This window comes from Bombus terrestris, chromosome 4, assembly GCF_910591885.1.
Source record: "Bombus terrestris chromosome 4, iyBomTerr1.2, whole genome shotgun sequence".
NCBI lineage: Eukaryota > Metazoa > Arthropoda > Insecta > Hymenoptera > Apidae > Bombus > Bombus terrestris.
Window position 1 is genome coordinate 14,491,157 of NC_063272.1, and position 255,841 is coordinate 14,746,997.

Genomic DNA, 255,841 nt, shown 5'->3' on the forward strand with positions numbered 1-255,841 from the left:
CCTGTTTTCTGTTAATCTCGATAGTAATTTGGCGGGAAACGGTGTTTATATCGTCACTTATAGCAAACGTTAGAAGTTTTCGATAAATTTCGACAAAATAAGTGATCTCGAGATTCGATTCTACATGTTGAAACGCTTTTGGCATGACCTGAACGACGAACTGTTTGGCGGATACTGTCTGCAGTCTGATGTATCTTAGATTAACAACAGGTGAGTAAGTACATACATGTATGTATACTTTTAAAGGTTAAAACCGCTTGGTTCAACGACCTCTCGAACAATAGCGTTATTGTGTGTTGAATATGTACGCATTAGCAAATGTAGTAAAACAATCAATAATACATAATAATACAAGAACAGTGTAACCAAGTTACAGTATCCATAGCAGCGATAGCGTTTATCTATCGAACCGAACCTTCGATATCGAATTACATACTTCGAATCTAACTAAAATCCAAACACTTACTTGATCAATTTTCACGAACTTAACGTCGCAAATTATAAATACATTCTATAATGTATCTCAGACGCCATTTTTTTTTCTGTATCACTCCTGGCCATATCACAACCCCGCGATGGTATACAAATATTCGGGAATCCCTATCCCGTCCGCCATTTCTCCGAGTCCGAGTCTCACCTATCATATTTCTATGCACACACATTGGAACCCACCACTCCCAACATTTAAATGCGGCATGCGCAGTGCCAGTGCAAAAAAAATGAGTCGCTTTAAAGTGGGCCTTTATTGGTCGTAGCAGCCGTGCAGTATCCCCACCCTCGCGCTACGTTTTTCCCTCGCATACACAAGCATCCCTGCCATTCTTCCTCCTTTTATCGCGCTATCATATTTCCATACAGCCACCGGCCACCACCACCGTCACCACCTCCACTCGATACCCAGCAGCTCGCCCAGATTTGAATCCGGCATGCGCAGTTCCGCGCGCAAAAAGGGCGCTTTAAAGAGGTTCTTATTGGTCATGGGAACGCCACCCCCACTCCTTATCGCGTGTACCGGCTACCTAACCTTGCGAACGCGGCACCCTTCCTCTTATCGCGTCTTCTTTCCCCTCGCCGCGACTCACCCCCGCGCACCCTCTTCCTTGTGCACGTTCCTTTTTTTCGCGTTTTCTCTCCCTTCTTCCCCTCCAGCTACCCCACCAGCCAGCAGTCCCACGTCTCCGACTAGGAACGACCGAGCATCCCCTTGCACCCCCGCCTTGCACACCCCCACCAACCCCCGTGCGCGTACATACACACGCATACAAAGAAGGTGCGACGAGGATGAATAGCGCCGAGGGACGAAGATGTAAGCGGGACATACCGAGAGGGCGAGGGTGGTGGCACGAGGGAGACGAGGTGGAGAGCGAGCCGGTATTGATTTTAATGACGCCCCTACCTACGCGAATTCACGAAAGAGGCGCGAATAATATCTACGCGCTCTGATTCCGGGAGTTGGGACGAAGCGAGGTTTTGTAAGGACGCATGAACGTTCTTCTAACTGGTATAACAGGAATTCAAATGTTCTTTCTCTTTCCTATTCCATGTTTCGGCTGCTGTCTTATACCTGGAGAATGATACGATTAGCAAGACAGGTAGTATAATTAATAGAGGTGTGAAACGATTCTTCTTTGTCAAGTGGCGACATTTCCATGCCGTATCTGATCACGGACGAATAAAGGGTTGGTAAAAAAGAGAGGATGGTCATATTTATGTATGACACGCGTGCCAGAGGATAAAGGCACTTGCCGAAAATCGAGGTGGCTCGAGTGCCACTATATGGAAGGGTGTTCAAATACCCATGCTCGGGACCCTAATCTGAATAAGGCAAACCCTTTCTCCCTGAGCGCGGACCCCCTTTTTTTATTCATCGCGTGCAGGTATTTGCATGACCCGAGATCGCAGGTGCCGGGCCCTCATCGTTCCCCATCGCGTTTCTCATTCACGTTGAATGAAACGAACCTGCAAAGGCAAAGGGTAACCGTGTGTATATATGGAAATAACGCGGTGAGTTGGTGATGGTGCAACATTTGTTCGTCAAGGACGGTGATAGATCCTTAACATCGTCTCGTCACATGTTGATCCAGTGCACCTGGGTGCGAAACCGCGGTTGCACAGGTGAAATCATTCCTGCAGGGTTTAATGCTTTTCGTGACCGATAATTTGCGCTCGTAAAATTATCGTGCGCGTCCTTCTATGTTGAAACTTGTTTCTTTGAACGTAACTTTCAAAAAGATATCCGACATTCGTTAACGGTCTTCGTGATGATCTTCATTCTAGATTCTTTCTGTTCCCCTTAGCCGTTGTACGGTCGAGCAGTGCAACTTTTTTCAAGACACCCGGTAGAGCCGAGCGGCGAGCCGGTGCCTCCTGACCCTATGACCCTCTCACAAACCCGACGACCTGTCTATATGGTGTATACGTGAATTGCAGGCTACCATTCGGCCACCTGCGGCTCCTGACATCTCAAGCAGCATCGGTAGTGACCAGACGAACACCTCTCTTTGCACGCGCGAACACATTCTTTGACAAAGGTGTATTATCCCTCGCCCCTGGCTTTCCTGAAAACCTGTTTGCAGCCGCGCGCGCCGCGACGCCTTTGTATTCACCACGCAACAAGTCACAACATCGTCAGAATCACAACGAACGAGTCAATCTCCAGACGTTAATTGCTTCCATATTGTCTTCACTATAATATTTCACAGCTTCCTCTAGTCCTAGCAATTGTACTTAGCATTCCACCGATTCCGTGCGTTAAACCGAGCTATAGGGAACGCTGATATCTTCGTGTTACATAGATTGCAAACAATTTTCCACCGAGACTTCGAACTGTATTTTCTAACCGTAATATTCGTTAATCGATTCTTCTGTTGGAAGGATACGAAAGAAATTCGTCAATAGTGAAACTCGAACGATTTCGACGATTCCGGTTGAAGATTGTTACCGTTACTCTCAATTTTTTAGTAAAATGGAGAGGCAAGAAACGCGAGATTCTTCTGACGTACCCCCTGTGAAAATCGTTTTACCCCCCGACGAGGAACTTTTTTAGACGGTCCATGAATTGCCACCCTTCAAGAATAATAAAGACCTCCCATTACGTGGAAAATTAGAGGTTTTGATTCTATAGTATATGCGTCGAAGCAGCGGGGCGAACGTTTATTTCTATCCGGGAAGGTTTTAACTACTATTCGTCGGAGGTTTCGAGGAGCCAGGTGCTCCAAAACAGTATTTTCCTTTGATGATTTGTTGGGAGGCAGAAACTGGGCCAATCTCGCTAGGATTTCTGGCCAACTTATAAATCAATTCCCCCTTTAGAGCACGAGAATCTCGACGATTCACGTTGTACATACGTTATATAAAAAAAAAAGTATAAAGTTTTTGAGGCCCTTGCATGAGATGTGAAAATAACTTTTTTTTCTTCTAATTCTACTCGTGCACTTGACATCGAGTACACGAACATTCTTCCCTTACGTTTCGTGTTTGTCGTTTATTTTCTAGATAATTTTAAGAGCAATTCAGCTCGATTGTTCATCGAGTAGAGTTTTTTTCGCGTTCGATAGCATTTTTTCTTCGATTCCTTTGCTTTCATTGTTCATTCCTTTCAGTATTTCGCTGGATTTTTCACCCACTTGCGGAAACTCGAGATGTATCCACTGGCAATTGTTCTGCCCACTTTTTCGCGCGGAAAAGTTCTTAAGAGGTCGGCCGAACTTTACTGGCCCTCTATTCTCGCCGAAAACGGAGCTCGTTTTTTTTTCTCTCTCCGCTCTTTCTCATCCTCGCTTGCCCTCTCTAATTCAGGTCGAACGGTTCTACTGCGCGGTGTTTGACGAGCCGGTAATTTTACGAAAAAAGGCAAGATAACGAATAAAAAAAATCAAATAAACCGTACCGCGCACAATACTACACCATCGGGGCTATTTTACAATTTCTCGGCTCCATTTGGCCATTCATCACTATACCTCAATTTATGATGCACCGAACATTCGATTTCACTTTCGTCGTCGAGAACAGATCCAGGTAGCGACTGTATCGATCTATACACATCACTTATTACTGCACTAAATGCTTTACGACGTAGCATTCACGAAGAGAAACTCTCCAGAGATGCAAATTCTTTTTTTTTTTTTTTTTACGACAGATAGGTATTTATTTTCTTCTCCGAAATCTATATAGTACTTCAACGTAACATCGTCACGTTTAGCAATCCTCTTAATAGTTCAAAGACGTATCTCGTTATAAAATCATTCGAAATTATCTTTAGTGAAGTTTTGTCCTTGAACGAAGAAGCTGTGCTTATACGAGCTCTGTAAAACTAGAGGCTTCCGAGAAAGTGGTCCCTGGAATTCTCGACAGCCATTGGAATGGAATATTTAGGAAGAATTAGAACAATTAGTTACGCAAATCTTTCGTTACACCTGAGTCTATGTTATGAAAGGATCTAGAAAAAAATATAGATACTAAATTTCGTAGAGTCACTCGAAAACTACCTACCGCGCGAGGCAAAGAAAATTCAAAGGGCGTTTTTTGAAAAACGATTAATTCCTTGGGCGCCAGGAGCGTGAAATCGAAAGCTCGATTCAGGGTACACCGGATTTTTGGCCCGCGGGGATAATAATGAGGTTTCGGTTTTTCGGAACGACGCGAACCAGCGCTCGTGGATCAAAGAGAACCGACCCATAGCCTCCCCTATCGTCTTTCGCAATTTCAAGGCCTTTCTCGGACACCTCCAGTGTCGACTTCCATTTTCCGGACGGTTCCCTTTTCATACTATTCCGACCACACTTCTACAGTTAGAAAGAAACGCTCTTCCTTTACCATACAACGCTCTGGGACGATAAGTAAACTCGTTTCCACGATTGCGGAATACATCGTTTTGATCTACTTTTAGTAGAGACGCTTCGTTAAATGTTTTTTCCAATGTTCTCCGAATGATAGCTAAATTAGTTAGGGTTGCGGAGTATTTAATTATAAAGTCTGTATGGTTGATACAAGTGTAGATTAGGTTCTTTTTATCGTATTACAGGATTCTTTTTCACGAAAAAGGTATTATGGAAAATGATTTCAAAAAAGAGTAATATCTTTTCTTGAAACGTTTTGACAAAATTTTATATTACGAAAATCTCAACGACTTTTTTCTATGAAAAATGTAACAACTGCGATTCACGACGTGATTCTTTATAGTTTGTACAAACTATAAACAAATTACACGCAGTGTCGTTGCAAGCTGACATTCTCTGTGTCGTTATTAAAACAGCTCGGTTTCGCGGAAGTTTTGAATTAAAAGAGACGGAACTCTCAATTCTCGACGGAGTTGGCCGGTCGTGTACTCGCGATATCGTGGCACGCGTGACAGAGCACGAGCAAGCTCGGTAATTTTCCTAGCATTACGCATGTGAGGGAGCATAACGTGTGATTATAAAATAAGCGGTTCCTTTTGTGGTAATTAGCGGATCAAGGACAGCCAACAATGAATTCGAGAGGATGATGTTATTATGCCTACACCTCAGTTTTACTGGCTATTCACAGTGTTCGCATAATCGATCAAGCTTTAGAAGATAACAATTTTTTTTTTAAATTGTACCTTAATATTTCTTTGTATTCTCTAAAATGTAATAAAACGCGTTATACAAATAACAACGTAATACAAAATTCGCTTGGGAAACTTTTACCTAATTGTTCCCACTTAAATTCTATCTCTATATTTTTTATAAATAATTTTTTGAACGGTCTTATTTTTGTTGTACTCATATGATTTTTTCAAAGAAATATTCTCATCTACTGATTACATAACATCCACAGATTTCTATAATAGCGTCCGGAGCTTCTTCGCTGCCTGATTTCTTATTAGTCTAAAAGAATATAATATTAGGTACCTGAGGTTACTCTACCTTTACTCGTCTCCAAGATACCATAAAATATTCCATCATATTTCGCATCTTCAACAGACTATTCATTCATCTTTCATCAGCTCTACGAAGCGATTCCAAAAGTCCAAGCAACGTAGTATCTCACGTCAATCTTGGTCGCTTGGCTCTACTTAGGCTCCGGGATTAGGCAATAAAAAGTGGGCGCATTCTTAGCATTCACGATATTTCGCGGGCACGAGCGCGACCTCTGGGCTCGTTGACGTTGCCGCTCGCGATTTGCCAATTGTCTAATGCGAGTTCCCTTCCCCTCTTCCCATTCTTCACGCGGCATTCCATCCATAAGCCCGTTTCCAACTGGCCGCGCTCTGGTTCCTCTTTTTCTTCTACGCTCGCCCCTTTTATTCCGCGGAATATTCACCGGATTAAGGTAATTGCTCGTTCGCTAGCACGGCGTAAGCGCCGTCCAGCGCGCATTCCGCGTGGGCTGCGTGCATACACGCGTGCAACCCGCGTCCGTGCAGGCGTGAGACCGATCGACATCGTTACGTAACTCTCTGTTTCGTCGTACGAACGAGGACAGAGTCACGCGAGGGTCGCAGGCTCGAAATTTGTGGAAAAATTTCACTCTAATACTTGGAGTTTCGTTCTGAATCTGGAGCTTGAAATTTGTTCAGTATGGAATGGTCCTAATCGCAAGATGTAAGATTTCATGGTTGTTTAATGGATTAGAGAGATTAGAAATTTAGTGCTGTGCAAAAGTCTCAAATCATCTATTAACCTCTCAGCTAGAAAAGACGGCTTAACTCGTTACGTTACTTGGTTCTTTAATTTTTTAGGAATAATCATTCGCTTTTTTCACGGATCTGCTATATTTTGATGCATCGTTTTGTTTCTAATTAACGGATGATTCGATTGGTAGTTTAAAAAATATTACGAACATATTACCTACAGTTTTATTTGGAAAAATTTCCTTAGTTTTGAATATGAAGTCAATCGGTAATACAGTCTAAGACCTATTTATTTAAAATATTAATTGTCTCGTTTACATTTCATAGAAGATAGAAAGAAATTCTGTCGTAGTTGTATTAATGCGAAAACTGAACTTATTGACACGTAAAACGGCTGCACTTGTTTAAACACCGGCCTTGAGCCGCGAATCGTCGGCAGAGCGAAACGCAATTTGCGAAGAGGCGTTTCCGACAAATGAACGTTTTCGCGTGAGCAACTTTAAAATCTAGAATAAAAACATAATCTTATGTCACTGTAGTACCAATATCTCAATAACGCACAGAGATCCTCAAGCGTTTAATCGCGTGGTACACATATCCATACGTCAATAAATTCCCAAGAAACGAAAAATTCTATCCCAACTGAAACTTAAAAATTACTCCAAAATTGGCATTTATGCTCCAAAATCTGTGGGACAAGTTTAACGTCGCGTGTAATGTTGGCATTTGGCGGCAGGATATACTGTTTCGCTGGTGGTAATGGAGGCAGTGGTAGTGTAGCGCCAGCGGTGGTAGCGGCTCATGGGGTCGAGGTCTAAGCCGGCGGTGTTGGGTTTCACAGCGATATCAAGCGTAATATAGCACGCGCCTCAATTCAATCCAGCTGCCAGCCACTGTCACACTTAACGAGTTGCACTTTAACGACCGGAAGGATTAATTTCTCCGCCGAAACTTGCCCCGCCACATTTGAAAATCAGGTGTCCCGTACGATCCACTGGATCTCGAGCGTCTCTTAAAGCTCATAATCGATCAACAAGTCTACAATTTTTAATGTTCTATATATCCAAAGTGTACGTGTTGACAAAATTTGAACCACGTCTGTGAGCCTTTCCGTTCAGTATAGAAATCAGCCTGGGCTTACTTTTGGTTTACGTCAGGCAAAAGAACAGACTTTAGTCCAAGAAGTTATTGCAGAAAATGTTTATTCACAAGCTACAGTTTATTTGACAATCACTTAAGTGTCTTATATATACAGTTACATAATAATCATTCAAGTGTCTTCTATATATGTATGTACTGTATTTACGGTAATATTATGCGTCCCGTTTCTCTCTGTTCACTAGTGCACCTCTTTCTGTCCTTGATCGTTTAGCTTTTGAAACAAGTGTAAGAGAAGTTCCAACGAAATTCCAACCATTTGTCGAATAATATGAAATATGGTGGCAATAGTTGCCAAAGCGCGCTCTACCTCTCCACTGACATAGTAGATGTAATTAAGCGGGCAACCTCGCGCGCGTTTCTTATTCGTCATGGTAACAAGGTTCGTGGAAGAGATGCTAAGTGGCCACGACGTAGAAGAACAAGAACGAGAAGAATACGAGAAAGGAGAAGAAAAAGAAGAAACGATCCCGGCCACGAAGTCCATTGCGTGCATACGAGAAACCGGCAAAAGGGGCTGACGAAGGAGAAGCGAGGGGGAAGGGGGTCGTGCGGGAATACGAGAGGGAAGATTCGTTGTTGGTTGTCGGAGGCACGATAATACTCGCCGACCGCGGTGGAATCGCATGGTAGCGTTACGCAGTTGCGTCGCGTGAGTGTGTACGCACTGGTGGGCGGTAAACATCAAAGACACGTTAGCTAGTTGAGCCACTTAACGTCCTCGAGTTTTCACATTAGCGAGGCAAAAGACCGACTGATAGCGAGTAACGTACGAAGAGGAGAATAGAGGGGTAAGATGTTCGAGACACAGCGATACGTTCGTGAAAGTTTGTATGATAATAGCGCGTACAGTTCTGCATAACGAATGGAGAGAATGGGTTCGAAGGTGAAGGTTGTCTTCCATGAATCGTTAGTGGTAAATCCTCGTCGTTCGGTTATGCATCGTTGGTTTTCTGATAAAACCAGTCGTATTTGATCCTGATTTTACGATACCGCGTGGCTGAGTATAAACGTCGTGCAGAAAAAAATAACAGGGTGATTCAATTGAATTATTCTGGAAGGAATAAGTTAAGATACGATATCTCGTGGTTGGATACTCGAAGGCTGAAGAGGGAGTTCCTCGAGGATGATTTCGTAGGGTGTTACAATTTCCACGAAACGAGATCCGCGTCGAAAAGGAACGCAGCGATTATGGATGGTCTCTGAGTCTCGCGTGTCGCCTTCGCATTAAGATCGGGATGTAAGACGTCGTTGTCAAGATACGACCGATTCCCCGCGATCGCGGACGTTCCAAGTGAAATAGGAATCGCGTTCTTCGTAAGCTCGCCATGGTGATTTCGAAATTATTACAAGTCGATGGAAACACGCGGGAGGGGAAAAAAACGCGACGGTTATCGATGTTTATTGTGAGCGTTAATGACATCGAACGATAATGCGAAACCAGATCCGGATCTTTGAATAAACATCTTTTTCACGTATTTTTTTATGCATAAATATATTGATATAGTACGCCATAAAAAGAATATCACAGCTATTAATAGTTTCCTATAGTACCAATGAGTTTTGACGTTTTGTGTAAGCACATAAATATATCAGAAAAAAGTGAAACATCATATATCAAAGGGAGTTAAATACCGCGTGAAAACAGAACGATAGATCGCGCCCCTATTTTCCCTAGAAAGATCATCGGATACAAACGAATCGCGACCATCTTCATGACGATTCGTCACGGATCCTTGAACAACGCTTATGCAAATATCGGTCCCCGCTCTATGGAGATGAACAAAAAATCGGTTCTTTATTCGAAACACAAAGGCATGAGAAACCGAGTCTTTTTTTCGCTTGACCCCTCTTCGTCTCCTCCTCTCTTTCCCATCAACTAAACGCGACAGTTGGCCAGTCACATTTGGCTCGTAATTTCCAAAAAGCTACACAAGATAGAGCATCCATTGGCCCGATACACCCCGATTTCCGAAATTGAAATTGCACAGGGCGGCCCACCTTATCGCGCTTCTCCCTTCGTTATCTCTATGGCGTTCACTGACTTTCATTCGATTCCGCCTTTGTGAAAAACGCGAAGATGATTGTTCCGCTCGTTCCTCATCTACTTTGTAACAGTCGTAACTTGGTCGTTAAATGTCCATTGAATTAACGACTACAAGGAAATCTCGTAAAATCCCACTAAAGAAACGGTTATTAAAAAGAAAAAAAATAGAACAATCATAGTTTTTGTAATTATATGATATTACGGCTGAACCTCTCGAAATATTAACTGAGCGATTCAAAATAAATTTTGTCCATTTGAAAAAATTCGATTTACCTTGAAAAAAAAAGACTATTACAGTGATTGGAGCTCGTATTTTTATATCTTAGCTTACGTAACTTTTAATCTCTATTTAAATACTATATTTTTATCTCTTGTTCATAAAACTGTGAATAGGCTTCAAAATCCACGGCCTATTAATAATGTTCGATAACTACATACGAAGGCACGATTAGATTACCAAACGATCTTAAATCACGGGGCGAACAAATGTTGGCTAAAGGTCGAGGAAGTGGACGACGCGACAGCGTGGCAAAAATCCGTTCGTGGGTGTAATGCGCGAGCACGACCGCGTTCTCGCAGCTCTATGAATGGCAAATAAGGGCCCTCGCATCGGCAGCCCTTAGCCTGGCAGTACGGTTGTCTAACTGTCGAGGCCAGGTATCTGAATACAATGAGCTGACCGGGAATAATGCATTCCTCTTAATGGTATTGCGACTCCTCGCGACCTCTGTGCAATAGCGTTTCGAGCTTGTGAAAGATCTTCCATATGTTCGTCCGCAAGCGCACATACACGTACACACGAAGTAGTAGTGGCGATGCGAACCGACGTCGAGCGAACGTCGTTTTATTAGATAATTAGCTGACGAGATGCGTGGGCGGGTCGCGCGGCATGCTTTGCGTAATGCATCCGAGCTAGTGGATCGATCAATTGGAATTTTTTTACTACACCGTATTACGAGTAGGTACTTTCCGTTGTAATAGAATGCATTATGAACCGCTCGTACCGATTAACAGAGCCACCTTGCTCGTGTTAATGGATTTCAGTCGAGTCCATATGGACTCCGCTTTTTTCTGTAATTCGTTCGACCAAAAATTTACGATCTGTTCAGAAAACTCGAGTAATTAATCTAATTGTAAGCTGTCGATAAATGGAGAGATAGTAGAAGAATTGCAAAGACTAATTCCACTGGTTGATAGAGCTCTGCTTCCATTAGTGTGAATTAATCTACTAATTCCCTTCGAAACGTTCCCTCTTTGTCTGGCCGTTATCAGTCGTCATTTTCGTCTTTTGTTTTGCCGCTTTCGATAACTTTCGTCGTATGATTAACACTCAAATTAGGGAAAAGTTGGCGTGGACTCTGTTGGAGGGTGACATCGCGGGTGAAGCGCAGTCCGGGTGCCGACGGAGTTGCCCGACGGAGGGTGGCAAACTTTTGCCCATAAAGACTCGCCTGTCAATTCATCTTTCCTATATATATTTCACGTCAAAATATTGCAATAAATCATCGGGCTGGCGACGAATAAGAGTGGCCTGGCTGAGAGGCGGGACAGGGGCAAGAGAGGGTGGCGATTCTGCTGCAAGTTAAGAGACCGATGGACAACGCTGCGCCGGTGTCGACGTTCTTTCGCGAACGGGAATATTAATCTTGGGAAAAGCACTTTTGGTATTTATGCACACCGTGGACGATCGTGGAAATAAATGATGTCTTGATGAAGATTTATGGTCTCATCGCGTTCAGTAGACTATATAGCTATACAAACAGAAATTCTTGTAGTCTCCGTTTCTTGATTTTAATTCAAACAACCGCGAAGGGAGGAAAAAATAAGCGAAGTAACTGAAAGAAGAAAGAGTGAAAGAGGTAGAAAGGTGCGGTAGGGTTTTAAAAGCGTACGTGTGAGAAAGTTTGAAGCATAAAGGAGCGACAGAAGCGTAGCTTCTTCTCGTGAGACTCTACAACAACGCGCGGCGATCGGCCAAAGAGAAAAACTCGCGGAGCGAGGAAGGTCGGGTGTATTGAGAACGGGGGTCGTTGATGGAGAAAAGACGAGGCGGCGGCAACAGCAGGGCGACGCCGAAGCAGGGGGCTATTAGCTGGCAGATTAGCAGTTAAAATTGAAATTTGCACGGACAGTTCGATGCGCGGCGGCAAACGTCTGAAGAGGGCCGAAAGTGCTCGGGGCCGAAGATTGGAGAACCGAATCTGCCACGCATCGAGTTCGACCAGCGAACTCGCGCCTCTCGTCGTTCTCCAAGTTCTGTAACGTCCTTTGTCTTTCTTCTACTCTCTGCCTCTTCAGGTATGAAATGAGCCATGGTTACGAGACGCCCATATAGCACGGAAGGCAAGTAGAGAAGATATTCGTTCGTCGGCTGTCGACGATGAGATGCGATTCTTGACCACGTTTTGCATTCGACGATTATATTAACGTGGTTCAAATTATTTATTGCCCCTCTCTCTCTCTTTTTGTCTCTCTTCCTCTCCTTCGCGCGTTTAATCAATTCATTCTTGCAATTTGTATACTTAATGAGCGGCAAATTTTGCCTGACCGTGGAAATCGGCACGTTACATCAACGTTAATAAGATATAATCATAGTAATAGGCTAATCATCTTGTAAATGTTTTTTTTTTTTTTGTTATATGGTACCAATCCTCTTTACTGGTCGTTTGTTCTTCTTCAGTTCCTGTAGAGCCTTGTAATTAACGTTTCGGCAAGATCGAATCGCAGCGTAGTAAACGTCAAGAAATATTAATTTTCTGTAAATGTAAATGGATTAGCTCGGTTGTAAGAACATTAATCCGTTGTATCAAAATATTCGCGACGCTTTAAAAGGACTAAAATCTATTACGATTTCCAAAATGTTAATATCTTCTAATGGCAAAATAACTTTACGTTTTGATACGTCAAGAAAATAGGTGGAAATAGCGAGATGCATGCGTGGGATGCGTTATCCTCGACGAAGATCGGACGAATTTGCAAGTTATACCGGTTGGCTGCGGGTTTTATTAGCGCCGCCATACCACGAACCGTGACTAAAAGGGACTAACGCGATACTCGGTAGTCGATCTTGCAACGAGTTTAGCCACCGTTCTTTATTGCCAGCGGTGCTTTTAATTGCCAGCCCCCTCGAAAATTCTCTCTCTCTCTCTTTTTCTCACCACGTAGCCCGTGGAGCACAAACCTCTTTCTTTTTCATTTCCCTCCTCTTTCCGCTTCTCTTTTCTCTTACCCCTGCTAGCGTGACGAAAGAAGGCAACGCGAATCAGGTATCGGCATTTGGAAGTCGATCACCCAGAATTTAACGACTCGACTCTTGCTGTTCCTCATTCAGGAATTAATCGCGAATAATTCGAAGATAATTCGTACTTGATCCATCCGCAACTTCGTCTCCCCTATTCGACCTATTTCGGATTCTAGGGATATTCTTCGAACGAAGTTCGAGTAATGCACTGTTAATTACGATTCTCTCCGATGTTTGTACTCCGAATTCCACTTAGCAAGGAACACCCACGATGAATTATTAAGTCTATGCACGATTTAATACATCTGCAAGTCTTGGTTCGTTCGCGGTCGGTACGTGTAGGTGTTTTCAGGGTACCGAGTCAGACTCTATAAGATTCGGAATAAAATATTCGTCCATATTATACAGAACTATGCATTCATTGCACTATACGCGACTACATAAACACTCGTTTGTGACAATGTTTCTCAGGCAACGATAATATTCAGAATAATTCGATCGAGATGAATTTCGATCCTTCATCTCACGCAGACAGAGTAATAAATTTACTTACAACGTAAAAGTATCGGAAACCTTTTCAGCCGAATGTATATTTATCGCAAATAGACGAGATGCATTCTGTTCGTGAAACAAGCTCGTCGAAAAACAAATTACATCGAGCAAACTGGTGAGATATTGCGGAGCGAATCGGACTGTCGTGTCAGAATAAGACCGTACGCTTCTCTTCCGAGGCGAAACAATAGCGTGGCAGGGTTCGAGGCGCGGTTTCGTTCCTTGTGTGTCTCCGTGACCAAGGAATAGAGCAGGGAGCGTCATTAGGAAGTCGACTTGACTAATTAAGCTTTAATTGAATGCAAAGACTCGGAGAGTGGCGCGGCCGAAGGAAACCGCTCCGGAGCTCGATAGAAAAAGAAGGAACTCGGTAAACGTAGAAAGAGAGACGAGAAGGCAGAAACGTGGAAGAAAGAGTTCGGTTGCACGCAGCTAGGCATACGTACGCCGGTGTACGATCGGTGGCCTCTCTGCTCGCGGAAACAAGACGAATGGCAATTTTCTTAATTACCATGCTAATTGTCGTAATTACGGCCCGTATTATGGTAATGAGATGTGACAGGAAGAAACACCGGCGGCAAGCTTCCTCTCCCGTATCCTTCGATACGTCGGTTTCTGCTCGCCGCGATGCGCAGAAACGCGCACACGAACAATCCTTCGTCGAAATTGCCCGTGCACATGCACGCACGCACGCACGTGCTCTCTTACCTGAACTTCCTGTTATCATGGCTGGCCGCAGCGGCGGATATAGCACACACCTTGCCGCATCAGATACCGAAGATTATCGGTCGTGGTTACGTCGAAGACGGAGTCTCGTTGTCGATAGCGGGCTCGAACGTTTGCACCGTTACGTTCCGGATAAATTGAAAATTAGCCGTTCGACGATTATCCCGAAAGATAAGATCTTTGGAGGCAGAAGCGACGAACAATCGAAGGGATCGTTTTGGCCTCGGTGTTTCGATTAATACCGCGTTCCGTTTTCGAGACGAGATATCCAGACGATTATCGCGTACGCTTGTTATCGCGAAGGGGCACCTTTAAGTTTATCGGTGATGATCGTAGTAAGTTCGTCAATAAGCGCGTTCCAACGTCGATGGTTTCTTAACGTCCGGTCGAAGAGGACAGGACGTTGTAATATTACAAAGATGGCAGAAAGAAAGGCGAAGGAATAGTACGCGTGGAAAGTAACGAGAAGTCCAGCACGTTGGGTAGCCAGGTGTACGAGGTCAGTGAGCAGCGGCCGATCGTTTATGCACAGTGGCTTCTTTGCTGACAATAAAATTGCGGCAAGTGTGGCCGTTGTGGCTTGCTGTGTGGGCCGCGATGCCGTATATTCAACGCGACACTCGCCATTAAGCGTACAGCCCAATACGCATTCATATGACGCGTTCGCGATGACGGATGGAAGAAGAGTAGGGATGCCATCCTGGTTTCGTTGGTCTAATATGCGTTTTATTAACCCCTTGCCTTATGATATCAAGTCACACTCACGCCATTGATTCAGAACTAGATACATCGAGCGTCTCAAAGCTCGAATCTAACTGCAATTTTAACTTCAACATATAAGAGTATCAATTATTGAATACAAGTCACGTATACGATGTCTCAATGTTTCTCTTCAGGTATACAGGTAGTATCAACGCTAGAAATTTTATAGATTTACAACAGTGAGTACGGTATTGACTGGAATCATTTTTATGCAGCATACGGTACGTTTGGATTTCGTCGTAACACGAAGGACTAGATAGCTAACATACAAGACAACGACTTGATCTTAAACTTTCAGTCGACCGAGATATTGATCTCGAACCGAGTTTGTAGAAACAAATTCCACGAGATGACAAAAGGCGAACTGTAACCACGGTTGGTTTGGTAGGTACATGAAAATGTCACGAAGTCACGTGTAGCGGCGCGTTCCACGCTTTCGATAACAACAGAAAGAAGCGAGGTATTGTGCCTTTTTGCGATGGTGAAATTGGCCGTGCGGAACTCCAGAAGCAAAGGCAAAGAGATACGGCGCGCAGGCCAGCTGGCCTCGTTTCACATTCCGCGAACGTAGCAACCCCAAATTACCCTATTCTATGCCCTGTGTCCAGGTTGCACTCTCTGACTCTGCAAAGCGTTTTCGTCGCCGCGTACCGTCTTTCCTTAAAACGTGAACATCACCCCCGCGAACGTGCCACCCACACGAAAGCAAGGCTAAACAAATTTACGGTACAGGATTCAAATACCCGTTTTTGAACTACATCTGTTATATTATCATTCTACATCAACTCATCGGTGCCTGGTTATTCCACAAACTTGAGGGAGCAAGCTTATTAACCCATTAACCTATTCAGAATTTGTAACTTCTTTTTAGTCGCTTCGCATTATCGAATCCTACGGAATTCATATTCTGACTATGAAAAGGACTTCCAAGAATTTGCTTCGTTACCGATTCGATTAGATCATACAGCTGTATGAAATTCGGAGCAATTGAAATATTTTATAGCGCTGTAATATCCCTGTTCGAAGCGTAGACGACTCTCGAGTAAAAATACGTAATAACTTGCGAGTGTTTATCAAGAATTCTAAATTACTAAATCTAGATCTACGCGTCCTAAAGACTTGAAATGGGAAGAGTAATAATGCGAGAGACCTCGATGTGTCTATTCAGGTACCGAGAAGTGGCTCAATTGATGTTTGTTTGAAGTGTTTAGGCTTCATTAGGGTCAGGTTTACATAAGAGAAAATTTCACCGATTTGTTTGCCAGTTATGTGTTTGTACGTAATATCGTTCAGATGGATCGGACGTCTGATCCATGGCAGGCATCGTACGGTAGCGTAGACAATTCCGCGATTAGGTACGAGGTACGTGTCAGGTAACGACGCCGCCAGGTGAATACACTCTGTTATAGCTACGCGTGTAGCTGTCTCTCGTAGGAAGCCACCGAGAGATTTCGTTGCCGATATACAAGCGTACATGCAAACTTACACAAAGAGCCGTAACCCGTGTACGGACGATGCGAGAATTTCTCAGAATGCTCGCTCGCATGCAAACGCGCATCGCCCCGTTCTCGCAATTTCTTCGACTCTGCGAGCTCTCTAGCTGCGAAACGAGTCTGGCCACGTCTGGCAACGTTCCTAAAACTCCTTCGAGAACATACGGCATAATATTCCTCTCTTACCGATGAATTCCTTCGAGATCTCGTCTCGTCCGAGAGATCCTTTCCCTGAACTTAATTCCCCCGTCGAAACGAAACTACTGTTTCTGCCACGATTTTACTTCCATACGGATGAGAAAGAGATAGAAAATAAAACAAGAAAACCAAGAAAACTAACAAGTACACGTTCAATGATGCTCGTGCGGTTGTAAAACAGCCTCGCTAGGTTTTTTATTGTTGCTGCAATTAGCGATATAATGAAGTCAATTCGTTTAATTTGTTGGGATGTTTCCAGAAATAGGGGGCAATAATTTGTTCTTCGCATGGTCGGCATCGAGCCGCCGGCAGAAAGGATAGCCAATTTGTGTTTAATTATTTAAATAAATGTATACCATGACGCAGAGGACGTTCGTTACCAGGCAAATGAGCGAAACGGTAACACGCGATGCTTGGCCTGGCGATTCTTTATGTAACCAGTGCACCGCTTGCGAGGAGTATAGCCTATTAGCATCGCTCATGATCCTACCGATAGTAAGAGGGTTTTCTTGGAAATATCGTCCCCTCCCCCTGTTTTATCCTCTGTTACCCACACCCTGGCTTCCCCCTTGTTTTCCACTCGTTTCACGTTTTCTTCGTTTTCTATCTCGTACGAGCGAGAAATGCTCTCTGCTTGGCTTAAACGTGGACTGCCCAGTTTTGCGCTCGACGAATCGTCTTCGAGCGACGGGCTCATTCCTCGCAATCGTCTACCCCCGAGATTATGCAAATCCAATCCAATTACATTTCTACAAACATTAAGCGTCATTAACACTCAGTTAATCGAATATATCTGCATAATAGATCTATTAACGAACCATGATTCCAGAAACCACGAAGGATAAAACGATATCACGTGGGTTCGAACAACGATCCGCCATGAATCGTCAAACGCAATTAGCCGGAAATAAATGATTGACTTGGAGACTAGAAATATAGAAGCAAGTCGAGATCAATTACGTTCTCCCGTACGTTGTTGTTCTACGTGGAATTTCGATAACGATTCCAATTCACGATAATGTCTCTCGCATTTCCAACAGTCATGTAACATAACATAGCTGCTTATAGCGATAGGATTCAGTTCTATATGCACTCGCGTATTCAAATCATTTTCAATACAAAATTTTCGCTTAGTATTTCATTGCGACTCATAAGACACGATATTACATATTTTGTATTTACAAAGTACTCGAATAATGCAAGCTGGTGTTGAATTCCAAAATGTACTCGTATGGTCTGAGTGTACGCCTGTAAGTGCTTTGATGATGAAGCACTTCATTCGAAGCAATCGAATCAAACCTCGAGAAACAATGTACGTAGTTACTAGAGATATCATGTACAACGTATAGAAAGTATTTTTGTGCCTGAATGCAATGCTATAAACGGAAAGATATCATACAAGATTATATCTGAACGCTAACATTTCTGAAATTAATTAGCAAGCCTTCCAACCTATCTCGACTTGAACTATCTGAATTTGAAAATATCTGCAGTTTTCTTTCTCTCTCTCTCCCTCTCTCTCTCTCTCTCTCTCTCTCTCTCTAACGTCAAACGAATTTTAAGACTATGTAACCTACTTCCCCATACAAAGAATACTAATATTACGAATATCTTTTACCTGAAAAGTCGCTCCACATAAGGCCCGAAAATTTCACCAAGTTTTCAGCAACAAAAAAAGACCCGCGAATGAAGCGGATACCGGTCTTCCAGCGATCTGATAGGCTTCCTTATCGCGTGTACGCATCGGCTCGAACGTACACCACCCGACAAAAAAAAAAAAAAGACTGCTCGGTTCGGTGTCGCGCGTAGTCGCGAGAAAGTTTTCACAGCGGCTGACGGAATTCCAGTCGGTGACACCTGGGAACGCATCCGGGCGCACTAATGCGTCGATTGATCTAAAAATGCATGCCCCAGCGTCGACGTCGCGACGACGACACCAGATATATTCTATACGCCGCGCGTATTGCATCGGTCCTACGATCACTATGCGTAATAAAACGTTGCCGAGGTTTCGATCTAGAAATGCCACCCGGCGTACGGATGATGCAAATGAAAGCTGAAAGTCGTTTCCTAACGTCGCTGGTCGCGTCGCATGCCAAGCACGGACGCGGTATCGCGTATGGTAATCGGCGATGGTATTTCTCAAGGTGGGATCGAACCGTGTTCACTGTAAGGTGTTCGCTCGTCGAGTACGATGCATCGAATACGAGCGTGTTTATTGACGCTTTCTTTGAGGACGAGTTCCTAGAAATGACTCGATAGTTGTGTAAGGCTCAAAGTCGAAGTTCACTGTTCGAATCGGGCGGTTTCTAATAGAGAAATTTCTTTTTCCTCGACACCAAAGCGACTAAACAAATCCGGTTCGATAAATGACAACCATCTGATTGTCTGATTATCGCGTTACGATTGTTGTGCTGTTGATTTCTTGAATGCCGAGCGGCGCGCTCGGTCGGTCGGTCGGGTTCATTTAAATTTAATTTTCCAACAAGGATATAATTAATATAATTAATATAATTCTTCTCTATTAGATCACGATAGATAAGGCTGCCGGTTCATGAATAAAAGTGTTCGTATAATTTCTGTTCATAAACACAAATTAGCGGAGAAACGTGGAATGCCGGTTAAGCGATTGTGTGCTCGCACGTATCTACGCACGTACACACATGTGCGCACGATATTCCGTGCGCTCATTAAAATATCTTCGGCATAATTCTTTCTTCGTTGGCACGATTCCTGGAGAGGAGGTTATTATACAATTAAAGGCGTATATGAAACAAAGTATGACTTATATGAGCCGCGGACGCCGCTTAAGTGGCAGTCATTTTGTTGCAAACCTCCCTCTCCTCCCGATTCGTATTGTGCTACATTATTTCATGAGAATAAACGTAAAAAGGAACGGAATGACTTATTAAGTGTGAAAAAGGCGGAAGACGACGTGTTCGGGAAAAATAAGACGATTACACTAAGCCTTTCCACGATTCACCCTTCCCGTTCGGTTGCATTGCAACGCATGTTTGTGCGCAAACATGCTGCGTTATGGTTAATCAGTGTGAACGGTTCCAAGCTAATAGAAGAAGTAGAAGAAAAAAAAATTAAACATAGAAAAGGAGAAGAGACATTATTATGTCTTCTTTACCGCTTTATCCATGATTTTTCATTGAACACAAAGTGAATTGATATCCATTAAATTCAAACTCATAGAGAACAACTTTTATGACGTTTTCCATATATAATTCCGTATTATATCATATATTATTTTCCATATTTAACTTAGATTTTAGCTAGCTAATCAAACAGTGTATCTCTCTTTTAAAATATTAATTAGCTGTCGAGATAAGATATACTATGTGCGTCTAATTCAAAGCTCATCTGTGTATATTCCTCACCGGAACGGGATAAGATATACAAAGAATATCTGCCTGTTTAATTCGCGCGTCCTTTTCCCTCGTCTTCTACATCTAATTACCAGAGTTCGATATTGTGTTATACAACAAGGAGGCGCATTCCGGATACGAGATACGTATTTTCAATTTGCTAAATTAACCGTGCGAAGAAAAAGGTCGATGTGTATACGTTGGCTCGTCGGTCGCGTGATATGGAATAAAATTAGTAAATATACATTTTAATCTCGCGTCGACTTTCACGTCGACGATCCAGGAGAAAGAATAAAGGAGACGAAAGAGGGAGTGAATAAGAGATATGTATAGAGATGGGATCGCGAGGCGAATAATCAAGAAAGAAACAGTCGGGAGAGAATCGCGCTAATCCATATGATAATTATTATTATTATTATCGTTAGTATTACCATCGTACCGATTCTTCGTGCTTTCGCACCGTCATTATCCGCATGAACCGAACAAGACAAACAGTTGTTCGTTCTTGCGTGAACCACAAGCGGAGATCGGCAACGCGGAGGAATTATGTCTGCGGCATCTTTGCGTGACGCATAATGAATTACGCTTTTCCTGGATGATACGCAAACACCCATTTATCCGTCATTTACATAATACGACACACGACGCGCCACCGATTCCCTTCCTATTAAATTTAACGATCTTCTCGGGCAACAAGTTCGAGCATATCGTTATCACGGATTCGATCAAGTTATTTCCTTTCATCGACGATTTTGAACGGAAGTTGTGTTTATAAATTAGAAATTTGATAAAATCTTAAGTATTGTTAGATTATTCTGCAAGTTTGACTTTTGAGGTGTTGGTGTATTATCGATGAATTACCATCGGATAGTTTATTCTCGTCTAATATACGTCTGAAAAGACGCGTTATTTATGAGCATATTGGGAATGTTCGTGAATTTATAGAAAACTCGAACGTGCATAATACGCAAAAACCGTATAAAATATTCAAATTGAAATACTCGTTACAATATTTTAATAGGTGAAACCAATCCCACACCAGCCTTTATTTCTTTATCTACAGTCATAGAAATATGGATTTGCATAACGATTCACGGCATACTTATGACATAACCTATACTTTCATTCCGTTAAAAGCCCTCCGTGCTTTCTGTTCCTAACCTCGACACCGAAGAACATTTACCTTTTCCCGAAGAGCATACATCTTGCGCTATTCTAAAATACGAACGTTAATGCGCGTCATTTATGAAATACGGTGTACGCTCATAAACAACGCAGCGGCATTAGCAATGTGGCGAGATACCGTCAGATTGTTGGCGTTCCGGCGATTAGGATGCTCAAGTTCGCGGCGGTATTATCCGCGTGAAAATCGCGATTCGTCAGCAGGTGCACGCTGCGAGAAGCGAATCGCAAGAAAAAGGCTGCGACGAGTTCGAAATCGCGGTCGGTCACATCAAAGTGCGATTCCGTGTACGGACGGTGAAATATCGGCGATTCGTGACCGCGTCTCCATGCTTTCGCGCCTCTCTATATAAAACTCAATTTATTTATTTATTCCGGCTTTGCTCATGATTATGAACACGTTCGACGGAACGAGGAAAAACCGCGTCGAAGTACTTTCATTTTTTCCGCCGCTTTCCCCGCTTGGGAAAGCTTCGCTAGTTCTTCGTTTTTTCACCTTCTGTCCTTCTCTCTCTCTCTCTCTCTCTCTCTCTTGTTTCGTTTTATTTAATTTGCGTACAACAGTTTGCCTTTCATCGCTTCGTTGCCGTGGTTCGTCTCGTTTTCGCGATTACGACCTAGAAATGATCGAAAGTTGTCGAATTAAAACGAAGGTTTTCTAGAATCGTTATGTAATGACCATTTTCACTCGGTCGCTCTCTTATCGAAGCTCCGATGCGCGAAACGTTTCGCCGTTTAAATCTCGTTATACATTTTGTATCGTTTTCACGGAAAACGTTTGATCGAATTAATAACATGGTTTCGATATAAAGCTAGACTTTTTATAAATTCGAAACTGAAGGTAAGGGTTCTCGAGGTACATACACAACTATAATCCACTGACATCGTAACAAGCGTCAAGTTCCACGTGTTAAATTAATAGGCGATGAAGCCTGAAATTACATTCGAAGTTTCCTGCCTGCGCCAAAAATACATCGTCGTTGAATTGATAGAGAAGATAGAGGGAGTGAGAGAGAGAGAGAAAGAGAAAAAAGGAGAGGGAGAGTGGGAGAGAGAGAGAGAGAAAGAAAGATTGCATCGATCGTGCGTGAATGCGTGATCGATCGTCAAGCCATCGATCGCAGTCACCAAGCGATGATCGCTCCTCCCGGTTTTTCAACGAATTACGCCTTGAATGCATAATAATATATTTGCGTCGCGGCTTCCAGCGAAAGGGCTCATTTCCATTCAGGCGCCGCCGAAGACATTTAGGCGGATTTGCATGCACAACGTTCAGTTTCGACGAGGACTAAAATAAACGCGCGCGAGCTGCCGTCTGCCTATCGTGACGATCGATCGAGTCGCGAAACTTTCTTCCAGGAACAAAAAATTGCCCAACGTTTCGCCACTTCTACATGCTGCAACGATGTTGTAAATCAAATACTTCGTAGGATAAAGTAGGGTTATTTGAGTCAGCGGGAAAGTATTATATAAATTAAACAATTAGATAACTTGCAGAAATAAAGTGATATACACACCGTGTCGAACGGCGAACCTCAGTTTTCCACAAATTATGACGAGATTTTATGAGAAGTCGGAATAGCGTCATTCGTGTCCTTAGGACATGGTAGAATTAGGATTGTAAAGGAATGGGACGAATAGGAAGCTGAAGAGCCAGCAACGTGGTCGAGATGGCCGGAGGCGTCGCGATACCGGCGTCGGAAGCCTCGACGAATAAAACCGTATTATTAGAGCTCGATGAAGCAACGGGGAACCACCCGCAACCGGCTTCCAGAGACTCCGATTAATCGAGATCCACATCTCCCATAGACTCCTATCCAAGACTCTCATAAACATCCTAGAGAAGCACCTCTCGCGGCGCCGGATCTCTGTTATTAAACGCATATCAATCAGATGGCGTGAGAGGAAGAGCGAGCGAGCGAACGAGAGAGAGAGAGAGAGGGAGACGGAGCAAAATTCTAGAGCGAGGAGTTTGATGCGCTTTTAAATGCGCCCTACTTGATTTATCGACCTCTTCCTTCGATTTCATGCGCAGACAATATCCTTGGACATCGAAATCGCTCCATTAATTCCTTCTCCAACGAGCACTGCTTCGGGATCCTTGGATCTTTCGAATATCATAAAGCAGTGACAAAACTAGTATTATACTGATGTTAAATTAAATTAAACATTATTCTAGTCGTTCGCGCAACGTAACATGGACATTTGTTAATTGGCACAGTTTAAAAGGAAATTTGAAAATTTCGCAAATGTGATAATTTGGAAGTTTCCACTTTGAAAATTTTCGCTTCGTACATTTGCGAATTTCTGCTCTCAAAATTTTTAAATCGGAGAACTTTCGCTTTGGAAATTTTTAGATACGAGGGCTTTCGCTTCACAAATTTCAACATTTGAAAATCGCAGGCTGGAGACTTCGATGTCAGACATCGTTGATGTAGAAATTTTCAGCCAGAGATCACCGATAGAAGGGAAATAAGCGACGGTTAGCTGTAATTGCCCAATCGATGGGTCGCCGTGGTATCGTGCACGTACATCTCGTCACGAAAGCACGAGTGTTGTGCGGTCAACGATCGTGTAGTAAGTCGTTTGCATGAACAACGCGGTAATTAAGCGCAGCCGCTAATTACCGTTTTTTCAAAGTTTCCACGTGGCCGATGTATTTACCAAACCGATATCTCGTCGGATGCCGGCTGTCATCGGAAATTGTTGTTCGAGATACGACCGCTCGCGGCGCATATAATTCGCCCGCTAACCCCGCGACAGCGACGTCACGCGAAACCATCTACGTTGTCATTAATCATTATTGCACCGACAATGAATGCGTTGTTACAAGCGGGTCAATCTAGTCATTGAATTTCTTGGAGCTGTGTTTATCGATGCTCCTCCTTTATTTCCATTCTGTCTATTAAAATGACATAGTGACGTCAATTTCTTGCCTTATGATTTATTTTACGACGACAGGCGGTCAAGTTGATTATGTATTTACTTTCATTACGATATTATTGATATGAGAATCTCTGACATATATTTGACAGATTAGACTAGATGTTTTCTTCAAAATATCAATGAAAAGTCAATGAAAATTTATTTCAGATATAATTCTTAGTTTTAGTACTTCAATCGTAGGCTGTAATTCTGTGAATCGATAGAAACTATTCATTTTTAACAATTAGCCCATCAACGGGATTCTTCCTTTCTACTCATATTCAAAATGTAGTTATCTTCTTCTCTTCCGTCATAAGAAAGGGGTATATAATTTACTAACAATCTTAAACAGATGTCAAAGCATTATTCCTCAGAATCTTCACGATTAATAACTCCCTCTTGTTACGTCGCATGAAAAGATCCGTGCAACGTACTTTAATGTCTGACCGTCCAGACCCAAACGTCATTAGAGAACCCTCAATAAAACTAAGACCCACCATAAACCAATTCTCATTAGCTTACAGAAACCTTGAATCCTGCAAGCATTTTCGGTTTATAACGGTTTATATACTTAAAAGGTCCTTAGGTTTATTGAAAGTTCTTAAATATTAAGGAGTAAGCTGGTAGTTATGACGGGAAAAATTGTTAATTATATGATAGGGAAAAGCAGGCATTTAGAGATTAGAAATATCTGGGTTTTCCCACAAGTCATGCTGTTAGGATGCTTCCATATCCCAACTTCAACCGTTAACGTCTTAGACAATGGTAACGGGGATCTGTGTCCTTACGTTCATAACGGAAAGTACGAACAATGAATCAGCTTACTTCGTTAAAAACCTCCATCGTCATTGACACAGGTAGACGTACGAGTCAGTCAGTCGTTCGTAGTAGTACGAGTTAGTCGTTCGAGTAGTACGAATCAGTCAGTCGTTCGAGTCAGTCGTCAGTGCAAGCCACCCAAGTCAAACAGTCGGAGTCAAGCAGTCGACGTCTCCTCATTCAGTCTTTCGGTTGATCCTGTTGATTCGATTCAGTCAAAGTTGGATCTGATCAATCGCCACATCTACTACGACCCACGAGCCTTCCTCTCTCAGATTGGCAGTCAGAATCTGAGCAAGATCCAGGCAATCTTCAGACTCAACGACGTTACTATTGTATGTGATTAAACGAAGCTGTTGGAGAAAAATATTATCATAACAAGGAAATCAGGGGATCGATCTACTCGCGGCGTCGATCATTAGAATCGTAACGGGAATTTACGACTCCCGTTGACGTGTTTCCTCGCGATTGCGTCTCCCCGCGATAGCTCGAAAATACATGGTCCTTCGAGCCGGATCACGTGCCAGTGTCAAGTAAGTGTCCACACACAGTGCCACGTGTTCCCTTTGAATCCAACAGCGGAAGTCTCCATCAAGGTCAGCGACGTCAGGAGCAACACCTTCAAAAAGATATACACACTGGTCGAGGCACGCAACCAGGCAGCGTCCCGACGTAACTGAGTAATCAATTTAAGAAGATTTCAAGTCGATCCACATTCCGAATCATGCCGACCCCAGCTGAGATCAACAACTTGAGGAAACGACGTGATAAATTGTTCGAAGGCATGTTAACGACTGTAAGGGACCGCATCGATAGATACGAACAGTCAGGCATGCAAGATCTTGCATATTTGAGATCATCTCAAGCCCTACTCCAAACCGGGTGGAAACGATTCCTATCACACCAGGACGAGTTGGACGACATCGAGGACGAGGATATCGTTCAGGAACGCGTAGCGTCGGAACAGTACAGTTCCCTGGACGAGAGAATACAGCATCTCCGGGAAGGAAAGCCATCTTCAATCCCGCCGCCATCTAAGGGCACCGATTTTCCCGAAGCGAAAATTTATTTACCAGAAATGCGGCTACCAGCATTCGACGGGAAATTCGAAAATTGGAACGCATTTTTTAACACATTCAACTCGACTATCGACATGAACTCTCACCTAACCACCTTACAAAAATTCTATTACCTGCGGGCTTCCTTAGTAGGGGAAGCCGCGAATTGTGTGAATTCTCTAGTTTTCCATGAGGAGAACTATCCGAAGGCGCTGAGCCTTCTCAAGCAGAGGTACGATTGTCCGCGACGCATCGTGTCATGCCATGGATTTGCAATCATTGACTACCCAAAGCTGACGCATTGTTCTCCAATGGCCCTAAGAGACTTGGCCAATGTCGTAAGACAGAACCTCGACGCACTAAGCAGTTTGGGACAAACCGTACATCCGAATAGCCTCATTCTTGATCTCATCAGCTCCAAACTACCCGATTACGTCAGGCAACAATGGGAGCTAACCTTAACCAACAAGGAGGTGCCTCAATACACCGATTTGCTAGATTACCTCGAGAATCTAGCGCTCACAGGCATATCACCTTCCGATATCAAACAAATTAAAACACCGGACCAATCCAGAAGAATCCGACAGCGTAAGACACGAGGACAGACATTCACCGCATCCCGGGTCAAGAATTCCTGCCATTCTTGCAAGGGCCAACACTCCATTTGGCATTGCGACGCCTTCAGAGCCAAAAGCGTCAGTGAACGCTTGAAGGAGGTCAAAAGTGCACTCCTGTGTCTGAACTGCCTGAGTGCGGGACACACAACTCAGGATTGTCATGCCGGGTCTTGTAGGGTGTGTGGAGGTCGCCATCATACAATGCTACATCGGGACAGGCAAAAGATAAGGTCGACTTCCTCCAATTCAGATCAAGGTTCCTCCCCTTCCAGCAGGAGATCATCGACATCCCCGTCAAAGACTCGGAAGACCGCAAGGAAGCACAAACCAAGGACTTCACGGACTTCAAGTCCATCAACCAGTCCGAGACAGACACACAATTGACGCCAGGCACGCCGAACCCCAACAAGGACCGATCAAACCCGACCATCAGATCCTGAATTATTGTGCAATGACCTAGTAATTACAGCACAAGTTAACATGCTGACCGACAAACGGCAACCTATTCGTTGCCGTGCGTTGCTCGATACTGGATCCAGCATGAACTTCATTACTAGAAGACTAGCCAATTCCCTTGGAATAAGACAAAAGAAGTGTTCAGTCCCAATTGGGGTTCTCGATACCTCCTGGATCGCGGCGTCAAACGGTTGATTCCACTACCCTGTCAACCCGAACCGGAGGAACCCGGACAACCACGAACAGCGGAGAACGCAGACGAAAGTTCCACCTGATACCATCCATGGACTTTTGATCGGGATCCTCTCAACGGGGGGAGGATGTTACGTCGCGTGAAAAGGTCCGCGCGACGTACTTTAATGTCTGACCGTCCAGACCCAAACGTCATTAGAGAACCCTCAATAAAACTAAGGCCCACCATAAACCGATTCTCCGACCACGGTTGGGTAGAAGTTCTCGCCAATTGGTAGCTTGCTGCACTCGTAGAACAGAAGCAGTGAGTCGAGCACGATCTGGAACGAGTCGACCGAGAACTCAAACTGCCGCCTCATCGAGTCAACGAACTTCAGTTCGACGTTCCTATGACCTCGTGAGTTCCCAAGGAAAATCAGGGACCACCGATCTCCATCGTTATTCACTTTCACCATTTTGCTCACGTACGCCTCTTTTAAGCTGCACGTGGTTATACGTTTACGGCTGACACCTTCTGGCAGCAGGTCGAACAACGAGCCAAGCACCGCGGCCTTCACCTTGTCGTAGTTTCGCCCGCTCGACAATTCCACTGCAAATATTAAGTCCAAATCGTTGTACGGTTGCGACTCGGTGACCAAAACGTGAGAAGCCGCGCCGCCGTTCAACCTAATGTCGCGTACCCTCATACCGGCGCCACCGTTGCTCGGGTCAGACTCTAATTTGCTACGGACCACGGTAACCAGGTCTCTCAATCTGACTTCCAAAGTAGGAAAATTACCACGACCGTGGATGCACACCACTTCGTTCATCACATCGTTCAATCGTCTAACTTGCTCGAAACTGAGCACAGCCAGCCTCTGCTGGGGATCCGGACAGTCTGAGTTGTGATTGTTGTTCCCATTGTTCGCGTTGCTGTCGTTGCCTCCGTTGCTCTTCGTGCCGTTCACCTGGCACAGGGACTCCATCATAGCGACCCGACGCTGGCGTTCCTCGCCGATCTCCAGGGAGCAACAGTCTTGTAAGAGTCTCTCCGCGTTGTCGTCGGGGCGCAGTAGCACAGCACGTCTCACCGATCGTCTCACCGTCTGCCAAGTGAACGGCACGAAGAGCAACGGAGGCAACGACAGCAACGCGAACAATGGGAACAACAACAATCACAACTCAGACTGTCCGGATCCCCAGCAGAGGCTGGCTGTGCTCAGTTTCGAGCAAGTTAGACGATTGAACGATGTGATGAACGAAGTGGTGTACATCCACGGTCGTGGTAATTTTCCTACTTCGGAAGTCAGATTGAGAGACCTGATTACCGTGGTCCGTAGCAAATTAGAGTCTGACCCGAGCAACGGTGGTGCCGGTATGAGGGTACGCGACATTAGGTTGAACGGCGGCGCGGCTTCTCACGTTTTGGCCACCGAGTCGCAACCGTACAACGATTTGGACTTAATATTTGCAGTGGAATTGTCGAGCGGGCGAAACTACGACAAGGTGAAGGCCACGGTGCTTGGCTCGTTGTTCGACCTGCTGCCAGAAGGTGTCAGCCGTAAACGTATAACCACGTGCAGCTTAAAACGCAGACGAAAGTTCCCCCTGATACCATCCATGGACTTTTGATCGGGATCCTCTCAACGGGGGGAGGATGTTACGTCGCGTGAAAAGGTCCGTGCGACGTACTTTAATGTCTGACCGTCCAGACCCAAACGTCATTAGAGAACCCTCAATAAAACTAAGGCCCACCATAAACCGATTCTCATTAGCTTACAAAAACCTTGAATCCTGCAAGCATTTTCGATTTATAGCGAAATATATAAATATATAAATATATAAATATATAAATATATAAATGTATAAATATATAAATACATAAATATATAAATATATAAATATATAAATATACAGTCGTTCGTAGTAGTACGAGTTAGTCATTCGAGTAGTACGAATCAGTCAGTCGTTCGAGTCAGTCGTCAGTGCAAGCCACCCAAGTCAAACAGTCGGAGTCAAGCAGTCGACGTCTCCTCATTCAGTCTTTCGGTTGATCCTGTTGATTCGATTCAGTCAAAGTTGGATCTGATCAATCGCCACATCTACTACGACCCACGAGCCTTCCTCTCTCAGATTGGCAGTCAGAATCTGAGCAAGATCCAGGCAATCTTCAGACTCAACGACGTTACTATTGTATGTAATTAAACGAAGCTGTTAGAGAAAAATATAATCATAACCCTACCAATCACGGAGTTATATTAATTCAACCATCCCTATTATCTTAACGGAAATCAGGAGATCGATCTACTCGCGGCGTCGATCATTAGAATCGTAACGGGAATTTACGACTCCCGTTGACGTGTTTCCTCGCGATTGCGTCTCCCCGCGATAGCTTGAAAATACACCTCTCTTCGAGTCATCTCTCACACGAAACCTAAATTTTCGCGAAAAGAGAACATTTCGACACATTGATCGAGGTTCCAGAGAATGAGAGACGCCTGACGGTAGACCAAAAAGGAATTTCACGGGGCAACATCTGGCTGGCGACGCGGTAGGACAGATCCTTTAGGACGAAGGTACATGCGGCTGGTGTCCTAGAGAGAACAGAGACAGGCGCGTCGTGTGGCAGGGATCGTTATCAGATTCGATGCAGCTTCCTGATAGTTAATTAACGAGTTCATTATGCACCCTTGCCCTCCGCCGGGGCCCGCTTCTTTTCAAGGTACCGTGCAAGCCAGCCGAGGATCGAGCCGAAGTGAGGCATTACGGAGATCCCCGGTAGATAGGAACGGACCCGGTGGGTGGCGCTATTTTATTGCATCACGACTCCAACGAGGACCCCGCGCCGCTGCACTGGACCCACCGATGCACTTTCAGAACTTTCACAGACGCTCGTGAATCTTCGCTGGTTTACTCTGCTGCTCCACGACCCCTCTTTTCAATACAGGCCGCACGTTCTTACTAAGACAATACCGTGGTTCATTGAGTCTGAGAATTAAATTAGGGGTGTGGATGGCAAACAGGAAACGCGGAGAAGTCATTGAGTGATTTTCTCGAGCGAGGGAATGTTAGGCTAAACGTAACAAAATTTAAAGAATAAGATAGCATAGAGAGAGATTCGATGTACAGGTTTACAATTGTATCCTGTCAGGAGAGATATCCCAATGTTCCACAAGTACTATAGTTAGCTTCATCCAAAGCGAAAAGATATATCAAACGGTTTAATGGTTGAGAGGCTTTTCGTTGGGACCCTCAAACTTAGCCATAGACCGAGCTTCAATTCTGATAATTGCCCTGGTCCATAGATCTTAATGAAAATTAGCGTTGACGGTGTTCGATAGAACGATCGTTATATGAATGGTCGTTGGTAAAACATCGAAATGTTGTAGAATCCTTCGTAACAATTTGCTAAACCCCAGAGCCATAAGAATGCACTTCATAGACTCCAAATTACTCGTCGAACACTTGCACCCCATTTTTACAAGCTTTCAAAAGGATACACGCCATTTAACAATCATTTTACTATCTCCTAAATCGCCACACTCATCCACTTCGTTTCGAAGATTGTTCCACGGGCAGAACGAAACGAAGCCGCCCTTTTCGTTCGATACAAATCACCGCCGTAAAATCTGTCAGTCTTAAGATTTAGTTAGACGATCCGTGGAAGGGCGAAACGGTACGATTAACGCGCTGTTTGCGCATACCTAACCAAGCCCAGGGAACCCAGTTCGGTAATCACTTTGCGTTAAAGACGCGCTAAAGCCTCCGGTCGACCTTCGAATTTCTAACATTCTGCATCCCTCTGCGGCTCAACTGTTCCTCCGGGCGACTCCTGATCTTCCGCCTCTATTTAATTTCCTGGAAAACGCTACGCCAATATCTGGCTTGCGGAGGCATCAATCACCCCACCTGACATGGAAGCTGTAATTTGGCTAACCCGCTACGAAGCCCTTCTCTCGCCCTTTTACCAAAGTCCTTCGCACCCTGCGACCGAGTCGTCGCGTCCACTCGCTTGCGACCCTTCCACGATGCAACATGCATATTTCCTTTGTGAGCTCAAGAAAGATATTATCAATAGCTGTTGAATACGTACTTTGATCTTCTTCCATATTTCTACGCCACTTCTTTTCGCATTATTTCAAATAAAGGCACAGTAATAAAAGAATTGGTTTTTCGTTGCTTCGCTCAAATTACTAGAAAGAGTCTTCTTATTGCGACAGCCTCTTTATATGGAATATCAAGAGAATATCGACCTTGGTATGCACACGTTTCTATATTTCTTTTAATAACTTTTTTAGTTTCGCATTTAAATACTATTTAATTAGCTTCGACTCTGTTAAGATGTTATAAAAAGTAAATATATAGAGCGTGATAAAAAAACATCTTATTAGAAAATAAGGGTATACACAAATATTTTTCGTAGCCACTGTATACGACAAAGAAACGAGACCCAGAGGAAGAAATAACAATGGGACCACACGTGTGCACCGGGGGCCTAGCCTCGAAATCGTCCGAGCAGTTTGTCGGCGCAAATTTCTCCGCGCTGGAGATTCCCGGTCAAGGAAGCGGCACAGTCTGGTTCCAGTGATTATAGGGGTGGCGCTAGAAACCTCTGAATGATTTACATCCCGACGAGGCTCAGGCTCGTCGTGGCCTAGTCCACTTCTAAATCTCTCTGTCTCGTCCTAAATATCGCTGCTCGGGTAGGAACGGCTAGACGCGACCCGTCCCTCCTGGCAACATTCAAATACGCATCCCGCCATTCATAAATTCGTCAGCATATACACACGAAATTACCGACGCGCCCCGACGGAACCGCGTTCGAGGGCCTCTTCTCACGAACCGTGTCCGCGAACAAAAGAAAACTGCGACGAGGATCATAGAATAAGGCGCGAGGACCATTCGGGAACAGAAATTTAGTAAATTTGTTTCGGGAACCGAATACTTTGTAATATAACAGAGGAAACGGAGAACGTTCCATTCTCTACGGCCACTAGATTGGGGTTAGGTTGGGTAATCTCGTCGTCAATTTGGAACTTTCTCTCTGCAATGACATTTATAGAAGGTTTAACAAGTATTATCGTCCGGTAATAATACCGTCCAATATTATTTGTAGCTACCACGGAAGAACAATTTTTCTACTTATCACCTAATATTAAATAATATAATAAAGTTTAAATCAAAATTTGATAAAAAATCAATGTATTAGCACGAAATTTTATTTATGCTAGCTTTCCTTTTAACGGTAACTCTTAAGGTTTAAACCTGGACGAACTTCAAAGAAAAGAATTTCTAGCCGTAATGTTAATAAACGTGTTAATAAAATTCTTCGAAGAGGCTGTTTAACGAAGACTGACCCAGATACCTTGAATAAGGAGCAGAGATCCCATGGATGATGCCGTGTCGCGCCAGCGATTCTGGAAGAGAACGGTCACGCCATGACTTACGCGGCTCGTAAAAGCCGCTGGAGGTTCCACGAACACCTGGACGGGGTCGAGCAGCGTTTTTTTCAACCGGTGCACGAACTGGAACAGTTTGCAGGGGAAACGATTCAGTCACGTAAATATCGCTGAAAACCGTACGATCGTCTAACAAGATTCCCGTGGAATGTAGTCAGGTCGAAACTGGGGTATTCTTGTGTACTTCTCGAACTCTTCAAATTCTCGTCCTTAACTTAGTTGCAAATATATAGAATCTTGTACTTTAAAATTCATGTAATACTATTAAAAACTATGCTACACGAAAGATACAGTTTGCTGCACAAAAATAAAGTAGCAAAGGAAAGTCGCTTGCCAATTATCAGAAAGACTGACCTACAGCACTTTAATATTTCAGCGAGTCCGGCATTTCTTATCGACCAATGAATCTCGTAGGATTTTTACGCTGGTACGTTTCGTAGATCCTGCAGTTGTATATAACGACTCGAAAGTGAATTCTTTAATCGGGAAACACGTGCAGGTGTAAACTGTGGACGTTCAAGGTTCAACGTGGTTTACCGTAGACAGTTTCGAGGAATCGGGAGGACGGAAAGCATTGTTCACCATGGTGAACATGCAACCGAATGGGTCGGTGTTACGCGCGACGATGAATGATCTGATCGCGACCCTGTCCAAGGGACCGTGATATCTTGAATCTGGCGTAGCAGATCCAGGGTTATTATCGGCCTGAAAGTCGGATGCGCGGATAAAATCACGCGGTTCGTGTCTAGATAACGCATCATCGGTTACCCGTTGCTACATACACTGTAACTATGCTCGATCCCTGAGAAATACAAACGACGTTGAAGGAACGAGAACCGCGATAAAGGTACAAAGCTAACACTACCTACTCATCGAGCGATAGGATTGATGAGATTTCTAAAAGCAGCGCCTACATGTTTTGTATATAGCTTTTTAAGAAATGATTATAATTATCGATGCAAACGTAATGGACATTGAAAAGCGTAGGCAATTTATTCGATTAGCCATTTTGTCTGTAAAAGAAAACTCTATTAGTAACTTTCGCCTTCTTTCCATCTCTGCGTAATATTTTCACAGACGAGTTTCGCGTCGAATTTAATTTCCTCCTCTAATTTCCATGCTACCTTTATTCATTTCCGTAGATAAAATTATACTGTAACTAACTACAGAGTTAGCGAGTAGGTTCGTTAAGTAGGGACGATTTCGTTTTTCATACAATTGCTTTCTCATTGACCGTCCTCGACGATCAGGGGTTGTATGAAGAGATCGAATCGAAAGATGGTACGAAGGATTTGCATAAAGATACGTATCTTAACGCGAGGTACGCCTGCAACACGTGTAGCAAGCAGTCGCGCGCACGCCATTATCTCTAATTCGCATGATTCGCGAATTCAAATGATCGCGCGGAACGGAAACGCGCGCCGGCGAAACAAAAGCGCAATAAGCGTCTCGATCGCGGAAGGACGACTGAGTAGCGTCCAATTTGCGCCTAATAAAGCGTTGTTTACGCGAGTACAGCAAAAAATCGGGGGAACAGAGAAGAGCCGCTGATTGCTTCCCTTTTCGGGTACGCAGAGACTTTCCACGGCTACTCTCTTACAACTAGCGTGAAATTAATTCGTAAAAGGAGCAGGATCGGCGTGGAATTCGCTCGCATCGTTCCGCGGCCTTTGTGCTGTTCGTTCGTTCGGTTGCATGGCAATCGCGGCTGGAACTCAACCTATGAAACTCGCGCGGCAACCTCTTGGCTCGTATATACTTGCACGCGCTTGCGAGCTTAGGTCAGCGCCACGACACGCGATGAATATTCGTAACACGCGCTTTCCCGCGCCTGAACGGGCAATAACGCTGTAAGGCGCGTGAGTTTACAATGTAACTATGGCACGTCGATTTGCATGGCTGTAACCGCGCTTCTTTCGTCGCCTCATCGACCGGTTCTTAACCAACTTCGTGCCCAACCACGTCGAATCTATATATAGGAAGGCGCCTGGAAACCTTAACATTAGCCGAGAAGAAGCTAACCATTAACCGATCTTACCGAACAACAGTTAACAGGCGATGAAACGCTCGATCTACGCAATGCTCAATTTCCTGTCGCGGCGATAACAGGCAGGGAAGCGGAGTTGGAGATCGGGCGCGAGATCGCGCGCACCCGCTCATCCCCTTTCGCGTTTAAGTCGCTTTGGCAGGAGGAAGAGGGGTTCTGGTTTTTCACGCGGCTCGCAAGGGTCATCGTCCACCCGGTATATACACACATCTCGTTGTAATACCGTGCGGCCGCACGTTGGCTACGTCGGTTCGGAGCACGGAGTAATGCAATAATAGGCGTATACTAATGATACACGGGGGTCTGGCGGCAGCGCGGGGCAGCCGACCAAGAGGATTCAGTCACGTAGTTGCATTAAACTTAATATAAATAATAGCGGTTTGTGGAGCGTTCGAGAAGAGCCACGGCGCTGGTCGGCGTGTACCCACCTATCTCCATCTTCTCATCCGCCACTCCGCGGGACCATAATACACCGGCCTCCACGTCCCTGGACTCGCCTCCACTTAATAAGCGGGATCGTCCTGAATCACCACGGCAGCCGGGCCTCACCTCACCTCGACTCCGATGGGTCGTTACCGTTCCACGTTCCACCTCACCACGTACGCGCGTCCACGGTGTATTATTGGTTTTGGATAGGAATAGAAGATTCGGCTGGCAGAGTAACTTTTTTTACCCATTAGATCCGGTTTATGGACCAGATGAATAGGTATTGTTCCATTTTTATAGTCGTTTCTCTTATCTTTTTCCCCCCCCCCCCCGAAAGATTCTCGAGCATTAAGATTAAACTAGAAATAGGGGAAGTGGTTCTTAAGGATGAATGTCAAAATTAGAAAGCGAAGAAACGATCGTTAACGATCGATCGCAGGATCGATCCAGTCAAAGGCAAAGTCCCGTGGCAACGGAACTCGCGGACAATCGACGTCGTCCAGCGGGAACAAACATAATTCCTCTCTCATTGTAGTTGCTACACGTCCTGACTTAATAACAAGCCCTCTCTCGCTCGCATCGGAAGGCTACCACGGACTACTACCTCGGAGCCACTCCTCTTCCGAGGCGGCCGGCAACTTTTATCGTTTTCCTGACGGCCCTTCTGAAAAAAACTACAGGCCGGTGAAATGATTTGTATACTCGTGACGATGCCGCGTTTCGTTTTAAGTATACGGGACCGGTGGAACGATTTATACAATTCTCGGGCCTCCGTTTCCAAAATATTCGGGAAGCCGAAGAAAGCGGTTAACGAAGACCGGATGTTTCCTGGTATCTATTCCCAGAGTGGAAAGCTACGGTCGTAGAAAAAGGTTAGCTAGCGGTGGAACAGCTCGAAGCGACTAGTCCGTCATAATTGGTCGGCGATGCGTACAACGTAACACGATAATTATGACGAGACAACGACGTGAAGCAACGCGCCTAATCGGCCTCCCCTTTTCTCCCAGAAATTTGTTTGGGGAAACCATTTTTCACGGACGGACAGTAATAACAGCGCCGATCCCGATTGCGACCCGTGATTATATCGAGCCAAAGCGGGCCCTCTATCTTTCCCCCTTTTATCCCTCTGTCTGCCTCTGCTGCCAGCTCGAAATGCCGTGTAGATTATTTTATTCCGAGGAATCCCAACGATCTACGCTGGATCGCAGTTTGGATACTCCGATGATTAACTTCTTCGTAACTCGTTTTTTTGACGCTGGATTAATCTTGGATTTTTATTCGTCACAGTCCGACGAGTACGTTCGACCGAAATGTTTCAGGAATACGCCATAATCTTCCTCGTAACTTGTTGCAAAAATTAAAACAGTGCGTCGATTTATCGCCGCGCAAACTTGCCTCTAATTTACAAGATCGTCGTTATTATTTACATCCGGAGAATCGCCGGCATTAATTCCAGCATTAACGCTCGCTGCCGGTGCGCGCCGCGCATATATCTCTTCACCGTCATTTATTCCTTTATTCCCGGCCGCCTCTATCGGTAATTAAGTTACGTACATTATTTCTACGTGGCTATTCGTTTCTGTCCTGCACCACCCCACCCTCTTCCTCTATGCTCCGGCAGCCGGGGGCGGCCGATAAGAGCACGTCGGCGGATGCGGCCGAACTTAATGAATCGGAAGGAATAACGGCAATCAGCGAAATATAAATGAGGGACAGTAGAAACGATTCTTGGCTTGCACGTCACGCACGCATCGTGACTCACGCCGATCCCGTGCCAACCAACGAATCCGGCTTAATTATGGGAATATCGCGCGCCAGACACCTTTGCCAGACGAGAAGCTAACCCTCTCGAAAAGAACTACCCCCAAAAAAGAATCTCGACCGAACACAAGGACAAAGGCAATTCCGTTTCGCAATAGTAAAAGCTAGCAAAAAGAAAATGACGTTTTTATGATACAATGAATTTTAATGACAATGAAGGTAGGACACTATTTTATGAAAAGTAGCAGTCGGCTGACTTATCCCGCTATGATTCTCGGTCCACCCTACGTGCAACTGAAAACATGATCTATCAAAAATAATTCTAATGGATTGCGTAATCTGGTGGCACATGACGTCCGAGTTTCTCTTTTATCGTACCATCTCCATTAAGTCCGTAAGAAATGTCTATATTCTTCACGAGCCGTTCAGCCATATTGGCTGACGTTTCAATACCATCAACTAAAAGCAACAATGATCGTACGAACATAGTTATACATTTTTCTGAGAGGATCGTCGTCTGTGCAAACGTAGGGGATGTTCGTGAAAAAAGGTCGAAGAGACGCGAAAACCCGAAGGACAATGCCTTCCGCAATAACTCGGCATAGCTGCGAGATGTGTTTTTAATTCCGCATAAGTCCGTACGGTCTAGCGTGACGGGGACTGCAGGTGGTGTGGGTGGGTTTTCTCCGGGGAGAAGACGTTATTAGCGGGGGCATTAATCAGAGCACGCCTAGCCAGGTCCGGATGGCGGAGCTCGTAGCAGGGAACGGGGTTTAAGGGGGAAGAAAGAAAAGCAAAAAGAAACAGCAAGAGGAGGGGCAGAGAAAGAGGAAAGAGGTGGGACGAGAGGGGTCTTTGAGGCAAGTTGAGATATGAAACGAAGGAAAACTTAGCGAAGGCATCCCCACCCCCGTCGTTCTTCAGAGTGTCGGAGACTCTGCTCGTTTCTATCCTTCTTCCCTTCCGTTCTATCCAACCCTCTCCCTTTCGCTCGTTTCGCCCTCCGTGGTGGAAGGGCAGCGCCTCGACGCGGCTCACAGATGAACCGTTTTAATGAAAAGATGGCGTCACAGCGGGGGTGGAACGGAAGGAACACGGGGCCAAGCGGGATGCCGATGCCCCCGCGTCGCGTCAGGCCGCAAAGTGGGGGAGAGGGTTGCTTTAGCTCGCTCATCAGAAACCACTGCATGAGTCGAGGCTCAAATGAAATTGCCGCTATAAAAATGATGCCCGTGTATATGCCCCGGGTATTAGATAGCAGGGAAAGCCTGCCTCTGTACGCGTCTCTTTGGGATTCCAAAGTCCGGCCGGTGCACCGTATATCCTTTAATAAAAATTGATTTTTCTATACCGAATACAACGTCGTTGCCTCTTGTGTATAAGAATATACTATAATTTCAAGAACGATGGACAAAATTGATTAGGAAAAGGGGGGGGGGGATAGTTTCGTTATACAACGAGATTCTTTCTCCAACGTGTGTTAAGGGGGAAGAAAGACATTGACCCGATGGTTGTCCCGTAACATCGGTGGTAACTTGGGCCACTCACGCATCCACCCACTCACAAGTAAATAGGTGGACGTCGGTGGCATACTGCGATGACGAGACGGAGGCCGAAAGGAAGGAAGGCAGTACGTTCATTTTTCTTTTACATTCGCAGGCGCGGAAAGAAAAATCACCGGTTCTCATTACGCTCGACACGTAGGCAGCTTTATGAGTCTTTCCCCTCCCCGTGAACGTCCAACCCTCCCGCCGTATCTTCTCCGTTGCATCCCCCACCGCTACGGAAGCGCGGAAGCGGCGCAAGAAGAAGATATTATTTATTTCGTAAATTAACTCCGGCCCGTGGCGAACGTGACTGGAAAATCCTTCGTAGCTTCGCGCCCGTACTTTTCCGCTTTTATTAATCGCCGCCATTCGCCTGGCTAAGAACCAGCCGATCCCTTTTTGTCTTACTCGCCCGCCACCCCCCTGCAATCCCCCAGAAAACCCACACCGCCGCGTCGTCCTGACGCGTAATTAGAAGGGCGGACGAGACATCTTGCGACGCGTGCTTGATTGCGGATTGCACATGGCGGAGATATATAGATTCTCTGACGGTTTAAGTTGGGCACAGGATACAGTGTAGGCCTAGAATGGCTGATTTTTAATTAAAAAAGACTTGGGATACGCATAGCTGGTGTATAAAATTAATTTAAGACTAATACACAATAGCGTATTAAATTCAAACAAACAAGGAGTATGTGGTTCGATTCTCGCGAAACAGATAGCAATTTTATTCCAAGAATACTCTAGACTCTGCAAGATTCTTCTTAAACGAAGCGGAATATAAAGATATGATATTTCTCATGTTATCATAACTATCTAATTTTTGTCAAAATCTTAACAAATCTAATTATCAACAAGTCAGAGGTGCGATATTTGAATTTAGGCGAGACAACTCCATCGGAGTTTGAGCGAATGCTATTGTAATTTCATATTTGTAGATGATACTCTAATTTGCGACTGCAATAAAAAAAAGAAGAATAAGAATTTATTTGAGTAATTTATAAACGTTATGACGGTGGTATGTTTCTTTAAAGTATCGATCAGTGGAATTTGTCGCGGAACAAAGACACGAATTAATCGTCTTTCGTCACCAATTCACTTGGTTGGTGTGACACGAGGGGATGACAGTTTTATTTCCGCGCTCGCACGACATTTCGAGATATCCCGTGGCGACACAATGCGACGCGGCTTCTTCTGTTCGGCTTCCTTTTTTTAAGAATCCGCCTCTTTCACGGAACACGTGGCATTCCTTGCAAAGTGCAGCGGCTAGCTGGGATCTGCAAGGTATCCGAGGCAAAATCCAGAGGCGAGTGAAGCAGAAAAGAACTGTCAGACTGTCGTCACCTCCGCGACGGTCTGTCGTTGATTAATGGCAGTAATATTCCTCCGTATACGGGTGACCCAGGCATCGCTGATACAAGTCTCGTTATATATAAACGGCACGCGCGTGTGTTTCATTTTCATGTGTGTGTGTGCGCGCGCACCTGTGTACGTGTCGGATAGCGCGCGACGTTTCTGCTTTTACAGCATCCGGAACCGACGCAGCAAGAACTTCCTATCGTAGAATTAGCGCAGATCTTCGACCTTCCAGGAAATCGTCGCGGCTCTGGTAATTTCGCCAGCTTCCAAGCATCGCTCGTTTACTATTTTCTTTGGGGGGATATCGGCTAACAGAATGCAGTGCTTTGGATACGAATTCTCAACTTTTCTCTGCGTTGCAATGACGAGGAACGGCAATCAGTCGTTGGAAAAAGAAATTTCAGTTGCATATTTTAGATTCGAATCGAAAAGTTTGTAGGACAATTTGAAAATTCAGATTCAAACTTTTGATAGATTAACGGCTCGAATAACGATCGTTTGACAATAAAATTAGCGTCGATTTACAAACGAATTAAAAATGGATATAGTTTAAGATGCAAGAATTGTCCTGTGTCGAACGAGACATGAAATTAGATATCGATAGTCACGAACATAGCAGCTACTAAATTGATCTTAAATCTTGCAATGATTCAACATTCCTGATACAATACCGGACATCGATCATTGATATTTGAATAACGATACGCGCGTGTCTCCGCTAATAGACGTCTCAAAGTCCCCTAACGAGACTCGTAATTCATTCGCCGTAACAAGACGTTGCTCTCGAAAGGTTAGACTTTTTTTTCGTTTCATCATCGGACGGTCGGAGTAACACGCGTCGAATACAAATCACCTGGGGTTCGTCCTGTGCGCGACTCGCAGGGCAAAACACCGGTCGACTCTCTCAGGAACTTCCAAATCGACTCGTAAATAAATTCTCGGAAAGGGTTTTTGTCGCGCGAGGAGCAGCGCTAAAAAGCATACGCGTCCAGTTTCTTCGGAACGTTCGAGAGCAAAACCTTGCCGAGCAAAACGTCGTCCTTCCCATTTAAGCTCCTCGTCGAAGCTGACTCGTCGTCGTCGATCACGCCGGTTCTATTTTTCGATCGATTCGTGCTTACAAAACGTCGATGCTCGATACCAAGACACCCCGTCCAATCAAGCAAGACCTCATGGACACGGGGTGAGTGCCACGATGGAATCCAACAGCCAATAAGCGATGCAATCATGTCACCTCCATCGCAAAGACCAGTCCGCCGGTTAGTCTTGAAAAAAGGACCGAAACGAGCTGCGGCGACTCTGAAGCACACGGACGAGGAAGGTGGTGCCAAGAACTATTCTCATGTCGTTACCCAACCGGGTCATCCCACCTCCGCTTGGATCTCCAGCATGTGGAAAGTCTCAGCCGAGCCTACCACTTTTTTTGCATGTCGATCCGTGGATACCTCGCGAGTTGTCATGGCGTGCGTTGAAATACTTGTTATCGCGTGATTTCCAGTGTTCCGTCGACGTTACACGATTTTCCATTAAATCTTTCAGCAAAGAATAGGATCTTCATAGGACCCTATGTGTATAATTTGTTCCATTTTTTAACTGAGAATGAAAAGGAAATTTTGCATTTGCGTTTGCAAAGAAACGCTGCATTAAGAAATGAACTTTGCTATTCTTGGACGAAGTTTCATAGAGCGAAATTCCATTGGTATGACGTTAGCAGAAAGATATTTATACTTATGTAGTTACGTTCTCAATGTTCCCTTTGTAACAAGTACCTACCACCCGAGTATCCCGGGTGGTAAATTAATTATGAGGAAACCAATCCCGGAGCTGTTCGTGCGTGCGAGGATCGGTAATCGTTGCCGAGTCTGGTAGCATAAATTTCCGGTGTTGTCAAATAGCAGCGCGAAAAGCGAGAGGTTAGGCGAGGAAGATCTAAGGTGAAGAATCTCGTTGCCGGGGAAAAGGATGATTCCAACATCGTGTTCAGGCAGGCGTGACAGCTCGTTAGCCATAATATTCGATTGGATCTCGATCGATTAGGTATCGGCATCAACATCGTACCTGGTTCTTAGATATATACTCTCTCTCTCTCTCTCTCTCTCTCTCTTCGCACCCCTCTTCTACACCCCTCCTATCTCTTTTCCATCCATTCTTCCCGGTGTGCTTCTCCTCTTCAGGGTCTGATAAGTGTGGTATAGAACGTCTCTCGATTATTTCATACCTTTATCGCGAAATAATGATAATAAGCTGGAGCTCGGGAGCGAAGCAATGCTCGAGAGAGGCAGAAAGAGGAGGGAAAAGGGGGCCTAGAACGATGGTTAGAAGAAGAGGGACGGCGAACCAGCGAGATAGGTGATCGTCGGTGCAACAACAGATCGTAACGAACTCCGTTTAATTTCGGTAAAAAACCTTTATTACGCCTACAAACCTTCTATCGGTGACCGTGGACGGGCGAAATTGCATCTTCTTTTTCCTCGTTCGTCGGACGATGAAATTCCTTTTCATAAAAACCAACGTAAAACGTGATAACGTTCAATTACGAGCCGAGTAAAAGTTCCTGTGGATATATGAACGTTTTTTGGCATTTTTTTCGCCTGCGTACTTCGACCGGCTGAAACAGGTTTATGAAATTTTTAACGACCCACGCTTTGTTCCCCTTCGTCGATCGAACGATTTCTTTCCACCCTTACGAGTATTCACGCGATCGGTGACGATTTCCATGCGATCGACCCTGATAAAGAACATCGAAACCGAAAGATCTAAAGGACCAGCGAATTCCGTGATTATCAATAAACTAAATACCAATGTCTCTCTCGTCGAAAATATCGATCATCGCCGGTTATGATACAAATGGTCGGCAAACAAAGTAATAAATCAAGATACGGTGAAACAGCGCGTTTCTGTATTATCGAACGGAACAAATCTCCCTGTGATTTTCTCGAAATGAAATTCTAGAAAGCCATTGTCGTGGAACGCATATCCTTCGAGTGCCATCGATGACGCGGTGTATAATGGAGAAGCGAAGGAACGCGAGAGTATTCGCGTTTACCGGCGTCCAAAATAAACGATAAATGAAATGAATATTCTCGGAGTCGATGGTAGAGAATATGTTTCCCGGGCCATGCGAGGCTGTCGTGGAATATTATACATGTAGAAAGCCGGTAGACTGACGCGATCTCTATTAACCTCGCGTCGCAGCCACTCTTAACCGTTCCTCTCGGCTGATAGGCTTCAATTCTCTCGTCTGTCGGCTACCGGTCGCTACTACCAGAAGACTCGACGTCATTACGCGCACGTGTAATCCATTCGATCCTCGTTACGACGTTCTCCGTCGCGTTAACACCCGCGTGCTAGCGCCGAGCATCGCGATTACGATAGCTTCGGACAGATTCGAGGTTGCCAGGAGAAGCACCGTTCTTGCCAAACACTTTCCTTCTCGAGATGAACGGTGAAAGTAATGGATTCCCTGTTTGACACGATACTATCGACAGTGATTTGTTTCGTACACGACGATGGGGAAAATTTTCTGCCGATTGAATGCGACGTGTTTAATCACAACATACGAGCAGAACTGATAGGACAGATTTGTATTTTGTTGAGAAATTTAGGGAATTTGCAAGAGCGCGTCATACTAGAAACTATCGACGTTGCATGTTAGAGACACGCGTGACGCGAAAATTCTTCCTTATATCGTATTCATACTGATAAAAAATGCACAAGCAAGCAGACTATTACATAAATCAATTTCGCGAGCATTTATGATCTTTCGTAACACAGCTTCCACTTCGAGAATGTTTCTACTATACTGGAATTGCTGAACGATCCTAGTATCACAATTTACCGTAGTACGAATGGTTAGAGATTTTTCTTCGTGAATTTTCAATTGGAACAATTTCACATTCGATCCGCTGTCCCTTAAAATTCTCAATTCGCGATGATCTACTTTATACATTTTATATTGACATTCAACTTTCTCGAGTACCACGCTAACTCGATCTTTCTCACCAAAGTACTAACCTCTATCCAAGGTACTCTATGTAGATTGCAAAGCGTAGATTAAAAAGCGCCACGCTTCGCACATCATCGACCGCTCGAACTTAACGCCTGAAATCGCGACCACGACGTTTCATTGGAAAACACAACTCGTTCGTTGGACGGGGCGCGTTAAAGAAGAGCTCGAAGCGGACATAACGGCGTGTCGGTTTTTTCACAGCTTTTTCCGCTGGCGCGCGGCGGCCTGGCGAGAGCCCTGCTCAGCCTCCAGGGAGATGCTACTTCCGAGCCAGGCGAAGCGTAATCCGGTACATAAAACAAGAAGGAGCTCCTAGCATTGAACTTTGCCCGCGGGAGCGGCTTGTCAGCGAACGAGCAAGCCAGGTAGACAAGCGTGTGCGTGCATCTGTGCACAGTGGCGCGTGCAATTCTTTCTCGCCGCGTGATCCCTTCTCGACGACGCCGATGCGTAACGTCCAACGCGTTACTATCCAACATGCTCCCACTAAATCACGGATACATTTATGAAGGCGGTAAAACGAGCCGTGTTCTGTTTGAAGGTGTCTTTGTGTGTATCTATGGTGTCTAGAGCAGTTCCTGTCACGCAATCCTAGTGACTTTCCCAGGTCTCTTTGTGAAAATTTGAACCGAGAGTGGAACGCTGGTTAAGTAGAAGAATAGAGAAGTACTTTGTGGGAGCTATGTTCGTTTTATGGAGAACTTAAGAGAACGGTTTCGTGTAGAAGGAGTTGAGCAGATTTTGATAGGACCGGATATCGTTTCGATATCTTAGTTCAAGTTAAATCGTTTATTTATTATTTTCTGTTTTGTTCGTTCGGCTTGATTGTTGCCTCACTTACGTTTTTGCTACGTTCATTTACATCTCAATCTTGCTTGTTTACATCACAGGCTTTGTCCGAGTTTGTTTTCAATTTGATGGCTTACGTCTTACGACTATTTACATTTCAGGCTCGTTCAACTATATTTTCTGATTCGTCTGTTTATCGTTTGTTCATTGCTATCGGAAACTTCGAAATTTCAAAGTATCGGTAACAATTCTGAAAAAAAGTAGCGCGTGTCTATATAAAATAACGTTGTAATGGGCTACGTTTATCGTAAACGTCACTCTGCATCGGTATCGTAGCATATCAGAATACCTGTTCGATTCTTTCCAAATTAAAAACCGAATTGTTCCACCAACTACTCCTCAATTTCCATAAATATCGTGCAAGGAGTTCACCGGTTCCTGAAATAGAATCTCCGAAAGGCCGAACGATTTCACGGTGTTGAACGACGGGCGAGACGCAATCGGTCTTTGAGAGGAATCAACGTTTACGCAAATAACGGAGTCCCGATGTTAATGCGGCTATCTCGTGTACCGGTAATTTAATGGGTTCATCCTCGTTCGGAAATTACACCGTAGAATGATATACCGCCTCTCTACTTTGTTTTTGTCCGGACCGTTTACGTAATATCGCTGTTACCACGATCGCCAACGGGAAGAGTGCGTGCTATTCATATTCACCTGTCACGCGATCCGATTTGGAGGAATCTACATAAACGGAAGGATAACTTCTTCGAGAAGAAATTAAGACCAACGAAACACGTAGTAGATACTAACATCGACGAAACTAAAATGTCTTTGAATTTGATTATTGTCTCGTTAGGTCTTGCAAAACTCGTTCAAATGAAACTTTCTTTTCTTCGACATTCATCGTCTCTATGGTTGGAAAGTAGCTTAGGCTTTTAGTCATTCTAATCAGTGTTTCTGTGGGACATAAAATTGTTACGAATTTTCATTTCTAGGAACGCGTATGTTTTTCCAGGCAAGAATGTTAGCTGGAATAAATAAGCGTTTGTAAAACGCGTGCGCACGATAATAAAGACGAAGAATCTAAGAGCAGCAGCGTAAACTCGTCGAGCGCACGACTCGAATGCGACAAGATCGAATCGATTAGTTGCAAGCTTGTATACCAAATAGCTGGTCGGATGGGACGCAGATCTATCAAGAACTTTATTGTGTCAAACGCAGTGCATACGAGAATTTATCCAGTCGGTTTTGTTGCTCGAAAACACGAGTGAACGCAAGCGCCATAAATTTGAATACATTTGATGTGGTGCGCGTCGCGTGAAAGCGAATCAACGGGCTCGAATCGTTGGTGCGTGGAGTTTCGACGACAGAAAGAAGTAAAATGTATTCCGGCGTCTATCCCTGACAGAGCTCGTTAAACGGGGAAGCTTCTTTATGAGCAGAATAAGTTTTATCAGGTTTATAATTTAATAATGAGCGAAGAGAAAGAAGAATAAGACCTTCCCGATACGATGTAAAAATAAAATTAAATTAATTAACAGGCACCCAACGATGCATCGGACATTAAAGTTCATGAAGGTGCATCGCAAATTAAAGTTCATTCGAGTGCATAACACTTCCTCTTAGCACCACGTTAACGTGATATTTATCGGGTGTTCATCTGGCGCATATAAGTATACGACTATCTTGATATCCTCTTTAGCCTGCTTAAAGTAGTAACGCGTAGTTATTGTAATAGCATCGGTTCGATGCTCGACTCGCGCGTCTGCTCGCGCTTCAAATTGAAATTCACGGCAAAAGGTGCGCGGCCGTTCGCTTTTTACCATAAACGATTATAAATAAACATTAACCGCCGCTTACCGGAGAAAAATTCAAAAAAGAGAACAAACCGAGCAAACAACGAAGATGAACCGGCTAGTAGTAATGAGAATTTACAAATTCAAATTTGAATTTTCATAATTCATAATATACACCGCCGTTAAACCGGGTCAACGTTCTTTAAAATATATTTCAACGATCGTTCGCGTTCTCCCGTTGTCTCGTTGCTCGATCTCATTCGATGCTGTTAATTCGAAGCTTATCGCTCGAAGAAACGATACTCCACAGCCACAATGCTCTAGGTAATAGTACCATATTTTCTTCGCTGGAAAATTTCAAATTCGAAGGTACGAGGTCTCGGTTCCACGCGTTCGAGCCGCGCGTGATATCCGCTGTCGTCGCATCTCGCCATGCCGCGCCTCACCGCCCGGGTGAAACCAAGATCCGCGACATTTATTTCCACGGCGGGATAAAGTTCGATATCGTAAATCGACGCGGTTGAAACGAGCCGTCATCGATGCCCGTGGCGTGCAGCGCACCGTACAGCACAGAGATTCACGAATCGGCTGTTTAAATCGGTGTGAACCGAATCGCAGCGAACCGAATGGTGCGCGCGCGAGAGTCGAAGCCGCGTCCTCGTATAAACAGGCTGAGTACGCGGCGTAGCAGAGGAAGAAATCGTGTGAGATCGGGGAGAACGATAAATCGCTCTCTTACCAATAAAGTTCGTTACCTCGGAATACGCAGGCCCCGTGTAACGAAGGAGAAACGTCAAATTAAGTGAATTAGGTGCATAATTGCGATGCGTGCGTTTATCGCGCATCGACAAACATTCGTAATATGCGGTTGCACCTATGGTCGCGCATATATACCACGCTGGAATCAGCACCGACTCCACCAATGGGATTCTCTGTTGCGACTAACATCGTGGAACAATCTGAATCCAATGTATCCGCAATGAAATTCTTTATGCGTTACTTTCGTCACTGTTGCTATCGCCGTTGGATTTTTCACATTTCAGTTGAAATATCAGCATTGATATTCGGTTATTTTATCGTAGGATTTTAGAGATATTTTATGGCTAGTCGACGGAAGAATGCTAGGAAAATTCTTCGATTCTGTTCATCTTTGTGAAGTGTTTACACACAGCCTTGCGAAGCGTTTAGAGAAAATATGGTACATAGCGTAAATTTGAGAAAATTGAATAAAGTTCAACTCCACTCCTAAATGTTAAACCACATTTTTTGTACTCGTAAAAGTTTGGAAATTGGTATCCAAGTTCCTCGGATAAACACCATGCCCTGTATCGTTCTCTATAGAGACTTGCCTTCCTTTTTGGGAAGAATGCATTGTTCCGCTTTTTCATCGAATCCCCAAACAATACACTAAAATTTGGAACATAGCAGCATAAAATCGGATCTAGTAATCAGTAGCTCCTCGGGTAATCACGAGATACTCGTAAGTATCAATTTACTCGATTCGATACTCGATGAATTTGTTTTCACTCGATAATAAAATGATTATAAAAGACACGTGGGAAAGACGAGGAAGAAGTTCGAGACCGAGTTATTTCATAATGCCGGTTATATCGACGCGTCCTGTTGTACGGTCGCGCGCATATCGATTGGCTGTTTCCATTTCTAAAGGCGATCGTTTCCTGAGTTTCACCGTGCCGTGCGGTGTATATCGTGGCACGGCCACGCTTGTTCGCAGCGCACGCCAGACAGGCCGATGAATATCTATGGGGTATGCAAAGTATTTCGTGTTCCCCATAACAAGCACCTCATTGACCCATTGCACGCCTGGTATTACTATTGTCTACACGACGGTGCATGCTATCGGTTTACCCGGTGGGTGGCATCGGAATCTGAGACGGTTACGACTTTCCCCGGCTCGAATACTTCTCCCGATCGATTCTGTCGCGTCGCTCTTCTCGAATATTTCTTTTCCAGGAGAATAGCAATTTCTTGGAACTTAGGCTTCTAATATGGAATATTCAAATTCTGGCTCAAGTCTTTCACGATTAATACTATACGATTATAATTATGTGTGTATTGTTACTATGTATGTACGCTTGCTATCATATATTCCATTAGTCTCTAATTCTTAAATAAATTTAAAAGATTTTCAATGACAATTCTTATTTTGCTACTCTCTCGTCCAAACAAGATTCTATTACGGATTGCAATTACAGAGAAGAGTGAAAAATCAAGAACCACGAAATGTTCCCAAGAAAGCACGCGAGTCCCTTATTCTTTACCGACAAGCCATCGACAAAGTTGCAAAGGGGTAGTAAAAATGGCGAGGCAAAGGGCAGAGAATTTCGAATAGGCGATCGCGATCGATCGCGTCTATCCGCGAACGCGCGTACCGGGTGCGGCCGTGCGATCGTCCGGCGTTGTGTGTAGTCGCGGGTGCGAGGATCTCGATTCAGGGCCCCGATAGGATCTTTCTTGGCCTCGGCCAATTACACCCGCCAGGCGGCGAAGGCATCGAGAGGAATCGAGTCTGCCTGCTCGGGTTAACGTTAGGGGCCTTACGTTGTTCCTGCATACGTTTCGCCCGCACCATGAACCCACCTCTTCTTCGTCTTCTCTTTATCTCTCTCTTTCTCTCTGGCCACACGTCCTCGTTCCCCGTAACCGATCCTCCTACTCCATTCTGCGTCCCTTTCTTCTCTTTCTTCTCCGTCTTCTTCCTCTTTTTCTTTTACTTGTTCGCGGAGGATCTTATCTACGCGTTACGTTACTCGTTCGCTCCTCGTGCAGGTCGTCCATGTACCTTAAGCAGACCGTTTACTCCCGCTGCGAAACGGTAAGCACCTCGTTGACTGCAATAGCGATTTTAGATCCGCTCGTGCATGCGCTCAAGGCTGGTTGCGGCGAAGCCGAGTCGAGCCGAGCAGAGCCGCGCGCCGCCTGTTTCCCAGCGCCGCCACTGATGCATCTGGAAGCGTATAATGCGACCAGCCGAATGACAGGTAGACGTGAAGTATCCCGGTGGTATCGTCGTGCGTGGCCGCCCTGCGCGAGATCCGGACCGATACAGGACCGAGAATTCGAACGAAACCTACGATCGCTTCCAGGCGAATACGGTGCATTGTATAGCGCGTAGAAAGACGGTCATGAAAGGCTGTTACCCAACGTGATGTTTCGCGACGGTTCATGAAACTGACAAATGTTTCCGTTCGTCCGTTTATCATTTTGTATTCAAGGATTTCTTATTCGTCGTAGTCTATGGAACACTTATACTGCTGTGCATAAGTATCCGGACACTTTGATCGAGTTGTAACGATTTTATTTTTATCGCATACTGACGTTTCAAGCATTAATTTAATCGCGTGATAATATCCTATTATACGCATGACGATTATACAGAATAGAATCACTGCAGCTTCTTTTAATCATCTCGAGAAAAGGATATTCCCTCGACCCATTCGAAACCGATGGAGAAGGGGTCGAGTTAATGAACACCGTACAGTTACACTCATCAACGGGAACGTTCGTCTGCATACGTCATAAATATTTACAGCGCGTTCATATGTAATAATTACACACTTACGCGTTCATACAAAATAATTGCAGCGACGCTTCCGTGCGCGCTCGCGCATCCTAGTGCAAAGTATAGCTTAACCCACGACGTCCATACGGAGAAGTATTTAGCATCGAAAAAGAGAATAACAGAGTAGAGAAGAGTTATAGAAGGTTTTTATTCATAAAGCAGAACCGAGAGAGATATCAATTGCGAACACCTTTTCACAGTGTGTACGCTGTTTAAATACTTACGTATGCCTGTAGGGCTCGCGTGCGCCACGAAAATTGCGCTTCCTGCTACGTTGGTGCCGATTATCTCACGGGACTCCTTCCTTCCCTTCTCGATCTCCCTTTTCAGTCTCTTTTGCCTTCTCCTCCTTTTTAGTTTCTTTTATTTCTTCGTTTTCTTTCATCCAGGCGCTCGCTATTGTATCACGATGCATGTGTAATAGTTACACAATTGTTTCGCATTCTTGATACGTAAGGATTCTTTAGATTCTTGGCGGATCAATTTCCAATTTCTTAGTCACAATAATTTCTTTCTTTATAGATCTCCTATATTTTGATATATATTTGTTATATTATATTATATTTATATCTTATTTATATTGTATATTATATTTGCAACAATAAAAATCTGCCTATTTGAAATTACGTAATCTTATCGTGCAATTTTCTACATTCTAAGGAGAACTCTCCAATTTCAAAGTTTCGCAAGATCTTCCAGCTCCTCGAATTTTGCAATTAAGACATTTACGACGTGCCCTTAATCGCATTTCTAATATGCACTGATCCGCAATCGCTCGGAATCCCCGTTTTATTAATTCAAAACTCCAAGCAGAAGCGGAATATCTTCCATCGTTCTCTGTTTCAAGCCCACACGATCACCGTTCAAGCCGAAAGATCTCGCGGATCCTTCACGAAGATATCGTATCGAGATGGTCGGATAAGTGAAATAATTATATATATTGCAATACAATGCGTATAGCTGCTGCGGTACTCGCGTGCGGCCCGAAATTCGTGCTTCCTGACTATGCTAACAATTCACTACTATTGTAGAATACGTAGTTCGCTCGTTACCAGTGGCCCATTGTCTGCGCGTGAGATTATTAGGAAAATATCGTTTTATGTTGATCCCAGACGTCTATCGATAAGCCGTTATTTAAATATTAAATCATATTCTTCGAGACCGTGATCAGTCTTATTCCATTCCATTCTTAAGAGCTATGAACTTCAAGTAGATATCTGAAACTCTAATTATCCTCCAGATTCACGTACTCGCCAAGCAGCGATCGCAAATCCTAACGTAATATTGGCATGCTCCTATTTTCCATATTTAATTAAATACTCGATAATTTTAAATAAAATATCTGTCGAGATTGTTTTCTGATTACATTTATATTGTATTATAAACATAGTATGATTTCACTGTGATTGGTATCGTAAATGGTTTTAACGAGTATCAAATTTATTTTCCAAACATAACGTAAATTTATCCGTTACGTTTTAAGTATGCAACTCCTTATGAACAACATCGTGACGTACAAAAATATCTAACAAATAGACTTCGAAACACTTCATAGTACTCATATAATCGATTTTGAATAACTACTATCCAAACTTCATCGATTAAATCATAGATATCGAGTAATCATACGCTTCCAAATAACAAAACCTAGAAACTTCTAACGAACAATCGTCAAAAGGATTTTTATCTATCTAAATTGAGGAATCGTCGTGTATTATTTATGATAAGCACGACAAAAATCACGTTTCCATTCTGCCTATGCTAACGACACCACCGTGAGACAATGCAACCAATCTCCATCCCTTTCTCTCTTCTTCTCTCCCTGTTTCGCGTCGACGTTAACCTTTCCCCGGTTCGGTCGGAGCTGGTGCAGCGACTCGGTCGCGCAAACCGAAGGAACCGAAGGGGGAACATATGGAGCATCGGTGGGCTAGCGTGCGCGTTCGCAATGTATCATGAAACGGGGCGGGAGGGCGAGAAGGTGAAAGAAAAGGAGGAGGTGGAGGGCCGTAACCGCGCTCGTGCGGCGTCTCGTTCGGTGGGGCCCCTCGACTCGCTTCCTATCGGTCCCAGAATCGACTCGCGTAATTGGCCGCCTAAGAACGTACGATATTGCACCATGCAAATGCACGGTGCGCATCCGCCACGCTCGCCCCGGCAAAATAAAACGTCGTCGAGCGACACCCAGCACCCCGACCCGTCCTTAACCGCAACGCACCGGTCGCGTCTCCAGCCTACAGCCTGTTGTTTCGCACGGGAACTTGGTTAGTTGGAACCTGTTAGCCTTATGGCTTCGTGTATTCGCCGATAATGTTGGTTTTCGAATTTTTCGATTTAATCTGTTGATCAGAGAACCGGGCTAGAGGCATTTAACGCTCAACTTGATTTGTCTTCGCTAATTTCTAAATTTCCAATTATAGAAATTCCTGATTCGGCGACGGTACTGTTAACAAATTAGATTTCTAAAAGCGGTGTTTTTCGAATTTCAAGGGCTGCTTCGAATTTTATATCTTTCTCGATAAACGATCGAGCGTCGTGGAGAACCGTCATCCAGATTGCGATTAAATAGTTTACCAATGTTACGTCGTCTTGGAACAGCGAAAAATGAGTTACCGAGAATTCGAGAAAATTCCCAGTCCTCGAACAATCAAAGAAAAACACCATATTCGTAAACGTGAAATTCAAGATTCTAAAGACTCGCAAAAGCATCGGACCGCGCAATTGTCGCAAAGCGGCAAAAACTGAAGGCCGAGGCATGAAGTCGTCATTTTTACGATCGTGAAATTTAACGAAGCCTGGGCAGGAGAGCCGCGGCTCATTAGCGGCTCGTAACCGAGCGTGGACGGACGGGCCGCAGAAAATGGGTGACGTTAACGCGGCGTGACAGTATAATTCGCGCGAGGCGAGGGTTACCGTCCCAGCTGGCTCTGGTCGGTGAATCGCCGCGATTCCCGCACCTGTTTAAACGCGAGCTCGTATATTAAAGCGGGAGCTCCGCGTCCTACCTGGCGAAAAAACGATCGCGAACGAGAAGGTAGGACCGTTCACCACCGGATCCGCCCTGTCCACGGAGTTTCTCTTAATTGGTTGCTTTTTATCTGACCCGACTACAAATTGTTCGCGTTGTAGGTATGCGAGCCGTGCTTGCCTGTCCCATCTGACTCTTAGAAGACTTAAAACGGTTAGCTCCCGCGTGATACGGCGGTAGATCGTGGTACGAAGTGGAACGAGGAACGAAACAAACGAAGATGGTGATGGACGAGGGGAAATCGCGACCGCGCCATTTTTCTTCTCGCCTCCCGGTGAACCGCGTGCGCGATTCGTGCCGCGATTATACCGCTTCCGGGAAAAATCTTAATGCCAGGCTGTCCGACCGGTGTCATGAATCCATCGTCGAGACGACGGCTACGCCCGGCTGTCGCGTTACTCTCTTACAGATGGGACTTCGCTTCTAGGGACTATGGACGTTTTAGGCGAGCCGTTTTCAGTGGAACGAATGATTGCGATAAACACAGCGGCCTATATTCTTTGCCCGCCCCGCGTAAAACCGATTCCAAGCATTCTTCTTCCGTCCCTTGATTCGTTCGTTCGTAGGTCGAACCGACGGGATGCTGGATCGCTAGGCTTCTTTTTGAGACACTGATTCCTTCTACGTTGAGAGATGCACGATAATGTGGCGGCGTTGATTCGCTCTATAAGGTTGCAGAAGCACGTGGTTAGAGGTTAAAGACTTCAAATTGTTCATAGAATATATAGAAAGCTTCTTATACAAGGATCTTGGAAAACAGGGAGGGTATTGTAGAAATAATCATCGTTTATAATCTGTGGTACAACCTAGATAATATGTGGAACTTAAAAATCTGTGACCATTGAAATATTAACAACAGAATTACGTCAATTAATCAAACACAAATTTATTCAAAATCGATTAACTAGAAAATGTCAGGATTGGCGAACGGAAGTCGTTATTTCTCTACTCTTGCAACGTCAATTTCCGAAAATCATTAATAAAAATAATCGCAGCTCGACCGAGCGTGCGCAAAAAACCAACGAATGCTGGTTTACGCGCTGGTACCGGAATCGCATTATCGCCGCGCGCGTATCCTCTGCGTGTCTCCCTTCGGCTCATCCTCTTCCTCGCGATCTCGACGACGCAGCCCGGGGCCCATCTCGAAGCTGTGTCTCGACGAGAACTAACCCAACAGCGAGCGGTTCCAACGACGACAATTTCGTGTTCTCGGTGCTCTTTGCCGACGCTGCGGAACCGCATTATTCCGCGTACTTTTTCCACCAGCTGGGATTTACTAAAGCAAGATCGGATTCCACGAATGGATTGGACTGCATTCCGTTCGCACCTGGGTTTCTGGGCTCGTCGCTTCTTCTGCTCTCTCGACAGGCATCTTCGTTCGTCCCTCCTCGCATTCGTAAACCCTTTCCTCCACCATTGCGAAACAGCAGCGCCTTCTGCTCCGTTCTGTCGAGTTCGCCACGCGATTCGTCGCGTCTATGTACTTATAACTAGGTGCTGACGATTCGACCCGGTCGCGATGTATATCGAGATATATCTGGGAAGGCTGTCGACCAGTCCGGGAATTACGAGCGGGCCGATCCTATAACTTTCCGGGAAGGGAATGTATCGCGATCGATCGAGAGTTGCCTCGTAACGCTTCAGCCAGTGATCCGGTGATCGGATACAAGAAATTGATGTACATTTCAAGCAGGCCACGATGTCGCGGTTCCCTGGAGAAAAATCAGAGATTGCGTGCCGTATGACGGTAGGGGCCTATTGGTTTCTTCCACGATTTACGTCATCGTGGATCAACGAAATCGTGCAGTTATTCGATCGGGAGATGATCGAAAGATCAGGACGAATCGGAATAATTCACCAAGTTATGGCGAATAAGAGTCGTGCGAAGAGGAAAATCGAACGGCCCTTGGAATAGGTGTAGCGAGTCGAACAGCTTGGTCAGGGTTTATACGAAGACTTCTATTCAAAGATGTATAGCGAATCGATCGATTTTGGAATAGACGACGCCGCAGGAATGGAATCAAAGAGCGCGGGGATATTACGTAGCGCGCATAAATATGTGAATGCAATTCAAGTAGACAACGAAGCACTCAAAGTTGTCCGGCGGCGAAGCTGCAGCTGCGTTCCCGCCAACTCGATCGCAGTGGTTCACATAAGCTGCACGCCTTCCTCTCGGAAAGGAAACCTAAGGAAACGCCTATCTTCGATGGATACTTTGAACCTCGAGATCCTTTGATAAACCCAATCTCTTTTAATCGATCTACGAAAATCTCCGAAACCAAATAATCAAACTATTCGCATTTATTTCATTTTCATCACAAAATACAGCAGTTGATGGTGATATGAAAGAGCAAAGAACTATCTTATTCATTTACTCGATATCTCGCTTCTCGAGTTCTAAAAATAAACAGATCTTTATCGAATCGATCAGATACTATCTACGGATACTGCACCATTGCGATTGAACGATTTATCGAGCACCCGTTCTTCGACCTGAAGTTCCAGCTCGAGTTCCAGTTCCATTTAAATGGCGAAGGGAGAGCGGTGAGTGTCACTGCCGAAGGACAGTTTCTTGCTTACTGGGTGCGCCCGTAAAAACAATCGTATCAACTCAACTCACTCATGGCTGGCCGGTCCAGGCCGGTGCACGCGGCCGAGCCGAGCGAGTTGCAGTTGCAACGACGATCGACGAGGGCCCTGGCTGCATCCTGGGCACATCAGAGTCGACGACGACGCGTCGTCGGGCGGCGCGCGCGGTAAACAGGACGCTCACGGTCAGACATCGACGACACGGCCGCGTCCGTGGATTCGTCGCTATGCCTGGTATTTTCACGAGAAGTCTTTGATTCAGTAGCGGCAGAAATGCCCGTATCGGGTTCGCCTCGCGTAGGTTTTGCCCCCAGCGCGTACCGCCTTCTTCTTTCAGCCTCCACTCTACGCCTCGACGAATCCTCGTGCTTCCACTCCGCAATTGATTTTCACTCGCTTTTGAAGTTGCTGTTGCAGTTTCGAAGCGCTTTTGCGCTGTCAATTTGAGAATGTCGAAGAAGATCGTTAGCAGACGATGTTAAAAAGAAATTTCTTAATTTTGCCAACGGAATACACGATCGTCCTACGATTCTACAAGAACCAAACGAAATTAATTTCGACGGAATTCATCGATCCAACTTCTGTATAACTCAATTATTTCTCGATCCACGAACAATTCCGCGACCTAACTATCCATTTCCATGACCAGCCCTCGAAGCACGCCCGCCCTCGCCATATCGACCGAACCCTTTCCCTGTTGCGATCGTCGAAAATCAAAGACACAATCAACGGAAGCCCAGATCCCCTCGACCCGTCGCCTTAGCCAGACCGGTCGCCCTCTTCTTTCGAAAGCCGAATCGAGAATCAGCGCGTATGAATACGTATCAGGTGCACGTTGTTGCGCGGCGTTGCGCGGCCGTACGTGACCACGCATGTGCCCGGTTTTTGCGACCGTGGAATGCCGTGACGGCGGTTCGTTTGAATCGGTGGGTATCCCTCGATCGTGGACCGGTCGATTGTTACCCGGCCGCCATCGGGATCGTTTCGTCTGATTTCGTATGAGACGCAGCGCGACCGGTTGATCACCGTGGAATTTGTAGCTCAATTATACCGGCAGCCATTGCGACTGCGAACGGGCGCAGCATCCTCCTTGCGTTCAGAGTTTTGTCGTCGACAGGAGCTACCTACGATGACGACGAGGACGGGCGAGGATCGTTTCTTTCGACGTCGCGGATTCGAGCGACGAGCAAGGAGCTGCAACGAATCCAGTGTACACTCGTTACCTGGAAACTCGAGCAAGCCTTCGACGGCCCAGTCTCACGCTCGTTTGATTGCCACTACCATTTTTGGGGACAAGAGCGCACGTTGTTTCTCCGGTTTGATAGAATTATTTGCGGCGAGCGTCCACCCGCGACAACTTTTTTCAGTCAATTTTGACAATGTGTAGGTCAAATTCGGAATACTTTAACTTACCTGGCGCCTTGAATGTCGAGTCTTCGTCTAGAAGTATAGAAACGAAGTCGAATAATTGGAAAATTGTCTGCTTATGGACAGTTCGTGCCAAAGGAATTAGAAAGCGAATAGTTTTCTCACGCTTCGTCTTTGAGGAATATTTAAAATTCGCCGTATTCCCTGGCGATCAGCCCGATAGACGGATCCATGGCTAGCCTGGCTTCATTATGTAAGGACGGTCGGCAAGTCCGGTCGCGCGACGGGACAAATTGTCGATATTTATGGAGCCGAGTGACCGGTTCAATCCTCGAGCGAGTTGGACGTAGAAATTCAAAGCGGCGGGAAGAAACTTCCCACGAAAATCGTACGAGCTATACATAAAGCTAAAAACTAGTCACGGAAATCTCTGAATATTCCGACCCTTGCACCGATACCTCCATCGTATCTTGTTAATTGCCATTTCGCGATGATAATGATCTCGATTCCTAGAAACCTCTTGAACCCATAAACTATCGTAAGATCAGGACGATAGTATCACTCGAATTGATTATGCAATACACGACAGATAAATCGTTCGTTCTCTCCGATGGAAGGAATTAAATGTTACAGACACGCGAAACATGAAATTGCTCGGACATAGATAATTTGATACAAAGTCAATCAGACGACAAGATAATCGTAAAATGGGCCTTTAAACTTCGCTTCGGTTCTATTGTTGAATCGAATAAAATCTTCCTTGATATCGTTTATCCACGCATGATTCCTTATTAGAATATCAAACGTTTATCGATTGCGGTACATATCTTGAGTCTGGACCAACCTTCGTAGACTTGTAATTTACAATAGCAATCGTGAAATCAGGATTAAAGGATTCAAGTTCACAAACGACCCTTTACTTCCAATTTTTCCTGATACAACCCTGTCTTAAGGGCAAAATAGAACGACGAGCGAAGGTTTCGAAAGAAGAAGGCGCGGAGTGTTTGTACGGCACGGTTTCTCTCCGCGTCGGAGCGCCTCAAATGCTCGCGGTTCCTGCCGGGTGGCGACTTGATTTATCATTGCCAGGAATGCAGATACTTCATAAATTATATACATCGGACGTCGGACGTCGGACGTGCATGCGTTTCGACGAGACGAGTCGTCGGATGGAACGCGAGGCACGAGGCCAACCGAATACCGCCCCCTCTTCTCTGCCACCTTCTCGCTCTTTCTTTCTCCGCCGTCTTCGCCGTGTATCTCGTCTCTGTCCACGAGAACTACCTTAATCCTGCAACGACAGAAAGAGAGAGGAGGAGGGAGAAGCATCCACAGATCGGAGATAAACCCTCGGCCCCCGCGGTGACGTCAGGCCGATTTTTCTGTTTGCCGCTAATTAATTGCCGCCCCCGGGTCACGCGGAGGTGTCTGATTCCGGACGGACACTTTCTACTGAATTATAACGCCGTTAAGAGGGGAAGCACGCGGCGATTTGTCTCGTCTTTGGCGTTTGCTATTATTAGAGTTGACTTCTACATTCGATTTCGCGTGTCCTGAAAATGATGTAGGAAGATGGAGCTTATTTTACTTATTTGCATTTAATATAGAGTCAGCTGATTTTATGTGTAAATCGCGTATAAATAAATAAATAGTTATGTACACGAAAATCACTTAAACCTTACAGCTGTAGCTACATTACGACCATGATACATCCAAAGAAGTTATCTTTAAATAACGAAAAACGTTGAAAGCAGTTATCGGTGGCTATTGCACAGACTCCTCCGTTAGAACCGGAAGAGCCAAATAACCTGCGGAGCACCAGTGTCGCTAATGACGTGAGCGATACAAAATGTAAATACTTTTCGTAATTTTCAAACTGAACATATTTTTTCGCGTAATCGTACGAATAAATCTGTCCCCGTCACATTTTCAGTTTTCGTGTCTTTTCATTCGAGGATCTCAGCAAATGTAATTTTATGTTTCTTATCGAAGCGGCCGTTTTATTTTTAAGTATGTGTATATATTATCTACTACCGTTGTAATAATTTAAAGTAGCTATTTATGTTAGCGTGCAAAAATGAAACAAGGAAAACGTGGATCGAGTTTCATTCAAATGCGTGCGCTTACGACACCGTCCGGAAGGCGCGCGATCGCAAGAAACGGGTCCGCGAGAGTACACGGTCGCCTAGCCGCCATCTTTAATAACCCGTGAACGCCATACTGCTGGCTAAGCTTCTCTTTTTGTCATAAATGAGAGGCGACCGCGAGGTTAAACGGGTTGTCAGGTGTCCCCTCCGCCGATGGTAGCTGCTGCATAATTTTACGATCCCGCCGAGTCGCACAGTCGTATAGGTCCGCTTCGGAGTCTGCGTTCTACGTATATATGTATCCGTGTGCTTCGCGTTTTCCTGTATACTCCGCGCTAGTTGATCGAGAATAATCTCATCCGGACGCTGCGCGTCGCGACGGAGTTTATCGTGCCGATCGGTTCGTGCAACTTTGCTCGATTCCACGTTCGCAACGCGTATCCCGCGCAACTTTCGTTCCATGTTCCATCGTTCTTTCACCTTGAATGTTTTAATCTCTATTCGTTGCATATAGAATTCTTACAGGCTGTCGTAATGGCAAATTAAAAGATCTTAAGTGAAAACATTCTGTAAGAATCGACATTCTGTTCGACTCGAAAGATAGAACGATCCTTTATTTTCTAAATCTACCGCTAGTTTCCTTTCTTCCATTGCTTTCCCTCCTGATTTCGACCAACTTTCAAATTTTCATAGATTCAAATTCGAGACTCTGATGTCCAACAATACGTGGATGATTAAAAAATATTTATTTCGCTAAAAAATCTATAAGATACAGAATCCTATTCCGTATACGCATATTCATTTTTGAGTTCCCATATAAATTTCCATTCTAATCAAGCAGAAGCTTTACATAACGTGGTATAGGTATCGAAAGAAGGAAGAAACCACGATGAAAGGATTTTTTGCCGGGATTGCGGAAGCGTAGGGGACAGAATACGGGGGCGAGAAAGGTTCGCAGGAAGACGCGGTCGATCGCGTAGCCATACGTCATCCTTGACGCAAGGAGTCAGCTGCTCCGCAATCCCCGTGGTCCTTCTTGCACGAAGAAATCGGTCCTTCTTGCCCATCCCGGCTGGACACATCTTTTAGCTTGTACCGGCAACACCATCGGCTCCCGGCCGATGTTGAAATCGCGTTCTCTCATCGATATGTATGGATGGACACGCCGGTGGAATTTTAGTTGGTGTCGCCTCTTCCCGAGCCACACACACGTAGACATGTACGCGGCAAACAAATAAGTAGATCGACGGGACGACGTGAAATAAGAGCGACAGGATCGATGAATGGCTTCGACGCGGCGCGGCCATCTCGATCATTCCCGCGTCGGTTAATTCCGAATTCGTTCCTGTTTGTAGGGTGGAACATATTCGGCTTAGGGATTCGTTTTTAGGTTATTCTCGGCTCTCAGAACGATGTATGTGATTTTTTACGGTTTTTGCAGCGTTATACATGTACGAAGAAATTGGGAATAAATGTTCAGTAAGAATTGTTTAAATTTACGGAGACGATAAAAACGTATGTAATATTTTGCAATTAGAAACTAGAGAAATTGCAGTATAGAAACGTCAAGTTTCTAATTCCAATTTTCAGATTTTTATCATTTAAAAACGAATAGGAAATTTGAGAATGTGGAAGAAGTCTTTAGTTAAATTTTGAGTAAAAATTCTAGAACCTAGATGCTAGACATTAACTTTCTGAATATTCAAAATTTTCAAGTTATAAATATAAATAAATGCTAGTAATTTTTCCTATTGTAAAGTATCTCTAATTTGTTATAAAAATTTCTAATTTATCGACAGAAGCGCATAAAATTTCGCACTTCTCGGTAACATTTTGTTTCTATTTCTGCTCCTCGCAAAGTGGGAAGGCGCGAAGGATCCGAGTTGCCCCTGTAACAATATGTTCCGCCGCTGCCAGAAAAGCAATAGTTAACGTAATAAAACGTCGAAACCGAGGCAACCGACCACGCGAGCGGTAAAGACCTCTGATTTATGAACTCGTGTCAGTAGCTGTGATCCGGCCGGAATATAATCCCGTGGCACCGGCGCGGCGTTCTGGAGGCGTCGTAGAGAACCGCGGCCCGGAACCCGGAGATTTCGCCGCGAATTCAGAGGCATACGTTTCCTGTGACACTTAAAACCGTTTGAACTAGATCGTTATTTATGCGCTTTCTCTAATAAACCCTGTTCGCTACTCTCGACAAAGGCCACGACTGTCTCGACTCGTAGTCAAGAGAAAGATTTAATCTCGAGTATCAAGGCAGTACCAGAGAACAAGCGTTGCCTCGTTTCTATTATTATACCATTCCCTGAGAAATTAGATCATGGGTCCTGTAGTCCGCTAGCGAGAGATCCAATATACATAACCAAAATCTTTATTAAATCCATACTAATTAAACGAAAGTTGAATCAACTCGCGCCGAATGGTCCATATATTTTACATAAAATTTTCCTAATGAAAAAATAAATTTTAGTCATCCAAACGAACCGAATGCACAAGTTCTATGCAACCATGATTTCTACTATTCCCGAGACCAACCAACAACGACACGTATCATTCGAAACGCGCTCTGAAGAGACTCGGAAGAGCAAGATCCCATTGGGTCTATATACTATTGGCGATAACGCGATCGTGACTTCATAATCGCGAATCGGGCTATCTATCATTGTCAAGGCTCTCCCAGCGAGCCGGCTCGGGCAAAAAGGCCGGCTGTAGCTCGCTGTGTAAACGACTCGCCGACGTGTATCACCGTGCGGGGCAAAACAATTATAAATTATTTAATATGTCCCGTAGACTCGTGGGTCTCCCTAATTGTAAGGCAAAGGGCCCAAGCGGCCGGGTCGTTTTTTTTTCTTGCGTCTTTCTCTCTCTTCCACGACCTCCGCCCAGCTATCGTCGTCCACCTCCCTCTTTCTCTCTCGTGTCTCTTTTTTCGTCCGGTCGTCTTATTCCTGGAGAATTACGAAGCTCGACCGAGAGCCACAGGGAAAGAGAGAAGAAGAAAGGGCCATTGACCCTCGTCGAATAATGCGAATCGATTCGATGATACGCTCGTAATTTAACTTCCAGAAGGGAAGATAAGCATCATGGAGCACGGTCAGGGGGAATGCAAATATTTTAATGACGGAAAAACATGGATACACCGACGAAACATTTTTGTTCAAGATCCACCAGATTTATTGGGACCTGTTCGCGCGTGGCCGGTCAACATCATCGAGCATCATGCTTTTTGATGGCTTCGGCTGTACGAAGTTTGCGAAACGATCGAAAGATAAATCGAACAGATCCATTTTCTGAAAATTTCTTAGTTTTATCGGCTGAATACACGATTACTACTTAGCTCGTTGAGTAATTCTGTCTGTCACGGTCGGACAAGCGTATGTCAGACTGACCTAATCTACTGCCAAATATATCAAGTTTAGCAGTTCAATTACAACATTTCTCTTTAACTATCGAAACATCAAGATTTTTACCGGTATTTGACGATAGATAAAAAGTACATATACTTTTTATAATATAACTTCTGATCCGTGTACAATTGCTAAGAAACACTATAAAACAGAAGAACTCGAACTTTCTAAAACGTTATTGATCATCTACAATTTAGAAGACGATGCGCGAAACATCTCTCCCAATTTTACCGATTAATTTTTCAAAAACTAAACGATTAATCTCGACAAAATTCGTTTGCCTTCTGCGTGTCTTGCGTCACAAGTTGATTCTACCTTTCTATCTAAATTGCCTGACTTTATTACGACGTTATCGCTAACGTAACGTTAACGTAAGAGTACACTGATTTTGCTCAACGAATCTGTCGAATGCAAATTTGCCGCTTACTTGGACGCTCTTTAGAAGACTCGCACACCTGACGCGCTTGTAACGGTGTAACACACACCGACGATACGCGCCAACTTGAAACGTATATTTTCACTGTTTCGTTTCGCACCGGGGGGTGCCGAGCGCCGCTTTATCGCTAGAGAAAGCGATAGATTCCAGGAGCGAATGACAAACTACAGGAAGCGCTTCTGAGGTGCTTAATACATCTGTGCCCAGCTCGGAATACTATCCGCGGCGTATACTTAAGAACGACTACATCATCGTTCTTTGTTCGTTCGCTTCTCGGGATAAATCGTGTATCGTGTTGTACCTATTCGAAAAGAAACAAAAATGATCGCTACGTAGTCGTAAGCTTAGTACGAAATATAAAGTGTTTAGCATGATATAATTCGTGGTCTAATCTGCTCAGGTACAGGTGGATGAATTATTACGTTTCAGTCTGGCCATTTTACTTGGACTTGGTGTTTTCTTCTTTTCCGAAGATCGAACCCGATGCAAAAAGTGTCAGAACGCTGAGAATCAAAGTATTATCTTGAGTGTCTTTGTACTCGAATATTTGCTATAAGACGAAGAATTGTACTTTCCATAATAGGCGTCGCAGGTAATGAACCGACAGGAAGCGGTTCATTAACTTTCGAATTCCAAGCGGAGGTTGGTTAAAAAATTACGAGAAAAAGTGGTCGAGCGGATATCCCCATGCAAAACGTGGTTGGACGATTATCGCATTGCATATAGCGCGAGATCCGTGCTCGTTTTGTATGTTACGGCTGGAATTACGAAGGTTGGTGCGCCGCGCGCGGAAAACGCGTGGCGATTTGCGCGGCGGAATGCGCCGCTGCAATCGCAGAAGCTGCGACGGCCGGAGGACCAGAACCGTGGGAAGCAAAAAGTAGCTTGAGAACCCGTACGAGCTACGATAGGTTGGTGTATATACGGGGCTATTCCGACTCTAAGGAGGTGTCGTTCTATCCCTACCTCGAGCCCGCCTACGGACCGGCCAGTTTATCATCGATTTCGTATTTATCCCAGTATCCCGCCTTCTCCACGCTCGGCTCGTTTCGATGACATGTTATCCAACCGGCAGCCGCGATGGCCTCGAACCGATCACGAGCAAGTGTCTTTTTAAATTCTTTCGTATTGTTCGAAACAGATCGTGTTTGAAAAATTAGGTTTAGACTATATCTAGTTATCCTATGTATAGCTCTTTCGGAAGTTTATATATTTATTGTTAGCTATTTTAGTTCTATAGATGCAGAGTCTCTCTATGGCTCTCAATTGGACATTTTTCCGAAAGACTGTAATCTATGTATTTTGCGCACAAATTTCGATTATAGCGAGCCAATATATCATACATTGACAAATTTATAGAAATGCACAAAAATTATAAATGAGAATTTGATCATTAAGCATTGTCAAGCACGATATATTCCACAGATAAAGTAAACGAAGAACAGATATTACAAAATTAGATACAATTACAATTGAAAGGCTGTTCTAGCTGTTTAAAAAATCAATGTTCTTAGAAACCGTACACCATCCAATTAAGTAACTGTACGTTTAACGTCTAAATTCAAAGGCTATTGCAGCTGTTTAAAAAATCATTGTTCTTAGAAACCGTATACTATCCAACAAACTAACTGTACGTCTAATTAATTTTATGAGAGAATGTACTGCAAGGAATCCATTAATTGACATGAGTATTAAAAATCAAGAGCATGAAACTACATGATATAATATCAATAATGAAAAGGAGAAACAGAATTCAGGCCAGACAATGTAAGATCGCCGCGCCTGAACGCGCGAAAGTAGCTTAAACCCGTCGCTAGCCAGACGACGAGTCGCGAGTGCGCTGGACTAAGACGACGAGATGCATCAAAGGGGGAGGAGAGGTAGTGGGAGCGAAAGAGTGCGAGGAGAGCGAAGTAGGGAGATGCAGCGAGATGTTTCTGGACCAATGGAGAGGCTGCACCACCGTAACCGTATGCAAACTGCATCACCGCCTCCACCTCGAGTGCTCATCGAGTATGCAAAGTCCTTGCTACGTGCTCCGCCCATCCGTGGACCTCTCGGTACAGATTTCTACGTGCACTTGTACCTGTAGTCGAATGGCGTACATCGTCTCCTTACACCGATGTCCCTATATCAGGCACGATCGCCTTCGCGATCAACTTCTTCCTGCTGACGTTCTTCTTTCTCGCAAGAATTCCGCTTTTTCCGGGATTAACCCCTTTCGCGCGAAGTTGAAGCAAAAATAGAAGAATTTAAAGTTTTGTCGTATAGAAGACTATATAAAAGCTTCGTACGTCATACGGACAACTTGAAACAGCAGCAAAAGTTTTAGGTCTCCTAAATTGCTTGTGTATTTGCTTTATCTATATTGTAATACCAAATCTCATTCGTGGTACTCATTTTAGTTGCAATTAATTTTATTAGTTGCAGATATAGTACTAAAATGGCATTTAAAATCACTTGAAAATGAAAAAAATACCGCGAGATAATTCGTAACTGGTGTTACTGAATAAAATTCCTGTCCTGACTCCGCAAACTACGAGATATCTCGTAGTTGGCAATGAATGACTTGATTGTCTCGTGTCCTTTATATTTTTACGAGTCTCTTTCGTTAAATGTCTGATATAAATAATCATGATAATAATATAATAATAATATGATGACATAAACGATGTAAATAATAATAATACGAAAATATATAATATAAGAGAAATCGTAAGGAGCTGAGGACACTAAAGAAACCAAAAAACTGAAGACGTTAAAATTAATAAGAAATTAATCTTCTTCGAAGCATGGATCCATAGTCGCTCACTATATTCGATACACCATACCTGTTGCAACTTGGTTTATAACTTTGATACGAGTCAAGCCATCCACGTTCAATAGTTTGTTTTTCATTACCATACAAAGGTGGTCGGCAACGGATAGTAGTAGTGGCGACATCGCCGACGTAAATCTCCACCCTCGACGAACGCGCGGCGCGCATTTAGGGAAACTAATGGCAAAAAGCGGCATAATAATTCCGAATTGATCTCGCTCGCTGCCAACCCGTATGTATATATACAGCAGCTATAAGGCATCTCGCGATCACGTGACAGAGATTCTCGTAAAGGTAAAGACTGGTTGAAAATCCATTATTAACCCGGCTCGGAGGGATCCGTAATAAACGTGGACGGATGCCTTCACAACCAGGGGGATGCTGTTCCGAGTAAAAAAGGAAGAAAAACGATAAGAACGCGTATGGAAAATCCAGCAGTGCGTTTCACTGGTTTACTTGCAAGAACAATGGCTTCACATTGGAGTTTGATATTTTTTATTATATTCATATTTTCTCTGATTTATTCTTCTTAGCATCTGTGTGAAACTTAATATTTAGATCTTACAAAATAAAATTTTCGTTTAGCGAAATAATTTGTACTTTTTTGTAATAATTTTCTAATCTAACAACTAGTATCTAGCATTCAAGATAGGATGGACAATCTTCATTATTATAGTCATACAAAATTGAAGTGCAGTTCTTTTATTGGAAATTCTATACAAAGTTTCTTCGTATCTTTACGTTTCTGAAACGTCCATTTTTCTTCACCGACAATTTCAGACTCTCAGTCTTGGTAAAGTATCATTTATTATTAATTAAAGCAGTAGATTAAGAGCCAAATTTCCGATCGATATTTAAATCATGATAATAGCATTGCACCAGTTAAAGACGTATAATGATACGCGTAGAAAGTCGTATCTCAAAAACACCTTCGAAGGAACAGTTTACAGTGGTCCTAGACTATATCAAGCCGCAAATTTACGAGCCTTGAGCAACAGGAATTACATATACCGTCAAAGCAATAATTACTTGCTCGCAACAGCACGCGGATCCAACGCGCGTTTATACGAGGAGCCGGGGCTCGTAAAACGCGACGAAGCCCAGAATTTTTCCCTGGCTGTGCGCGAACGCTATCGACGTGTGCTGGTTGGTCGTAAAGAAACCGCAGCCTTGCGTAAACTTGCGTTAAACGAAGGACGGTCAGAGGTCCGCGAATCCGCCGCGACCCTGCGCTTTTTTCTGATATAAAATGGTTCGCTTTATTTCGTTGACTTCGTCGTGATATTAAGTAACGACCTCCTGCAATTTACTAATATCCACCGGGTTTATGGCGGTAAAGGGTCGTGAAAAACGGAGGAATTGAGTTTGCATTGTTGGTAGGTGTTACGGTTTTCAGATTGTTTCATTGTTGATTGGAATTGTTGGTACGACGAGTGCGAATTGAGGGTTTGCGTGATAAGTTCGTTCTAAATGAAGTTCTCTAAAGTCTCTGATAAAGTTCTAAATATTTGTCATTAGAAAAGCGTTTGAACATTTCCCTTATTTAACGCTAAAAAAGAATTCGATAGTTTTCTTCATTTAACATTATTAATTTTTGTATTAATTGGAGAGACTAATTGGAGATTAATTGGAGAGAAGCGGATAATTTTATTTGTTTCTCATCCTTTCTACTTTATACGTTATATGCATTTTCGATTGGCGTTGCATTTTACGCGCCTAAAGATCTTCACCTTTTGATAATTTTTCAAATATTTTTTATATATACACATGAATGGTCAGTTTTGAATAGATTAGATACCTTTAAAAATATAGTAACTAACTGTTAGAAATATTCTTAACGTAATAATCTCCAGATTAACTTGGTAAATCTCAATTGTAACTTCAACTCGAGTACTAATTTTCATGCAATCCCGTCTTCTTCAATCCCAAGGACTTGCCATAAACAAAGTAGCGATTCTGATTCAAAAGAATTCTTCGTCACGAGGAATCCAAAGGCGAAGCAAGGAATACTCACGCAGGGATGGTAGTTCCACGAGTGAAAGACCGAGGGTTTATGGTGGTCGGTCGGCCGTTATCGCAGTTATACGGGCTATGGGGTGGTCGGTCACCGGTCCTCTCTTAGATATCAGCCACCCTCTAGCCGCGTTCTTCTTTCCAACTCTCTCTTCAACGATTTACACTGGCCAGTATCGGTGTTGGTTCCACCAAACACTCGTGCACACACCAAGAGAAATTTATCTCGACAAAATCGTATCGATCATTGATCATCAGGTAACACCTCTCGCTTCGTTTTAACACTTCAACGACAGGGTACGTCAATTATTGTCTTGACTAACGATTAAACTAATACTAAGTGTCCCATTCCAAACTACTCGCTATTCGAAAAAGTATTCGAAATGAGACTTACCGTAGGTCGAGGACATATTACGCTGGAGTAGAAATTTTGTCTATAAAGTGCCTTGGAAATTTTGCTTTCTCAGTGGAATAATATTAATATTTCTGTTTCGTTAACTGTACGACTGTCTTGTTTCTCATTTTCCAATGATGCTTTTAGATTAGTATTCGTTATTAGTATTCGTATCCATATTAAAAGTACTCCATCGGCAAACTATCGATGCGTCCAACTATCGGTACGACAGAATTTACGTTATTCGCTCACAGAATATAATGACGAACGCCGTAAGTTTTATTCAATAGGAAGGTCGAGGAAGAAGCTCGAACGACATGAGAAAAGACAGAGAGAGAAAGAGGTTGGCGTTATGCCTGCTCGTTAGAGTGGCGAGATCGGTGTCGCGATTCCGGCGATCGAGCAGATTAATGGTCATCGCTGTCACTTAGCCTCTGAAAATCGAGATTTATCTCGTTACTTCACCGGCTGTCTAATTGTTTAAGCCGAATGCAACGGTCGGTCCCAACTGTAAAACGTACGGTGTATATGGTTCTCGATATGTTTTGTCGTGTGTTTGGTTTTTAAGAGGCTCGTTTTCTCCCCCGATCGCCGGTGATTGGACTAATCGAGAGGGGAAAGCGAGATTCGTGTCAAACTGCAACCAAGTGCTACCGGCAATCGCGTTGGAATTCAACGATTCGTCTGTGATTTGTTAGATTATGCGCCTAGGTGTTCAGGCTTGACATTTGTCTTGTACACCTCGTTTATACCATAAGATTTTGTGCCTCGTAGTGTAAGTCTACGTGTAATTAGCCCCTTTTTTCAAACGGTGTTATGTAATTATTTCTTGTAATAAATCAGTCGAAGAAATATGCACTTTCGCCGATCATCGCAGCGAAACGAGGAATTTCTTGCCAAGATTCGTTAAATCTACAGAAATTTCTTTCGAATGCAGCGTGGTAAATGATTAACTCGGAAGATTCGTCTCGGTTCTACGCTTTGGAAAAAAGTATTTGAATTTTTGCAGTTTCAAATCCGCGTTTCTTCGCTCGATACTTAAATCATCTTGCTATTAGAAAGCGTCGATTGAAACAAAGTAAGAAGGCGATTGCTGGGTTTGTTGGGGGCTTCAGGATAGATGCTCACGTGTGCGGGCTTGTATTAAAGGATCGAAGCGGCGGCGAACATCAAAAGACGCCCCCACACGCGGTCGATCGTCGCAGAAATGCCACTGTCTCGTCTCAGACGCTGTGCCGTGTGCACGCGTGCATGCATCGCCGACGTGGACGTGTACGATCGCATAGGATCATGCGATTATGCAGTCAAAGCTGTCGCTGGAATCGTTGCCGAGTCGCACCTGCAGATTAACGTCACTATGATAGCGATCTGTTAGGCGAAGAAGAAACAGTTCTATCATTCTAGGCACGATCTTCTTTTGCGGTTCGGTGGTTCTTTGAAGCAAAATCTGATTCTTGATCTATTACATAAAATGAACAGAAATAACTGATATTACAGTAGAAAGGGAGGAGAAAGAAAGGAGAGAAGAGGATGCAAAGAAGGCGAATGAAGGAAAGGAAGGGAATGCAAGAATGGAAGGGAAAGAAAAAGAAAGAAATCAAAAAGAAGGAAAAGGAAAGAAAAGACAATGGAAGAGAGGAAAAGGGTAACCTACCGGAAGGTACCGAAGGAAAAAAAGGTAGAAAAAGTAGGAAGTGCAGGAAGTTTCTTTAGTACTTGTCTACAGTTGTTGCAGATTTGCAGTTGTAACGCATATTCGTCGCCTTTTTTCTGCTTGCAAATGAAGATAAAAATAGGAAGACTCGTTAATTAATAGAAATTCAAATTTTCAGTTTAGTTTCGTTATTTAAACAATAACTTCCGTAAGTCTTCTAAGGAAACCGACCATTTTGCTTCTTTAAAAATGAAATTGTCTATCGTCGATAAGAAAACGCAGTGCGCGGAAACGACGTCGAACGAACCGGAGTTCTACGATCGAAATTCGAGGTAAATGATGCCCGAAGATAAACGCGCTCGGCTGCACGTGCACCGCGTGCAAACGTGAAAATTGTCGTCGTTGCATGAGCGCAAGCGTGCGTGAGCCTACGTGCAAGATGATACGCTCGTATGCATCGGGCCCCCCGGCTAAGTGACCTGCCCGGTGCATCTGCGTAATTCGCAGCACGTGCATCTCTCCTGCGCGTTTATACGGTGGCGAGCGGTAATCGCTCGCGAACAACCACCGCTGCTCGATCAAACGGGAATCGAAACGGCCGATTCGTTTCTTGCGGCGAGATCGTATCCAATAAGGCGATAGGAAAATCTTTCCGCATCTTCTTCGCTTTTAAGATTCAGTGGAATAGAAATTGCTGTAGAGAATAGCGTAATTGAAAAACACAGAGAGTAAATATGATAGTATATTCTTGCTGGTGTCCTGATTTTGATATCGCTTTGATATGACTGAAGGTCTCATATATATTATTTTAACAAAATAGTTTGTTTGATTAAAGATATAAAATTCATAAAAAATAGGTGATAAATACAGCAAGCTTTGTAAATAAATCGACGGCATAACTAATCTTATATTTGTATAATCAAGGGAGTGGCAAAAGCAAATATTTAATGCCAAAATCAAATAAAGTGTCGATATTGGTAATACTATGTGATCGATAGCATATTGAGTTTTGAAATTGCTCTCTCGTAAGAAACGAGAAACGTAGGTAACTTGTCATAGTTTTTCCCTGTGGTCTTCGATTGTTTCCTAGAAGATTACTTTTCTCCTTATAGAGAATTAACTGGTAGGAAGATTCTAAAGGAATGTTCGAATAAAGAATCAAAGATTGTATATCAACGAATCGATGCCATGTAAGCGAATTAGAATCGAAGCAAATGTGAACGAAGAGATAATTGAGACTGTTCAACGATGAATATCGACGTCCGTTATTGTCGACCTTTTTAATCTCCATAAGAATGCGATTGTCTGACAATATCGTTGAAGGAAAACGATTTGTTTTTCTCGCGATTCGCCGATCAGGGTGAAATTACATAGTCGCTCCAGACAGGAGATCGGTAAAAGGAAGGAAGCGTCTAATGTGTGCACATTATGAATGCGCCACTAATTGATGAGAATCTGCTAAAGCGTTGAAGCCGAGAATTATGCAACGAAACGGTACGATGTAATTCACCCATTGTGTCGTAGGTGGAATTATATGGCGCGCAAACCTGTTTCCCATGCTGGGCATGCATAACCAGCAACGATAACTTTATTACATACGGAGGCGATGTCAGCCCGATAGCTTCTTCGATCCGATAAGATCGCGATATCTCATCCGGATGTTTATTTCAAAGGCGGAATTACGAGTCTGGAGCGACGCCAGCCATCGTAAATTTCACGAAGCGAGAAAAATAGCGTCAATTCTTCTCCTACCGCCTCTCTCTCTCTCTCTCTCTCTCTCTCTCACTCTCTCTCTCTCTCTTTGCTTTACCCCTTTTCTGTTTCTCGTTTAACGCGTCTCGTCGTTGACAACGTTCGTTGGTCGAAAATCTTCGATAATGGAAAACGGATCGGAAGAAAAAAAAGGAGAACGCTTCTACTCTTTCTTTATTTTCTGTTGAATCGAAAAAGGTTTAAAAGGGAACGAAACATGGATTTCGTTAAAAGAAGAGCCCTTAGTCGCGACCATATCGCGATACGATTCGTACTTTCACGTGCCTGGACAAATTACGGCTCGTCGTGGCACCGAAGACGATGAAAAATGAGCAAAATCCACTTCTCGAGTCATTAATGTCGCGATATCTGTTTTACGGTGCCGCGTCTGAAACATAACTTCGCATGGTCGACTTGTCCCTGTGCACGGTTCAGTAACTTCTCCTTTATCCTACGAAACGCGGAAGTCGCCTCGAATTCCTTCGCTGCTATTAGCGACGACGATACCTCCTCTCTGGGCATCGTAAAGAGCGACGATTAGAAGTAGACCGTTTACTGGGAAATCCGCCGCACGGAGTCTTACCCCTCACGATATTTAATAAATGCGCCGTCGTCTTTTCTTGTCTACACATTGAAGTATCTTTCTTTCTTTACCGTCGCAATTATAAATCATCGAACATAATCTCATACAGCTGAGATGTAAAAGCAATTTAATAAAGTACTACGTTCATCGTCAAAGTTAACTCTTTCGCTGCGTAACGATATATCCGGCAACGATTTATTTAAAAAAGCACGCATATACTTACGTTCTCTGTGTACATCACGCCCTAATTGATTATGCAAATTGTTTAAACGTTCGCGCATACGTCTTTTCTCGAATATCTCGAAAACGTATTTGGAACCTGCGAAAGATCTACTGCCATAGCGAAAGAGTCAAGAGCCAGCAACCACAGCACTTTATCCAAATAAAACAACTCAAAAATAATAAAATACGAGGAAGAGAAAGCAAAGAAGAAACTCGATAAAGCAACGCGAGTATTTCTTATTCGAAGCAACGCGGCGAACGGTGTCGCGGGGGTGGAAACAGAGGTGAAAGGGGGTGTCCTACGGTCGAGGTGGGGTGTTGTACACCTCCGCGATCCATATTTTACAATATGGACGCGGGGTGGCTGGCAGGTTAGGGGTGGCCTATAGGCGGCACGCTGATGTACGCAGGTCTGCCAACGATTGGTCGATAGTAACGCGACGATTCTCTCTCCGACTTTCTCTCCCTTCCGCGTCGTTGTATCTCCTCCTCGTTCCACAAACGTGATTTACACGCGCTTGCGAGTGGTCGTATGCAGATCCTTCCTTCGTGGATGCCAGTTCCCCACCAGCGAACGTCGTTTCAACCCTCCGACCCTTGGAAACTCGTCTGGCCTATCGCTCTTCTTCCTCCTCGCAGACCGAACCTTAAGGGTGGATCATTTTATATTCTCCTCCGCGATAAAAAAAATGGCGAACAACTGGTTTCCTCCTTTCTCGTTGCGAGATAAATTTCACAGATGGGTTTCACGAAGGGCAAATAACGCGAAAATTGCGCGAACTCAAGTTTAAAAAGCATTGAGAGTGGTAAAAAGATTCTACGTTTTGGTTCGTAATGAATGAAATTATTTGTTCAAGCTTCTGCGATTTGTCTGAAATATCACCGTAGTTTTTGAACTTCCATTTTGAAATAACGTGTACACAGAACATTTATAAAATTCTGTGTTGCTTCCTTTGTTAATGCACCATATTATCTCCAGTGTATAAAAGACAAAAAATATTTCCACATTAATTACTACGTAGCTACAAGTTCTCGAACGGTATACCCTTGAAACGATCTTCGATTAACCTCCGACCACCTTTCCTGTCTTCAAACGACCCTGACCGTTTATGACACATCACCGTTCACTCCTTCTGACCTTTAATTAATTTTCAGTATCGACGACAAGTCCTCGCACGACCTCGAATCATCCTCGCTTAATTTTCAAGTAATCTTCACTTCCTCCCTGGGATTAACAGAATCATCGAACAGTTCCCGTAGACAATTTGAAATTTCTTAAAATATACAAACCGCTATAAATTACTTAATTGTTTCACTCGTGTATTTCGCTGCCTCTGCAGAAACCTATAGGGTGGCGTGCAACGAAAAGTTTACTCGTCCTCCCACGCAGACTTTCCTCCCGCGTTCTCTTTCCGCCGAGAACGTCAAACAAAGGACTCCCGACTAGGTGCATTATGTCTCCCCGAACTCATAAGAAAACGGGACTTCGAAAATAGTAATGATATTATGTTTGCGTCTCCCGCGGCAGGGAAACGGCGAGAACGCGTTAGGGGTGAGCCGGAGGATACCGAAGTGGTATAGAGAACGAGAAGAACGAGACGAAGTGGCGTATAACGAGAAACAGAGAGAGGAAGGGGGATATGGGAGTTGTAGACGGGGTTGGAAGGAGGATGAGAGAAGAGACAGAGAGGGAAAGAAAAAGAGAGAGAAAGAGTGGAATCTTGGACGTAACGGGAGGGTGAGGCGTAATATCCCGAGTAAAACTTTTCACTCAACGCGAGAATAGGGTTGGCTGGCTACGGGCTACGGCGCTGAAGGGGGTTGGCTGGTCGTACGACGGGAAGGAAGGAGGCAGAGGCCAACTAAGTACAAAGAATGTAATGTCCTCCTTCTAGCGGCCCGCTATACCTTTCACCGGATTTCACCCGGAGATGTCCCGTGGAATAATAAGGATAAGAATGCCAGGGAAAAAGACTGGGATGGCCAGCGTCTAGCTTCGTGGAGCGTTAGTCGCGCGGTTTACGTAGAAGAATCCGCGAATCTCGGACATCTATGGGGTAGAAACTGGAATGGGCAGAAGAGAAACTGTGGTCTGAGCTCCTTTGAACGATCGACGTGGATTATTTCGCGAGATAATGAGGGTCGGGTATTTTTTCTTGTCGGTAGAATTGGCGCTTGAAATCTGTGTAGGCGTATTTAGGAAGAGAAATACGACGAAGGAGAAAATGTTATATCTTCTGTATTAATCTGCACTGTTAAAAAGAAAAATGACAATCGGTCTTTTCAATTCCAGCTTTAAATCAACCGTGGCTTAGATTTATATAGAGAGGCGAAAATTGTCGGAATCATCGATAAAAAAGAAAAACTCGGAACAGGAAAAAGCTACCATTAACATTAAACTGCCGAAAGCAAGAAGAGGAAGAAAGACAGGGACGCACTCTCCGTGCGTTTACGTCGCTCTTCCGTCGTTGCCTATAAATTCCTCCTATTCCCTGGTGCAAGAAACTTCGATCCGCGAACCACGGAAGAGGAACAGAGACACGGGGAAACGATATATTAATAGAAAATAATCGCGCGACGAAACGAAGGGCCAAAGTCTTCCAAGATTCTCGCCCATTTATGAGTCGAACCGTCTTACAAACGACAGTAATTATTTAACCGTTCCTCGGTGCAACCGGCCGTTTTTTGTCACGGTGATCGCCGTTGGCTAGCAAACGGGAAGGGAAAATGGAATGGAAAGAGAGAGAGAGAGAGAGAAAAACGTGAAAAGGAAACGGACAGAGGATAAGGAAAGAGAGATTGAAACGGGACTGGTGGGAGTCAACCCATAAGCGAGTTCCATAAGGGACACCGTGAGAATTGGAACTGCGTATGCGCCACGGGGACAACGGGCCGCGAGGAGCTCTCTCGACTAGGCTAGCTACGAGAAAAACTCACCTTCATTATGCTACCGGCATCGTAATATAATGGTTAAAATCACCGTAAATGGCCGCGACCGGCCGCCCGTCCAAGCGTTATACCGCGTAAGCACGCGCTCCCGTGCGTGAGACACTCTGTGTACACGGGGTGTTGCAGAAATAACCGCGGCAGATTAGACCCGATGCTTTTTGTCGCTGCCTAGCTCCTATCGATCCTACTTTTTCGGCCCTGTCTCGCTGTCGTTGCTTGTTCCAGCCAAGGGTGAATTGGCTCGGGAACTACACGGACAATTACTCAATCTCGGAACGCTGTGCGTTTTGTCCTGATTTTTTTACGCTTTTCAATAATTAGGATAAATATTATATATGCGTTATACACATGTACGAGGACCATAGGCGAAATACACGAGTCTCGGGTCTTATTTTTCATACGAGAGCGATTTTAAAATTCTATAGCTTGTCAACCAATCGTGTATTATCGAAACTGTCCTTTTATTAAATTTCGTTGCGGAAATCTATCAAAAGATGTTTACGTCAGAGATGTAGATTTTTATCGAAAGTGCTCATGTCCTGTGATTACATTTTCCACGATTGTCGTATATTTTTCAGTTTTCTCCTAATACATTATTACGTACATATTCTATTGCAATTGGTCGTGGTAATCCCAGAGGACGACTGAATGCAAATTAATCGCGAAGAACACCGCGAACTACGCAGAATGCAAACGGCGACCACGTTGCGAAACGGAGAAAGTTACGCGAACGAAACAACAATCGCGCGTTCGCGTCGAAACGTAAAGTCATCCTTGTTAGACGGCGAGACAAATCGAAACTGAAATCCTAGGTTAATGACCAGGATCATTAATCGTTGTAATCGCCAATGTGTTACGAACCGTTCTATCATCCTCTTTCTCTCCACTTCGACGTACATACGCGATGTACAATATCTTCGGAGTAAAATAAAACTTCTACCATTGGGAATCATCGAACCGATGAAATCACCATACGTAGAAGGAACTCGTAGCTCCGTAAAATTATTAAAGCGTTCTCGAAATTCTGATTTAGCAATTTCAGCCGCGTGAAACGATGACAAATGTCGACACCGATCCGTCCATCGACATGTAAACGAAATGCAAACGACTGTCGGCGGACCTGTTGTCGCAATTGTAAAAATTGCGAAAGTTAGTCGATCGCGATGTAGTCATTGGCTGCCTAGGCTGGCACTAATGTGGGAGAGCTATGTCAGAGCCGCGGCGTACCAGATATCCCGACCGTCAAAGTCGCACAATCCGGCCTGTCCGGATCATAAGCAGGTGGTTTGTCAGGAATGCCAGAGGACTGGCTTGGGGACTAATAAATCGAACGCAACTCGCTACTATTTTTCTTTTTCGTTTAAATAAGGAGCGCGTTCCGGCTTCGAGGGCGTTCTCCTCGAAAATAATTCAACCGGCATTTATTCTTTAAAATCGAGGTCTTTTCCCCCGCAATTTTTGTCTCCTTTTTTATTGTTTTCTTTCCGCGTAATGTCGAAAGGTAAAAAAGGGAAACGACCGGCCAATCTATTAGATAGCCGGCCGATTGTTTCGATCCGGTGGCAAAAGCGCGATTTTACCGCCGTGACGTAACTGGAAATTCTTCAACAATGCCTCCTTGTTCCCTTGCCCTCTCCTCTCTCTCTCTCTTTCTCGACAACCATTTTATTTATTTAAACCTGGCTAACGAGCATTTTCTCCGCGATCTCTTTCCTAGATCCCATACGTGTGTACGCGTGTACGCGATTAATAATTTTATTAGTTAGAAAGGGAATAATTACTGAAATTAACGACTTCTTCGAAACACTTTCTACGACGTGGATAACGATCGTAAGCGAGTCTAGCATACCTATTCGCTGTAGACATCGGCCAGATTCTATGCGTATTATGATGATAATAAATACTAAGCCAATCCAGTGTCACGCACCAATCCCACGATTCTTTCTTCCGGTTAATTTCTCCCTTGTTTATTTCTCTTTATTATATTATGCCACAAATAAATATTATTTTCAAACACCGATGATAATAATAGTGTTACAGAATTATTCTATTCAACATACTCGATCGTTTCATTACGAGAAAGCAGATAGAAATCCATCGTGTCTATCGTCTTAAACAATCCCAAAACGAATAACATTTCAACATTTCGTATTTAACGTAAATCAAATGGAATACGATTTAATAGCAATACTTGTGCGTGAATTTTATCGTTGGAAATCGAATATTCACGCAAAAGTGCAGCTGCTTGCGATCATTTTGTACAGCGGGAAAATCGGTGCGTGTATAACGATACGATCGTGAGGGGAACGAGGGGGATCGAGCAAACGAAACAGCGTATGCATGCAGGAGCACGTTCCACGGTTAATGGCGGGCATACGCGTTCGAGCATCCGCGTGGCAAGTAATTGAGTAAACCATTGCGAAGCGTGAAATGCTCAATAGTAAGTAAATTACAGGGTCTGGCTTATTGAATAACATGCTACATAAACGTAATTAATAATTACCGAGCAATTATGCCTGATACATACAAAGACTGCAGATATTTCAGCCTATGCCAACGTGTCTATTCCAGCGCTTCGATTCGATCGTTGGAAACCTAACTTTGCAAGGATTATTGATATTTCTGAGGATTAAATTTCTAAAATTTGCATAGAAAAGTATGTATATGTATACCAGCGCGTTTTTATTATTAGTTGGTCTAATAATTGTTACAACTGGATGTGGCACGTTTCTGTTCCCATAATCTTCTCACAACGCATGATGTGAATAATATTACGATGACGTAGACGATGCAAGTGCCAAAATTGGAAATTTTCGATATACACGAAATAAATAAATAAATATATATATATATATATATATATATATATATATATATATATATATACACCTTATGGAAGTTCTAAATGATAAAATTAATCACTTCAATCTTCAGCACAGAATTTATATTCCTTTCCACTAAAAGCATTTCATCTTCTCATCACTTACTCCATTTACCATTTAATCTCAATACTTTCTCGACACTTTAATCTTAGAGTACAATTTCTAAAAAGTTTGCCATCTTAGTTGTTACAGTATTATACGAGTGTTTCAATCGAGATCGCTGGTGGGAACGCGAAACGCCCCTCGGGTTCGGAAGGAGGTAAACGACTCGGCGCGGCGGCACGAGCCAAGTGCAAATAGGCAATACGTCCGATTAGAAGCGTGTTATCTTAGATCGGCATTCGGGCTCCTCCGCCACGGGCACCGTTGCACCTGTGCATCGGGTGAACCAGGTGACGCGAAGCGACCGAGCTTCTGACGGTGCCCACCTACGTTGCTGATATACCACGTGTCACGCTCCACACAGGAAGTGACGTCACCGTGTCACGGAGCACGATGGAATGCACGGCCGCGATAGCACGTCCCCGATACCCAACGATCGTGCCACGCTGTGGATAACCGAAGATACTGTCGCGAACGCACCCAGATTTCCCTTCCAATACAAACACTCCACAGGACTTATATTTTATGCCAAGAGCATATTCAAATTTTAGGCAAAAGTATAAAAAGACATTAACTCTTTGTACGTTGTGTTGGTACTGGTTTTCCATCAATGATAGGGTGTACATTTCTAATTTTGTTATTAGTTCGAAGTTAGTACTCAAGATATCAATAATGGTGTTATCTAGTCTGATAAAATTGTTTATAAAGTTCCGTAAAATAGTAAAATTCTAAGCCGATCTTTTTCTCAGGTTCTCGATAAAATAACGACTTTTGGTCGATAGTGTAAAGTAAATTCATAGATATTTTTAATCTTCCCCTTTTCGGAACGTGATATTTAATTCTTCAGCAAAATCTTTTACTACGAAAAAATGTTCAGGTCGTTGATCAATTGTATCAAAGAATTCTCAAGATCCAGAGGATCGAATCTAGAAGATTCGAAGTCCTTGCAATCTCGAGAACAAATAGAAGATACGTCATAAAGAGAATCACGTTTAATACCGATTTCCAAATCTAGTGTCGTTAAGTTCTGGAAGTAAAGTCGAGGGGGATGAACGATGTGCGTATCACGTGTTGCACTGGGCAGGCCGGGCAGAAGAGGAAACACCCTTCCTGCCATCTCCTGGAAAACACTCGTAACCGGCCGAGTTCCGTGACGCTTGAAAATCAATGAGCTCGACGAACTAGCGGACTGGCAGATTTATACGGTTCCACTTTTATGAGCAAATGTAGAGAATATGATTAAATCAGGAGCAAAATATTTATGGAAACAGCGAATCATAGAATCTACGATCGTATCCGCTACTGTGAAATAATGACTATTCGAGAAATCGCGTTCACATTGCTACACGAGCAAGGAGAGCCAAACTTTTCTTACGAATCAGCCACAAGCAAAGTCAAGAATCATTTTCATTGAGAGGGAAGAGGGAAAAGAGAGAAAAAGCGAGTTCGGTCTCGACTCGTCGGTCCTTTCGTATTTTTCTGTGAAAACTCGATAGATCGAGAGTTCAAGGGGACGAAATTCACGGGTCGGAAGATCGGAACACAACAACGGGTCCCACGATCGTACGACGACACTGGCCTTGCAACTTCTTCGCGCAAGACACGTCGAAAAAGAAATCGGCCCTGGACTGCATAAAGAATGCAATTAAGCGAATCGTGTATTGTAATTAACGGCCATTCTCTTCTTCCGACGGATTCCCTCCTCGTCAGGTGCGTGCAAACGTGCTCAGCTGAGTGGACGTAATCCGTTCTCCACCTCCTCTTTCTTCTTCTCTTTCTCCCCTTCTTCCCTTCTTCCCTTTGACTATGTCGCGTCTCGTTCGTCCTTTGCTCTTTTATTCCTTTTTTATTCTTCTCCCTCTTCTTTCTTCCTCTTCTTCTCCTTCTCCTTCTTCTTCTTTTGCCATACACCTTCCACGATTAGCCTCTCGAATTAGCGACTACCGCACGAACGTGACGAACAAATTAACAAATCGAACGGGACGCGACGATGCGTCCGAAATTCCCGCGATTGTCGGACAAGGCACGCACACGAATACAAACGATTATATTCGGCATTCTGATGATTAATAATTCGATGTGTTATTCGTATCGTTATCGAAATACAGAGCGTACAATGGATATTCGTAGAGATCGTCGACGTGCTATATTCGTTCTAAATTATATTCGAAATCGGATTTGCAAATGTTAAAAAAAAGTTTCGTAATTGCTACCGGCGCGATTCTCCGGTTAATTAAGCAGTCGACGGCGGGTACGAGAAATCGGGCGGCCGATAAGTATTGTAAAGCCGTGAAGGCAGGGTCTATGTAGCGGTGGAAATTCATTATTAACGTAAATCAACCCAATTACAAACTCTATTCACGTCTAGTGCACTTCCGCCGCGGTCTGAGTCACTCGATTACATAAGCACCCTCGCCAAAGCTCGTAAACGCTTTTACATTGAACTGCATATTCCCGTTTGATTCGCAGACTATCCAAGCGTTATTCTACCGTGAGTTCGCCAACGATTCGTTCATCCATCTTCTAAACTCGATCGAAGGGACATAAAGGAACGTCGAGAGAAATCCAAGGGCCCTGTACGTTCGATTTCGCAGGTGAGTAATCGACTAGGACGGACGCCAATCAGTACGAAGCTGAACGAGGCAAAAGTTGATTCGTGCCGGTCGCAAATTCAATTAAAAGTTGCGGTTATTAGGTTGGACAATGAGTCCCACGAGCCCCTCTGCTCGAGGGAGCGGACGTACTGTCGTAGAAAGGGCAGAAGAAAGGGTGCGCACAGAGAGCAGAAGGATAGATAAAAAAGGACGAAACGTAAAACTAATGGGGTCCTTGCTGATTCCGCTCGGCTGCCACCTTGATTAAGCTGCTCGCGACGCTTCGAGAAAATATAATGACTTCTTTGCTCTGCAAACGCCGCTACCCTCACGGCTAGAGGTTCCTTTCGTTCGTTTTCTCTATGTGTCTGTTTCACTTTCTATTCGTCTTTAGTTCTTCTCGTTCGTCCGACTGTCCACGGTATCTCCACGAGGAGGCTCTCGCGTTAGATATAGCCTGGAGATAAGTCGACGTCTGATTTCAAAGATTAATTAACGAGAGATACGTTCGCGACGCCGGCCAGCAAGAACAAAGAAGGAAGGCCATTCGCGTCCGACAACAGTCACGCGTCAAAGCGATCGCGCCACGTTGGAAATGTAAATACATCCCTGATTGGTAACCACTTATCGTAGCATGCGTTAGCAACGCATTAACAACGTTATCGGAAACGGTGAACCCACGTAGACCATTAAAGGGATATCAGACGCGATCGTAAATATTGTAACGTAAATACGGACCACGATGGCGCACTTCATTTTGGGTACAAAAGTTTGCATCTATTCAAACTCGATTGAATTTTAAAGAACAGTGAATTTAAAAAGAAAGTAGAAGATTGAAATTGAAGTTCCACTACGACTATCGGATAAACTACAGTTGCATCAAATTTGAATCGCAAACGATTACGATCTTTCGGGTGCATATCTTGTTTCTTTTGTATATAAATCTACGCTTCGTCACAGTTACCTCCTGTCTACACGGACTTTGATCTATTTGACATCTAGGAACTTGCCAGTCAGCCTTTCCACGATATTATACCAAGCACGAATCACGAAACCTCAATCATCCTTAGGTTTAACGATCTAACATTATAAGCAAATCACGTGCGAAACGATCGAACAAAAGAACAAGATCAAGATCAAGATCCCGCAATGGAGCCGCAGGCTAAATAACCCACGGATCCCGTAATCGATTCTGAAAAGGCTGCCGATCGATTCGAGAATCACGAAAATCACGTGGCGCATCAATCATCTGGAAGTATATCGAACTTGTGCAAAAGCCAGCGTACCTCAACCGACTTATTATGATAATCGAAGGCCTTAATTAAGAGCTTACGGTATAAAGGTCGTCGTATAAAACGCGCCAGCAGCCGGTACAATGGCTGCGCGAGGCCAACACCGAACAACAACGCGGAGAATAGCCTGGAACGTGGCGAATTGCTCGTGCCCCGCAATCTCGGCCGGAGTCCCGGCGGCCAAGATTAAGGGAATAAATATCCAGACCCGATAATTGTATTGGTAGTTTCAGTAACTAATGATCTAAAAGTCGTTAGCACCGCGCCCGATTCGTGAAGGGTGTTACGAGCCTTATACTTTGGCCCTGGGACGACCAGATCTAGAGGAACGAGGAAAACGTTGGCGAGGATGGAGGAAGGAGAGGGCAGGCGGTTTCGATGCTCCCGTCCAGAATGAAACTACGACCTACCTACTACCTACCTCGACGCACGACCAATCCGACGTTTGCACGATGGTAATTCACGATCGTGGCTGCGAGCCTTCGAGAATTGGAAGAACGGAATCGGGATGTATCGGCCTCGAGTTTTCGCCGCCTGATAAGTGGAATGTCTCATCCCCTTGAGACCTCGTTGCAGCTGTTGTATTTCCGTGTTCCGGCAGACTGGTAGCACTGATTGTTTCATTTGAATCTTCGCTAATTTTTCGATCGAAAAATTTCGAAGAAAACATGATACAAATGACACAGTCATTAAACTACAAACGTCGACGAATGTATATTAATTGGTATGCACATTCGCAAAGACTTAGAAGATCATTGAAGGTTTATCTCGTATTTATCGCGTTCTTGGGAAATATACACTTATCTCATTCTTCCACTGAACTTCTCAATATTTATCGTTTCTTTATCAGATTTTCACTCGTAGACAACAATAACGCGCTTCTCGACCCAAACTCTCCTTTCCTCAAACGTTTTCAAACGTAACGGCCAAAGATAAAAAGATCGCAAATCGATAGAGACCTTCGTGAGCCAAAATATTATAGAGAGAATCTATCACTTCACTTGTTTCGAATATTTCCACCAAGAACACGTTCTTTGAGCGTTACACGCGCGTTATATCGTTCAAAAGCGTCAGCCAAAAGCGCAGAACGCGTTGGCAAAACGTCGACATCCTGCTGGGCCAAGAATCTAACACCGAAAGCGCGCGACTCGCGGCGAGGACGCGTTCCAGGTTGTTGCATAAAGGCCTGTCGTCCGATTATATACACGCGGATATATGCAGAACCAGTCTCTGGTATTATTTATCGCCATTCGTGGCCACGAATACTCGAGTTTCGCGCGGTCATCCTCCTCCCCGTGATCGAGGATCAAGAGGTTAGCACCCGACATCCCGCGCAGTCGGCGGCTTGACACTCCTCCTCGCGGCCGCATCGATATTTCTCTCGAAAAACCTTCGATTCCATGTGGAACAATGCGTTCCATCGGCAACCTCCTCTTCGATGCTCCTTCTTCCACAGCAGAAAACGGACGGTCACGCCTGGTCACGCACCCGAAGTGCGTATGAGCTCTGTGTCGATGCTTGAAGCTGCAGAAATGCGAATACTTGCCTCTCGATCGGTTCCCTGGATACAGCTAATGCTCGACTATAAAGTGCGATCGATCTAGAATCTCCAATCGGGAACAGAGTATGGATATGGAAATTATTATACAAGAGAAGGATGAAATTTTCTACTTGCGATTAATAACATTATTTTGGATGAAATTATTTCGTATAGAATATTTGGGTTTATAACAAGTTCTACCTGTTATACGTCGTTTTTTCTTACAAATACGATTTTATATGTATTATGCGTGTCATCTGTTGACTATGTGTGTGATTATTCTAATTGACCCCTTTAACAGTTGCTAGCAAAAATAGCTATACGCACAGAATAAACGAACCATGTAAAGGAAAAATTGGAAAATCTATTTAGATATCTGCAAATTCTTCGAACAAATATGATCATATTAACATAATGAATGTACAAAGATTCGTGGAAGATCGCGTGGTAGATCGAGAAAAGTGGTACAAATGAAGCAGCGACGATAAGAAACTAAACTCGACGTCCGGTCTAATCCCTCCGGACGATCGATTTCGCTACGGACCGATGAAAAACGCCGGAAATCTTATCAGCCGCGAACCGACACGTTCCTCCGGAGATCATCCATTAGATTCGATCGTCCATACGCTTTATTGTATCTGCAGTCGATCGGTGAGCCGTCTAATGCACACGTGCTCGTGTCCAGAACGATCCGTACGGTGACTGGAAGGCGGGCGTCGACAGGTGGGCCAGACTCTTGATAAATGAAGTGAGAACTCGCGGCTACTTATCCGCCGATGCATCAAATATGTCCGGGCGAACGGATCGCCGGTATTAAAAGTGCATCGAAGATGTATGCTTTGTCTCGAACCTGTTCCCAGCACGGGAAATATGTTTCTAGGGATAAATATGTTTGTCGGCCTTGCGACGCTGTACTATGCTCCCGTTTATCTTGCAACCTTTCTTTTTATAAGCAGAACGCTCATGGTTTACTGGGCGGGCTTCCAAACCTTTCCGAATGTACGATAGGTAGTTAAGTAGGTTCTGTGGAGCTTCTAGTAATTGTTCGTACGAATTTCGATATTTTTTTTTTCCTTTTACAAGTTTGTAGGAATTTAGATTTTTAAAGGATTCACTAGAAGCTTAGAACGTATTATACATTTAGAAAAATTAGTAGGACTTTAGGAATTTTATGGATTTAAAGATTAGACAGATTTTGATAAAATCTAGGATTCTTAAAGTACGAGCAAAGTACGATAACGATCGGCATATCTTTTTCAACGAACGCTGTTATTAAAAAATCGTAAGAATAGCAAACTCGAAGTGACTCGAGATACAAAGCAAACCGGGGCGGATGAAGTCGTCGAAAGTTATAAATTAACCGGAACGATCTGGACATCGTTGCGAATCGACTCAGACAGCGTTTGCTCCCCTTTCAACTCTAAATCTTAACCTCTGCCCACCCGGTAATTATCCCAAGGTGTCGGTAAACATTCCTCTCATTACGCTCGGTCAAATAACCCGGCTCCAGAAGAGGAGGCAGCGTCTTTTGGACGCGCGTACATGGTCCTGCGTAATATATTGCTAATATTTCCTGCAGTGCGAGAGATTATCGGCGTATCAATGTCCGTGGGATGTAACGATCCACGCGCAAACGGATATAACGAGGAGCCTTGACGAGGCTCTCGCCTTCCGGGACAGCGAACAGTCGAGTCTTGAGCCGAAAATCGACTGGCCTCCGGTAGAAAAAGAACAAAGAAAAACTGAAGCATAGAAGGAAGAAGAAAGAAAGGTAGAGAATGGGAACAGAGCCGATGCACTGGCTGCGTAAATTATCTCCACGGTGTGTATTTATCCGGAGATTTACAAGCGGGCAGCGCGCGTTTGATTTACACGCCCGTGCGCCCGTAGCCCCGCTGAAACGACTAAAAGGGTTCTGCCGGGTGAAATATGCAACAGGATGCGCCGGGACCCTTCGACTGCATCCACCGGAATCGTCCACCGACGGGCAGCTCGATTCTCGTGCGATTTCGCGAGCACACCTGCGCTCTTCCGCCCAAGGTACGCACTGTGCACTTTTGATCCTGCTGCAATGCCAATTTTTTCGGTGTACATTTGTGCTAATTATGGAAGTCTAAGGACATCGTTGAAATCGATAGAAGGTATCTTGTGAAATTGTTAACTCTCCTCTCCTTATTTCGACTGGTGCCGATTAATGCAATTAGGTAATCTGGTAGACTAAACAAAAACTGATGTATGTATTTGATGGGATAGGAGACTATGCTTCGTTAAAATTGATGCGTAATACTACTTGCGATAATTTATCAGTCGTACGAGTTACTATGCTAACGCAAGCTATCGCACGATGCCCGATACAGCGTTACCTTTTTAGATATAAATCTCCATCCCATAGGAAACTGTGTTATTTTGCAAAACTTTGCGAGACCTGCAACTTCTCTGAACGACAATAACACTTGCAAGTTCAATCTCTCAGATCTTCCCTCCGAACATAAAGAATATCACCGAATTCGCTTACTCACCTTCAGAGAACGATCAATCCGCGAGCATCTAGGTGGGCGTGCACCCAGTCAAAACAGGTCTCAGAAGCACAGTGTCGGGACAAGGGGGTGCAAGGCAGAATACCGCGGGAACACCGGTAAACGGCAGTCGTTCATACATCGTCGGGCTATGAATCGTCCGAGCGTGAGATCGTAAAGTTGTCCTTATCATCGTCTGCATCTTAATGCAGGTTACATACGTTACGTACTGTTCCGTGTCTTCGTTGTACGCGACTACGTGTACGTTTACTCGCGCGCGCGCGCGTGCGCGCCTGGTTGCTGGGCAGACAGTACTGTACGTTATGATGCTTCGCGATACCGTAGAAAGGACGATAAAAGAGACGAAAGAAGAAGAGAGAGACGCGAGAGAAGCAGTCCATATGCAGAGCCAACAGGCCGGGGGCACAGGTGTCCGACGCCTCAAACAACATCTTTATACCCAGCTCTTAACCCTAACCAGCTCGCAAGCGTAAGCCTTAATATATTTCCCCACGTGTACGTAGCTATGTGCACGTGACGCGCGTTTGACGTGTTACTCGCGGCTGCCTCGATCCGCTTCCTGAAACTGTCGTGGATCATCGATGGTCATGGATGATGCAGAATTCGATATTTTAAAAGAAACATAGGCAGTTAGATAGGGAACGCTATTTACGTTTAAGGGAATGTCTGACGAAGAAGAACGAGTCTACTAATCGAGTGCTATTCACTCGAGGATCGTGAAGTAAAATAGAACGATTTTTCTGGCCTGTTTCTGTCTTTGCAGAAACTCTGACACCGATTCAGCAGCAAATTGTAATTGTACTTTGTATTACTTTTAGTAAATTATTTTTAATTGTAAATGTTATACTTTACTGCGGAAAATGATAATATCTAAAATACGAATTTTTACATTTTACAAGCGGAATATTATATTTTACGATGTTTCGCGTTCGATCGAGACGTACGAAACTTCGCAATTATTCAAAAGTACAAAGAAACGAGTGTTCGTATCACATATTTTTCTAGTTATTACTCTCTTTTTTCACAGTTGAACAACACGATCGTAATACGATATTAACAACAATTGCCTGATCTCCAAAATTTCATTGACAACGATTCCCTTGCAAGATCCCACCACTGTAAATCTCTAATCAAGAGAACTCGCTGAAACAGATCGTTCGACATTCCAAGTATCCTCGGTTCTCCGGAACGATTCGTTGAACGCTCGATCGACAGCGTTCCGCGCCGCTTTACCCCGAACTGGCTCTGTTTCTCGTATCATCCCCCTACATCCAACCGACGACGTTCCACAGTCGATCGAAAAAAGTTGCGCTCGTCATCGTCGCGTATCCCGACGATAGCGCATTCAAATAAAGGCGAGGCCGGCGGCAAGACGTTCTCGTAGCTGGTGACAAGGCCTGACGCTAGTCCCTTTTGATGTCGCCGCCTCGGTCGGCATCTGATTAGCATCCTCCTCTTCCCTGCCACCGCCCCCGTCTCTCCCACTACTCTTCTCCCCTTTAAACCTTCTTCCTCCCAGTCGAATCTCCAAGTAGAAGAAGGAGAGAGGATAAAAGCCGTGGCGGCGGCAAACGAACGTTGAAGAGAGAAAGAACGGAGAATCTAGAGTCGAGAACAACGTCAGAGTGGCTGGTGGACCGTTGACTGAGCCGCGTCTCGTTCTCGTCCGTCCATCTCTAGCTCGTCTCTAACCTTGCGGACGAGAAGGAGAAATCAGCTTGAAGGAAGCTCTGGCCGGCTGAGTTATTCCCGCCGCTCTCTTTCTCTTTTGCCCCCCGGAGCCGCGGCGACATCATTTAAATGTCCCTTTGCGGAGCGTCCGCAGGTTTTTAGTCCCTCATCTCTACGACGAGGCAACGGCCCTCGCGCCACCACGGGAATACGAGACGAGGATACTAGAGATTCAACTGGTATGCGAATACCAGCATGCTAAGCAGTTCTGACGTTTCCTTGATCTTTCGAAGACTAACCGGAGTCAGATTGGGTTCGATGTTCGGAAAGAGTAGATTATAGACACGAGGATGTATAATATAAAGATCTTTCTCCTAATTTGTTCGGACGAAAATTTAACTGTTTGGTAGAATATAAACGACGCTTAAAACTCCTTAGATTTTACCAAGCGATTAAATGTTAACTGTACACGTAAAAATATCTATTCGCGATAACATTGATTATATCTTTCGAGACTATGCTTGCGTTGAAAAAGAGCCAAAGGTATCTACACCGATATTTTTTTACGTTTACGTTACGTTAAACATCCCCCTCGAATAGGCCTCGATCCGACTCGAAACTATTTTCCCGTGTTCATCAATCCCGATGGAATCGCGCCGCAAAATTTTACGGGGTACAACGACACTCGTTGCACGCAGGAATGACATCGCATTCCAGGCGTGTACGCGGTCGCTCAGAGAACACAAAGGGGAAGAAAGAGGGATACGGGAGCGCATTTAGCAAGGATCTTCGGTAATTGTCATTTCTGACCAGCCAGACATACCTACCCTGTGCAGAAAGAGGCCTGACTTCTCCTTATAATAATATGCGACCATGGCGGAGCCGGTGTCTTCTGTGCGCGGCGACCATGCTGAACTGACTTCCAGTCCACGGTCCGGTCGCCTAATAAAACGATCGTCGATTATCGTGCAATTATGCCGTCTCATTAATCCACCAGCAATTATGCTCTCCCCCTCCGTGCATCCTGTCAAGCCCGTACCGGTCTACGTTTCTCTTTCTCGTTGTTCTTCTTCGTTCTTGGGTCCCACCTCGAGTCCACTCCTCTTTGTCGCCGACCCTTTTCGTGCGTTCCCTCCCGCAGAGGGAGCCTCGACAGGACCTTATCCGCCGTTTCATAACTTATGAACGTTGACAAGCGCATGCTGCAATGTTGGGACAACCTCGGGCCCCGTCACTGCTGGCAATTACACCCTACTTGGAACCTGTGGTCGCTGCGAGGCAACGAACACGCGGCATCCACCGAACTTTTCGGTCTGTTCCTTTTTTCAGGAGCCCTGACCATCATCGTCCCTCTTCGTCCGCACCGGAAAGAACTTAGATACCCGGGCTTTATGCTTTGATACATACTCCGAGTGATGCGCGAGTAAGAAATTTCTTAGATGTACCGGTTTTTACACGTGTTCGTTTGACAATGGAATACGGCGTATGCGATGATAATTTTCAAAATGGATACAGGTTTGCGAAATAAAGCAATTTGATCCTTGTAAGATCTGGAAACTATTCCCGTGAGATAGTTACAATGGAGAATTCCTTTGTGGAGGTTTGAGAATACGTTAAAAAATTCGGGTTTGCATTTCGTTACCCGAGCCGGAACTGTTTGATGTTCGTTTTCTAACTCTGGCACATCGGATTGATACGAAATCTCACGAAGCTTTATCAGGTTGCAACAGATACTCGGCATCGTTCTTGTCTGCTTTAACATCCTTAAGTCTTGCGACGACACTCGGAACGTTCTATTTTATCTCTCAATCCACTGCATCCCCCGAGAAACCTGCCAAACTTCCCGTTTCTTAATGACTCCTGGACGATATTCTCTCGTCTGCACCTGCTATTGTCTCTTCGCCCCGCATGTACCTTAAAATTCGGAAGGAACGCGAGAAAGTGGCCGCGCCGGCAGTTCACCGGCTCGACAAATCGTCAGTCCACTTAAGAATCGTGGTCCTCCGGTTTGCGGCCCTGGCGCGCACTGCCGTGGGAGGAGGCATCAGCTCCGAGAGACGAGAGGATCTCTCGCGATCAGAAGAACCAGAAGAACCTTAAGGGGAGGAGAGACGGGCAAGGGAATAAGGATCAGCGGGGGCCTTCGCGGCGGGCTGGGATGATTGAAAAAAATATCCGGCAGGCCGTCCTCGTCGGTGACGAGGTTTCGCTGGAGCATCAGCCGGTAGCGGAATAACGTCGGTTTCCTGTGAGCGGGACGCGCTCGCACACACCACGGAGCGGCGCGGCGGCGGCGGCGGCGCTTTTGCCACGATGTAGATTTGTTTGCATTTAAAAATCAAATCGACCCGCGCGCTGTCCACCGCACCGGTTCGCTGCCTTTTCCCTCTTTCTCTCCCTCTCTCGTTCCCTTCCCGTGTTCTTTCCTCGTCTCCTCCTTACCATTCTCGTAGCCCGTGTACGCGCACAACAGCAGAGATGCTCGCGGTTCGCTTCTTTTCTCGGTAGGATCGTCGATGCTGCCGGGAAGGTTGGTATGCATGGATCCAGTGGTGAACATAGCTTCCTCCAGTTCTCTCGCAGTCTCACTCTTTCTCTGTCGCGGCGCAAGTCTTCGGTTCGCCTCTCAGTCGGGGACAATGCACGCCAGTTTTTGCGTCGTTTGCTTCCACCGAGCTCGCCGGACGATGGATCTGCTTGGACTTCGGCTACCATTCTCGTTTTCTTTCTCCCTCTTCTTCCTCTTGTTCTTCTTCGTCCTTCTCCTCCTCCGACACACTCCTCCACCGCCTTTTTCTTCCAACGACTTGCGCTGCCTCTTACTTTTGCTCGCCATCTCCTATCTCCTTCTCCCTCTTTCTTCCTCTATTTGTCTCCTTTTTTTTTCTTTCCTTCTTCATCTCCCTCGTTTTCTCCTTCCTTCTCGATGCTCCGAGGTTATTTTCGTCCTCTTCTAACGCTGCGTCGATCGCCCACTCTCTAACCCACCCTCGCGTACAATGAAACCGAAAATCTTCTCCGGCACCCGGGGAATGCGGCGCATGATTACCTACATCGAACCAGAGAGCCGACTCGCAAGAAGGAGCAGCTTCTCTCCTCTGTCCCAGCCACCGCGTCACACTCTTCCATCGAAACGAACGATTCCTCGTGGCTGTCCGTCCATCGAGACACGATCGATAGTCGAAATCGTCCGAAGACGATCGCCTCTTGTTCTTTCGATCGCGTTAGGTGTCTGGATATTTAAACGAGCAACCTGGTCAACCTCTTTTCTGAAAAATTTGTCGGGCGATTTCAGCTTCGCAAGAATATCCTACGTACCGATAGAGAAACTCCACGCTTTTCAAATCTCAAGCAATTTTTTCCTTTTCTTTTTTTTTAAGTCGGAACACTAGAACTTCAAGGACTATCGTTGATTAAAATAACCTACACTTTGCGAATAATTATTTTTCACGCGATTGTATTTCCGCCTTTTGTATCAAATATCTGATAGTATCTGAAACGAGTTGTTTCGATTCTTGATAAATTCTTGATTCCTCGTGTTTTTGAAGCTATAATTTTCTTACATTATCATAGAGTCGATAAATCCCAGAAACGAACGACAGAATCCTGCGAGTTCTTGCCTCGGTCGTGTACCGGTAAACGAAAACGATTTCCTTATCAACCAGAATTAAGAGCATTTCCATGAACAGCCGCCATGAGCGTCTTATCGATCCGAGTTTTTTCAAGCTTTCACGGCAGGCTCATTGAATTGAATCAGCCGGCATTAAGTCGGATTATATAGCTAAACTGTTCGAGATGAAGCGCGTCGCGGACAGATATATTAAGGCTGTCAGTCGAGACGGAAGGCTACATGATCGGACTGGAGAACGAGGCCGGACGCAAAACGAGACCACGAAAACCTGTGCTTCATTCACCACGACGTCGACGCTGTGACGGAGCACGCGACAGCTTTCCTGTCTCGTGACCGTGAACCGTTAACGTCCACGAAGCACAACGGCTAGCCGCATCCTGTCTAGGATCGTCGATCGATAGCTCGAGACTCCGGGCTGAGAAAAACCGTTCGTTACTCGTGGAACACGCTGCTTGTACCGCAGTCTTCGAAATGTTATCGTTTTTCGCATCGATTCCGGACGATAAGCGAACTTTGGATTGGGTGCTTCGAGAGGGAGATTGAAATTCCTCGACTGTGATTGCTGACGATCGTAATTTGGGAGAAAAGAGAATTTTGAAGTGGATGAGATTGGAGAAAAAACGTGAAACGCGAGAATGTAAGAGAAAGTAAATTACTCGCATAGAAATGCATAGAATAGATATGGAAGTAGATACTTTTAAGGAGCTTTTGTGGAGTTTTTGAAGAGTTTGGAGAAGAAACGCACGATTATGTGAAGAAAAATGGATTATTTTATTTTGTTTTATTCATTATATCGGTTGGGAAGTCCATTAGTAATGCAATAAGTAATATAAATATAATATAATAAATGCGTAATCAATTAATTATTATAATTACCAGGAACTTGATAGTTAAAACTAATTCTAGCTAATACGCAGTTAACAAAGAATAACTAAAACTTAAATAGAATTTAAATGATAAGAATTATCAGCTGATAAAATAAGAAACACAGATAGAAATAGATATTTTTAAAGGATGAATAAAATTAAAATAGAGGATATCAATTTTCTAGGAATTCTCGCTGTATCCTGTAAATATCGAATGGCATAAGCACCCTCTGAAACTACGTAATCCATCATACGTTAATTTCAAATGATCTTAAATCTAGAATTATCCTTCATTTTGACAAATTTGAAATATTTTATTTGTCCAATTACTGAAAACATGCAGCTGCTTTTAGCGAATATCGTCGTTGACTTTTATCGAGACAGAAGCATAATTATATACGTCTATCTACTTTCGTCGTATTACTTTAATCATAATCACCAACGTAAAGTCGTTTGACTCGAACAAATTACAGCATTGAGATTTAAATACGTACGTACACGCTACGTTTCAAGCACTTCCCTCCTGTCTCGTCTCATAAAATGTCCTAAAGACGAAGTAAGGAAGAAGACAGCCTGGTTTTTCGCGGCGCGACCACGATCTAATTGGATACGAAATGAAGTCGACGAAATCCCGAAGCAAAAATCGCCGTGGTGGAATTTGAAATTCATATCTTCCGGCTGCGCGAAAGGGTGCGTCGCTCGCGCATCCGTCATCTTTTTCTGCCGGCCAGGAGAGCGCATAATTGCGCTGCTGCATAAACCCCGTCCCGCTTGGACGTCGTGTCCGGGTCGATGCCATTGGCCGAGTAGCTCCAAGAAATCTGTATCGTGTTGCTTCGTATCTCGTTCCATTATCATTGATAGTATAAATTCCAAAGTGGATTTCAGAAAATAATTCTTGTAGCAACGTGGTCATTCTTCTCTACTCTTCAATTTATGAAGTTGATCGATATAGCTGCCGAGTAGCTCAATTAAAGCAACAAAGAAGAGTGGCAATTAAGAAGAAGGTAGATTCTACTGCCTGAAATTCTATTGGATCATCGAGGCAATCGACCTCCTTTTACTTAGCTTATTCGAAAACATCCAATAGTGAGCTTTCTGAAAAAAAGAGTACACGCGTGTATCATCCGGTCAAATAGTTGCATCGTGATAAAATTTGTATTTCTATTGTAAATACGAAAAGAGCAAAATTCCCGAGGAGTCATTATACCTATCGATTCGAAGGTAGCCAATATTATAAATCTTGTAAATCTTAAGAACGATTAAAATTCTTCCAGATTTAATCAAACTTGTCTGATGTCCTCCCCTCCTAAACAAGCTCCTCGGCCGATTTCCTACAAAGTTAAACACTTTCCAAACGCGTCGTCGACCTCGCCAAATTTGTTGTCAATGATGATCGACGATCATTTGTATAATCGTTTTCCCATCAATTATGTATATGACGATTTTTAACGAGCTCGGTTTTTCACCTATAACGATTTAAACGAGAGCGCGCACGACGCAAAGCGTTCTGAGGATTGTCGTAATTACCGAGAATTAATAATAACACCGTGGAGGCCCCCTGCCTGATCTTAATTGCAATTAATTTCTAATTCACCTGTTTACCCGTGCTACGTGAATCTGCCCCACCAGCCGTACCCGCGCTCTCCGCTCTCTCGCTCCCTCTCCTCCTCCCCTTGTTCTTTTATGAATTAAATGCGCATTAACGTTAGACGATGTTAACGATTAAGATCAGGGGTCACGCTAATTAAAGGCACAACCGTCAGGTCGCTCCGCGTATAATTCCGGCGTATATTTTAAGCAAAATAAGACGTAAGACGTTCCATAGCTGCAACAACTATAGTACGTTTACAATAATATAGAGCATAGAATATTCGATGTAATGAAAAATTAACAATTTCCTATAATAAGTTCCTTTTTATTTTCCTCGGTATGTTTTCTCTATGGCGATTCGATGTTCGGTTAGCAATTTTGTCATTACCCAGGTAAAATTGAAAATTGAATTACTCGAAGATCGCTAACCAAAACCTCGAAGGCAGCAAATTGTCTCCCGTCCTGATAATAAATTGGCACTGACGTGAATCCATTTACCCGTGATCTAATAATCGCCAGCAACTTCAAAATTGCCCTAAAGAAACACCACGAGGTGGCAGAAAATTTATACTATAATGGAATAATTTGTCTAATGTAATAATAGAATCATCGTCTAAAAATGAAAGAAAGGGAAGAAGAAGAAAAGAAGGGAGAAAAGAGAAGAAAGAAAAGGGAGGGTGGAATCGAAGAGTTTGTAGCTCGATTTCGGCTTCACGGGTCGTCGATTAACCAGAAGAGGCGATGAAAGAGTTCGATGAAATAATGACGGGACCAGGTCGATAAATAGTACGCCTTTGCTGGTCTCAGGGGCGGAGTGAAGCAGGTGGAAGGGGCTCGATGGGGCCCTTCAGGGCCAGCGTTAATGCCAGCCAACGGAAGACAGCTATCAAAAGCCCGTATTTAAATATTATCAGTGAAATTACAGTGCTCACTGCTCGCGAGAGCTGCTCGGTCATTACCGACTGGCAATTCGGCCTCTTTAATCGCCGTTGTCAATACTAATCGACATCGTCGTTATTTAATATTCCTCCGCGTGTTTTTCTCTTTTTTACCGACTGTTCTTCCTCTGCTTTTTTGTGTCTTCCATATGGACGAATGGGAACACCAAAGTGGAGGACGCTGAAAGTTTTATTGAAAATTAATGGTGCCATCCTTTGAGTGTTTCTTTTTTTTCTTTTTTCAAAAGTGGTTACATATAACACGTTGATTTCCAGACGAAGCAGAGTGCGCAAGTCTACACACAAAGTTCGAGAGTAGCTTGGTTCGGTATATTAAATGTAATATATACGTATATTATTACAGAAAAGAGAAAAATTATTTGAATTCTTTATAACGTATTTAAAATGATTTGAGTAGCCATAGTCTCATCAATGTCTAAATGGAAATACTAGTTATCCCTATTCTTATCTGCCGCGTATTAAAACCTAATAATTAAAAGTTAAGAATCATGAACATCGTTCCACCAAACAAACATATGTTATAAATACAATTAGTACTCTCATATTCTACTTGATTCTTGTCTACGTATCAGCATACTCCTTCGATTCAATTCTCATGATGTTCAATATAATGAACAAACACCTCTAGTTCCCTCCAAAATTAACAAACACCATAACTTACCTTTGCAACAGACAATCTCCGACACCGACGTACGAAATAAAAACCGTAAAAAATAAAAACGTATGAAACCGTAATATTATTCATCATATTCGCTTCGTCTGACGACTGAAGGCATGGCGATTACGCACGAGGCACCGAATTACGTCGACGGGATTATCTGTACCGTTTTCAACGTGGCAGCCATATAATAACACGGCGAGTATGCAATTAGGAACCGTCTACGGCAAAATAGTATCGGTGTTCGGTATCTGCGCTAGCTCCTCATTAGCATAGACCGGCGAATAGAGCAACTATAAAACGAGGAGACGAGTACACACATAGTAACGAAGGAAGGAAAAGGTTAGGGGGAGGCAAGACGAACGGAGACGCGGGTTGAGGAGTTGGAGAAATAATTAAAGCTCAACGATCGCTATCTAAATAATTAGAAGTTGGCGTGACTCTGCATAAGGCCGCGTGTACGCGCCGACTGAACTGTCAGATCGTAAGATTCCGCGAGGCGGGCATAATTAGACGAGAAATATGAACGCGAAATCCGTGTATTTAAATGACGACGCGCGAGGAAGCGATGTGTCAAAATCGTGCCACGGATATTCTTTTCTTCTACGATCGTGGAAATCGCAGTACTTCCTAGCCGGCCTCGTGAGTCAGACCCGATGCGCTTTCAACTATCGTATCTGCGCAATCCCGCGGCCGAAGATCGCCGTATGGAACCGTGAAAAGTTGGCAGGAAGCGTTGCGAAAATGCTACGAGAAGGCTGCAACACGAACCATGGACAGTGTTTAAAAGCCATACAAATAACTGCCAAGCGGTTATTAATATTTATAGTGAAACGTTGTATAAGGACGTTGTTTCTACGTACAAAGTTTGTTACACGGTACAACGAAAATTTGCAAACATTGCGCAAAAATATTTAAAAAATTGAGATCTCCATTTTTCGATATTCGAAAATAGACAAGTGGCGCGGATATCAATAACAGTGGATCGTGGCATACGAATAATCTTCAAACAGGCTTGAAATTAATTTCGAAATTTTGGCTCCATCGTACGATACAATTTTGTCGATTCAGTGCCTACTCACGTAAGTGTAACTTCCGTGGTCGCAACATGACCGTGTGCTACATGGGTCTAGGCAATTAGATGCAAATTATGGGAGCGTGTTCGAGGTCCAAAAGGCCGAAACACGTGAAGAATTTACGAATAGAGACGGAAGAACATAGGTAGGGGGCGACGTGCTCGGCGGCATTGTCAAAGGGTTCCTCCGGGAGGCTCGCGAATCACAGATGCAATCAGATAAAGGGCGGTTCTTCTCGGATTACCGTATGCGAGCCCCTGCTGTGTCCACGCACCTTAAACTACCATTCTCACGTGCGGCGACACAAGCAGAGCCCACGTGCTCGAGATACAGTTGAGGCCGACCAACGAGTGGTTCCCATGCGTTATCGGGATCAAATTATATAATGCACCCTTGACAAGGATTTCACGGACACGAGGTCTTTGTTAAATGCAACATTTCTACATGTGTTAACTCCGATTTAATCTTCTCGCATTGAATTTTCCAGTTTTTCGTTGAGACTGTTAGACAGCACGATCACAAGGTCTCTGATCAATGAGCGATGAAAATTAACATTCATCGATCATAAGCATATATTCATAGCTTTATTATTATTAATTTACCAATTAATTCTATTAGTATACTGACAGGTAACAAAGTGTAACACTCTGTTACACAAACAGGTTTTACAATTTTGCGGCAATTAGTAAAATTTTGATTGAAAAAAACTTTCTTCTAGAATTCCGTTGTTTTATTACGAATCTTGTTACCATTATGCAAGAGAATTTATTAGTACCGTTAATTCGTAAAACTTCACCGATAATAATCCATTCAATTGTGCAATAGATTCCTGATATTATCTTTGATTCGTAATTATATCGCGTACTATCGGCGTTGCAATGAAATTTCAGTCACAAAGTTACATTATAAAAACTTAGAAAATTTGCCAGGAGATCGAAAAAGAAAACATACCTCTTGTAAAATTCCATAGAGAAAAATTTCAATTACAAATAGCACTCATCAAGGTGTAACGATTAAACTCGCGATCCAGTATAGAATTAGAAGAAAATGTCACCATAAAATCTTCAAAGGCTCCGGTCGGAACCAGTTCCCATCTGACGACAGTAACGGAACGATCGTCCACGTAGGTTCGATTAAAGAATCACTCCCGCGTGCTCATCGCGGACGAATTCGATCACGTCTCGACGATACCGATGAACAACCACTATGATTACGCGACCACCTTGATGACGAACCAAAGTCGTGCTAGCTTCAAGATAGGCTGCGTTCGAAGGCAATCCGAATCGAGCCGATCCAGCTTGGAATTAATCGGACTTTTGTTCCGCGGCTGAGTGCTTATTAAGCCTGATTCTTTATTGAGTTTGATCTACAGGCATGCAAACACAATCCAAATACCGCGAGTGTATCGAAGCCACCATTACAGATAAACGTGACCGACCAGTAGCAATAAACCGACGAGATGTTATAGTTTTGTTTAGAATTTTGCTAGTCAATAGAGTCGTCGTGATCGATGAGTTTTAAAAATAATTTTAAACTAGGAGAATAAGATTCGGTTCCTACGAATCTACTTTTTCATTATTTTCATTATTATCCTTAATCCTTATTATTAATCATTACGTTCCTTGAATCGTTTTCAATCCGTCGCGTATTCCTGTTGCTATAAAATTTCTCAGTTTTAGTTTTTAGCGTTCGAAAGTTGGATATGTCCGAAACAAATGAAATCCATGATCTTAAGAACCGGCGTGTATTTAACAAACTGAACATTCAATAAACATTCTATTATATACATCTTTGCATTATTGATAAGTAATTTAGTCTGTAGTAATTTAGTTCCTCGGCAACGAGATCTTTCAACTAATTTACATCCTTCCGATATTACAAACGATTTTCTATAAAACCTAGAATGAATATCTTTCGTTATTCCATAATTACGATATATACGAATATATAGGATCGATAATTACAATCATCGAATCTTGGTATCCAAATCGAACGAACTGCTGGTCGATTTGGGACGAAAGAACACGATCTGAGTGATCGAATCTGAATAAGCTCGATTGATCTTCGTCTTAGCCGGGTTGCCGCATTTATGTGCCTTCAATTGGTATCGTTCGCCATACTGACGACCGCAATAATCGCACTTGTACGGTTTCTCGCCGAGGTGACCGTAAATGTGCTTGGCCAATTTCGTTTTCACGCTGAACCGCGATTTGCAGAGGTCGCACTCGAATCGTTTCACCCCCGTGTGACGATATCTGTGCACTTTCAGGCCCCAGGACCTCCGGTAACATTTGCCACAATCCTCGCATTTGTATGGCCTCACGCCTGCAAAATAAATGGGATATTCAATTGAAGGCTTCTTTGGTTTAACATTTAATTCTGTATTTAATCATAGCCAGGAACATTTGACTCGAGATAAAATTCCTACCCTTCAAACTCTTTACTTTTTAAAATACTTGACAATTTCTTGTTGAACACATCTCAAGAGTAGATTTCATTCATTCAAATTGCAGTCGTTCCAGTCACTCGAATCCTGATCGTAAACTTCGCTCCAAAACTCCCCATAGCACAACCCTGTTTCCTAATTCCTTACAATCCTTAGCAAGTAGAACGTATGAAACATCGGAACCTGAGCGGAATTAGTTGCAACACTGACGAACCACGGTTTATGTGCTCGTAAAAACTGAACAAAAGGAAAAGGAAAGAATGGAATAAATAAAACTGCGTGCACGTCGGTTCCTGAAACGGCCAGTTTCTGCCTCATCATATTCCAGCATTTACAACCGAAACGTTATCGCCGTTTAAATACGCGTCTATCATATACTTTGAAACTTCATCAAATCACCTTTTGCGACGTGAAGGGTTTAATTGGCAGGCGTGTAAAAAGCGCAGTCTGCGCGTAATCCCCGATTTTCTAATTAATACAGCCCTTCCTCGGTTAATCGCTGTAACGCAAGGCCGTAAGCGGCTGACACGCTTGTCTCACGATTTTTATGTCTCAATACCGGCCACGAATTTATACGAGTGTGTAAAATCCGCGGTAGAGAAGGTCGTGACGGTCTTCGTGCGGAGAAGCAGTTTTAGCCACACCACCAGACGTACCTTACTTCCGCGATTTTACTTAATTGTGAGAATATTCACATTGATTCTGTCTGACTAATTTGTGTTCATCAGCTTCGTCACGTTATTTTAATAATTCTAACCTCGCAAGGTTGGAAATATATAGTGACTTTGTCTACACTTGCGTTCCACAAGAATTCGTACTTAAGGAATTGAAAGAATAAATTACATTTGCTTATATTTCAGGAGATGATTCTCTTTATCTGGAAACCCAATTAGAATAAGTTATCCCGACACGTATTTCTATTATCTAGCAATTCATTGTCCTTGCTGTCTATTCGCAAGATAGACCATCTATCTATTTAGAAGCTTATCGCATAATTATAATAATATCTCAAGCTACACAAAATACACCATACTCCTATCACGATACAATCTACAAAAATTATCTCTATTACGAAACCATTGCCTTACTAAACCCATGTCCAAAATCAGTATCGAAATAGCTTGAGGCAATCCTGTTATGAAATTACCAAACTCATTCTACCTGAGAAATTGCCAAACTCTCACCATAGTGCGACAATATATGGTGTTTCAACGCGCCCTTTAAATGGAACCGGTGCTTGCAGATGTCGCACTCGAATCTTCTAATACCGGTGTGCGTCAACTTGTGGGTTTTCAACACGGAGGACCTCTTAAACTTGGCAGGACAAAGGTCGCACTCGAAAGGCGAGTCCGCGGTGTGAACGATCATGTGTGCCCTGAGGCTGCTCGGCCGGAGGAACCTCTTCTTGCAGATCGAACACTCGAACGGCTTCACATTGGTGTGCATCAGCTTGTGATCGCGCAACGACTGCCGATGGAGCAGCTTCTTCTTGCACACGCCGCACTCGAACGGCCTGCGGTTCGAGTGCACCTCGGCCTGATGCGTCCTCAGCTGATCCCTCTGCTGGAATTCGAAGCGAGTCCCCGCGGTAATTGATTACGTTTTGCAGAAAGACTGGTGTCGATCTTGTTCCCGATGCTGTTCTCGAGCGTTTTTACGCTCGACAACGGAAAGAAAACGTGGAAACACTGGCATACCTGAAATCGAAGGCTGCAGTGCCTGCACATGAAGGCTTTGAACGTCTCGTGGAGCCGGAGGTGATCTTTCAGAGCCGAGGACCTTGGAATAAGAAATGTGGATATAGTGTATCGACCTTTAGAACTTCATATTACTGCGCAAGGCATGCCAAAGCCGACTGATCAACTTCGTTAGCCTTCTTATCAGGATTCAAGTATATGATCCAATTTTGCCTTCGATTAATTTAATTATATTTAATTAATTATATCGAACTTTACTGAAATTAATTTATATATTCTTAAATGCATTAGGATGTCCGATAAGTCTCTTTCGTTTTATAAGGAAATAATGGACGCACAACATTTTCCGTTTTATATTATTCTATCGAATTACGTATGATCCATTTTGTTCTATCAAAATAAAGATCACAGCGTTCAACAGATTAGATTTCATGTTTGTATACGGATCTGTAAAAGAAAGACACTTTTCGAATAACCTAATATATATTATACGTAATATAAGTTAACGCTAGGTTTGTAAAAGCGATACGTAATAATAACGATGTCATAACTGGTGTAAATTCCTTTCTAGAAATACATATGTGCAATAGGTTCCCTATTCTGATACTCGGATTAAAAAATTGTCAAAAAATGGAATCGATCATTTTGCCTTCTAAACGACTCGCATCTTACCGTGAAAACTGCTTCGCACAAAGACCACACTGGAACAATTTTCCATGACTGTGCCCTATCATGTGCGTCTTGAACTGCGCTTCATCGGGAAACTCTATCCTGCAGACGCTGCAAATCAATCTTTTCCCTGTAGTCAACGCCTCTATGTATTCCTCGAAGTCTACGTATTCGTCCGAAGTAATTTCTCTTTTAACCAAAGACAAGCTTCTTCTTCTTTCTTTCCTACGTTTCTCGAACGTGTAAATAAAATCCTGTGGCTCCTGTATCTTCTTCCTAGAGTCACTTTCGTACGGAACCTCGACATCCAACTCGTCGTTCGCCGAGAAGTCCTCGATCTCGTCGAGCACCTCGGTCTTGATTTTCACCTTGCACCCGGTTGGGAAAAGTCTGATGAATTTTCATATCTAACACGCGATTTCGCTCGGTGTAATCGCGCGCCACGATCTCCCCGGTTTCGTGGACATTGCATATGCAGGATATTAGATAATTTCGCGAGCGCTTCCGCGAGAAATGGCGGTGCTCCCGCGAAAGGAGGTGTGCTTCGCGATGAGCGATTTAATGACTCGACGCTTTATTACGTAAAACGAGAGACGAAAGAAAAAAAGAACGAGGGAAAAAAACGTAGGAACAGAGTGGGGGAGAAGGGCGCGAGGGGCAAAACGAGGAGAAAATGGAAAAACATTGCGTCGTCTACCTGTTTGGAAATGGTTGCTTTTTATATAATGAATTATGCAATTAGCAGATAGAGAACAGCGATCTTACGATACAACGAGCCGGTCGTTGATCAAAAGAATATTTTAGCCCAGTGTTTTTATAGACCCTATCATAACCTAATCGGAGCGAAGTCCTAGAACCTACTTCTTTGCACCGCTTGCAACGCTTCTGAATTTCTATTATCTTCACTTCACTATCGTCCTCTTCGTTTTCCCCGATATCAATGCGACTTCGATAATTGTCTCTCGCCATGTCCCTCTTGCTTTCTGACGTTTCGTTATCGCGGTAGGGAAAAATAGAAACAGACGCGTGAAGAAAGCGAGAGGAGATCTGGAAACAAAGGAGCAACGGAGAATTGATCGCAAATGAATCGCTGGCATAGATTGTAATATTCTTGGTTAATTCTAGTCCTTGAAGTTCGCTTTGCCTGGCTACGTGATTTCACTTTCAAAAATTACATTTACACAACCTTCTATGACTTCATATACGTGGAGATAACTTCTTTCTCTGTGAAGGAAAATATCCTCGTATATGAAGTTAAAGTGATATTTCATATTCTACGTACGTCACATTTTCTTAGAAATCGAAAGTACACGATATCAATAAAAGCAGATAAACTAAACGAAAATCATTCCTTTGATCGGTCGCTGCTTTATCTCTGATCGCTTATGCAAACATACATAAGTGTGGCGTGGCCTCTTTCCAACGTAATATCACTGCTAGATTCAATGCAAACGAATTTACAGCCTTAACGATCCGATGCACAAACATGCAATTCGACAATTAGAAGAAAAAAACTATCGAATTTACCGTCATAGCGTGCTTATGCACATGCAGTCTTATAATAGCAAGATCGTGTGCTTGCAGGTACTACACCATTGAGAATATCGTTTTTTTTTTAATTTTTCACGTTTCATCAGACGTCAACTCGAAAGTTCCAAACGAGATCAACGTATTCGACAATCCGCAATCTCGCCTTTTATATTCACAAATTCATCTACATTCGTATGACTTGCGAATTGCATCGCAACAAAGTCAAGCGTGCACGTCAGCCGATTCACGGTCTGGGATCTCGGCTCGATCGATGTTCATCGATGTTTGTTTTTTAATATAGTCACGATGTCTGGCTTAATTAGACCATCAGCATAGCAGGAGAATCGTGTGTAAAGCGTATGTATTTCCTAATTACGAGACTTGTTAGCGGGGGCGGCGCTCGGATGCTTTATTGGCCCATAAAAGGCAAATAAAAGCTACAATGAGACGTAACTACACTGAAAACCGAGGAAGTTTAAGCTGATACAAAGTAATTAGCGTGCCGGCAAGGTGGCCGCGGTTTCAGTGTACTAATCAGAGCGCTGCGAAAGATGCATAACGCTGTTGTATTACGCTATCGTGTCTCATATACATACACGCGATTAAAAGCGTCGGCTTACGTGTGAGTCGTAGCCAAAAGTGCGCCGCGCTCGCTCGTCTGTAAACTCATAAATAATTATCTCGATATTCGTGAAACGATCTAGACCAAACGAGCGAATTAATTAATTAAAATATAAAACGAAGCTTGGAGTTCACGTATGCTCGCGAACGAAATAGCGGTCCGTCGAGATTCTTCGCTGGTGTTCTAGCTTCGTCATTCGATGCTTTCGAATATTCTGTGTGATATTTACTTTATAAATCAAAAACTGTTCTTAGCTTTCGTTAGATATCGGACGAATGTTAAAAGGATGAAACTTATTAGATTGCAAGCCTTAATAACTCTTTGATAATCTCAAAGAGTGTAACGTCGTCTCCAAAGACTTTATCGATTTGCAACCTGCAATCATGTGCAATCACACGTTCAGAGTTTATCTAACAACGATAATGAAACGATAGTTGAGCGTCTAAGTGTTTCATCGAATTTTAATTAACTATCACCTCGATCAACGCTACGACGAACAACCTTATCAAAACTGTTTAATTCCAGGAACTTCGTTTAACCCTGATAATCGTCGAATACAAAGCTTTGGAATCATCGACGAAGATGGAAATCTCGTGCGGAATCTTAAAAAGAACCGAGAATCTCTTGGAAAAGTATTGGACTGATTCGATCGGAATTATTCTCCGTAAGTACAGAAACTTCTTTACAAACAACGAACGTTGCTGGCGGCGAACTGGCAAAAAAATTCGCGCGCGGATTTCAATCGGGCACCGAAGAAATTGCGGCTCCTCCATCGTAACGTCCTCTTTCCCAACATTCCCGACCACCATCGACGCCAGTGGGACGAGAATTTCAGTGGAAACTCCTTAGCAGCGGTCAGACGCGACGCGCGACGCGATTTCCAAGTGCCTTGAACTCGCGTAAATATACTGGCGTAAAAAAAAAGGAAAAGGAAAAAGGGAGAGAGGGCTCTCGTGAGAAACGTGGCTGAAATTTCGAGCCCTCGTGTGTATGCAAACGTCACGTTTTCCTCGCGAAACGCTCATGCAATATTAAAAAGGGATCGGTTAATTGAAACTCTCGGGGGCTTCTTAATTAGGGAAATTCAGATTCCCAGCTTTTGATTTTGTTCCCCATTCAAACTGTTACTATCTGTTTGTATAATCATACAATGTCGCTTCCTCCTTCCACGCTACGAGAATTATCGACCATCCAAATTTAACCTACTGATGACCAACGCTATGTTATCGTGATGTTTCATTTGTAATCCAGCGATCCGAAAATCGATTTCCAAACATTCTCTATGATCAAGTTAATCATGAGGCTATGTCATCTTGGATGACACGATTGATTCGACCAGATTCATAAACTACATATATACGATTATTCAATATTCACGAAGTACATTAACGATTCTTACGTGGAAAGGAACCACTAGGACTCTTTGCATACTATCAGAAATACTATTAGTAAAATTTTATGAGTCAGAAATCTAGTAACAATGCAACGAAGTTAAGAATAAATCAAATGCGATTTTATAATCTTCCAACAGTTACGAATCATGCAATCGCGCTATGCCGGTGTAAAATTCTAAAATAAGAAACTACAAGCTACAATGCTTAACATAATTCACCAATATCATTATTTTGCTAAATTATCGTGCAAAAGCATCCAGAATCGGAATACAAAACTTTTGCTCCGACCTCACCCTCCCGATTCCATCGATCAGGCAGCGTTCGTTTCGTTCTTTTTTTTTCTTTTCTTTGGTCGATCGACGATCGAGCGCGCGATTGCGAAAAAGAAATCGCGTCGCGATCCGGCGTGGCGTGGCAAATAAATCCGCGACACACAGCGTGGTCCCCGCTGATGCATGATTTCATGGAATCGCGATGAGGGACTGCAACGCGGTCGCCCGCCTGTGCGCTCGCGCGCGCACTCTCGCGCTTAAGCGAGCGAGTACGCGTGTGGGAAACTCGCCGGATGCATTATGTATTTATTGCTTTACTTACTTAGTTGGGAATTACTTTTGCCAGCGTAATGACTTTCAGACAACGCGCTATCTTAGGAATGCAATAGGCCTGATTTATCGCTTCAGCGACGTTTTTCTCGGGCCAGTTTGTCGTTATCGGTGTACTTGCCCTGCTGTCTGTCCGTCTGTCGCGCTATTGGTCTGCCTCTGTCTAGTGACCTCGAAACTTCGATGAAGAACGATTCCGCTCGCGACAGCCCTACCGATCCTCGCGAAAGCCACGATCAAGCGTGAATCTTTCCTATCGAAGACGAAGGGTTGCGTCTTCCAAAGGATTTTGTATTCGATATTTGCCCTCCTATTCTCTAAACTCTGCTCCAATTGAAACATTCCGGATGAGGTTTTAGGTATTCTAGAATTGGGATGGATAGATTAGGAGGGAACAGACAAATATGCAGATAAAATTAGATAAATATAAATCACTCTGAAATACTCGAAGATGTTGGAAAAAATTTGACGATGGTTTGGTAAAAATTTGGATCTATAGAAATTACAGGAGATTTGACGACGATTGAAATTCCACAGCGGCGGAACGTTGGAATTTATAAGATGGAGTAAATTGCACAATTGCGAAGATGAGAACGACGTATGCTCGATGATATTTGATGTTTCGAAAATTTTCCTTTTACTCTGCAAATTTCTTAATTAGAAAATACCTAGATATCTTAAAAAAGATTACAGAAAATTATAATTCACGATTGGAATTAAGGAAACGATACAAAGGGAGAAGGAAACGCAGGAATACCATAGAGGAACGGTATAACTAATTCGATGTAAACGAAGCTTGGTACGCGACGATTGGAAAGAATGGCGGAGTTAGAAGCTCTACCTCAAGCGGATAATCGGGAAATTGAATAGGAGGAACGAATGTGGCATTAATGAACTAATTATTGCGAGGATACGATCGGTCGATGTCTGGAGTGTGCTTTCAGCGAGACGACGGCCGTGGAACACGGGCCAGTGAATCGCGCTCGCGAGGAATCGCACATATTTTTTCTCTCCTTTTCATGCAATAATTTCGCTAATTGCCTCCCGAGATAGACCGAGGCGGATGAGCATGTGAGTACGCAATAAATATTCGTGATTAATTAACGATGCCAGATGAGCGGTGCCGTTTTAGTATCGAAGAACAGAGAGAATACATGAGCGGAGGTGAGAGGAAAGAAAGAAAAGAATTGAAACAGGCTGCGCGTTGGGAGCAGTTTTAATTGGACGTCGTATCGTTTCTCGGTTTTACACTTCGGACAGTTTTGTAGGCACGCGTCCTTATCTCGCCGATTATCTCTCTGGTAATATCTAGAACGATAATTTGTCGGGAATATTTATCCCTTCCTGTTTCAGACTGTTCTCGATGTAAAAACAGTTGCCGCGAAACGGTGGATACGTTTATCGAACATGAGTTACATTGAAAAAATCGTTCCTTTTTCCTTATGAAGAATAGAATTCCGTAATTTTACTGTTCTATGATTTTTCCTCTTTTTAGCCACTTTACATTTTTTTTCTTTTAATTTATAGATCAATTAGAAATATATTAATAACTGACAGAGCGTATGTTCGATGCAGAAGTTGCATCAGAATGATTTGTTCTACTCTGGTGTTATTCGATCGATGCTTCGTCGAAATGTTGTTCCTCCGAAGTTTGGATTCATGAACATCTATATCAAGAATTTGGAAAGTTTTATAAGGTAGGAATTTAATTAACATCGAACAATTTGTGTACTTTCGATTATAATTCGTGGAAGCGTGTATCAATGAATATTTGCAAATCGATTTGCGAAATCTCTTCGTTGTGCATCGACTAAATTTAACGCTGACGACGCTAAGACGCCGGTTGCTCGATAGATAGTCCACTTGGATAGTCATAAAAATGGGCCTATCTCCGTGTATACTCGCACATAGTACACCGATATGAATATGCTATTCAAACCCTATGTTCCCCTCTTTACAAGAATCTCTGATAACGCAGCTCGATAACGTGTTTCTAAGGCTTTTTTTTAATCATGGTTTCTTTCGCAATGATAAAACATTCATACAAGTATTCCAATAGGATTTCGCGATTTTTTCATTTCACAACACGAGGCATCGATTTATTGCCTCTTATCGATCTGCTCACTCGGTCGATCGACAAACCTGCTTTTCTAACTTTATCGTTAAAAAGTGAAAAGAAATACAGATATGTATATATTAGATATAGAAAAGAATTCTGTATTTATGTTAACAACACGTATTTTCATTTTAAAAGGTTGATGTAATCTCAGTCGTTACTTGTATAAGTAAACTAAGTAAAGTACCTGTCCAACCATTCTTCGTTCTTGCTATCTTTCGTCTCAAGATCCTCAAAATTCTCAACCACGAAATCTTCAAAACCCACCCCCTCCGGAACCTTTGATGATATTCCTAATTCAATTATCTGTACAAAAATTTAATCTCGGTTATCTTCCTAAGCGTAAGAGGTCAGCGAAGCTCTCTCCCAAACTTTTCTCGTGAAACTCTCAAGAACTTCTCCAAAACCTCCAATAATATTCCTAATTCGATTATTTTATAGGTAAAAGCGTCAACTGAACGACCCTTTGAACGAAAATCCACGTACGCGCTCAACGAGCATCGCGAATCTACCAATTTCGTCTCTTAAAATCCTCGACGAAGAATTCTTCGAAAATCACCCTGTTCGAAGCTCCTTTTCTAAATTCTGTGCAACGCTTGCGAACCTCTGATGCTTAGATCCTTCAGCTAGATCCCGTTCGATGAAAAACAACGTTAATGCACGTAGGCAGATATACGTGGAACAGGCAGCCAGGCATCCGGCGAGAGATCCGCGCGCGGAATTTCCCTAGCGGCGCCGATAAATCAGCTCTGGCCAGCCGCTTAACGACAATGGGAGCCGAGAAAACTGTTCCGCGCCATGACAGCCTGTGTCATTACTGCGTTACTTATAAGCTCGTTCGCGGCCACGTCGACCGCATACGAATGAGACGCCGGGAGACGCCGGGAGAGACACCGAGATTACAAAACCGTCTAGCTTGAAAAGAGCATCCCTGGCCCCCGCCGCCGGCACGCCGCGTATGCGACGATACGAGTGCCGCGCGACTATTAATTGCCCATTAACATGCACGTTGAATATCAATCGATCGATCGATCGTGATCGGTACGTGGAAACCGCGCGTTTCTTTTGCCCCGCCATAGATCCGGCATCTTCTTGGTCTGTAGCGTCAAGGTTGCTCCTCTCGATGGCGAGATTTAATTGTTGCGTGAAAGGTGGAATTATTTAGTACGTATAGGTGTATTTGTTGAGAAGAGAAGGATGGTTTCCTTGGAAAGTTCGTGTAACGAGTGTTTCGAGATAGAGAAGATAGAAATGTTCTTAAAAGATATTAGAATGTACCGCAAGATTGTATCTGTAACGAACCTTGTATTTATTATTGTTAATTTAGTAATTCTCGAGTAATGCGAAGATCCGAATATTTCGCGTTATTTCGATTGTTTGAGGAAAACAATAATATAAGAAAGTAGTATACTTATAGCTGGAAGATCTCGTTAGAAAGTACTAAAATCTACTGGAAGATTATATCTGTAATAGGATGCAGCATACGAGCACGTTAGTATGAATGTTATATCTCATCAAAAAGCCTGAAAGTGGTTACGAACACACGTACGAAATATTCCTAAAGAAACACCTTTCCAAAACCACCAAAATGACCACGTATAATACCGCAAAACTAATCGAAGCTTGCCGCTTCCGTTCTCCGCCTTTCTCATCAAGAACCGAAGAAAAAGCTGCGCGCATACCTCGAGTTTAACGCGCGGTCCCAAAAGGAATCGCGCGACTCTGCACTCGTCAATCGAGCCCATAAATAATCTCAGCCTCGAAATCCGTTTGACGGATCCATCGATCGACCAACAGTTTTTCCATCGTCCATGGTGGCGTCGGTGTCACCAACGTCATTCTGGCTGGTGGACGACGACGACGACGACGGCGACGACGATGCCGGCGGTGGTGGTGGTGCGTGCTTCGTGGTGACTTCGTAGTATATCTGTCGAAGCGGTGGCAGCCAGTCGGACAGGTTATGGGCTTCCTTCGATGGCCGGTAAACACGTCGTTTCTTAAGCGAGCAGAAAACCCGAACCACGCCGACAAACCCATCCGTAACGTCGCGCTCCCTTCGATCACAGTTTCCTTCTGCCCTCCACGAGGGTTGAAGCTTTGCCAAAAAGAAAAGGCGAACACGAGGGAAAACAAGTTGCACCACGGGGGTTGGAGACGGGTTAAACGGGCTATCATGCCGCTGTTTCCGCCGCCAAACACGTATAACCCGAGCCAGCAGCCGTCTCCAACTGCCCGACCGATGCACCAGGCTTTTTTGCTTCATCTGTACTACCCTTACTGGTCGACGCGAGGATGTGTGTCTCGAGGAAGTGAACGTTATACCGGGAATTATGAGTTCTCGTGTATGGTAGAAATGTGGACTGATCGTAGATAGGGTGGAGGTAAAGATCGGATGTCGGGATTAGCGTGAGTCTGCGTGGAGAAACTAAGTAAATGGTCGGTACGTATAAGCTTTCGGTAGTTGCGATAGTTTTAAAGACCATGAGTTTCGTTTTAGAGGTATAAACGAAGGGAAATAATGTGCCACATTTCCTCTGCATCGTCCGCTAACTTTATGGGTTGAAGAATCTTGGGTAGGGGAGCTTCTTGTGAAGAAATTAGGTGAACGTCAATGTGTGTAAGATTTCTGTATCTTCTGTAGCTCTTAAAGATCGTAAATTTTGTTTTGAAGCTTCGAATGCGAAGCATAATGCGCGAAATTTCCTCTGCGGCGTCCATTAATTCTGTGAATCTTAGGTGGAGATGAGATCTTTCAGTGTCTTCTGTACGTATTTAAGATCACGAATCTAGTTTCAAACGGATGTGAAACGTATACGAAATTTCGCCTGTTAAAGAGATACAACAAAATAACCCTTCGCTGCCTCCACTTTCACGCGCCTACGTCAGAAAACAGAATTCGGATAAAAATTTCAAAAGCAAGGGGGTGTAAATGCAAACTACGATTGCAAGTTATCGAATAGCAAACAAAGTTAATCGGTGAGGGCTGGAAAGGTTTGTTATCCCCGCGGGAAGGAGAAGTAATACCAGCGATAGCATCGAGATCGGCGGAAATCGCGGAGTAATTAGTAATTGTAATGTTTAAAGGGAAAATTATTAGTCGACGCTGCGCAACGCCGCGAGAAGCCGCGTAAAAGATGTTCCGCGCTATCGTGAATTCGCGTGGCAACGTTAGATGATCTCGTTTAAATTATCCGCGATCGTGCGATGCGAAAAAACATTTTCCTTCTGTTATTACAAAGATGAAATTGTTCTGATTATCCTATAAAACACCGATAGTAACGCAGATTACCATAAACAAGCGTTACATGGCTTTGAACAGCAGTTACACGTTGTTACTAGGAAGAATTACAGATAACTTCATGTTAAACATTGATAAAAGAAACTTGTAAGGAGAAGCTTGGTAAAAGAGAAGCCTGCAAAACGATTTTTACATCTCTTTTTTTTTTAATGTCAAATCTCGATGATTGTGGCGGAATTAAATCTCTGTTGAATCAACTTAATAAATTCCCGCGTCCTGCTTTATTAATCGTAAATCTAAATTTTCGAAATTGATGATTAAAGTCCGTAATTTCGTATCAAATATATTTTCTACATAAAAAAAAAAAACTTACGACACAGTCTTTAAATTTGTCTTAAATTTCCTGCTACTTCTCGAGCAATATTCACGATAATGATCCTCGCGTTCTCCTTCCTAATCAGAAATCAACGTTCGCAAAGTTCCAGAAACGTTCTCCCTAAATATAAAACGAAGAATCTTCTACTTCCATAAAAGAAGTTGCCTGGATATCGACGGCAGAAGCTGCGTCGGTGGCTCGTCTCTCCTCGCCATTGCTCTCTTAATTTCACGCCGGCGAACGCACTCGAGGGAGGTGGATTTACGGCCGGTTCCGTGGCATTCTTTCATCCTCTCGTAAGGCGGTGAGCACGCGGATTGGTTTCTCATTGTCTCGCGGCGACCGTTCAGCGCCGGTTCCTTCGGGCCGTTCCCATTGCGCCGCGCCGCGCCGCGCATAAACGCGCGAGGTCGCACAGAACCGCATACTGGAACGCGTCCGCTGTCCCACATTATTTTTTCTATCCGCGTTCCCGCAACGAGAGAATCTCGCCCGAGGCGCTGGCCCGCCACGTTCCTCTCGCGTTACGCCGAATTTGCATGAATGGAGAGAAGATTAAAGACCTTGGAATTTGGTACGTGCCAGGAAGGCATCCTTGGGATTCGAAAATCCCTCAAGAACTATGTAGTTCGTAGAATTTGAATTTTCATCGATGTTTTTGCCTTGCCTGTTTTATTTTTTACAACTTGTGGAATTAGAATACACGATATGTTTCAATGATAATAGGATTGATTGCTTGAAAGTTGTAGGCGTCATTATGGTACCGCCATTATGGTTCCTGTTTGCAAAAAATCCAATTACAGAAATTCGCTATGCAGATATTTTAATCCTGCAAGCAATTATATCTCCAAACAGATATCCGGCAATTCATCTCTACGGCGATCAACTTCGATATCTTTTTAAAGATATCTTCGGTTAACCTGAATAATCGCCGGGAGTTTATCTGTTCGAGAAAATTTCGTTTCTACGAGTCGCGGTGAAATTCGTAATGAAATTAAGGCGTGACGAGCGGCGAGGAGAAATTAGATAAATTTTCAAACGTAGAAAGTGGATAATAATCGCGTATATATTTAATTTCATCGAATAGCCAGACTGTTTGGCCACTTTTACCGGACGTTTTCGAGTGGTGAACGATGACGCCACGATACCGGACGTTAAATAATTTCCAGCGGAATGACGGGAAGTACTTTAAGCCAGCGCCTATCTTCGACCATTCGCGGCGCAGAAACGTACAGGAGGAAGAATCGTTCGACAAGAAACCGATGAAGGGTTTATCTTAATCCACGGTTCACCGAGCAGACGAGCTGCTCACCAATCCCCATTGACCACCCCTTCGATCGACCCTGTCCCCACACCCTTTTGACATAACCGATCACACTTCGCTTGTTTTACTAGCCACTTTTTATCAACTAGAATCCCGTCGTGCGTCGACGTCGTCGTCGTCGTCGTCATTTTCATCGTTTTCGTGATTGTTGTTTTCTGAATGCAAGAAGATACGTGAAACGCATCGTATGTACACCACGTGCAATATTATAATGTATTCTTTCTGTTTGTAACAAATTTTTTTAGTTCGAAGAAAATGTGTCGCTATTTGACACGAAAGATCTGCTCTTTTTAAGAATAGGCGCGAAATTGTAGTGTAATTCAAGCATGATTGCAAAAAGAGAAAGATACATATTATCGTGAAATCCTACTTTTAACTCCTAATGACCACACGATATTTGCATTATTCGTTTTAGAAAGATAGAACCATAATTATCTTCCTTAATGAACTCGCCTCTCCCTGAGGTTGTTAAGCTAAAATAATTGAAAGAAGAAAGTTCTCAGAGACTCTTAGTTAATAAAGATGTTTGGGAAGAAAATAGAAGTTTAATGACTCCCTGCACCGCGTTCGTGCAATCGTCTATCGCGTAAAATTTCGCAAAACATCGGTCTACGAAACTGCGAGATTTCTGCTTGACGAAACAATACTCAAAGCATTCCTTCCACCATTGTTGCGTTTAAAATCGTGACAGGATCGTTGCCACTAAAAACAGCGAGCGAACTCACGAATCAGAAGAGCGCCTGGCAGACTTTTGACGACGCCGCGGACCAAAACGAACTAAGACGGATCCAAAAAGAAAGGAAAAAAAAACAGCACACAACAATGAGGTTGATGGAGAAAAAGCAGGAAGCGTAAGAAGAGCTGCTAGACGGAGGCAGCCAAAGTCCTGGGGAAGTAAAGAAAGAACGAAGTGAAACGACGACGAGGAATTTGCGCGGCGAGAGGGGAATTAAATAAAACATGAGTCACCCGTTGGCGTTGGGAAAAGTTGTGCTGCTAGGCTGCAAGCGTTAATAGACCGAGAGCCGAAAGGGCATAAAAGAATTCGAGGCCTGAGGATGGGCAAACACCTGTAACACCGTGTTCATGGCCTCACGTGCCCGGGCGTGGCCGTGACGAAGGTGACGATGATCGCGCAAAAAGCAGTCGCGGCAAAAAGCCGATCAGCTCGTGCTGATCGAAAACTTGGAATATCCACGCCGGAACGGAAGCATTAAACCCGGATACTCACCGGGGGAAACCTAACTCCGTACCTGACTGCCTCAAGTTACGTAAAACCATGAAGAAACGTAAAGAGGAAAGATCGGAAAGGACTTCTCATCTTTTGGTCTGAGATTTTCAACCTGATTAAAAATTTCGAAAGAATTTTCGATTAATCGATTACGAACCCTAAGTTATAAAATCTATATACATACGATGTAAAAATTACAATCTTTCGAAAATACGAGATATAACAAATACTTTTACAAATCGTAACAAATAGAACAAATAACCTGAACAAGTAAAAGGCGAGAAAAATCATACGGAAACCTGTGCGAAACCTTTATATGAACAACGTAAAAAAGATATTGCGAAACTTTAAAAGATCACATTCCAAAGAAGAGCCAACGATTCTACGATCATGGGCCATCCCATGAAAGCTACATAAAGAGTATGGTAGTTTTCCAAAGCTCGTGTCAAACTCGCGTCTACGAGGTGCTCTGAAGCAGTGTCACGCGTTTCCTCTCGGCGTGCAGAGAAAATTGGCAGCCATGTGCTGTCAAGTTGTCCGGTATACACAGTCGCAGCTTCGATACCTCGCGCTCACGCGTTGAACCGCCTTCCTAGTCGCGTCGGAGGAACTCGCGCCAGCAACCGACAGATATCGAACAGTCAGCATGACTACGCGATCCGCGCCCTCGGATCCAAGGTTTCCCGCTGACTATTTATCTTGTTACATCGAAGTGATTCGATTCTAACAGGAGATCAATGACGGCCGCCTAGCTCCGCGACTTTCCGGCTTCTTGTTCCACGCGATGGAGCCGTGAGAGTTGCTCAACGCGGTGGTCCGATAGATCCACGGAATCGCTCTAAATTGGTCCTTTTGTCGTAGAACGCTTGAAATCGATTCGACGGTTGGTTACGCTTTCCGTGACACCTAAAAGGATCGTCGTTATTGATTTTCTATTCGTAAAATTATCCATAATAAAAAGTCAATAGATAAAATGATAGAATTTGAAACTTGGAATTTGGAAAGCTGGGATAGATATAATTTGAAACTGGATCTAAACTATCAAATATATATGTATACAGTAGCTAGAGAAAGTATTCCAACACTTGTAGAAATGTTTTATGAATCTTTGTGTGTGATATACATACAGTTTCAGATGGCTCTTAAACTTGGCCAATATAGTCATGACAGTCGTGTCTCCTTACAGTGATAATGAAATTTCAAATACCTTCGTAAGTCACTGTACTCCGTCCATAAGTAACGAAACACACAGTCAGTTAAGATGGAGATATGCAAATATTAAAATCGCAGAATGAAGTTGAAACTTATTACCTGCGTATATCATAAAACGTATATTGAATCATACTATGTCTCGAAAATTTTATTCAAAGATACTAATTTACATCGAAAATAGATTAAAAACTCACGTTTATAAAATTAGCAAGCGTTTCATGATTTATGGATGGAAGTATAAATACCGAAGGTGAAGAGAAAAAGTGTAGATTGCATGGCTACTAACTTGGACGTCTAATGCATACAGTGTCCTGATTCATGTTTCTGGGACACCGAGATATTTCATTACGATTCAAGGCACCACCGTGTCCATGTTTAATACCTGGTACAATCCTGAAACGATGAATGCAAGGTATGGCGGTGTAACGTGCGAGAGAGCACTTACAGCTGGAACGACAGTAGACGTGAGGCCATGTGTCGCATACTGGTCCCGATCGACAGTCAGACGACAAATATTTATTACTGCTTACTACTCGGCAAATGTAAACGTTCCTTCTCTAATGGTGGACACCTAATATCGCCCACGCAATCATTCCAATTCCATTATTCCTCGTGAATTGATTAATGTTCCCTTCATGATGATATCCAGAGTATATGGAACGTTACCTGAAATGATTATAATTTGTCGATTATTTGATATTCAGAAAATAATGCTATACATTTAGTTATAGTTACATTGCTCTGTAAAATACACTGTCAGCTTGGACGACCCTCGAACGATGATCGGGGGAGGGTGTTTTACTGATCGAAGAGCGCGTCACGAAGATGTGACCTGTGCGTCAAGACAACCTCGAGTAAACAACGAAGAACGGTGAGGAACGGGAAGCGGAACACGCGTCACTGTAGCCGAAATATTGACAAATGTTTGCGTAGCTCGCTAATGTAATATCGTTTATCCACCGAGTATCGAATGTTGCTGACAGAACGAGACTTCGTAGGAATACTTAAACTATCAACGAGAAACAGAACCCAGCTCCTCTATGCGATTAATCATTCCACGATGTAAGAATGTTAAATTATAGACAGGATGTTTCGTTGAAAATTGGACGAATATTTTATTTCATATGAAATGTATTACTGTTATATTATACATTCCGTATATTACTATCTTACTATATATAATACACTTCGGAATAGTTCCAAAATAAGAATATATTTTTAACTAGTGGCAAAAATAATTTTACATCTGGAGTGAAGGAGTTAAAGAGAAAGCACGTTGCACGGAAAATATAGAAAATAGCAACGATGCTTGAAATCAACTATGGGACTATCAGACATCTAATTTACACGGACGAGATCGTCCCTATTAATCACTCGGCCCTAATTAACTTATTACCAAGCGTACATACCCGCGGTGCGATCCTCGCGAGAAGAAATATCTCGCGAAAATAATCTAATAAATACGACGGTATCGACGCGATAATAAATACGACGAAGGCGCTAGGACATAAATCGCTTTCCTATTAGCGGAGCGTGTAGGCCGCTCGCGAGCGTGTATTTCACCGATTTCCACGGGAATGCAAGTTGTTTATCGTTAATGGCTGAAACGATCGGACGAAAACCAGTTCCCGGCGTTAACTAACCTCGCCCCGCCGCGGCGTTACTTTATTGTGGCGTTTTTCAGAATAATATTGGGATTTACGAGGCAGTCCGATGGAAATTGCGATCCTCTTCGAATCTCTGGGTCCTTCTTCCACTTCTTGCGGTAGCCATCATGGCCCAGACGTTGTTGCATCGAGGTTAAACAACGCGAGGGAAACTTTTTATATGTTGCAATCCTGCTGTCCTCGAATCTTTATATCTCAGTTTCACTGTTGCTTCGAAATGTTCGAAGAATGCTTTAACTTTGGTAATAATATTTCGAGAACCTAAGATCTCTAAACGTGTATTTACAGAAAAATTGTAGTTATTTTACCAACGCGACACTTTTAAATTTTTTAACTATAATTTTCTCTTATTTCATTCGTGAGTAGCAAGAAGATTGTGAAATTTCGAATATTTGCTTCCATTGAATACAGAGATGTATATACCTTTTCTCCTACAGCGACATTTTTCCACTGAAAATTGTTCATCTCGTAACATTTTCTGGAATTGTAGTTGTAACGATGGTTCTTCGAATATTGGTTCGCTGTATTATTCTTCCACCATCACCGACTTCCGGATGCAGTTACTGACTGCTTCATGGTGTCGTAATCGGTGAGAATCGGTGGCTATTTGTGTGATCGTCGCGTAAACAGATTCTTGTAAGACCGTTCGGGTCATAATCTTACAGGAAATGCGACAATAGTGGCGATTTAGACATTGTCCTCTGTAATTTAACAAGGAGCCGAAAGATATAGTGGTGTTTCTTAACGATTTTCAAGGGACGCAGTGGAAATAAAGTTTTCACGTTAACTGGAATTTTTTTCGTTCTAAATAAAATAAAGAAAACCTGCCTTTCGATACCTTTAAAATCCGTTCCTCGATGTTAATTGAATTATCTCTTCTTCCTGGTCCTAGAAGACAAATTTATCGTATTAAAAAGCGATATACTAGATCTTAATACGAAGTGTATTAAAAAGTGATAGAAATGTGCTAACTAATTTCTCATAGCTCTCTTCTTTGTCGAGAGCAAGTTTGTCGAGAAATTACGGTTTACAGCGTCTTTGACGCGTCTCGTGCCGCCATATTTTACACAGTAGCCTCTAGTAATTGACTAAAATACTCAGCGAAGCGTGGCGGAAGAGATCGATTAGATCGGCAGTGGTGGACCGGTAAAAATTGAATTACAACGTATTTTAATCTTGTCCAGCAATCGATTAGTTACGATCGTAGGGCAGCGACCGCCCACGCAGTTGGTTACGTTATAAATACATACCAATAACTATTCCCGCTCTCTTAATTCTTAACCTTCATAATTCTCACAATACCGATCATTTAAATATAAATCATTTGAAACAATTTGTTCAGTTACCATTCTACTTTAGGAAACCAGAAGGAATATAGTCTTTATTACCACGTTCTCTATATTCTTCGAATTTTTCAATTTCAAGCTGTCCGTACCATATTCTCATTTTTACTCTCAATTTTCGAACTTTAGACAAGCATTGTAACTCGAAAGTCATTGTCAAATCGACAGAAGCATTTTCTCACCGTTCCTCGTATCAAATCCAACGCTGAACGCGTGGGACACGTTTCACAGCATCTACATGTGTTCTCCGGGTATCACGTCTTCGCAAAATGGTCGTCGAATCTCTGAATCCGTATCGATCAGAAATTAGATCGAACACGGTTGAGAAGTCGAACGAGTCTCCGCTCGTCGTGGGAATATTTCCCCGTAACTGTACCCTTCTCCGTAGCTGGAAAAAGCGTGTAACACGGATAGCCGGATCAGAACTGGTATTCCAAGATCAATATTCATCAAACTTCTTACCCTCGGTCATTACGATTTGTTTCTCCGCTCGTCCCACCTATTTTCCGCGTTCCGTTGCTCCTCTTCTTCTTACTCCGCAGCATTCTTCGACTCGATTCTGCATCCATCGATCCCTGGAAACGTCCAGTGGAACTCGATCCATGAATAAATGCAAATTCGAAATCCGTCATTGCACTTTTCCTGTAACGAAACACTAGTGTCACGAGAATTCTGCAATTATCGTTCCATCTGATTTATTATGTTACATTCTTAACTTGAGAGTTATTAAACTTTTATAAGAAATTCTTAGGATTTTCGACTGTGGTAAGTTACTTTAATCTCAATATAAATTCTGCGTTCACAGTGGGACAACTTTCCACTTTCAATGAACAATCGCCTTGGAAATCCTTGGAAGTCGCCGATCAACGAAGTTAAAGGAAATATTCGTCAAAAAAATATATTCAATTTCCATAAACTTCAGAGCAAATATATTTCGTAATCTATGGATTTTCAAATGGCGATATCTCCTTTGTTGAATGAAGAAAAATAATACAAACTTAGGAAGGAAAACGAACTTAGGATCGCAAACGAGCTAATTCTCATAGTAACCAGCTGTATTGTCTTTGGAGTAATAGAGTGGCTCGGTAACAACAATGAACGACGGCTAATTGATTTACAAGTCGACCGTGCTGTTCCACATTCTGCTTTATTATACCTGCACGCCGGTTCAATTGACCATGACGAAATATTTTTCCTTAATTGAATAATCAACGGTTAATCAAACGGTCGGCTCGATTAAGATAACGATCGGCCAGCCCACTTAGCGCGGCAAACGGGCCGAATAGCAAGTAATTATTCACACAGTCATCTGAATAATTGCCGGGAAAATTAAACGAGTACTGGCGTTACCTCCTAGCGTTATTAATAGCGACACGATTTCGACGTGAATCCCGTTTATCGTTCAACGATGACGTCCAATTTGCTTACGCCCCTTCGCAAATTGTTACGCTTGATAAATCGCCGTAAAATCAACCGCTCTAGGCACAGAAGATTTTCATCTTCTTTAAATTCTACTGATTTTCTTCTCACGAATATAGAACATATCGGGCAGCGGAATAAAGTTGCATTCAATTTGCAGCAATAATTGCTCCGTTGTAATGGGAATTTCAAGGTTTTCTAATTTCTACAGACAAGGAGCTACTAAATATTTTCTACTTCCGAAAATTGGAAAATTTCTGTTCCGATATTTCAAAGATACGAAATTTCCGCTTCGAATTTTCCAAAAAATTCTACAAGAACAGAAAATTTCTGTCCGTTCTCTGCGTAGGATCAAGCATTGCTTAAAAGTTGATAGATTCCGCGATTAATCATCAATATCGTTCACCAATTTTACGTAATTCCCTAATGATCTTTTATACAATGAAATACGATGGTGCAGAGGCTCAGAAAATCGTACAGAGTAAAAAATAGATAGGAGAACAAGGGAGAGGAGAAGGATGAAGGCGGGGTATTAACCAATTCCGTTCGATTAAAACAACAAAGTTGGGAGAACGGCAAGAAGTCTGGGACCGTCTCGGCAGACTTGTTCACGTGGTAGGAACTCGTGCTTGCTTCGTCACCCTCGAAGCCACAATTTCTTCACACTAATTACCGATCCGTCCCGCCCACCTGACAAGCGAGAATGTGTGAAAGACATGGAGAACCCGATTCATCGCCAAACTCACTGGCTAGCTCTCCTTAATCGACAACAATTCTGTTCTTGACTATTCCATAGCTTTCTCAGAAAACAAAGTTAAATAACGAAAACGAATCGCGGGACTATTCCATGCTGTCTATTCTTCCTCAAAAATGTAGATCTGTAATGAGCATATTGAAATTTAAGACTTAGAGTTCCGTTCAAAGATGGAAAAATTAGACGATGACATTTTTTCCGACAAGATATCTCCACCGGTGCCAATAATTACAATTACGTAGATGTCTTGATAAAAGAAGAAATCGTAAATTTAGGTAGATGGAGATTGCAAAGACAAAAATGTGGAAATTAAGTAAATGGGGGGGAGGGACGGGGGTCAATTGGTATTGAAACTTGTTTCGACATCGTAGAAAGCAAACGATACCATCGAAGGAACTTATTACACGGTGCGTTATTCGTTGGTCGAAGCGATCGAGATAGAGAGATCGATTTACGTGAATAATGAGACGGGGAAGAAAGTTGCTCGCCGATAAATTTAACGCGTTACGGAACCGCGACCGGCGCTCTCTCGCCGAAGAACAGGAGTGTTCCACGTCGTTAGACGCCGAGGTTACGTCCTGGGCCCGAAGAGTCCCATGGTGGTCCCCCTCGACCAGGTGGCCGGCCCCCACCGATGCTAATTAAATCATGAAAAAGGCGGTGAACGTGCGTCCGACAGTTTTTACGAAATTAATAAACCGGAACCACCAGTGGTTCTCAAGGTCTTTTCTCCTTATACAGTATTTAGCTATCGATTTAGAATCATTCAGTAAATTAGCAATACATTTTTCAACATTTTGATAAAATTGAGAAACACGAGTGAACTTTACGTACGTGATAGTGAAGTTATACACATACTTAGAGAATAATGACTTTTGTCTCATTACGTTGTCTTAATTGGAATTCATACTCTCTACAGCAAGTTGTGCATCGTAAATTATTAGGATTAAAACCGAATTTTAGCGTTAAATCGGATATCGATGTAGTTTCCGTGAAAAGTGTTGACGATAAGTTGAATTTTTAACGTTCTATTTATTAGACTGATCGAATAAACTGAAAGAATAGCAAAAGGTTTATAGGATATAATTTGGTCGGATCAATCGCGAAGCTGAGGAATTTTAAGCGTTGTTAGAAGCGTGATAAATATATTTAACACCTACTTTCAAATTACTCGGCATGTCGCTACGAAAAGGTTCGATTCGTAACAAAAACCGTCGATTTCTTCGTCGATCATCCATCTGGTCGTTTGCATCCCCATGGTGAAGAGGTTTTTGCTGTGCCTCTCCTCGCGCCGCATCGAATCGATAAAGAATTAATCGAGGTGACCATGGCTCCCTGGTTTTTTATACGAAATCACCTAACGCCTAGTTGATCCTTGAAATCCTCCGCATCTATGAACCTGCAACAATCGATTCCAATCGATAATTTTTAAATTAGATTCCAAAAACATCGCCTTAAATCTTTCACAAAATACAAAGATCTTTAACAAATTCAAATCACTTCTTAAAATCTTCGTAAAATACGGTAGTCTTCTTATAACGAAGGATAGAAATCAAAAACAGGAGAAATATTCTTAGGAATATTAAGTAAATTTTATATAAATGTTAATCTTGCTTGAAAAAGAAATGAGAGGATAGCGTGTTAAGATAAAATAATTCGAATAAATTACTTAAAATAAAGACACTTCTATCAAATCCTCACATTCTACTGCAACAGAAACGGGCGGCTGTATTTTGAAAGCAACGAATGTGTCAGCGAAGTAGTCAGTCTTTCACGAGATTCGTCCACGAACAGACATACAGTGACAGAATTGTAAGATTTTCGAAATAAACTGTTAATCGTTCTCTCGTTCCTACAAATTGATATATCTTCCTTTCAATCGAAAACGTACAAAATCGCAACAATATTCGCAAAAGATCACCTCAAAGAAGCTATTCATAAAAATCGAACAAGAACATTGTCAACCGCCACACAAATCGTCATAATACAACGAACGACCATTCGAATTCGGACATTCTCGATCCACGAAGAACAACGTCCAACGACATCCTTGTGCCATGAGCAGAAAGATGATCGGCGAGAATGAAACGAGTTTATCCTTCGCCGACCATCCACGAGTTGTCGAACGCGCGATGGGAATAAAATGTGAAACTGTAAATTGTGCGTGGGAAGAATCGGTCCCTGGACGGTCGTGGCGGTCGACCATGCTTCTCGTGGGCCGGGGTTGAAAGGTAGAGAATCCAGCCCCATCGCGAGGGTTGATCCGTCGTTGAATCAAGAGAGGAAGCGGGAGAGAAAAAATAGAGAGGGAAAGAGTCGTGGAGGATTTAAATGCGCGTTCGAGCGATCGAACAACGTTTGAGCCAGGGGTGTGAGCCTCGAAGGAGCTGGAAATTTGTTACGTTATGTCGGACGATCACTCCCCAGTGAATATGAAGAAAGATTTCTTTGGTTCGAGCTGCAGGGGCGAAGGAGAGTGGTTCGGTGGTAGGTCCTCTCTCGACAAAGAGGTACTACGGGGGTTGGTCGCCCGTTTCTGACTGGAAGAGGAAGCTCGAAGTTGGACGATAGTGGGGATGGGACACGGTGCCAGGAATATAAAGCGAGGGATAAAAGAGACGGCGGTCACATATGCGACTCGTAAAAGCTCTTCTGAAAAGCTGCATCCGTCCCCCACGCGGAACCTGCCTCTGCAACTCGGCCTCTCTTACATTTCAATGACGCTGCTGGAATATCGCGAACATATTTTCCTGCGAAAGAAATTGGGAAATTTACCACCCTTTCTTTCCTTTTTTACTTCATTATTGAATAACGAAAAAAATTACGACGAAATGGTCATAAAACGTAATAAGCAATCCCGTATAATGTTTGATGAAAATAGGGTTTTCGAATTTCTCTTCTTCCTTTTTAATGAAAGCGAATCCCTGTCTCGCGTTTATACACAGTGAAGTTAATAGCTATAAAACATTAATACTTATTTACCTTCTTATACCGAAACTAATATCCCATTGTATTTTCCTACCCATTTGTTTGTGCCTTTTTCTTTTATTAGAAAATAGCTCTTTTTCCTTTGTATCATTCATTCTCGCGTGAATATAGAATTGACATAGCGTTTCTTCGAGCATTGATTAATTGCAAATTTCCAATTTTTATCGATACATCGCCATAATCGAACAGCGGTGTACATACGTGAGGCAAAAGACGCGGGAGTCAGAATCCGCGGCGACATCGGGTTTCTATGGAAACGTACAAAAGGCACGTTCAACCCCGGGGGATCTAGCGATATCGGCGAATATTAAGAAATAGCTTTCGACCGGCATTTCCGTACATTTGCGGACAGAGAACGAGCCATTCGTTTGCCGGCTAGAACGAGGTACTGTCTATGCATGGCACGCCGGCACTACCATCCGACCGTCCCATAAATAATATCTTCTCTCTTTTCCCTCTCTACTGTCTTCTTCCGATTCCCTTCGGTTCGTGCCTCTCCATCTCGCGGTTCGACCGAGAGCCGTATCTCTTTTTCCATGCGCGTCGTATTCCGCGCGAAAAGCACGTAATTCAGGGCTGGAAAATCGAGATACGTGCCTCTCGATCGCCGATAGAGAGCCAATGTATCGAGTATTTTAATTCTGTACGATGCACTCAATGGGATCCTTTCGTTCCCGTCATTTTCCATCAGCAGAAGCTTCATTCTTGAGAATTTTGCGATTCCGTGCCACGAGATTTTTATCGTATATTAACTGGCTAAAAAATATTTAAGCAACTTAAGCTAGGTCAAACAAATATCAGATAGACAACGAGACGCGCTTTAGTCCCTCGCTTTGTGACTCTTCCACTAGCGATTTAAGAAATCTAGGTGATTTGTATTTAGTGGTTTTTATCAAAAAATAGAAGTTTAAATTAGAAATTAAATCAAACTTCGTTACAAATATAATCTGCCTTTGGTAAAGTAGAACTATGATTTATGCCACAAGTATATAACCTGTTACGAAGCAGAGAGATTGAGAAAAATGCTGGCTAATCTCACAAATAGATTGTATTGAACCTTCTCAACGAATAATTCCTTTATACATTAATCGAATTCTTCTCTTGCTAAATTTTCTTCTTCCTCCAAAATTGCTGCATCGCGTGTTAATAAAAATCTTCATCCGCTCGCAATGTCAACGTTCCTTGGAAAGAAGTTCCTGGAAATATATCGATAACCAACGAATTTATCATCGAACCTGGACAAGGCTTAGGTTTTTTTCCATGAGTGAAACAGACTATTCCAGGCGGAATTGTCAGCCGCTTAATCGTCCATTTCCACCTGTCAGTCGTTGCCAATGGACTCACAAAGAAGAGCTCTATCCTTGCGGGGAAAGCCGCAAGAAAACACAGCCGAAGGAAAAAGAAATTCGAGCGTTCGTGGAGAACCGAGGCGGATTATGAAGCGCATACTACCGCGGCAAATAAAAATCGCTTCAGCGTGGCTGGACACGCGGGAAAACAGAGAGAAAGGGAGACGTTGCTCGTCATAGAGCCGGGGAATTACCGGAAGATGTCCCCTGGAAGCTTCGTGGTTGCGGATGGCTGACAATAAGCGTTCCATGGTCACTGCACCCTGCATGCACCGTGTTCTTTTTCGTCGAGAATAGAAGGCAATTCATGGATGTAATTTCTTAATAGTTCGTCTTGTTCGTGTTGCAACTCTCCAGATACTTATTGCGAAAAAATCGATAGATATCGTAACTATTCGAAGAGCTAGAGATAATAATTACCTCTTAACTGTTTGCAAATTAGTTTCGATGTACAGAATGTCCCAAGCAAATGAAATAAACGAAAGGTCTGATGTTAAATAGAAGGTAGAACAAAATTTTCATTCAGCAAAATTAAATCGTTTTACGTAATAGATACGTCACAATCTGCTCCGAAAGTGCCAGGTGTTACAAAGACTAGAAGGACAATTCTGCTTCTTTTGAAGAAAACTATATGTTTCTTAATACATCAATACAATTTTTCTACGCCATGTTTTACTGACCAAGAGTGGCGATATCGTTAAGTATTTTTAGTTTCTTCCTTATGTCACCGTCTTTAATTAATAACAGAGTATCTTGCTAAATAATATCGTAATTCTGATTTCTGTTTTTTAACGGAAGATACACTCTTTCATTCTCCGTAAAACGTGCTAATATATTAATAATGTGAAAATCATCAGCATCTACAATTAAGAGAAATAAAAATGAAACATCGAATTTAATTCAACAACGACTCACGAAGAATTAATATTGTTTTACTGAAAAGCTTCTTTGATAGATACACCAAACGGATACGTAACCGAAACAAGTTCGAGTCAAAAAACAAAAATCTGAAGGAAAAGGGAGAGAAGAATTCGAACATGGTCGATTTTCGTGAGGAGGAAGGGCCTCCTCCCGTTACGCTCCCGCGAGGCGCGACGGGGTGCCTTTTCCCTCGCAGCGACTAAACGTCGACGTTTCTCTCCGCCATTCTTTTTTCCTCCCTCGCGCGATATTCCGTTTCCACGTCTGTGGAAATCCCTCGCGGCGCTCACTCAATCATACGCTATTTGTGTCGCGGCGAGTACTCGCCGCAAGAAAAGCCGTCCATCGAGCAAGAAACTCTCACCCTTCTATTCGTCCTGTCGCTCTTCCCATCCTCCGTTTCCATCCGTTCTCTTCCCTTCGTTCTAATCGCTGTTTTGCCGCGACTCGTGGCAATCCCGCCGGATTTTTACTCCAGCCTGCTAACGCGATTTCGATCCGAATGGCGCGGTTAAATATTTACCGTCCGCGAACCGATTAATGAACGTTCTTGTCCCCGGACTGTGTTTTATCGAAGTTGAATGTACGATTCTGTTGTATAATTTTCTCATTGCCTTCTGTATTTTGAGACTTTACGACAGTCGAGACGAATCAGCGATACCCAAAGATATAAAAGCTTGTACCACGAAACGCAATCGGTACAGTTCAAACATTTTCGTTCGATCTATGCTTAACACGATCTTCATTATGAAATGTTATGTCAGAATCGGGTTAACTCCTCGAATATTTATTCCACACTTTTACAAACTTTTATCAGAAGTTTAATACCAAGCGACTTTTTCGTATCTTTATCAAATTCGCGAGATCTTTTAATGATAAAGACGCGGGATTATACCGAGAGCAATCGAAAGAACGTAACAGTTAAATGTTACATCGTAACAACGATAAAATATATAGTTCTCTTACGGAATATTTAACAAAATTAATATCGATCGCGTAAATCAAATTCCCCGCTCTCTGGAAGATGACACCCACGCATCAACCGACTATTGATACGTGACTCGACAGTGAACTTATTAAATATTAATCCAAAAATGTATCTTTCCAATCAACTTAAAGGAACATTACTCGGTTCCATAAATAAAGATCGTTTATGTTTCGTCCGACAAACAAGGGAAACAGCGTAGCAAACAGAATCATCTATTTCTACAGAAAGAACATAATTTTAAGTAAATGTCACCCGGGGGAATTCATGCGTTCGTACGAAGCATCGTCGCGCGATTCGCTTTTTGTCCCCGATGCTCGGGGTAAACGAAATCATCGAAACGGGGGAGGGGGCTCGATCAGCTAGACATAACCCCTGATCTCCACGATTCTCTTCATCTTCGCCGTTCGCGTTGCTTCGAGAGGAATGGAACGAAGGGTGGTCTGAGCGTTCCGGGTTTATCCGACTGACGTTTCCGCCGGCGAATCAGCCTCCTATCGTATCGATATGACGGCCCTGAGGGTCGCCCCCAAGTAAAATCATTAGTAATGCGATTGTACCGCTCTGCGGTCACCGTTCTCCCCGCACTCTGGACAAATGTTCGCAACTGTGCCTGCGGAATTTTGCAAAATTCGAGGGGTCCTGCAACGAAGCATTCGCCTCGATATTTCTTTGTAGGTCAGCTTTATTTTTTATGCTACGTAAACACGAATTAAGCTTCGATCGGATTGTTACTGTTGAAGTCTCGTTCAGTCGATCACAATCAGACTTATTGGAGCATAATTTGAATTCATGTTTGCGCCCGTTAGAGTCAAGTTGTTGAAATTAAAAGAAGAGAATTCAATTCTCTGTCTGTGTTTGATTTTCATATTACATTGTATGAAAATGAAATCGTTGCCTGGTACGCGGTACGGTCGGTCATTTTACAGTTCCCGAAGCATAAAATTCATAACTACTTGTCAGTCGCAACGTTCGATGATCGTAGGAATGTTCACGTATTAGCGCACTGTGTGATGATTTAATTCCATCCTGGTATCCTACGATCTTTTATGCGTGCCATAGAAAATAGCAGCTTAAACGAATTAATCTTAGAAAAAATAGATTAGCTATCAAATAATCTAACTAACAAATTGACAAGTAATAAAGCGTCAACGCGCAGTGAAGCGTTACTTCGCGTTTCATGAAACGCGAAACAAACGCATTTGGTCTTATCGAGTGTAATTGGCGTTTGATAACGCGATAAAATGAGCGCGCTCATTGCCATAAAATAGCACGAGTCGAACAGGAACACTTTGTGGCAATAGTTTTCGGCTCGTAAAGCTCCAAGCTACGAGAACGTCCGCGAGTAGAAACTTTTCATTTCGATTCCAGCATTTATCGGCCCTCGTTACGATTGCTGTAATCGACATGCCATTAGCTTGCTTGGATTAATACCGGTCGAATGCCGATAATAGGCACGTTGCCGATCTTTGTGTGCTGGAATACATGCACATAGACTTAGTGGAAAATCATGATAAAAGGAATGACGAAGATTAACGGGAATGATTAACGAGGAATCATTTAGGAGCGATATTGGAAAAACAGAGACCGTTGCAGAGTAAATTAACATCTCCTTGTTCGATCATTAGTTATAATAATTAGATAAATCTATTGTTAGAAAGCTCGTCAATTATAGTTTTATTGGATCGTTAAACAACCGATAGATAAGCAAATTAGACAGTTAGATGATTCTTCTGAACGAACCCTCTCTTTCCTTTCTAAACCATATCTATAAACAGAGCTTTCACGATAACTATACAAACCTTAGAAGAGTCCATGAAAATCGATCAAGCAAACCACGAGTCCATCGAGGACAAACAAGAAACGCCGTAGAAGAAATCGGTTAAAACGAACCTGTGTTCGTCGCGAAATAAGAAGGACCGAGAGGGTAAGAAACGCGACGTCCATCCGATATTTCGCGAGATATAATATTGATACACGTACACACCCCCTGGATCGGGGGGAGGTATATACGTCGTATATATATATATATATCAGAAGAAAGAGACGGAGGGGCGGGATGTGATGCGGTCTATCCAGATATGTGAACGACGCAGATATAATACAGGTACGTAGCGCTATATAGAAGCCAGAGCCGGGATTCTGGCGTGGACGTCTGTTTCGCGATAAGATACGACCGCAGCCCAGTCAGAATCTCTCCGGTTTCGCAGAAAATTCGCGGACTCCCTTTATCGAATTTCCTGATAAAGTTCTTTCTTCGTATCTCTCTTTTTTTTCTCATCTTCCTTTCCTTCTCTCTCTTTCTCTCTCTCTCTCTCTCTCTCTCTCTTTTCGTCAGTTCACCAGCCGAGTCGGCGGAGCGAAGAGAAGAGGAAAGGAAATTAGGAGATGCCGCGACCCGTCCACGGTTCCTTCCCGTGTCTAGTGACTTGAACGGCCACGAAATCGACTAATTAAATTCGCTCGAGAGCGGGGATTAATTGAATGACCGTTCGACGTTCACTTCGGGAAAGATCCTGTGATGGTTTAGAATTTAGATAGACTTATTGTCCAAGATTTTTAATACTAATAATTTAAACTATTAAATGTAAAACGATAATTAGACTAAATCTTGGATCATTTACAGTATTCGTCTTATAATCGAAACGTGTTTTTAGAAGACGTTTCTACGTATTCTGACATACGGATGAATCTTTAAGTATGTAACTTTTTTCTAATTTTCTTCAATCAGAAGCTTATAGAAAATGCTATGCTTAGTAAGATTCAGATATTTTTAAGAAATCTTCGAAAACCGATACCAATCGACGTAGGAACCTACTTTCTAGAAATCAGACTGGTCTGGGACAATGAATCAGCTCGATTACAGGACGTTTCAAAGACAGAGGACCGCGACAAAGAAAGAACAGGAGTGTACAAGGGGTTGCATCGTGTAGACATTGGATTCTCCGGCTGCGACGGCGAACAAAACAGCAATCAATAAAGACGAAGTTAGGAGATCCGTACGGCGGATTCCTTCAATCAAATTAGGAACATCAAAGTAGCCAGCAAAGCGAAGGAAAGAGGACGAGAGGGCGGAAAGGTGGACGAGAGGAGTTCGTTTCGCCTGGACGTCGACATTCCACGAGGGGTGGAAGCTGGGAATTAGCCTCTATCTTCCAGAATCCGAACCCTCGAGACAAAGAACCACCCCCGATCCATTCCTTCGCCGCTGATACCCTTCGTCATCTTCTAGCATCCTGGCCAGGACTCTTTGCTGTTCCCTGGTGCTGCTGGCTTTGTTAAAGAATCATCCTGGGCGTGGTCTTTCTTTCAAGGTCTTCGATAATTTGTCCTTAGATTATAGAAACTACCCGCCTTGAATTTCCCATCTATTTTCAAGTAAGGAGGTCTTACATTGGAAATTAACCCCTTCACTTGTAACATCGAGTCACGTTCGTGGCATGGACTGTGATTGCGATTCGACAACACGGATTGTATTTATAACGATGTTTTATTTCAATTTTATCTCTAATTATAATCGTTCGGTGAGAATCGCTAGTTGGAAATCAACATAACGTTCTCTGGAGATGGATAGCCGCATAGTAAATACTTATGCATCCGTTTGAATAGCTACTTTAGAGAATCGTAGACCAAGAGATAAATGAAGGAATCTTTTAGTAGATTCAAAGAGAAATACAGCCTTGTTAGATGTCTATTTCTCATCATGATACGGTACATATTCTTAAATTATCAAAACGATCACTTTTCGATCAGATTTTAAATTATTTTTTATTCCTTACTGCGAATATCTTGGAACCAAAAAGAAAGTATACATAATTTTATTGCGCGTCTATGCCTCCTCGTAACATGGTACATACAGTAGAACCGATGATAACTTGGTGAATGGGTTCGATTTTCGAGCAAAGCTTGTCCGGTTGAATGGTTCACAAGGGGCTAACCGCGGCGAAGAAGGAAGAGCGAAAGAATCTACGATCTCAAACCGAAACAACGTCGGCCGATGCTATCTGGTAATTGCTCGGCGCGGAGTAATTAGAATGAAAAACTCCCGGTCTGTTTGATCTTCTTCCACACGCATAGTCGCTTGATGAGCCCAGCCACGGCGTGTACACATGCACGCATACAAACAAATAGAGGAGAAAAAAAAAATAAGAACGAATTCTCGTTCGCGTGAGGTATGTGGTGCGTGCCGTCATTGCTTATTTATTTATTTATTTATTTATTATGGCTGCGCGTAATTCTCTATTCGCGTCGACTAGCAAAGTCTGGAAGGAATTGCAAATCAGACAGAAATTAATTTTTCGCAGTCGCACAGCTTTACATAGAACGCTTTTGCGGTGGCAGCCAGTGAGAAATTTATGCCGACATTGAGCGGCTCGCACTTTTCAGTCGGTGAATAATGACAAAATTATTATTAATCGACGTTCGGCCGTGCGTTCAAATTCCTCTTGTAATTATTCACTTACCTCAACATCGATGATCGTAAGCCTTTAAATCACGGAGGAATCATAGAAACGATCTAATTAAAAACTATGTGCTACAAAGTTTCTTTATATCTATGTACTCTTTATGAATCTACCGCTTGTTATTCCTACTGCAATATAAATACATTTCATATTAATAGTAGCAATTTATTTGGACCCTTTTCTCTTAAGGGGGTATTCTAGTCTAGAGGTATGAATTTCGGGCGGTTTTTGAAGCTCTGTACAAACGAAACAAAAAATATTTTTACTATCTATTTTTTTATCATTTGTTTATTGATATTTTAAGATTACATAAAAAATTATTATATTGTCATTGAAAAATAGAAAAATCTTTTTCAAACGGCCGCCATTTTGTGAAAAATTTCTTTTTTTACTTTTCCAAAGTTCATGCTATAGCGGCATCTATACTAATTAAGAATCCGTTCGGCTTTTTTGTTTCAGATGACCAGAAGGGTTGAAATCATGCACGCCAGGATACCCTTTTTTTGGATCCCCACTTTGCCAGCTCATAACTTTGCGAATGTTGAGTTTTTTTCGGTTAATTTTGTATGTAATCTTAAAATATCAATAAACAAATGATAGACTAGAATACCCCCTTAAATATATTATCCTTTGCCTAATATCTTTTTATTATTATTATTAATTATATTTAACATTGCTTCAGGGAGGTATTCAGAAATTCAACACCGGCTAATAAACAATAATTGACTTACTGTCGTTAAAATAAGACTGAGAGAAGGTTCAAATAAAGTGCTGAACGTTGTCCATGTAAGTCTCTAACGATAAACATAAGCGCGAACAAAGGAGCGAAAGAACGTATCAATCAACATTAAAGTAGCTATACAAAGTGTGCGGAAAATCGTGGTACGAAGTAATGGGGAAAACAATCTATGACTCGAAATACGGCGGCTATCAAGAGCAACAAGATTGCATTGGGCGCTTCATGTTTTAGAAAATCGAATTTCGAGTTTCCCGTTCAATACGCATCTGTCAAACTAACTCTTGATACTAAACGTATCCAAACTCTATTTTCCCAAGAACAGCTCTGTACACACACCATACAAAATGAATGAATACAACACAAGCCAGTCAAATAGAAAAAGGACTAGTATTCGTATAGAGACTGAAGGTATCTTCTCGGTAGAAAATCATCATTCGAACGAGCGAGTTGAGATTTGACGCGTAGACAATGGCCGTTGCATCGGCTTCCAAGACCAACGACGGAGAACGTCGCGAGGGTGAAACGGAAGAAAAAGGAAAGAAGAAAAGGGGGTTGAAAATTGGTGGAGGGTGGGTTGTACGGTGCCGACGGAAGGGACGCGAGAGCAGAGGATGGCTGCGCGCAAGCGCCCCCAGGAAAGTGGCGGCATAAGCGCCCGCACGGGAGAAAAGCACCCTCTGGATGCTAGCTGGGCCGGCCGATGGGAAGAAAGGGAAGATCGGGGAAAAACGGCTAGCGAGAGGGAAAGGGACAGCGAGGGCTGGCTACGGCGGGGATGTAAATGCCCCCGTGATGTATCGGATCGATGCGGCAGCACCCAGACACCCCCTACCCGCTTACTACGCGACCTAAAAACGTTCTCCAGTGCTAGGGAGCACGGATGAATTACGACTGTCCTTTTCCTTTCATCGTAATTTCATCCTCGGATTTGCGCCTGAAAAATTTTCGCCACGATCAACCGTCGATCTTTTACATCGTGAATCTTGCTAGAGTTTATGGTTAGGGGTATAGCATTAGTCGCTTTTGAAATTCGACGAACGTGGAATATTTTAGGTTCATTTGTGTCTAAAGATTTTTGTTATGCATGATCAATTTTGATCGTAAATGTGAATATGTTTCTGGAAAATATAAATGACTAGAATATGTATTTTTTAATGTATTTTTTACAGTATAAAATAAATCTCTTTTTAGGATCCATCATGAGAAAGGTATATTATGGAGTAATAGATCAAAATTTAACACCGTAGTAATATTGTGATCTTTAATTTGCAGTTACAAGATTTACAGCATTTTGAATATTTCAGAAATGTCGGTTGTTATAAAATTAGCTATGTGTTCGTTTCTTATAAAATTTATTGCACATTAAAAAGTATACACATAGCTTCGATCTGGAGTGCTGCTCTTTATACGCTACGTCTCAATCACTCATCCTCCAAGACAAACGAGCTACAAATCTTCCTAGTCAAGCATCCACAATTTCAAATACGTTTCTATCCAAAAGTCGTCACTATACATACAGTGTTCCAGTCTTGGGCCAGCCATGCGGTCCTTAGTGATGATGTTAAAGCGGTTAAAGCGGAAGAGGAGCTGCTAGTTCGTGACTCGTTGCAGAAAGTTGGCGAATCGACCGTCATGAGATTCGCTCGTTTTCACGACTTTTTTTCCCGGGACGAATCTCGACAACTGCTGGGACGACTGTTGCCAGAGTACATATCCCGACGACGTGTACGTATATGCTCCAGCCGAGTTTACGGATAGATACGTTACCGGGCGACGCGACTGGCAGCGAAGTTACTCGGGGAATTGCCAGAAGAGGCGACGATGTTCGAGCTTTTACTCGCTGGCAACCTTTTTTTCCTTCTTCTCCTTTCTTTTTTCTTTTTCGAAACCGAAAAAGATTCGATGGAGGGAAGAAAACAGAGCCTAAGTACCAAGCAACGTCATACAAACAGAGAACTACTGTGTTCTATTAATGTGCACGTGCAAACTCCCATTTACTCGCGCTTTCGCCAACCCCTAGACTTTCTCCCTCTGGCCGTGTCTCGTCGCGGATTTGCTTCCCCTTTGGCTCGTCTCGCGGACAGGAACCAATTGCGTTTACTACTGCAGGTTTCGAGAAAAGAAATTGTAACGCGGAAATCGAAGATTTATTTGGTTTTTATGTCAAAATACTAAGCAACTTAATTTAATGTACGATGTACAATGCAATGTAAAATGTACGATATAGAACATCTCGTGTAACTGAGACTGGACACGTTTTTAAAATAGTTATAAATAATTTAATTCATAAATATTAAAATGCTTATATATATATATATGACTATATGGTTCAGAATTGGGGGATGCGCTAATATTAATTTGAGCATTAGTGCATCTTAACAAATCGTAAAAGACAGACTGAAGGAAGAAGAGACTTTTGCAGGTAATTGTCGCGAAAGGACACGCGGTGAATAATTAGGATGATTCTCTAAGGCTGCAGCGAACAGATTCGTGTGCAATGATAACGTTGATGTTAAGCGTAATAAGGCAGCGGTAATTACCGACGTAAAGTTATGACTGCGCCTACTCATTAGCACCCGGCGAGGCAGCTGCTTTAATTAGTAAACTAAAAGAGAGCCCCGTAGCGCACGTTCCGCGCAAAGCAGAATTTTATACCAATCTAATGGACGTCTATGATACTATATATATATATATATATAACAAATAAATTTTCATATAATCTCCCGACGTTACACGAACCCAATCGGCTATCTATGAAATTTGGAATATTCCTCCATCCTTTCTTGCGATTTTCGTAGAAACTTTGCCAGGTGGATTCGTTATTGACTTTTAAAAGTAAATCTCATTTTTAATACGGAAACTACGAGCGATTAAAGCATCAAACCTGTACCAAAGATATCAAAATGGAAGCTACATGAAAAATGTATAATGCAAGCAGAAAAATAAGCTCTTATTCATTTATTTCACAGCGAGTCGGTACAATTACCAAAGATGCACCGCAAATGTATAAAATTAGAAATTGGTTATTTTTACCACTCTGGTAGTTCTAATGTTAAATCGAAAAGGATATGGCTTGCATTAAAATAAGATGATTCATTATGAACGCTTAGCTTGTATTTAAAAGATGTAATATAAAATTACAGATTTTTATCCTTGTGGAATCGTACATTTGAAGCAGATGGAATCATTAGGAGTGGAAAAATGCAAAAAGGAATATATTTCATCTGTGCTGGTGTACATTTACACGAAAAGAGCATAAAGTCCAAGGAAGCGAACAGCGGGAAACTCGATTGAATTGCGAGGCCAGGCTTATCGTCGATCGCATTAAACAGGCAAAAGCGCGCACTTACGGAAAATTAAAGTGCTGTAGCAGATGAAAAAAGAATTTCTATTCTCGCAGTGTTAATTACTCCCCTGACGTGATCGGCGGATAATTTAAACTCGGTTGTCTAATCGGAACACGCGGGAAGGGCAATTAGTGCTCTTATTTTTTTTTTTTTTTTTTTTTTTTTTTTTTTTTTTTTTTTTTTTCGTGAGACTTTGGTAAACTTCACGACGTTGATGTGTTCATCGTGCTGAAGAAGAGAATTTCATATTTACGCCGGTTATAGAAAAATAATCGATTAGTAGAATTTTCTCTTTACCTACTAATTATGTAAAAAAATGATGGCTCAGACCTCTGGTTTTTGTAACTGTTAAAAACATGCAAACGCTTATGACAAGATTAATCTTAATCATATAAACCTGTTTAATCTCATCGTATCACTTCAATTAAAATCACCAATGTATAATATTATTTAGCGATAAGATCCTAGAATTAATCATTAACATTTTTAAACAAAACTTCTCAAAGAAACTTTATTTCGTTCGGGTAGAATTCACAAGTTACGACGTTTTTACATGAAAATGTGGTACACAGAGACTATGATATTTCAGCAGTATTCTTCTATATTCATTTTCAAAGTAACAACCGTAATCTATCCAACAACATTTCACGTAACCTACAATATAGTAATTTAAAATTATTAATTGTTAATAAAACGGTTTTAAAAATCACATACATATTAATTTCATAGAAACAGTGGAGAGAATTTATCGCTGTAAATTCTATCTTTTCTTTAGTTCCCTTTTCGGAACATTTAACGTTACCGAGTTCATCGCAACTGGACCGCGAAAGGTTAACGTGTGCTATCTTAACCAGTGCATCGATGAATTATCACAATAGCATATTCCACGATCGAGAAGAAACACGCACGTGTCTAAAAGACCGGAAACGAAAGGCGTACCGCCTTTCATAAACAAGCGGCGATGCCAGTCATTTGAAAGTTTGAAATCGAGCTTCGTCACGAGACTCGTAGGCATCTTCAATATCTTGGTGGGTGTTTCCACGCTGCCCATCAATTACGACTTCGTGGTTGCGTAAAATTGCTGCCTCAAAGAAAATATAGCTGACCACGAAAATGACCAATCTTATGTTTATTCATGGAGCCGAGAGGAAAGCAGACAGCGGCAAATTTTATCGAGTTCCTGGCGTTCCCCTTATCAAACTCGACCAGGTAATCTATGAAGATCAACGAAGGAAAATACTTTCAGAGGCAGAGAATCTTAGATTCTGTAAAATTAATCGAATTCTCTTGGTAATTTTTTCATCTGGATTATTATCTCGAACTTTCGGAAATATAATTTATTTGTTTGCCGTTAATAAATCGAATTGAATGACAGAGCGTGAATGATGGACTCTAGTTGAAATAGATTGTCATGCGAAAGTTTTCTGACAACGATCTTGTTTATTGGTCTTTACATTTTAAAAAACAGAGCGAACCAGCTTTGAGAAATTTGATTTAAATTTAAATTCGAATTTGTATTTTACTTTAATCGCTGTTTCTAATCACCGTCTAACATAATCTTTTTGAAAGTGCCATTATCTTCTAGTCTATTTAAAAACGGAACTACTTTTCTGTTCAACTACGCCTTTCTATCAAACGCATCAAAGTATCTACTTACAAGTTAAACGTTTCTTTTCTTTTCTTCTTCGACTTCTCTCCCGTTTTACGAAACTAACAGACCTAATCTAAAAATTTATCAGACGCGGATTATCGGATTTATCAGTATACTTATCAAACAGAACGTGATAATTAAACGCGAAGTCTGATGAAGTACTCTGCATATATAAAACAAATTCTCTTTGCCGTGTCTGTAATAATGATAATCGTTACAGGATGACCATGGTAATGATCGTTTATCGTAGCTCCAAAAGACGACGGCCGTGTGCCTGCACTGGTTGAAAAACTCGCAAAAATTTCCAAACGATTCGAGGACACGCGATCTTCCGGTTACGAAAAGCACCCCTGGTGCTCGTGGAAATCGAACAAACGCCACCCTCGGTCGTGGCACGCGAGTCGCTGATTGTCTAGTTCCTCGAGTGGCTCTGTAAATGGTCGAATCGGGGATTTAACCGTGGTCTGATGAAAGTTAAAGAATTCAGAAGATCTTTCATGATATTAATACCTTCCTTCATACGGACGAAGAGTGCAGATAAAAGAGATAAAAGTTTCTATTCTTCAGAAGTGAATTCATTAAGACTCGAAGAAAATTATTTCTTATCTTTTAGATGTGTTTATCAAAATATATTTTTGTTAATATTGAAATATATGTTCTAACCATTTTACCTAACAATTTGGCTAAACCGATTGATTTATTAATTTACTAGTTGTACGTTTTATTTCAAATATGAAGATAAGAATATATAAACGATACTTATAAAAATTTTTAACAGTTTCGAAGAAGTGAAGAATGTTCGTAAATGTTGTTTCTATAAGAGGGTTAAGGTGGAAGGAAAATCTTTAACCAAACATTTTCTCCGACAAGATCAACGTTGTCGTCCCGATGCAGACCGTCTAACGAACCCAGCGTCCCTTTCTTTCTCCCGTAGCATTCATCGTAAACGGATTTGGCTTCATTAACCACCCGTAGACTCACCCCCGCAGCCACCCTTGCTATTCTGCTCGACACGATCGTAGCTTTCTCTCGCATGGTAACTATGGCAACAATGGCAAAGGCAATCAACCGCCGCATGGAATTAACGCCGTCCAAACCTTGGATATTCTAGGCAGAGAAACTGACTGAATTTAAGACAAGCGTCGCTTCGATTTGCCTTCAAGTATCACTCTATTCGAAATATTGTTTAATTCGTTGAAAGATAATCACGGGAGTAGAAATTATTTTAAGACTCGCTATATTGAGAGACGAGGGAAAGCCTCCATTCTTCAAGTTTGTTTCTTAAAGGTTTAAAAGGGTAGAACTCCCTAAGAAGGCGTTCTGTATGCTCATGCGCATGTTAGTATGCAAAGGGATAGGGTTCACGGCAGCCAATGACAGGCCTTTAAAGGACCCTTTATCTTTCAACCCTCCTTTTCATTCTAACCAACCCTGTTTCGCTGTTACTATATTCAAAACTATCTATTTAAAAAAACATAAACCATCTTGCTTAATTTTCTAGTATGAAAATTAACCACATCAAGGATAAAGAAAATATAAATTGTATCATTTTGATTTCTCGTTGGAGAAGTTCAACGTTAACAACTCGAATAATAGAAAAGAGACCAGAAATATAACATCGTTGCGGAATAAAATGTACCGAAAATTCCGCAACCACCCTAAAGATACTAACTGAAAACGCTAACTGAAAATCGACGAAAACAACGAAGAACAATAGCAAGAAACCCTCTTGTGTCGAACCAATGAAATCAAACGAGCCCTTCGAGGGCAACCTCCGGCCAATAAAACGGCAGCTTCGCTTTTTAAGTCAGAAGGGGGAGAATGACGAGGGCCACCCTTTTTTAAAAAGGGTTGGATACGCACATGCGCGGCCGGTATGCAAAACCAACGGCTCTCGACCAATGACGTGGATTTAAAGTTCACGCACAGAACGTCCCTCGGACCAACCGTGGAATAAGTAGAATGCGGAAGCTGCAGCACTGCTGCCGCGCCCTTATCGGAAGGGAACAGGCAACGGGACTTAAAAAATGATCTATCGCCGTCACCAATCACACCGCGGGTGGCGGTGGGTCCCTCTCTGATTGAGACAAGCCTCGTGTGCCTCTGGAAAACGATATACCCGTAGATCCGCGGGTGAAGAAGTGTTAGCCATAAAACACGCCGATGTATCAAGAGGCAAAACATCACCGTTGATCGATACTGACATCACCGTGTCCTTTCTGAAAATTTTTACGTATCATTACGAATTAATTTTCTATGGATTGCAGCTATTTTGTATTTGTGGCGATTTAGCACGTGTTGCGTACCTTATTATTCGTGAATCGTTGTATTTATAAAAATTTTATATTTTTACTCTCGATAGGAAAACTTGAAAATTGCATTTGGAAATTTTTCAGCGTTGTTGCAATTTGATACCGAGGAAGGAATCAAATAAGGAAAACGAGAAACGAAAGATCGAAAAGTGGTAGTAGTTTTACTGCATCTCTATCTATAATCATTCCACTGAGAATATTTATGTAAATTTCTAACAACTAGACAAATGGTACCTAGATAGAGATTTGTTTCAACGAAAAGATATTATACCGAGTACTTTACCTTGAATATTTTCTATGCTTTTCACATATCCCTGCATACTACACACTTTTACTTTACATTTCTCAAAAAGTGTGTAAAAGTGGATAATTTAATCATTTTATATTCATGCAAACAGCTTCTGTCAATCGATACCCCGATTGACGGAAAAACGCGGACGAAGCGAATCGTCGCATCGAAGGAAAAGGTTGAAAATCGATTCGGGTCAACGGTGGCAGCGGGCGTTATTACTCATTCGAGCGATCGATGAACAAGCCATTCGATAGTATCGTCGATATCGGGGTCACTTTGTATGTGACAGAAACTGACGTAACTACGTGCCAGCCGGAAGATTAAGCAAGCAATGAAACGGGAGCGGTTCTAGAGCGTTGTTATAGACATTCCGGGTATTGTGCCACCCAACCCCCGAAGCCACGGCTTGCTGCGAGGTAGTTGGCGTCCATTTCTTCTTTCTTTTAATCTTACTTTTCCCGCAAACGGCCAGCCAGGCGTTAATTCAACGGCATTGATTGCCACACGAAACCCCCACCAAACCAACTGACTAACCCACCCCTCGCGTCATCCCCTCACAAACCTCCACCCTCTAAGAATCCGACGGGTTTTCCACCCTTCTTACTCTCTATCTCTCTCCTGTCCCCGTCTTTCGTCCTTCTCTCCCACTGGCTCGGCTCGTTTCCTCGGCTACGTTCACCTCCCGTCCGCCTCTGGACTCGCCTCGGAATGATTATTTCTCGAGTGTAACGCTTCGACTAACGTGTTCGTGAAAGTCCAGTAAAATTAAACGCTCGATAAATGGCGGAACCAGCGTGGGGCGACTCGACGCTGAGTTCAAACAGAAGGTTAGATCCAATAGCTTCGCCGATTAATAATCCGAACATCGTAATAAGGAAATCTTGGTATAATTAATTTTTCAATCTTGGGAAGCTTAGCTTTCTAAAATGATGTTTTTATGTTAGTGGAACGTGGAAAAATCGTTAGAGAGAAAATTCGAAATATCTTCGGTGTATAGAAAATTTTGATTTTTACGTGCCTTATATTGTTCGTTGGATAAGGAATATATTTTCTTTTTGACGAAACAAAGTCCTTTGTGACGGGTAAGTTCCATAGCCAGCAAGGTCGAATTTCCCGTTCGATGCAAACGATCGAGATAAATGGTCCAAAGGGTGTGGACTTCGGGGACGAGCGGGAGAATCCTCCGGATTGGAGACAGAGACAAAAGGGGGCGAAGAAGGCTGGCGGAGCGAAACGAGGGGTCGAGTGCGGGGGTCAATCTATAATAAAGCCCGCGTTATCTCTACTGGGTAGCGTGAACGAAGGCCGGAGCCTCGTAAAAAAAAGGGGGAGGATGCTGCTTAAGAACGGATTACGAGAATGAAATCGGGCGGCCCGATACTTAACCCTCGACGAAATCGTTGGATCCTCGCGCGTCTTTATCTGACGAGACGCCTATTTTGATTAGAAAAGAATCGGGTGGAAGGTAAGATTTTGCTTACTCTCTTACTCTCCCTCTCTCTCTCTCGTTTCTTCTTTTTTTCGCAAAAAGAATCGAACATGAGATTCGCACGGATTGGAAATGAAAAATGTCCAAGATATGATCGAATGAGATATTCGGAAACTGATATCGCGAATAACAATTGATATCAGCGACTGGTTTCGAATAGAGCAACGCAATGAAAAAGGCAGGAAATGAATTATTTTCCTCAGCGTCGCGTCGTGACGAATGATTCGTACGTGCTGACCTTTTTCCCCCGCAGTCTGGTCATCATTATTCCAAACGATTGCGCGCAGTTGTTGGCAATTGGTAATTCAGTGTAATCAGCAGAAGTCACGGACGGCCAGGGAAATGAATGCGTGTACCAAAAAAAAAAATACTAAAGTATAAATCAAGGTAGAATAACTCATGTAAAATTAGTAAACGTTTCCGAAGACAAATTGATCAATTCCACTTGTTTCAGACTACTTGTTCGAGACGAAATCTGTACAGGAAAAATATTTGTATTAATCTAAAAACGAAGACTATATATATTAAATGATAGGATGTAATTTAGTGTAATTTAACGACCCTAACTAAACGATAAAAGTTTTCCATTAACAAATATCGCGTGATACTTCTCCCGGAACGTCCTTCAACCCCTAGAAAGGGTACGCGTGCAAACAGCTGACGTATCATTACGTCACGTCCCGGTATCAACTATCTACCTGTTACTCGACGCATCGGCCGTGAAAAACGCATTGTAATTCATAAAAGGAGAGACGGGAGACGAGCGAACTAACCCTTTATGCTAATCGGCGTTACGGTCAGGGGTAAACGTCGCGCAAGGGTGATTTTTATCGGCCACTTTAAAGCCCATTTGCTTAATGAGGCGCGATACAAGCCCGCTTTATAAAGCCAGTGAAGCACGTGAAGCGTGGCCGGTCCCTCTGAGCGTGAAGAGGCTATCAACGAATTAACTCGTTACGCGTCGGCCCCCGGCATTTTCACCTGTTCCGTGGCGGCATTATGCAAATTTCATTTAACGTACTTTTCACGTGCCTCCCCTTCGCGTGATTCGGCCGATCTCTAATTAAAATCCTCTTTATACCCGCGCTTTTTTCACAGAACGCTCAATACATGACGTTTTCATTATCCGTAATTTCCATGCGAGTAATTAAAACGGCTTATCTCGATCTTGGAATACGAAACCGGTGAAATAGAGGAAGAAATTATTAGGATTCGAATCGGTATTCTTGAATAATAATTAATCAATTTCGTTATATTTTTGGAATAGACGAGTAATAATTAATCCTCAATTGGTATCGTTGCATCATTAATCGCTACTACTAGAGTTCAAGCGCTGCTGCGAATATTTCACAATTGATCTACAGGCTCGCCTATATCGTCGTGAAATGCATAAACGCCTGCGATAAATAGTATAGTAATTTTTAATATGCAACGGAAAATAATGCGTATAAAGCATATAAAAATCCTAAGTCGTTATTGGACGTTGCCAAGATTATACTTTCCCTTATTTTCAATTTTCGGAAAATAACATTACACGCTTTATATCCCCCTTCGGCCAATAAAACATTGACATCGGAACGCATCAAGTTTTAGCAAAAGCCAGGAACGGATCAGCGACGAAAGGGAGGCAGAAGTAGCTAACTGACGGGGATTGGACTGCTGGCGAACGCTGATAACGCGTGCCTGTCGGCTATTATGTCCTGGGAGTCCCGTTTTCGGTGGAAACCGGCCAGAGGGAAAGAAAGAGGAACGGGCACGTAGGGTGGGGGCAGTTTAATTAAAAGAAATCTCCTCGTTCGACGGCGCGAGATCGTTCGAACTCCAAGTTACTCCCGGGGTTGTCGGTGGTCTTTATGACGGGACCACCCCTCGACGTTCCTTCTGTACATCTGTGCTCGCGAGATAGGCCTAATAGCCTGTCCGGATTATTAAGCAATACGAAATCGTGCGACCATTCTTTCAAGAAAAATAAGGAAAGTAATTAACGGTATATTTATCGAGGCTGAAATTTGACGCTATTTTGGGTATTGGTTATATGTCCAATCCGGCAATCATATGAAACATACTTTGATACTAAAGAAACTACGTTACGATTAATACTTAACATCTGCCGTGTAAGTGTCAAGTTTAATTTTAAAAATACCCTTTACGATTGAATTCGATCTGATTCGAATAATTGTCTACCATAACGAAACGATATTCCAGAAAACCATGCCTGGAGAAAATTTCATCGGACGCTTTATTACTTCGAACAGCAATAACGATTCATCTGGTTGTGAATTTTCCATAGAATCGATGCAAAATTTGCCAAACAATTCCACGAACGACGCGAGATTCCTTCTACTTCTTGCTACGAAAGAAAAGATAGGGGGTGTGCGCTCCGTATATCATCCTTAAATCGGGAAAGTTGTTACATGTAGCCCGGTCTTAGTCCTTCGTATAACCGTGTTACAGTGTAAAGATCATCATGCGTGCTGAATAAACGGCGAACACCGTGGGGAAAAATTGCGAAACTTGCAGCAAACTCTCGTGAACATAATTTTTGTATTGTTTGCGGCAAGCCATTATGGATTCTAGAAGAAACGCCGAAAGAGATGTACGATCGGCTGGATCGTAATGGCCGGAAGGATGACCCCTTCTCACGGAAAGAACCCTTCAAAATCGAATTTTTCCTTTCCCCCTCCAAATCAAAATCCGTTAAAATCAATCTGAGTTTTTTCCTTTCTCATCGATTAGCACCGGTGCAGTTTTTATTCCAATTTCTATTCTCTACTAAATACCCTGAAATTCAATAACGACGCAACAAGATCAGCAACTTGATCCTCCATTCCTCGAGATCCCTCGCTTTCATCGAATAACTATCTCAGTAAACGACCAAAGCTATTAATCTGTTATGAAAGTAAGCTATTGAACGTTTACTAAACTATTCAGTTAACTACTGCCGTGATTATCGAAATAATTCGAGAAACAGAACATGTTGCAGTGCAAAAGATACGAACTCGATACAAGTTCCATTAGCAACGATTCAAAAGGTAATGAAAATATCAGTGTCCAGAGCGTTTATCGCCGTGTCATTCGCACGTTCCACCGCGGCGGACACATCGGCGACAATTCCGTAAGTTGTTCGTTTTTATAGGGGCGAACCAGGTGAAGAAATAAAAAGGCGAGCACGTCGAAGCATAGACGAGGAGAGGAGTTATATACGTTGTGTCCCGTTGTGTCACGTTGGACGATCGTAACAGCCAAGAAGCAGCAGGTACTTCTTCGTCCTTCTCTATCCTCCGCAAAATTACTTATAATATCTGTCAACGAACAGACACGGCCCGGTAGCGCTGTTACCGTCGCGCTACAATCCCTTGGAGAAATGCCCTCTTTATTATCTATCAGAAACAATCTACTGGACACTTTCCTCTCCTCCCTATTCTGTTCACTCGTTCTGCCTTCTCTTCTCCGCTCGTCGCGAGCTTTCTCGAGTTCTGCGTTCTATACTAATTCTGTGACACGCGTTTTTCGAACTTGACTTTTAGGGGACACGTAGAAGCTTTGGTGGACGTCATTTGACGAGACTTCGCGAACGATTGAGATTATTTAGCCGGGAAAGCATCGTGTACATCATGCGAAGTAATTTCGTGTTATCGTTACAGGTCAGTATTGAAAATATTGTTCGAAGAAACTGTAAAATCATTATCTTAGTTCAAATAATCGTTAAAAAATGATAGATATTGGTTTAAAAATAAAAATGAGTAGTCTAGAATCAAAAGCTATTAGAATTTGAATATGTCGATTCGTGGGATCGTTTTTTAATTAGAGATCGATTTGGAATGCGTCGATTGGAAATACGAAAGGAATCGCGGAACGATCAATCGGGACAATCGTGAATCAAGTAACAAAAATAATCAAATAACAAATAGATTCGCGGTTAGACGTTGTTCTAATTGAACCCTATGAAGACAGCAGTCTGGGAGGCGAACCAATTGTCCAACGTGCACAGTACCTCTATTGAAAAAAGAAAGGACGGTTGGTCCACCACGTGGCCTGGAGAATCGCTTCTCTATGGGCGATTCACAGAACGATGGAAGAAATTTGAAGGCAGAACCGAGACGAGCACACACGTACGCTGACTGCTTTTCAGGTTCGCTAGAAATGCCTTGAACGTCCCAGCGTATAAACTGCCTGGGCTAATTTAGACCGACTGTTCCGTGAAATTACCGGGGCTCACTGGGTAATGAGAGGGTGAACGAGGGCCAGGATATCCACAACCCTTGGACAGTGGACGGCTAATCACGGCCGCTCGTTAGCGAATTGAATGCGCCTCGAATCGTGTCCGATCGAATCCGCGCCGGATAGAAAGTCAAAGAGCTGCTTTCTACCTTTTAAAAAAGACCTCACACCGGCCACTAAAAAATTTCACACGGTCTCTCCCTTTGGTAGGACGAACACCGGTAGCCAAGGACACCGATAGACGTCTTTTCTGCACGGATCGTTCTCATCCGGATCGTTTCGTGTCACGAAGCTACGGACGCGCCTTTGTCGCGAGTACAATTTCAGAAAATCGTCCATTGGCGCTTCTAACGTTTTTAAGACGCTTCAAGAAGAGGAAGAAAGGAATCGTAATGGACGAAACGGTTTTCTGATTGATTTACAGGAGGCAAAGACTGTTTGAGGGTATTTTCAAGAGGGGAAATTTGTCTAAGAGATGGAAGAACGTGTTTAATAGCAGACGACAGTCTGCTGAACTGCTTCCAGCAAACGAATCGCGAAGCGACGATTGTCGGCGACTTAATGGACACCCTATATTTGCTCATTAACGGACCCTCTGTCGCGAATCCCGAGCACTTCCACAAACTCTCGACGAACGGAGGAACGACCGAGCGAGGAAGAAGTCCGCACAAAGGGACTGCTTCCAGCCAGGGAGAAATCGAAGGATGAAGGAAGCAGGAAGAATGGGAGGAGAAAGAGGAACGGGGACCTCTCATTAGGAGCTTTGCGAGAGGAAAAGCGATACGTTGCGCGTCTCGACGCAACTTACGCTTTTCAAGATGCTCGGGGAAAGAGCTAAGAAAAATGCAATTCTCTAGAAAAATCTCCTATAGTCTTTTATTGACGCAGCTTCTTATTTCATAAACGAGTCTTAATTCCTTTTTTAAATTGTTCTTTCGAAAGTTTTGTAATTTCTTCTTTTCTTAGATCCTTTCTTTCTTAATACCAGTACCAAATAACATATATCACGTAGATATATATTTACTTCCAATATTTTCTTACGAATCTCAAATGATCAACGCTGAAGATACCACCATTCGAGAGGCAGGAAGTCGATTTCGATTTCCTCAAAAACCGCATCCCGGTTCCCAGACTGTTGTCATTCATATCGTGTCGCGCGGTGAAAAACGTATCCGCGCGTATCCGTAAAAAGTGCGAAAATTTGCTCCCGGTCGATGCCGGTTCTCGGAACGTATTAGCGTGACCGGTTCACGGTGAAACGTCTCTACGATTAAATACGAGCCCCAACAGCCTCGCTTCTTCGTAATGGCCAGCGAAGAAAATCGCTCTGGTTTCTTCCTTTTTTCCTCGATCTTCTACCTTTTTTCCCCTCTATTCTCCCTTTGTCTCCTATCTTTCTCTCTTTCTTCCGATGCGCGCCATTTCAAAACATAGTCACGACGCGCGTTAGTTCGCGATTAATATACAAGTCGTGATTTCCAACGAACGATAGTTAGAAGGCACATTAGATTTCATATCCACGCGCGACGATTAAATCTCGTGCAACGTCGAGAACGTGAGCCTCGTCATTGTTCCCCTTCGTGGAATTATTATCACCGGCGCGGCGGTAATATGGTTTTTAGCCAATTCGCGGTCGCATCGGCTCGCTCGTTAAGAAGACGAACCAGAGAACGGCGGACACTCGCATTTCTCCTCGTACGATCGATGGAATCCCGACGTGTTATATGCGTCCATCGTTTCGCTGACGAATGAGGAGATTAACATTCAAATTTGGCGGCCGTGAGAAGAATGATAATTGTTTGTCATAGAATTTTAGCGAATAAAGTAATAACGAATATTCGATATTTGTCGAGGTATTAGCTTGTTGAGATTCAAGGAAAAGCAATTAAAGTTGTAAAGTCAAATCAGAGACAGCGTAATCTTCTATAAACATCAAATACGTAACTCTAAGACTATCTAATCACCGTTTCTACGATAGCAATATATCGCTTTCTTAAGCCTAATCGAACGATTCTACTAGTTTTAAACAACTTATCACTATAAATTTATCGTCAGTTGTTTTATAATTTATACTGCCAAAATGTCCATAATATCTTTTCTATCTTATCTTCTATTTTGCCTATCAATAACATACGAGTTACCACCATTCTTCGAGTTCTCCAATGTTCTGCAACTCATTACCTAACAGAAACCATAAAAGAAATAAAATCGAACCGGCCGATATTCGCGGACGCCTGTAAAGGTAGTTCGATTCGAACGAGCAATTTTTTTGTTTAATTACCGAATAAACGTAGAACGAATTCCATCGATCGCAACGCGCAGTTCGCCGGCGAACGATTGTTCGGCTCGATCGGCGTTCTAACCACGGCTACAAGGAGAACGAGTGAGACGCGGGGCAAGGAAAGAAGGAGAGAGGGGAGAGTAGCAAATTTTTCAGCGCGGGATTTATCTCCTTTCTCATCATTAAATTCACTGTATTTTACGTAACGTGGGAATCGACGGAACAGAGGAACAATGACGCCGTACCAAGTGTTGTACTGGTACAGAATCGATCGGTGAATTATTCATCCGCATGAACGGTTCGTCACCGTGCTCTCCATTAATTACCGATGTTCAACGAGCGAAAGAACTCCGTTTATGTAAGCTGGCAGGAAAAATGCCGGCGATAATAACGAAGTTACGTCGCGCGAAACACGCTAATCTAACTCGTCGATCGCAAACTATTCCTCGATAATGGAGTTTTACACTTGTCATCGTTTCCCTTTTCGTACGTTTATTTATCCTCTCTTCTAATTTAGAATCCTATGAAACTCGTCCATTCGAAGACGAAGCTTCGTATGGGCCTAATTATTGTGAACGTTAAAGGTAACGTTCTCTGATGTCGTATTATACATACGTTGTTGAAGTAAGAAATTTCATTTCCAAGAATTTTATAACAGATCTTCCACTGTGAAAAGCAATAGTATGAAATCGAAAAATGCCTACCTATGTGAATCTCTTGCACAAGTGAACTAATATTATAGGGAGAATGTTACAAATCGTAATAAATTTTCTTACGTGATGGTAACAGGTTTACGAGCCGATTGATTGTTGTGCAATAGAACTCTGCAACTAAGTAGTATGTCAGTCACCAATTCATTAAAATTATTGGTCAAGCCTCGTTTATTAGTCGAATTACTCGAATTCAAGAGACTTTTACAATTTTTTTTTTTTCACGAAGGAACCTAAAAACGGAGCATGTATCTCGCGTAATGAAAAATGGAAGATTCAGAAACAAAATCCAATCGATTCTACACTGTCCAACCACCATGATCCAATAAAAATAAATTAACAGCAACGAAAACGTAACACTCGAGGACGATGGAGAGAATCATCTCAAGGCGTGCCAAGAATCCAAAGCGTACTCATTAAGGATCGATCCAAGGCCGGGATTTCTCGATCGCATTTGCGTCGTGATTATCGAGCGCGAGGCGTACGTGAAATTCTCGACAGCTATTAAAATCTGTCTCGATCCAGCTTGCGTCGATCGTCGTGCGACCAGGACGAACGGGACGTCGACAGCCTCGAGAAGAAACTGAAAGTTCGCGATCCGATTTCTTCCCCACGGATTCCACTCCGGATCGATCGTTTTCTTTGCTCCGCCTCGACCGTAACCTATGAATATTCATGCTGTACGCGACTTATGCAGAACATCCGCTCGTCAACGATGGCTAGAAGTGGTGCAGAGGAGAAAGATGAAAGGCAAGGAGGAGCTCTCCTCTTATTCCGTTGATCGCGGTAGTTTCTTGTTCGACGATCGATTCCCCGTATTCCCCACCGCTCCTCGCGCGACAGCTACCAGCACACGTTCCTACGGGGCCTTTAATTAACAAGGAATCAATCAATGGCGGTCTTCATGGAATTCCGAAGAAAATCGAGCCAACGAGCCGGAGACGAACCCCCAGAACGGTAGACGAGATCCGCTCGTGGGAGGAAGAGTTCGGCTGATTTTCGGTGACTTTCGTGGAATGAAAATTTTTAACGCGATGGAACAAAGTAACGTCCCTGAGTAAATTGTACGAAGTTCGATTTTTTTTTTCTTACTACAGTATTACTATCCTTTGGTAGAGAAATAATTTTCAATTGTAATTCGTTTGCAAGAACAACACTGGTATGTTAAATTAATCAACTAGCAAACTTAAAGATACGCGAGTATCAAACATTTATGGTAATAAAATTTGAGAATATTGATAACAGCATCTACTATACGAGAAATACAACTTTTTGTTATAGCGAAGTTAAATACAAATGCAAAGAAACGAGAGATACATTATGTATGATGCATAATTAGAGTCGAGCTAACCAAGGTAGCAAACTACGAAAAAGTCAAGTCAATGAGAGAAGGAATGGGCGTCTTTCCAAAAATTCGCAATATATAGTGTAATAAACTACCAATATCTATCTACGGTTAGTATGTAAAGCGATAAACATAAATACACAAGGACCTCGATTTAAAAGTACAATTCCTCTTTCGCAAGAAGATGCACAAAGAAACAGGTCATCAATCCTCGAAATTAACGAATCGAGCTGATTTTACCGGACAAAGAGACACAAACAGGTAGACGCGAGATCAGATTCGTTTGCCATCGAGTCGATCGGCTCGACCCGAATTTCGCAGACCGAGCTGGAACCAATAAAAATGCCCGACATTCCCCAGGACTTTCTCTGCGCTTTTCCATCCCCGTAACCAAGCGGTGCGTTACAGGCCAAGCTGTCCTCATCCGAAAAGCAGCGACGGAGTATCCTCCGCTTGTACTTCCTTCGAAGCCCATCAAAGACTAACTAAATATTTGTCGAGGTCCTCGTCGACCCTCCGACGAAAGGGATGGCGATGTCCCTTGCCTTAAACGCAACCGCGTGCACCCTCCAGCTGAAAAAAAGAAGGGGATTTCGTTGCTCGAAGGATCTTTTGTATCAAATCAAGGCTATCGCGAGCAGAGATCGGCTGATGACGGTCCATCGTGGATTCTTTAATTTCTGTGATTGCACGGGACTTGAGAAATCGCCGTGGAAAAGAGATTCCTTGTTTCCCGTAAGTTTCCTTCTTGGCTTCGTTAGATTCAGACAGATTGTCAGAATACGATAGTCAAACATGTTAGTTCTTCGAAGAATTATACGATGAAGTACCTTTCGTTCTCCTTTTGGCGAAGGTACATCTTGCTTCGAAAATACAAAATTCTATCTTATAATTTCAGAGAAGGAAATTCACGAACTGACAGGATTCAAAGATGTGGAATTGTTCTAAGACTTGTTAGTTTCTAGAGTGATTCGTATTTGAATTTGCAGAGAATGTAAACGGGAACCAATCTCTCGCATGATTGCGGTAAAGCAGGCTTCGGTTTCTTGTTTCATCGAAAGGAATCGATCTTATCATGGTGAAATATAATCAACGTTTTAGCGTAATCGTCGAAATAGGATCGTTCAGTCTCGTTTTACCAGTTCAAGAATCCTCATTATCCTTATGGCATAGAGACACAAAGGCGAACAGAGGAAGAAGAGGAGGGAGAAAAGTGGGTGGCGATGTTCCACGGTGAGCTGAAGAAATTCCGGAGTCAAATTACCCTCTTTTCCACTCAATGCTGCCCTTTCGCCCTGACAATATTGGATTCTCAAACAGTGACATTTTGGACAAAAGTGGCCGGACAGAATTCACCATGAAACTCCCCGTTCCAAAGTTTCGTATAATCCTGCCAAATTGGCCACCTTACTGTCTTAATCATTTTGATCTCTATCTTTCTCGATTTATCGAGATCGATTTGTCAAAGACAGTTTATGTTATTCGAAATTGTTTAATGATCGTTTTTAATATCGTTAGAATGAACAATTAAAAATTTATAGCGTTTAATTCACAGTGTTAAAAATTTATACAATAGATATCTGGATTACGAAGATAATACATATTATTCTAGATTGATTAACCATATTTTTCTATCGCAATATGATTATTAAAACTTTTCCATGTTTACTATCATCGATAATTTATTTCACAGATATGGATTCCAAAGATAATATATAGGTACTATTTTCCTTATCGCAACACAATTATTAAAAATTTTCAGTGTTTACCATTATCGATAATTTATTTCACGGATATCTTTTCCTAAGAGATAAAGGGATTCATCAAGATTCACTGCGGATAGTTAAGCATCGAAGCACACGATATGAAAACGGAAAGCAACGCGAGTCTATTCGCGATACGCTTTCGTCCAATATTCATCCGCGCGGACGTAAAAGTCAGACGTAATCCTGTAAAAATACAAGGTTTTACCTCAGAAGGTATATCAGTCCTGCTGTTTCCACCATTGATGGCCCCGCCGGCGTACAATAACATTCCTCTCCTTCCGCTTTTGTATTTTGTGAGTCAATTCGAAACATGAATCGTATAATAATTCAACAAAGCTAAGGAAAACAACCTAGACCACCCCTTAAACCGGACTCCATAGTTATTGAAGCGGAGCTTAATAGAAAATAATAATTTCCAATGATCCGATCCCTCGAAAATGCAATCAATACTCAACTATCGTTATATTACATATTTTGTAAGAAACGTGAAAATTAAGTTAGTTTTCTGTGTTTTCAGTATATTCGTGTGTATAATTATATATTTCAAATGTATGAAATATTTTTTTAGCATTTCTGAAGTTAAATGAGAGATCGACTTGAGAAATTATTTATGAATATTTCAATAGTCATCTTCGAATTAGGAAAATACATGCTTCACTCTGGTGCAATTTATGCGTAGAATTATATTTTGTGAGAGTGGAATAATATATGTACACGGACCATGGTAGAAACGGTGACTGCTTGCAATTCCGATGAGAAAACTGAGTGCTAGGTGAAGCTCACTCACATCCCGACGGATTTCTGTCTTCTCACCTCTCATACATATTGTGATTACTTCTAAAGGAGGATGAAGGAGGAAGATGGAAAGCGGGCTGGTCGATGGGAAAAGAAACCATGACTTTCCTCTCTATACTCGATGTTAATAAATATCGAGGATGATAAACAAAAAGCATGAAACAAACGCTCGTATGAATTTGCAGAAAATGTTTGAAAAATTTCAACCCGCTGATTTGCATAATCGTTCGCGTATCGTCATAACTAAAATTATCATTCCTCCAGGTCTTTTATGCATATATTTAAAATTATATTTTAGGAATTTCAAGATCATTTTCGTCTGCAAACACTTTCGGATATATCCTACTTCGATTATCTCTTACACGATTTTAGTAAAATAAATCCGTTTCGAATTTTCGCGCCGATAAACGAGAGGGGAAGTTCAAAATGTAATTTAAAAAGTTTCGAAAGATCGGTGTAACGAAATGTAAAAGAAACAGTCCAACAACTTGGAATGAATGGGCGAGTCAATTTGGAATCGGATTAAAGCCAATTTTTGAAAAGCGACCAGTGATCGATCGGTGACGGTAACGAATCGCCCCATGCGAACCAAGAAACGATCTTATCGACACTTCTATTTCCGTTTCGTTCCTCGATCGCCTCCTCTATTCGCGTGCGTGCCCTTTCGACGTGCCATCGCGAGAGTTTCACCGGAACCCTCGTCGCGACGGCGTCTGACCGATGCTAAATAGCAGAAACATAATTTCGTGAGTGCAGAGGAATTGCTTTATCGCGTGGAATAATGGCCCCGTATTCACGGCCGGCCCTCTCATAACTCTCCTTCTTTCCATTGCACTTTTCGGAGATTACACGTGCCGTCGATTCAACCGAGATCGAATCACGTGCTCTCGTTTTGCATCGCTGAATTTTTTTCAATGAGAAAATTACGTTCACGTTGCATTCATGCATCAAATTAGAGATTTCTGATTGAAAGGTGTGAATGACGATGATGGATTAACGATACGGAGAAGTTCAGGCAAAAGATACTGACAAAATTTATAATTTCGAATATTTGTATATTATTTTATTACTTGTGGAGGTAGGCTTTGATAAAAAGTTGCGTATACTTGCAAACATTGAAACTTTGAAAAACTTTAAAATTTGTAACAATATCGTCTAGATGTACACTTGATTCGCTTCGAGCAAGATAGGAACAAAAGTACATCCGTGAAAAATTATAAAACTAAATTTTCCTGACTGTAAGCGATATTGATATACGAGTCCGACTAGTGCCAAGAAACGCTTGTAATAACGTCAACTCTCTTTACAGTCGACTTAAAATATCGAGACGAACATCTCCCTTTTCTCCCTTCAAGGGGAGAAATTAATGTCCGCCCTCTGAAAAGACACCTTTCGTGGAAACCTTTCTATTGCTCGTACACGAAGTACCGTATTGTTTGCGTACGATCCATCGGTAGTTCATTAATTAACGCGCTAATTATCCTGGATCAGGGCAATTAGGTACAATTATGTACCGCGCAACGCGGGAATATTTTATCAGGGTAATTACGGCTCGTAATAAAGTCTCATCGAGCGGACACCAATCAGCGAAACGATCTGAACCGCGGCTGGATCGGCTCGGTTGGACTGCAGAACAGGTAATTAAAAGCATTGTCAGAGTACAAAAGGAGGGAGAAGTTGGGTTACAATCGATGTAGAGAGGAGACGAAAAGGACAAGAAGCGGCGAGCACCCGCGCGCAAGAGGAGACACGATGGACGCTCCCGGTTTCTGTGGCGGCCAGTCCGATTCGTAATTACAAAGTACGATCTAAATCAATCTTGATTACATACGATGAGACGCTGCGTCCTCAATTTACGTAATTCCAAAAGGCCGCAAAGAAACAGAGAGAGAAACTGTATGTTATTTTAGGACGATTAAAAATAATCGTTCAATAATTATAAACGGAATAAAAGCCGTAGAAATCGTGATATAACCACGATGAAAATTCTATTCTACGGCTGGTTCGTCATTTGTATTGGATGAAACGGTTTGTTATGTTATGTCTACTCATTTATTAAGCTTTAGACTAGGAATTTTTACACAATTTCGCCCCTTTTCGTTTTCTTCTTGTGCTATTTAGAAAACTCTTTTCTAATAAGCTGCTTTTATTTTTTAACGACTTTAAACCTCGTCAAAGTATTATAATACCTATTTTAAGGATAGATGACCAATTAACCGTAAGATACGAATATTAAATAATTATACAATTGCTTATAGGCAATTAACACTTGGCACTCTATTTACGATTCAAACAATCTGTTACGGTGAAACTTTCGAAAATCGAACGTTATGTTGCAAAAAGAAAAGGATTGTAAATATCTACAAATGTTGTTCTTTATCGTTTACTCTTCGTATTCTTTTCTGAATATTCTCAAACGCATTCTATGCATTTCTGCGTATTTACGATTCAGCTAAATTGCATAAAAATCCGCGACTTACGCGTTACACAGCCAATTGAGGCGAATTATCCCAATCGAAAAGCTGCAAAAAGCGCGAACAAGTCTTCATATCCCGGCAATTATCCAAGCATCTTCTTTCCCATCTAAAATTCCGGGGCCACGATTGATCTCGTCTCGCGAGGGCGAGCGTCGTCGCGTCGATTGAATTGAACCGAAACGGGCAATTAAAACTCCACCGGTGGAATCCGCTCTGGATTCCGCGCGGGAAAAGACAGAAGGGCCAAAGAAGTTGACGTGCGACGAAACGAAGGGAAAGAGGTGAGACAGGAGCTTCCGCGCCGTGACACGCGCGGATCCGTGGGCCTCAACATGGATGCCTGTACTCGTTCGGCGGCGCATCAAGACGAGACTATCCTCTCCGAGGGAAACAATTACTCCGTGAACGAGTGCATAAATAAGGAGGAAGAGAAACGGTCGAGCGGTACAGGCCACAATGCCTCCGCCGGGTGCTGACTGATTTGCATCGGTCGCACGATGAGATGCGAAGCGGAGAGGACTGCGGTCGGTGATCTTTCGTGAACAGAGATCAAAGTGGAAACGCTGGAACACGTCGAAGAACGTGTTTGTGTATCGATTTTTCCGATATTTAAAAATTCGAAGGTTTTTCAATCCGATTATTCGATTATTATAATAGGATTATATTTTCGATTATATTTTTTAATTAATAATTTGATGAAATTACGTTACGTGTTAGTTTGATGGAGGATTATAATTTATTAACCTAATATCTGCAAAGTAATCTGAAGATGGATGAAATACGAAAAATTATTCTGGAGATTGTAATCTTCTTACATTCGAAGGTTTGATCAAAAAATTATTTGCATACAGATGCTTGCATATGTGTATTAATATGTGAAATTTACGAGATTTGAAGGTATGTTTTCTGCAGCATTTGGTGCGAGAGAATTTAATTTATTGTCCAAATGTTTCTGGTAGATGATTTAGGTTTCACTCGACTGAGATTTACAAGTATGGAAGATGAAGAAGTATGAAAGATTAGAAATCGTTATTTATCAACTAAGCGTTAAACATATCGTGGCATATACAACCGACATTTACGTTTGATGAAAGAACAATTTGAATTGAAGTAACAGCAGAGACGTAGAATTTAAAAGATACTCTATTCCGAAGTAAATATTACGTTATATCGAAGTTGTTCTTCTATATTCTTTCGGTTACAATAAGTATTGCCGAGGGTTGGCTGAGTTTATTCGAAGTCGCACACCGCGACTTTTTATCCGCGAAAGGGAGAGGAAACGTGTGTCAAGGGGTGACTGTGGCTGTCGGCGAGTATTCTGGAGAAAAGGAGGACTGAGGGGAGGTTGGCAAATACGTTGGACGCATTCAGATCAGTCTCCGAAGGAGAACGAAGGGAGGTACAGAAAAGCTTTTCGGGACGCGTCAGCAAGAAACATCAAAGTCCGTGCCATTTCCTCCGTCCGAATACAAATGAAATACTGTACGTACCGACGCGGCACGGCGATTGTATCGTTTTCTCGTCGATACCAAGCAATTTGCGCGAGATACGCTCATCGTGATAAATAAAAAAGGAAAAGCAGCCTTTCTAAATGCACGTAAAGAATATACAAAAATTATATAATATGAAAGTTAGGCATTTCTCTCTCAAGAGAGTATAATTCTACATAAGAAAAGAAATATTAAAGTATTAAAAATTTTCGTAATAATATTGAAAATATAATTCCTTAATATATCAAAAAATAAACCACGAATAACGAATATCGTGTTTCGTGATTAAAATCAGACGATAGATCGAAGCGTAGGATGGTAGATAAAATAAATATCGAGGCGTCACGTGAAGGGAGAGGCGCATGTAAACGATGCGACCGTGGAATCGCGAAATACACCGGCCATAATACGCGAGACGGAAAATAGCGGCAATACTCTTGAGTGGCTGGGATGGTGGCCTGGGGGACTTACGGGGATAAGGATTTGCTCCAAGGGGAAATACCCGTGCGAGTGGCACATGCGGGAATGCATATGCAGTAGGGAACAGTGAGCGCAGGTGCGTCTATTTTTGGCGCTTTCGGGGCATTTCCCATAAAAGCCAAATTTTTCTTACTATTTCCAAAAGAAACCTCGTAGATCACGCCTCCAAAACGATTCTCTATCTTCATCGAGTCTTACAAAATAGAATTGTCAAAGTTACACATTCGTATCAACCGCTTAAACGATAAAATTCGACTCGAGGATAAATTTCTGACGACCTCCTGATAAGAAATTCTTGAAATCGAGCGACACTTAATCAGAATAAAATTATTGTTTTATTCTGTATGATTGTTTATTATTAAAAATTCTTAAATCTTGTAAAATATACTTTTTAATACGAATCACAGAGATTCTTCTTCTTGGCGTCTCCGTGGACTAAGGAACCAGAATGGCTATGACACACCACTGGAACTCGAGAAACGTATAGTCCGCCCCCTTCCCAGATCAATAATACCATCCCCATGTTCAGCGCATGTGCGCCGAAATATCTCCCCGTAAGCGTACTGGTTTCCACCCCCAGATGAACTAGGTACGCTCCGAACGCCTTGCACCCCTCCATGCAACATTCATAGCGCCATCAATATTATACGCGCGAAATAATAACCTGTGCATTTATTATGAGAGGGGTGGATGTCGTGGCTCAAGAGTTTCGTGAAAAAAAAATAGAAGAGAGGAACACCCGACGAGGGATGGTAAATTATGCGTGTAAACTGTTATGCAAATCAATTGGTCGAGGGTGAGAGATCGGTGAAAGTGATGGATGGATCGGTTTTCAAGAGAGAATCTTGAAATGCAATGTTGACGCGGAATTAATTGTTTCGTAGCTTCTATCGACTGATTACAGCGATTGATCGATTCGATTTCTCCTCGCTTTCACGCCTTTTCAACGGAACGAAGTATGCAATGCAAATTTTGAACCCATCGTTCGATCAAAAAGCAATGATCGATCCCTTTCGACGCGTTTATGTCACGTTGTTAAGATCGAAGGTTACATTTTTTCGAAAGGTCTTCGCTAAGTTCGAGATACTTTCACACTAGCATCCCAAAAATGGGAAAACAATCGAAAGGGTTGCTCAGCAAGCAGACGAGGAGTTATTTCATGAGGTAATCGTCGTGATCGAGCCGCTCTCAACGAGCGCAAGAGGAACTTAATCCCACGATATCGTCATGCGAATACGATGTTTGCATTGGCGTCGAAAGAGATAACGGAGGAGACAAAAATGTAGGACAAAGAGAACGATAGAAGAACTAGTCTCGTAAAATCTTTATTACCGTCAGGCATCCCCCTGAAAAAATCGTTCCGGTCGCGCTTATGTAATCTTGGATCCTCGAATTTCCTCATACATATCCCATTTTCTTTATATTTTCCCACTCTTCTCCTTTTCGTTTTACGATCAACGAGGATAAGAAAACGACATATTATATCGTTTTCACCATTCTCCTGATACAGTTAGCCACGCACAGCTCCTCGCCGCTGTTTATATCACGAAACGAAATAATTTATGGAAGATAAACTACTACTGGTTATTTTCGCATATGTCTTTCTTTTCATGTCTTCAAGCACACACTTCTGGGGACCGGTGTTCAACTGGATGATACCCATAGCGGCCATATCCGACACGCAAAAGCATCCGAGAATCATTAGCGGCAAAATGACTTTGGGTGAGTCCGCCGCGGCCGCGCTTCGTCGTTGGACCTTTCGGGGAATTCGAATTTCGCCGCTCATAATAATCACGTATCGCGAAGACCACGACCACGACCAAGACGGTGGACTGGGAACGGGGACAACGCGGGGGCGAGGGGCGTCGAGGGCCAGAGAAACGGCTCCATAAAATAATTGCCGCTCGAACGCAGCGAATCACCGTTTATTTCTTAATGAGCCTCCATGGAACACGTGGTTTGGACGGAGACTACCATTGAGCATGGAAGATCGTGCTGAAAGACGTGAAAATTTAGTCATCTTTTCCACGAAAAGTTCATGGGACATTTTCAAAACGATCCTTCTCTTCCCTTTTTTTTCTCTTTCTCGTGTTCGTCCTTCATTCGTTTTTAACTCGTCCGATTGATTTTTAGCGTTGGCTCTGTACTCTATAATGTTCATGAGGTTCGCCCTGAAAGTGCAGCCACGGAATATGTTGCTGTTTGCGTGCCACTTCGTCAATTCCTGCGCGCAGCTTACACAGGCTTACAGATTTCTCGACTACCATTATATCTCGCAACAAGAACACAATGACGAAGACACACCTGTCTCTCAGGATGAAAAGAAGTGACTTCGTATATGTTGATCTCAGCGATGATATAGCTATAGTTATTCGGTATAATAATGTAGATGTTTAGTATCGATTGTGCGAAAAATTTTATAATAAAATCTGCAATCTTTAAACAACATTTCCTCGATTAAAATTTTATGGTAAAATCTAAATATGCAAATTTTCTCTTGTTCAGTAAAGAAGTGAGCTAAATATCTCTTTTATTCTCAAAGATTGATTTGTCGTTTTTCTATTTATGCACTTCTTTTACGTCAATTGTAAATTTTTCTAATCTGCCACATATTGTCAAAAAAGGGGCGATATCATCTCGCTAAACTACTTAAGTAGCTGAAAATTATATTGTATAAGCAGTAAAAAGTTTCAGGATTCCATGAAAATGTAAAGAACATTCACCGTGAAATCAGCCTATTCACTCGACAGTTTCCCCATCTTTTTTTTTTTTCTTTCTCCTTTTCCCCATAGTGAGTCGAAAAAGGCACTAGTTTATTCGTGGTGGCCCCAATTCGATGGACGAATGTATAAGGAGAGCAATAATTTCCTAGGGGTCGGTTCTGTCTTTCTCGTTTCTTTTCCCGCGCCTCGGACGAAGGCCATTCGATCGAGCTTGGGGTCATTTTATGGGATCTGGCACGGATCAGAGGCACGAATCTATTCCGGTTTTTCCGAATGCTAAGCCACGCTGCGCCTCCGTCCCATTTCTGCTCTTTGCATTCGTTTGGCCTGAACGAAGGAACACGAGGGCGGATTCGTGTCCCTGAATAAATATATATGGACTGATTAGCCCTGCTTGGCTTCGATCATGCGTTCCTCCTACTTATCCGTTTCCTTTGCATCAAGAAAGATCGGTGACGTCATCGATCGTCAGTGGTTTTGTATCATCTCTGAATATCAAAAGAAATTGTACGATTTTAACATTCTATAGACAATACGCATTAGAGACAATTGTCATTTTTATCAGCTGGCAAAAGTCATTTTTATCAGCACAACATTCACTCTCTGAATAATATAACGAGGGCTTGTCTTCGAAGGTTTTGTATATTTTTTTGCATATTTGAATTGTCCATAAATGCATAAATATGCACAGTCTACTAATCGTCGAATTCCACGAACAATAAAATCAACCAATTTGCTTCCATTTTCGTGTTTTGTAAGGCAATCACATCCATTAGTAATTTCATTCGATTGCTGGAATTATTTACTTTTATTTCAACCATGAGATCCAACACCACGTTCATCCGCTTTTCACGGGAAGATCGCGGCCAATTTTCACGAACGTACAAAACGGGGAGAAAGAAGATCGCAGAGGCGAGACAAAGTCCACGGGATGAGTCCTTCGGGACTGATTTCACAAACAAATGCCGACGATTGAATGCTGGCATGTCGCAAGATGGATCGCTCTCTTTGAATCACAGATTACCCGCCGCCTTCCTTCCACCTCGTCCTGCGGTCCTCCTCCTTCCGCTGCGCGGCCGCCGTTTCCAACTGCCCTCTTCCTCCAGACGGCTCGTCCTTCCTTTTCTTGCTCCACCTCTCTTTCGAGGCGCCTCTCCACCTCCGCTCGCAGACGCGAACCGAAAGCAAGAGAGAAAGAGAAAGGCCCATTCGAACTGGCAGCACCGGCAATTTGCCACATGCCTACGTTCGCTGCCTCTCCTTTCTCCTCTGGAGAGGAGACTGCGTCAACGACAGTCGAATCCGCCGCGAAACTCACCGACCTATCGATCGGACGCGATCTCGATGACCGGTGACGTTCAGGCATTAATCAGGTGCACGGGATTCTTACGATCCGGACGCTCCAAGAATTACATATTCATTGTAAATATTCGAATAATTATTTTCGACGATTGATTAGATTTTAAGATTTTAGGAAAATTGATATTTTGTGGCATAATCTTTTATTCTGCTGTCCAGTCTATCGATTGTTCGGTATTTTTCGTATGCGAACGCTGAGTCAATCATTTTTAGCCCCTTTTATAAGATTAAACGTATTTCTTCTTGGATCATTTTTATGCAAACTTGGACATAATTCTTAGACATATTTATCAATATCTCTACTCGAAGAAACAAATGATTCCTTTCGTAGAACATCAAAGGCGAAACTTTTCTTCGGCTGGTTAATTATACGGTACTGGGTGTTTCGATTCTCGTATCAGAAATCATAACATGCTTCAAACATTCAGAAAATACAGATTCGATAAGCGAAAGACTAAGTCAAAGATTGCAAGCATACGTGTGATTCCAATAGGGTGAATCGAGGTGAACAATAAAAGTTAAAGGAGCCTCCCGAGGAGACGTGGAGGAAACAGGGGTGGAAAAACCGGGTGGCCAGCAGGAGGAAAAGTGAAATGAACTGTAAAGCGGAATGCACAGACTGTAAAGCTCACCGCTGCGGAAATCCATGGGCCTGGGAGAAAGAAGAACAAAAAACTGAAAGAAGGAAACGCAATGGGGGTAGTGGGTACAGCCTCTAGGTCCCGACGACTTTTCGTCGGCCGATGATCTTTAAATTAAGTGCACCGGCTTATGACGCCCGTGTAAAGTCTTCCGGGGTGGATTTTCGCGAGTGGGAGCACAGAAAAAAAGACTCTTGAAACGCGTGGCGAATGCGGCCTGACGGGCAACCCCCTCGGCGAAATGAATCAAACGCACCCTCGCTATGCAGCACATTCATTAGACCGACACGCCTGGCACGGGCCATTTGGGATGCTGACTATTCCCGCAGAAAGAGAAAAATAAGGATACTTTTCGTGGATAAAGGAGAAAAGAAAGAAATCGAAACAAACGTCGCGATTACGAATGAAACGAAACAACCCTCGAAGGTAAACACAAATTTACAATATTAAAGAAAGGTGTACATATGATCGCGATTTTATATTATAAATATATATTATAAAACAAAAAAAAGTCACACGTAGTTTTTGCAAGAACAGATGGACCAACAAATTTTATTTCCTATATAGCTCTTTATTTTACTTTTCTTTTTTCTTCTTTTCCGATGGATTACTTTGTTTGCAATCTGCAGTGTAAGAGATACAGCGAGAACAGAGTACCACTGTTGAAAAAGTAATGGCTGGTGATAGCCATGTAGGGGAAGAGGAATATTCCTGGTGGATTCATAAAAAAAAAGTGCTCGAGTCACCCCTGAAAAATAACAGGAAACCGGGGCGCAAGCTCTCGCCATACGGCCGTGAAAGCGTTCGGCGTTAAAAAATCATGAGGGTGTCGTTTTCCTCGTCCGTGGTTTCTCTCCTACCTCTAGCCCACCGGCTTTAAGTCGTCTCGAATACGATATATTTTCAAGTCCTCCATGGCGATCGTGCCTCGTGAAAGTTCAGTCTGGAAATTCCGTCCTCAAATTCAGAAACTAAATTATCCGTAACCACAACGAGTAACTTTGAGTTTGAAAATATTCGTTGACCGAAAGAGAAAAGAAAAAAAGAACGCGAAGGTCCGCGCATGAAAGTGCAAAAGGTTAAGGGATTCCGGCTGACCAGGGAAGTTCGTCGCGATGTTTTCGTTCAGGGGTGAGAGGGGGGTGCGGCATCGTAGATGGCAACATAATCCTTGATAGAGGGCCATGACACATGGGAACATGGGGGACATCTTATCTTCATATTACACACGTGTGACGGTTCTCAACTTACGATTTCCACGTATTAAATGTTCATCCAAATATATTCCTTCATAAAAATGGAACAGTTTTCTAAAAAACAAAAAGTCTACATATACCTGTTTAGATGTCAAGTATATTCCCTAATCAAATGATCGAATTATATTTTATGAAACGTTATCTACCTTGCAAATGTAGAAAGTACCAAGTTCTTTCAAACGTAGGTAATATTAGAAGATGAGAATTAAAACTTCCGACACGGTTTCGTCTTATGAGTCCTTTTTGCAGAAAATTGTTCGATTACACTAGTATGACGACAGAAAAATTCTCGCAAACGAAAAGCTAGAACAGTAAGTAAGTTTCTACAGGAAGTTCAAAGTGTATAGGACCTCGCTTTAATCCTGGAACGAAACTTCCAACGTCCACGATGAATCGGTGATTCCTTCCGCGATGAAGGACTCACAGCCGGATTTTCGCGAAATCGATATTCTATCGCTGTAAAAGTGCACATTGGTGAGTAAACAAGTTCCTCGAAAGCGGTGGATCCGCGTGGTGAATCGCATGGATCACGCGTGCACGACCGGAAGAATCGACATGCGCACCCACACGTAGACATGGGTGCTCAAGTTCGGGACGATTTCAGTGACCGGAGAATGGTTTATGAGCCGTAACCTTCCTGTCCAACCTTCCTCTTCCTTCTACCTAACTGAAGAAGCGCCCTTGCACCAAGTAACGCGACTCCATCTCTCTGTAAACTCGATGCAATATATTAGGGGTAGATTTCGCGAGAAGAAAGTATCGACGCGTGTATCCTGGACACGAGACCTCGACGAATTTTCAGATTTGCTTCTTGATAGTAACGTTACAAAGATGACTCCATTAGCGACATGGTGATGATCAAAAGTAGTAAATCGAAAACTTGAAATGAATAGAGAAGGCGAATGGGAAAATTATCGTTCAAAATTTACTTCGGAATTTACGACTATTTCACAGGCACGATCCTAACTTATGGAAACGAGTCATTTTCTTCGAGAAATTGGGAAACGCTAATAATATATCTGACAATGAGCGATAAAAAGTGAAACTGTTTCAGTTTGTCTTCCGAGGAATGTTTTAACATCTTTCGTTCTGAATTTATAAACGTGAATAAGAAGAAATTTGTTGGACGAAAGGGAAAAGATCACCATGCAAAAAACGCGTGAAATTTCACAGTGAAACGACTCGTGATAAAAAAATTAGGATACCAGGGGATAGCGATAACGTATGGGCCTTTTTCTCCCTTCTTTTCCTTTAACTTCCAGCATTCCCTGTATTCAGGGTTTCACGTTTTCTTCGGATTGGTCGGACTAAGGGGTTTCGGCCATCCAGACGCTGGGGTTGGCAACTTTGAAGGATATTTTTTATTCATGTGACGTGTTTCAGGGCGCGGAAAAAAACACATTCTCCCGATGCGAGGCTGAAGATCGAACCGAAGAATCGTACGTATGTCCTGCCATCCTACGAGACCTTCAATTTTAAAATCCCCTTCGGTTTAAGCCTATATATTCGCCCGCCTTTCCATCTCGATTCCTCGATCTCCGTTGAGAATTTTGATGAATTAACAATCGTGTTTGCTGGCAAGCGAAAAGACGTATAACCACCTCGTAATAATTTCTTTTCCCCTTTTTTATAATAAAACATCGATTCAAATGAAGCTTTTCAGCATTACTTTAAAGGCTCATAATATATTGAGAATTATTTACATTTTTATATCAAGGATCTAAAAGAAAATCGTTAAAGTTAAAAAGTTTGTAAGAACATAAAAATTCGGGTTTAGAAAAACGTGAAAAAAGTGTCCGAAAAAAAAGCTTTCCTGCTAATTGACCGGCTCAAAATCGAAGGGAGGAAAACTCCAGGAAAGTTGCGAGACGCGGAGGTATTCCCGCGGGATATCAACGAAATTCTACGGATCGGGCTTCTTTCAAATATTTAGCAGCAATATCCACTTTCGTCTTGCACATCCTCGCGTCTATTCAATACCGATTCATCGACCCCGTTGTTCGATTGAACATTGCTCGGATAATTACAAGTTTAATGGAAAGATAATAGTTAATAATAGAATGCATTAGAACGCTCAAAATCTCTTTCAATTTTTCATCGCCCGCACTTAAATAAAAGCTTTGAAAACAAGATCAAAATATCGAATAGATTTGTCAATTTTTTATTTACGAATTAAAACGTAATTAATTTATTATCATGAGTGTCTAAAACTTTGGCCGGGTTAATCGAAACTCGAAACTTCCTAATTTCTTTGTTTCCGCGACTTATTATTTTTACGTCGCTTCTCTCTGCTACGGTTAGATTGATGTAAGTTTACGAAATGGTGAAGATATCAATGACGAGACGTATTATGGCTCGTCAGTTTACGAGTGACAAGCCTACCGGCTGGCCCGGGACTAAATGGAACTTCTAAATGGATAAGATGTAAGAGTTAACACAGCAGCGAGGGGAAGAATTAGGTGTCTGATGTATGAGACGCCGTCATCCGGTCTGGGTTCTTCCGGCGAGCCGTGGCCGTCCGTAAATGAAAGAGACATTTTCCTCGCGGAAAATCGCTTTCGAAAACACGATTAATCTTGCCATGGCCAACCAGTAGGTAAAGCTGAATTTTTCTGTAATTACCGCACCGGTCAGTTGGAAATTCTCCGTTTCTTTCGCCGACTTCTGCTCCATCGGAACAGCAATCTAATTTCGCGCAAAGGAAACGTCCCAGAAACAAGGGTGGATGAACTCAGGCACAAAAGATTAAACTCTCGATTATAAACCTCTCTGATAGAAGTTTATACAATTTTTACTTTAAATGGATATCACAGAATTTCTCTCGATCGAAAGTATCCTATATTCTAAATTATGATTCCATTTATATGAACCTCGTGGAATTTCGATCTAGTCTGATTTTCATCTGGAATTCATACGCTAGTGCTTAAAAATATCCGAGCATGCCTATATTTAACAGAATGTCATTTAATTATAAACTTATAGATATATAAAGCGATTAGTTATCTTAAAAGTTCTTTATCTCAACATTATTTCATTTCTGAGATAAGTCAGACAAAAGAGGTTTCAAGCCGACGGAAAAACTGCTACGATTAATTCCAGTAATAATACCTAAAACCAACAGCTACGAAGTATCGTTGTGTTTAATTTTCACACACACGTACACTCTATCAATTTATCATCAATTACTACAACTCTGTAAAAACGTCCCGATACTTATTGATAGGAGTATATATATTTTCAATTTTACCATGAATTTCCAAACATCCTTATTCCACCTCTACAGGTATTCACCCATTATCCTTACCTTCGAAGGATAATCATCATATCTCTTTTTCAGCCGCACTGTCTTTGCAGATTGGATCTCGCGATGCTGACGAGCAAACGTTCCACGGCCGAGAGGTGAAGAGGGATGGATGATAGGGTGATGCATGTCCCATGTACCAAGGGTGATAGAGGAGGATGGGGAGAGCCGAGAACGTGATCCCCTGACTGATCCGTGAAAGCGTGAAAGGGTTTCCACTCCTTTTTCCACCCCTTTATCCACTCTGCGAGAACACGGGGGTGTCGCGAAGCAACGATCAATCACTCCGCACCACCGTCTACTGATGCACCCCTTTCCTAACGTCGACTAACGTTGCTCCTCACCCCTCGCCCTTCGAACCTCCCTCCGTCATACCACTATTCACATAAAGGGTTCCACCAACGATATGGCCAAACGAACATCCCACTTCGTCCACAAATACACCTCCCCCCTTCTATACCATCCTGATCTATCCACATCGTTCGAGGTGGTTGTTTAACGTTGCTTCGATAAGCTTTCGTGTTCTTTTTTCTTTGTCTTTAGACATCGAATGGTTCAGTGCAACACGCTGGATTTCACGGGAAGATCGATCGTTGAGAAAAGCTTCCGTTCCTCTCTCAACACGTTCCTTAATCCATGTACTACCGGAAATGTAAATAAGCGTGTACAATAAAGCAGCAGCGAGCAGTGTCATATCGATAGTACGAAAATTTCTAAAATTCTAGAATTAAGAAAGAGGTAATGGAGAAATTAGTAGTTACGATAGAAGATACCGATAATAACTTTTCCAAAATTGATGAAAGAAAATTCCGACTAACACACGCGTGACGAACGATCACCGCTGGGCAACATCACGCACGTTCGTCCGTGTTTCAAAGGGAAGACACCCAGTGGCTCGCGTTTCCATCGAGGTGGTGCTAATGGCCGAGACGGCGAAAGAGAAAGAGGAGAACCGTACAGGGGAGAAAAAGGGGAAAGAAAGATGAACGATTAAGGACCGTGAGCAAACGAGCACACACTGGAAATCGGCGTTGGGTCAAGATATATCCAATGCCGGTTTTACGGTTCGTATCCGTGTCGGAGGATACTAAAACTAATGTATTCATGAGATAATTATTTCTTGCATTCATTACGGGGCTGTAAAGCTTTTATTGGCTCGGAACTTGCCTCGCGAACCACGGGCCACCCTTACAAAGTAGAAATAGCACGGTACAGAATGGACCACCGCCTGTCGTTCTTCCTCGTCCGATTCCCCTTTCTTTCTTTCTTCCTTCGTTTACGCCGTTTACGACATACATTTAAGGACAGTCCTTAAAACGCGAATCGCATGGTCGTATCGATAACCGGCGAACGCGATATCTTCGCTGCTAAAAGCATTCTTTAATAATATTTAACGACGGACCATGGAAATTTAATGCCCGCCCCTGGTTCCAGCCGGACAGCGAAGAGAAAAGCTGATTACATACAAAATTATTCACTAATTTTCACTATCGAAATACAGATTTGCTGATTGCACGATTAGTGGATCTCTTTGCTTCTTTTATATTAGTCCTAGAATAGTATAGCGAAGCATCATGTTTGCATTACTTTTTGTTCTAAATATTTCTCACGGATAACAGCTTTTTTATTACTCATACTTTCTATGAACTCGTCTCAAGTGTTATGTTCGTAAAATGATGCTTTTTAATCATTCAAACTCTACTTTTATAAATTTTCTTGGCTACCACGTTGACGGGCTTGCGTATACCTTGAGTATTGCACCGTTAACTTTCTCTCGTTCTAAAGGGTTGATAGTTCGTCACATAGAATTTTCTAATATGTATAAAACGAGTAGAACGAATGATTCGTGACGCGCTTAAAGTATTTGCGAATCAGTATCTTCTCACACCTTTCAACGACGTATGTAACGCTACAGGGCGAGCAGAGAAAAGCAGGAGAAAGAGGGCAGCAACGGGGTGTCCCAGAAGAACAGAGACGCCGGCGGAATATCAACGAGGCCGCCATCGTACATGACAAAGGGCGTTATTCCTTCCGGTACCGCTCCCGGAAAGGGGAAGATACATCAACTCCTGTGTCATATAAAAATGTGTTTATGCGTCGCGCACTAGGAATGAAAATATGGCAGACAAAAATGCCCCGGATGTTGTCGAAATAAACGAATTACTCCTTGTTTCACACTTTCCCCTCGAATCTCAGAAAATAGGGAAAAAAAAACAGATCGAATACAATAGATAAGTGATAAATAAAATCTAGAAAAAGATATAGAAGATATGAATAAATACGAGGAAAAGAATTGTTTCTGGCTCAGATACTTGGTAATTCTTAAAATAGACACAAAAGAAATCTAACAGGAAGAGAAATAGGAAAAGGGCATACGAGGCGCGTGGAAGAATGGAGTTGACGGGACGAAAGTCACGAAAACCAGAACCGAAAACGAATCTCATCGTTATACACAGCCGTGACGTAATTGTCAAAGGAATCACGAATTTACTAGAAAAATCTACTAGAGGAATGTACTGTGCTGGTTTCAACGTGCAGGTACAAGACAAGAAACTATACCAAATATAAGAAACGTACTTTCATCATTGCTGCTTCCTCATAACGAACAATTTCGTACGATATCTATAGGTACATGAACTTCTGTGTACAATGATTAATTGTAATGGAAGATTCGACGTGATTTCAAGGATTTACATCATCAAAAGTAAGAAGCTTAAAAATATTGTATCGGTCGGGGAAGAGAGAGAGGAAAGATCAAGATAGGAAAAGAAGGACGATCGATGCAAAGGGCAGAGACGTCAGGATTTCGGATTTTCGCACGTGTTTCCAGCCTCGTCTACGCGATTCCCGTAATCCCAGATGGCCGTCCCCCTCCCCCGCCCCCCTCGAAGAGAGCCGCACTCGAGATTTCTTTTCTCCGTGTAAAAGGAAACGGAATTGAAATCGGCTTTTCGAAATTGCGCGCCGCCCCTCCCATGGCCATGCTTCTCTCCGGAGAGAGAAATGCAAACACGGCTTTGCTGAGCGCGCAACTTGATCGGAAAACAGGGGAAAAGCGAGGATGATATCGTGTGGATTTACAAGAATACACGAGGAGGGAAGAATGTATCGTCTTGTCGGAATGGTCTCAACCCCTGGATTTCGGGCTAAGAACGCAGTCTTCTCTTTTAAACCTGAACGATCCAATTAACCGAGTTATTAAGAAAACAGACTTATGCGAGTAACGATTTAACTCTTCCACTATGAGTTAATTATTTTCAAAGCTGAAACTTTTATTCGACTAGTCCATTTAACTTTACTGCAGGACTGAGTTAAGGTATTACTCGTATTAAAGATGTAGTGGTATAGCATTGTATACGTTTCCTTCGGTGACAATTAAAAAACAAATAATATTTGGTTCGTGGTATATTAGCACGTAATTGTTTAAAATGATGATAATTTGTGGAAAGAATAACTTTACATGTAGATTTTGAATGTAGAAATTCTAAATGTAAATATAAAAATTATAGATAATTTTAATAGAAAAATTGCTTCGCTTATAATTTCCACTTTCATTTTGATTTTTATTTGTTATCTTTGTAGATGATTATATAATATGTATTTTAAAAAATAAGTGCAAGTTAGTATTTGAAAGAGGAAAGAAAATCTGTGGTAGACTAATGGTGAATGGTGGTGCCCTCTTACGACTACTTGTAGAATTATAATAAAAACGATTTATAATTACATACTATTATAAATAATTATTACGATCTTTTTACAACTACTGCAACGTGCTATACTGAAATATAGATGAAACTAAAATATCCAGTTACATAGACAAATAAAAATATTTTTTGTATTTATAAATATATAAACTTTCCCTTACCTGTTCTGAATTTTGTATGTATTGAAAATCTTGATATCACTGACATCAATGTTTGTACAATAATTTATACATAACGATTAAATCTGATCAACTTGTTTATAAACATATGAATTTATTTGATACCATGATTATGATAATGCTAAAGAAAACATTGCTGTACGAAGAAGCATATAGATTAAAATAAACTGAAAGGTAAATAAAAAAAAAAATCACCAATATGTTCTTTATTTTTCTTGTTTATATAAATATATTTTTGTAAAAAATAAATTGTACTCTTACTTGTTCTTGAGATATGAAAATAAATATAATATAAAACAATATATTTCACAAATAGTTACAGGTATTGGAATGGAAAGACAAAAGATGAAATTTATATTGAAACTTCTGAACTTCCTTTGCATTCAGTTCCATTTTTTAATCAAAACAAAATACTTTTATGTAAACTAAAAATATATGTATGAGTAAATGTTATATTTAAATAATACTCAAATATTTTAATGTATTAATACACTGACACACACATTATGTTTATAAATGCAACACATTATAACAGATAATTTCCTTAATTCTTAAACCAGTAGTTAAACAACACAACATGAAGTGAACTCAACGCTAGTCTCAGCTAAACTGATCTTTCCTTCTGCACTTGCTACGGAGAACAGTTATGCCAGGATATACTCAACACCTCCCAGAGCATCCCTGACCAATCATAGGGAATTTCCAACCAATCCCTCGGAGTAGGTTCTCTATCACAAATGATAGAAAGGGAGAACTGCTTTTACAATACAGGCTGTGGTGGTTTACAGACGGAGCATGCTCCATTGGAATATTCTAAATCCCATGCTAAAAGGGGTGTGTCCTACTGATTCCAAGTGGGAAAAAAAGAAGGGACCGTATCTACCATCGACAACATTGGAAAGGGTAGATGGATTCTAAAAAGCAGACTGAAACGTTAAGAAGATGGAGCATGCTCCGTTACAATACTCCAAATCCCAAAGCTAAAAGGGTGTGTCTTGTGAATTCTAACTGAATATAAGAGAAAGAATTGTCAAATTCATAATACATTCTAATATTTTATATACTTATTTCTTTCATGAAACCTTCATCCTTTTAATGAAAATATACTTATATATTTTTACATATCTATGTCACATTACAATGAAATTAATCATTAAAAAAAGCATTTAAATAAATCAAAACTATTAGAAACACATAGTCAATATCTTTCCAGCTGCAACACCCTTTTTCATCAGTCACCCCTTTTTTAGGAATTAAAGGGGTGACTGGTACCCCTTTCAAAGGGGTTAAAATATATAGGGGATGATTTAATGTTGCAGAAAAAAACGTTTGTGCCATGTAAGTTATATATAAGTTATAATGTACTAAAAACTATAGTTTTATAGTACATACACGTACATAGACTAATCTTACTAAAAAATTATAAGCAACTAAATAATTTATACATTAAAAGTTATTGAAAATTATATCATGTCAGTAATGTATTTTTTATATATCTACCAGTTGTAAATATATGATCTTATCAATCTGTGAAATTATTAACGAACAGAATAATTATTGTCCTTTTAAATATTTCTTTGGAAATGAAAATAAGAAACGAAAAGATAACCTTACTTAAAACAAACTAAAACATAACCTAATAGATTAAGAACTTCATAGATAAAGTAAGCACAATCGAAATAACTTCTTAAATAAATATCATATAAATAAAAGAACTTAAAAATATAAAATATAACGTACCTGAAAAAAAATTATTTAGTTTTTTTAATAACAACACTATAATTTTTTCATTTTTATTGTAGATTGTAAATGACAAATATTTAAAACTCAAAATCGACATACATACATATGATCACAAACTACGTCAAAATTAATAAAAAATTATTAATAAAATGGAAAAATTTTACGTTTGATCATTGATTATGTACAGTATAGACCTGATATTACACGGGACTTCATGTCTCACGTTCTGAAATACCGACCTAGAAAATAATTAGTCTTTCTTACGCCCTCTACAATTTACTTCGGTGAATATAAGAATTATTTATCTATAATCAAAGTACTTATACTCTATTCTTCATAATATCATTAATTAAGTATAGGTACTCGTCTGTGATATATGTATGTAATTAACAATTATTTTGATAATACAAAAATGAAAATTCAAACGAAAACAAAGATATAAAAATATACATTCTTATATTTCATATATATAAAACTATAATTTTATTTGAAACTACGTAAGTGAAATATTTAACTATTACTATACAGCAATATATTATTTTGATAATGTACAATGCTTCTTGAAGTATTATAAAAATATAGAATTCTATACTTCATTGCGATTACAGAATATCCTGTTCTATATTTTATCTATAATTTCATATAAGACTTTAGTTCTAATTTAAACCAGTACTACACTGAATCGATAGTGGCGCATATGTCACGAAAATGATAATCCGAAAATGTGGGACATGGAAAAACATTGTATACCACGTCTATTCTGTATCTCGTCTGTGCTTTTATACTATCAAAAATACAGACTTCCCTACTGCAGATATAACATCCCATTTGATACTTGTCATATTGTCATCTTTTGTATATGAATCGTCTGCTATATAATGATGAATAGTATTTAAATTAAATTACATAATATTACTGAAAAGATGACATTATATCATTTTGGAAATTGTTTAGCTTTAGTTTATGTTCCCTATTATCTTACCTATAAATATTCAGGATTGTAAGTACATTTTAACCATTTCTAACCTATTTATAGTTGTTATTATTTGATCATTATCTTGGAATTTATTTTGATTTCAATAATTGTACTACATATGACAATTAATATCATATGATAATTATACTACATTAATTATAATTTAATTATAATTATAATTTATTTCTTAATGTATTTATCATACGAATAACACATTTCGAAGTATATATATAAACTTCCAGATCAGAATATGGTGCATTTTGGAAATGTATTCAAGCTGGAGGTATTTACATATTTACACAGTTAGTAAAAATGCTGGCACTTGCTACTTTTTTCCCTACAGCAGATAACGTAGGAGGTGAAGGTTATGATTTAATTGGTGTATGTATTCATATTTTTAATTCGCTTGTATTTAATTATTAATTAACTCATTTAACATATAATAAACTATATAGGAATTTCTAAAGTCTTCGATAGATTTAGCTGATTTAGTAGGAATTTTATTATCATTGAACAATATACCCGGTAAAGGGCATGCAAAAATTTTAACTGCTGGAGTTGGATGGGCTGGAGCTGAGGTATTACTTACTAGGTTCCTCCTATTATGGGTAGGAGCAAGAGGCGCAGAATTTGATTGGAAATACATTCAAAAGAGTCTTGAATCTAATATTAATTTAGTGAGTAATAATGTACTACTACTTTAATAAGTAATACCTCGTAAAAAATTTTTTATTATTACTTTATTTTTTATGTATATAGGTACAACATATAACTACAGCAACACTTGTATGGTTATGGTCACGACATGATTTAAAACGAAGTTTAGTTCCAATAGTAGTTGGTATGCTTATACTTACAGTATATAGGCCACTTATTTTAGATTTTCTCGTAGTATTTTTCTTAACTGGCCCATGGTCAGCCCTTATTGTTAAAGCTACTACTACTTTCATCATGGGTGTTACAACATTATACATGTATGCTGGTCTTGCTCATTCCATAGGCATCTTTTGAAGAACATTATGTGTATGTTTTAAAAGACCAATATTTTAATCATATTACCATACACATTACAAAGTAAATCTTATTCTCCTACTAAATTATGTCATTGTTCTACTTTTTATTTTATATAACAAAAAAAAATTGTACCAATAACAATATTATGCATAGAAACAATCCTTTATTTTCTTTTATGTTACATTTCGATATTTAAACTTGGCATTCTTTTCACAATTTGCAAAACATAATTTGTGTTGGAAAAACAATTAAAATATTATTCTGAAATATCATTAAACTTATAAATAATAAAAACAAGAATGTAAATTTGGATATATTTGTTAAATATGATCGTAAATACTTATCTTTTTAGGAACAGTAATTTTTTTAATTTTTCGGAGAATAATACAAAATTGTAATTGTGTTGTTACTAGAAATGGATCTACATTATTTCTAATCTTCATCTAATACTTTACATATTTTTATCAAGTCTTTATACATATTCAACGCACCCTAAATCTTATGATTATAATAAATTATACATATCACTTGTATTATTAAACTAGTAAATTGGTAGAACAAGATAAATCAAAATTTCAAAACGTCTAAATTTATCATAATCTCTTCATCATAATTAGCCATTTGTAATAACATCATTCAAAGACAGTATAAATATTAATATACAAAACGTAGAATAGTCCGTTTTAATACCTCTAAGATGGAGGACATTGCAATCTTCTAATTCCATCTCCTTCTGATTGACTATCGCTATGATCAGAAGAGTCATCATCCGAAGAATCATCAATATTATCATCATCATCGTCGTCATCATCATCCTGATTTTGGTCACTGGAAACTCGTCTTACGTTTAGATTCTACATCACAATGTAAAATGATCAAATAAATTTCTGTAAAATTTTGTATTCTTATAATTGTCAATTTATATTAATCAATACACACTAGTCTTACTCTTTCCGTATGACGAATATGTCTTAATAATATCCAAAGCATTTGACTATCGAATGCATCGGATTCTGTAGTAGTTTCTTGTGCCCTGTTCATTGCGTTAGACGTAACACACTAGAATAGAACATATATAAAATAATAACATATATATGTTTATATCACAACAATTTTCGTAAATTACACATACTTTTTCTATTAAAGGTACACTTTCTATTTTTTGAAGTGAAGGTGGATCTTCGCAAGAAGGTGCCCAAATTTTCACATCACAATCAAGCCCACTTGTTGCAAGAATAGGAATATGTGGATGAGGTTCTAAACAATTTACCTATACAACAGAGTGTTATTAAACTTTATCATTATATTTTTAATAGATTACATACCACTCCTTGTTCATCTCCAGGCATCCAATTTACGATTGCTTCCGTATTCTTATCCCAGATAAATATATTTCCACAATCCGACCCAGATATAACAAATTCACTCTTTGGCCCAAAGAAATTAACTCCCTTCACTATGAAATATGAAATATAATAAGTGCAAATTTTCATTTAATTCTTGTAGAATGTACCAAACAATAATATATACCAGTAGCATTGTTCCTATGACCTTCATATTTATGAGCAAAATCTCCAGGTTGTGGCGATATTGCATCAAATAAATATATATCTTCGTCGTTATAAGATGCAAGAACTTCAGTTCCATCATAGTTGTATAAAGCACAAGTTACATGTACATGTTTCTTCTCAGTCTGTAATTCATGAAAATTAGGTTACAAAAGAGATATATAATTTTATTTTTAATTGTATAAAATCCAAAAAACATACCAAATGTGAAGGACATAATTCGTGTATTGGTTTAGATATATTTCGTCGGTCATATATTCTAACCCATTGAGACCGACCAGCAACGCAAAATTCGTTGCTTTTGAGAGGATTACAATGAACGCTGTACAATTGCACGTGGAAAGAACCGTCTCTTACGACTAGCAACCTATACAATAAAATTTTTTTTATACATTGTGAAAAAATATGTTTCACAAAAGGTTACTTAAAAGACATACTTCGTTGGTTTCTCTTCTCTAATATCTATAGACAAAACTTTTGCATCTTCACCAACAGAAACAATAACATGTGGTGTATCCGGATGAAGTGCAAGTTTATGAGTTGGCGCATTGTGCGTAGCTAATTTTCGTGATGCGCCACGTCTAATATCCAATAAACGTACTTGTCCATCACGAGCACATGTAGCCATTAAATTTTCTTCATCGAATGGTAGCCATTTAGCCTGAAAATAAACAATCGCAATGATATACATTTCTGTAAGAATAAGAAAGTAAACAAAGATAACATATATATATTAACATATTTTCTAAATGGAAATATATTTCATTACAAAATATATTTCAGTATACATACTTGAAACATATTACTCCTATGACCACTAGCAAAAGAATGATGTTTTTTTCCTATTGCCCAGTCCCATATGACTACATACAAATCATCAGAACCACTGGCTAATAAATTTCCTTTTTTATTAAAATTTAAAGCATTAACACAACCCTAAAAAGATTATATAATAAAGATTGCATTCTAGCTTTTTAAGTACAAAGTTCAAAACATGAGACGTGTACCTCATGCTCTTTAAGTTTGTACATAAGTTCAAAGTGTTCTACAACGTGTAAGGAACCGTAATATCTATGTTGAAACGATGGATTAATTCCCATTTCACGGTGAAGAAGTTCTGGCACTACAAACCAGGTTGGCTTTGGTCTTTTCTTCTTCAAACATGCAGGAGTATCTGGCTCTAACTCTTCTGATTCTTCTTCACTAATTTCACTAACTGTTTGTTCAGTATCGAAATTTGAATCATTTGATAAGAGAGACTCTTCGAACTGTCGCAAATCCTGCTCTGTTACATTTGATAAAAGAGGCTTTTCTAATTGTCCCAATAAAACCAGTTCTTATTTCTTGCAATGTTTAATGATAAAAATGAAATTTATAAAATAAAGATAATGAATGTAACAATACATACCAGCATATTCAGCATGTGAATTATCATTATCAATTTCTAGTTCCTCTTCATGATTCTTTGTTTCTCTACGAGCTGCAGTTTCTTCAGTTTCTACATTTAAATACGATATAGTATCAAAATCTTTCAAATATTACATGTCTCTTTTCAATTATTTACCTGATCTCATTTCGACATCTTCAGTAGTTTCTTCACTACAACTATCCTTAGGCTCCTTTACTAATTGTGCATTATCAACACTTTTATTTTCTGATTTTGATTTATTACAAACATTTTCATTTAATTTTTGATGTTTACTTGATTCTTCATTAAATATATTAATGTCATCACAATTATCATCATCTACTTGAGCTACAAATTAAAATCAATAAATGTACATTAAATAATTACAAAAATTTGGTAACTATCAAGATATTAAAATATTATTAAAACACCTTTTGAAATACTTCTTTTACATTTATTTTGATTACTAGAAGGAGAGCTTGACTCACTATCATTTGATGAAATTAGAATATTGTCTTGTGAGGTGGTTGCTTCTGACAATATTGTAGAATTAAAAATAGAAAATGATGTTTCTCTGAAGGAGTTTTCATTTTGATTTTCTTCAAATGTATTCTTCTTATTAGCAACATCACATTTATTATCAACCAAAGGTTCAACAAGTTGTTGTATTATCTCATTTGTTTTATTATTAGATGTAGATAGTTCAATATCATTTACTTCTTTACACACATTATGGCAATTTTTAGAATCCATCTTTTATTATCATTAAACCAAGGTTTTGCATATAATAAATGTTTCACTTGTATTTTTCATCTATCAATATCTATATTGCAATTTAACTTTACCTGTAATGTAAAGTTAAATGAATATTGCATTTAACTCAGTATAGTGATACATAGCATAATCATTATGATGATATAACCAATTAAGATTTGCTTTTTTTACATAAAAAATAGTTGAAAATATAGAGAATAAATAAAAAAAGATAGAATGAAATATTTCTATTCTAAATCTTATTTTCCAATATATTAATTTCAAAAATCACTAAGTACGCTAATTTGTTTCTAGATTAATAATTATTTTTATACAATAGTAGAGTTTCGAGAAGAATTCTAAAAAAATATTGATCTCATTTCTTTATTTAAAATTCTAACCAATAAATAATATTCGGATGATTCTCTTGCTTTTAGTATTGAATAGCATTTAATAACTTTTTATTTTATTGAGATTGATGTCTTTAGAGTACATTATTGGTTTTTTATATGAAAATCCAATCTCAATTACTCAAATATATGCAGATATACTTACAGATCCTTCTTTAACCAATCTTCTTTGGAACGAAGTTTTTAGAAAATATTTCATTCTATGTTTTCCATTTATTTTTGCATAAATTTTATCTAATATTTAGTTCTACTACTACAATCATACCTTGTATACTGTCACTTAAGTCTCAAGAAAGAAGATATTTTTTGAGTAAAATAAAATTTCATTAAGAGAATGGATATTTTAGGAATAAATAAATTATATATTTAGATTTCTGGAAATTATCCTATCAATTTTTAGTACTACATACAGGTACAGTGTTGCAAAATATAAACAAAATATTTAAAAAACGTAAAATCAACAGTTTAATCACGTAAAATTATTATAAATTCCACTGTTTAATGTACCAATAATTATAGATTATTCTGTTATTAAATAAATTTAAAAAAACACGTGATTTTGATTTTTTTAGTAGAACATAAGGATACAGAAAAATATGTATATCTACAAAATGTTAACATAAGTGTAATCTTATAGATTTAGGTACTGCGTTTTACAAAATACAGTTAACTATAACCATCGACAAGTGACAGAATCAAAATAATAATTACACTGACCTGTCATCCGTAAAAACATGATATTATTTTTATGCTTATGAAAATATACGAATAAAAAATTCGCACATTTACGTTTTATATAAATTTATTGTCCATTCTCTTTTTTTTGTAAATGAAATTAACTAATAAAATGGCTGATACTTATGAAAGTGTTTTATTGTTAGCTTACAGCAGAGCTATCGAGCTTAAGTTCCGAAGCTTGAACAGTTTCTCGCACTCTGCTTAATACTGCGGGAAACACGTGTATACATTAACACAAACTTTTTCTCTATTGTTTCCGGTTTAGGAAACGAGATATGAAGAGACAGAATTTATAATATCTCTATTGAACTATTTCTGAAATTGTCCTGTTTTATAACGATGACGCGTAGTGACTGCAAATCCGCATTTGGACCACGTTTTGGACAAATAAGATTCACCTATGAAAAAGTGACCAACGTGATGATAAAAAATAATTGACGAATTTCATAACGAGGCAATTTTCATGATTTAGAAATCATAGATGGGGCAACTATTGCACAAAATATTTATGTGTATATATGTACTTCTTTATATTTAATAATATAAAATTCAGATATTACATTAAATCAGATTATTATATTATTTTACCGTTTATCAACAATAAAAAATCTATTATTTGAAATTTTATGATTTTAATTAAATTTGCAATATTTGTTAATATTTTATGCGTGGAATTTAAAAGGAATTGTAAACTATCCTAAACACGTGAGTATCAAGTTATTCTCCGATCAACTTGTAGTTTGTATATATATGATACTTCTGATAATACTACAGATGGGATACTTGTAATAGTAGTGATAGTACATACAATTCATAATACCGCATAATTAAAGGACTTAGGAATTAAAAACTTTTCAGAAAAGATTTTCATAATGTTACAAGCTTCTTAAAGTATGAGAATTCTTTTTGAAACACATGTTTCATAAATTTTCAAAAAGTATGTGTACTGTTAAAATTGAGATTATCTTATTACAGATAATAAAAATTAATTTTTTTGTAAAATGAAAAAAATGCAGACTTTATTTGTTTTAAATAAATCTTCGTAATGTTTGTGTACTTTTAAAAAACTTTCAATTGTTTATAAATGTTACTTAGTGTACAATGTACAATACATAAAGAACAGATCCATGTAGGTTATGTTGTCATAAACAGAAGTGTTTAGGCGTTTAGAAGAAATGGCCAAAATATTAAGCTTCTTCCGGACTATACGAAATAATTGGAAAAAATCTCTGGTGGCATGTGCAGCTGTAACATATGGAATTTCATATGGCAAGGAAGTATACGAGTAAGATACAAAGTTTTGGTCTTATAATTGGTAAATTCATTCTACTGTTGAGATGACATTAAAAAGTGGTAATATTTTTAGTGCTAACCAATTAATGAGACAATATTGTGAAAGTGTATCACAATATGGTGATTTTCCACTTCCAACAAATATAAAACCACGCCATGTAACCATTATTTTAAATCCAACTGCTAAAAAAGGGTTTGCTTATGTTTGATTCGTAAATTATGTTTCTACTTATAGTTTAATTATTGATTAACCAATATCCTTATTTGTAGGAAAGCTAAAAAGTTATTTCAAAATTATTGTGAGCCACTTTTGCATTTAGCTGGAATTGCTGTAACTGTAATACAGACAGACTCACAAAATGATGCTCGTAAAATTATAATGGATTTAGATACACCTACTGATGCTATCATAGTTGCAGGAGGAGATGGTACCTTATCTGATGTTTTAACTGGATTAGTAAGAAAATATGATCACAATCTTGATTCAGTCAAACAGTGTCCCATTGGCATTTTACCATTGGGACAAACAAATAAAATTGCAAAATCTTTGTATCATGAATATGATGATCTATCTGATATAAAGCAAGTGATAGAAGCAACAATGGCAATTATACATGAGAAATCAAAAATGATGGATATGATCGAAGTTAAACCTATTGATGTATGTTTCTGTTATATACATAGCAAATTTCTAACTTTTTCAGTAACTAAAAATCTCATATTGCTTTATAATTAAAGAATAATCCCGAAGAACCTGCAAAACCAATTTATGCTATGGGAACAGTGGAATGGGGTGTATGGAAAGATGCAAATGCTTCTGCTAACAAGTATTGGTACTGGGGATTTTTAAGAAAGTACATATATGTTTTTCCTTCAATATCTTGGAATTTGCACGATATTCACATTAATGTAAATTTATATTGCCTAATATTATGTATTTACTGTACAGATATGTGACTTATGTATTTAATGGTTATGAAGAGAATTTAAACAAATATTGTGATGCAGTATTAAAATATACACTTCCTTGTGAAGGTTGTTCTCGCTGTAGTCAAAATAATCTAATTTCTAATTTAAATACAAGGTGGTGGCATATATTTCTACCAAGATATAATGCCTCTAGAGGTATGTTTTGTTATATTCAGTACATGTAATATCCCAAAATAAGCACAGAATACCATATTTTTTAGATAGCATTGATTTTAGTAAAAGAATAAATGAAAAATGTGATGTTCTCCATGAACTACCTATATCAACTTGTGAATTACATGTAGCAACTTCCAATATAGACAAGTTACAAGTTGAATCATCACCACCATCTTTAAAAGTGAAAATTGGTAATTAAACTAATATCATATGGAATAAAATTAAATATATATAATCAAGATCATGGAAAATTACCTCTATTATGTAGGTCCAAAGGATATCAACTACTTTTCTTTCGTGTCTGAAGGTTGGAAAAAAGAAAAAAGTAATAAATCGTTATGTAATCAAGTAGTGGAAGCCAAAAAAATTGAATTAACTCCGCAAAAGGTAAAATTTCATAGTTTGAATATTCCAAATTTTAAAGATTATTTAATTTCTATATGTTGATTCATTTATAGACCGATAAGAATCATACATTATACATTGACAATGAGGAGTATGAACTAAAGGCAGTTGAAATTAAGCTGCTTTCGCAGGCAGTAAAAGTATTTTGTTCTCAACTGAACAGTTAACAAAATATATATATATATATGTAAATAAAATTTAAGATCTGTTTATTTGTTTTAAACCTTTATGTCTTACTATATTGAAAAAAGGTAAATATCAGTAAAAAAATTAACAAAATTTTTTATTATTATAATATAACATAAATATAATTTATGATTGCTTCTAAATGTATACTGTTATCACTTGAACATGACACTTGTGACTATATAATCTATTTTTACCTACTTTGTAACACTTTTGTTATATCATATTTATTTTACAGTATGATATTTATTGTTTTAAGTCCTATTAATTTTTTTTAAGATACAACATTGTAAACAGCAGGAAGCACTCTGATATTCGTATCACATTCATCAGATAATATTTTGAATGTACTTTTTTGTTATAAAACATTCCTAATAAAAAGTTTATATGAAATTTAACACAGATAAAATGCAATCTTTCTAACAATTAAAGACATTCATGAATATTTTTAAGATTTTGCAGAAGGTATTACCATTATCATCACAAACACGTATTTGTTTCAAAGTCCTTTCAAGTAACATTAAAAAAATTTTTTAAAGAGAGTGGGGAATTGTTTGGCACTTTACATACTTTTTATGGTTCTGTCGATCGTGATCTGGTGTTTCTTCTAATTAGCATTGTACAAAAAACAGGACTAGTCGACTTTTCTGATAATGATTTCCTAAATTTTCCATATATCTATATATTTATACTTGATATTCTTGTTAACCAAACGACATTTTCTTTGTACATATAATATAACGTAATACTATATAAAGTAATATAATATAACGTCATATAATGTAACGTAATATAATATAACATAATACATTATAACGTAATATAATATAACGTGATATGTTATAACGCAATATAATAGGACAAGATATAATATAACAAAGAGCAAGAGAGAAATCTACATGGTTGTATATACAAATCTGGATACTCCGGCAGTGAGAATAATGTTTTTATTGACCGAATGATGTTAGTCAATTTATTCAAAATAAATCGCTTCAATCGAGAAGTTAGGATTCGTTGTGCAACGCCATCGTGTAATAATAGAACGGAGCCAATTGTTTCTGTATCATTTTAATATAATTCGTTGAAGAACGATTTAGATGTCGTCAAATAAGTAACATACCGACGAATTGGTAGAACTGGATTGTGATGGTCAATGGATATTATTAAAACTTATCGTATCTTTTTGTTAAGCCGCGATATGATTCATGCTTATAGAACACGAAAACATGGATGGCGACGTAAGAGCGAATAATCCAGCAATCTCGTAAGTCCGTTCTTCAGTGAAATTATTTATGGTGATAGCTGTGTAATACAAAATGCGCTCGGAAGAACTATGAGAAGACTATTATAAGCGAGTTTCAAGGGAATATAATCTACTATTGGTATGAACGTATCCCGATTTATCCGAGACGTCGCGTTTATTCAAGGATGGCAGGAAACGCGTAAAATAGTCGGTTCCGTTCGTCCAAGTTAACGATTCTACGAAGAACGTCCGAAAATACATCGCAATCGCAAGCATTGGGACCCGTTATCCCACGACATTGTAACATCAACCACATCTCAATCCACATCAGAGATCAGGCCACATACCGCGGGCAAGATGGCAACCAGATGTCTACACATCCTCGGCGCGTACCCTCAATGGTCTTAGAGACCCACCATAAATTTTGGCATTTTCATAGTTAAGGTCCTTCAGACCAAACAAGTATCTTTTATTTCAAGTGTCCTTTACATTTATTGTTTATTACTGGTTAACACGGAAAAGTTAGATTTTCTCAAGTATGATGCTTCCCACTAGCAACTTTCTCTCAAGGACGGTTAAGACCCTTCCTAGCCCACCAACCTTCTTATGATCCAATCGAAAACAATGTCTATCGCTCTCACTTTCCTAGCCAAAATTGTCCTTAACAAGTCAGCTCATCTCGTGTCCTTGAACACACCCATAACTAGCTTTCCTCCGTCACAACATTGTCGCTAAACTTCATTTATTCTCTATCTTTAGAGTAGTCAACATACCTTTACCGGTTTCTACCCTTAGACCAGTCGCGTACTTGATTTATACATACCCATTAGTGTAACTAGATTCTATATAAAGTTGTTGGAGTGAACTGTGATTGTGATTATTGAATTCATAATAAAGCTTAATAAAAAAGAAAGTTAATAGTTGTGTTACCTTCAACCTTCTTGTTTTATCATCTAACCTTCGAGTTTATGTGACATTTTGGCGATCCTGCCAGGATCCGTCGGCTTCAAGTAAACGAAATCACGCATTTCGGGCTACGGTCAACCTTGAAGATTGAGGATCAACGAACCACTGCAATAGAGCAAACATTTTTGACGTTTCGACAAAGAAACACCGCAACGGAACCTTTCTACGGGCTAAACGATCAAAGTGAGCAAACTCTGGATTCTTTTATCAAATACAGAACGAGAAAAGACAGCTTCTCTAGTGATTCAAGCAAATAGCACAAATAGTAGCGCCGCTTCAACTAGCAGTGAGATAGACCCAACAGCTAGGGTTATATTGGACGCAATGTAGAAACAAACCGAAACTTTTACTCAACAAATTAATATACGTCATACGACGTATTGACGAAACTCAATGCGCAGCAAACGAAGAAAACAAGAAACTCGCAGCAGAGATTGCACTAATAGGGAAGAGTTTAGCAAGAATACATATGGGAGATGTATTAGAAGTCAGTTCCCTAATAACCTCAAACGAAACAACCCACACCGCTAGAGACCAATCAGCCCTTCGAGGACCTCCTCTAATACCTCAGATACCACTTCAGCTATCCGAAGACAGAGCTTTCACTCAGCGTTTTACACAACCAGAGCTTAAAGCTAAAGATGCACTAAAATGTATCCCACAACTTAACATCGAAGACGATATAGGAGTAGATGAATTTATTGAAGAAGTCAGAAAGATGAGGGCAATGTGTAGTGAACAACATTTACTGTTGAAAACAGTAACTACTATTGCTCCTATTGCTACTACAGTTACTACTGCTTCTACGCCATCAACTCTACTGGATCTCATAACTAACGAACAGTCAAGGAGGGGAAGTCAAGAAGTCAAAGTCTAGTCATTCGGGATTCGGTTGATTCTGTTGAGTCGGTTCACTCAAAGTCGGGTCTGATCAATCGCTACGTCTATTACAACACGAGGGTCTTCATCTATCAGATTGTCAAAATCCGATCAAGATCAAGGCGGTACCAATCAAAGCAGTTCTCATACTCAGCGACGTTACTAAAGTGTGTGATTCTACGAAGTTGTTGGAAAATACATAATTTATAACACTGTTAATCATGGAATTATATCATTTCAACCACCCCTATTATCTTAACGGAAATCAGGGGATCGATCTACTCGCGGCGTCGATTTGTAGAATTGTAACGGGAATTTACGACTCCCGTTGACGTGTTTCTTCGTGATTGCGTCTCCCCGTGATTGGTCGAATTTACACCTTGGTTATAACCGAGGAGTAAAGTCTACTGCACTCAATTGTTAGTACCGAACGACGCAACTAGGGCACGAATTCAAGAGACAGGCTAATTGCTACTGCAAAGAGAGACCAAATGGATCGCCAAAGGTTCTACTCGAAGAACTATGGCACCGGTACTACATGGTCATAGGCGAGGTTTGCTTACCTGCACGGGTCGATTAAATCGCGATTATCTCATAAATACAACCATAGCGCTCCTTAGATGAGAATTGATTACTTACGGTATCGAGAGTCCACATTGAATTAATAATAGTTTTTCCAGGTGATAAGTCTGAAGACGAACTTATAGTCAGGTTGGTCGAATGCAAGAAAACGTAAGGCTTCGAAAGCTCGTAGCGATCGTCTGGTTTTCGTCATCCCCTATTTTAGTAAGAGATAGTGAAGACACTTAAGGGTGCTGTAAATTATGCAATCTCTCTCTTGTTAGCGCACAAGCTAGCGTTTCGTGGCTGTAATGTTAAATATATTTGAGTACTCTTTGTAGAATCATCAACACGGGCGAACGGAGCTGACTATCCTACGCGTTTCTATCATGCTGAGTAAACGTAGCGTCTCGGATAAATCTGAATGCGTTTTTACAAATAATAGATCATGTTTCCTTGAAATCTGTTTACACTTAAGCGATTAGTTTCATCTCGAACGTAAACAACTTCGGTGCTCCGCCAACTAATCCGCACAGACTCAAGCATTGCAATACGAGGATTAAATTAATTTCTATTCTTTTAAGTTGACCTGTTTAAATATGAATTTTGTGAAATGTCTTGTTGTATCTCAATTGCCTTCCTTGTTCCTTATTTTTACATTCGCTGTATTCATAGAAAGCGATCGTTAACAAATTTTAAAGTACGACGCAGAAGAAAATGTTTAATACGTTAAAAATGAAAATTATCGAACGAAATAGAAAAAAATATTTGTAAGAATGTGAACAAGTTCATTGTTACTTGCTAATAACTTTGGCAATTCTAAATAAAAAGAAATTACATTGTAAGTAGATTTTTGGTAAATATAATCCAAGATACATGTGGGAAAAGAACCGGGTGCGGTTATTTGCTAAAAGCTTCAGAAGTGCGTTGGGCGAAAACGCAGGGCTTGTTTTTTCAGCGATCGTCTTTTACTTATTGTAACGTCAAATCCTTTACGACAACTAAACTGCTTTTTGTACTCGCCTAATTATACTCCTGGCAACAGCTCATAGATGGTGAGTGACACTTAATTGCGGTGGTAAGCATATATGTTAAATTGTTCCATTCTTACGCTTCACGAGCGCGAGTTCCGAGTTAAATGGATAACCCTGTATGGTTGGCTTTTATATACAAACTGGGGATATCAAGCGTACTTCTGGTTCAAAAGTAAGTTATTTTCCTTGAATAAAAAGATTACTCTATTTTATGTGAAATATATTATGATTTTATTAATTAAAGCAATATTTGTAGTAGTTGTTTTAATAAAATTTTATAAGGAATATAAATATAATTCATAAATAAATTTTCACATTTTTTCTTGAAAGTTTGTAACATTTCATTCAAAATGTTTTTCAATCCTATTTATCAGTTCATCTTTTTTACCGGATAATTTTAATCCCAATGTCTCTAACATTTGCTTTAATTGTGGCACAGTAAAAGTTGCTATCTGTTAAGAAGAAAATAAATGTATTATGAATTGTATTTAAATGTTATTTAAACTTGATATGAATCTATTAATGTACCTGTCCTGTTCTCAAATATTCTTGAATTTTATTCTTTGAAAAATCACTTGGTTTCATTACTTTGTTACTTTTTTTATGTTTTTTCTCTGGTGGATCATCATTTATATCATCCATCTTATCCATAAATACTTTATCATATTCGTTCAATAAATCATTTACCAGTTTATACATCTTGTCAGTTTTTGGAACTAAGATAAAATTTTAAATTATGTTATAAAGTATCGTACAAATTATAATATGTGTATTCTTAACAATATAACTTACGTGTATCGTCAGGTAGAGGCTCAGGTTTTTCCAAATCCAAAGCTAGGGCTTCTATCATTTGATGTTGATCCTGTACTTCAGGATTTGAAAACAATTTTGGATTATATTCGATACTTAATTTTTTTATAATTTGTTCTAGTAATTCAACTCCATTTGGAACAATTGGAGGTTTCTTTTCATTATCATCATATATATATTCTGGGAAATATTCGCTAATGTTTTGCACATTTTCTAGAATAATTAAAATTAAGTGTTAAATGTTTCTCAAATACTCTTTCTTTTTCTTTCTTATTTAGATATTAAAATATTTTAAGAGACAAACCTTTAAATGGTATTTTATACAAATAAAATCCCCCACTTTTTACATTTGGTATCATAGTATATAGGCTTGTGCCAAAACTTTTTCTGATTTTAACAGCACATATTATCATTAAATCTTTGGCTTCACATTTATTGAGTAACGCACCAAATAGCAATTTGTTATCTAGGATGAAGATTGTAAAATAATTTTAGTAGATATTCAAATATATACAAGTTTTTAAGAAATGGAGAACAGATAATTGAAAGTACCTTTACGATAACTTTTGCTTGGTATGACAAAGTATGGTGTTTCAACATGATATAGAGGATGATAAGAAATGTGTTTCATACAGATTAGATCAATGCCTATTTCTCGTGTTGTATATAAGCATCTTACTTCTGCTGGTGTAAAATTTATTTTCTCACCACCAAATGTTTGATATTTTTGAATATCTATATCTAAAATAGGTAACAATGCTTGTTGACTTTCTTCATCCCCTACTTCTTCCTATAATACAAACAAGAGAACATTAAAAATTATCAAATCATAATCATATATATCAGTAACAAATTATTATAATACATACTATATCATTATCTTCATCCACTACATGATATGTGTGTGAAGTCAAAGGAATATTGCTTTTTTTACTTATATTTTCTTTTTTCAAATATGATGTTTTGCTGAAAATAAAGTGGATTTTTGAACTTGTTGCAACCTTCATTAAAATTTAGATAAATTGAAAGAATGAAACTAGTATAATAACAGAAGTAAATAAAACTTTATTTCTTACACAGAAAGACTGCGAAGGGATACATCTATAATCACATTTTCTCCAAGTCTCCAAGGTAGCTGCGCCATATTTCTAGATGGCAATTTTACTTGTTCCACTATATCTTTCAAAGATATTCTATTGTAATCATCTTCATCGATTTTCTTAGATAGCATTTCCAAATCTTTATAGAATAAATCATGATTCCAATTTTCACCCAAACCGACAACTAATAACTGAAGATCCATGTCACTATAACTCGTTGCTTGTACTCTTATTCTATGTTTTTCATTATCATTGCATGGAGGATTATCGCAAGATGTAAAAATAATTACTCTTCTCATCGGCATAGTTATGCGGATAGCAGAGAATACTTCTGCTGCATGCCAAAGTACATCATATAGTGGATAAGCCGTAGAGGAAGCAATATCCCTATAGTCCTTCCACTTGTTTCCTTCATCTACATATAAGATATAACAAAAAAATGATTTAAAAAATTTGAGTACCAGAATAGTAAAAACTGTATCCTCCTCTATTAACATTTTCTCTAATTTTTCAAATTTCCACACCTTGCTTGTGTTATTAACTTTTGACTTCTACCTGCTTTGCTTAGATATTCTGGCATTCCTATTCTCCAGATGTATTTATACCTATTATTGTATTTTGATTGTTCTATTTTTGTATATTGCCTTTGTCATTGCATTTTTACTTTCCTTATAGTAAGTATAGTAATTTACTTTACTTGTAGTAATATATATGCAGAATATTGATTACCTATTTTCATTATTTCTTTCATGCTCTCTCTTGAAGGTAGACCTAATTTCTGAAGAGTCAATATATGTTTGATTTCAGGATCCTTGTCCCATATTTCAGTTCCAAACAAAACTAAACCTATCCAATCTTGTCTGTCCCATACCAATTTTTGCTTGAGAACCTCTTTGTATTGCTGAATTAAAAAAGACATAACAAAATAAATTAATGTTCAAATTGTTATTTGAATATATGAATCATAACTTAATATTAACTATATTGTATAACATTTCTTAAAAACAGCATATATTCAAACACTATAGTAGAAATTAAAAGTATTAATATAATACATTATTATAGAACATGTAATACCTTAATGCATTGTAAAAAATATGGATTATCTGGATCATTTTTAAACATTGAAGGTGTCGCATCAATCACAAAAAGTGTACCATCTCTAACACCATAGAGGTCTTCAAGATCATTTTCTATGTCATCATCACTGCACGATTCCATTGTTAATTACTCCTAAAATCATTATACGATACCACTCTTGATTACTCCAAAAATCTTCATTGTACAATGCCACTCTTAATTACTCCAAGAATCTTCATTGTACAATGCCATTCTTAATTACTCTTAAAATCAATGAAAGTAAAGGATACTTTCTATTTGTGAGTAATTTAAGCAGTAATTGAAATGTGAAGTATATTTGATTTGTAGAAAATATTTAAGAACTCAAAATTTTTCACACTGATTGTAACATGCAATAAAGAATCTTAGTGAAAATTCACCTTTAACTCTATATTTGTTTCTATCGATACGGGAGATTCCTTCTGAGTATTACCATATTATCATTTTAGTGTCACACGCAACGTTATCGCTTTAAGATAGTACTGTTTGAATTAAAACTTACAAATAGTCACTGTTAAAATCAAAGTTTTGTATGAAATAAAAAATAAAATATAGAATACGATAAAGTAAGTAAAAGCTCTTTTTTTCCCTCACGGTATAGGAGTTCAAGCAAAAATGAGCTCGCGCACAAGTCGGATGTTCCTTACATATACAAGTATAAGGTACGAAATACCTGTATAATCGGTAACATACACTCGACAAGGTTGGTCGAAAGGTGACGATCTTTGCCGATGTCGTGGAAAACGATTTTTTCATTCTAATACAATCAGATTTAATAATTTTTTCATTTTTATTGAAATTGGCGCTTCCAACAATTTAATGCAATAATTATTTTTATAATTTTTGTATTTTTTACAAACTAGAATTAAATTAAAACTTCTGTGGCACTAGATTTTGACTTAGAATTGTGTTAAAATGTACTAGATGTCAATTTACGATAAGAATAGTTATACGATAGTCAAAGATCAAATTGACCAGTGATCTTTAATTAATAATGACCATTACCATTGTATGTAAGTACGTAAGAAATTTCCTGTTTCGCGTAAGATTAAAATAAGTGAAGAAATGTATTACTTATTGTTAGAAAGTTAGCAAATTTAATTTCTATACAAAATTATTCAAATTAAGCCAATCTTATAATCGACATTTATGATGTTTATGATTTTATCGTTCCCTTGAATTACCAACCAAATCTAGATCTGAATGATGCGTAAAAACATTACATATTTAAACTCTTCAAATTTGACGAAACTGTATTTGCTTATGAATCGTTATAGATGCGGTATCTTTTTAACTAACACAGAATCAATTTGGGACTTTTCTGGGAGTTTTCGCATTAAACGGTATTTACTGCCCGTTCGATACGCATATTTCGTATTTTACTGCTCATAACGTTATACAATAAGAACTTTGTTACGTACACTGAAAGCGAAAATTACACAGCGTTATTAGTAATATTGTTGGAATTAAGTAATTAATATGTTTCCATTTGAAATAAAATATAAATTAGAATGGAATCATAACTCGTATATTGTTTGAATGCTTGATACAATTGCAAAACCTAAAAAACTAACAATTCATTGAAAGAACGATGTTTGTTGGCGATATAAATCCAATTTTTAGTACTAGCTTGCTGTTAGGATGTACTGTACTTGTCGCTACGAAGAATGATATAAAATCGAGAAGATTTCGACACATGATATTCATTGTGTTCTCGATGATTCTGTACTTAATTAGTCTCGTGGTATCGCACGTTTATGTATTTTCGCGTGAAGATTTGGATTTGGTATTGTTTTCTTATTCGAGTTTATTCGTGTGGAATTCTTTGTGGAATTGGAAGATTTGATCTATTCCATCGCAGATATGTAATTCTGATCGAAGTACAAAATTTGATGATTCTTCAAGAAGAAATAAATTGCGAATAATCTGTCGCATCACAATGGTCACCAGTTTCTCGCATTGGGCGATCATTGTATATTTAACTTACAGGTAGAATTTTCAATGGCGATTAATTTTTTAAAAAGGATTAATGAATTTTTGTAACTTTAATCGTTTGCAGCGAAAGCTGTTCTTTTGAATTTTATATAAACGTTTAATTCATAAGAGTATAAACGTCTTGGATATTTATCGTCTAAGTTAGTGATCGGAATAAACTAGAGGCATTTATACTGGACACGATGAAAATTGTCGAGAAATCAAATCGCGTTGACGTATTCGAGATACATCTCTGACACGAACGATGCAGCTGCCGAAATGCGAATGCAAAGCAATATACATAGATATACATAGTAAAGTTTTATCGAGCAATATTTCCTTTTTATAGAATTGGACTCAGACTGCCAGTGTTTCGTGGGATGATATATTTCGTCATGGATGCCTCTGTCAATACGCAAATTCTAATATTCGTTTGCATTTTGTTTCTTATTGAGGAAAGGTTTCGTCATCTCTGTAACATGATGCCATTTTCTAAAGGTAGTTGTATTATTCTCATTTTTTTCTTAAACATGCAATGTTAAACTTTAGTCGTTTATTTATTTGCGAGCGTTTTATGTATCAGCTGCAGTCGATCCGTTTGCTTTAATCTATTTTCCCTCGTTCGTGGTGCGTGGCTAAGAATCTTGGCACTCTACGAAATCTATATTTTATTATGTTTTATACGGGATATTGATTATCATCACCGACGTTTGTTTTTTTTTTCGAATCTGCACGCTTGCTCTTCCGTACAGATCTTGCTGCAGGCAGCAATATCTAGGACACATGTTCCGCTATGAAATCGAAGATTTCGCCGGTAGATACGCGATTCCAATCATTTACCTAATAACAGGAAAGCTTCAGATCTCTATCGACAAGTCAATACTGTCTCGAGCGAGATGAACGATTTGTTTACATAAATTTTGATCGTATCCCTTCTTTATGTTCGAGGAAAGAGAGGATCGAATAATTATTTTCATTCATTTTTTCCGCTGTTAGCAGAAGACAAGTTAATAGTAACCGACCGATCGATCGATCGAACAGTTCGACCTCCGGCAAATATGGTGGCTTCATTGCTCTCTTGTAAATGCGACCGAAATGTTAAATTCTGTATATGCGATTCAATTATTGCTTTGGATCACGGCTATGTCTTTCAACTTGTTATCAAGGATTTATTCGTTGAAAGTGCACAAATTATCGGTTCACTGGAAGATCAGGAAATTAATGCTAGTGACTGATTGCGCGTGGAAGCTTATATTGATTATTACTATGTGTCATATGACAGCGAATCCGGTACATTCTCGTAAGAAGTAAAGTTTTGTCGAGATATATGTACACCTATATAACTGGCTATTTGTTTAGACGAATCATGTCGGTCAGCTTATTTTATCTCCGTACTCTTCCGTTTCTATGAAACGTGTGTTTCTGCAGGTAAGCTGAATTCTAGCGAAATCGTTTGAATATTTCAACTCAAAGCAGAAACGCTGTATTCTCTTCGAGCAACTATAACAAACGAGAGTTGCAGACATTTTTAGTCCAATAACATAGCAACACAACCTCGCGACCTTTCTTCATTCTTATAGTTCTTATCTAGTCCTACAGTGTCTCTTTCTTCCCTCGAATAATTAATTACATCAAATTAATAGCGCGCTTCTACTTTGTTGTCACAGGTTATACGCTCTTAACAAGGCGATATTCATCTTCCGTTCATTTTATCTACTTTTGGCGCCTTATATTGATTTTTCTAACGTGCGTATAATTACAGGAGAGCGTCGAGGCAGCAGCGTATTTCCAATTGCGGAAGGCCCGTATTGCAGCTATTGCTGGCATTATAAGTGTCTATTTTCCTCTTTTACTTTCGGTAAGTTTTGGCGAACAGACTTGCAGTTCGTGGATTAATACACGTAAATTCCCTTGAGAAAGAGCGGAGCAGTGGGAGTACTTCAGCGAATGATTTCGATTTCCATTCTTACAGATATTCTCAGCAGTGACGACCTATTTAGTCATCCTTACTTGAAACGTGCCGCGGATGTCTCTACGATACTCTTATCGCCCGTCAAAAAAGCGAGAGAAGCATAAAATACATGTATGTAGCATAAATAAAATGGTGGTAGAAAAACAAGCATGAAGTAGGGAACATAAGAAAGGAACATTAATTTCGTGCGCTATCTATCTATTGATCTCAAATGACACTAAATGTCAATAGAGGCGATCGGCTTGCCGTAACAGAATACGCGTGAAATTTGCCTCATCTTTTGTGAGTAAATTCACTGGTTGCTTAACGATGTCGAAACAAGCCTCTCATCGATATATTCGACGTTGAGTCAACCGTTCAATCGTTCAATAGTTCAATAGTTCGTACCCTTCTTCCATGGAGGTTAGGGATCAGTGGCTAAAGATGAAAAATGTATCAGATGCAGATTTTAAACGATTTGTGATAATTTATAATCTGTTGAGGGCCACCATATCATTTTAATAAATTAATTCTGTTATTTACAAGAACAAAAAACGGCTGAGTTTTATAAATTCTATAGCAGATAGATAAAGATAATATTTTACCGCATAGATCAAATAAAAAAGACGTTCTAGGTTAGCATCGTCGTTCTTAAAAATACCGTCTAGCTTTAACTAGACAATAATTTTATCATAACTATCTCTTCTTAAATGGAGTTTAAGAGATAAACTTTGTACAACTCGGTCGAAGAAAGACCAACTCGTTTATTGCGTCAGCAAGTTAAATTTTCCATTCGATTGATAGAACACGATAAATGACAATTTGGAAGTTGACTGGAAATGGGTAAAAAATGGATGGAAAAAAATTCAACGATACTTTCGTTGGAGGTTAAGTCTCTACCAAAAAGCTTATATTTGTCTAGAAACGAACATATTCGAATAAATGGCATGTAAAAAAAAAAATTAGAAGAAGAATATTTGTTCGAGGAACGGAAGTAACGAAGGAAGAAGTTTGCGACGCCTTTTAACAGCCTTCCTCGATTGACAATAACGTCACCACACGATAACGACGAAACTCGTCTGTCAAGTATTATGGATTGAGGGATCAAGTCGGATCGACATTTTTTCAGATCCCATAGGTAGAGAATAACAGGGCGCACAGGAAGCAGAGGATACGAAGAGGATGAGAGAAGATGACCGTAACGCAGGCGCGTTTAAAGGAACCCATGCGCGAGTGGTGTTCACGTCTGTAACGCTTTCAAGAACTCCGGCGGGAGCTGCGATTCTTCCTTTCAGTTTACCGTGGTCCCGCTTCCGAAACTTATGTCGTGTATTATTCTCGCCGGGTGGAAGGTAGTTCGATCGTAAGTTTCGATTGTGCGCTTCATCGAAAATAGATACGGAACGATAAAACCGACGTATAAACGAGTTAAGAGTTAACCGAGGAAGAAATTCGGAACACAAGGGTTAAGTATAGTGGAGATAAAAAGTTTACGGCCCGCTAATGATTGTGGTTTAATCTTCTCGTCCATTAATTATAGTGGATCGTAAAAACAATTGATAGAATTCGCGGAATATCGCTGATTAGAAAATGTTAAAAAGGATAGTCTACCTGATACGTATAAGCAAGTGATTCGGCAAAGCTGCATTTACTTCCATTTGAAAAAGTAAATATTTAAAGCGAACATGGTGGAATTTTGTAAAGTATACGTCTAATTTAAACAGATACACTCAATGTCTCGCTCAATGCAAACCTTTTGCCGGTATAAGTGGACGTCTCGTAACGTGTAAGAACTATTCATACGTATACTTCTTTTGGTAAATACTCGCGCCATGGCTGTTTGTACAACGACGAGATTTATAAATATCCGAATTCAGTTGTTTAACTTGTTTTGTTTCGGGAAAATTTAATGCAATTTTCAATCTTTAGCACGCTTCGTGTCGCATTTTGTATATAAATTAGTCGATAGGGTTTTTATCACATGCACAAAAATACCACCCTCGATTATCGCATCCCGCTTTTCATTTGCCTATATAACATTCAGAAATGTTTATAAAATACAGCCATTCTGTATCGCGATTACTTCCCTGAAATTTATTTACCCTTATCCTCACGTCGTCGTTAGTTGAATTACGAATACGAAATTGCTCGTATATTTCAAACGCGTATAGGTATATAGTACACACGATATATTTATAGAAAAACGTGCGATCACTATACGGGGCGATCCTGTTAATGACAGCTTGATTCCTATGAAAAAAGGAAGACTCAATGGAAATGAGAAAACAAAGAGCTACATTTCACGCACTTATTCTCAACTTGGAATTCATCCTACGATCAAATTATTCGGCTATGTATAGTCCATTCTCTCGATTCTAGACTTCGCGAGGAGAATAAATTGACCAGAAGCTATTTGATAATTGAGAACGTTGACAGCCTCGTTGTATTTTCACAGTTAGATAGATAACGAAATTGATGTTAACAATCCTCTCATACCATTATGTGATTGATCGACAGGTATACTTTTGAGAAAATGGCGAAGATAATGATACGTCGGTTCGTGCCGCGTTCACTCGCGCACCCTGTTTCTTCCTCGTAAATTGACAGCAGAAACGTACTTAAATTAACTTTTTAAACATCCGCGAAATCTTGCATGCGTTTCCCGCGATTGTTCTACATGCGACAGACGGATCGATCTTTTTCGATTTGCCGCGAAATATATCCACGACAGAAAAGTTTCAATTCTAAATTCGTCAAAGTACACAAGTATCGTCGAAACGCATTGCTCTGGCGAATCAAGAGTCGATGGATCGAATAAACGATCAAACGGAATAACGAAATAACAGGAACGGGGGCAGGGGATGAGCTATAGTCGCAGGCGGTTCTCGTACAACAAATTTCCTCGTTAATTATTTGTGTAACAGATACCGTTCCCCTTGTAATCGCGTAATTAAGATTGCTTGATCGAGATCTAGCCGTAGCATGAACATATGCCGACTTGAAACAGATCCTCAAATTACAATTACACGATTGATCGTGACAGTTTTCTCTGTCCGAGGTAAATGGTTGATATTCTCTATGCCCATTGAAGCCAGAAATCACTTTCGCTTGCGTTCCATTGCACGCACAAGATCGTACGAGAGAGCTTGATATTGGATTATAAAAAGGAGGAGATCATGTCGACGAATGTATACAACGACTCAACGATATCTTCACCAGAGTTTAATAGCTCATACAATGGGACGATGGTGTCTTCAAACGAAAGCTTCGGAATGGATATCACCGGGGATATACTTTGGTACTTTTACGACAAGTTTCACAGCGAAACTAATTACTTGTTGATCATCCTCTATGTTCCTGTGATGGCACTCGCAATAACGGCCAACGTCCTCGTGATTGCAGTCGTATTCAAATACCACTACATGCGTAGGTACGTATATATGGTTCTTTATTCGTAAAAGATTTGTTTGTTTTACATTCGATCAGAAACGTTTATTTAATCGTTTATTTCCTTGTTAGCTTGGTTAAAAATTAATTGTTCATGTATAGACCTTGCAAACAGTATATTTAGAACAAATTCAAGCCGGATACAAATTAAGCGCCGTGCAATACAAAACCCCTTTGAGAAAATTGTGTGTTACAGTGGGTAACTCCGAAGTAATTTAAACTTTGCCAGGATCATTGTGAAACGCTATCGAAGTCGAATGATGGAAGATTTGACTAAATTAAGCGACGACGACTCGATCGAAATAGCCTGAAATGTATAGACTGTTGATTAGAGAGGTTGCTATCTCGTCACCTTGTCGATCTACAATTAGGATATTGCTTTCGAGACAACAGGGTCAACTTTGATCGAGTTAATTATAATTTCGGCCGAGGCTCGTTATAGGGTCAAGCAAATTAGTCTCTAAACACAAAGGTAGATGCAACGCGGCGTTATTTTTTTAATCTTTCGACAGCTATTGAATTGCCTCTAAAAGTAAGGGAAATTCTCAGAAGGAACGTTAGATCGTCATTCTCCATTATTTAATATAAACACATCTTCTTGACCCAGTTCCTCTGAAAGGAACAAGACGCGAATGTCTTCAAGAGGGAAGCTACGTCTACATTGATATCCAATTGTTCGCAGAGACGTATCCCAACCAATAACTATCTGTCTTTCTACGGATTTTTCACGAAAGACAGGTAGCGATTACCTGCAACATCTTACATACGTCCGTGGACAATTGTGTACAATTAATTAAATAATATACAGATTATTCATAAACTACAGATGTATGATCGAAGATGCAGATCGGACACGTAATGAATACCAATAGCGTGTGGATGCGTCGTGAGAATGTAAACATGTAATATGCATGCATCGCGTTGACAAACAAGTGAATGTAAATTGAATTCTCTAATAGATATATGTCAACTCCGATATGAAAGGGTTGCGGGTTACGGGAGATTGTGGTTTGCGAACGATGAATTAATAAAATATTTCGCTGGACACGGGGTTCTGGCGAGTATGTTGAATCGAGAGTTCGTCTGCATCGCGTTAATAGTCGCGATAGCCGGTAGAATGTACCTTGAACATTCTTGAGCGCGTAGACGAAGAAACACGTAGGCATGTGTGCTCACTTCCGACAGCGGCGAAGCGTCGTGCAAATAAGCGATCGTTTCGCACTCACGATGCGTGAACGAACGTCATGGATATCTCGGTTTATTTGTGAAACAAAAATTATTGCGCTCTCTCTCTCTCTATCTTCGTTATCAAAAGCAAGGATTAGGTTCCCGGTGAACGTGGATACGAATTTTGATATTAACCAATAATGCTTACGTCTTTCAAGGATAACAATAAGCGAAGGGTACACGTTGCTAGAAACTCTCCAGGTGGACGGACGTTCGGTATGCGAGCAGTTACGTTCAGAATTATTTATTTTTTGTTCGAGATTCGTCTTAGACGAACTTCTTAGATGACGATTAAACGAAGAATGGCGATAAGCCAGTGTTCTGTAGAATTCGAAAAGCTTATTGTGTTTACGGAAAACTCGAAAGCTAACGAAAGTTAATGAAAGTCATTGAATCATCGAGTTTTATAGTGGTCTTAAGATTGACAATGTCAATTTCGCTTATATGGCGTTCAACCAATGATGGATTTTAGATGGACAAGATTTAACATTCAGAACATTTTTTTTTATTTTCAGCGTGACTAATTATTTCGTGGTCAACTTGTCAGTGGCGGACCTTTTGGTGACTACTATTTGCATGCCTGTGGCTGTCAGTCAAGCAGTCTCCATAGTATGGATCCACGGCGAAATAATGTGCAAACTTTCCTCTTACCTTCAGGGTAATTCCAACGATCTGTCGATACTACAGTCGCGTTTTGCTTTACATATTTTAATTCGAATCTTGCTATCGTCACTCACTTAAATCAACGAAATGTTTTCCACGAACATCATATGGTGTGATATTTTTGGAGATATACTTTGTTTTAACTTGTTTTCTCGCATCAATGCAAGATTGCACAAAAAGGTGCAAACCAAGCCTGAAAAGATACTATAGCCACAAATTGTCGTGGTATAACGCATCACCCTGAGTATACTTCGGCCTACACTGGTTCATACGTAAAAGATTTTATTGTTTGTCTGTGTGTTAGTGCAATGCACACGTATATTCACATTTCCTGGGGTCCAACGTTTTCTCAAGCGATATACCACCCCTTGATGGATATAGTTTTAATTTCTCTCTCTATTCGTTGCGACCTTCTCGCCCACGTTCAACCGAGATTCTGTTCGACCGAACAAAGACTAAGTGTCTTATTAGAAGCGACTGAGTCTATTGCGGTCGCCGATGGTGATTGAAAACGATGATGACGACTCTATCTCGTAGGTGTTGCAGTCGCTGCTTCGGTTTTTACCATCAGCGCGATGAGCATCGACAGATACTTGGCGATAAGGAGTCCTATGGCATTTCGACGAGTGTTCAATCGAAGGAGCACGGTTCTCGTAATCGTGGCTCTTTGGTTGGTCGCTTTAATCATCTTTGCTCCTGTTCTCAGAGCGGTTAGTATTACATCTAACAATAATCTAACGATGATTATTATATATGATATTCCAACGATGAAAAATGACTCGGAAAATTTTGTATTTATTTGTTAAAGCTGCGAATATTAATTTTTACTATGGTTATTGAAATTAAGTGAACTAATAACTGCTCTCAGGTATTTCTATTGCCAATGTTTGTCATCTCTGGTTATTGTATGAACAAATTATATTTTCCAATCTTACTCCGAAAGAACGATTTTTCGATCGAATCCAACAGCTGTTCATTTTCTCTTTTGGACACGGTTGTTTCTGATTACTACCTTTGCAGAGATATATTTCCAAGAATCGATTGAAAACAAGCTGCCCTTTGCGTATTAAAAAATGTTCTCGGTAAAAGAACTGAAAGAAGTTCTTCGGAGCAAAAGCAGCTTCGGTGTGAATAAATCTTATCAAGGAGATTTCCGTTTCCAAAGATAGTTTAACAGATGAATGGTGCCCGATATTCTTTCCAGATGACCCTCCACAGTCCGAGTATGGAACTTAGCAACATATCTTTCCACGGATCCTGGACAATGACGAAGAATTTTTCACAGAATACCTCTCGTGTCTCTCATCTACCACCTGTTTTCTACATTTGTTCGGAAGATTTTAAGCCTCTGGGCATTCAGGCGCCTCTTTTCGGTGCTGTGTGCTTTGTGCTGGTTTATGCGATTCCAGGTAAGACCACGTGATTAATAACAAACTGAACATACATTTCCATCCCATTCCCCTTTCCATTTTGAAAGAGAAAGACAAAATGGTACGATTCGGTCTTATTATCCCTCTGAAAAGGGAGCAATCATTTTGCCCACGCTTGCTTTCTTCAGCCTTTATGGTTTTCCTTTGTTTGGTTGTTTTTATTCTTCAGGTTTCGTCGTAATACTATCTTACTCGATGATGGGTCGAACACTGTGCGCCCGAAAACCACCTTTCGACTGTGATAGCGTCGAAGGAAGCGCCAGCTCGCAACAGGTTAGTTTGAAAATCACGTAGGCAATAATACCTAATTTTATGAACGTGAATTTGTCGTTTAGGAGCAAATCATCTAACGACACACAGAAGCGGTATTATAGCAAGGCTGACACAGACTTTGCACGCACTTAATTCAATTATATCCGGTCGATCGATAATATGGCACTCTCGTATCTAACTTTGCTTCGTTAAAAAGCCCATTCGTTGGTAATGTAATATAGAGATAACCAGAATTCGACGAAATTTTCGACTCGAGATTATGATATTCCATTATAGTTAGTTTTATTACTATGCATATGATTTTCACGCATCTAAATTTACTCAATGAACGGACGCATTCTGTCTCTATAACATTTCATTTCCACTTTGTTTGATCTGTCGAAACGGTTGCCTATCCACCTTTGTACCCTTCTCGTCGATGATTAGATGATGAATCGATGTTGATCTAAATCTAGCCGCGTTTACGACCGAGTACAACTGCATTCTGTTCGCAGAGTTTCAGGCTGGTACGTGAGAGAAGGCGAATTGCTTGGATATTGCTTCTTTTGGCGGTGTTCTTTGCTCTGTGTTGGTTACCATATAACGTCTTAATGCTACTGATAGATCTGGGCGCAGTTGGTGAGTGATCGTTCATTGATGAAAGCGCAGCAATCGCCATACACCTTTAAATTGAATAGTCCGGCATTATTGAAACGTACAAAACGTCCACGGGCTTGTCAATAATACGATATCGCCATTCGTGTCCCTTTTTACGATGAGAGAAATAATAGATAACAGTCGATCGTTGCTAACTTTAATGAGCTTCCAGCTTTCTATCGAATTACTTGTTACTTTGTCACTCATTCCCAATAATCACCAAACTTTGACGACACGTATCTAAAGCCTCGAAATTGTTCCATAGGGGGAAAGACAACGAGAGATGCTCTTTCCTATTGCCTGTTTCTGGGACACGCGAATAGCGCATTGAATCCTGTCGTATACTGTGTTATGACCCGTAATTTTCGGCGGAGTATATCGGAGATTCTTTGTTGTGGATCCCATGGGTTCACTCGTCGAAAACCCCGTCACAGGGTAAGTATCAATACTGTTCGCCTTTGCGTCGAATATTTACGGGTTTAACAATTTAAAGAAGCCCTTTTAATGTCGTCGACACGGAAGTGGCAAGAGAATTTTTCCAATATACCAAAGTGATTCTCTTTGCCTGTTTTATCATTTCCTTTGTCTTATCCCTTATACGATCGTAAATCAACTTTGTTCTTTGAAGAGAAAAATTCATTCAACCGTATTGATCATTTTAAGTTTAAAGGATGCCACTTACAAGAGGATATATAATTCGATATTTTCTGTAACAATCTATAACATGGACCTACGGTTGATAGTCTGGGAAAATTCAAAATCAAAATCAGTTTCGAGTGTGTTTTTTCTTATGTTGTATTCTTAGCCTTTTGCTGTACAATTGCAGCAATAAAAATGCGCGCTGATTTGATACTGAATCGTCACAAAATTTATTCGGAGATTGACGATCTCAAAAGTCCTTTGATATTTTATGACACAGGCTACAATTATAATTCGTCGCACGACGTGAGCGTAAAAAGATTCGCAATAGGATACAGCGAACCTATTACCGTTGTCGTAGTAGTCTTTGAAAGATAGATGGAATTCTCTTTTTTCTCTATCTGCGATTGGAATTTATAAATACAAAGCAACGTGAGTAGCAATTCTCGAAGGCGCGTGAGACCGTGATTATCCCAATTTCACCAAACTCCAATATGAATTCTTTACGTAAGCCCGCGAGATTATAGCTGACGCGTGACATATCCTACATAAGCATTTACCCACGCTATTTATGAGAATCGAATTGGCCGGCTTCCATGCAAGGAACGCTAGTAAAGTCGTATTATTTATTAAGAAAACAAACATCAATCCGATATACATAGTTCGATGTCGGAAACTCTGACTAAATTGCATGATATTATTGTTTTATAGAGATGAATATTTCACTAATCATATATCTGTTTTAAAAAACACTAAATAACACTTATACGAAATTAGATTTCGATTTTATTCGTGTTTGCTATATCGGATTACTACCGTAGGTTCGCAGAGAGTTTGATACTAACTTTGCAGGCAACCGCATAATGTCCATAATAGAGTTATTTGAGTGAATTTTCTAACTTTCCATTATACAGGATACAAGCTCATAAACGCAATATTTCGCGAACAATATCTCGTTGCATAACACATATCTTTGATGTTATTCCTGTTTATTATCAGAATTCTCGAATTTTATTTCTATGGTTGATCCACGAAAAGGCGTTTAATATTTTTCAATATCAATATCATCTCACTTTATCCATGACAAATCCCTCAGAATCTCTGTGGTAGTATCATAGAATATCGATGAAAAAGTTCGCGACGCGCAAACAAAAGGATAGTCTAAAGGTGGAAACAATAATAACTGTAAGAGATGTTTGACGTCCTATACCTCCAGTGGTTCTGACGTCCTGTTTCAGAGTGCTCAAGGAACCGCCGTGATCGATGACATGTGTGCAGGGTGTAGTGCTAGTAGCACGATAAGACGCGGATTGTTTCGCAAGCGGACGATGTTACCTGGATGCAGATGTGGGCTACCGATTAACGGCCATCACGCAGTTTTAGCCCTCCGACGAACGGCTACAACTAGCAGTGGATACGACAGCTACCTTAGCAGACACAGTCCTCATCGACGTTGTTACATGTTACGGAGTCTTCGGGGAAGGCCGCAAATGGGGATGGAACAAGTCCAGGTAAACAAAACTCAAGAGACCTGCTACAAGAAGAACGAAGCAAGTCAACCTCATATTAATATATTCATCACCACGGACGAACAACATTGAACATAGGAATAAATGATTTAATTTAAAGATTGATTAATGTCGATTAATTTCTTATAAACACGTAGAATTTCGGTGTCGTCACGTAAAGATATTTGATGTGCATACATGAAGATGGACAGAAGAGATGCAGTGTCAATTACGATATCTCTCCATAGAATATTTCCTGATCGATTTAGTGATTTTCGGACTCGAGTTCATTGTAGCTTTCATTAACGACCAATATTTATATCGTTGATACGGAGTGAGATAAAGCGGTCAATGATCTTTAATATCTTTTCACGGGGTGATAAGATTAAAGGCTTAGGGCACAAAAATGACTTAAGGTTTGATTTCCTAAAACGAAAATTTTTCTACCGCGATCTGCATTCCATCTACCGAGCACCGCGACAAATAATAAACGAGAAAAGAGTACATACAGTAGTTAACGAGGAACCAAGCAAAAGGCTAAGTTCGTTAAGTGAGACTGAGTGGAGGAGACAAATAGGGCTGGGCTCTCAAGGGAAAATGTTGAAACAGTGACAAGTAATCGTATTTTCCACGTAATTTATTGCTTGTCGTTCACACTCGTTCAACTTTGACTGAAACAATCTTCTGTAGGAAGGATGGTAAAAAGGTTATGCATAACAGGGCCGCAACTATAACGAGAGTGAATGAACATAAACGGTTTGCAAATATTTGTGTATGTTGAGCAAACACGTTCGTTATATGGGCTGACGTTGACGTTATTATCCGGCTCAATTAAATTCGAGTTGAATTGACCTCTTTAAAAATAGGCACGAAAATATGACACTGTTTAAAGATGAAAGCCAATGGCTCGCGAGATATCTATAATTTTTTGCATTTTTTCCAATAAGAAATCTCGAAATTGAACAAATTATATTTCGGTTAGGTTAGATTGTCGTTCTATCGGGGCATCAAATTCTGGGTAACCTCCTGTAATTTGTTCCGATTTAATATATGTATTCCACAAATGTAATATCGACGCATTTCGTTCAAACATTTCGAGGGATTAAATAAGGGATGACATAAATAGTCGAGACAAAGAATTTCTCCCCTACTCACAGAAATTCTCGAAGTGTTGGACGTGAGGCTTGATCGAATAAAGATAGGAATGTTGATGTGATAAAGAGTGCGTGTATGTACGTATATGTTGATGCTTACGGTATGAATATCCGCCCACGTTTTGTAATAAATCATGTATAGTATACTTGAAAACAATACTTTGAAATTTCTATACGAATATTTATTTTCTCCTAAGGCCTAGCGCGACAAACGACGATACAAGTAACGAAAGAGAGACATAGTCAATTTTTGTCATACATTTGTCATGAACAGATTCGATTCATGTCCCTGGTAAATCTGGGGAAAAATAAGGGGGAATAACATTTCTATTAGCAATACCTTCGTCGTTCGAAGGAGGAAACAACGTGACACTGGAAACGAGAACTAGAATTGCTTCACGAGATGAAAAATGAAAATACGAGGTCGTCTCGTACTTCGACGCAAAAGAACGCTCTGATTGCGACACGAGGCAATCTTTTTGCGATGCTTTTGATCAGAATACTGGTAGAAAAGCGAACGAGTCACATTGCTTTAATAAAAATTTATTCCACGACAGGTAATACATACGAATTGGACATTATCACATAGCCGCATAAAAGTATCACAAAAAAGTATATTACAAAGGAATTTACACGCTACATTGTCGAGGAATAAACATTGGACGCGAAGAAGAAAGGATAGTATGTTCATCTTTCGCAGGGGGCAAGTGCTGATATCATGAAAAATGATATCACTACACCATTTTGGCCCCAACAATTGGCTTTATGTGTTACGTACTTATATATTTGTTCAATAATAAATTCTTGATTATTCTTTAAATTCCAACTCGAGAATCATAAAATCTCTAGAGGGTGACTGTACTCACTCCTTTTATTATTAAATGCAATTTTATGTTGAATTAATATTTCGAGTTGAATAAATTGGATATGTTTATCCGCTTTTTTTTTTTATCTTAGAACTATAAAATGATCATATATCGCAAGATTCTTCTTACCTAAGAACTTAAAGTATCGTTTGCCTCAAGATGATTATTTCTTTGCTATTTATGCTTGTATTTATGATGGCTCCGTTTGTATCGAGGCTCCGGCAGTTTGTTCTCGTAGGAACTCAAATTATCGACTGTGAGATAGGTTGTTTCACTTTTATGTTTTCATTAGCTTTTCGTAAAAATTTACGTAGGAACGTTAATTTGCCTATACAGGGATCGTAGCTTCTGAAAAAAAGAACGCTTCAGTACCAACTTTCATTTGTAATTTTTTGCATTTAACCCTTTTCTTAATATTTATTTTATTCATTATTTCGTGAAAAGATTCATAAAGTCTTTAATATGATTCCAAGAATGGATAAATTTTACTTCGATTTAGCTAGATCGACAAAAATATTCAACTTGTAAAAAAACTATTTACGAGGGAGAATTATACAAAAATATCTGCTATAAATATCCACGAATTACGAGTGTTCTTTTTTTCGGAAGCTGCTACCGGCAATATTTTACCATCTTATAGTCCCGTTTCGTAGATCTTTGTACATAGATGCGGTTATTATCCCGTGACTTTGGCTATAATTATCTAAAAAAGGCGAGTTCTTCTTCTTTTCGTTACTCGTACTTCCATCGGCGACATGTTTCAATTGTGTCCCTACGACGTGGCACCCGTTCGGAGCCGCGTTCCTCGATCGATTATTACCACTCGTAAGATAATTAGTAGACTGATGCAGTTTCTCGATATTATTAGCGTTACTTCGAAGGATCCGATAATCCGTATTGGTTTTTGTTCGACAGGGGTGCGACGGGGATTGCTCTTCCACTCGTAATGGTACCGTTTGATTCAGGTAGTTTCGGACAGCTAGATTCTTCACGGTGGAATGACACGAATTGTACAAAGATTCGGAGCTACTGGCATTCTTGTTATTATTGCTGCTGGATCTAAGGTAATAAGAGGTCGTGTTATCAGGCGTTCTCGCGAAGTATTTCGTCTGAAGACTCTTAAGATTGTCGTGATCGAACGAAGTCTTCTGCCGATCTTCTTCCCGCCAATTCACATCTGACGTGGGTCGGCTCGTCGTACGAATCTGTTTGCAATTTCTTCGCAGTTTGTCACGGTTACCAGTTACTATTTGATTTGGTCTTCTTCCAGGCGCACACTGAAATTGTCGAATTTGCATCGACACAAATTAGATTTGTGAAATTATACTGTAAAATTCCTACGGAGAAAACGTCGTTGTATAAATAAATTGCGTGTGAGAAGAGTCGTTCGATTCAGTCTTGAATGGAAAAAAGAGCTACGTCATTTCTGTGCAAGAAGCATGAGTTGTGACACGTATAAATGATTACAGTACCTAAATGAATCCCACGCGACACGTAGCCTGTAACGACAGAATCGTCGGTTTACTTTTTAGCGAGAAACGCGAGGAGTTATAGAGGACAAGGAGGTCGAAAGTAAGTTAAAGAAATAGTTTAGTTTATCTTCTTACCACCATTGGTTGGTCCGATTGTATAGAACGCTGAGATTTGGATAATTGTCGGTGTTGTTGATTGAGATATAAGCAACTTTTGGTCGTGCTTGGAGTCAAGTTATTCAAACTACCATTTACAAAATTGTGTGTGTATTGGGTTGCTACGCTTTTAGCTGGCGGATATTAAAGCGAAAAAAGAATTAGATTTATTAGCACACCCACGACACTGGTTTATTAAAACCACGATGTTTATTCTTACCAGTTGGTCGAAGATTCTTTGTGTTTTGCGTCTGCGACTCGACAGACACACATATCGATCTCGTTTTCGTAATTCTTTCACCACTATCAATTTGCGAATGCCGTGTTGCCTTTCTACTTGGTAGTTGCGTACGCACTGAATATAAAATACAATAAGTTTATCTCATTTATCTTCGTTAATCTATCGTTCCTTATAAAATAAACCACCAATTTCATTACCCTCTAAATAGGAAGGCTCGTACGTGTCGCTCCTACCTCTCTCCTTACGTAAATCTTGATACGAGTGTGTAAGATTTTTACGAACAGTCGCGTCACCTTGACCAATGACTGGGTTACTACTACTACTAACTGTTTCCTTCCTGATGTGCTCCGATAATCGTCTGATTCTGGACTTAGACCTGTTCTCAGTCAATTAATGCGTCAATTTTAGGCTATAATAATAATCGTTTGCCACATAAAAACTTATCAACCCACATATTCTTATGTTTGCGATGTTTTTCATCCATCATCGAATAAAGCTTATTCCTGTACTCGTCGACAGAGAGCTGTACATCGTCCCTAAGTAGCGGTACCACGTTCGAGCCTCTTTCTGGTTCGTTGCTTCTTCTATGAAAACTGTGCAAAAAACAACATCCGTAACGAAAGATTCATTTCTTATTTTTTTGTTAAAAAGTTAATGTACTCGGCCACATAAGGGTGCTCCAAAGCCTCCACGGCTGTCAGTCTGTGATTTGGGTTGAAGACTATCAGATTGCTAATGAGATCTAATGCCTTTTCCGGCACTTCTGGTAGTAAATCCTTCAATGAACGCCTTGGTACGTTTGGTGTCTTCTCTAACAAATTAGTACCATATCCGGCGCTAACCGAAACCAGATCTAAAGAAGTCACCAAGACAAATCGATCATTCCCTTTCTTCCAATTCCGACCTTGCGAAGGTGTCGAAGAAGATTACCTTCCCTGGTAGGTGGCGGGAGAGTGGCCATTATTCTCTCCACCTGATTTATCGTCGATGAACCAGGAAACAATGGTTTTCCAAGAAGCATTTCGCCAAGAATGCATCCCAACGACCACATATCGATACCCTTCGTGTACCTATATTACGTCGACAGCCACCGAATTTATGTGAACGTATATATTTGTACGAAGCAATAAAATACCTTTTTGAAGCAACGAGTATCTCCGGTGCACGGTACCAGCGAGTTGCCACGTAATCTGTAAGTGTTGGATCACTGGCGGTTTCGCCATCTCCTTCCCCTATTTGAGTGACCGATCGTGCCAACCCAAAATCAGCGATTTTGCAGTGACAGTGAGCATTTAGTAGAACGTTTGATGGCTGGAACAAATATAAACGTGGCAGTCATTCCGATGAGAAGGAGAATCAATTCGCGTAGACCATCTCACCTTCAAGTCTCTGTGTATCACGTTCCCCGAATGAATGTATTTGATCGCCTTAAACAGCTGATACATGATGAACACCTTGTGGAGGTCCTTCAGGATCTTGCCCTTCTTAATCACGTTGTGGAGATCGGTTTCTGGGGAAACGGGCCGAAACGGGTTTCAGGCCAAAAGTCTGAGAATCGCCGCGGCACGTGACCTTCGTTCGAATTCTTCTTCGGACCGGGTAAAACTCACCCATGTACTCGAACACGAGATAAATGTCCCGATCGTTGTTCGCCTTGTGAAGACCGATCAGTCGTATGATGTTGTCGTGATTGGCGAACGATAGTAGGAACATTATCTCACGGAATGTGCGCTGCGCGTCCGTCTGGTTCCTGAAGGCGTCGAAGATCTTCTTCACCGCTACCGTTTCCTTGTTTTTCTTGTCTATTGCCTTCCATACGATGCCGTAAGCCTATCGAGGAATTCGTCAAAAAATGCTTGATCGTATATATTTTTATCTTTCGATGCATTTTATTACGAATTGTTTTGAAATAGTATGCAAGATAGTTATTCTTAGACTCGATATTCGTTTTTATGATAACGATTATTAACGGCACGAGTATCGATTACTTCAGATAATACTTTTCCACGATGGACGTACCACGACAACTGCTATTTAATAATTGTATATACATGCGTATATACGCTAGAATATGCGCATCAGTTTTTTTTTTTTTTTTTTTAATAAAAAGAATTTGTCCTTTTTATCGAATAAAAAAAATCACGTCTTACATTATCTTTTATGGACTTTTTAGAAAATTGCTTTTTTTTTTATACAATTGAAAAATATTTAAAGAATAACGTTACAATAAGAAAAAAAGTACAGAATATCTGATGTACTGTAACAGTTTTAAATTCTTGAGAAATAAACGATTTGTGAAAATAACAAAATGAAGGAAAAAAATTACCCCCTTGCCGAGACGTCGAACGATGTCATAATGTTTGCTGACGTGTGCATCGATCTCCAAAACTTTCTCGCTGGTATTTTTTGACGACATTGCGACTAAAGGTGGACACGATAAAACTTCACAAACTGATATGTCGATCCGAAGGATTGAGGATGTACGAAAATTTTCAGACGGAAACGGCGTTCAAGGACCGTAACGAATTCACATCTTTACACATCAGGAAGGAAGCTCTACTTGATCAGTTTTTTCATTCGAGCTTTGACACATCAATGTGGCTATGTTTGTAGAATTCATGCCAGTTACTATGACGACAATATTCAATGCTACTCATGGTTACCAACGACGTCGCGTGACTACTTGCTCGATGTACGTATATAGCCATAAAGCCAAGAGGAAAAGAAAATAATTCAAGCGTTTAATTTGTATGTTTCAAAACGTATATTTTTTCTTCAAGTCTCATACAAACTGTGGCCAATGTTCTGGGTCTTATTCGACATTTATATGCTTAAAAGTTACACTAAGTAGAATGGTTCTTTTTCATAGTGAAAAACTAAATAATATGTACATATGTAGGTACAATTAATTAACGAAATTTTCATAATGCTTAGGATAGATCGAAAATGAAAATGCACAAATTTAAAAATAAAAATGCATAATTGTTTGAAGTATTACACAATCTGAACTACAAACTGGTCCCGAAAACGGTTACAAATAGTTTATCATATAACTTGAGATAAGAGCGTGCTATCGTGTAACAATCTAATCTAAGAATTGCGTTTCAATAAGTGATATTTCATAAAACGAAGTAAATCATCTGCCTAAATGCCGATACAGGAATCTTGCGGCATCATATTAAAGATAAATTCTTTTCTTCTTAATAACAGTAATAAACTCTCGTACTTTGTTTCATATTGCATGAAACCAAAGCTTCTTGGGTTTAAGGACTTTATGCTTAGGAGATTTTAAGCATATAATGTCCTAATAGCCCAAAGAAACTTTTAAGTACACACATATATAGATATTTATCATTTATTTTTTTCTTTTTTTTTTGTTTTAATTTAATGGATAAGTATATGGGCTAATGCTCTTCTTGATAGCCACCAGTTGGTATACAATATGCACATCATTCATTTCCTTGGCTGATGGATAATAATTGGACGTGAACAATGAGCTGGTCGTGCATCATGAGTTGGAACAGGCTTTTCATGGAAGACTTGCACAGCTTCTGGAGGAAAATCTGCATTTCCTCTTGCAGGAACTCCACTGATCATGAGAGTTTTTGGTGGGCTAAAACACAATCAATATATATATAAATATTTTATTAATCATATAATTACTAAATTGTTATTATAACAGATAATATTATATTTTTAGTTGTTTTTATTTCAATACAGAAACAATTCCCTCTTTTATATATATTCATATTGTTCGTATCATATTATCTTAATGCGTAATACGGATGATGACGCAAGTAAGCAGATATTGCACATCAGGCGTATATTGTTGACTATAGGCAATGGTTGTTTCAGAGGTCAATCGTGTTTTTATCGGTACAATTTATTTATCAAATGATCAAATGAATGACACCCGTATTTATGTACTACTTTTCATTTATTCACATTATTGAAATATGAAATTATTGTTAGCGTAGATTTAAAGATAAAGATATCCAATTTGCTTACCTACTCGATGTTTTACTTTCGTCCACGTCTTTAATTGGTTTTATTTCCCGATCTTCTTTCGGTGTTTTATGCTGGGTGATTCTCATTCCGCCTGCTTTTACTAAAACAAAAATGTAAAACGTAAATTTTGATTAAGAGAGAGTTAAACGAGCAGATGGCCTTGAAATATCCAGACAGGTGCATATAACGTCATTTGGCTTAGTTGTGTAAACATGTTAACCTTTTCCATTTCGAGGAAAATTATGATTTATTTCGTTACCTGCAGGAGGATGTCCACCCTTGAGTTTATACTCTTTTGGACTTGACATTTATGCGTCTTTAATTAAAGGACTAAAATATAACTAAAGCACTTATTTTTCTTTCTATGGAATAACACGTCTTGTTGTACTACGACACCAATCACACTGATTCGATGGCGGTTGGCGCTGTAATATGTGGGAGATAGCAGTGGGGATGTAGCTTCAAGACACATTCTTTTCGTCTTATCTTTTATTTTTGTTTTGAATGTTGTTCGTTATTTGTTTGCAATATTGTAAAATGACATTCATAACGATTAAATTACATATTTACGACGAATAAATATCTATTAAAGTGTAGAACCACGAGTAAAATAGATACAAAAATTTTGTATCTCAAAGTAAATTTTATTAAAGAAAACATTTCACAGAATACAATAAGCTATAAATGCTATTAATTACGTCCTCCCTGTTTCTGATCTTGGTACATGTAGTGAAGGTCTTTACAATCTTCATCAGAAATATGCACCCAACCAGTTGGCTTCATGTGATACACTGTAAAAGATTCACATTGTAATATATTGTCAAATTTTTCTTTCTTTATGATTACATACCTCTTACTATACCACCAGAGTAAGCATCTCTATGAGTGGCATGGTAAATTGATCTTCTGCCAAGTTCATAAGCCTCTTCATCAGTCAAGTCCCAGCGATAGCCAGAATCTAGTGCACCAAATGCATAAATTGAGCCTGATCCTACACTGAAAACCTTTCCTGGTGTACGAGCACCTTCTGAATCAACATAGTACAAGCTAGGTCCTCTTTTGTCCCATCCAGCAAGCATCATACCTGACATCATTGATAAATATTTCGTTAATTTCATTAAACAAATCTATTGTGAATGTTATTGACCCTGAAGGAGATAAAAGCCCACCTATACTTAATCCCATTCCTTTGTAATTATATATCATATTTGATAGAAGTTTGCTGGCAGCAGCAATGGAAATACGCTCTCTATTCCGTAATTCATATGTACGACATTGTTTTGCTAGGACTCTATCCCAATAAACACAATCTGCAGCACCACCCGCTAAAGTTCCAAGGAGATAATCATTGATTTCAACGATCTTCTTCATGGTGGATGAACCTATGGAAAAAGAAGATATAATATTTCTTTTTTGACATTATAACATTCAATACATATGCATTTTGTTTTACCAATAAATTGGCCTCCCGTTGCTCGTGAATCAACAGCAAGAACAATTCCACCTCTATATTGAAAACCCAATGTGGTAGTTCCATGATCAAATTTGATCTTCAAATGTTTCCCTGCTTCATCGGTTCCTTCTGCAAGTTGTGCCAATTTTTCTGCTGGCTTTCATATCAAGAAAGAGATTTTAAAAACAGTGAAATTACATGATGCAGCAAATTTAAATTGTAGAATGGTTATGTAGGAAACCAACAACGGATTTGAATAATTTACTTACATTTATATATGGTGGTACTGCTAGTTGTACATTGTTGATAAAATTTCCACTATATTTCTCAACTTGTCGCGAATAGTTATCTTCTTCGCGCGAGACATTAAAATCAACAAACGAATTCAGACCGCAAACTTCAGCAAGCGCCATTTTTGCAACAGGCTCTAATGTCGAATGCTTGTCATCTTGTTAATTCTGCTATTCAATGATAGAGAGCGTATTTGGTGTTTTGACACCATATTCCTACGCGGCTTTACCGCGTAAATTTTAACCGCGCAACGATGTCGTTCTTTTGTGCTCGTTGTGTTTTTGTATCAAAATAAGTGTTTTTTTACCAATATTTAATAATATACGCCTAGAAGAATACTGAAATAGTGATAAAACGAAAGTACAATATCAATTTTACAGAAAATGTAAATAAAAGTATAAAAGCAGTTCTTGATGAAATATCATTAACCTGTAACGACCAAATAGTCAATGATATGAACTAATCGTAAGTTATAGTCCATATTTGATTTGTTTATTTAGAATTTGTATGGAAAGAGATTATATATATAAAGCTCTAGTATATGATACTACAGATATTTGTCTGTGATAACATGTACTCCTATTATTCACGCTACCATACTGAATCGATAATAATAATAACATAGTGAGACGTAACTAGTAAGAGTAACTTAGACATGGTAAGTGGTCAGGTCAACTGATCCCAAGGCGTGGAATACCAAAAAGCATTGAATGTCTATTCTGCACCTTGTCTGTGGTATTATAACATGCTATAACTATTAAAAAATAAAATAATTATTAAATTATTTCTTATTTTTTTTTATGATGGGCTAATAAAGTAAAAAATATATACGATTGAAAATTTTCATATATATTTGTATTTTTAGAATATCCACGTACTTATCGACTATTGCCAATACAGTAAAATTCATTTCTATATATTCTTTCAGACAATTCCGGTTGGTGGCGCTAGGAGTATATGAACGTGCGACGCAGAGGGTCGTTAATTTGAATTCATTTTCCTGAATAAATGAAACAAATATTGAAAATCGAGTAAGTCGAACTGAATCAATTTAATAATAATATATATTTTATTAACGCAAATACGTGTACCGAGAATACTATAAACTACACTTCTGTTTGTGCATAACTATCAACGTTTTAAGGCTATTCTATAAACGTTATATTTACTTCTCTTGTATTTCTTTCGTACTCATGAAGAAACTCCTATAATGCAGGACTGATTTATTGCTACGAAACGATTATCTGTATCAATAACGATAACGAGTTTCCCGAAAAAAGGGAACCTTCGAACTTTTCGTTGGAGTAGAACACGGTCCGAGCGGTGACTTGACATATCGTTCCACGTGGAGGCGTACTCCACGGTCCATGTATCGCGTGATTTATAACATTAAGATAATCAAAAGCGAGGGCACGTCACACTTCGATACCATAGAGTACAAAATATGTTGGTGTTTCGGTAAAACGTTGTTAAATATCGCGTATTATTTTGCTCGTGGGGTCAGCGATATGACGTAGTCGTGATGAAGACAGGGTCACGTGTAAGGGGGTAAGGCACTTTACCGTGTTCACTGATTGGTCTATGTCGTGATCGCACCACCCATGTAGTCGACGTACTATGTGTTACAATACGAAATATGATAATATGTTATTGCATATTTTCCTTGCGATTCTTTGTGTTAAAGCAGTCGATGTTTGCCTGCCACGGAACACCGATAACGATAACATTCTTCTACTCTTTTCTAGTTATATTATCGTCGTTCTGGTCCCTTTCCAAACGCTCGTTTGATGCATCAGAGAGTAAAGGTGTATCAATTCCATCCCTCTCTCTCTTACAGGTTGATTCGATCTTCCAGTAGATCTTTCTACTTCCCAAGTATGAATCGTAAGGCTGCGCTGGCTCAGTGTAATCGTTCCAATGTTACATTAAACACAGTTGCCTGTTTTAGTTCTTCTTTTCATTTTCTTCGTTTATATTGTGGCTTATCGTAATAGTAAAAACATGGTATCTGAACTTGAACCGAAGATAAGGAACGATAATGATCTTGCATTATACACGAGACACCATCGAATTCTAATCAGATCTTTGTGCTGCAATACATGTATAATTCAGATCAGTCAGCAGGGATTTTACGAATCAACTATAGCCGCGTATCGATGTTTTCTTTTTAGTATCTTTACTTCTGTCACTGGATAGACGAGGATTTCTTTCGATCTTCAATTTTACGCGAACCAGTCTCGTTTGACCGGTCTCTGTGGGTAAAGGACAACTGAGATCGGATCATTCGTTCACGGAATACTTTACGAGGAAGATAGTTTCGCATATACTAATTGGTACGATTATCGTACGAAAACTTTCCGACAACGTCGAATCTTTTTTCGTACATTTGCTTGGCTTAGTTCTCTAAATTCTAATGTTATGACCATATAGGGACGGTTTAAACCATATAGATACGGAACGTATGGAATGATATATTCAATACCACATTTCTTCGAACACATATATAATCGTGCTAAAATATGGAAAAAATTTTTCAAAAAATTCGATGTGCCAAAGGGTCAAGTAACTTTATAGATACCGTGGAATTTTCAATGACGACGCGACAGTTCGGTTTACCACAGGATAAAACAGCTCGATAACGCGCGAACGCATTTGATGTTCGAATAGAAGCCGCTCGTTTTATCGGGTTTTGAGGGTCGACGGGGTCGATGGTGCGACGCTAGATTCGATAAAAGTTAAAACTGTTCTCGCATTCTATCGCTTCCCCTGCTTGATCACTCGAGTCCTTCAATTTTCGTGGCACTTCCTCGCCAAACTTCGTACATCGTGGTATATTGTACGGTTCAACGTTATCGGGATACGGCTTGATCTATCTCAAAGTTCATGTTGCGACTTCACTCTTATTCCAGAAAAATTACTAACGTGACACATACGTAAAGGGATGACGATAATAATGACGGAAGCGCGTCGATTATATCGAGGAAAATAAACGAAATAAACGATCTTGTTGATTCACTAATACACATTGTGTCACGGACAAAACATGTTTTCTCTGTTACTATGAATTATTGCGTAGAAATTCTTCTGCTTTTTTCTCTCTCACGATAAATGTCCCTCCTCTGTTCTTGAGCGATGCTCGTTCTTCTACGGTTCTACTGATTTCGTTGGATCGCATTAACTCGATGGTTTTATTAACATACGATATGCCTGGTTATAGTTTAAAAGTTCACGACTTGGAGTTGATTCGGTTTCCTTCTAAAAAACCACCAATTTATCTAAATCTGCACCGATATAAGTATCGTTGTCGTGTAATATCGCCGACTCGTGACCGACTGATGATTCACGATGATCAGCGGTCGAAAAGATGCTGCCTGCTTCGTGTCATTGTCGGAGTTCAACGTTCAATTCGTGCAAGACGCGAGCTTTGTCTTTGAAGCGTGTTCACGCGCGCGGAAACGTCAGAGAGACGACGCTCCTTATCAAGAATCGGTTGAACTGGCCTACGAAAAAATCAGAAGGTCCTTGGAACCTACACGCGCAGCATACTACGCGTCTCCACTTTTTTATGGTGGTAATCGAAGCGCCAGTTCTTACAAAAAGCTATAGTTAACGACGATATCTTTGCAACGGGTTAATCTTTTTAACAGGAGCTATCGCGAGGTTAATTTCAAAAACGCTTTGATTGTTTCAAGTGACTGCATTAATGTCTCGAGTAACCCTTGTTCTTTGGTTGTTGTCGCCTTGTTATATAATCATTTACTTTTGAAAAATTGACTCGCAATTACACCATAATTAAAATGAAACCCTTTGCCTTATCATATTTCTAGTAGCTACTTAATGGATCATTAGTTATCCATTGCAATACAATGATCTACGGTATAAAAGAATCGAAGTTGAAATTAAAGTCGAAATTAAACTTTGTTTCAAATATAATGTGCCTTTGTTACATCGTAACTATGATCTGTATCACGAGCGTGACACGATATTGTAAGAATACGAGAAATTAATTGAGTACTAACTATAGATTCTCTATATATATCTCAAGAAATAGACCAAAGAAATGCAATGGACGATGTCATTTCCGCGAAACTATTCATTGACATGCATTTTCTCAATTCTACCATGATTTGCATTGATCGAAATCGTAGCCAGCTTTCGATTGTTTATTCGTTATACATCTCGATCATAATGCGCGGGTTGTAATTACGAAAATTGCATCAGCAACGGTGAATGCGAGGCAATCCCTCTAGGCCATGTTCGATAACATGTTTGTCCGATAATTCTGGCGGCGCGGCACGAGGCTGGATGAGACGCTCGTTTCGGTGATACTCGGGCTTCTCACCGGTTTTGTACTTTGTACGTACGAACGGCCAACATAATTTTATATTACTCGGTATACGCACTTATTCCGCTCGAGTGACGATTTGACTCGGTAATGATCGCGCACCGGTAATTACGCAACGGGGGTAGAACTCGGCACGATCGCGATCGTTGAGTAAGAGACGAGGTGAAGGTGAGCAGTTAGCGGCGAGAGTGTAAGTAGCGCCCGCCACGGAGCAAACTGCAGCTGATCGTTGGCTACTGTGGACCAACGACCGCGGTTGCATCGTGATCTTCCATCGTTCTTCCTTTCTTTCGTTTTCTTTTTTTTTTTTTTTTTACGAAAAAACGAAACACGTGTGAATAACTCGAAAGTACTTACCTATATCGACGTTCACGTGGAACGATACTTTTACATTAGTGGAACACAGAGTTTAAATAATTGAACGTTTTATATCGAACGATAGTTTGCCAAACGAGGTCGTAGTATGTTTCCAGTATTTTTCATAGAAATTATATAAACATGTCATTTCGTTAAGTATATAAGAAAAATGTCTTCTCGGAAATAGGAGATAATTTAAAATATCGAAGAAAGAGCTAAATTTTTTGTAAACTACGAATATCGAATGATGATACACGTGTCTGTGAATGGGAAGCTGATGCAATAACGATTCGAAATTGTATCTGTCAATGTTTGTCTTTGCGTGTACTCCCTGTACGAGTTACTCTGCGGGTTCTACATAAGCAAAATTTACGGCCAATGCAATGACGATCATTAGGTACCTCCATTTGTCGATGGCAGCTACATCAGGGAATACCTGGAGGTCCGTGTCGAAATCTCGGTTACTGCTGACTCGTCACACCGGACTCGTATACAAGCGTGCCCACTCGGTGGAACGTGTAGGCACGAGTGGGCCTGATAAAAGTAGGTGTGCGAGTATGCACGTAGGGGGTTTTACGAGGAACCGACGAGAACCGTAACCTACTTTTGTACAGGAGCCGCGAGCGGGTAAATTGAGACGGGAGAGGGGTGTTTCTTGGAATTCGTATAGTCATCAGATAAAGTATTCCTTCGTCGTTCTAAATCTTCCATGGCCTCCCCCCTCCTCCATTCATGGCTTGTTACCTTCATTTCGTCGTTTCAGCGATTTAATTCGATTCGATTTCAGTTTGTCCGAACTTGAAGTTTATCGACGAGAAGCGGTCGCGTGATTTCCATTCCAAATGTTCCAGTATTTGCCATGTCTTTTTTGTCCAAGTAACCCTTCTATCTAATCGTTGATAGGCTCCAGCCATCCGCGTGTCGAAGCTGAGAAGAATAATATCGAGTAGAGGACGAAATTCATTATTTCAACTGGTCCGGCTATCGGTCGACCGGGAAAAGGGTTATCAAAGCTATTATAGGGCTATCGGGACATTTTTCGTTCGCGTTCCTATCGTGTATCGCATGTTGTCGATCGTGCTTCGACAAGACTAGCGACGAAACTCGTATGCATCTGATTGTAAATCTTACGTTTCTGCCATTGATCGGCAAGGACACGCATAGATCACGGAAACACCGAAACGCGCAAAAACTGCTTCTCTCGAGCTGTTTGAGCGCGATGCTTGAAAATTCCGATCGGTAGCGAGTAATTAGATGGTGAGATTTCATCATCAAGCGCCTCTGAGAAATCGAGCACGCGCCATTGACGTCGATTCTTGATAATCCACGAAATAACTTGGATCGCGTACCACGATGAAAACAGAGAATCTAAGAGAGACACATTGGGTTCGGGTCGATGGAATGAAAAAGCGCGGAGTAGAAAAGAGAGAGAGAGAGAGAAAGAGGGAGAGAGAGAGCGCGTAGAAAAGAGGATGCGTGTGCAACGTTCAAAGTGGAAAACAACAATGACAACGGAGACCCCCTGCGATGCGTATCGCGATACAATTGCGTCATTAGCCTAGTAATAACGCGACCCTAGCAATCATGTCACTCGAGGTTATGGCTCGTTTCTTTTTTCTTAACCTTACTCGTGCCTCTTCTTCGCCGCTCCGCTTCTGATAACAGAAGCTACGCGATATCTTCCTGCTTCGTTGGCTCGTCAAATCTCGCGGCGAAACAACAGGAACGATTTTACCCGACCTTCGCCTTTGCACTCTTTTTTCGTAGTTTTTCTATGTTCCTGGCGTGTGTGCCACGTGATGACCATAAGCTCGTGGATTTTTCTGACCGAGTCTTGTTCGAGTTAGCCTGTATCATGTACAGATTAGTATAATAGTTGCAAATACTAACTAATTCCTGCGTCGGAATGATTCGATTGGTTGTGACGTCTCGATTAGTCCTGACATTGAGGCGCAGTGACGATATATAGAGAAAGAAAAATTGCAAAAGGTCAAATAATCGATAACATATTAGACACAGACGTAATTGGAAAAATTTGCATTCCGGTGCAGAATACTGATGATCGCAGCATCACTGCTCTCGGGATAATATACATATATATATATATAATATATCATAAATAAATTAAATAAATAAATAAATATATCCATTCGAAAGAAGACCTGAAAGTAAACGAAACAACTTTCGGTTCTTTTTCACTACGAATCGGCAAATCGTTGCCAGAACGAAAGAATATAATTAGCAGATTTAATCTCCTATATGCTAGCTTACCCTTTGACCTCCGGAATAATTCCACTGATCAGAGCATACATCGTGTGTCTGAACTTAGCATTCGACATATTCCGTAACTACATTTGCTAGTAGTCTAGCCGTTAATTATTCTACCGAAAGTTTAAGAAAAATTCTTAAAGATTCGTACGTTTCTTATTCCGGAAATGGTATGTACTCGTGCATCAAATGTAAAGAGAGAAGACGTATAGCATCTGCCTAGCGAATTTTACGTAGATAACCTGCTAGAGATACTCCGAGAGGAGGACTATTCTTAGTTTAAGGACACACGGATATGAGACGAATCACAACAGACCTTTTACCCGTCTGGACCATTATGTTCATCTGAGAATCGTAACATAGGATTCTTCGCTCCTCGCATCTCAGTCTGCCAAGTTAGCTTTTCCTCAATTACAGGCTGAAAAATTCATTCCTTTACCTAGGTAGATTCTACTTAATTCGTCTTAAGAGAACAGAGAGGGCGGAGGTCTCTCGCGAGACTCATCGCGTCCGAGTGTCTCTGTTCTTTTATTATCGGCGCAAGGAAGTAAGCAATGAAACGGATGCACCAGGAACACATCGGTCACTCGGTCACTCGTAGTGCACGCGGCTGTGTACGCTAATATTAGCGTGGCAACATGGTAACCGCGCATCGTGCTTATTCCTGGCCGAGCAGCCAGCTGCTTGGCTAGCCAGAGTCAAGGTCACGGCATTACTAGCTACTTGTCGTCAGAGCCACAACGCGGATATCGCGCGTGGACCACGTATAGTGCTAGCCAGCGGCGTGGTGCCCTTTTCCGGCCCCTAGAACCGGAAGAGCGACGGAGTCTCGTGGATCGAAGCCTACGACTTGACTTCAGCAACTTCGAAACCTCACGATTGACCGAGTTTTCTCCCTTGTCAACACGGTTTTCAGGAGAATCACATAGGGACAGATAAAAATAAGTCGAAACGAAATTACTGTCCGGTCTTGTGACCATTTGTTATCGTCTGATCAATTTATATCGAGCGACGCGTCTTTATGCTCGCTTTGTCATGTGTTCGCTAATATTCAACATAGAAACGATTCGTTACCATTTTCTAAGTTGCCTCTCGAAAAACATCGAGATAAGGACGCGGTGGATAAGTCTGGTTAACGTTCGACTCAATTCTATTAGATCGTCTGACGAATTCAGAATGTGTTTCACGTATTAATGTTTACTAAAACTTCGTTACTATCTTCTCTATTCGCGCATCTTTTCTTAATGAATACGGCTGTTGGTATCTTTGGCATCCTAATCTGCTTGTCATGATCGCGTCGCATACAAGCGAATAAAGTTACCAGACGAGAGCGAGAAAAGAATAATAGCAGGAAGTGAGATGAAAAGCGTAAGCGCGGGACGTCGCTGGTGGTTGTTTAGCCAAGGGTGAGAGGGCGTAGTTACCAATGGTGACGGGTGTACCGACCTTGACCTTCGTTTTGAAGCAGCATGCACGAGCGTAGTGCTGTCGCCCGAAGCGAATCGCATGTGTGAGAACGTCTCGTTGCGCGAGCCAGCCCACTTTGGTCGCGCGGTTGAATGTGGAGCGCGGTAAAAGTGACAAGACGTTAAACGACCCGGTCGATCTACGTTACGTGCCCCGTTACGGAGTACGGAGCTCCCGCGATCGCTCTCTATATACTTCATTTATCCTAAGCGCAGCTCGTAACCTAAGGCCAAGGTAGTGGGTTACTTTCACCGATGTTATGTCAATTCCTGGCAGCGACGGCGTTTTCTTCGTTGACATTACGAAATACCCCCTCTTCCCCGACTTCACGACGGATCTCCTACAGTTCCGCCGCCTCTGCCATTACCTGGCCGCTCGGCCAGATCTCAAACTACGATAATTTCGAATTTAATTTCATTCTATTTAAAATACACGAATATCAACGTGTCAATGAGATATTTAGAATTTAATCTTACTCCGATCTAGACGTCCTTCATTGCGAATCTGATGTATCTTTGTTCATAGCGCTATTTATTCGACGATTTGTTCGATTTAAAAATAGTGCGCGTAATTTTTAAACGGTGAAAGTTTGCGGGCCGATAATACTTTCTGTACATGCGATAGCGAAAATGTTCGAAAAGTTTCGCTAGCGTTTGCTTCCATGGCCGAAATATACCAAACATTCCGGTCGTATTTTTATGTACTCGATGCAATTGAGTGCGAACGATTTCTTAATTCCACAAGTCTACGATGGAATAGAGTTCAGTTCGAACGGAGTTGTTGCCTAATCTTAAAATCATCGTCTTAGGTCGTAACGAGTAATTTGTCTTCTTTTTCTGCGGCTAGAGCAGATTACACGGCGAGGTTTTTTTTAATGATAATTCAAATATCGTGCGCTACAGTAATTGGTTCTTATCTGCAGAACGGCGAAACGAAGATTGAAATTACCATTTTAAAAACTAATTGAAGCTTCGGCTTCGTTAAAACGTTGAAATTGGAAAAAGAGGGAGAGAAGTAACGAAGGACTGGATATCTCGAATGTTGTCTTCGTGGTATGCAACGTTTTAATTTATATTGTATTAAACGCTGCTATAAAAGTGTAAATCAATGAAAAATAATAATTTCTCCCGCTGAATTTCGTCGATCCCAACAGCGATCGTATTTCATAGCGGCGTTTTTGCAGTAAACGCGAAGATTGAACGGCATTTTGCAGAAGCACAATCTTTTTAATTATCTTTTAACGATACGCCGCGCCATGTAATTTACGTATCAGGTGAAACGTTTGTTGGAAACGCGGCGTCCTGTAATTCCCGTTAATTGCTATGTTTCTCCGCCGGGTTATGCGTGGAATTTTCTTTCCTGTTCCTAGCTACGTCAAAATCAAAACGATTCGCGGACACCCACCATCCTGGCATTGTCGCTACGAATATCAATCTCTGTTAATGAAGTCGTAACATTGCGATATGTTTCGCCGCGAAATGGGTGATCACTGTTGAACATACAAACTCATCCGGTTGCCCCGGTTAGGCCTAGCGTATTTTAGATCTGGAAAAAGAGGGGAAAGGAAGAGTTCCAGTTTCACGATCGGTGTATCCAAGCAGGCGTAAAAATATAGGCTAAGTGCGCGCGCTCATAAACGCGTATGTATACACGTAGCTATGAAGGAACGAGAGTGAATGAGCGTAAGCGAAGCGCTCCTTTGGCCTCGTAATGAAAGTGAAATCGAGGGCGCCAGAGTGCTTGCTCGGCTCTTCGCTTCACCGCTGTGTGTGTGCCCCACCAGGCCGCGTACCGACAACGAGAGTTACTTTGGATAGCGACGGAATAGTCGATACGGGGCAACGTTACGAACAAAAAAACAAAAAGAAAAAAAATCGCATACAAGTGAACTTTTCCACAACTCGCCGTACTGGAACGCTGCCATCGAAAATTCCTCCAGTGGAAATAAACAATACGAGCGTATGACGATAAAGATTCGGCAGCGGCCGAAGGAGGATTATCGATCGAAAACAAGCGGAGAGAGACAGAAGAGAGCAGAATCGAAGTCGAAGGAAACGTTTTATCACCGAAACCTGTCGATTCCGAAGGATTCGAGATTTACGAGTAAACAGTCGCAACGAGAGAGAGAGAAAAAGAGAGAGAGAGAGAGAGAGAGGGAGAGAGAGGGGGGGTGGAGAAGGGGAAAAAATTCGAGAAGGGCTGAATCGTGGTGAGGAAGAGCGGAGGGTACACAAGGTGTCGGCTATCCGTACTGTTGGCGCAAACTTTCACTTTTTTCGTCTCTTCACCCCTCCCTTGCTATGCTTTGTAAAAAGCGCCATGGCCGGTACCACGTCGTCATTGGTTCATTTTCGTTGAATCTCTTCGTTCATTGGGTTTCCCTTCCATGCACAACTCTCTTTCTTTTTCTCTGCTTTACCTCCACCTCCCCACGCTTCTGTCTCTCTCCTTCTCCTTCTTTTCCCCCCTCGTTGATCCTCTTCTTTCCCTTTCACTCTCCAAGAATCCTCTCTCTTTCTCTGCTCCTCTCGAACTCGCTCTCCTCCGTCCCTCGCTCCGACGATATCTCGTCGATCCCCTCCAGCAACCCTCGACACTTCTGGGCACGGCAGGAGTCCTTATGTAACTGACACCATTCCGCTAGAGTAACCGGGACAAAATGCTTCTGATATGGCCCGGTAGGTAGAAAAACAACAGAAACGTTGAAAAACCGAGTCGCGAAATCGAACGGCGCTACTCGAGGGGATCCCCGTTAATCGAAAATAATTAGTATTCCAGGAGAGAAAAGTCAGTACATGGCGAGAATGTGACTTGCCAGAAGAGAATCGAATAGATGTTCGTCAAGGGTTGTTGCGACAACAACGCAACTATTCAGACCAACCACTTCTCTTTTGACGAAGGATATTATTCGCCGAACGACTGGTTTAGGCACAAGTTTGCCAAATTGTCGCAACTAGGTAGAGAGATGTGGATCGGTTCGTCCCGCGAATCTGGAGCGGATTCGACGGTCGTCCGTTCTATTGTAGTCGCCTGTAAGAATTCCGCTTTTGCAATCTTCCCAGGCTCGATTCTAGTTGCGCGCCAATCGACGCTTCAGAAGCGACGCCCGACAAAAGTTCGCGAAACAATGAACGACGTTGCAAATCCGCCGGAGATCCTTGCGAAATGACTCCAGATATTTCTATAATCATATTCCATTGGAACACCGTGAGACGATATTCGTTTCCCTCGATTATAATAATTATCGCCTGCGTTCTACCCGCGCGAAAAGTTCGCCGAGCGGACAAATTAACGAATTAATAAGAAAGAAAAGACGCGCAAATCGCTCGTTAATAATCAGAGAAAGAAAAGTTATCGGCTCATTTGAGTATAAAGCACAAGATTAAATTGTCGATTATAATCGTGTATTATCGTTCGAACGGCTTCGATGCGCTTCATCCTGTTATCAACAATTTCTACGTCGCTTAAAAATATGTAAGCGCGCACCTACTTGAATTGGTTTGTCTTGGACGTTCTGCACCGGTTCCATTGTGTACGATAATGCACGATGAATATTTACACGGAAAAGGTTAATCGTATTGCTATTAATTGTGCATTGCTTGCAAATCTCGATCGTTCGTCTGAATTAAAGCAGCATCGATTTCGCTATCGCCGTTCGCTGATATATATTCTATAATTAGACCGTTTTTCCTGCGGAACGCGCGTACGCTTTTCGAGTCGGTGAACGAACCGCACGCGCCTCAATTATCGTCTTAGATAAATCGTCTGATTATTAATCGCCGTATGCGTCGTTGAACCAACGTTTGTCGCGAAAACCGTCCGGTTTATGCCTCTATCCCCTGTTGGCCGATCTTTTCTAATCGGTCGATATCGAAAGCGTGATATATTTTACACATAATAGAGCAAGTGTGACGATGACGATGACGACGCTACAAACGACAGCTTAGTAAAGCGGTGGGGACGAAGTGAAAGTGAGTTGAGTATTGTTTAGGAAGCCTCGACGCTACAGTGATTCTCAGCTTGACGAGGTATTACTCCTACCATGTCTCTCGAACGCTCTACGTCGACAAACGTTCAGAAAAAGCGTCGAAAACTATTAAGTGCGAGAATCTCCGGTTCCTCGATCCTTTGTCTCAACGCTTTCCCGCTGCCTAATTTCCTAGCTTTCATTGTCCCCACTCTGTAACGCGTAACATTATTTCTCAGATCGAAATGCCAGTTGTCGCTCAAGGGATAATAAAGAAGTATTTTATAAAAATTAATCTAAACTTTTCTTAAAAATCTCATTCAACGATGGATATCGATACGATATACGAGATACGATTTCGCAATAGCCTGTTTTCCAAATACGGGAATTGAAGATGCAAATTCGTGGTACGTGGTACGTGGCTGCTAGTTGGACAGATTGGAACGAATAATCGGAAAGAAAAGAAAATTTGCATACGCCTCGCCGCGACGATCGCGGTGCATCGGTAATTTCTGAGGAGCGAGAGATACACGCGCATGGTACTGGCATTTGAATGGTTGTTCGGTCGGCTGATGCCGGTATTACCGGTATCTAAGCCGCCAATGAGTCGCTTACATAACTTATGATGCACTCCCAGGTTCACAATGAGATTTGCTTTTGGCGATACAACTTTCCTTTCGATGGATCAGTTCGCACGACAACGCGTGCTTCTACGTCGCTCGAAGCGCTTTTAGAACGCACGCGTTTCTTCACCTCGCCTCGCCGTTCGCCATTAGACTTAACCATTAAACTCCACCTTCGATCGTGGAATGTTCGTGGAATGTTCATGGATAAATGAAAATAGAAACCTCGATGATGCCTCTTTAACGTTTAACGAGCAAATCGCTTTGAGTTCTGGCGATCCGATCGTTTTAGCTTCGAACGATAGGAAAGAAAGCAACGAGAAGGCGAATCGAACGGCCGTTCAGATGCTTATACTTTCTTATACTCGTGGGATTTCCTTCGAGCGTAACTCGCTCGTGACCTTCACCGCGGTCCATTGTCATTAATTATGCAAGAGAGCTCGCGTGACATCAGAAGCGATACAGCGGGGATTTCTGTTAATTTTCCTCAAGAAATTCCACGAAGCATATTCTCATTCTGGAATATCGCGCTGTCTCTACGCCACAATGTTTTCCTTCGTATGTTTATTCGTGACCCGCGAGCATATTGCAGTTTCATGACGCATCGACGACCGGTTTCGATCAATTTACGCAAAAACAGATAAAGAAAAGAAGAGACGGACAAAAAAATAGATATATGGAAGTTTATATATATATTTAATGTACATAGGACTCTCGGAGGTTTCCATTCGGAATAGTTGCCCGATGTGCATTTCGCAATCGGCAAACGTCGCGATGCATCTTTTCCAAATTTGCATAAATGTGAATAATTGCGCATAGACCAGAGGTTAATGAACTCGCGCGTTCGTGTTCGGATGCCATCTAAATTATGATTCGAGTCATTATTCTCGATTCATAATTTATCATTCGGACGCCTTCATTCATAAAAACGAAAAGGGAACGGCATTCGTCTCTCCGTACCGGTCGAATTAATAAACGAAGTGTTGCATGTTTGGTATACTCGGTATATTCCTATGATAGTAGAAAAGAAGTCGCGGGTGTATAGAACGAGAGGAAGGAAACGGGGGATTTCAGGCCGCGATGTTTTATTCATGCATCACCGACACGTGCGAGGTAAAGGAGCCGGAATACATCCGATAGCCTGTAATATCATCCAAGGGGATGATGTCAGTTCGATATCGAACACCGAAAGTACTTGATTTCGGAGTTACATCGGCCGACCATACGTGGACCGAGCCGGCCGATATCTCGTTTCTTGTAGGCATATAGTGCAGGGATCGAGTGCCTCGCGTGTTCTTCCGGCGGGTTCAACGACCGGGCTTGGCTAGCTAGGAATTTGGTGCAGGTGAGGCCCAATGAGGAACGCCTCTCTCTGTCGGCGGGGCCTGCAGGGGGATCATGTCTGCTTGTTTGCTTGTCTTGCTGTATGCTCTTGCAGGCCAACGACCCGTCACACGCCACCGTGGCGGACCTTCTACTAAAATAGTTGCTGCTTCCATCATTTTCACGCTACAACGTCACACGTTCGATTCACGAACTGCGAAGATACGAGAATTTTCATCGCCTGTCGCAACGTTAACTTTGACACGCTGCCTGATTTGCTTCGGGCTGTTTCTACTTGAATCTTCTATGAGGTGATCGTACTTGTAAAAAAAAATACTCGCGTGAGTTTTGAATATTCAAATATTAAGCCGCATATATGCATAAGCGTCGTTGTTTTAATTATCGCAGAACATGTAATCAGTCACACGCGAAGAATTTGTTAGACAAGTAAAACGGATCTTGACGAAGCTCTTGTCCCTTATTCCATAAATCCTTTGTTTGAGCACTGTCCAAACATGCGCTCGAACCGGTGCTCCGTTCCGGAGCGTGTAGGTAAGGTCGACGGCCCGATTTCGGTTCAAGCCGTGCATCGAAATCGTCTTCTAAAAAGGTCCGTCTTCTACTGCTCGGATTTCCAGGAAACTAGGAAGGTGCGCGCGTTCTGTTGCTTCGCCGCAATAACAGGGCAAGGGGGAACAGATCTCTAATCAGCGATAGAAATGCCTGGCAGCCGGCTAGTTTTCGTACATCGATCGCGAATTTGGATGCGAGCCAATTTGCCCGAGCATAAATAAACGCGACCGTACGTCGGTAAACATTCGTATACCTGTACGTTCATTTTTACTCGTGTGCAGAATGTCACAGGTATAACGATGTTCTGTCAGCGAATCTTCAACGATCGCGTTAATGTATTCTAGAGATCTTTTTCTAGACCAGGGATAGTTTTTTACCAACAAGCTCACATGCAGGATGACACGTTGAACGAGGAAGAAACCACCAGGTAGTAGTGACAGAGGACGAGCGAGAGTTTCTTTCGGAGGTCTGATGATCGGCTCGTAAGATCGCGCAAAAGCTAACGTTTTCGTTCGTCGTAGTCACGTTTTTGCACATGTGCGTCCCCGATCGTCGTGTACAGTTGTTTGTTTGCATGGAATGGATAGAGACGAACGGTTCGAGCTCGGACTGTTATTATTTTTTACGATGCTTCGATCCATGTTTACACGTAGATTCGTTTCTGAACATTTTTCTATATCTTTCCGTTATATTTCCATGCTTGCTGGCATGGATCCTAGAGTTTTGGCTCCGATTATTTGTAGTAGTATACAATCGATCTATAGATAACGTCTATCAATCGTGTACTTACATCGTTGTTAAAAATGGACATTGCTTGTACGACAACGATCGATCGTGAGATATAAGAGATAGAAGAGTCACGTTGAGATTTTATAAAAGAAGTAGTAAGGTTAAATTATGTAAGTGCGTACGCGTAACGATGATAATCGATCGATAGATACTGTGTTGCATCGTCGTTACCGTGGAAGGATTTCCTCCGAGACAATTAAATGTCAATCTCGATATCGATGGCCGTCTCCTCATCGAGATTCTGCGTTGAGCGGGAATCTCCAACAGGAGCTATTTTTACTCGGTTTCCTGACCTACGATAACGACCGTGAGCGTTTACGCTCGTGCGAAAAAGAGGAAACAAAGCTGGAGCGCTTCGCGTTGGACGTTGGTTTCTTTCTCGGCTAAATATACTTGGTTCCGTGAATCTAAAGAGACCGGCGTTCGTGCTTATTACGCGTTTACGCCGATTCTCGCGACTGCTTCCTACGGTTCCGCTTCCTAGTTCATACGTCCGACGCGCGTTAAAAATTCTCATGCGTCGTTACGACGATTACCGTATCGTAAAATTTCGTATCAGATATCCTCCGCCTAGAAAAACGGATTTTATCTGTTTAATTACACGAGAAGCATACAGCGCGCGTGATTTACAATGCATCGCGATATTTTCTCTTTTGCACTCTGCCAGCAACTCACTTGTTCGTAATCGTTGCCAAAACGCGGGGCACTTCCCAAAGAGTTGGTGTCGTAATAAGCAAGTCAGAGAGCATCGATACTCATAAGGTTGTTTGCAACAGGAAACGGTCGGTGTAGAAGCGAGACGAGGCTTTGTTTTAGCCGTAGGACGCAACCGTAAGCCCGTAGGTCAGTAACATCGATTGCGAAAAACCGTTTGCTCGCCTAACTGCCTCGCCGACTGACTGACTGACTGACTGACTGACTAACTGGCTGGCTGATTAGCCGTGGCTGACTGGCCTGTCTGTTTGGCGTAGGCCGTACATACAGAGCGGCGTGAGCCAAGCAAGGTCAGGGTTTCGCGAAACAGCTGTTAGGCCTAACCCAACCCACATACGACCGCGAAATGTTACGTAGTACTCGCTCGCAAATATCTCTCCCTTGTTCCCGGTCGGTCCTTTATGTCCGGCGGCCAATGTTGCTGGTTTACGTCACTCTCGGATCGCGAGTATAACCGTTCGCGAAATCCTTTCGCCGAGCTAGTGCCGCTCGAACCAGTCTCATATCACGATTTACGGTCATCCTCACTTTCGTTTTTACTTGGCACAGATGGCTTTTACGACTCATATTCCGTTTTCCCCCCTCAGATTATTCGTCCTTCCGAACGTGGTAGACGGAATATTCGTACAAAAATAACAGGTCGATTTATTTATGCGTCGACACAACGATCTTCTTTCTCACGCGATATCACCGATTCGAATCTGGAATCGAATGAAAGCCTGTTGTCCCCGATGGAATCGCGCCACGACTCGAGATCTTTTCGTATAGGTCGCGTGCGATCTTTCCTCCTACAAGATTGCAATACGCGCCGGCCTTGGTGACTCGAGGGAGAAAAAGCGCGCGTGATCGTGACCTTTGGCGCGAGCTGTTACCATTCGAACGTAAACGCACGCATGCACGCGCGTGCGTGCACACGGGTGCGCGCGTTGCGTGTCACGGAGTAAATTCGATTGCGTAACGACTATCGTTACGTAGCGGACAACGCGTTCCATGGAAGTAATGTGTTCTCCGGCGAACGAACAGCATCCTATGTAATGTCCTTTGGCGATCGTCGAAAGATCGCCGATTTCGTCACGGGACATCAAACGAGTCACGGGGAAAGATCTCGCTCGATGGACGACGTTCTATTGACACAGATTCGCCGAATTAATTCAGAAACGATCGTATTACGTTGAATTTTAAATGCTGATTTAGTCGTGGTTCGTTCGATCTGTGATCGTTCGTAGAGAAAACGGGATATCTAGGATAACGCGGATATGGTTCTACTGCATGGTTACTCTCGAAGAAATGTTACGTTTATAGCAAAATTCGCGCTGGATAACGTCGATGGTAAAAATTGGCATGACTCGGAGTATCATCTTTATATTCAGCAGCAGTTTTTTAAATTTATCGTCGGATGCAAGCATTAGCAAGAAAAATGGTAAAAAACGCAAAACTTTAGATGTTCGATGAATAAACATAAGTAAAGGGGATTTACATCTAGAGGATGAGCAGGTTACGGTATTTGCCTTCTTCGATTGTCTTCCGTTTCACACTCAAACGTTACACGACATTCACGTAAGACGACCCGAGAAGGTTTTCTTTGAAACGAAGAAGAGGAACGTTTCTTGTTTTCTTCCTACCGACTTGCACGGAATATATTTCACTCGTTAATTCTATTTTACAGTCGGTCTTTATATGTATTGCGTCTAGACGATGAACATCGAGATAGAAATATCTACATGGCTTTCGTGAAAATTTCTGAAGCGAGAGCGTCCTAGTGTTTTTCGAATTGCGCTATTCGGATGTCTGAGGCAGCGTGAATAATCGGGGCCGTCTCTGAATTGCAGATATCACCTTGGGCAGCATCGTTCGAATACTCGATGCTCGCTTCACTTCCGATGAAATAATCTTTCCATGCCTCAAAATATTCTGAATGACTAGGATGTTTTCGAAGGAGAATCCGCCACGTTTTCGTAGCAACGCCTGCGTATTCCAGAGAGCAGAGAGAGAGAGAAAGAGCGAGAGAGAGAGAGAATTTGGTCGAACGTAACGATCGAATCACGAGACTCGAATTACGGCCGTCGATCTCGCGATTAGACTCGCAACTTTTCCGGATGCGAGTGTTAATGTTCGTGTTTCTAACGAGGGCGCAAAAAGGCGTTGATATCTCTTAAATCGCGGTCGAGCTTTGTCGTTGGTGGAAAGGGAAAAATGCGTAGGAAATCGAGGCGTGGTACGCACAATCGTGTGGTAAATTCTCACGCCGAATGACCGCCTCGTAGCGTGTACATACATGTACCAGATACGTGCGAAGGAGCACGGTGTAGGCGGTATTAGGTGTGGAACGGAGGCGAGAAGAAGGTCTCGCGTTAGATCGTTGTTCGAAAGTAAAATCCAATCTTTTTCAGCGATAGAGTGTGACTCGTTTCGTTTCCGACGATTCTGCAAACGACCAAGTTTCATTACCTGGATACGATCGTTTGAACATAGAAATTTCTTAATGTCGTTTGTTACGTCTAAGTTCAGAACTGATTTGATAGCGAGCACGTAGTAGACATAGTAGAACTGGCAAGGGAAGCGTTTAATCTAGTGGAACCACAGGCTACTATATTTCTTCTTACCATGAAAGTAAGGTTGTTTCTCGGCACAGTTCCGACGATGGTAGCTATAATGCTATCGCTGGTATTGCAACATCGACTAGCGGTCCGGTATCTTCCAATAGGGCGAGTTTATTTATGATCGAAAAGAAGTCACGAATGAGGTTAGCGTTCGGACCATGTTACAGACGTGCGAACGATATCAATGTCAGATGCATCGAACAATTAAGTAATGTTATCATTTACGAATATAGAGGCAAAATGTCCTCACCAGACAGTGATCTTCTACTCACCGTGCAAACATATAGAATGATGGTAGTCGTAGTAACTACGACTTGTCTAATTGGTTTATTTGTCAGTCTCGCAGCTGGTAGCAGGCTTTGTGTACTTTGTTGTTATATTTTCGTACGACTCGAAAAATCGGTAGTAAAGATAGAGCTCGGGTAGCGTGGTTGCGACACCAAGTAACGGTCCAGCTTCGTCCAAACTAGCTACAACAGAGAGAAAGGTGTAACGGAGATAGGATTAACCGAGAACGGCTAGTAGAATGACATCCAACTCGCTGTAACTCGCTAGCCAACGTTTTGTGGCTACATGCAGCGCGGTTTTCTTGTTTTGTAAGTACCCGTGAACGCCGCGTTACGTTTGTTTTACCAGATAAGCGTTCTCGTAGACGCTCGTATAGTTTGTTACCGGTGGCTTGTTCCGAATCGATCGGACGATCGTGTTCTGCTCGATTGGATTTTCATGAGTAATAGTAAAGAAAGACAGACAGACAGAGACGCAAACGGCTTCTGTAGGGCGATCACGAAGTCCAAATAGAACGACGTAGAGAAAACGCGCACGTCTTTTCTATCCTGCGTTCTGCACTCGTCGTCATCGTCGTTGTCGTCGTCTAAGCGGCCGGCCTTGATCCTTGGCGCTGGAGTCGCCCGGAGCCGGCCGAGCTCGCTGCTACTCGCTACTTTCACTAAGTACTCTATCCTGCCTTGTCCTGTCCTGTCCTATCCCGACTGCGCTCGTACGTACCTCGTGCATTATGCTCGCTTAGCTAGATCGAGCTTAGAACGGGTTCTCAACTGGTTCCCTCCTATTCTTTCTTACCTCTCAACTACGCGTCACCGTTATCTCGTTAGATCCCACTAGATAACCAGGTGACATTTGCCTTTCTTCTTCTTTTTTTTAAACGCACTTAGTCTTTTCATCTTTCTTGCGTTTGCTTTTCCTTTTTATTACACGTGTCATATCGCTAGATACGGACTTTTATGCGTGTTCATATTTTTATGCATAGCTAAAGAAAAAAAAAAAAGGGGGGCCAAACTATATAAATGTTATAACATATACTTTCTGGTAGATATTTTATATATCTTTGAGGATGAAAATCCATGTGAATCCCTTCATACGGTAGTATGAACAGTAAGTGTATAATCGATGGAGAGAAATTGTATGTTGCGAATATCGATGGACTATGGACACTTTATGATCTTTGTCGTTCCTTAAATTGGGGATCCATTACGATACTAATTTCTTCAACCGTCGACTCGAGTGTTTCGTCTGGTAATTTGTAACGCGTCCCATACCATCGTAGAAGTGAAATAGGGCACATGTCGGCGAGCAGGGGAATAGTCCTCGTCGTGGTCGGACGTTTCGCGAGATGCCCGGCTACGAGCGCCGAAGCGTCGACGAAGAAATTTCGCGGGAAAAACACGACGTTTCAATGCATTTCGAGATAATCCGGGCTGATTAATTGCGTCTGCCGACCCGATCGTAGATGTACGGGCGCCCGCAGAGTTGAGCACCGCTTGTACGTTTCTAGGTTACACGCGCAGCGAGCCGAGTTTCACTTTTTCAGCGTTCGACGCCACGCTCCGCGACCATCGGGAGGTTGATCGACTCGTCTAGCGTCGACGATCGTCTCAGCGCACGCACGCGAGTGTTACCGATTGCTTTGAAGTGTATTCCTGTAATACGAGGGATCGTTCTCGAGATTTTGACTCTTCCTGGTCGATACCTTTCAATTATCTCTCCCTTTGTTCGTAATTTCGAAGGAGCTAAGTATCAGTCAGCTCACGAATCCTTCCCGAATTATTTTCAACCTCGAATTTCGCTCGTCTTCTCTTCTAATCTAGATTTATCGGTAGGTTGTCGTAATATCCTGGTTACAGTTTACGATCTTCTTTGTTGCAGATATTTTTTCCGATCGCAAAGCGAGATCGACGTTATGATTTAACTTTATGGCTCGATTCAGCTTAACCGTTGATCGTTCGATTCGACGTGCTTCTCGGATAGATGATAATTTATTCTAATTTTTTAACGACGATTTCCAGTTTCTTTGACCCAACGATCTACATCAACTAACGCTTGTTTTTCTCTCTCCTCTTCGTCTCCCCTCTTTCCTCGTTCCTCCGCAACGCGACTTTTCGATTCCTCGTGGATGTTCACGATGTCTACTAAACACACGCATAGCGAATGTTTGGTGAAACTCGCCGGTACGACACGAGGTTGGAATACGGGAAGAGGCGGGACTTTCGTTTTTGAAAGAGCTCGGGTTCGCGTGGCAAACGCGCGCGGCCTCGAACGCGTCGCTCTTTTAAATACCTAGGCTGCAGCCTAATTTTTGCGCCCTCGACTTTGTCGAACCCTGTCGTGACTAGTCGCACTAACGATGCTATAAAATGACAACCGCGAAGAAACATGGCCGCGCGATTGATGATCGTTAGGTGCATGATCATCCTTATCCCATGCGCATTCCATCGTTCCGTGAAATTTATAATCGTAAGTATAGTCGATGTTTCTTGCTCATAAATCATCATTGTAATTGCTGCCGAGTTAAGCAACTCACATAAGTGTAACTTCCCAACCTTCCAAACCTGTATTTCGTGGACTCGCGAGAAGCATTCGATCACATTCGATATTCAAATCTCAGTAAAAATTCATGATTCTTTCTGAAAACTTAATTCCGTGTTGAGAATATGTTTTGAAAAATAAATTCTTCGGCCTCGAAACTGAAGAATGCGTTCCTTTTGAATAAACACGGCCGGAGAGTTCTATCTGGAGTTCCCTACGGCGCAGGGCATCGGCTACGTTCAGACCACCTGTTGCTCCCGCCCAACAATCCCACGGAAAGCGTCGCGAGTCACGTCGTCGATGTGTGTTCCTAGCGGTTCTCTTATAGTCGAGCCCTTTCTCCATTCAGATCGTCGACACGTGTATCTGGCCGTGCGAGAGTTCCCTTGGCTGTGCGCGATTCGTCGACAATTTCTGGCTCGCCTGTGCCTCCGTAGTCGGCCTCCGATGGCATCCGTTGGACCTCGAAATTTTGAACTTTCTCCGCGAGGACGACATTCGCGTCGCGGACGCCTATAGGCGGCGGCCCACGTGATACGCCAGGTACGAAAATAACCAACGGAAGCGAGCCAACGAGAAGGAAAGTGAAACTCCGTACATGTAAGCAGGTAGCGCATCTACCAGCGCGTCGCTAATTGTACCTGGCTCATTAGGTATGATCCGGCGCGCAGCCACGCCACTATTTTTAGGCTTCCGTCCTCCGAGAACATTCGCCTGGCAGACTCCTCCGACTCCGCTTATTGTCTCGGACGGGTGAAGTAATCGCTGGAGCATGGGAATAATTGCCAGCTAGTTTCTCATCCGCGCGAATCCAAGCTTCTCCGTGACGGAAGAGAAGCTTCTCCTCTGACGTAACGCTCGACAGACCCACTGACACGCATTCGCTGAGATTTCTTCCGTCGCTGAAACAGCCTTCGCCTGCTCGGACTTTCGATTTCAATATAACAAATTTTGGAATCCTGTACTTTTAGAGCAGTGTACGTAACTGCCCGAACGTTTGAGCCAAGTTTAGTATGCACTTTCGATTTCAATTTCGGGAAATTCGAAACTATCGTACTCACTGTGCTATTTAGAAAAAATTTTTCGCTTAGTGACTCGATTTCCAACGGTTGTCTGGTCGAACGTGACAAGCGACTAAGAAAGTACGCTCGTTTCCTCGAACCGTTTGTACCTTTCGTTTTTACTTCCACGAACTAAACTACCTAAATCCAAAAATTCATAATTCGTGTCAATATTTCCAGTGCAAGCACTCGATCGAAAAGTCGTTTAACTCGACTAACAGATGTCCTCCGTCGTATCGTTGGCTCGTCCTGCTCTCGTCCAACATTTGTCAGTGTCTGCTGGACCGTGCTCGTAAGCGGATTTAAATATCGAAATGCTCGTGCTTCGGAATGTCATCTCGGATGTAATGGTCGCGCGAAGCGCATCATCATCCACGTAACGCGGTTACGATCGGTTGGACGCGTCGCCGATCATCGTCACTTTCCCCTGAGCGAGCACGGTCCGCTTCCCGGAGTGCGACGCCTAAGTGTGTCAGCGGGTCTAGCGAGTGCAAATAAAATGCGATCGCCTGCGTTCGTTTCGTGTCTCGAGTTCGCGCGCCTCCCGCCTGCTTTTCGTCGTCGCGTTGTTTTCTTATTGCGTAATGCCGTATCTACGCGCGCTTGAGGAGGTGCACGGACCGAGGCAGCAGAAAATTTTGGGTAAGTGGGTCAAAGAAGGTAACTCACGCTCCTTAAAGCGCGAAAAGGATCTTTACAAAAATTACCAATGACTCGAATGCCGATGGATAACAATTCATACATTGAATCCATCGAGCAAATCGATCTATTATAATAGTTCTTGATTTGTCTATTTGCGTGACGTTCTCTTAACTTGTGACGGTTTAATGTACACCACTATATTTTAAGCATAGGAGGAGCACAGAGATTGAAAGTAATTTACTTGCGGCTTGCCAACGCGATGTCGTGAATCAAGAGGAGAGATAAAAGAGTTTCTGTGAGCTTTCGGTTTGTTGTTTCGAGGATTACACGATGGAGACGTTCGCGTGAATGATGGGATCGTTTATTAAATCCATGGTGATTGATACGAACAAGAGACGTGTCGCTTTTCTCGGTTCTAGAACAATCGTATAGAAGTTCAGGTAGCACTCGAGGGTAAAAACGGACTATGGATAAACTCGTCGCGGTGGAATCGCAAATGACGAATGTTTACGCAGGCCGGGTGCAAGCGCGATTCGCTGCACACGAGATCTTTGGCAACATTTGTTTCAGAGGTCTGAGGTTCGCGAAACAAATTAGCGAGTGAAGTAATGTTGTGTGCCAGCGTGGAAAGGAAAAACATGGGCGCGTGCTGACGCACGGCGAAAATGTTTTATAGAAAGAAGAAAGATCAGTGAAATACTTTCGTGCTTACGTTCGATCGTTTCTATCATAATCTAAGCATATTATCTCTTTTAATTTTCATATTACTTCCTTTTAATAACCCGTTGTATCTAACCTATCATACTCTCTAATTATCCCGTACAATTATTTCCCGATCGTTGCAAAGATAAGTACGATCAGTTAGAACCATCTAGAGAGAGATTCGGTGGCAGAGCCGCGAAAGGGTTAACCTCGGTAGCCAAGCGTCGTTTTCAGCATCAAACGACACAGCGGCAGCTTAATGGCTAGCTGCTCAGGTGAAAACGAGCCCTTTTCTAAGTAGAAGGTTCGTGCACGTGTCAACCATGCAGTTGAACCCGAGATCCTCGTTTCAGAAACAAAACGAAGCGAAGTGTCTGTTCTCTGCGGTGAAGGCAATCACTGTGACTGGCTTGGCAGCGTTCACGATCCGTGACGCTCCGTGACTCGGGATCTAGGCCGATTGTATAATGCCGCGAACGTTTCACTAAAATCGTTAAATAACAGCCTACTTTAGTCGGATCGCTCAGCTCTCTGCTCGCTTGCCTTGCCTTGCCTTGCCTTGCTTTGCCTTGTCTTGGCTTGCCTGCCTTGCCTAGACACTCGAGTCTCTCTCTTTCTCTTGAAATCGGCCAGCAAGCAACGAGCCAGCCAGCCAGGCAACCAAGCAACCAGGCAGCCGAGGTACACTCGTCGCTTAGTCATCGTCCATCGGCCCGCTCTCTCGTCCTCTCCTTATTGTCGAATAAATCGATTTTCGCTTTTGGTATGCACGGCTCGTCGCGTTCTAGCTGGACACAGGGTATCACGTTTCGGGTGTCACGCGGCAGTGTTTAACGGATCTCGTAGAAAAGTTACGTTTCCCAATTGGAAATCAACGTCGTCACTGATCCCGGTTTATGCATGTGCATAATTTTGCGTTTAAAAGGATCCTGATGATCTTCTAAAAATAATGCTCGGGAAAAATGTTAAAATATTCAGTGGAGATTATATAATGTTTCGAATTTAAATATAAGAACAACGGCAAGTCCATTGGGGTTGGATACCGCGGTCGTAGTATAAAATAAAGTTGAAATTAGACTTGTTTTCAATAATTGCCAACGTATCCCTCGATTCCTTGCGATGTTTGCAGATTCAGCGTAAAGTTAATTGTACGCCGCGCGTATATGAGGCAACGAAAAGCAAAATATTTTATTTCGAAATGATTAAGCTCGATAGGGTTTCAGTGATACGAAGAGAAAACATCGGTCCGTCGTATGAAACGATAGGGGTGCGGTGTGGGGTAAAATCTAGTAGCGGCACGCCGGATTGAGCAAGAGTCCGGCAATTACGTTTATTGCCGATCCGTGTAAGCGCGCGTACCCACGTACCGTCTCTTTCCACCGTGCGATCCTGGTCAATATTCACGCTAATTACGCCTGAGTCCACTCAATTAAACGTTATTTCTGCCGGTGGACTGTAATTATCGTACGCGGATATACGTATCTATCGTATCCCACAATTGCGAACTTTTTGCCACGCTGCGATTCGTATATCGATCGTTGATAATCAAAGTGCCTGTGTAAGAATTATTTTCAAGTAGCATACATACATACAGTCTAAGCAGCGAATCATCGTCCTTGCGCGAAGGATACGATCGGGATTCGTCCGACGAAACGATTAATTATTCACTGATAGATCGCGCAAGTTATACATATGGTTCTTTCGAAATGAATTTCCGCGGATTAAAAATTCTATTTGCCGGAGGAAAATTCTCGCCGACCGGACTACTAAACAACTGAATATAAAATCTATCGGAACGATTTAGCGATAATGCGCCAATGACGTGGCAAGGAAAAAAGAGGTTACTAGCTCTATGACTACCTGTTTCTGAGACCAGTTCGCTGTTCGCGGATTTGTTCCGTCGCGTCGTTGTCGTTTTACTCCGAATCCAACCGCCAAACTGCGTCGTTCGGTCAACCTTTCGGAAGGAAATGACGAGCCGGGAAGGACATTGCGGCCAGAAATTTCCCGCAAATAGAGAATTCCCTCGGTTCGTAATTCGGATGACTCAAATGTGTCGATCACCCACGCATGCAGCCCGCGAACGAGCGCAGATTTCTCGGAGTCTCCGCTGCACTAGGAGATCCCGATGGGCGGAGGATATGACGAATACGCTTAATTATATTCCGCAAAAACCGCGACGTATCCTGTCCGAGTCGTTTATACGAGAGCATTCTGCGAGCTCGCGAGAAACGAGGTCATCGGGGACCTCGTCCTTTCTTTCCTGTACACTGACGACGACCGTTCAGTGACTCTCGGTAGATCATTTTGAATTTACACCGAGCAACGCGATCGTATGTACCACCAAATATATGATTGATCGAGATATGCCAAAATAGTTTAATGGTGCGATACAGTTTCTTCGAATACGGAAATGGAGCAAAATGAATCGGATGGCTTCACGAAGAAACGAAATGAATGCAACGATGCAATTGTAATATTTAGTTGTACGCGCATATTGTTGATTAACAAAGCTTATATTTTTTACGTATTTCATTTTTCATCGGTATACATCTTTTGCCCTTAAGGTGTGCGATGAAAAGAAACGATAGAAGAAATAGAGAATACAGAAAATGATTGTATTGTCATAAAGCACAGTTTGCTTTAGTATTTGAAAGCGAAGCCCTCGTTTCCACCGTTTTATTTATGAACATAATCTGAATATACGGTATCTTCGTTCTCCAATTTTGATAATGTTGCTCCATTTTCCTTCGGCGCGTCTCAAGAGATCACTCGGGGTCGAAGAAGGTTAAACGTTGATAATTATTGAATCTAGTAGAATAGATCGACGTTACTTCCGACAACTTCGGCAAAAGGTTCGGGTAAGAAAGGTAAAAAAGAGATAAAAGAGAGGTCCCTTGCGCAAGAAGCCTCTCGACTGCGGTTAGCCGTGGTTGTAGAGAGTCACAGTCTCTTCTAAGCCTCTAAGCAGCTACACGATTCGTTCGAGGCGCGAGGTTCGAAAGTAAGTGCCCCATCGAGACAATGCCTCGTGAAAATGGGGCAGAGTAATTAAGCCGTTATATAACCGGTTGAAACGGAGTTCATAGGCCGTAGTGTCTCGACACGGCGCCGCTTACTACGACGAGGTTCCAGAGTAAATAGGGTGTGTTTATCACGTCGTGATAATCGGTCAAAAGAAAGGAATGTCTAATTTTCGCTCATTTTATTTCTATAAAAGTTACTTGAGATTTGTATACTTTTTTACACGATTTCTTCTGTAGAATCGTGCGATTCGTTTAGTTCCAATGAAATATATTTTAAAAACGTCGTTCCTATCAACTAGGGATGATCTTTTGTTTGTAATCTTTACGCTATCGTTATCATAAACTATTACTGTTGCGATTATGTTAGACGTCCTGTCTTCTAAGCTATTTTCTGCAATTTCTACGAAGATAAGCATCTTACTGGTAGATAGTAAACGTCGAGGTCGCGACATATCGATGCTTTCTCGGTTACTCTGCACATCGCGAACGTTGGCCATCTAGCATTCCATAGTACTTAGCAATCCTTTTAGCCGGTGTGATTGTCGCGATCGAGCGATCTTTCCGTGATTTCGATCCCGGCCACTCGGCAGAATATTTCTCGGAGAAGCTGCGAGATGGCGAAGCGGTGGCCTGTTCAGCTACGATCGCAATGCATATCTAATCGCGTGATCGCCCTTTCCCTTTTTCTTACGTTCTCGCGACAAAACAGCAAATTCCTTTCGCTCTTGAGAGCCAAAGCGGTAGCTCTACGTGTCTATCTCGATGACCGATCGAGCCAGACCGGCTGAGAAACATGTTACGCCACTGTCTGTTTACACTGGAAGTCGACTATGCGCGCGACCACGAAACGTTTTTCTGCCTTCGAGCAGGAATGCAAAGACGAGTTTCGTCGTTGCATACGATGCTCTTTTTCTTCGTGAACCCAGGATCTAACTCGAAGCGAATCAGCGATTTTCGAGTTGTGAAGATGACTAAGAAATCGAGAGTTGCCTTACTGATGACGCAGGAACATTTACGCAGAAGAAAAGCCGCACCAAGCGAGGAAGATAACGAAATAAGAGACAGTTTAGAGGAATAAACGATTCTAGCAACTGTGCTATCGTCATCTACGTAGGCGATAATCATTCGACGTGATTGACACTTTCACGGCCTTCGGAAAGAATAACGTGAACCCATAGAAAAATTTCATTGTCCTAATGACGAACGATACCGGATATACAGATAAAGCTGCGCTATCTATTCTCACCTCCGAGCAATTCAGTCGACGAACGCTTTGTTCTTGGTTTTTCGATAATCCATTCAGAAGCTGATTTGCTCGTTTTTCAAATTTACTCGCGAGGGACGAACGAGAAGGTACAGCGAGGAAAAGGAGAGGTATGTTCACCTTAGGCAAGCCGTATCGGGTGTTAATCACGTTCCTAGAGGAGGATTTTAAGAAAGGAATAGCCGCGAATTTACTGCGATAAAAACAAAAGCCGGTGCAGCGTACGTCGGTGGCTTGATTCGTTGCTCGGTGAGCGTACTCTTTAGGAAGCGAGCAGGATTATTGGTGAAGTCGTGGAACAGGATCGTATCTGGTCGTGGATGGGTGCCGGAGGTGGCTTTGTAGATACAGCGGATGGTGGATGGTGGTTGTTCGCGCGAGTCCAAGTCGATGTCGATGTCGGTCCTCTCGGTGTGCGCTCGGTGCTTGTGCCACTTTCACTTGGTTACATAACCCGTGTACGTTGGTGCGCGCGAGCACGAGGGGAACTGGGTAAATGGGAGAACCACAATCTGCGCCTGCACCACCGGCATAGAGGCACCGGCGTAACGAGTCGAGCCGTGTGTCCGTGTCCTAAGACTGCCTCTGCGTATCTCTTTTAAGCTGAAACTAGCCAGTTCTTACAGCTTGGCTGACGAATTCGTAAAAGGTACGCTAGCACAAGCCGCGTGCGTTTCTTGCCTGCCCTATCGTCGTCGTTTTGCAGCGCTTCGCTTACCGACTACAAATTGCCGATCCATCGCTTTTCGTTGTTTCTTCTTCTCCGTGCAGCGTGATCGTCCAACGTGATCGAGTAATATGAGAGACCACCCAAAAGTTTATCATACGATCTCCAGTCCATCGTACGAATAGATTCATGGATCGTTCGTCGATCGCGAGTTTGATGGTACTATACGAGCGGTTCGATCTATTCGTGGCTGTAGCTGGCGATGCATGGGACACTCAAAATACCGAGTATCGTGTTCCAACACGATATTCGTTCCAGTATCGTCCGAATGGGAAACGTTGGAGGATCGCTGCACGAAGAAATACCAGCCGGAAACGACGCGCGATCTCTTAGAGATTAAAGAAGAACGAATCGAAGCCGAAAAGATAGCAAACTGTAAAGAGACAAAGGGCAAGCGAGGAAGACGACGAGAGAAAGAAGCAGAGAAAGAGAGAGACTACGTAGGTGTACAACCGCGGTAACAACAATATACCGCGCCCCTTTCCAACCCCCTCAAGAGGAGAATGGCCAAGGGAGGTGAGGAGCCGTTAAAGTGGATGCGATGACCCAAATACGAGGTAGTGAAAGTGGCACACTGGTCAGACACGGCCTGCCGCCACCGTCGTTCACCCACACGCACGAATACACGTGTCTACGTGGTTGTGCATGCCTACGTGACGCGTGTGCGCGCGTAAACGCGCGGCGTTAATGCGCGCTGCGTATCGAAGCGAATAGTTCTCTGGCGGAGAGTTGGCAGCAACGGTGATGAGGTGAAGGCAATATAGGCGCAGCTACCGACTGATTACTAATTGGAAATTATGGAAATTTGCATGGGTTACGCCCGAACGCCCGATCTTTCATCGCCTCTCTGTTGGTTGTACGCCCCCGCCTTCGAGGAAAGAAGGCGATTCGTCTTCTGCCCTGTCGGTTTTCCTTTTCGTTCAATCGTTATCAACGCGTGGGTTTCTTTTAATTTCCATTAATTCCTTGTAAGGGCACGCGATGGGGCGCGTTTTATTTCCGTGACGATGGCTTCACGTTTCGCCGCTGACTACGAGCCGGCTTCTCGCCCCTTCGGCGAAACGTTCTAATTGAAAATACTTGAATGGCATCCCTCGATCGGCCGAAATACCTCTAGGTGTTCGCGGGTAAATTTAGCGTGCCAGCGGCAAACTCGGATTCCTCCTCGACCCACGGGAACACTCGGCTTTTCGTTAGATCTCACCGCGGTTTCCGGATGTTCGTCTCTCCCCTTTCAAAATCTTCACGGATGTTCTGAAACGATCCAACATACTCTTCTCTGTATCTAATATTTTTCATCTCGAAATTTCCTAGATTTTTAAATTTTATTCCTCTGTTTGTACAACAGCCCTTGAAAAATAGATTATATTTCTTAAGTAATTCGTACGATAACCTATTTATTCCAGAGGCGAAGAGTTTCTTCGTTCGTGATCAACTGGGTCGTACACATATCGTTGAATAATCTCTGAACCACGACCCACTTTGGTTCCTTGTTTCTCTTCTTTGGTTCCTCGACTCACGAAATCCGCGTTCACCGGCAGCCGGAACTGAAACGCTTTTGTGCCTTCCCGGGACGATCAAGGACGAGAAAGTGAATTATAGCTCGTTCTTCGTCGGCCACGTACTCGATTAAGTCGAGAAGGGCCGCCTCTGTTCTCGCACGGCGTTACACGCTCGGAACGCATTCACCGCGTCTACTCGCATAAATATTTTTCAATGTAGTACAATCGACTGGTGCTAGGCCTTTTTTTTTCAATAAAGATCTTACGATGGGAATAATAGTCACGCGCATAGCGCGCACGGAACGAGGCTTCGGATCAAAGTCGCGACACCTTCGAATCTAGTTCTAGTACGACTATGAATAGACGACGAGGCCTTTTGGCCCAAGCGCGCGAGGCTCGTATCCTAATTAAATGGCCACACGATCACCTTACAATTAACTTTAAAAAAAAAGAAGGCGCACGTAACACGACGTCCGTCTTCCACGACGTCTATCACGGGACGAATGTAAAAAACCTATCCGATTTAAAATTCATTAAATTTGGTCTTCGTACATGCGTAAAGGCCGCGCGTTCTGTGTTCCATATTTATCAAATGTGCCGTCTCGATTCTCGCGCGCGTTCTCTGAAACCCGTTTTCGTAACGTGACGTTTGCACGCCAGTGACGCCGATTTCTCGGATTCACGTAAGCGTCGATGACCGTGCATCGTAGTTAGCTTTGAACGGTTATCTTATTTTCGACGTCTATCTTTATCTTATCGGTGGTGATATCTCTCACGAATCGGAACATACATCGCGAACGCGACAACGAGCGCTGGCGGAAGCGAATAAAGCCTGTATCAGGGACCCCTCGCGACGGTACGCTGCGACGCGACGTCACGAGTCATCGAAACGGAATTGACACCGCTCCTATATACACGTTGTATGTACCTCTGCGCGAGATCGTGACAATATCAATGCTCGAAATCACGATTAGGAGGACGAATGATCGTACGATGGGTGACGATGCACGCGCCTACAAACTCCGTGAATAGTAAACAAATAGACTGGAGACGATTGAATTTTTCTTTTTTAGGCCACGTTATCGCCACGGATATATCGTGTAAGCTTGATAAAAAGAGGTTTCTGGCGCCAGTGGTGCTGCATCGAAGACGAAATATTGTCACGATCATGCGAGTAAGCAACTGTTTCGCTGTCAATAACGACTGGCAGTGAAAATTATTTTTATGATCCCGCGAAACTCGTAATCTTTTGTTGACTCGGTCACGGTGCACCGTCGATAAGAAATCGCACGTATCGCTGGTACTTGTCGAATCGGATCTAAAGCAAAGGTTTCCTCGTTTCGACGAGTCGAAAGAAAACGTTTCTCGTCCCGTTTGTTCCTTGCTTTCTGTTTATCACCTTTCTCTCGTTCGCCGTTCTCGCGGCCACGCTCGCGAGACCCAAATCAAATTCTATCTCGTGTAACCGGCCGGCATCAAGGGCTAAAAATTTTCTCGACTTCTATTATTAGGGTAGCTGCCCTCAATACCGGTATCTATATTCAGCATATACGCACATGCGTAAGTAGGCGTGCGTACATGTGCTCATACACACCTATGTATAGCGAGGGTCTAGGGGCAACGATGCACGCGAGCAGTGCCGGTCAGCCTGGCCTAGGCCGCCGAACAGAAGCAGAGACATCGCCGTTCCTTGGACCGAAGATACGAAAACGGTCGAGCTTTCGGCGGTATATTTAGAAAATCGAGCGGAATCGGGACGAACGGAATCAACCCTGGCGGAAGTCGAATCTCCTTTTTTTCCTTGCCGTGTCAACTCTTTCCTCGTTTAGCCTGTCGCGGTTCATTCTCATCATCTTAACTCGTGGAGAAACACGTTGCCCCAACCTAGCGACGTAAACATAATTTACCCGATGCCTGGTCGCTGTTCTTTCATAAGTTAGTCCGCTATAACGTGTATTGTACTTCCCGTACGAATAAATATAATAATACTTTCATTGTTTAAAGACGTTCAGAGACTACGCTACAAACAACAATAAACGTGTTTCTGGTATCGACCCGGTGCTTTGACCTAGGCACACAGCGGTGCTCGTTATTAGAAATCACTGGATCGGGATCATACAGCTCGAGAACAGGTCAACTTAATGTCCTCTGCCGATCGAACTGACTGATCGCTAGAAGGATCAAAGATCAACGGGCGAGACGGTTGCTGGTAACGCCAGAGTTTAGAGAATCGCGTCTCCGTAAGACGCGGCCACTCTGAGAGATCCGTTCACCGTAGGCTCGCGCGGCTGTTTGGATATCGGCCGAACGGATCGACGAAACGAATCGGCCGGGATAGGGACGGGTCTTCGGTGTATCGAGACAAGATGGAATAGGATCGAATCCGCGCGCGACTTGGGATAGTCAGGGCACGGCGCAGCGGTAGTGGTCCGGTCGGTCCGGCTTTCTCGAGAAGTGCACCTTGGCACACTTACCGGCGCAACCCCACGCCACTCTACTTCGCTCCACTCCACTCAACGTCGACTCGACTCGACTCGAGTCGACTCGACTCTGCTCACCACTCCACTCCACTTCACCCGACTCCACTCCGTACACGGTTCCGCGCTCGGCCGATCCACACACCGACAACGATTCACCTCTGCGCCGCTCGCCAGCTCGCTCTATCCTTTCTTTCCTTCTCTTTCCCTTCCTTTCCCTGGCTTCTTTTCTCTGTTCCGTCTGATTAGCAGCGCGCTTCTAAAGCTTCTCGGTCGACCGAGTAGCGAGCTTTTTACCATATATCGAAATGTTTCACAGGGGGAGATCTATCGTTAAGGATGGTCGAAGGTTATATTTTTTGCTTTAGAACAAGAAGCGCTTAGAATCGGTAATCGATGGTGATTTTATAAATCATTCGAGCGTTGATTCATTTCGTATTCCACTCCATGCGAGTATTTTACTCGAGTGTGTAAATGTTATTCATAGTTCGTTAAATGGTAAATCGAACTCTCTCAGGATGTTTACTTTCGCTCGTTTCAAAGATGGGTCCTTTCTTCTGAATACAGCGACCGACATTACCTTCGACTCCACGTGACCGTGCTCACGCGGTCCGTGCACTAACGCGTAATATCTTGCGCGCGTATTGCATATAGCTATCAATAACCGTGCTTCTCACGGTAATGACTTTCTCTAGCCTCTTCATTCTCACGCTTCGCTCTAAAATTTGATTCATTCCGAGTCCTTCTTCTCCGTTCACCTCTGTAATCATGTTAATATTCGAAAGTATAACACGATTAATAATTACAGTTAATTATATCTGCGGAGAAACTTGTTATTACGATTTATTTTTTCTTCCTTCTTTTTTTCTCATTTCAAGCTATGCGTGTGTGTGTGTGCGTGTGCGCGTGCGTGTGTGCGTGCGTGTGTGTACGCACGCGCCCGAGAACCAGCGCCCGATGAGCTCCGCATAAATTGACCTCAGTAGCGCGCGCGCACGCTGCTAGCTCCGAGAATCGCTCGGTTACATAATCGCGGAGGCAGAAGTGCCTCCTTCTTCTTCACGAGCTCCTTACTTTTCCTGGCTTCGTCGATGCGCTCCGTTTTACCTTAGCTCCGCAACGCCCGTCTCTTTGCCGCGTATCCAAAGTAAAGAATATTTCTGTTTCGTTTCTTGTTATTGTAGTGCTGCTATCGCATCGAGATACTTCGCAAGATCGATGCCTCGTAATTCACTGTTTTTACGTAGCATGGAATATTTCGTGATGCATATAGATTTACGTATTCTCATTAAAATATTCATTTTTGCTTTATTTGTTTTGTCCGTAGTATTTAAATTCAATAGATACTTTTAATTTTTTACGGTAGAGATAAACGGAATTTATCGGGGAACACGTTGTCTGCGTTAGGTATTCTTCGAAACAAAGAGCGTTAAACACGTCTCTGTAAGTTAACTGCAGCGTGAGAATGCGAGGAGAAAGTATGGACTTCGATCGTCGTTAACGATATTTTAATTGCCGTTACCGCGATACGCGGCGTTCTTGCCGCAATATTTGGCTACTAACGCGGGTTCGAAAGTGCGGCCTCTGAAAGGCGAAATCTTCCGAGTTTGTATCAGCTAGCAGGTACTCGACTTTGATATTGCAAAAAATCGATGTCTTTAACAACCAAGGCTGAAGTATATACAATGCAAAGGACGAGAAAGAAGGAAAGATACGAAAAGAAAAGAAACACGCATGGCGTTGTTTGATTCTCGCGGTTCCTCTATTCGATTTGTTACGAATTAGAAAATAAACAGAAAGATTATTTGATCGTTCGGTTAAATTTAATTCAGTGAAAGTGCGTATCTCGCCATGGTCGCTTTGTCAATTTTTTCGGCAGCGTTCGCGGCTGAGAACTTTCGGCTGAAACTATTTTCACGTTCTCGAGAGTAGTCGGCTAGACCTCCAACTCGGTTTCACCAAGTTTCACCGGCTTCTGTTCGCGGCTTTTTGGCCCATTCGCCTTATCATTATGCAACAAATTAAGCAATGAATCAAGTTAGATTGGATAATTTCCTTATCCATCCGCATCGCGATGGAGTTGACTGAGCTTTCGTCGCGAGCTCCACACCATCTTTCGTCAATTCAAAGTTCCCGACGGTCGTCAACGGTGCAACGTTTAACTACTGTAAAAAGTGTGTGGATTTGAATGATTTTCGATTAGCATTGTTCTGGTTTAATTAGCGTGTTCAACGCGACACGTTCGATCGTTATCTATGTTCGATAAACAAAATATACGCGTGATTAAAACAACGACAATCATGCAAAGATGATAAGTGCCACGAGTCACACAACGATCAATTTCATTGCTTTCGCCTTTTTGTTAGATAAATTCTGTTTCTCCTGGGAAGCCTTTGTTTTGCTTGACAATTACTTACGCAGTTCGTGGGAAACATTCATGACCATATCGATAAGCGAACGTCGTTATCTCCCGAGGATCGCTGATAATCGTCTGCGTTCTACTTAAAAATAGCTACAGATTACGCGTACCGAGACGAATCTCGCGCTGGCGCAATTTCTGCGGTGCATTCATTCATGATTTCACGCGACACGTGCGCGACGTTTCTTGACCGAAGCGTCCACCATCGTGACATCGCATCGGCCAACGGCTAGCTCCGAGAGATTTGTCGTAACCCATCGATTCGGAGATGCAAAATAGATTTCCTACGTGGAAATGTTAATTACCCTCGTAATTTAGGGCGATAATAATAAACTTAATTGCATAATGTTACGAGAAAGCGCGTCGTCGTCTACTTTTATTTCGATCTAATTCATCATACGTAACGTATGAAAGCGAACGTTATTCCGGAATAGGGGGAATATTTCGTTTCGCGAAAATGAACGTTGACAATGAAACTTGATACTTGACAACTGCGAGCGGTTAAGTAGCGTATTTTCCTCGAGGCTGTGGCCGTGAACGAAGAACCAAGACCGGAAAGTTGGGAATCACGTAGAGTGACAGGAAATTTCCCGGGTTTGATCACGTGAAAATCGACATTACGCTTTAAAACGGTCCGCGTTATCGCGCGTTTGTTCGTGCCCATCTTGTATTTGTTCGACGCAACAAGCGTCGTAAAGTGCTGCAAGTGTGTCAGAGACACCTGTTAGAGCGAAAAGGGGGAAAGTCGGACGATAAGCGCGAATTGTGTCGCGTCTCGAAACGCTTTATGTTTACCACCAAACAGGAATATCGAATCGTTAGCGAATGGCGCACATCGTGATGCAATAGAGTCGAATACAGCTCGCACGTTTCTTATTGAATAAATATTTGCGATTAAAAATAGAACGAGCGACAGAAATACGATTCGGACGGATTAAGAGGATCCTTTGTCAAACCGGAGAATCTTCGGCATACGTCGACTTCTTTCGAGATCTATGTTAGTCAATGTTACAGAAAGGTTGGATGGATCTCCTACATTGGCTGATTTCATCCTGAAGTCATACTCGTTGACGTATTCTTCCACTGATCAAAAATATCATACGCGAACTTATCGTAGGACGAAAATTGTGCCGCGATTTTGTTAGTCGAGTTCGTGGAAAACGCTGAGTCTACAGATTCGTAATCTTCAGAACAAGCTTAGGCATTTGCCAGTTGGTGTGACTTTCAATTAGTGCAAGTATCGCTATACAAATCATTATCGTTGCGACAAAAATAATTCTACATTCGCGTTTTCCCTCGATGGTTGAGCGTCTACAGAATGTAGAACGAACACGACGAAAGGTAGACATATAGATAGTCCGACGATCTCGTTTCTGATATCATCGAATGATTGTGATTTCGTTCGAACGAACGGACCACTCGTCATGTCAGGTAATTAGCGTTGGAAGCTACGGCTGAATTAAAAGCCCGATGGAAGATGCACGTGGGCCAAGACGTGGGTCGACGAGTGCACCTACGCGTTCTGCCACGTCGATTAATTCATCCAAGTTAAATTCCGGTGCGATATTATCCGCTAAATCGTTCTCCGTCTCTGGTTCTATTAAAAATAGAACTATATTTCCTCACTGCAAAAAACGCGCCGACGTGTTCAGTTTTCTTGGTCATCAATTTCATTCTTAGAACGTGTCGACGTCCACGTCCAGGAAAAACGATCTTATCGTCTGTGACGATAATGCAATCGAAAAGTTTATCTGTTTCTTCCTGCCTTGACGATCTGCGTATCAATTTTTATACGTTCCAATCCTATGAAAAATAATGAGGGGAAGCGCGTTTATCGCGCGAGCTTGACGAGCAGATCGACGGTCATTAACGACGTGCCAATGGCCTCTATGCACTTACCTTTCAATAATTCGATGACTCACTTTCGGCACACGTTTCCTTCTCTCTTTCTCGAGCTTCATCAAGCTGACGTCGTGGATCAAACTGACGTCGTGGCTCAAGGCGAGGTATCGTCTTTCGAAATTGTAATGCATTGCGCACTTCCGTATCCGTTAATCCTTGTCAGATTTCGACCGAAATCCCCTTAGGACGATTCTATAATAGATTCGACGACGAAACGGTTTTATGTTAATCTCAAAGACGATATAGCGTGGCTGTTGGTAGAATCGTCGAATTGCTCACGTCAGACGTACAGCAGTCGGCTGGCAGTCTCTGTTACGATCACTTTGATCTGTAGCCCACGCGATGAGCCGGCTCGCCAAACAATAGGCTTTACACAGCCGCGTATCTATCATCCTGATCTTTGCCTAGCGAAAGGTCTTATTAGCCTATTAGCACTACAATTAATTAGTCTACGTTATTGACAGGATATATCGACTGCAGTTTCCACTATTAAGATAGACCTGTGTCGATACGAATTTAGTCAGTCAGTCTGATACGACTGATTTTCTCCGGAGTCGATCATTGTTGTAACTATAATCAATTTCGAAAATTTCAAATATTCATACGATACAGAAATCACTGGCTATGCCACATGACGATCCACATGACGATCCACTTTACGTCGATACATGTTACATTATCGTTACGGGCGAGTAATTCGTGCTTCGTTGCGTATTATCGAGAAACAGCTGTGATTGCAGGCGGCGCTACATCTGCCGTATAAACCAGTCTGTGAATTCGGGGTTCACTGTATTTTTCCGCTGGCGGAGGAAACGAAAACCATCAGTTTGCGACGAAAGTATTTTTTTTACGGTTGCGTCGATGATCTCTCGAGTTACTCGGCATCAATTTCCGCGCTTCATCGCTGATATCTTTGCGATCGTACGAGTTAATCCAATTTCGTGGCTACCGTTTGTGATAAGCTCCCGACTATCCGGCGACCTTTGTATTTTTTCCACTATTGTGTCTAAAATTCTGGACAATAATCGAATCGCTGCCGAGTCGTCCGACCATTCGCGTCACAGGAGAATTAAATAATTGGACGTGAAGGTAAGTATACACCGAGCCGACCGACCAAGCAAACAGTTGTCTATTATACACGGTACGGTTGCCAAGATTTATCGCAGACGATTTTTGCGCTCATAAAAATTACCAATACATCGAAATGTAAATTGCGTAAGGATCGTATTGAGTCAGCGATTGTTCGTTATCCGGGCAAGGAACCCGAAATACTTGCAACTCGACTCGCGACACGATCGAACAAGTATACTATCAGTGATTCACAGGATCGAGAGGAACGTCCATTCTCGTGTCGTTTCGTTTCAATGAAACGCTCGAGTTTCGTTCCGCGACGGTGACGTTCGTTCCTCTGACGCCTGCGTATACCAACTATAAATACGCGGCATCGTAACATGACACAATCGAGGGTCACTTTGCGTCATCTGCTCGCCCGTTCACAGTTTGCATCCGGATTGCCGGAGTAGCGGATGGACGTATCACGAAACGCCGACGAATCGGCGAGACGCTGCCGATCGAGAAAGCGGAAAGGAAGAATAAAGAACGCGAGACCCGCAACGCGAGCCGCGTGTATTTGCACGCGTATTACTCTCCAGCGAGAGCTGCAGATGCATGATGCACATTACGCGACCTTGCGAGCCATGCGCGAATAACGGCCTCAGAGCGACGCGGGTGCGTCCGGGTGGCACTGCGCATGTTCGTGTGCGCGTCCCGTGCACGCGTGCACGCACGTGTGAGCGTCCGCGCCTCGTTCCTTCCTCTCTCGGGGAATCCGGCAAGAATTACTCCCGCTGGCATAATTAGATCTCGTAACGGTGTGGCCCTGGCCGCTCGTTTAATTTATTCGTAGTCGCTCGATCGAACGCGTCTCGAACGTTCTTTTGTTTCTTCTTGTTATTGTCTTGCTTCGGATGGATGAAAGCTTTGGGGCTGTTCGATGTTTCGGAATCGTACAGGCAAACGATCTCTATCGATGATATAAATGATTTGTTCGTTTTATTCGTTGTAGGTGATATTGCACATATTTATGGAAATGAGTATCTGGGTTGTCATATGTGGAGGAGTATGGGAAATAAGTGGCGCATAAACGCGATTCATGGTAATAAGCGGACGAAAAATACCAGAAGTTTCCGATAGACCTAATAAATCGAAGGTTATATCTGCACGCGTTCGATAAGGTCACAAAAATGATAGAACGATGTTGGAAAAAGATTCTTACTGCTGGGTTATCGATTGTTTATCGGAGTTTATCGTCTCGTACGATTCTAGCTATCTGTAACTATCATTGAAAATTCCGTTCTATTGCCTCGAAAGTTATTAACGATGGTATAAAGGAGTTTAGCGATTAAGCTGCGAATGATAATCGTACTGAATTCCGTGGACATGTCGGATGAACGATCATTTGCCGCCCCGCATCGAGGTGAAACGTTATCGTGACCGATTAAAACGCTTTCCACGAGGATTGAGTCGAGTCGAGCAAGTTCGTCGGCGTATTTACATTTACGATTGGAGAAGCTTTGTCGTTGATAACGTTGCACGAAGAAACGCTGGAATCCTGTAATCACTAATCACGCGAACGTCGCGCCAAATGGAGCACGTGCTTGGCCCGGCGGGCAACGTAATCTCCGACGATGGTTGCGCAGAAAGTGTCGAATGAAAAGCACATGCAAAGTCGGGCCGCGCGATGATCGACAAATACGTTTATCTGACTAGTGAAAACAGACTCGGAGTGTAAATATCGTTTGTCGACACAGACTGTACATTCGATATCTCTGCTAAATCACTCAGAATTATCGATTTGTCGAAGCGCTTCGATGTTCGTTTCCGGATGTCTCTGTGTCACCGTCCGTTTCCCCTCAAAGTGGAAAGAGACATCGTGCACTCTGTCGGATAGTTCCTTGCGAGATTTAAAACGCGATTGTAAAGTCGGCTCCTCGAAAACTAAACCTAGATGGAATCTTGGAGTTTTACCGATAAAACATCTGTCCCGCAAGCGTTCAAGATCATCTGGAGCGTCCGTAAACACGTGAATTCTCGCGGACGTTACAAAATCTGCGGCCAAACGACAGTTCGGAGGGAAGAATGGAATTATTTGTTCGTCTGGAATAAGTACGGAATAGAACAAAAATAATTCGTGGGTCACGGTGATCGCCACCGCTGGCACGATAAAAAGAAGTTCTTATCATTTTTATTTCTCCCCGCGTTATCTGTCTCGTTATTTCTTCCACCTATCTGTGTCTTTTTTTCTTCTCCATTTAATCGTGCCGATCCACTGATTTCTACGCAGTTCGTTACTAAAATTCATGCTATAGATACGTGATACCCTATGCTCTCATTCGCAGTTTCTGTTGTGTTCCTTGGTATACCGAAAGGTTACGCAATGAATACGTATAACAAACATCGTATGTATGAGGAGCGGGTGTGAAGGAAAAAGGAGCGAAAGAATGCGGCATCGTCGCATATTATCGTTCTGACCTCACTGCAACCTTTTTACTCGGTATCGGACTCTTGACCGGAAGAAAGCTGTTTATACGCGTCATCAAGGTATTCTGATGACAAATCACAACAATTTTATTCGATCGAAAAATTTCCAACAAATAAATACTTCGCGTTTATATTTGCCAACTATAGCTGTTCTTACGCTGACCACATATTATATTTAAATTCCTCGTTGTATCTGTCAGCCTCGAAACCCTTATCCGACGAGCGAACAGGAACTCGAAAGAACGAGACTCGAAAGTTTCCCGTTCCTATCCTCGAGCTCACGATGCTGCCATGTTCTTCTCCTACGCTTCTTCGTATCTGGCTGACCCACTTCCCGAGCCACGAACGAGAAACACGGAGAGCTAGGGAAAGGAACGAGCGTGGTAGAGCGCACCGAAATTACTCGCTGGTTCTCTACCTGACCTGTGTTTTTCGAGCAAAATCGTGAACGAGCTCGCGACACACGGGTGTCCTACGAGTTCCTTCGCCGATGTTGTTGATTTATAGCTTCCCTTGGAACGAGACTCGTCGTCGTTGTCGCTCCTCCGTGACGCTTGCTTTCCTTTTTGTTTCGCCGTGGCGTTTCAACGGCGACACACGGAATTGTTTGCCGATTAAACAAGACGAATAACCTAAATAAGAGTGCGCGATGCGGATTGAGGTCCAAGGACGTATGTGGTGTGTACGTGTGCGCCCGCCTGTTTTTAAATCGCATTCGTTATTTTTTGCTTATTCCGCTGATCTCGACGCAATTTACCGGCGATCGGGACCGTTCACAACACGATCTTGTTCCCTGCTCCAGCTGAGAAGACTCGTTTTCGATCACGGTATCGATTATGAATTACGATTACGCCAGCTGCTCGTTGCTTTTACTCTCTGCAGTCCGTGATATTGTCGCGATACGATTCCTCTCGCCGAATGCACGCGATGTTGCGAGTCGATCGTTGTATCCAGAGTCAATAGCAATATGCGTACACGGATACACGTAAACGGATTTCCTTTCTTTAAGCTTGGCGCCATCGGAAAGTAAGGTTAACTTTGCTTTAAAATCATTTATACGGCACAGTCGAGAAGCGAGGAAAATACTAAATATATAGGGAGAGATTTCGAGTCCTACTTTCGAGAGAAAACCTTTTCGTTCTTCCCAAGTAGTTTTTCATCGTATCGACGTGACCGGAAGCTGTCGGTTCGAGAGCTACTACTAGAACAGTCGAGGACGACGTGCATTAGTATTCTTTCAAAGACACGTCGGTCGGCATAAAAGGTGTCCGGGCGTGCTCTCGGTGATCCTCGTATGCGTATACCGTGGAACACGCCACGAACAATCGCGTATACCTATGGACACGTGGCTGAGAAGCGCCAAGTGGATGCACTGCGTCGCTCGATCGCTCTGTATCCCTCGGTCGAGGTTTCTTTCGCGTAAAAAGAGTGAATAACCGGGCTAGTACAGTTACAGTAGATTTTCGATTCTTCGCGATCCTCGCACGAGCGAAAGTTATTTCTCGAGATCTGAGATTTTTCGCTGGCTACGTCTTTGCGCATACTTTTGTTCATTGAGTTACGCGATCACGAAAGTTGAAAATAATTCGGTCACGGTGATCGGAGTTTCGCTTCTCACAGAGTAAATTTTATACCTTTCTTTTATATTTGGAAGTAGTCTCGTATTCGCAACATTGTTGGTACGTTATTAAACGAGCAGATACTTGAATCCTTGCCAGTAGTCCGCTCTTCCTACGAGTTTTCTATTTTATAATTATGTAACAAATTTTAGCTAAAAATAAACGTCTAATACGCTTCGACATGCGATAGATGCTTTAACCTTTATTTTCGGAACCTCTCACCGTTACTGTTATTAAAGCAGTCGATTAAACGGATCTATATTATCCTAGTTTCTTATGTAACCTGCTAGAAAGATAATTTTGCTGTCGAGCGTTTGCATCGATTGGGTAGATCGTAGAGTCGATACAAACGGGGGGACGATAGCGATCGCGAAGCTCGGAGAGGAAGATAGGATGATCCAGGCCACTGAAAAAGGAAAGTGATTGCTACCACGTTCGCCGGTAGGCAGGTTTGCCGTCGTCATTATGCAATAATTATTATGATCGCGTTGTCGTCGCAGTCGCCATCATTACTGCGACTGTCGATCGTAGCCTGGCCAGTATCTATCGTAATCCGGCCTGTTCGTTTGATCGTAAACAATTACGCGTGCAATTTGCGTACGATCA

At 41.6% G+C, this 255,841-nt stretch overlaps 11 protein-coding genes, 2 long non-coding RNA genes and 1 pseudogene across 33 annotated transcripts; 6 read left to right on the forward strand and 8 right to left on the reverse strand.

Moving 5' to 3' along the window:
• Positions 1-27,610: 27,610 nt before the first annotated feature.
• On the reverse strand, positions 27,611-29,178 carry LOC125385041 (terminal nucleotidyltransferase 5A-like). Its single transcript, XM_048405581.1, has 2 exons — positions 29,155-29,178; positions 27,611-28,480 (listed from the first exon to the last, which is right to left on the reverse strand). The coding sequence occupies exons 1-2, from the start codon at positions 29,176-29,178 to the stop codon at positions 27,611-27,613; spliced, it is 894 nt and encodes a 297-aa protein (XP_048261538.1).
• A 69,407-nt stretch (positions 29,179-98,585) lies between these two features.
• Positions 98,586-102,067, reverse strand: LOC100644285 (zinc finger protein 91-like; the record flags this gene model as incomplete). The annotated part of the gene is made up of 4 exons (XM_048405582.1): positions 98,586-99,182; positions 100,488-100,866; positions 101,001-101,082; positions 101,673-102,067. Coding segments are annotated over 4 exons (1,215 nt in total), but the record flags the coding sequence as incomplete, so codon positions are not given.
• Positions 102,068-102,363: 296 nt separating this feature from the next.
• LOC125384953 lies at positions 102,364-171,937 on the reverse strand. Of its 7 annotated transcripts, none has more exons than XR_007223819.1 (11): positions 170,265-171,245; positions 169,744-169,748; positions 121,658-121,896; positions 118,787-118,966; positions 118,507-118,712; positions 117,820-117,869; positions 117,405-117,682; positions 115,509-115,980; positions 115,230-115,413; positions 108,121-115,008; positions 102,364-107,484 (listed from the first exon to the last, which is right to left on the reverse strand). It is a non-coding gene; the product is annotated as an uncharacterized LOC125384953 (long non-coding RNA). The 7 variants fall into 7 exon arrangements; XR_007223813.1 differs by lacking the exon at positions 102,364-107,484 and adding an exon at positions 171,502-171,937 and having other exon boundaries at positions 109,010-115,008; positions 170,265-170,489; XR_007223817.1 differs by lacking the exons at positions 102,364-107,484; positions 115,230-115,413 and having other exon boundaries at positions 109,010-115,008; positions 115,601-115,707; positions 115,760-115,980.
• Positions 157,595-160,462, forward strand: LOC100650922 (mitochondrial pyruvate carrier 1-like). The gene is made up of 3 exons (XM_003395185.3): positions 157,595-157,762; positions 158,220-158,320; positions 158,732-160,462. Exons 1-3 carry the CDS (start codon positions 157,707-157,709, stop codon positions 158,926-158,928), a joined length of 354 nt encoding a protein of 117 aa, XP_003395233.2. The 5' UTR covers positions 157,595-157,706; the 3' UTR covers positions 158,929-160,462.
• LOC125384954 lies at positions 169,757-170,491 on the forward strand. The gene is made up of 2 exons (XR_007223820.1): positions 169,757-169,935; positions 170,078-170,491. It is a non-coding gene; the product is annotated as an uncharacterized LOC125384954 (long non-coding RNA).
• Positions 171,938-172,153: 216 nt separating the features above from the next.
• On the forward strand, positions 172,154-174,807 carry LOC100644165 (transmembrane protein 147). Of its 2 annotated transcripts, XM_048405180.1 has the most exons (5): positions 172,154-172,504; positions 172,723-172,861; positions 172,936-173,157; positions 173,240-173,503; positions 174,641-174,807. In XM_048405180.1, exons 1-4 carry the CDS (start codon positions 172,428-172,430, stop codon positions 173,489-173,491), a joined length of 690 nt encoding a protein of 229 aa, XP_048261137.1. In that variant the 5' UTR covers positions 172,154-172,427; the 3' UTR covers positions 173,492-173,503; positions 174,641-174,807. The 2 variants fall into 2 exon arrangements, with proteins under 2 accessions (XP_048261137.1, XP_003394937.1); XM_003394889.4 differs by lacking the exon at positions 174,641-174,807 and having other exon boundaries at positions 172,156-172,504; positions 173,240-173,653.
• Positions 173,204-178,795, reverse strand: LOC100644051 (DDB1- and CUL4-associated factor 8). Of its 8 annotated transcripts, none has more exons than XM_048405171.1 (13): positions 177,899-178,270; positions 176,902-177,315; positions 176,627-176,818; positions 176,471-176,560; positions 176,070-176,374; positions 175,855-175,998; positions 175,500-175,723; positions 175,264-175,429; positions 175,025-175,187; positions 174,820-174,950; positions 174,627-174,764; positions 174,443-174,553; positions 173,204-174,348 (listed from the first exon to the last, which is right to left on the reverse strand). In XM_048405171.1, exons 2-13 carry the CDS (start codon positions 177,221-177,223, stop codon positions 174,187-174,189), a joined length of 2,148 nt encoding a protein of 715 aa, XP_048261128.1. In that variant the 5' UTR covers positions 177,224-177,315; positions 177,899-178,270; the 3' UTR covers positions 173,204-174,186. The 8 variants fall into 8 exon arrangements, with proteins under 8 accessions (XP_048261128.1, XP_012163296.1, XP_012163295.1 ...); XM_012307906.3 differs by lacking the exon at positions 177,899-178,270 and adding an exon at positions 178,520-178,795 and having other exon boundaries at positions 173,638-174,348; positions 174,434-174,553; XM_012307905.3 differs by lacking the exon at positions 177,899-178,270 and adding an exon at positions 178,351-178,501 and having other exon boundaries at positions 173,638-174,348; positions 174,434-174,553.
• Positions 178,796-178,943: 148 nt separating this feature from the next.
• On the forward strand, positions 178,944-181,799 carry LOC100643925 (acylglycerol kinase, mitochondrial). 2 transcript variants are annotated; one of them, XM_020862851.2, is made up of 9 exons: positions 178,944-179,076; positions 179,534-179,656; positions 179,738-179,857; positions 179,935-180,325; positions 180,403-180,518; positions 180,614-180,789; positions 180,855-181,001; positions 181,079-181,197; positions 181,269-181,799. In XM_020862851.2, exons 2-9 carry the CDS (start codon positions 179,547-179,549, stop codon positions 181,380-181,382), a joined length of 1,293 nt encoding a protein of 430 aa, XP_020718510.1. In that variant the 5' UTR covers positions 178,944-179,076; positions 179,534-179,546; the 3' UTR covers positions 181,383-181,799. The 2 variants fall into 2 exon arrangements, with proteins under 2 accessions (XP_020718510.1, XP_020718511.1); XM_020862852.2 differs by lacking the exon at positions 178,944-179,076 and adding an exon at positions 179,108-179,308.
• A 4,488-nt stretch (positions 181,800-186,287) lies between these two features.
• On the reverse strand, positions 186,288-189,671 carry LOC100643359 (X-ray repair cross-complementing protein 6). Its single transcript, XM_048405175.1, has 10 exons — positions 189,494-189,671; positions 189,072-189,227; positions 188,724-188,895; positions 187,971-188,409; positions 187,764-187,860; positions 187,447-187,684; positions 187,199-187,360; positions 186,877-187,107; positions 186,613-186,800; positions 186,288-186,536 (listed from the first exon to the last, which is right to left on the reverse strand). The coding sequence occupies exons 2-10, from the start codon at positions 189,213-189,215 to the stop codon at positions 186,426-186,428; spliced, it is 1,782 nt and encodes a 593-aa protein (XP_048261132.1). The 5' UTR covers positions 189,216-189,227; positions 189,494-189,671; the 3' UTR covers positions 186,288-186,425.
• A 250-nt stretch (positions 189,672-189,921) lies between these two features.
• Positions 189,922-193,170, forward strand: LOC100650806 (annotated as a pseudogene).
• A 1,010-nt stretch (positions 193,171-194,180) lies between these two features.
• Positions 194,181-204,186, forward strand: LOC100643606 (orexin/Hypocretin receptor type 1). 5 transcript variants are annotated; one of them, XM_048405179.1, is made up of 9 exons: positions 194,181-194,824; positions 196,130-196,468; positions 198,228-198,370; positions 198,913-199,085; positions 199,580-199,784; positions 199,975-200,078; positions 200,573-200,696; positions 200,980-201,149; positions 202,570-202,681. In XM_048405179.1, the coding sequence occupies exons 1-9, from the start codon at positions 194,772-194,774 to the stop codon at positions 202,576-202,578; spliced, it is 1,320 nt and encodes a 439-aa protein (XP_048261136.1). In that variant the 5' UTR covers positions 194,181-194,771; the 3' UTR covers positions 202,579-202,681. The 5 variants fall into 5 exon arrangements, with proteins under 5 accessions (XP_048261136.1, XP_012163292.2, XP_048261133.1 ...); XM_012307902.3 differs by having other exon boundaries at positions 194,187-194,401; positions 202,592-204,186; XM_048405176.1 differs by having other exon boundaries at positions 194,197-194,824; positions 202,592-204,186.
• A 356-nt stretch (positions 204,187-204,542) lies between these two features.
• LOC100643480 (extracellular signal-regulated kinase 2) lies at positions 204,543-209,433 on the reverse strand. Of its 2 annotated transcripts, XM_048405170.1 has the most exons (12): positions 209,077-209,433; positions 208,361-208,580; positions 208,130-208,260; positions 207,886-208,061; positions 207,681-207,820; positions 207,411-207,603; positions 207,203-207,343; positions 206,948-207,126; positions 206,730-206,864; positions 206,489-206,643; positions 206,354-206,380; positions 206,024-206,158 (listed from the first exon to the last, which is right to left on the reverse strand). In XM_048405170.1, the coding sequence occupies exons 1-11, from the start codon at positions 209,164-209,166 to the stop codon at positions 206,354-206,356; spliced, it is 1,587 nt and encodes a 528-aa protein (XP_048261127.1). In that variant the 5' UTR covers positions 209,167-209,433; the 3' UTR covers positions 206,024-206,158. The 2 variants fall into 2 exon arrangements, with proteins under 2 accessions (XP_003394932.2, XP_048261127.1); XM_003394884.4 differs by lacking the exon at positions 206,354-206,380 and having other exon boundaries at positions 204,543-206,158; positions 209,077-209,430.
• A 66-nt stretch (positions 209,434-209,499) lies between these two features.
• LOC100643729 (death-associated protein 1) lies at positions 209,500-211,188 on the reverse strand. The gene is made up of 3 exons (XM_003394886.4): positions 211,018-211,188; positions 210,759-210,858; positions 209,500-210,363 (listed from the first exon to the last, which is right to left on the reverse strand). Exons 1-3 carry the CDS (start codon positions 211,064-211,066, stop codon positions 210,204-210,206), a joined length of 309 nt encoding a protein of 102 aa, XP_003394934.1. The 5' UTR covers positions 211,067-211,188; the 3' UTR covers positions 209,500-210,203.
• A 193-nt stretch (positions 211,189-211,381) lies between these two features.
• Positions 211,382-212,665, reverse strand: LOC100643238 (proteasome subunit beta type-5). The gene is made up of 5 exons (XM_003394882.4): positions 212,481-212,665; positions 212,212-212,368; positions 211,928-212,140; positions 211,609-211,842; positions 211,382-211,549 (listed from the first exon to the last, which is right to left on the reverse strand). The coding sequence occupies exons 1-5, from the start codon at positions 212,622-212,624 to the stop codon at positions 211,449-211,451; spliced, it is 849 nt and encodes a 282-aa protein (XP_003394930.1). The 5' UTR covers positions 212,625-212,665; the 3' UTR covers positions 211,382-211,448.
• Positions 212,666-255,841: the final 43,176 nt, after the last annotated feature.

What these genes read in the sequence shown, in the direction of transcription:
- LOC125385041 (XM_048405581.1), bottom strand. Translation starts at nt 29,178, where the DNA reads ATGCTTGCAGGATTCAAGGTTTTT. An exon ending in TTGCAGGATTCAAGGTTTTT is followed by an intron (nt 28,481 to 29,154) that starts GTAAGCTAATGA and finishes TTCACTTGGCAG; the next exon opens with ACGGTGAGACGATCGGTGAG.
- LOC100643359 (XM_048405175.1), bottom strand. Translation starts at nt 189,215, where the DNA reads ATGGAATCGTGCAGTGATGATGACATAGAAAATGATCTTGAAGACCTC. An exon ending in GAAAGAAATAATGAAAATAG is followed by an intron (nt 188,410 to 188,723) that starts GTAATCAATATT and finishes TCTTATATGTAG; the next exon opens with ATGAAGGAAACAAGTGGAAG. An exon ending in AAGCAAAAGTTATCGTAAAG is followed by an intron (nt 187,361 to 187,446) that starts GTACTTTCAATT and finishes TCTTCATCCTAG; the next exon opens with ATAACAAATTGCTATTTGGT.
- LOC100643729 (XM_003394886.4), bottom strand. Translation starts at nt 211,066, where the DNA reads ATGTCAAGTCCAAAAGAGTATAAACTCAAGGGTGGACATCCTCCTGCA. An exon ending in GGGTGGACATCCTCCTGCAG is followed by an intron (nt 210,859 to 211,017) that starts GTAACGAAATAA and finishes TTTTTGTTTTAG; the next exon opens with TAAAAGCAGGCGGAATGAGA. An exon ending in GAAAGTAAAACATCGAGTAG is followed by an intron (nt 210,364 to 210,758) that starts GTAAGCAAATTG and finishes ATTGTGTTTTAG; the next exon opens with CCCACCAAAAACTCTCATGA.
- LOC100643480 (XM_003394884.4), bottom strand. Translation starts at nt 209,166, where the DNA reads ATGTCGTCAAAAAATACCAGCGAGAAAGTTTTGGAGATCGATGCACAC. An exon ending in CATCGCAAACATAAGAATAT is followed by an intron (nt 207,127 to 207,202) that starts GTGGGTTGATAA and finishes GACTGAGAACAG; the next exon opens with GTCTAAGTCCAGAATCAGAC. An exon ending in AATCGGACCAACCAATGGTG is followed by an intron (nt 206,159 to 206,488) that starts GTAAGAAGATAA and finishes CGACAATTTCAG; the next exon opens with TGTGCGCCTGGAAGAAGACC.
- LOC100643606 (XM_048405176.1), top strand. Translation starts at nt 194,772, where the DNA reads ATGTCTCGCTCAATGCAAACCTTTTGCCGGTATAAGTGGACGTCTCGT. An exon ending in AAGTGGACGTCTCGTAACGT is followed by an intron (nt 194,825 to 196,129) that starts GTAAGAACTATT and finishes TGCCCATTGAAG; the next exon opens with CCAGAAATCACTTTCGCTTG. An exon ending in TTGCTCCTGTTCTCAGAGCG is followed by an intron (nt 199,086 to 199,579) that starts GTTAGTATTACA and finishes TATTCTTTCCAG; the next exon opens with ATGACCCTCCACAGTCCGAG.
- LOC100644165 (XM_048405180.1), top strand. Translation starts at nt 172,428, where the DNA reads ATGACATTATATCATTTTGGAAATTGTTTAGCTTTAGTTTATGTTCCC. An exon ending in ACCTATAAATATTCAGGATT is followed by an intron (nt 172,505 to 172,722) that starts GTAAGTACATTT and finishes ATAAACTTCCAG; the next exon opens with ATCAGAATATGGTGCATTTT. An exon ending in AAGGTTATGATTTAATTGGT is followed by an intron (nt 172,862 to 172,935) that starts GTATGTATTCAT and finishes TAAACTATATAG; the next exon opens with GAATTTCTAAAGTCTTCGAT.
- LOC100643238 (XM_003394882.4), bottom strand. Translation starts at nt 212,624, where the DNA reads ATGGCGCTTGCTGAAGTTTGCGGTCTGAATTCGTTTGTTGATTTTAAT. An exon ending in CAGTACCACCATATATAAAT is followed by an intron (nt 212,369 to 212,480) that starts GTAAGTAAATTA and finishes TTGATATGAAAG; the next exon opens with CCAGCAGAAAAATTGGCACA. An exon ending in CTCTGGTGGTATAGTAAGAG is followed by an intron (nt 211,550 to 211,608) that starts GTATGTAATCAT and finishes AATCTTTTACAG; the next exon opens with TGTATCACATGAAGCCAACT.
- LOC100643925 (XM_020862851.2), top strand. Translation starts at nt 179,547, where the DNA reads ATGGCCAAAATATTAAGCTTCTTCCGGACTATACGAAATAATTGGAAA. An exon ending in TCGAAGTTAAACCTATTGAT is followed by an intron (nt 180,326 to 180,402) that starts GTATGTTTCTGT and finishes TTATAATTAAAG; the next exon opens with AATAATCCCGAAGAACCTGC. An exon ending in AAGATATAATGCCTCTAGAG is followed by an intron (nt 180,790 to 180,854) that starts GTATGTTTTGTT and finishes CATATTTTTTAG; the next exon opens with ATAGCATTGATTTTAGTAAA.
- LOC100644051 (XM_012307906.3), bottom strand. Translation starts at nt 177,223, where the DNA reads ATGGATTCTAAAAATTGCCATAATGTGTGTAAAGAAGTAAATGATATT. An exon ending in TTCACATGCTGAATATGCTG is followed by an intron (nt 176,375 to 176,470) that starts GTATGTATTGTT and finishes TGGGACAATTAG; the next exon opens with AAAAGCCTCTTTTATCAAAT. An exon ending in AGAGAAGAGAAACCAACGAA is followed by an intron (nt 175,430 to 175,499) that starts GTATGTCTTTTA and finishes TTTATTGTATAG; the next exon opens with GTTGCTAGTCGTAAGAGACG.
- LOC100650922 (XM_003395185.3), top strand. Translation starts at nt 157,707, where the DNA reads ATGGGAAAACAATCGAAAGGGTTGCTCAGCAAGCAGACGAGGAGTTAT. An exon ending in ACGAGGAGTTATTTCATGAG is followed by an intron (nt 157,763 to 158,219) that starts GTAATCGTCGTG and finishes CATGTCTTCAAG; the next exon opens with CACACACTTCTGGGGACCGG. An exon ending in TAGCGGCAAAATGACTTTGG is followed by an intron (nt 158,321 to 158,731) that starts GTGAGTCCGCCG and finishes ATTGATTTTTAG; the next exon opens with CGTTGGCTCTGTACTCTATA.